We start from the raw sequence: 288,358 nt of genomic DNA on the forward strand, positions 1-288,358 counted from the left end.
ACCTCCCCAAGACATAGTCACCCCCTGTTTATCTGAGACCTGTGCTGAGCTGAAAGATGTGAGGTGAGACACATGGAATGGTGTTTATGGTAGTTGACTGTCCTCTGTAGTATGTTGCTATGGGTGGAACATCCCTCTGGGGTAGGTGATGAATGATGCTCTGCTTGCATGTGACATTCTATGTCATGTTTAGTGGGAGTGTGCTTTGGTGAATGTTCAGATCAGTTCAGCATAGTTAAATCCACTACTGTGTTATGAATGTACTTAAAAAGAAATGCCTTGTGTGTGAGGGTGTGTCTGTGTCATGTTTTGTCCTCTCTCCCCGGTATCGTGCTGCTGTGTGTTTTGTAGACAGGATCTACTCCTGGAACAGCCCGGGACAACACTGTGAAAGACAAAGAACACAGAAGTGTCTATACTGTATATAAGTGTTTATAATAGTCTGGTTTGAGTCTCAATGAGGATGTGTGTTAGTGTGTACAGATTGTTAGTGTGTTAGTGTGTACAGAGTATTAGTGGTTAGTGTGTACAGAGTGTTAGTGTGTACAGTGTTAGTGTGTACAGAGTGTTAGTATGTTAGTGTGTACAGATTGTTAGTGTGTACTGATTGTTAGTGTGTTAGTGGATACAGATTGTTAGTGTGTACAGTGTGTTAGTGTGTACAGATTGTTAGTGTGTACAGAGTGTTAGTGTGTACAGTGTTAGTGTGTACAGAGTGTTAGTATGTTAGTGTGTACAGATTGTTAGTGTGTACTGATTGTTAGTGTGTTAGTGGATACAGATTGTTAGTGTGTACAGAGTGTTAGTGTGTACAGATTGTTAGTGTGTTAGTGTGTACAGAGTGTTAGTGTGTTAGTGTGTACAGAGTGTTAGTGTGTTAGTGTGTACAGAGTGTTAGTGTGTACAGATTGTTAGTGTGTACAGAGTGTTAGTGTGTTAGTGTGTACAGAGTGTTAGTGTGTTAGTGTGTACTGATTGTTAGTGTGTTAGTGTGTACAGAGTGTTAGTGTGTTAGTGTGTACAGATTGTTAGTGTGTACAGATTGTTAGTGTGTACAGATTGTTAGTGTGTTAGTGTGTACAGATTGTTATTGTGTTAGTGTGTACAGATTGTTAGTGTGTTAGTGTGTACAGATTGTTAGTGTGTTAGTATGTACAGATTGTTAGTGTGTACAGATTGTTAGTGTGTTAGTGTGTACAGATTGTTAGTGTGTTAGTGTGTACAGAGTGTTAGTGTGTTAGTGTGTACAGAGTGTTAGTGTGTTAGTGTGTACAGAGTGTTAGTGTGTTAGTGTGTACTGATTGTTAGTGTGTTAGTGTGTACAGAGTGTTAGTGTGTACAGAGTGTTAGTGTATACAGAGTGTTAGTGTGTACAGATTGTTATTGTGTACAGAGTGTTAGTGTGTTAGTGTGTACAGATTGTTAGTGTGTTAGTGTGTACAGAGTGTTAGTGTGTTAGTGTGTACAGAGTGTTAGTGTGTTAGTGTGTACAGAGTGTTAGTGTGTTAGTGTGTACTGATTGTTAGTGTGTTAGTGTGTACAGAGTGTTAGTGTGTTAGTGTGTACAGAGTGTTAGTGTGTTAGTGTGTACAGATTGTTAGTGTGTACAGATTGTTAGTGTGTACAGATTGTTAGTGTGTACAGATTGTTAGTGTGTACAGATTGTTAGTGTGTACAGATTGTTAGTGTGTTAGTGTGTACAGATTGTTAGTGTGTTAGTGTGTACAGATTGTTATTGTGTTAGTGTGTACAGATTGTTAGTGTGTTAGTGTGTACAGATTGTTAGTGTGTTAGTGTGTACAGATTGTTAGTGTGTACAGATTGTTAGTGTGTTAGTGTGTACAGATTGTTAGTGTGTTAGTATGTACAGATTGTTAGTGTGTACAGATTGTTAGTGTGTTAGTGTGTACAGATTGTTATTGTGTTAGTGTGTACAGATTGTTATTGTGTTAGTGTGTACAGATTGTTAGTGTGTTAGTGTGTACAGATTGTTAGTGTGTACAGATTGTTAGTGTGTACAGATTGTTAGTGTGTACAGATTGTTAGTGTGTTATTGTGTACAGAGTGTTAGTGTGTTAGTGTGTACAGATTGTTAGTATGTACAGATTGTTAGTGTGTACAGATTGTTAGTGTGTTAGTGTGTACAGAGTGTTAGTGTGTACAGATTGTTAGTGTGTTAGTATGTACAGATTGTTAGTGTGTACAGATTGTTAGTGTGTTAGTGTGTACAGATTGTTAGTGTACAGATCGTTAGTGTGTTAGTGTGTACAGAGTGTTAGTGTGTACAGAGTGTTAGTGTGTTAGTGTGTACAGAGTGTTAGTGTGTTAGTGTGTACAGAGTGTGTGTGTACAGATTGTTAGTGTGTTAGTGTGTACAGAGTGTTAGTGTGTACAGAGTGTTAGTGTGTACAGATTGTTATTGTGTACAGAGTGTTAGTGTGTTAGTGTGTACAGATTGTTAGTGTGTTAGTGTGTACAGAGTGTTAGTGTGTTAGTGTGTACAGAGTGTTAGTGTGTTAGTGTGTACAGAGTGTTAGTGTGTACAGATTGTTATTGTGTACAGAGTGTTAGTGTGTTAGTGTGTACTGATTGTTAGTGTGTTAGTGTGTACAGAGTGTTAGTGTGTTAGTGTGTACTGATTGTTAGTGTGTTAGTGTGTACAGAGTGTTAGTGTGTTAGTGTGTACAGATTGTTAGTGTGTACAGATTGTTAGTGTGTACAGATTGTTAGTGTGTACAGATTGTTAGTGTGTACAGATTGTTAGTGTGTTAGTGTGTACAGATTGTTAGTGTGTTAGTGTGTACAGATTGTTATTGTGTTAGTGTGTACAGATTGTTAGTGTGTACAGATTGTTAGTGTGTTAGTGTGTACAGATTGTTAGTGTGTACAGATTGTTAGTGTGTTAGTGTGTACAGATTGTTAGTGTGTTAGTGTGTACAGATTGTTAGTGTGTACAGATTGTTAGTGTGTTAGTGTGTACAGATTGTTAGTGTGTACAGATTGTTAGTGTGTTAGTGTGTACAGATTGTTAGTGTGTTAGTGTGTACAGAGTGTTAGTGTGTACAGATTGTTAGTGTGTACAGATTGTTAGTGTGTACAGATTGTTAGTGTGTTAGTGTGTAGAGATTGTTATTGTGTTAGTGTGTACAGAGTGTTAGTGTGTACAGAGTGTGTGTGTACAGATTGTTAGTGTGTTAGTGTGTACAGATTGTTATTGTGTACAGAGTGTTAGTGTGTACAGATTGTTAGTGTGTACAGATTGTTAGTGTGTACATATTGTTAGTGTGTACAGAGTGTTAGTGTGTTAGTGTGTACAGATTGTTAGTGTGTTAGTGTGTACAGAGTGTTAGTGTGTACAGATTGTTAGTGTGTTAGTATGTACAGATTTTTAGTGTGTACAGATTGTTAGTGTGTTAGTATGTACAGATTGTTAGTGTGTACAGATTGTTAGTGTGTTAGTGTGTACAGATTGTTAGTGTGTTAGTGTGTACAGATCGTTAGTGTGTTAGTGTGTACAGATTGTTAGTGTGTACAGATTGTTAGTGTGTTAGTGTGTACAGATTGTTAGTGTGTACAGATTGTTAGTGTGTTAGTGTGTACAGAGTGTTAGTGTGTACAGAGTGTTAGTGTGTTACTGTGTACAGAGTGTTAGTGTGTTAGTGTGTACAGAGTGTGTGTGTACAGATTGTTATTGTGTTAGTGTGTACAGAGTGTTAGTGTGTACAGATTGTAAGTGTGTACAGATTGTTAGTGTGTTAGTGTGTACAGATTGTTAGTATGTACAGATTGTTAGTGTGTACAGATTGTTAGTGTGTTAGTGTGTTATTGTGTACAGAGTGTTAGTGTGTTAGTGTGTACAGATTGTTAGTATGTACAGATTGTTAGTGTGTACAGATTGTTAGTGTGTTAGTGTGTACATAGTGTTAGTGTGTACAGATTGTTAGTGTGTTAGTATGTACAGATTGTTAGTGTGTTAGTGTGTACAGAGTGTTAGTGTGTACAGATTGTTAGTGTGTTAGTATGTACAGATTGTTAGTGTGTACAGATTGTTAGTGTGTACAGATTGTTAGTGTGTACAGATTGTTAGTGTGTTAGTGTGTACAGATTGTTATTGTGTTAGTGTGTACAGATTGTTAGTGTGTTAGTGTGTACAGATTGTTAGTGTGTTAGTATGTACAGATTGTTAGTGTGTACAGATTGTTAGTGTGTACAGATTGTTAGTGTGTTAGTGTGTACATAGTGTTAGTGTGTACAGATTGTTAGTGTGTTAGTATGTACAGATTGTTAGTGTGTTAGTGTGTACAGAGTGTTAGTGTGTACAGATTGTTAGTGTGTTAGTATGTACAGATTGTTAGTGTGTACAGATTGTTAGTGTGTACAGATTGTTAGTGTGTACAGATTGTTAGTGTGTTAGTGTGTACAGATTGTTATTGTGTTAGTGTGTACAGATTGTTAGTGTGTTAGTGTGTACAGATTGTTAGTGTGTTAGTATGTACAGATTGTTAGTGTGTACAGATTGTTAGTGTGTTAGTGTGTACAGATTGTTAGTGTGTTAGTGTGTACAGAGTGTTAGTGTGTTAGTGTGTACAGAGTGTTAGTGTGTTAGTGTGTACAGAGTGTTAGTGTGTTAGTGTGTACTGATTGTTAGTGTGTTAGTGTGTACAGAGTGTTAGTGTGTTAGTGTGTACAGAGTGTTAGTGTGTTAGTGTGTACAGATTGTTAGTGTGTACAGATTGTTAGTGTGTACAGATTGTTAGTGTGTACAGATTGTTAGTGTGTTAGTGTGTACAGATTGTTAGTGTGTTAGTGTGTACAGATTGTTATTGTGTTAGTGTGTACAGATTGTTAGTGTGTACAGATTGTTAGTGTGTACAGATTGTTAGTGTGTTAGTGTGTACAGATTGTTAGTGTGTTAGTATGTACAGATTGTTAGTGTGTACAGATTGTTAGTGTGTACAGATTGTTATTGTGTACAGAGTGTTAGTGTGTTAGTGTGTACAGATTGTTAGTGTGTACAGATTGTTAGTGTGTTAGTGTGTACATAGTGTTAGTGTGTACAGATTGTTAGTGTGTTAGTATGTACAGATTGTTAGTGTGTTAGTGTGTACAGAGTGTTAGTGTGTACAGATTGTTAGTGTGTTAGTATGTACAGATTGTTAGTGTGTACAGATTGTTAGTGTGTACAGATTGTTAGTGTGTACAGATTGTTAGTGTGTTAGTGTGTACAGATTGTTATTGTGTTAGTGTGTACAGATTGTTAGTGTGTTAGTGTGTACAGATTGTTAGTGTGTTAGTATGTACAGATTGTTAGTGTGTACAGATTGTTAGTGTGTTAGTGTGTACAGATTGTTAGTGTGTTAGTGTGTACAGAGTGTTAGTGTGTTAGTGTGTACAGAGTGTTAGTGTGTTAGTGTGTACAGAGTGTTAGTGTGTTAGTGTGTACTGATTGTTAGTGTGTTAGTGTGTACAGAGTGTTAGTGTGTTAGTGTGTACAGAGTGTTAGTGTGTTAGTGTGTACAGATTGTTAGTGTGTACAGATTGTTAGTGTGTACAGATTGTTAGTGTGTACAGATTGTTAGTGTGTTAGTGTGTACAGATTGTTAGTGTGTTAGTGTGTACAGATTGTTATTGTGTTAGTGTGTACAGATTGTTAGTGTGTACAGATTGTTAGTGTGTACAGATTGTTAGTGTGTTAGTGTGTACAGATTGTTAGTGTGTTAGTATGTACAGATTGTTAGTGTGTACAGATTGTTAGTGTGTACAGATTGTTAGTGTGTTAGTGTGTACAGATTGTTAGTGTGTACAGATTGTTATTGTGTTAGTGTGTACAGATTGTTAGTGTGTACAGATTGTTAGTGTGTTAGTGTGTACAGATTGTTAGTGTGTACAGATTGTTAGTGTGTACAGATTGTTAGTGTGTACAGATTGTTAGTGTGTTAGTGTGTACAGATTGTTAGTGTGTACAGATTGTTAGTGTGTTAGTGTGTACAGATTGTTAGTGTGTTAGTGTGTACAGATTGTTAGTGTGTACAGATTGTTAGTGTGTTAGTGTGTACAGATTGTTAGTGTGTACAGATTGTTAGTGTGTTAGTGTGTACAGATTGTTAGTGTGTTAGTGTGTACAGAGTGTTAGTGTGTACAGATTGTTAGTGTGTACAGATTGTTAGTGTGTACAGATTGTTAGTGTGTTAGTGTGTACATAGTGTTAGTGTGTACAGATTGTTAGTGTGTTAGTATGTACAGATTGTTAGTGTGTTAGTGTGTACAGAGTGTTAGTGTGTACAGATTGTTAGTGTGTTAGTATGTACAGATTGTTAGTGTGTACAGATTGTTAGTGTGTACAGATTGTTAGTGTGTACAGATTGTTAGTGTGTTAGTGTGTACAGATTGTTATTGTGTTAGTGTGTACAGATTGTTAGTGTGTTAGTGTGTACAGATTGTTAGTGTGTTAGTATGTACAGATTGTTAGTGTGTACAGATTGTTAGTGTGTTAGTGTGTACAGATTGTTAGTGTGTTAGTGTGTACAGAGTGTTAGTGTGTTAGTGTGTACAGAGTGTTAGTGTGTTAGTGTGTACAGAGTGTTAGTGTGTTAGTGTGTACTGATTGTTAGTGTGTTAGTGTGTACAGTGTTAGTGTGTTAGTGTGTACAGAGTGTTAGTGTGTTAGTGTGTACAGATTGTTAGTGTGTACAGATTGTTAGTGTGTACAGATTGTTAGTGTGTACAGATTGTTAGTGTGTTAGTGTGTACAGATTGTTAGTGTGTTAGTGTGTACAGATTGTTATTGTGTTAGTGTGTACAGATTGTTAGTGTGTACAGATTGTTAGTGTGTACAGATTGTTAGTGTGTTAGTGTGTACAGATTGTTAGTGTGTTAGTATGTACAGATTGTTAGTGTGTACAGATTGTTAGTGTGTACAGATTGTTAGTGTGTACAGATTGTTAGTGTGTTAGTGTGTACAGATTGTTAGTGTGTACAGATTGTTATTGTGTTAGTGTGTACAGATTGTTAGTGTGTACAGATTGTTAGTGTGTTAGTGTGTACAGATTGTTAGTGTGTACAGATTGTTAGTGTGTACAGATTGTTAGTGTGTACAGATTGTTAGTGTGTTAGTGTGTACAGATTGTTAGTGTGTACAGATTGTTAGTGTGTTAGTGTGTACAGATTGTTAGTGTGTTAGTGTGTACAGATTGTTAGTGTGTACAGATTGTTAGTGTGTTAGTGTGTACAGAGATTGTTAGTGTGTACAGATTGTTAGTGTGTTAGTGTGTGTACAGATTGTTAGTGTGTTAGTGTGTACAGATTGTTAGTGTGTACAGATTGTTAGTGTGTACAGATTGTTAGTGTGTACAGATTGTTAGTGTGTTAGTGTGTAGAGATTGTTAGTGTGTTAGTGTGTACAGAGTGTTAGTGTGTTGTGTGTGTACAGATTGTTAGTGTGTTAGTGTGTACAGATTGTTATTGTGTGTGTTAGTGTGTACAGAGTGTGTACAGGTTGTTAGTGTGTTAGTGTGTACAGAGTGTTAGTGTGTTAGTGTGTACAGATTGTTAGTGTGTTAGTGTGTAGAGTGTTAGTGTGTACAGATTGTTAGTGTGTTGTGTACAGATTGTTAGTGTGTTAGTTGTGTACAGTATGTACAGATTGTTAGTGTGTACAGATTGTTAGTGTGTTAGTGTGTACAGAGTTAGTGTGTTAGTGTGTACAGATTGTTAGTGTGTACAGATTGTTAGTGTGTTAGTGTGTACAGATTGTTAGTGTGTACAGATTGTTAGTGTGTTAGTGTGTACAGAGTGTTAGTGTGTACAGAGTGTTAGTGTGTTACTGTGTACAGAGTGTTAGTGTGTTAGTGTGTACAGAGTGTGTGTGTACAGATTGTTATTGTGTTAGTGTGTACAGAGTGTTAGTGTGTACAGATTGTAAGTGTGTACAGATTGTTAGTGTGTTAGTGTGTACAGATTGTTAGTATGTACAGATTGTTAGTGTGTACAGATTGTTAGTGTGTTAGTGTGTTATTGTGTACAGAGTGTTAGTGTGTTAGTGTGTACAGATTGTTAGTATGTACAGATTGTTAGTGTGTACAGATTGTTAGTGTGTTAGTGTGTACATAGTGTTAGTGTGTACAGATTGTTAGTGTGTTAGTATGTACAGAGTGTTAGTGTGTTAGTGTGTACAGAGTGTTAGTGTGTACAGATTATTAGTGTGTTAGTATGTACAGATTGTTAGTGTGTACAGATTGTTAGTGTGTTAGTGTGTACAGATTGTTATTGTGTTAGTGTGTACAGATTGTTAGTGTGTTAGTGTGTACAGATTGTTAGTGTGTTAGTATGTACAGATTGTTAGTGTGTACAGATTGTTAGTGTGTTAGTGTGTACAGATTGTTAGTGTGTTAGTGTGTACAGAGTGTTAGTGTGTTAGTGTGTACAGAGTGTTAGTGTGTTAGTGTGTACAGAGTGTTAGTGTGTTAGTGTGTACTGATTGTTAGTGTGTTAGTGTGTACAGAGTGTTAGTGTGTTAGTGTGTACAGAGTGTTAGTGTGTTAGTGTGTACAGATTGTTAGTGTGTACAGATTGTTAGTGTGTACAGATTGTTAGTGTGTACAGATTGTTAGTGTGTTAGTGTGTACAGATTGTTAGTGTGTTAGTGTGTACAGATTGTTATTGTGTTAGTGTGTACAGATTGTTAGTGTGTACAGATTGTTAGTGTGTACAGATTGTTAGTGTGTTAGTGTGTACAGATTGTTAGTGTGTTAGTATGTACAGATTGTTAGTGTGTACAGATTGTTAGTGTGTACAGATTGTTAGTGTGTACAGATTGTTAGTGTGTTAGTGTGTACAGATTGTTAGTGTGTACAGATTGTTATTGTGTTAGTGTGTACAGATTGTTAGTGTGTACAGATTGTTAGTGTGTTAGCGTGTACAGATTGTTAGTGTGTACAGATTGTTAGTGTGTACAGATTGTTAGTGTGTACAGATTGTTAGTGTGTTAGTGTGTACAGATTGTTAGTGTGTACAGATTGTTAGTGTGTTAGTGTGTACAGATTGTTAGTGTGTTAGTGTGTACAGATTGTTAGTGTGTACAGATTGTTAGTGTGTTAGTGTGTACAGATTGTTAGTGTGTACAGATTGTTAGTGTGTTAGTGTGTACAGATTGTTAGTGTGTTAGTGTGTACAGAGTGTTAGTGTGTACAGATTGTTAGTGTGTACAGATTGTTAGTGTGTACAGATTGTTAGTGTGTTAGTGTGTAGAGATTGTTATTGTGTTAGTGTGTACAGAGTGTTAGTGTGTACAGAGTGTGTGTGTACAGATTGTTAGTGTGTTAGTGTGTACAGATTGTTATTGTGTACAGAGTGTTAGTGTGTACAGATTGTTAGTGTGTACAGGTTGTTAGTGTGTACATATTGTTAGTGTGTACAGAGTGTTAGTGTGTTAGTGTGTACAGATTGTTAGTGTGTTAGTGTGTACAGAGTGTTAGTGTGTACAGATTGTTAGTGTGTTAGTATGTACAGATTTTTAGTGTGTACAGATTGTTAGTGTGTTAGTATGTACAGATTGTTAGTGTGTACAGATTGTTAGTGTGTTAGTGTGTACAGATCGTTAGTGTGTTAGTGTGTACAGATTGTTAGTGTGTACAGATTGTTAGTGTGTTAGTGTGTACAGATTGTTAGTGTGTACAGATTGTTAGTGTGTTAGTGTGTACAGAGTGTTAGTGTGTACAGAGTGTTAGTGTGTTACTGTGTACAGAGTGTTAGTGTGTTAGTGTGTACAGAGTGTGTGTGTACAGATTGTTATTGTGTTAGTGTGTACAGAGTGTTAGTGTGTACAGATTGTAAGTGTGTACAGATTGTTAGTGTGTTAGTGTGTACAGATTGTTAGTATGTACAGATTGTTAGTGTGTACAGATTGTTAGTGTGTTAGTGTGTTATTGTGTACAGAGTGTTAGTGTGTTAGTGTGTACAGATTGTTAGTATGTACAGATTGTTAGTGTGTACAGATTGTTAGTGTGTTAGTGTGTACATAGTGTTAGTGTGTACAGATTGTTAGTGTGTTAGTATGTACAGATTGTTAGTGTGTTAGTGTGTACAGAGTGTTAGTGTGTACAGATTGTTAGTGTGTTAGTATGTACAGATTGTTAGTGTGTACAGATTGTTAGTGTGTACAGATTGTTAGTGTGTTAGTGTGTACAGATTGTTATTGTGTTAGTGTGTACAGATTGTTAGTGTGTTAGTGTGTACAGATTGTTAGTGTGTTAGTATGTACAGATTGTTAGTGTGTACAGATTGTTAGTGTGTTAGTGTGTACAGATTGTTAGTGTGTTAGTGTGTACAGAGTGTTAGTGTGTTAGTGTGTACAGAGTGTTAGTGTGTTAGTGTGTACAGAGTGTTAGTGTGTTAGTGTGTACTGATTGTTAGTGTGTTAGTGTGTACAGATTGTTATTGTGTTAGTGTGTACAGATTGTTAGTGTGTACAGATTGTTAGTGTGTTAGTATGTACAGATTGTTAGTGTGTTAGTATGTACAGATTGTTAGTGTGTACAGATTGTTAGTGTGTACAGATTGTTAGTGTGTACAGATTGTTAGTGTGTTAGTGTGTACAGATTGTTAGTGTGTTAGTGTGTACAGATTGTTATTGTGTTAGTGTGTACAGATTGTTAGTGTGTACAGATTGTTAGTGTGTTAGTGTGTACAGATTGTTAGTGTGTACAGATTGTTAGTGTGTACAGATTGTTAGTGTGTACAGATTGTTAGTGTGTTAGTGTGTTATTGTGTACAGAGTGTTAGTGTGTTAGTGTGTACAGATTGTTAGTATGTACAGATTGTTAGTGTGTACAGATTGTTAGTGTGTTAGTGTGTACAGAGTGTTAGTGTGTACAGATTGTTAGTGTGTTAGTATGTACAGATTGTTAGTGTGTACAGATTGTTAGTGTGTTAGTGTGTACAGATTGTTAGTGTACAGATCGTTAGTGTGTTAGTGTGTACAGAGTGTTAGTGTGTTAGTGTGTACAGAGTGTGTGTGTACAGATTGTTAGTGTGTTAGTGTGTACAGAGTGTTAGTGTGTACAGAGTGTTATTGTGTACAGAGTGTTAGTGTGTTAGTGTGTACAGATTGTTAGTGTGTTAGTGTGTACAGAGTGTTAGTGTGTTAGTGTGTACAGAGTGTTAGTGTGTTAGTGTGTACTGATTGTTAGTGTGTTAGTGTGTACAGAGTGTTAGTGTGTTAGTGTGTACTGATTGTTAGTGTGTTAGTGTGTACAGATTGTTAGTGTGTACAGATTGTTAGTGTGTTAGTGTGTACAGATTGTTAGTGTGTTAGTGTGTACAGATTGTTAGTGTGTACAGATTGTTAGTGTGTTAGTGTGTACAGATTGTTAGTGTGTACAGATTGTTAGTGTGTTAGTGTGTACAGATTGTTAGTGTGTTAGTGTGTACAGAGTGTTAGTGTGTACAGAGTGTTAGTGTGTACAGAGTGTGTGTGTACAGATTGTTAGTGTGTTAGTGTGTACAGATTGTTATTGTGTACAGAGTGTTAGTGTGTACAGATTGTTAGTGTGTACAGGTTGTTAGTGTGTACATATTGTTAGTGTGTACAGAGTGTTAGTGTGTTAGTGTGTACAGATTGTTAGTGTGTTAGTGTGTACAGATTGTTAGTGTGTACAGATTGTTAGTGTGTTAGTGTGTACAGATTGTTAGTGTGTACAGATTGTTAGTGTGTTAGTGTGTACAGAGTGTTAGTGTGTACAGAGTGTTAGTGTGTTACTGTGTACAGAGTGTTAGTGTGTACAGAGTGTTAGTGTGTTACTGTGTACAGAGTGTTAGTGTGTACAGAGTGTTAGTGTGTTAGTGTGTACAGAGTGTGTGTGTACAGATTGTTAGTGTGTTAGTGTGTACAGAGTGTTAGTGTGTACAGAGTGTTAGTGTGTACAGATTGTTATTGTGTACAGAGTGTTAGTGTGTTATTGTGTACAGATTGTTAGTGTGTTAGTGTGTACAGAGTGTTAGTGTGTTAGTGTGTACAGAGTGTTAGTGTGTTAGTGTGTACAGAGTGTTAGTGTGTTAGTGTGTACTGATTGTTAGTGTGTTAGTGTGTACAGAGTGTTAGTGTGTTAGTGTGTACTGATTGTTAGTGTGTTAGTGTGTACAGATTGTTAGTGTGTACAGATTGTTAGTGTGTACAGATTGTTAGTGTGTACAGATTGTTAGTGTGTTAGTGTGTACAGATTGTTAGTGTGTACAGATTGTTATTGTGTTAGTGTGTACAGATTGTTAGTGTGTTAGTGTGTACAGATTGTTAGTGTGTTAGTGTGTACAGATTGTTAGTGTGTACAGATTGTTAGTGTGTTAGTGTGTACAGATTGTTAGTGTGTTAGTGTGTACAGATTGTTAGTGTGTACAGATTGTTAGTGTGTTAGTGTGTACAGATTGTTAGTGTGTACAGATTGTTAGTGTGTTAGTGTGTACAGATTGTTAGTGTGTACAGATTGTTAGTGTGTTAGTGTGTACAGATTGTTAGTGTGTTAGTGTGTACAGAGTGTTAGTGTGTACAGATTGTTAGTGTGTACAGATTGTTAGTGTGTTAGTGTGTACAGATTGTTATTGTGTTAGTGTGTACAGAGTGTTAGTGTGTACAGAGTGTGTGTGTACAGATTGTTATTGTGTACAGAGTGTTAGTGTGTACAGATTGTTAGTGTGTACAGGTTGTTAGTGTGTACATATTGTTAGTGTGTACAGAGTGTTAGTGTGTTAGTGTGTACAGATTGTTAGTGTGTTAGTGTGTACAGAGTGTTAGTGTGTACAGATTGTTAGTGTGTACAGATTGTTAGTGTGTTAGTGTGTACAGATTGTTATTGTGTTAGTGTGTACAGATTGTTAGTGTGTTAGTGTGTACAGATTGTTAGTGTGTACAGATTGTTAGTGTGTACAGATTGTTAGTGTGTTAGTGTGTACAGATTGTTAGTGTGTTAGTGTGTACAGAGTGTTAGTGTGTACAGATTGTTAGTGTGTACAGATTGTTAGTGTGTTAGTGTGTACAGATTGTTAGTGTGTTAGTGTGTACAGATTGTTAGTGTGTTAGTGTGTACAGATTGTTAGTGTGTTAGTATGTACAGATTGTTAGTGTGTACAGATTGTTAGTGTGTTAGTGTGTACAGATTGTTAGTGTGTTAGTGTGTACAGAGTGTTAGTGTGTTAGTGTGTACAGAGTGTTAGTGTGTTAGTGTGTACAGAGTGTTAGTGTGTTAGTGTGTACTGATTGTTAGTGTGTACAGATTGTTAGTGTGTTAGTATGTACAGATTGTTAGTGTGTTAGTGTGTACAGATTGTTGTAGTGTGTACAGATTGTTAGTGTGTACAGATGTGTTAGAGTGTACAGATTGTTGTGTGTTAGTGTGTACAGATTGTTAGTGTGTTAGTGTGTACAGATTGTTGTTAGTGTGTACAGATTGTTAGTGTGTTAGTGTGTTAGTGTTAGTGTGTACAGATTGTTAGTGTGTACAGATTGTTAGTGTGTACAGATTGTTAGTGTGTACAGATTGTTAGTGTGTTAGTGTGTACAGATTGTTAGTGTGTTAGTGTGTACAGATTGTTAGTGTGTACAGAGATGTGTTAGTGTGTACAGATTGTTAGTGTGTTAGTGTGTACAGATTGTTAGTGTGTACAGATTGTTAGTGTGTTAGTATGTACAGATTGTTAGTGTGTACAGATTGTTAGTGTGTTAGTGTGTACAGATTGTTAGTGTGTTAGTGTTAGTGTGTTAGTGTGTACAGTTAGTGTGTTAGTGTGTACAGAGTGTGTGTGTACAGATTGTTAGTGTGTTAGTGTGTACAGATTGTTAGTGTGTACAGAGTGTTAGTGTGTACAGATTGTTAGTGTGTTAGGTTGTTAGATTGTTAGTTGTTAGTGTGTACAGAGTGTTAGTGTGTTAGTGTGTACAGATTGTTAGTGTGTTAGTGTGTACAGATTGATTGTTAGTGTGTACAGAGTGTTAGTGTGTTAGTGTGTACAGATTGTTAGTGTGTTAGTGTGTACAGATTGTTAGTGTGTACAGATTGTTAGTGTGTTAGTGTGTACAGATTGTTAGTGTGTTAGTGTGTACAGATTGTTAGTGTGTTACAGATTGTTAGTGTGTTAGTGTGTACAGATTGTTAGTGTGTACAGATTGTACAGTGTGTTAGTGTGTACAGATTGTTAGTGTGTTAGTGTGTACAGAGTGTTAGTGTGTGTGTTAGTGTGTACAGAGTGTGTGTACAGATTGTTAGTGTGTTAGTGTGTACAGATTGTTAGTGTGTACAGAGTGTTAGTTGTTAGTGTGTACAGATTGTTAGTGTGTTAGTGTGTACAGAGTGTGTTAGTGTGTACAGAGTGTTAGTGTGTTAGTGTGTACAGAGTGTTAGTGTGTTAGTGTGTACTGATTGTTAGTGTGTTAGTGTGTACAGAGTGTTAGTGTGTTAGTGTGTACAGATTGTTAGTGTGTTAGTGTGTACAGATTGTTAGTGTACAGATTGTTAGTGTGTACAGATTGTTAGTGTTACAGATTGTTAGTGTGTTAGTGTGTACAGATTGTTAGTGTGTACAGATTGTTAGTGTGTTAGTGTGTACAGATTGTTAGTGTGTTAGTGTGTACAGATTGTTAGTGTGTTAGTGTGTACAGATTGTTAGTGTGTACAGATTGTTAGTGTGTTAGTGTGTACAGATTGTTAGTGTGTTAGTGTGTACAGATTGTTAGTGTGTACAGATTGTTAGTGTGTTAGTGTGTACAGATTGTTAGTGTGTACAGATTGTTAGTTGTGTGTACAGATTGTTAGTGTGTACAGATTGTTAGTGTGTTAGTGTGTACAGATTGTTAGTGTGTTAGTGTGTACAGAGTGTGTAGTGTGTACAGATTGTTAGTGTGTTAGTGTGTACAGATTGTTAGTGTGTTAGTGTGTACAGATTGTTAGTGTGTACAGAGTGTGTGTGTACAGATTGTTGTACAGAGTGTTAGTGTGTACAGATTGTTAGTGTGTACAGGTTGTTAGTGTGTGTACAGATTGTTAGTGTGTACAGAGTGTTAGTGTGTTAGTGTGTACAGATTGTTAGTGTGTTAGTGTGTACAGAGTGTTAGTGTTATTGTTAGTGTGTTAGTGTGTTAGTGTGTACAGATTGTTAGTGTGTTAGTATGTACAGATTGTTAGTGTGTACAGATTGTTAGTGTGTTAGTGTGTACAGATTGTTAGTGTGTTAGTGTGTACAGATTGTTAGTGTGTACAGATTGTTAGTGTGTTAGTGTGTACAGATTGTTAGTGTGTACAGATTGTTAGTGTGTTGTGTGTACAGATTGTTAGTGTGTACAGATTGTTAGTGTGTTAGTGTGTACAGATTGTTAGTGTGTTAGTGTGTACAGATTGTTAGTGTGTACAGATTGTTAGTGTGTTAGTGTGTACAGATTGTTAGTGTGTGTGTACAGATTGTTAGTGTGTTAGTGTGTACAGATTGTTAGTGTGTACAGATTGTTAGTGTGTTAGTGTGTACAGAGTGTTAGTGTGTACAGAGTGTTAGTGTGTTAGTGTGTACAGAGTGTTAGTGTGTTGTTGTTGTGTACAGATTGTTAGTGTGTTAGTGTGTACAGATTGTTAGTACAGTGTTAGTGTGTACAGATTGTTAGTGTGTTAGTGTGTACAGATTGTTATGTACAGATTGTTAGTGTGTACAGATTGATGTGTTAGTGTGTTAGTGTGTACAGAGTGTTAGTGTGTTAGTGTTGTACAGATTGTTAGTGTGTTAGTGTGTACATAGATGTGTTAGTGTGTGTACAGATTGTTAGTGTGTTAGTGTGTACAGATTGTTAGTGTGTACAGATTGTTAGTGTGTTAGTGTGTACAGATTGTTAGTGTGTACAGATTGTTAGTGTGTTGTGTACAGATTGTTAGTGTGTACAGATTGTTAGTGTGTTAGTGTGTACAGAGTGTTGTGTGTACAGATTGTTAGTGTGTTAGTGTGTACAGATTGTAGTGTGTACAGATTGTTAGTGTGTACAGATTGTTAGTGTGTACAGTGTTAGTGTGTTAGTGTGTACAGATTGTTAGTGTGTTAGTGTGTACAGAGTGTTAGTGTGTACAGAGTGTTAGTGTGTTAGTGTGTACAGAGTGTTAGTGTGTGTGTACAGAGTGTTGTGTGTACAGATTGTTAGTGTGTTAGTGTTACAGATTGTTAGTATGTACAGATTGTTAGTGTGTACAGATTGTTAGTGTGTTAGTGTGTGTACAGATTGTTAGTGTGTTAGTGTGTACAGAGTGTTAGTGTGTACAGATTGTTAGTGTGTACAGATTGTTAGTGTGTTAGTGTGTACAGATTGTTAGTGTGTTAGTGTGTACAGAGTGTTAGTGTGTTAGTGTGTACAGATTGTTAGTGTGTTAGATGTACAGATTGTTAGTGTGTACAGATTGTTAGTGTGTTAGTGTGTACAGATTGTTAGTGTGTACAGATTGTTAGTGTGTAGTGTGTGTTAGTGTGTACAGATTGTTAGTGTGTGTGTGTACAGTGTGTTAGTGTGTACAGAGTGTTGTGTGTGTTAGTGTGTTACAGAGTGTGTGTGTACAGATTGTTAGTGTGTTAGTGTGTACAGAGTGTTAGTGTGTTACAGATTGTTAGTGTGTACAGAGTGTTGTGTTAGTGTGTACAGATTGTTAGTGTGTTAGTGTGTACAGTGTTAGTGTGTTAGTGTGTACAGATTGTTAGTGTGTTAGTGTGTACAGTTGGTGTGTTAGTGTGTACAGATTGTTAGTGTGTTAGTGTGTACAGATTGTTAGTGTGTTAGTGTGTACAGATTGAGTGTGTTAGTGTGTACAGATTGTTAGTGTGTACAGATTGTTAGTTACAGATTGTTAGTGTGTACAGATTGTTAGTGTGTTAGTGTGTACAGATTGTTAGTGTGTACAGATTGTTATTGTGTTAGTGTGTACAGATTGTTAGTGTGTTAGTGTGTACAGATTGTTAGTGTGTTAGTGTGTACAGATTGTTAGTGTGTACAGATTGTTAGTGTGTTAGTGTGTACAGATTGTTAGTGTGTTAGTGTGTACAGATTGTTAGTGTGTACAGATTGTTAGTGTGTTAGTGTGTACAGATTGTTAGTGTGTACAGATTGTTAGTGTGTTAGTGTGTACAGATTGTTAGTGTGTACAGATTGTTAGTGTGTTAGTGTGTACAGATTGTTAGTGTGTTAGTGTGTACAGAGTGTTAGTGTGTACAGATTGTTAGTGTGTACAGATTGTTAGTGTGTTAGTGTGTACAGATTGTTATTGTGTTAGTGTGTACAGAGTGTTAGTGTGTACAGAGTGTGTGTGTACAGATTGTTTTGTGTACAGAGTGTTAGTGTGTACAGATTGTTAGTGTGTACAGATTGTTAGTGTGTACATATTGTTAGTGTGTTGTTAGTGTGTTAGTGTGTACAGATTGTTAGTGTGTTAGTGTGTACAGAGTGTTAGTGTGTACAGATTGTTAGTGTGTTAGTATGTACAGATTTTGTGTGTACAGATTGTTAGTGTGTTAGTATGTACAGATTGTTAGTGTGTACAGATTGTTAGTGTGTTAGTGTGTACAGAGTTAGTGTGTTAGTGTTACAGATTGTTAGTGTGTACAGATTGTTAGTGTGTTAGTGTGTACAGATTGTTAGTGTGTACAGATTGTTAGTGTGTTGTTGTTAGTGTGTACAGATTGTTAGTGTGTTAGTGTGTACAGATCGTTAGTGTGTTAGTGTGTACAGATTGTTAGTGTGTACAGATTGTTAGTGTGTTAGTGTGTACAGATTGTTAGTGTGTACAGATTGTTAGTGTGTTAGTGTGTACAGATTGTTAGTGTGTACAGATTGTTAGTGTGTTAGTGTGTACAGAGTGTTAGTGTGTACAGATTGTTAGTGTGTTAGTGTGTACAGAGTGTTAGTGTGTTAGTGTTAGTGTGTGTGTACAGATTGTTATTGTGTTAGTGTGTACAGATTGTTGTGTGTTAGTGTGTACAGATTGTTAGTGTGTTAGTGTGTACAGATTGTTAGTATGTACAGATTGTTAGTGTGTACAGATTGTTAGTGTGTTAGTGTGTTATTGTGTACAGAGTGTTAGTGTGTTAGTGTGTACAGATTGTTAGTATGTACAGATTGTTAGTGTGTACAGATTGTTAGTGTGTTAGTGTGTACAGAGTGTTAGTGTGTTAGTGTGTTAGTATGTACAGATTGTTAGTGTGTTAGTGTGTACAGAGTGTTAGTGTGTACAGATTGTTAGTGTGTTAGTATGTACAGATTGTTAGTGTGTACAGATTGTTAGTGTGTTAGTATGTACAGATTGTTAGTGTGTACAGATTGTTAGTGTGTTAGTGTGTACAGAGTGTGTGTGTACAGATTGTTATTGTGTTAGTGTGTACAGATTGTAAGTGTGTACAGATTGTTAGTGTGTACAGATTGTTAGTGTGTACAGTGTTAGTGTGTTAGTGTGTACAGATTGTTAGTGTGTTAGTGTGTACAGAGTGTTAGTGTGTACAGAGTGTTAGTGTGTTAGTGTGTACAGAGTGTTAGTGTGTACAGAGTGTACAGAGTGTGTGTGTACAGATTGTTAGTGTGTTAGTGTGTACAGATTGTTAGTATGTACAGATTGTTAGTGTGTACAGATTGTTAGTGTGTTAGTGTGTTATTGTGTACAGATTGTTAGTGTGTTAGTGTGTACAGAGTGTTAGTGTGTACAGATTGTTAGTGTGTTAGTGTGTACAGAGTGTTAGTGTGTTAGTGTGTACAGAGTGTTAGTGTGTTAGTGTGTACAGAGTGTGTGTGTACAGATTGTTATTGTGTTAGTGTGTACAGAGTGTTAGTGTGTACAGATTGTAAGTGTGTACAGATTGTAAGTGTGTTAGTGTGTACAGATTGTTAGTATGTACAGATTGTTAGTGTGTACAGATTGTTAGTGTGTTAGTGTGTACAGATTGTTAGTGTGTACAGATCGTTAGTGTGTTAGTGTGTACAGAGTGTTAGTGTGTTAGTGTGTACAGAGTGTTAGTGTGTACAGATTGTTAGTGTGTTAGTGTGTACAGAGTGTTAGTGTGTTAGTGTGTACAGAGTGTTAGTGTGTTAGTGTGTACAGAGTGTTAGTGTGTTAGTGTGTACAGAGTGTTAGTGTGTACAGTTAGTGTGTACATTGAGTGTGTTAGTGTGTACAGATTGAGTGTGTTAGTGTGTACAGATTGTTAGTGTGTTAGTGTGTACAGAGTGTGTGTGTACAGATTGTTAGTGTGTTAGTGTGTACAGAGTGTTAGTGTGTACAGATTGTAGTGTGTACAGATTGTTAGTGTGTTAGTGTGTACAGAGTGTTAGTGTGTTAGTGTGTACAGATTGTTAGTGTGTTAGTGTGTACAGATTGTTAGTGTGTTAGTGTGTACAGATTGTTAGTGTGTTGTGTACAGATTGTTAGTGTGTTAGTGTGTACAGATTGTTAGTGTGTACATTGAGTGTGTTAGTGTGTACAGAGTGTTGTGTGTACAGATTGTTAGTGTGTTAGTATGTACAGATTGTTAGTGTGTAGTGTGTTATTGTGTACAGAGTGTTAGTGTGTTAGTGTGTACAGATTGTTAGTATGTACAGATTGTTAGTGTGTACAGATTGTTAGTGTGTTAGTGTGTACAGATTGTTAGTGTGTACAGATTGTTAGTGTGTTAGTGTGTACAGATTGTAAGTGTGTACAGATTGTTAGTGTGTTAGTGTGTACAGATTGTTAGTATGTACAGATTGTTAGTGTGTACAGATTGTTAGTGTGTTAGTGTGTACAGAGTGTTAGTGTGTTAGTGTGTACAGAGTGTTAGTGTGTTAGTGTGTACAGAGTGTTAGTGTGTTAGTGTGTACTGATTGTTAGTGTGTTAGTGTGTACAGAGTGTTAGTGTGTTAGTGTGTACAGATTGTTAGTGTGTACAGATTGTTAGTGTGTACAGATTGTTAGTGTGTTAGTGTGTACAGATTGTTAGTGTGTTAGTGTGTACAGATTGTTAGTGTGTACAGATTGTTAGTGTGTTAGTGTGTACAGAGTGTTAGTGTGTACAGATTGTTAGTGTGTTAGTGTGTACAGATTGTTAGTGTGTACAGAGTGTTAGTGTGTTAGTGTGTACAGATTGTTAGTGTGTTAGTGTGTACAGATTGTTATTGTTAGTGTGTACAGATTGTTAGTGTGTACAGTGTGTTATGTGTGTTAGTGTGTACAGATTGTTAGTGTGTTAGTGTGTACAGAGATTGTTAGTGTGTACAGATTGTTAGTGTGTTAGTGTGTACAGAGTGTGTTAGTGTGTACAGATTGTTAGTGTGTACAGAGTGTTAGTGTGTTAGTGTGTACAGAGTGTTAGTGTGTACAGAGTGTTAGTGTGTACAGATTGTTAGTGTGTACAGATTGTTAGTGTGTACAGATTGTTGTGTGTGAGTGTTAGTGTGTACAGATTGTTAGTGTGTTAGTGTGTACAGAGTGTTAGTGATTGTTAGTGTGTACAGATTGTTGTTAGTGTGTACAGATTGTTAGTGTGTGTGTTAGTGTGTACAGATTGTTAGTGTGTTAGTGTGTACAGAGTGTTGTGTGTACAGATTGTTAGTGTGTACAGATTGTTAGTGTGTTAGTGTGTACAGAGAGTGTGTTAGTGTGTACAGATTGTTAGTGTGTACAGATTGTTAGTGTGTTAGTGTGTACAGATTGTTAGTGTGTACAGATTGTTAGTGTGTACAGATTGTTAGTGTGTTAGTGTGTACAGATTGTTAGTGTGTTAGTGTGTACAGAGTGTTAGTGTGTACAGATTGTTAGTGTGTACAGATTGTTAGTGTGTTAGTGTGTACAGATTGTTAGTGTGTTAGTGTGTACAGATTGTTAGTGTGTTAGTGTGTACAGAGTGTTAGTGTGTACAGATTGTTAGTGTGTACAGATTGTTAGTGTGTTAGTGTGTACAGATTGTTAGTGTGTTAGTGTGTACAGATTGTTAGTGTGTTAGTGTGTACAGAGTGTGTGTGTACAGATTGTTATTGTGTTAGTGTGTACAGAGTGTTAGTGTGTACAGATTGTAAGTGTGTACAGATTGTTAGTGTGTTAGTGTGTTATTGTGTACAGAGTGTTAGTGTGTTAGTGTGTACAGATTGTTAGTATGTACAGATTGTTAGTGTGTACAGATTGTTAGTGTGTTAGTGTGTACATAGTGTTAGTGTGTACAGATTGTTAGTGTGTTAGTATGTACAGAGTGTTAGTGTGTACAGATTGTTAGTGTGTTAGTGTGTACAGATTGTTAGTGTGTACAGAGGTGTTAGTGTGTACAGATTGTTAGTGTGTACAGATTGTTAGTGTGTACAGATCGTTAGTGTGTTAGTGTGTACAGAGTGTTAGTGTGTTAGTGTGTACAGAGTGTGTGTGTACAGATTGTTAGTGTGTTAGTGTGTACAGAGTGTTAGTGTGTACAGAGTGTTAGTGTGTACAGAGTGTTAGTGTGTTAGTGTGTACAGAGTGTTAGTGTGTACAGAGTGTTAGTGTGTTAGTGTGTAAGTGTGTACAGAGTGTGTGTGTACAGATTGTTAGTGTGTTAGTGTGTTAGTGTGTACAGATTGTTAGTGTGTTAGTGTGTACAGAGTGTTAGTGTGTACAGATTGTTAGTGTGTTAGTATGTACAGATTGTTAGTGTGTACAGATTGTTAGTGTGTACAGATCGTTAGTGTGTTAGTGTGTACAGAGGGTTAGTGTGTTAGTGTGTACAGAGTGTGTGTGTACAGATTGTTAGTGTGTTAGTGTGTACAGAGTGTTAGTGTGTACAGAGTGTTAGTGTGTACAGAGTGTTAGTGTGTACAGATTGTTAGTGTACAGAGTGTTAGTGTGTTAGTGTGTACAGATTGTTAGTGTGTACAGAGTGTTAGTGTGTTAGTGTGTACAGAGTGTTAGTGTGTTAGTGTGTACAGAGTGTTAGTGTGTTAGTGTGTACAGAGTGTTAGTGTGTACAGAGTGTTAGTGTGTTAGTGTGTACAGAGTGTTAGTGTGTTAGTGTGTACAGAGTGTGTGTGTACAGATTGTTAGTGTGTTAGTGTGTTAGTGTGTACAGAGTGTTAGTGTGTTAGTGTGTACAGATTGTTAGTATGTACAGATTGTTAGTGTGTACAGATTGTTAGTGTGTTAGTGTGTACAGAGTGTTAGTGTGTACAGATTGTTAGTGTGTACAGATTGTTAGTGTGTTAGTATGTACAGATTGTTAGTGTGTACAGATTGTTAGTGTGTTAGTGTGTACAGATTGTTAGTGTGTACAGATCGTTAGTGTGTTAGTGTGTACAGAGTGTTAGTGTGTTAGTGTGTACAGAGTGTGTGTGTACAGATTGTTAGTGTGTTAGTGTGTACAGAGTGTTAGTGTGTACAGAGTGTTAGTGTGTACAGATTGTTATTGTGTACAGAGTGTTAGTGTGTTAGTGTGTACAGAGTGTTAGTGTGTACAGATTGTTAGTGTGTACAGATTGTTAGTGTGTTAGTGTGTACAGATTGTTAGTGTGTTAGTGTGTACAGAGTGTTAGTGTGTTAGTGTGTACAGAGTGTTAGTGTGTTAGTGTGTACAGATTGTTAGTGTGTACAGATTGTTAGTGTGTACAGATTGTTAGTGTGTTAGTGTGTACAGATTGTTAGTGTGTTAGTGTGTACAGATTGTTATTGTGTTAGTGTGTACAGATTGTTAGTGTGTTAGTGTGTACAGATTGTTAGTGTGTACAGATTGTTAGTGTGTACAGATTGTTAGTGTGTTAGTGTGTACAGATTGTTAGTGTGTTAGTGTGTACAGATTGTTAGTGTGTACAGATTGTTAGTGTGTTAGTGTGTACAGATTGTTAGTGTGTACAGATTGTTAGTGTGTTAGTGTGTACAGATTGTTAGTGTGTTAGTGTGTGCAGAGTGTTAGTGTGTACAGATTGTTAGTGTGTACAGATTGTTAGTGTGTTAGTGTGTACAGATTGTTATTGTGTTAGTGTGTACAGAGTGTTAGTGTGTACAGAGTGTGTGTGTACAGATTGTTAGTGTGTTAGTGTGTACAGATTGTTATTGTGTACAGAGTGTTAGTGTGTACAGATTGTTAGTGTGTACAGATTGTTAGTGTGTACAGATTGTTAGTGTGTTAGTGTGTACAGAGTGTTAGTGTGTACAGATTGTTAGTGTGTACAGAGTGTTAGTGTGTTAGTGTGTACAGATTGTTAGTGTGTTAGTGTGTACAGAGTGTTAGTATGTACAGATTGTTAGTGTGTACAGATTGTTAGTGTGTTAGTATGTACAGATTGTTAGTGTGTACAGATTGTTAGTGTGTTAGTGTGTACAGATCGTTAGTGTGTTAGTGTGTACAGATTGTTAGTGTGTACAGAGTGTTAGTGTGTTAGTGTGTACAGAGTGTTAGTGTGTTAGTGTGTACAGAGTGTGTGTGTACAGATTGTTAGTGTGTTAGTGTATACAGAGTGTTAGTGTGTACAGAGTGTTAGTGTGTACAGAGTGTTAGTGTGTACAGATTGTTATTGTGTACAGAGTGTTAGTGTGTTAGTGTGTACAGATTGTTAGTGTGTTAGTGTGTACAGAGTGTTAGTGTGTTAGTGTGTACAGAGTGTTAGTGTGTTAGTGTGTACAGAGTGTTAGTGTGTTAGTGTGTACTGATTGTTAGTGTGTTAGTGTGTACTGATTGTTAGTGTGTTAGTGTGTACAGAGTGTTAGTGTGTACAGTGTGTTAGTGTGTACAGATTGTCAGTGTGTACAGATTGTTATTGTGTACAGAGTGTTAGTGTGTTAGTGTGTACAGAGTGTTAGTGTGTACAGAGTGTTAGTGTGTTAGTGTGTACAGAGTGTGTGTGTACAGATTGTTAGTGTGTTAGTGTGTACAGAGTGTTAGTGTGTACAGATTGTAAGTGTGTACAGATTGTTAGTGTGTTAGTGTGTACAGAGTGTTAGTGTGTACAGATTGTAAGTGTGTACAGATTGTTAGTGTGTACAGAGTGTTAGTGTGTTAGTGTGTACAGATTGTTAGTGTGTATAGATTGTTAGTGTGTACAGATTGTTAGTGTGTACAGATTGTTAGTGTGTTAGTGTGTACAGATTGTTAGTGTGTTAGTGTGTACAGATTGTTAGAAATACAGATTGTTAGTGTGTTAGTGTGTACAGATTGTTAGTGTGTTAGTGTGTACAGATTGTTAGTGTGTACACATTGTTAGTGTGTTAGTGTGTACAGATTGTTATTGTGTACAGATTGTTAGTGTGTTAGTGTGTACAGAGTGTTAGTGTGTACATATTGTTAGTGTGTTAGTGTGTACAGAGTGTTAGTGTGTACAGATTGTAAGTGTGTACAGATTGTTAGTGTGTTAGTGTGTACAGAGTGTTAGTGTGTACAGATTGTAAGTGTGTACAGATTGTTATTGTGTACAGAGTGTTAGTGTGTACAGAGTGTTAGTGTGTACAGAGTGTTAGTGTGTACAGATTGTTATTGTGTACAGAGTGTTAGTGTGTTAGTGTGTACAGAGTGTTAGTGTGTTAGTGTGTACTGATTGTTAGTGTGTACAGAGTGTTAGTGTGTTAGTGTGTACAGAGTGTTAGTGTGTTAGTGTGTACAGATTGTTAGTGTGTACAGATTGTTAGTGTGTACAGATTGTTAGTGTGTACAGATTGTTAGTGTGTGTGTACAGATTGTTAGTGTGTTAGTGTGTACAGAGTGTTAGTGTGTACAGATTGTTAGTGTGTACAGATTGTTAGTGTGTTAGTGTGTACAGATTGTTAGTGTGTACAGATTGTTAGTGTTACAGTGTGTTAGTGTGTACAGATTGTTAGTGTGTTGTGTGTACAGAGTGTTAGTGTGTACAGATTGTTAGTGTGTTAGTGTGTACAGATGTGTTAGTGTGTAGTGTGTACAGTGTGTTAGTGTGTACAGATTGTTAGTGTGTTAGTGTGTTAGTGTGTACAGAGTGTTAGTGTGTTGTTAGTGTGTACAGATTGTTAGTGTGTACAGATTGTTAGTGTGTTAGTGTGTACAGAGTGTTAGTGTGTACAGATGTGTTGTGTGTACAGATTGTTAGTGTGTACAGAGTGTTAGTGTGTACAGAGTACAGAGTGTAGTGTGTACAGATTGTTAGTGTGTTAGTGTGTACAGATTGTTAGTGTGTACAGAGTGTTAGTGTGTACAGATTGTTAGTGTGTTAGTGTGTACAGATTGTTAGTGTGTACAGATTGTTAGTGTGTTAGTGTGTACAGAGTTGTTAGTGTGTACAGATTGTTAGTGTGTACAGATTGTTAGTGTGTTAGTGTGTACAGATTGTTAGTGTGTTAGTGTGTACAGAGTGTGTGTGTACAGAGTGTTAGTGTGTACAGTGTACAGTGTTAGTGTGTACAGATTGTTAGTGTGTTAGTGTGTACAGATTGTTAGTGTGTACAGAGTGTTAGTGTGTACAGATTGTTAGTGTGTTAGTGTGTACAGATTGTTAGTGTGTACAGATTGTGTTAGTGTGTACAGATTGTTAGTGTGTACAGATTGTTAGTGTGTTAGTGTGTTAGTGTGTTAGTGTGTACAGTGTACAGTGTGTTAGTGTGTTAGTGTGTACAGAGTGTTGTGTGTACAGATTGTTAGTGTGTTAGTGTGTACAGAGTGTTAGTGTGTACAGAGTGTTAGTGTGTACAGAGTGTTAGTGTGTACAGAGTGTTAGTGTGTACAGAGTGTTAGTGTGTACAGAGTGTTAGTGTGTACAGAGTGTTAGTGTGTTAGTGTGTACAGAGTGTTACAGTGTGTTAGTGTGTACAGAGTGTTAGTGTACAGTGTTAGTGTGTACAGAGTGTTAGTGTGTACAGAGTGTTAGTGTGTACAGAGTGTTAGTGTGTACAGATTGTTAGTGTTTAGTGTGTACAGAGTGTTAGTGTGTACAGAGTGTTGTGTGTACAGAGTGTTAGTGTGTTAGTGTGTGTGTTAGTGTGTACAGATTGTTAGTGTGTACAGAGTGTTAGTGTGTTAGTGTGTACAGATTGTTGTGTTAGTGTGTACAGATTGTTAGTGTGTACAGATTGTTAGTGTGTGTAGTTGTGTACAGAGAGTGTTAGTGTGTACAGATTGTTAGTGTGTACAGATTGTTAGTGTGTTAGTGTGTACAGAGTGTTAGTGTGTACAGATTGTTAGTGTGTTAGTGTGTACAGATTGTTAGTGTGTACAGATTGTTAGTGTGTTAGTGTGTACAGATTGTTAGTGTGTTAGTGTGTACAGAGTGTTAGTGTACAGATTGTTAGTGTGTTAGTGTGTACAGAGTGTTAGTGTGTTAGTGTGTACAGGTGTTAGTGTGTTAGTGTGTACAGAGTGTTAGTGTGTACAGATTGTTAGTGTGTTAGTGTGTACAGTTAGTGTGTTAGTGTGTACAGATTGTTAGTGTGTACAGATTGTTAGTTGTTAGTGTGTACAGAGTGTTAGTGTGTTAGTGTGTACAGATTGTTAGTGCGTTAGTGTGTACAGATTGTTAGTGTGTACAGAGTGTTAGTGTGTGTTAGTGTACAGAGTAGTGTGTACAGATTGTTAGTGTGTACAGATTGTTAGTGTGTACAGATTGTTAGTGTGTTAGTGTGTACAGATTGTTAGTGTGTTAGTGTGTACAGATTGTTGTTGTGTACAGAGTGTGTGTACAGATTGTTAGTGTGTTAGTGTGTACAGATTGTTAGTGTGTTAGTGTGTACAGATTGTTAGTGTGTACAGATTGTTACAGATTGTTAGTGTGTGTGTACAGATTGTTAGTGTGTTAGTGTGTACAGAGTGTTGGTGTGTTAGTGTGTACAGATTGTTAGTGTGTACAGATTGTTAGTGTGTTAGTGTGTACAGAGATTGTTAGTGTGTACAGATTGTTAGTGTGTTAGTGTGTACAGATTGTTAGTGTGTTAGTGTGTACAGATTGTTAGTGTGTACAGTGTTAGTGTGTACAGAGTGTTGTTACAGTGTGTTAGTGTGTACAGATTGTTAGTGTGTACAGATTGTTAGTGTGTACAGATTGTTAGTGTGTTAGTGTGTACAGAGTGTTAGTGTGTACAGATGTGTTAGTGTGTACAGATTGTTAGTGTGTTAGTGTGTACAGATTGTTAGTGTGTTAGTGTGTACAGATTGTTATGTGTACAGATTGTTAGTGTGTACAGATTGTTAGTGTGTTAGTGTGTACAGATTGTTAGTGTGTGTGTACAGATTGTTAGTGTGTACAGAGTGTTAGTGTGTTAGTGTGTACAGATTGTTAGTGTGTTAGTGTGTACAGATTGTTAGTGTGTACAGATTGTTAGTGTGTACAGTGTTAGTGTGTACAGATTGTTAGTGTGTACAGATTGTTAGTGTGTTAGTGTGTACAGATACAGATTGTTAGTGTGTTAGTGTGTACAGATTGTTAGTGTGTTAGTGTGTACAGATTGTTAGTGTGTACAGAGTGTTAGTGTGTTAGTGTGTACAGAGAGTGTGTTAGTGTGTACAGATTGTTAGTGTGTACAGATTGTAGTGTGTTAGTGTGTACAGAGTGTTGTTACAGATTGTTAGTGTGTACAGATTGTTAGTGTGTTAGTGTGTACAGTTAGTGTTAGTGTGTACAGAGTGTTAGTGTGTTAGTGTGTACAGATTGTTAGTGTGTACAGATTGTTAGTGTGTTAGTGTGTACAGATTGTTAGTGTGTTAGTGTGTACAGAGTGTTAGTGTGTACAGATGTGTTAGTGTGTACAGAGTGTTAGTGTGTTAGTGTGTACAGATTGTTAGTGTTAGTGTACAGATTGTTAGTGTGTTAGTGTGTACAGAGTGTTAGTGTGTACAGTGTGTTAGTGTGTACAGAGTGTTAGTGTGTACAGATTGTTAGTGTGTTAGTGTGTACAGAGAGTGTGTACAGTGTGTACAGATTGTTAGTGTGTAGTGTGTACAGAGTGTTAGTGTGTTAGTGTGTACAGAGTGTTAGTGTGTACAGAGTGTTAGTGTGTTAGTGTGTTAGTGTGTACAGATTGTTAGTGTGTTAGTGTGTACAGAGTGTTAGTGTGTACAGATTGTTAGTGTGTACAGATTGTTAGTGTGTTAGTGTGTACAGAGTGTTAGTGTGTGTGTTAGTGTGTACAGATTGTTAGTGTGTACAGAGTGTTGTTGTTAGTGTGTTAGTGTGTACAGATTGTTAGTGTGTACAGAGTGTTAGTGTGTTAGTGTGTACAGAGTGTTAGTGTGTTAGTGTGTACAGATTGTTAGTGTTTAGTGTGTACAGATTGTTAGTGTGTACAGAGTGTTGTGTGTACAGTTGTTAGTGTGTACAGATTGTTAGTGTGTACAGATTGTTAGTGTGTACAGAGTGTTAGTGTGTTAGTGTGTACAGATTGTTAGTGTGTTAGTGTGTACAGAGTGTTAGTGTGTTATTGTGTGTACAGATTGTTAGTGTGTTGTGTACAGATTGTTAGTGTGTTAGTGTGTACAGAGTGTTAGTGTGTACAGAGTGTTAGTGTGTACAGAGTGTGTTAGTGTGTACAGAGTGTTAGTACAGATTGTTAGTGTGTACAGAGTGTTAGTGTGTACAGATTGTTAGTGTGTTAGTGTGTACAGAGTGTTGTGTGTACAGATTGTTAGTGTGTACAGATTGTTAGTGTGTTAGTGTGTACAGGTGTTAGTGTGTACAGTGTGTTAGTGTGTACAGATTGTTAGTGTGTACAGAGTGTTAGTGTGTTAGTGTGTACAGAGTGTACAGTGTGTACAGTGTGTTAGTGTGTACAGATTGTTAGTGTGTTAGTGTGTACAGGTGTTAGTGTGTACAGATTGTTAGTGTGTACAGATTGTTAGTGTGTTAGTGTGTACATTGTTAGTGTGAGTGTTACAGTTGTTAGTGTGTACAGATTGTTAGTGTGTTAGTGTGTACAGATTGTTAGTGTGTACAGATTGTTAGTGTGTTAGTGTGTACAGAGTGTTAGTGTGTTAGTGTGTACAGAGTGTTAGTGTGTACAGAGTGTTAGTGTGTACAGATTGTTAGTGTGTTAGTGTGTACAGAGTGTTAGTGTGTTAGTGTGTACAGTGTGTACAGTGTGTTAGTGTGTACAGATTGTTAGTGTGTTAGTGTGTACAGATTGTTAGTGTGTACAGATTGTTGTGTACAGATTGTTAGTGTGTTAGTGTGTACAGATTGTTAGTATGTACAGTGTTAGTGTGTACAGATTGTTAGTGTGTTAGTGTGTACAGAGTGTTAGTGTGTACAGATTGTTAGTGTGTACAGATTGTTAGTGTGTTAGTGTGTACAGATTGTTAGTGTGTACAGATTGTTAGTGTGTTAGTGTGTACAGAGTGTTAGTGTGTACAGATTGTGGTGTGTACAGATTGTTAGTGTGTACAGATGTGTTAGTGTGTACAGAGTGTTAGTGTGTACAGGTGTTAGTGTGTTAGTGTGTACAGAGTGTTGTGTACAGATTGTTAGTGTGTTAGTGTGTACAGAGTGTTAGTGTGTACAGTGTGTTAGTGTTAGTGTGTACAGATTGTTAGTGTGTACAGAGTGTTAGTGTGTTAGTGTGTACAGATTGTTAGTGTGTTAGTGTGTACAGAGTGTTAGTGTGTTAGTGTGTACAGATTGTTAGTGTGTTAGTGTGTACAGATTGTTAGTGTGTTAGTGTGTACAGATTGTTAGTGTGTTAGTGTGTACAGAGTGTTAGTGTGTTAGTGTGTACAGAGTGTTAGTGTGTTAGTGTGTACAGAGTGTTAGTGTGTTAGTGTGTACTGATTGTTATGTGTTAGTGTGTACAGATTGTTAGTGTGTTAGTGTGTACAGATTGTTAGTGTGTACAGATTGTTAGTGTGTACAGATTGTTAGTGTGTTAGTGTGTACAGAGTGTTAGTGTGTACAGTTAGTGTGTACAGATTGTTAGTGTGTTAGTGTGTACAGAGTGTTAGTGTGTACAGAGAGTGTGTTAGTGTGTACAGAGTGTTAGTGTGTACAGATTGTTAGTGTGTACAGATTGTTAGTGTGTACAGATTGTTAGTGTGTTGTGTGTACAGAGTGTTAGTGTGTTAGTGTGTACAGATTGTGTACAGAGTGTGTTAGTGTGTACAGAGTGTTAGTACAGTGTACAGATTGTTAGTGTGTTAGTGTGTACAGATTGTTAGTGTGTACAGATTGTTAGTGTGTACAGATTGTTATGTGTACAGAGTGTTAGTGTGTTAGTGTGTACAGATTGTTAGTGTGTACAGATTGTTAGTGTGTACAGATTGTTAGTGTGTTAGTGTGTACAGAGTGTTAGTGTGTACAGTGTGTTAGTGTGTACAGAGTGTTGTGTACAGATTGTTAGTGTGTTAGTGTGTACAGAGTGTTAGTGTGTACAGTGTGTTAGTGTGTACAGATTGTTAGTGTGTACAGATTGGTGTGTTAGTGTGTACAGAGTGTTAGTGTGTACAGTTTGTGTGTACAGATTGTTAGTGTGTTAGTGTGTACAGAGTGTTAGTGTGTACAGATTGTAGTGTGTACAGATTGTTAGTGTGTACAGAGTGTTACAGTGTGTTAGTGTGTACAGATTGTTAGTGTGTACAGAGTGTTAGTGTGTACAGTGAGTGTGTTAGTGTGTACAGAGTGTTAGTGTGTTAGTGTGTACAGAGTGTTAGTGTGTTAGTGTGTACAGATTGTTAGTGTGTGTTAGTGTGTACAGAGTGTTAGTGTGTTAGTGTGTACAGGTGAGTGTGTTAGTGTGTACAGAGTGTTGTGTGTTGTGTACTGATTGTTAGTGTGTTAGTGTGTACAGAGTGTTAGTGTGTACAGTGTGTTAGTGTGTACAGATTGTCAGTTGTACAGATTGTTAGTGTGTACAGAGTGTGTTGTGTGTACAGAGTGTTAGTGTGTACAGTGTGTTAGTGTGTTAGTGTGTACAGAGTGTGTGTGTACAGATTGTTAGTGTGTTAGTGTGTACAGAGTGTTGTGTACAGATTTAAGTGTGTACAGATTGTTAGTGTGTTAGTGTGTACAGAGTGTTAGTGTGTACAGATTGTTAGTGTGTACAGAGTGTTAGTGTGTTGGTGTACAGAGTGTACAGTGTGTTAGTGTGTACAGAGTGTTAGTGTGTTAGTGTGTACAGGTGTTAGTGTGTACAGTGTGTTAGTGTGTACAGATTGTCAGTGTGTTAGTGTGTTAGTGTGTACAGATTGTTAGTGTGTTAGTGTGTACAGAGTGTTAGTGTGTTAGTGTGTACAGAGTGTTAGTGTGTTAGTGTGTACAGATTGTTAGTGTGTTAGTGTGTACAGAGTGTTAGTGTGTACAGATTGTTAGTGTGTACAGATTGTTAGTGTGTTAGTGTGTTAGTGTGTACAGATGTGTTAGTGTGTACAGATTGTAAGTGTGTACAGATTGTTAGTGTGTTAGTGTGTACAGAGTGTTAGTGTGTACAGATTGTTAGTGTGTACAGATTGTTAGTGTGTACAGTGTGTTAGTGTGTACAGATTGTTAGTGTGTGTACAGAGTGTTAGTGTGTTAGTGTGTACAGATTAGTGTGTTAGTGTGTTAGTGTGTGTACAGATTGTTAGTGTGTTAGTGTGTACAGAGTGTTAGTGTGTTAGTGTGTACAGATTGTTAGTGTGTACAGATTGTTAGTGTGTTAGTGTGTACAGAGTGTTTGTGTACAGATTGTTAGTGTGTACAGATTGTTAGTGTGTACAGAGTGTTAGTGTGTTAGTGTGTACAGATTGTTAGTGTGTACAGAGTGTTAGTGTGTACAGATTGTTAGTGTGTTAGTGTGTACAGAGTGTTAGTGTGTACAGTGTGTTAGTGTGTACAGGTGTGTGTGTACAGATTGTACAGTGTGTTAGTGTGTTAGTGTGTTAGTGTGTACAGATGTGTTAGTGTGTACAGATTGTAAGTGTGTACAGATTGTTATTGTGTTAGTGTGTACAGAGTGTTAGTGTGTACAGTTTGTTAGTGTGTACAGATTGTTAGTGTGTTAGTGTGTACAGGTGTTAGTGTGTACAGATTGTTAGTGTGTACAGATTGTTATTGTGTACAGAGTGTTAGTGTGTTAGTGTGTACAGATTGTGTACAGTGTGTTAGTGTGTACAGAGTGTTAGTGTGTTAGTGTGTACAGAGTGTTAGTGTGTTAGTGTGTGTACAGAGTGTTAGTGTGTTAGTGTGTACAGAGTGTTAGTGTGTTAGTGTGTACAGAGTGTTAGTGTGTTAGTGTGTACAGAGTGTTTGTTAGTGTGTACAGAGTGTTAGTGTGTTAGTGTGTACAGATTGTTAGTGTGTTAGTGTGTACAGAGTGTTAGTGTGTACAGTGTTAGTGTGTACAGATTGTGAGTGTGTTAGTGTGTACAGATGTGTTAGTGTGTACAGAGTGTGAGAGTGTGTGTTAGTGTGTACAGATTGTTAGTGTGTACAGATTGTTAGTGTGTTAGTGTGTACAGAGTGTTAGTGTGTACAGATTGTTAGTGTGTACAGATTGTTAGTGTGTTAGTGTGTACAGAGTGTTAGTGTGTGTGTTAGTGTGTACAGAGTGTTAGTGTGTACAGATTGTTAGTGTGTTAGTGTGTACAGATTGTTAGTGTGTACAGATTGTTAGTGTGTACAGATTGTTAGTGTACAGAGTTTAGTGTGTACAGAGTGTTGTACAGATTGTTAGTGTGTACAGATTGTTAGTGTGTTAGTGTGTACAGAGTGTTACAGATGTGTTAGTGTGTACAGAGTGTTAGTGTGTACAGATTGTTAGTGTGTACAGATTGTTAGTGTGTACAGATTGTTAGTGTGTTAGTGTGTACAGATTGTTAGTGTGTTAGTTGTGTACAGAGTGTTAGTGTGTACAGATTGTTAGTGTGTTAGTGTGTACAGATTGTTAGTGTGTTAGTGTGTACAGATTGTTAGTGTGTTACAGAGTGTGTACAGAGTGTTAGTGTGTTACAGAGTGTTAGTGTGTACAGATTGTTAGTGTGTACAGATTGTTAGTGTGTTAGTGTGTACAGAGTGTTAGTGTGTACAGTGTGTTAGTGTGTACAGATTGTTAGTGTGTACAGATTGTTAGTGTGTTAGTGTGTACAGTGTGTTAGTGTGTTAGTGTGTACAGAGTGTTAGTGTGTTAGTGTTACAGAGTGTGTGTGTACAGATTGTTAGTGTGTTAGTGTGTACAGATTGTTAGTGTGTTAGTGTGTACAGAGTGTTAGTGTGTACAGATTGTTAGTGTGTACAGATTGTTAGTGTGTACAGAGTGTTAGTGTGTTAGTGTGTACAGATTGTTAGTGTGTGTTAGTGTGTACAGATTGTTAGTGTGTTAGTGATACAGAGTGTTAGTGTGTACAGTGTGTTAGTGTGTACAGAGTGTGTGTGTACAGATTGTTAGTGTGTTAGTGTGTACAGAGTGTTAGTGTGTACAGATTGTTAGTGTGTACAGATTGTTAGTGTGTACAGATTGTTAGTGTGTTAGTGTGTACAGAGTGTTAGGTGTGTACAGATTGTTAGTGTGTACAGATTGTTAGTGTGTTAGTGTGTACAGAGTGTTAGTGTGTACAGATTGTTAGTGTGTGTGTTAGTGTGTACAGAGTGTTAGTGTGTACAGATTGTTAGTGTGTACAGATTGTTGTGTGTTAGTGTGTACAGTGTTAGTGTGTACAGAGTGTTAGTGTGTTAGTGTGTACAGATTGTTAGTGTGTTAGTGTGTACAGATTGTTAGTGTGTTAGTGTGTACAGAGTGTTAGTGTGTACAGTGTGTTAGTGTGTACAGAGTGTTAGTGTGTACAGAGTGTTAGTGTGTTAGTGTGTACAGAGTGTTAGTGTGTACAGAGTGTTAGTGTGTTAGTGTGTACAGAGTGTAGTACAGATTGTTAGTGTGTTGTACAGAGTGTTAGTGTGTACAGATTTAAGTGTGTACAGAGTTAGTGTGTTAGTGTGTACAGAGTGTTAGTGTGTACAGATTTAGTGTGTACAGATTGTTATTGTGTACAGATTGTTAGTGTGTTAGTGTGTACAGAGTGTTAGTGTGTACAGATTGTTAGTGTGTACAGATTGTTAGTGTGTTAGTGTGTTAGAGTGTTAGTGTGTACAGATTGTAAGTGTGTACAGATTGTTAGTGTGTACAGAGTGTTAGTGTGTTAGTGTGTACAGATTGTTAGTGTGTACAGAGTGTTAGTGTGTACAGATTGTTAGTGTGTTAGTGTGTACAGAGTGTTAGTGTGTACAGTGTGTTAGTGTGTACAGAGTGTGTGTGTACAGATTGTTAGTGTGTTAGTGTGTACAGAGTGTTAGTGTGTACAGTGTGTTAGTGTGTACAGATTGTTAGTGTGTACAGATTGTTAGTGTACAGAGTTAGTGTGTACAGATTGTTAGTGTGTACAGGTGTTAGTGTGTACAGATTGTGTGTACAGATTGTTAGTGTGTTAGTGTGTACAGAGTGTTAGTGTGTACAGATTGTTAGTGTGTCCAGAGTGTTAGTATGTACAGATTGTTAGTGTGTTAGTGTGTACAGAGTGTGTTAGTGTGTACAGATTGTTAGTGTGTTAGTGTGTACAGAGTGTTAGTGTGTACAGCGTGTTAGTATGTTAGTGTGTACAGAGTGTTAGTGTGTTAGTGTGTACAGAGTGTTAGTGTGTTAGTGTGTACAGATTGATTGTGTTAGTGTGTACAGAGTGTTAGTGTGTACAGATTGTTAGTGTGTTAGTGTGTACAGAGTGTTAGTGTGTACAGATTGTACAGAGTGTGTGTGTACAGATTGTTAGTGTGTTAGTGTGTACAGAGTGTTAGTGTGTACAGTGTGTTAGTGTGTACAGATTGTAAGTGTGTACAGATTGTTGTGTTAGTGTGTACAGAGTGTTAGTGTGTACAGCTTGTTAGTGTGTACAGATTGTTAGTGTGTTAGTGTGTACAGAGTGTTAGTGTGTACAGATTGTAGTGTGTACAGATTGTTATTTGTGTACAGAGTGTTAGTGTGTTAGTGTGTACAGATTGTTAGTGTGTACAGAGTGTTAGTGTGTACAGAGTGTTAGTGTGTTAGTGTGTACAGAGTGTTAGTGTGTTAGTGTGTACAGAGTGTTAGTGTGTTAGTGTGTACTGATTGTTAGTGTGTTAGTGTGTACAGAGTGTTAGTGTGTACAGTGTGTTAGTGTGTACAGATTGTGAGTGTGTACAGATTGTTATTGTGTACAGAGTGTTAGTGTGTTAGTGTGTACAGAGTGTTAGTGTGTACAGAGTGTTAGTGTGTTAGTGTGTACAGAGTGTGTGTGTACAGATTGTTAGTGTGTTAGTGTGTACAGAGTGTTAGTGTGTACAGATTGTAAGTGTGTACAGATTGTTAGTGTGTTAGTGTGTACAGAGTGTTAGTGTGTACAGATTGTAAGTGTGTACAGATTGTTATTGTGTACAGATTGTTAGTGTGTTAGTGTGTACAGAGTGTTAGTGTGTACAGATTGTAAGTGTGTACAGATTGTTAGTGTGTTAGTGTGTACAGAGTGTTAGTGTGTACAGATTGTAAGTGTGTACAGATTGTTATTGTGTACAGAGTGTTAGTGTGTTAGTGTGTACAGATTGTTAGTGTGTACAGAGTGTTAGTGTGTACAGATTGTTAGTGTGTTAGTGTGTACAGAGTGTTAGTGTGTACAGTGTGTTAGTGTGTACAGAGTGTGTGTGTACAGACTGTTAGTGTGTTAGTGTGTACAGAGTGTTAGTGTGTACAGTGTGTTAGTGTGTACAGATTGTAAGTGTGTACAGATTGTTATTGTGTACAGAGTGTTAGTGTGTACAGATTGTTAGTGTGTACAGAGTGTTAGTGTGTACAGATTGTTAGTGTGTACAGATTGTTAGTGTGTTAGTGTGTACAGAGTGTTAGTGTGTACAGATTGTTAGTGTGTCCAGAGTGTTAGTATGTACAGATTGTTAGTGTGTTAGTGTGTACAGAGTGTTAGTGTGTTAGTGTGTACAGATTGTTAGTGTGTTAGTGTGTACAGAGTGTTAGTGTGTACAGCGTGTTAGTATGTTAGTGTGTACAGAGTGTTAGTGTGTTAGTGTGTACAGAGTGTTAGTGTGTTAGTGTGTACAGATTGTTATTGTGTTAGTGTGTACAGATTGTTAGTGTGTTAGTGTGTACAGATTGTTAGTGTGTTAGTGTGTACAGATTGTTATTGTGTACAGAGTGTTAGTGTGTACAGATTGTTAGTGTGTACAGATTGTTAGTGTGTACAGATTGTTAGTGTGTTAGTGTGTACAGAGTGTTAGTGTGTTAGTGTGTACAGAGTGTGTGTGTACAGATTGTTAGTGTGTTAGTGTGTACAGAATGTTAGTGTGTACAGATTGTAAGTGTGTACAGATTGTTAGTGTGTTAGTGTGTACAGAGTGTTAGTGTGTACAGATTGTAAGTGTGTACAGATTGTTATTGTGTACAGAGTGTTAGTGTGTTAGTGTGTACAGATTGTTAGTGTGTACAGAGTGTTAGTGTGTACAGATTGTTAGTGTGTTAGTGTGTACAGAGTGTTAGTGTGTACAGTTAGTGTTACAGAGTGTGTGTGTACAGATTGTTAGTGTGTTAGTGTGTACAGAGTGTTAGTGTGTACAGTGTGTTAGTGTGTACAGATTGTTAGTGTGTACAGATTGTTATTGTGTTAGTGTGTACAGAGTGTTAGTGTGTACAGCTTTAAGTGTGTACAGATTGTTAGTGTGTTAGTGTGTACAGAGTGTTAGTGTGTACAGATTGTAAGTGTGTACAGATTGTTAGTGTGTACAGAGTGTTAGTGTGTTAGTGTGTACAGATTGTTAGTGTGTACAGAGTGTTAGTGTGTACAGAGTGTTAGTGTGTTAGTGTGTACAGAGTGTTAGTGTGTTAGTGTGTACAGAGTGTTAGTGTGTTAGTGTGTACAGAGTGTTAGTGTGTTAGTGTGTACTGATTGTTAGTGTGTTAGTGTGTACAGAGTGTTAGTGTGTACAGTGTGTTAGTGTGTACAGATTGTGAGTGTGTACAGATTGTTATTGTGTACAGAGTGTTAGTGTGTTAGTGTGTACAGAGTGTTAGTGTGTACAGAGTGTTAGTGTGTTAGTGTGTACAGAGTGTGTGTGTACAGATTGTTAGTGTGTTAGTGTGTACAGAGTGTTAGTGTGTACAGATTGTAAGTGTGTACAGATTGTTAGTGTGTTAGTGTGTACAGAGTGTTAGTGTGTACAGATTGTAAGTGTGTACAGATTGTTATTGTGTACAGATTGTTAGTGTGTACAGATTGTTAGTGTGTTAGTGTGTAGAGAGTGTTAGTGTGTACAGATTGTTAGTGTGTACAGATTGTTATTGTGTACAGAGTGTTAGTGTGTTAGTGTGTACAGATTGTTAGTGTGTACAGAGTGTTAGTGTGTACAGATTGTTAGTGTGTTAGTGTGTACAGAGTGTTAGTGTGTACAGTGTGTTAGTGTGTACAGAGTGTGTGTGTACAGATTGTTAGTGTGTTAGTGTGTACAGTGTGTTAGTGTGTACAGTGTGTTAGTGTGTACAGATTGTAAGTGTGTACAGATTGTTAGTGTGTTAGTGTGTACAGAGTGTTAGTGTGTACAGTGTGTTAGTGTGTACAGAGTGTGTGTGTACAGATTGTTAGTGTGTTAGTGTGTACAGAGTGTTAGTGTGTACAGTGTGTTAGTGTGTACAGATTGTAAGTGTGTACAGATTGTTATTGTGTTAGTGTGTACAGAGTGTTAGTGTGTACAGTTTGTAAGTGTGTACAGATTGTTAGTGTGTTAGTGTGTACAGAGTGTTAGTGTGTACAGATTGTAAGTGTGTACAGATTGTTATTGTGTACAGAGTGTTAGTGTGTTAGTGTGTACAGATTGTTACTGTGTACAGAGTGTTAGTGTGTACAGTGTGTTAGTGTGTACAGAGTGTTAGTGTGTTAGTGTGTACAGAGTGTTAGTTTGTTAGTGTGTACTAATTGTTAGTGTGTTAGTGTGTACAGAGTGTTAGTGTGTTAGTGTGTACAGAGTGTTAGTGTGTTAGTGTGTACAGAGTGTTAGTGTGTTAGTGTGTACTGATTGTTAGTGTGTTAGTGTGTACAGAGTGTTAGTGTGTACAGTGTGTTAGTGTGTACAGATTGTGAGTGTGTACAGATTGTTATTGTGTACAGAGTGTTAGTGTGTTAGTGTGTACAGAGTGTTAGTGTGTACAGAGGTTGGTGTGTTAGTGTGTACAGAGTGTGTGTGTACAGATTGTTAGTGTGTTAGTGTGTACAGAGTGTTGGTGTGTACAGATTGTAAGTGTGTACAGATTGTTAGTGTGTTGTGTACAGAGTGTTAGTGTGTACAGATTGTAAGTGTGTACAGATTGTTATTGTGTACAGAGTGTTAGTGTGTTAGTGTGTACAGATTGTTAGTGTGTACAGAGTGTTAGTGTGTACAGATTGTTAGTGTGTTAGTGTGTACAGAGTGTTAGTGTGTACAGTGTGTTAGTGTGTACAGAGTGTGTGTGTACAGATTGTTAGTGTGTTAGTGTGTACAGAGTGTTAGTGTGTACAGTGTGTTAGTGTGTACAGATTGTAAGTGTGTACAGATTGTTATTGTGTTAGTGTGTACAGAGTGTTAGTGTGTACAGCTTGTAAGTGTGTACAGATTGTTAGTGTGTTAGTGTGTACAGAGTGTTAGTGTGTACAGATTGTAAGTGTGTACAGATTGTTATTGTGTACAGAGTGTTAGTGTGTTAGTGTGTACAGATTGTTAGTGTGTACAGAGTGTTAGTGTGTACAGAGTGTTAGTGTGTTAGTGTGTACAGAGTGTTAGTGTGTTAGTGTGTACAGAGTGTTAGTGTGTTAGTGTGTACAGAGTGTTAGTGTGTTAGTGTGTACTGATTGTTAGTGTGTTAGTGTGTACAGAGTGTTAGTGTGTACAGTGTGTTAGTGTGTACAGATTGTTAGTGTGTACAGATTGTTAGTGTGTACAGAGTGTTAGTGTGTTAGTGTGTACAGAGTGTTAGTGTGTACAGAGTGTTAGTGTGTTAGTGTGTACAGAGTGTGTGTGTACAGATTGTTAGTGTGTTAGTGTGTACAGAGTGTTAGTGTTACAGATTGTAAGTGTGTACAGATTGTTAGTGTGTTAGTGTGTACAGAGTGTTAGTGTGTGATTGTAGTGTGTACAGATTGTTATTGTGTACAGATTGTTAGTGTGTTAGTGTGTACAGAGTGTTAGTGTGTACAGATTGTAAGTGTGTGTACAGATTGTTAGTGTGTTAGTGTACAGAGTGTGTGTTAGTGTGTACAGATTGTGTAGTGTTGTGTTAGTGTGTACAGATTGTTAGTGTGTACAGAGTGTGTACAGTTAGTGTGTACAGAGTGTGTACAGATTGTTAGTGTGTTAGTGTGTACAGAGTGTTAGTGTGTACAGTGTGTTAGTGTGTACAGATTGTAAGTGTGTATAGATTGTTATTGTGTTAGTGTGTACAGAGTGTTAGTGTGTACAGTTTGTAAGTGTGTACAGATTGTTAGTGTGTTAGTGTGTACAGAGTGTTAGTGTGTACAGATTGTAAGTGTGTACAGATTGTTATTGTGTACAGATTGTAAGTGTGTACAGATTGTTATTGTGTTAGTGTGTACAGAGTGTTAGTGTGTACAGATTGTAAGTGTGTACAGATTGTTAGTGTGTTAGTGTGTACAGAGTGTTAGTGTGTACAGTGTGTTAGTGTGTACAGAGTGTGTGTGTACAGATTGTTAGTGTGTTAGTGTGTACAGAGTGTTAGTGTGTACAGTGTGTTAGTGTGTACAGATTGTAAGTGTGTACAGATTGTTATTGTGTTAGTGTGTACAGAGTGTTAGTGTGTACAGTTTGTAAGTGTGTACAGATTGTTAGTGTGTTAGTGTGTACAGAGTGTTAGTGTGTACAGATTGTAAGTGTGTACAGATTGTTATTGTGTACAGAGTGTTAGTGTGTTAGTGTGTACAGATTGTTACTGTGTACAGAGTGTTAGTGTGTACAGAGTGTTAGTGTGTTAGTGTGTACAGAGTGTTAGTGTGTTAGTGTGTACAGAGTGTTAGTTTGTTAGTGTGTACTAATTGTTAGTGTGTTAGTGTGTACAGAGTGTTAGTGTGTTAGTGTGTACAGAGTGTTAGTGTGTTAGTGTGTACAGAGTGTTAGTGTGTTAGTGTGTACTGATTGTTAGTGTGTTAGTGTGTACAGAGTGTTAGTGTGTACAGTGTGTTAGTGTGTACAGATTGTGAGTGTGTACAGATTGTTATTGTGTACAGAGTGTTAGTGTGTTAGTGTGTACAGAGTGTTAGTGTGTACAGAGTGTTGGTGTGTTAGTGTGTACAGAGTGTGTGTGTACAGATTGTTAGTGTGTTAGTGTGTACAGAGTGTTAGTGTGTACAGATTGTAAGTGTGTACAGATTGTTAGTGTGTTAGTGTGTACAGAGTGTTAGTGTGTACAGATTGTAAGTGTGTACAGATTGTTATTGTGTACAGAGTGTTAGTGTGTTAGTGTGTACAGATTGTTAGTGTGTACAGAGTGTTAGTGTGTACAGATTGTTAGTGTGTTAGTGTGTACAGAGTGTTAGTGTGTACAGTGTGTTAGTGTGTACAGAGTGTGTGTGTACAGATTGTTAGTGTGTTAGTGTGTACAGAGTGTTAGTGTGTACAGTGTGTTAGTGTGTACAGATTGTAAGTGTGTACAGATTGTTATTGTGTTAGTGTGTACAGAGTGTTAGTGTGTACAGCTTGTAAGTGTGTACAGATTGTTAGTGTGTTAGTGTGTACAGAGTGTTAGTGTGTACAGATTGTAAGTGTGTACAGATTGTTATTGTGTACAGAGTGTTAGTGTGTTAGTGTGTACAGATTGTTAGTGTGTACAGAGTGTTAGTGTGTACAGAGTGTTAGTGTGTTAGTGTGTACAGAGTGTTAGTGTGTTAGTGTGTACAGAGTGTTAGTGTGTTAGTGTGTACAGAGTGTTAGTGTGTTAGTGTGTACTGATTGTTAGTGTGTTAGTGTGTACAGAGTGTTAGTGTGTACAGTGTGTTAGTGTGTACAGATTGTGAGTGTGTACAGATTGTTATTGTGTATAGAGTGTTAGTGTGTTAGTGTGTACAGAGTGTTAGTGTGTACAGAGTGTTAGTGTGTTAGTGTGTACAGAGTGTGTGTGTACAGATTGTTAGTGTGTTAGTGTGTACAGAGTGTTAGTGTGTACAGATTGTAAGTGTGTACAGATTGTTAGTGTGTTAGTGTGTACAGAGTGTTAGTGTGTACAGATTGTAAGTGTGTACAGATTGTTATTGTGTACAGATTGTTAGTGTGTTAGTGTGTACAGAGTGTTAGTGTGTACAGATTGTAAGTGTGTACAGATTGTTAGTGTGTTAGTGTGTACAGAGTGTTAGTGTGTACAGATTGTAAGTGTGTACAGATTGTTATTGTGTACAGAGTGTTAGTGTGATAGTGTGTACAGATTGTTAGTGTGTACAGAGTGTTAGTGTGTACAGTGTGTTAGTGTGTACAGAGTGTGTGTGTACAGATTGTTAGTGTGTTAGTGTGTACAGAGTGTTAGTGTGTACAGTGTGTTAGTGTGTACAGATTGTAAGTGTGTATAGATTGTTATTGTGTTAGTGTGTACAGAGTGTTAGTGTGTACAGTTTGTAAGTGTGTACAGATTGTTAGTGTGTTAGTGTGTACAGAGTGTTAGTGTGTACAGATTGTAAGTGTGTACAGATTGTTATTGTGTACAGAGTGTTAGTGTGTTAGTGTGTACAGATTGTTACTGTGTACAGAGTGTTAGTGTGTACAGAGTGTTAGTGTGTTAGTGTGTACAGAGTGTTAGTGTGTTAGTGTGTACAGAGTGTTAGTGTGTTAGTGTGTACTAATTGTTAGTGTGTTAGTGTGTACAGAGTGTTAGTGTGTTAGTGTGTACAGAGTGTTAGTGTGTTAGTGTGTACAGAGTGTTAGTGTGTTAGTGTGTACTGATTGTTAGTGTGTTAGTGTGTACAGAGTGTTAGTGTGTACAGTGTGTTAGTGTGTACAGATTGTGAGTGTGTACAGATTGTTATTGTGTACAGAGTGTTAGTGTGTTAGTGTGTACAGAGTGTTAGTGTGTACAGAGTGTTGGTGTGTTAGTGTGTACAGAGTGTGTGTGTACAGATTGTTAGTGTGTTAGTGTGTACAGAGTGTTAGTGTGTACAGATTGTAAGTGTGTACAGATTGTTAGTGTGTTAGTGTGTACAGAGTGTTAGTGTGTACAGATTGTAAGTGTGTACAGATTGTTATTGTGTACAGAGTGTTAGTGTGTTAGTGTGTACAGATTGTTAGTGTGTACAGAGTGTTAGTGTGTACAGATTGTTAGTGTGTTAGTGTGTACAGAGTGTTAGTGTGTACAGTGTGTTAGTGTGTACAGAGTGTGTGTGTACAGATTGTTAGTGTGTTAGTGTGTACAGAGTGTTAGTGTGTACAGTGTGTTAGTGTGTACAGATTGTAAGTGTGTACAGATTGTTATTGTGTACAGAGTGTTAGTGTGTACAGAGTGTTAGTGTGTACAGATTGTTAGTGTGTACAGATTGTTAGTGTGTTAGTGTGTACAGAGTGTTAGTGTGTACAGATTGTTAGTGTGTCCAGAGTGTTAGTATGTACAGATTGTTAGTGTGTTAGTGTGTACAGAGTGTTAGTGTGTTAGTGTGTACAGAGTGTTAGTGTGTACAGAGTGTTAGTATGTTAGTGTGTACAGAGTGTTAGTGTGTTAGTGTGTACAGAGTGTTAGTGTGTTAGTGTGTACAGAGTGTTAGTGTGTTAGTGTGTACAGAGTGTTAGTGTGTTAGTGTGTACTGATTGTTAGTGTGTTAGTGTGTACAGAGTGTTAGTGTGTACAGTGTGTTAGTGTGTACAGATTGTGAGTGTGTACAGATTGTTATTGTGTACAGTGTGTTAGTGTGTACAGAGTGTTAGTGTGTACAGAGTGTTAGTGTGTTAGTGTGTACAGAGTGTGTGTGTACAGATTGTTAGTGTGTTAGTGTGTACAGAGTGTTAGTGTGTACAGATTGTAAGTGTGTACAGATTGTTAGTGTGTTAGTGTGTACAGAGTGTTAGTGTGTACAGATTGTGAGTGTGTACAGATTGTTATTGTGTACAGAGTGTTAGTGTGTTAGTGTGTACAGATTGTTAGTGTGTACAGAGTGTTAGTGTGTACAGATTGTTAGTGTGTTAGTGTGTACAGAGTGTTAGTGTGTACAGAGTGTGTGTGTACAGATTGTTAGTGTGTTAGTGTGTACAGAGTGTTAGTGTGTACAGTGTGTTAGTGTGTACAGATTGTAAGTGTGTACAGATTGTTATTGTGTTAGTGTGTACAGAGTGTTAGTGTGTACAGCTTGTAAGTGTGTACAGATTGTTAGTGTGTTAGTGTGTACAGAGTGTTAGTGTGTACAGATTGTAAGTGTGTACAGATTGTTATTGTGTACAGAGTGTTAGTGTGTTAGTGTGTACAGATTGTTAGTGTGTACAGAGTGTTAGTGTGTACAGAGTGTTAGTGTGTTAGTGTGTACAGAGTGTTAGTGTGTTAGTGTGTACAGAGTGTTAGTGTGTTAGTGTGTACAGAGTGTTAGTGTGTACAGCTTGTAAGTGTGTACAGATTGTTAGTGTGTTAGTGTGTACAGAGTGTTAGTGTGTACAGTTTGTAAGTGTGTACAGATTGTTATTGTGTACAGAGTGTTAGTGTGTTAGTGTGTACAGATTGTTAGTGTTACAGAGTGTTAGTGTGTACAGAGTGTTAGTGTGTTAGTGTGTACAGAGTGTTGGTGTGTTAGTGTGTACAGAGTGTTAGTGTGTTAGTGTGTACAGAGTGTTAGTGTGTTAGTGTGTACTGATTGTTAGTGTGTTAGTGTGTACAGAGTGTTAGTGTGTACAGTGTGTTAGTGTGTACAGATTGTGAGTGTGTACAGATTGTTGTGTGTACAGAGTGTTAGTGTGTTAGTGTGTACAGAGTGTTAGTGTGTACAGAGTGTTAGTGTGTTAGTGTGTACAGAGTGTGTGTGTACAGATTGTTAGTGTGTTAGTGTGTACAGAGTGTTAGTGTGTACAGATTGTAAGTGTGTACAGATTGTTAGTGTGTTAGTGTGTACAGAGTGTTAGTGTGTACAGATTGTAAGTGTGTACAGATTGTTATTGTGGACAGATTGTTAGTGTGTTAGTGTGTACAGAGTGTTAGTGTGTACAGATTGTAAGTGTGTACAGATTGTTAGTGTGTTAGTGTGTACAGAGTGTTAGTGTGTACAGATTGTAAGTGTGTACAGATTGTTATTGTGTACAGAGTGTTAGTGTGTTAGTGTGTACAGATTGTTAGTGTGTACAGAGTGTTAGTGTGTACAGATTGTTAGTGTGTTAGTGTGTACAGAGTGTTAGTGTGTACAGTGTGTTAGTGTGTACAGAGTGTGTGTGTACAGATTGTTAGTGTGTTAGTGTGTACAGAGTGTTAGTGTGTACAGATTGTAAGTGTGTACAGATTGTTAGTGTGTTAGTGTGTACAGAGTGTTAGTGTGTACAGATTGTAAGTGTGTACAGATTGTTATTGTGTACAGAGTGTTAGTGTGTTAGTGTGTACAGATTGTTAGTGTGTACAGAGTGTTAGTGTGTACAGATTGTTAGTGTGTTAGTGTGTACAGAGTGTTAGTGTGTACAGTGTGTTAGTGTGTACAGAGTGTGTGTGTACAGATTGTTAGTGTGTTAGTGTGTACAGAGTGTTAGTGTGTACAGTGTGTTAGTGTGTACAGATTGTAAGTGTGTACAGATTGTTATTGTGTACAGAGTGTTAGTGTGTACAGAGTGTTAGTGTGTACAGATTGTTAGTGTGTACAGATTGTTAGTGTGTTAGTGTGTACAGAGTGTTAGTGTGTACAGATTGTTAGTGTGTCCAGAGTGTTAGTATGTACAGATTGTTAGTGTGTTAGTGTGTACAGAGTGTTAGTGTGTTAGTGTGTACAGAGTGTTAGTGTGTACAGAGTGTTAGTATGTTAGTGTGTACAGAGTGTTAGTGTGTTAGTGTGTACAGAGTGTTAGTGTGTTAGTGTGTACAGAGTGTTAGTGTGTTAGTGTGTACAGAGTGTTAGTGTGTTAGTGTGTACTGATTGTTAGTGTGTTAGTGTGTACAGAGTGTTAGTGTGTACAGTGTGTTAGTGTGTACAGATTGTGAGTGTGTACAGATTGTTATTGTGTACAGTGTGTTAGTGTGTACAGAGTGTTAGTGTGTACAGAGTGTTAGTGTGTTAGTGTGTACAGAGTGTGTGTGTACAGATTGTTAGTGTGTTAGTGTGTACAGAGTGTTAGTGTGTACAGGTTGTAAGTGTGTACAGATTGTTAGTGTGTTAGTGTGTACAGAGTGTTAGTGTGTACAGATTGTAAGTGTGTACAAATTGTTATTGTGTACAGAGTGTTAGTGTGTTAGTGTGTACAGATTGTTAGTGTGTACAGAGTGTTAGTGTGTACAGATTGTTAGTGTGTTAGTGTGTACAGAGTGTTAGTGTGTACAGTGTGTTAGTGTGTACAGAGTGTGTGTGTACAGATTGTTAGTGTGTTAGTGTGTACAGAGTGTTAGTGTGTACAGATTGTAAGTGTGTACAGATTGTTAGTGTGTTAGTGTGTACAGAGTGTTAGTGTGTACAGATTGTAAGTGTGTACAGATTGTTATTGTGTACAGAGTGTTAGTGTGTTAGTGTGTACAGATTGTTAGTGTGTACAGAGTGTTAGTGTGTACAGATTGTTAGTGTGTTAGTGTGTACAGAGTGTTAGTGTGTACAGTGTGTTAGTGTGTACAGAGTGTGTGTGTACAGATTGTTAGTGTGTTAGTGTGTACAGAGTGTTAGTGTGTACAGTGTGTTAGTGTGTACAGATTGTAAGTGTGTACAGATTGTTATTGTGTACAGAGTGTTAGTGTGTACAGAGTGTTAGTGTGTACAGATTGTTAATGTGTACAGATTGTTAGTGTGTTAGTGTGTACAGAGTGTTAGTGTGTACAGATTGTTAGTGTGTCCAGAGTGTTAGTATGTACAGATTGTTAGTGTGTTAGTGTGTACAGAGTGTTAGTGTGTTAGTGTGTACAGAGTGTTAGTGTGTACAGAGTGTTAGTATGTTAGTGTGTACAGAGTGTTAGTGTGTTAGTGTGTACAGAGTGTTAGTGTGTTAGTGTGTACAGAGTGTTAGTGTGTTAGTGTGTACAGAGTGTTAGTGTGTTAGTGTGTACTGATTGTTAGTGTGTTAGTGTGTACAGAGTGTTAGTGTGTACAGTGTGTTAGTGTGTACAGATTGTGAGTGTGTACAGATTGTTATTGTGTACAGTGTGTTAGTGTGTACAGAGTGTTAGTGTGTACAGAGTGTTAGTGTGTTAGTGTGTACAGAGTGTGTGTGTACAGATTGTTAGTGTGTTAGTGTGTACAGAGTGTTAGTGTGTACAGATTGTAAGTGTGTACAGATTGTTAGTGTGTTAGTGTGTACAGAGTGTTAGTGTGTACAGATTGTAAGTGTGTACAGATTGTTATTGTGTACAGAGTGTTAGTGTGTACAGATTGTTAGTGTGTACAGATTGTTAGTGTGTACAGAGTGTTAGTGTGTACAGAGTGTTAGTGTGTACAGTGTGTTAGTGTGTACAGAGTGTGTGTGTACAGATTGTTAGTGTGTTAGTGTGTACAGAGTGTTAGTGTGTACAGATTGTAAGTGTGTACAGATTGTTAGTGTGTTAGTGTGTACAGAGTGTTAGTGTGTACAGATTGTAAGTGTGTACAGATTGTTATTGTGTACAGAGTGTTAGTGTGTTAGTGTGTACAGATTGTTAGTGTGTACAGAGTGTTAGTGTGTACAGATTGTTAGTGTGTTAGTGTGTACAGAGTGTTAGTGTGTACAGTGTGTTAGTGTGTACAGAGTGTGTGTGTACAGATTGTTAGTGTGTTAGTGTGTACAGTGTGTTAGTGTGTACAGATTGTAAGTGTGTACAGATTGTTATTGTGTACAGAGTGTTAGTGTGTACAGAGTGTTAGTGTGTACAGATTGTTAGTGTGTACAGATTGTTAGTGTGTTAGTGTGTACAGAGTGTTAGTGTGTACAGATTGTTAGTGTGTCCAGAGTGTTAGTATGTACAGATTGTTAGTGTGTTAGTGTGTACAGAGTGTTAGTGTGTTAGTGTGTACAGAGTGTTAGTGTGTACAGAGTGTTAGTATGTTAGTGTGTACAGAGTGTTAGTGTGTTAGTGTGTACAGAGTGTTAGTGTGTTAGTGTGTACAGAGTGTTAGTGTGTTAGTGTGTACAGAGTGTTAGTGTGTTAGTGTGTACTGATTGTTAGTGTGTTAGTGTGTACAGAGTGTTAGTGTGTACAGTGTGTTAGTGTGTACAGATTGTGAGTGTGTACAGATTGTTATTGTGTACAGTGTGTTAGTGTGTACAGAGTGTTAGTGTGTACAGAGTGTTAGTGTGTTAGTGTGTACAGAGTGTGTGTGTACAGATTGTTAGTGTGTACAGATTGTAAGTGTGTACAGATTGTTAGTGTGTTAGTGTGTACAGAGTGTTAGTGTGTACAGATTGTAAGTGTGTACAGATTGTTATTGTGTACAGAGTGTTAGTGTGTTAGTGTGTACAGATTGTTAGTGTGTACAGAGTGTTAGTGTGTACAGATTGTTAGTGTGTTAGTGTGTACAGAGTGTTAGTGTGTACAGTGTGTTAGTGTGTACAGAGTGTGTGTGTACAGATTGTTAGTGTGTTAGTGTGTACAGAGTGTTAGTGTGTACAGTGTGTTAGTGTGTACAGATTGTAAGTGTGTACAGATTGTTATTGTGTTAGTGTGTACAGAGTGTTAGTGTGTACAGCTTGTAAGTGTGTACAGATTGTTAGTGTGTTAGTGTGTACAGAGTGTTAGTGTGTACAGATTGTAAGTGTGTACAGATTGTTATTGTGTACAGAGTGTTAGTGTGTTAGTGTGTACAGATTGTTAGTGTGTACAGAGTGTTAGTGTGTACAGAGTGTTAGTGTGTTAGTGTGTACAGAGTGTTAGTGTGTTAGTGTGTACAGAGTGTTAGTGTGTTAGTGTGTACAGAGTGTTAGTGTGTACAGCTTGTAAGTGTGTACAGATTGTTAGTGTGTTAGTGTGTACAGAGTGTTAGTGTGTACAGTTTGTAAGTGTGTACAGATTGTTATTGTGTACAGAGTGTTAGTGTGTTAGTGTGTACAGATTGTTAGTGTGTACAGAGTGTTAGTGTGTACAGAGTGTTAGTGTGTTAGTGTGTACAGAGTGTTAGTGTGTTAGTGTGTACAGAGTGTTAGTGTGTTAGTGTGTACAGAGTGTTAGTGTGTTAGTGTGTACTGATTGTTAGTGTGTTAGTGTGTACAGAGTGTTAGTGTGTACAGTGTGTTAGTGTGTACAGATTGTGAGTGTGTACAGATTGTTATTGTGTACAGAGTGTTAGTGTGTTAGTGTGTACAGAGTGTTAGTGTGTACAGAGTGTTAGTGTGTTAGTGTGTACAGAGTGTGTGTGTACAGATTGTTAGTGTGTTAGTGTGTACAGAGTGTTAGTGTGTACAGATTGTAAGTGTGTACAGATTGTTAGTGTGTTAGTGTGTACAGAGTGTTAGTGTGTACAGATTGTAAGTGTGTACAGATTGTTATTGTGTACAGATTGTTAGTGTGTTAGTGTGTACAGAGTGTTAGTGTGTACAGATTGTAAGTGTGTACAGATTGTTAGTGTGTTAGTGTGTACAGAGTGTTAGTGTGTACAGATTGTAAGTGTGTACAGATTGTTATTGTGTACAGAGTGTTAGTGTGTTAGTGTGTACAGATTGTTAGTGTGTACAGAGTGTTAGTGTGTACAGATTGTTAGTGTGTTAGTGTGTACAGAGTGTTAGTGTGTACAGTGTGTTAGTGTGTACAGAGTGTGTGTGTACAGATTGTTAGTGTGTTAGTGTGTACAGAGTGTTAATGTGTACAGTGTGTTAGTGTGTACAGATTGTAAGTGTGTACAGATTGTTATTGTGTACAGAGTGTTAGTGTGTACAGATTGTTAGTGTGTACAGAGTGTTAGTGTGTACAGATTGTTAGTGTGTACAGATTGTTAGTGTGTTAGTGTGTACAGAGTGTTAGTGTGTACAGATTGTTAGTGTGTCCAGAGTGTTAGTATGTACAGATTGTTAGTGTGTTAGTGTGTACAGAGTGTTAGTGTGTTAGTGTGTACAGATTGTTAGTGTGTTAGTGTGTACAGAGTGTTAGTGTGTACAGAGTGTTAGTATGTTAGTGTGTACAGAGTGTTAGTGTGTTAGTGTGTACAGAGTGTTAGTGTGTTAGTGTGTACAGATTGTTATTGTGTTAGTGTGTACAGATTGTTAGTGTGTTAGTGTGTACAGATTGTTAGTGTGTTAGTGTGTACAGATTGTTATTGTGTACAGAGTGTTAGTGTGTACAGATTGTTAGTGTGTACAGATTGTTAGTGTGTACAGATTGTTAGTGTGTACAGATTGTTAGTGTGTTAGTGTGTACAGAGTGTTAGTGTGTACAGATTGTTAGTGTGTATAGAGTGTTAGTGTGTTAGTGTGTACAGATTGTTAGTGTGTTAGTGTGTACAGAGTGTTAGTGTGTACAGATTGTTAGTGTGTTAGTATGTACAGATTGTTAGTGTGTACAGATTGTTAGTGTGTTAGTGTGTACAGATTGTTAGTGTGTTAGTGTGTACAGATCGTTAGTGTGTTAGTGTGTACAGATTGTTAGTGTGTACAGATTGTTAGTGTGTTAGTGTGTACAGAGTGTTAGTGTGTACAGAGTGTTAGTGTGTTAGTGTGTACAGAGTGTTAGTGTGTTAGTGTGTACAGAGTGTGTGTGTACAGATTGTTATTGTGTTAGTGTGTACAGAGTGTTAGTGTGTACAGATTGTAAGTGTGTACAGATTGTTAGTGTGTTAGTGTGTACAGATTGTTAGTGTGTACAGATTGTTAGTGTGTTAGTGTGTACAGAGTGTTAGTGTGTACAGATTGTTAGTGTGTTAGTATGTACAGATTGTTAGTGTGTACAGATTGTTAGTGTGTTAGTGTGTACAGATTGTTAGTGTGTACAGATCGTTAGTGTGTTAGTGTGTACAGAGTGTTAGTGTGTTAGTGTGTACAGAGTGTTAGTGTGTTAGTGTGTACAGAGTGTGTGTGTACAGATTGTTAGTGTGTTAGTGTGTACAGAGTGTTAGTGTGTACAGAGTGTTAGTGTGTACAGAGTGTTAGTGTGTACAGATTGTTATTGTGTACAGAGTGTTAGTGTGTTAGTGTGTACAGATTGTTAGTGTGTTAGTGTGTACAGAGTGTTAGTGTGTTAGTGTGTACAGAGTGTTAGTGTGTTAGTGTGTACAGAGTGTTAGTGTGTTAGTGTGTACAGAGTGTTAGTGTGTTAGTGTGTACAGAGTGTTAGTGTGTTAGTGTGTACTGATTGTTAGTGTGTTAGTGTGTACAGAGTGTTAGTGTGTACAGTGTGTTAGTGTGTACAGATTGTGAGTGTGTACAGATTGTTATTGTGTACAGAGTGTTAGTGTGTTAGTGTGTACAGAGTGTTAGTGTGTTAGTGTGTACAGAGTGTGTGTGTACAGATTGTTAGTGTGTTAGTGTGTACAGAGTGTTAGTGTGTACAGATTGTAAGTGTGTACAGATTGTTAGTGTGTTAGTGTGTACAGAGTGTTAGTGTGTACAGATTGTAAGTGTGTACAGATTGTTATTGTGTACAGAGTGTTAGTGTGTTAGTGTGTACAGATTGTTAGTGTGTACAGAGTGTTAGTGTGTACAGATTGTTAGTGTGTTAGTGTGTACAGAGTGTTAGTGTGTACAGTGTGTTAGTGTGTACAGAGTGTGTGTGTACAGATTGTTAGTGTGTTAGTGTGTACAGAGTGTTAGTGTGTACAGTGTGTTAGTGTGTACAGATTGTAAGTGTGTACAGATTGTTATTGTGTACAGAGTGTTAGTGTGTACAGATTGTTAGTGTGTACAGAGTGTTAGTGTGTACAGATTGTTAGTGTGTACAGATTGTTAGTGTGTTAGTGTGTACAGAGTGTTAGTGTGTACAGATTGTTAGTGTGTCCAGAGTGTTAGTATGTACAGATTGTTAGTGTGTTAGTGTGTACAGAGTGTTAGTGTGTTAGTGTGTACAGATTGTTAGTGTGTTAGTGTGTACAGAGTGTTAGTGTGTACAGAGTGTTAGTATGTTAGTGTGTACAGAGTGTTAGTGTGTTAGTGTGTACAGAGTGTTAGTGTGTACAGAGTGTTAGTGTGTACAGAGTTTGACAGACCCAGCATCCTACGGTGTGATGCAGAGACAGGTGGGGCAGCTGCAGAACTATTACAACACTACTCTGACCCAACTAAAGACACACCTAGAGACAGACTGCGCTGGCTGATATTAAGAGTCTTATCTATGTCTGCATATCTGTGTGTTTTACAATCAGATTATTAACCACCCATGTGTTGCCTGGCGAAGGTAAACCCAGCACAGGACACAAACCTCCATTGGGGTTGTTTTTTCTGTCAAAGCTTGAGTTTAAAATAGGATCATGTGCTGTCGGAGGGAAGTCACCATAAAGTAAAGTTCAATCTAAATCAATCAATTGATTAGTGAAGTGCACATACACATTATGTCAGAGTAGTGTGTGTATAGGTGGAAGGGAAGTCAGGCGCAGGAGAGTGAAACGGAGTGTAAATGGAGTCTTTTAATATAAGTCCACTTAACATGCTCCAAACACTAAATACGACCCGTCGCGCACCAATACAACATAAAACAACACCTGACATAAAACACTCTGACAAAGACATGAGGGGAAACAGAGGGTTAAATACACAACAGGTAATGAATGGGATTGAAAACAGGTGTGTGGGAAGACAAGACAAAACCAATGGAAAATGAAAAATGGATAAATGATGGCTAGAAGGCCGGTAATGTCGACCGCCGAGCACCGCCCGAACAAGGAGAGGCAACGACTTCGGTAGAAGTCGTGACACATTAGTAGCCACCTTTCGCCTTGATGACAGCTTGGCACACTCTTGGCATTCTCTTGGCATAGTTTTGATGTCTTCACTATTGTTCTACAATGTACAACATAGTAAAATAAAGAAAAACCCTTGAATGAGTAGGTGTGTCCTAACTTTTGACTGGTACTGTATGTGAACATGGGATGTCTGTATTTTCTTCATACGTGTAATTAATGTACACTCTTCTAAAACGGATGAGTTTAGTCAGCAGACAATCCACCAGAATAGCAGCACTTTGCACAGGGATCATATTACATGGGAGTGTAACTCCTCTACTTCCTCCTCTCTCTCTAATATGGTTATTATGAGAGGTAGTGACTGAGGTGATTAGTGAAGATAATAACAGTTCCTCGGGTCCATCAACTCCTCTCTCTGTCCTGTGTTCTCGGGGAGAGGTAAGGGGATTATAGCACAGAGAGCTTGGTGTCCATAACTTTAGCTTTCCCCCAGAAATCTTTGTTCAAGCGCAGCCTGTGCCAGCTTTCAGAAGATCCTAATCTCAGAACAATGTGCCCCTCAGAACCATTTTGATGTGAATTGGATGTGACGACACTGATCACGACAGTGAGCTAGGATAAAATGTCAATAGATAGATTACCTGCCCAGCGTGTTATTCACACAAACCATGACACCTTCACTGTCAGATTCATTACTTATTTACATGAATGAACCCTGGGAATGAGTGAGTAGGACAGGAAAGGGGGAAGGACAATCCCCTAAACTAGGCCCCCTCCCTTGATCAGGCATTACCAGTGTCCTACTGAAACCCAAGAACACTGGGACTGAGACAAAACCAGGAGGAATCCACTCACAGATCATAATCAACAATCTCACTGATGCTATCAGTCCACCTGCCACCAGTGACCTAATAATAATAATACACACAGACAGCTACAGTAACTGTACACATTACACACTGCCTGATAAACTAAGTGGACCCTGCAGGTTCCTGCCTTCACACCTAGTTTGGGTGTCCTGTCCAGGGACCTGGGATTGGAAGTGTGTGTGGAAAGGGATTTAGGGGATTGTGCTGGCAGTGGGGTGTGTCAGAAAGGAAAATAACTTGTTTGGGTGTCCTGTCCAGGGACCTGGCATTGGAAGTGTGTGTGGAAAGGGATTTAGGGGATTGTGCTGGCAGTGGGGTGTGTCAGAAAGGAAAATAACTGGTTTGGGTGTCCTGTCCAGGGACCTGGGATTGGAAGTGTGTGTGGAAAGGGATTTAGGGGATTGTGCTGGCAGTGGGGTGTGTCAGAAAGGAAAATAACTTGTTTGGGTGTCCTGTCCAGGGACCTGGGATTGGAAGTGTGTGTGGAAAGGGATTTAGGGATTGTGCTGGCAGTGGGTGTGTCAGAAAGGAAAATAACTGGTTTGGGTGTCCTGTCCAGGGACCTGGGATTGGAAGTGTGTGTGGAAAGGGATTTAGGGGATTGTGCTGGCAGTGGGGTGTGTCAGAAAGGAAAATAACTTGTTTGGGTGTCCTGTCCAGGGACCTGGCATTGGAAGTGTGTGTGGAAAGGGATTTAGGGGATTGTGCTGGCAGTGGGGTGTGTCAGAAAGGAAAATAACTGGTTTGGGTGTCCTGTCCAGGGACCTGGGATTGGAAGTGTGTGTGGAAAGGGATTTAGGGGATTGTGCTGGCAGTGGGGTGTGTCAGAAAGGAAAATAACTTGTTTGGGTGTCCTGTCCAGGGACCTGGGATTGGAAGTGTGTGTGGAAAGGGATTTAGGGATTGTGCTGGCAGTGGGGTGTGTCAGAAAGGAAAATAACTTGTTTGGGTGTCCTGTCCAGGGACCTGGGATTGGAAGTGTGTGTGGAAAGGGATTTAGGGGATTGTGCTGGCAGTGGGGTGTGTCAGAAAGGAAAATAACTTGTTTGGGTGTCCTGTCCAGGGACCTGGGATTGGAAGTGTGTGTGGAAAGGGATTTAGGGGATTGTGCTGGCAGTGGGGTGTGTCAGAAAGGAAAATAACTGGTTTGGGTGTCCTGTCCAGGGACCTGGGATTGGAAGTGTGTGTGGAAAGGGATTTAGGGGATTGTGCTGGCAGTGGGGTGTGTCAGAAAGGAAAATAACTTGTTTGGGTGTCCTGTCCAGGGACCTGGGATTGGAAGTGTGTGTGGAAAGGGATTTAGGGGATTGTGCTGGCAGTGGGGTGTGTCAGAAAGGAAAATAACTTGCATTACTGTTTTTGCTGTGTTGTGCATGTTAAATGGATGCTGTGTTTGTAGATTTTCTACTCTATATTATAAGCAAGATAACATTGTATTTTAGGGCTATGATATTTCTCCCCACATTTTCCAGTGCTGTCTGTGTCCTTTGGGTCTCAGATGAGTGTCCACTCTGTTCCTCTTGGGGGCGCTGAGTCTCAACGTGAGAGTCCAGACCTTCCTGAAGGAAGCAGCAGCTAAAGCATTCATCATCATCATGCCTATGAAAGTTTATGAACTCTGGGACTTTATACTCTGTAAAACAGTACTAAAATCCCTGTACATGTTTACAAAACATTACAAATCAACACATGTTAAAGTAGCTACTTTGCATCATCCAACATCCGTTACAGTAGGCTACATTAATGTCTCAACCCTCCTCTCTCCCTCCGTCTCTTCTCTCTCTGCTGTGGTCAGTGGCATGGGAGGGTTCTTGGTCACCTCCCTGATCAAGTCCCTTCTCCCCTGATTGCTCAGTTTGCCCAGGGCGGCCAGCTCTAGGAAGAGCCTTGGTGGTTCCAAACTTATTCCATTTAAGAACGATGGAGGCCACTGTGTTCTTGGGGATCTTCAATGCTGCAGATATTTGTTGGTACCCTTCCCCAGATTTGTGCCTCGACACAATCCTGTCTTGGAACTCTACGGACAATTCCTTTGACCTCATGGCTTGGTTTTTGCTCTGACATGCACTGTTAACTGTGGGACTTTATATAGACAGCCTTTCCAAATCATGTCCAATAAATTGAATTGACCACAGGTGGACTCCAATTAAGTTGTAGAAACATCTTAAGGAAGATCAACGCAAACAGGATGCACCTGAGCTCAATTTCAAGTCTCATAGCAAAGGGTCTGAATACTTATGTAAATAAGGTGTTTCTGTTTTCGCTTTGTCATTATGAAGTATTGTGTGTAGATTTTTTATTTATTTAACACATTTTACAATAAGGCTGTAACGTAACAAAATGTGGAAAAAGTCAAGGGGTCTGAATAATTTCCGAAGACGCTGTAAGTGCAGTGGAAACGTCTAGGAGCAACGACGGCTCAGCCGTGAAGTGGTAAGCCACAAAAGCTCACAGAACGGGACCACCGAGTGCTGAAGTGTATAACATGTCAAAATCGCCTGTCCTTGGTTGCAACACTCACTACCGAGTTCCAAACTGCCTCTGGAAGCAGCTTCTGCACAAGAAGTGATCGTCGGAAGCTTCATGTGATGAGTTTCCATGGCCAAGCAGCCGCACACAAGCTTAAGATCACCATGTACAATGCCAAAGGTCGGCTGGAGTGGTGTAAAGCTCGCCGCCATTGGACTCTGGAGCCGTTGAAATGCATTCTCTGGAGTGATGAATCATGCTTCACCATCTGGCAGTCCAACAGACAAATCTGGGTTTGGTGGATGCCAGGAAAAGCTACCTGCCCCAATATATAGTGCCAACTGTAAAGTTTGGTGGAAGAAGAATAATGGTCTGGGGCTGTTTTTCATGGTTCAGACTAGGCCCCTTAGTTCCAGTGGAAAATCTTAACACTACAGCATACAGTGACATTCTAGACAATTATGTGCTTCCCACAGGAAAGGGAAGACCCTTTCCTGTTTCAGCATGACAAATCCCTCGTGCACAAAGCGAGGTCCATACAGATATGGTTTGTCGGGATCGGTGTGGAAGAACTTGACTGGCCTGCACAGAGCCCTGACCTCAACTCCATCGAACACCTTTGGAATGAATTGGAACGCAGACTGCGAGCCAGGCCTAATCACCCAACATCAGTGCCTAACCTCATTAATGCTCTTGTGTCTGAATGGAAGCAAGTCCCCTCAGCAATATTCCAACATCTAGTGGAAAGCCTTCCCAGAAGGGTGGAGGCTGTTAAAGTAGAAAGGGGGGGGGGCAACTCCATATTAGTGCCCATGATTTTGGAATGATGTTCAACGAGCAGGGGTCCACATACTTTTGGTCATGTAGTGTACACTCCCACATACAACAGTACTTCACATTCAATACCAACACGTAAATTGCAGTTGACTGATCAAACTCCTTAAAAAAACGCATTCTATGTATTATTTAGAAAAATAAAATACAAATTCTTACTGATGCAGAACCCAGCTGTTAATTTTGTTTAATTTCACATCACCAAAGCAACTGCTACAAGGTTGCTGTGATTTAGCATGATGTACAGTGTAAAACGGAAATCATTAAACGTAATCATTAACTTTAGCTCCAGTGCTGCTGGTTGCTAAACATATCGACGGCCATGAATAAATGCTAAAACAGCAGCAGAAGAACTCTTCTACCACCAGCTCAAGGTCTCATACACACGTGGTATTTCTCATCGGTGTGCACTGGGACCATTCACAGGTTGGCTGGCCATGTTCACACACACTGTTTGCTTATCTTTCCTCTACCTTTGCATTTTCCCCCTTCCCCTCAATCTGTCTGTCCGTTATATTCCCCCTTCCCCTCAATCTGTCTGTCCGTCATTTTCCCCCTTCCCCTCAATCTGTCTGTCCGTCATTTTCCCCCTTCCCCTCAATCTGTCTGTCCGTCATTTTCCCCCTTCCCTCAATCTGTCTGTCCATCATATTCCCCTTCCCCTCAATCTGTCTGTCCGTCATTTTCCCCTTCCCCTCAATCTGTCTGTCCGTCATATTCCCCTTCCCCTCAATCTGTCTGTCCGTCATTTTCCCCTTCCCCTCAATCTGTCTGTCCGTCATTTTCCCCCTTCCCTCAACCTGTCTCATATTCCGTCAATCTATTCCCCCTTCCCCTCAATCTGTCTGTCCGTCATATTCCCCTTCCCTCAATCTGTCTGTCCGTCATATTCCCCCTTCCCCTCAATCTGTCTGTCCGTCATTTTCCCCCTTCCCCTCAATCTGTCTGTCCGTCATTTTCCCCCTTCCCCTCAATCTGTCTGTCCGTCATATTCCCCCTTCCCCTCAATCTGTCTGTCCGTCATTTTCCCCTTCCCCTCAACCTGTCTGTCCGTCATTTTCCCCTTCCCTCAATCTGTCTGTCCGTCATTTTCCCCCTTCCCTCAACCTGTCTGTCCGTCATTTTCCCCCTTCCCCTCAATCTGTCTGTCCGTCATTTTCCCCCTTCCCCTCAACCTGTCTGTCCGTCATTTTCCCCCTTCCCCTCAACCTGTCTGTCCGTCATATTCCCCCTTCCCCTCAATCTGTCTGTCCGTCATATTCCCCCTTCCCTCAATCTGTCTGTCCGTCATATTCCCCCTTCCCCTCAATCTGTCTGTCCGTCATTTTCCCCCTTCCCCTCAATCTGTCTGTCCGTCATTTTCCCCTTCCCCTCAATCTGTCTGTCCGTCATTTTCCCCTTCCCCTCAATCTGTCTGTCCGTCATATTCCCCTTCCCCTCAATCTGTCTGTCCGTCATTTTCCCCTTCCCCTCAACCTGTCTGTCCGTCATTTTCCCCCTTCCCCTCAATCTGTCTGTCCGTCATTTTCCCCCTTCCCCTCAACCTGTCTGTCCGTCATTTTCCCCTTCCCCTCAATCTGTCTGTCCGTCATTTTCCCCCTTCCCTCAACCTGTCTGTCTGTCATTTTCCCCCTTCCCCTCAATCTGTCTGTCCGTCATATTCCCCCTTCCCCTCAATCTGTCTGTCCGTCATTTTCTCCCTTCCCCTCAACCTGTCTGTCTGTCATTTTCCCCCTTCCCCTCAATCTGTCTGTCTGTCATCCTCTGCCTTATATAGGATCATTTCAATCAATCAATCAAATGTATTTATAAAGCCCTTTTTACACCAGTAGATGTCACAAAGTGCTATACAGAAACCCAGCCTAAAACCCCAAACAGAAAGCAATGCAGATGTAGAAGCAGGGTGGCTAGGAAAAAATCTCTCGGAAGGCAGGATGCTAGGAAGAAACCTAAAGAGGAACCATGCTCTGAGGGGTGGCCGTTCCTATTCTGGCTGTGCCGGGTGGAGATTATAACATTATACATGGCCATTTAAGAACAGATTCTTCAAGATGTTCAAACATTCATAGATGACCAGCAGGGTCAAATAATGATCACAGTGGTTGTAGAGGGTGTAACAGGTCAGTACCTCAGGAGTATGGCTTCCAGAACAATGCATACAAATGCCCATCAGTAACCTTTGTTTTGCCAATGCAATAAGCTACATTCACAAATACACTGTAAATAGATCAAGACTATGCCCTGAGCCAACTCAGGAAAGCTGGAATATCTAATCAGAATAATTAGGGTCTTCAGTGGACCAATTCAGTTTAGGATGGGGTAAGGACTTCCATTAAACAATTTGGTCGTTTTACTAGCTCAGTAGCCCAAGGCCTGGTGGCTAAAGAGATATTTTTCAGTCTGGTGCCCTTGAATGGAGAACAATAGACTATATAGACAAATCACACATGGCACCTCTACACAGAGTAGCCTCTGATACAACATTACCCAATAACTTTCCTTGGAATGACCTTTGAGGTCAGATAGTTACTTCATACTAAAGCTGACTCCTCCCAGTGATGCACTCTGTGATGTCAATGTTTAACCCCAATGGCTTCTCAAGCTATAGAATGCCCCACCAAGGCTGTTGAGGGTGTGATTGTGTGATTGTGTGTGTCAAATCAAATTTTATTGGTCACATACACATGGTTAGCAGATGTTAATGCGAGTGTAGGGAAATTCTTGTGCTTCTAGTTCTGACAGTACAGTAATATCTAATAAGTAATCTAACAAATTCGCAACAACTACCCTATACCCACAAATGTAAAGGGAATAATAAGAATATATACATATAAATATATGGATGAGCGATGGCCGAACGGTATAGGCAGGATGCAGTAGATGGTATAGAATACAGTATACATATATGAGATGAGTAATGTAGGGTATGTTAACATTATATAAATTGGCATTGTTTAAAGTGACTATTGATACATTTATTACATCCAATTATTCATTATGAAAGTGGCTAGAGATTTGAGTCAGTATGTTGGCAGCAGCCACTCATTGTTAGTGACGGCTGTTTAACAGTCTATAGGCCTTGAGATAGAGGCTGTTTTTCAGTGTGTCTGTAATGCTGTCATATACCACTGGCATGGGTGTGTTTATATGTGATTGGGGTTTATGTTCTTTAGAACCAGGGAAACGTTCAAAAAAGGATAAGGAATTTAACTAAACACCCAACAAAAGCAAATCAAATCAGCAGTATTTGCACTTTGACTGACATTATGGTTCCTCTCATTTGCTCAAGCTCTCACTTAGGTACTTATCGTACTGTACTTCTCTCATGGAACATAAGTACATTCCATGGCTACCAGACATTTTCTTTTACCTTTTATGAAAGACTTCATAAACCACAAATAAAAAAAATATGAATATAGAGGCAATAAAGTCAACTTCCCCCTAGAAGTGCCTCCTTCCTTACGCTCTCTAATTACTGAAAGCATCTCCCTCCCCCTGGTCTCCCTAAACCACCGTACTCTCTACTTTATTCCTCATTCATCCCTCCTTCCCTCTCTCCCTCCCTCCGTCTGTTCTCTAGACAAAGTGGTAGATGGAGATATTTGGAGAATTCCTCAAGCTGACCAAACCAACCCCTTTGGCAGCGGCCCTCTCACTCCCCGTCCTTCTCCCAAATAAGGAGGTACACTTACAGGGGTGAAAAGAGAGAGAAAATAAAAAAGATGTGTCATAGAATGAAATAAGAGGACTAGAAGCTCATAGAAAAATCTAGAGAAAAAAAAGTCCATATCCTTTTAAGGTTGTGGTTTCCTCCTCCCCTTCTGTCCCCTCCTCCCCTCTTTCTCTCTCACTCGCTTTTTCTCTTGAATGTGGTGAAGTCATTTAAGACAAACGTGTTTGTTCTTTTTAAGCCGGCACTCCCTGAGAGCAGACTCTGTACTCTGTTGTAAAGGAGACGAGAGGAACTATTTTACACCAGCTCACAGAACCACAGGCCCGAAGCCACCTGAACGCATCTGAACAACTAAAGCTGCTCCCAACTAAACACTGTAAGTACATACCTGGCTCCTTCTTAACACATTTGTCTCTTATTCATACTGTTACATTTCCTGGTGTATCAGACATTGTCAAAATGGTGTCTAGAACTTTCTCTAGCATGCTTGATAAGTTGCTACTGACAGCGTGCTATAGTATTGGACAGTCTATTTGAGGATTACATGGATGAGAGAGAGGGCAAAAAGGCTGTAGACATACTCACATGGGGTACACCTTCATCTTTTTATATTCAGCCTCTAAACACACACACACACACCAGTGGCGGTCGGTGCCGTACTCAAAATAATAATGAGTATGGCCTTATTTCTATTACAGCATATTGGATGACTGTCATTCATATTCCATTCACCCAGCTCAATGTACCATTGATTATTTTAGGGTACTACATGATACTAAACCTTTCCCTAATTCCATCACGAGGTTGCTACAACCTAGCTTATGAATGAAACATACAACAGGTCGAGAGAAAAATTTGAGGTGACAGACATTGACACATTCAATACTGCCTTGTACACTCTGGCCTGCATCTAGCCATTAGTCCAACAGTTGCAAACAAGAGTTTCTATTGGACAATTTCAGGTATGTTTATCCTAGTTTTTTTTCAGTTTGCTTCCATTTAGAAACATTTTTCAACAGAATCAGCGGAATGAATACACCCCTGATCACATGTAAGCACAGATCACTTTCATGGCAGCCACGTTGTATTCCTTCTCACATCTATCCGCGCTCCTCTTCTCACCTTTTCCCCTTCACCTGTGGACTTCAATGAATGTGACCAGGTGAAAAAACCTTTCCAAGACAAACCATCTCATAACCGCTACACACAGCCTTCATCGTTGTCACCATATTAGCTAAAGTAAAATCATAGTCAACATAGCTAATAGAACTAATGAGTTAGTAAACCTACTACAATCATGCAGTAGTCGGTAAGCAGTTACACCAGCGGGCCTGGTGGCCATAAACTAGTAAAACCAAAAGTTTCCCTTGACTTGGAAGAGTCCCAATGTCGTGTTGGATAGTCATAGCCATTTAGCTAACATAGCATCCCTCTGTTTGAGCCGGGTGTTTGAGTAGGATAAACTAGCTAGCTGCATATGTCAGCTAAGTAAGTGAAAGTCTCCTTAATTTTTTTCTGCTTCTCCTTCATTTTTGAAGACATTAAGTTGTTCAAAACTGTTCAACTATTGTCTTTCTCTCTCTTTGAGTCGACTACTCACCACATGTTATGCACTGCAGTGCTAGCTAGCTGTAGCTTATGCTTTCACTACTAGATTCATTCTCTGATCCTTTGATCGGGTGGACAACATGTCAGTTCATGCTGCAAGAGCTCTGATAGGTTGGAGGATGTCCCCTTGAGGACATCCCCTTGATAATTTCTGTGTAAGTCTATGGAAGGGGTGAGAACCATGAGCCTCCTAGGTTTTGTATTGAAGTCAATGTACCCAGAGGAGGACGGAAGCTAGCTGTCCTCCGGCTACACTATGGTGCTACCCTACAGAGTGCTGTTTTAATCCATTATTTGGTGATGTGAATATATTTAGCATAGTTTTATCTAAAAATTACAACTTTTTAAATGTTTCAATATGATTATTTTTATGAAATTCACTGAGGAAGATGGTCTTCCCTGACTCACAAACAACCTGCCCTCTCTCATGCCGTCTCTGCATGGCATGTATCTAATTCATTAATTAATTCCACAATAACAGAATGATGGTGTGACTCAGATTTTTCACTTTTTTTTCACTTTTTATTTAACTTTTAGTACTTATGCAGATGCAAAGTTTGGTAAAATAATGAAGGTTTGTGCTGTTTGTGCCGTCATTCTGTTACCAAACTTTGCATCTGTTCTACAAGTAAATGTGTTTTTGTAAAATTTTCAGTGGAAATTGTTAAAAGAGGCCTTTGTGCATACAGTTGTATGTTTTGTTTAACTTTGCAAGCATTGGTTTTTGTTTGGCATACATTTTACAGTGAAAAATGTGCGTGTAAGCATCAATTTGTTACCATGGAATTATCCTCAGTTCATGCGTACAAGTCTCTCTTCACTCTGCCCAGAGAGGCTCTATCAGATGGATCCTGTTCACTATCAGATCCTGCATCATCAGATCCTGCTTCTTATCAAGTCTTGCTCTCAGCACTCTCACACACATTCAACTAGCTCGAAGTCTTTAAGGTTCCAAAGTGTTTTCGAAGTGTTTAAGGTTAAGTTTAGGCATTAACTCAGAAATATTAAGGTTAGGCATTAACTCCGAATGGTTAAGGTAAGCGTTATAAGGTTTGGGATAGGCTTAGAACAAAAATCTCAAAACACCGGATTCAAACTTCCAACCTTTGGAATCAGAAGCAGATGCTGACACCCATCCACCATCCCCTTCCACAACACCCTAGCTAAACCAAAATCTACTTGAAGGTAACAACGCTCACAGTTGCCCCGAGTGGCCGGTTTCCACGTCATCTCCCAACGTCGAATACTGACTTGTATCACGGGAGACCTGGCTGCACACACTAGCTACACCCCTTTTTAAAACCGGCAGCTCCATGCAAGACAAATGGAATGATATAGGGGCTTTCTTTCTCATGATGTATGTACTGTATCTTTGAGATGGAGAAATGGCTATCTATCTCAACATGCGGTCAGAGAGTGTTGTGTAATACATGGTTCCTCTTCATTCCCTGTCTATCTGCCGGTACCAGACTAGATTAGTGTAGCTGTGGTGTGGGAGTCAAACCTTATATGTGAGGGATGTTTAAGTGTATTCCCTGAAAACACTGTGACATGACATTTACAAGTTGCTTTGGAAACATTGAATGATGGATCTTTTGTGCAGTGACCCGAGTAGCTTTCACACTCTGTTTCACATCCCTGTAATAAAGTCACCTGTAACAGCAATGGTTGAGCCATGTTTGAATGAGGACACAGAGCACATATTGGGTAATAGGAGGTACAAATGGCTTTACAGGCTGAGTAAGGGCAGACTGTTGTTTTGAGAAGCCTGGTCTGAGCCTGTAGCAGAGGGCCTTGTCAGGAGCCAACAGCTCTATCCTGCCCCCCTCCTCCCACTCCATGCATATACAATAGCAGACTATGCTGCTATCCTCCTCTCCTTCCTCTTTTCCCTTCCTGGGGAAAAGTGCAGTAAACAGATTTATGAACTCTCAATCACACGTGGATGTATTCCGGTTCTTTGACGCAGCACACAGGTTTAACCCAAGGCTTTTCACACAGTTTATAGAACCTGTTAGAAACTTTCTATAAGGTTTGAGTGAGGTTTGGGAAGGTTAGGAGTATCTGTAGTAATCTAACTGCCCCTGCCATTAACCCATAACAGTCCTCATCAGCCAATCAAGAGCCTCCATGTTGAGAAGGCCTGATCCAGCCAATGATGTGTGCCTGTACTAGTGATGCGTCAATCGCAAACAAACGTTTTTGAATGTCTGCCCCCTGATTTGCATTCTGTTACTACAGCTTTTTGAGGTCCAGATAACGATTATCTGCAGATAACACATTCTTGTTCAAACACATTTTTGGAGTGTGTAAAACGAATGGCAGGCATCTAATAATTTGGTCAGGTAAAAATGTATATGAACTCACGTCACGACCTGACATAATGGCAGGCATCTATGTAGGCTTTACATTTGCAGTTTTTTTCATGGTTTCAGGTACACGTTTAAGTGCTACTGAACGAAACCCGGTTAGGAGGCAAATTAACGTCTCTTTTTGAACGGAGACAAATGAGCCGGCTCACTGAAAATACTCGGAATGTCCATCACTACTCTGTACTGAGCTGAAGGCGGATCCTCTCTGGGCATGCTACAACAGTGCTCTGAGGCAGATCCATCACTACTCTGTACTGAGCTGAAGGCGGATCCTCTCTGGGCATGCTACAACAGTGCTCTGAGGCAGATCCATCACTACTCTGTACTGAGCTGAAGGCGGATCCTCTCTGGGCATGCTACAACAGTGCTCTGAGGCAGATCCATCACTACTCTGTACTGAGCTGAAGGCGGATCCTCTCTGGGCATGCTACAACAGTGCTCTGAGGCAGATCCATCACTACTCTGTACTGAGCTGAAGGCGGATCCTCTCTGGGCATGCTACAACAGTGCTCTGAGGCAGATCCATCACTACTCTGTACTGAGCTGAAGGCGGATCCTCTCTGGGCATGCTACAACAGTGCTCTGAGGCAGATCCATCACTACTCTGTACTGAGCTGAAGGCGGATCCTCTCTGGGCATGCTACAACAGTGCTCTGAGGCAGATCCATCACTACTCTGTACTGAGCTGAAGGCGGATCCTCTCTGGGCATGCTACAACAGTGCTCTGAGGCAGATCCATCACTACTCTGTACTGAGCTGAAGGCGGATCCTCTCTGGGCATGCTACAACAGTGCTCTGAGGCAGATCCATCACTACTCTGTACTGAGCTGAAGGCGGATCCTCTCTGGGCATGCTACAACAGTGCTCTGAGGCAGATCCATCACTACTCTGTACTGAGCTGAAGGCGGATCATCTCTGGACATGCTACAACAGTGCTCTGAGGCAGATCCATCACTACTCTGTACTGAGCTGAAGGCGGATCCTCTCTGGGCATGCTACAACAGTGCTCTGAGGCAGATCCATCACTACTCTGTACTGAGCTGAAGGCGGATCCTCTCTGGGCATGCTACAACAGTGCTCTGAGGCAGATCCATCACTACTCTGTACTGAGCTGAAGGCAGATCCTCTCTGGGCATGCTACAACAGTGCTCTGAGGCAGATCCATCACTACTCTGTACTGAGCTGAAGGCGGATCCTCTCTGGGCATGCTACAACAGTGCTCTGAGGCAGATCCATCACTACTCTGTACTGAGCTGAAGGCGGATCCTCTCTGGGCATGCTACAACAGTGCTCTGAGGCAGATCATCAGATTGAGAAACAGCCCTTCAGATTGGTTAGAGCAGAATCGGGTATTTATGATGATATTTACAAGAGTTGTTGTCGGGCAATTCCATGGTAAGAGAATGACGTGGAGACTCCGACTTTTCCCTTTCAATGTATGCCAAACAAAAACCATTGATTGCAAAGTTAAACAAACCATACAACTCTATGCAAAAGGACTACTTTTAACAATTTCCACAGAAAACACATCTACTCGAAGAACAGTGCGGATGTACAGTTTGGTAACAGAGTGACGGTAAAAATCTCCCTCAGTTTTTAAATGTCATCACATTTTCCCAAAACTCTGTTAAATATCTACTCTGAATTAAGATTCAAAGATGTCTGCAGACAGAATTGGGTGTCAGCTATGATACGACACCTTGAATTTGAGAAAAAAAATCTATTCTGGTTATTGAACTACTGTAGGTGAAGTGGATAAACACCCGTTAACAGAATGACATCATGGGTCCCTGATCTGTACTATACAGAAATGCATAATTATGAATGTCATTGTCTTCATGGTGATGTATCCTGCATCAAATCAAATGTTATTTATCACATGCGCCGAACACAACGGGTGCAGACTGTACCGTGAAATGCTCGATGACGAGCCCTTCCCAGCGATGCAGAGTAAAAAATACATAAATAAGAGGAATACAATACACAAGATTGAAGCTATATACAGGGAGTACCAGTACCAGATCAATGTGCAGGGGTACGAGGTATTTGAGCTAGATATGTGACTAGGCATCAGGATAGATAAGAATAAGGTATTTGAGGTAGATATGTACATGAAGGCAGGGTAAAGTGACTAGGCATCAGGATAGATAAGAATAAGGTATTTGAAGTAGATATGTACATAAAGGCAGGGTAAAGTGACTAGGCATCAGGATAGATAAGAATAAGGTATTTGAGGTAGATATGTACATAAAGGCAGGGTAAAGTGACTAGGCATCAGGATAGATAATAATAAGGTATTTGAGGTAGATATGTACATAAAGGCAGGGTAATGTGACTAGGCATTAGGATAGATAATAATAATGTATTTGAGGTAGATATGTACATAAAGGCAGGGTAACGTGACTAGGCATTAGGATAGATAATAATAATGTATTTGAGGTAGATATGTACATAAAGGCAGGGTAACGTGACTAGGCATCAGGATATGTAAGAATAATGTATTTGAGGTAGATATGTACATAAAGGCAGGGTAAAGTGACTAGGCATCAGGATAGATAATAATAAGGTATTTGAGGTAGATATGTACATAAAGGCAGGGTAATGTGACTAGGCATTAGGATAGATAATAATAATGTATTTGAGGTAGATATGTACATAAAGGCAGGGTAACGTGACTAGGCATTAGGATAGATAATAATAATGTATTTGAGGTAGATATGTACATAAAGGCAGGGTAACGTGACTAGGCATCAGGATATGTAAGAATAATGTATTTGAGGTAGATATGTACATAAAGGCAGGGTAAAGTGACTAGGCATTAGGATAGATATGAATAATGTATTTGAGGTAGATATGTACATAAAGGCAGGGTAACGTGACTAGGCATCAGGATATGTAAGAATAATGTATTTGAGGTAGATATGTACATAAAGGCAGGGTAAAGTGACTAGGCATTAGGATAGATATGAATAATGTATTTGAGGTAGATATGTACATAAAGGCAGGGTAACGTGACTAGGCATCAGGATATGTAAGAATAATGTATTTGAGGTAGATATGTACATAAAGGCAGGGTAAAGTGACTAGGCATTAGGATAGATATGAATAATGTATTTGAGGTAGATATGTACATAAAGGCAGGGTAAAGTGACTAGGCATTAGGATAGATATGAATAATGTATTTGAGGTAGATATGTACATAAAGGCAGGGTAACGTGACTAGGCATCAGGATATGTAAGAATAATGTATTTGAGGTAGATATGTACATAAAGGCAGGGTAACGTGACTAGGCATCAGGATATGTAAGAATAATGTATTTGAGGTAGATATGTACATAAAGGCAGGGTAAAGTGACTAGGCATTAGGATAGATATGAATAATGTATTTGAGGTAGATATGTACATAAAGGCAGGGTAACGTGACTAGGCATCAGGATAGATAAGAATACGAGTAAGAATAAAGAACAGATCAGCAGCAGCATATGATGAGTGTGAAAGTGTGTATGTGTGTGTTTGCATGTGTCGGTATTCGTGTCTGTCCGTATGTAGTGTACAGTATGTGAATGTGTGTGGTTTTTGTGTGTGAGTGAGTGTGTATACTGTATAGGGTGTATATATAGTCTTGTGAGTGTGCAGTCTTGTGAGTGGGTCACCATTTAATTAACTACAGTGCCTTCCTAAAGTATTCACATCCCTTGACTTTTTCCACATTTTGTTGTGTTACAGCATGAATTTAAAATAGATTACATTGAGATGTTTTTGTCACTGGCCTACATGCAATAATGTTAAAGTATTGTGTTTTTATGTTTTTAATTATGTTTTTAGAAAATGGTTTTAAATTCATTCAAAAGGAAAAGATGAAAGGTCTCGAGTCAATAAATATTCAACCCCTTTGTTATGGCACGCCTTAATAAGCTCAGGAGGTAACATTTGCTTAACAAGTCACAGAATAAGTTGCATGGACTCTATGTGCAATAATAGTGTTTTACATGATTGTTGAATGACTACCTCATCTCTGTGTCCCACACATACAATTATCTGTAAGGTCCCTCAGTCAAGCAGTGAATTTCAAACACAGATTCAACCACAAAGACCAGGGATGTTTTCCAATGCCTCACAAAGAAGGTCCCCTATTGGTAGATGGATAAAAAAAACAGACATTGAATATCCTTTTAAGCATGGTGAAGTTATTAATGACACTTTGGATGGTGTATCAATACACCCAGTCCCTACAAAGATACAGATGTAGAAAGCTCTTAGAGACTTACCCAGAAAGACTCACAGCTGCCAAAAGTGCCTCTTCAAAGTATTGACTCAGGTGTGTGAATATGTATGTAAATTAGATCTTTCTGAATTTCATGTTCAATACATTTGGTTTACATCAGGTTTCCACTTTGTCATTAGGGGATATTGTGTGTAGATGAATGAGAAAAAAAATATTGAATCTATTTTGAACTCAGGCTGTAACACAAGAATGTGGAATAAGTCAAGGGGTATGAATACTTTCTGAAGCCACTGCATTTAGCAGTTGTATGTCTATTTAGCATTCTTATGGCTTGGGTTAGAAGCTATCTCTGTTGATCTGAAAGCCGATGCTCCGGTACTGTTTGCTAGGCGGTAGCAGAGTGAACAGTATGGCTTAGGTGGCTGAATAAGTACACAAAGGTAGAAACATGTCAAATAATCCGTTGCATGTTTGGGTATTATTCTACACACTGCCTATTATACTAATGAGCTCCGCCCCCAAGCAAGATCCAACCTGTACCAATCATAGACATCTATGTTTCACAAGTTTGGACATCACAGTGCAGCACAGTACAGTACAGTGCAGCACAGCAAAGAATAGTACAGTACACTACAACACAGTCAATTATACTGCACTCTAGTGTGCTCTACTGTACTGTACTGTCCAAACTTGTGAAACAGATTGGTTCAGATTTGAACTAGCACTACGTTCCAACTTCCAAGGACACCTGGTGTTGGTCGGTGCTGAGAGGGTGATTACAGTGAGGGCTGGTTACAGTGAGGGCTGGTTACAGTGAGGGCTGGTTACAGTAAATGGAAAGAGAGGGGGCTCATGGGAAGGTGTCAGTAAGAGCCAGGAGAGGTGATGTTAACTGCAGAAAAGGAAAGAGGGAGCGGTTGTCCAGACTGTTTTCACACTCTTGCTTTGACCACCAGACGACAGAAAGAGACAGAAAACAGTTATGAGCTGAACGTAACAGTACGCCAGTGGAAGGGAGGACAGTAATGAACTTCCCTTGTAGCCATTTAAGTTGCAGTCATTCTGTTACTGATGTTTGATTTGGTAACCGAAAGATGTGTTTTAATCACTTCATAAATCTTAAACCAAATGTTATCAGTCAAAACACTAATGATTTAGTAGGTCGACCTATACTTGTTAATTCTGTTTCATTTCATTACCCTCCCCCATCACGAGGGAGAGAAATTAGAAAACATTTGAAATATATCTGGGTTTTTGGTAACAGAATGACAGGACATTAGGCAATATTTTTTAAACTTACAGAAGGGCAAAAAATTCAGCAAAACGAAATATAATTGTTGGTATTAGTTTGCAGGAGTCTTTACATCAACATTATTGTGCTTAGATGTATTTCTAATACCTTTAAAAAATTATACTAAATGTTTTCTAAGATCACTTTTCCATCTGTTTGACCAGAATTCAAAGCCTTTGCTTAATCCAAATGTTTAGGATGGAAAATGTTTAGAAAAATGTATATACATAAATATTGTATTTTCAGCTGTTTGAAGCTCGTGTACAAAACCAAAAGTAAAAGATGCAAAAATAAACTAGAATAGAACCAATCTACCACTTCTTAGACTTGTTTTCAATGAGAATGACAGATCTATAACTCATATCGCCCCAAAAGTTACATATTACAGCTTTAAGTAACCTTTCGTCTTACGTAACCAGACCAAACGTAACATATCATACTAATTTGAGTGTCACATCCTGTTACAAACTCTGGTTGTGACATAACTAGTCGGACAGATAAGAGAACAACAGGACCTTCCTCTACATCCCATATAACATATCTAGTAATAACCCTACACTGCTCTGCTTTTCTCTGGGTGTGGAGAGACACTGACATGGAACTATTAGCTATTAGCTCTTATTGCTCTGGTCTGGGAGTCATTAGCTACTGGATGACAGCTAGTGAATTAGGATTAGGAAGTAATGCTTTCTCTGTGTTAGAGCTGACCAACATCAATAAATGCTAACAACTGTCACAAAGAGTACGGTAGTGCATGCAACCACTCATATTGAGAAACACTTACAAACCTCTTGTGAAAGAATCAAGATAGTTGTGGCCCGGCCAAAACAGAATTATTAACACAATGGATTGCACAAATAAAATGCAAGCATGGCCAATCTGAAATTCTGTCTTGGATTCTATTTTAGACACAATCAATCTTTGTGTTTGTTTGTGTGTGTGTGTGTGTGTGTGTGTGTGTGTGTGTGTGTGTGTGTGTGTGTGTGTGTGTGTGTGTGTGTGTGTGTGTGTGTGTGTGTGTGTCGTTGCTAAGGCCAGAGAGATCATAGAGGATCTCTCACAGATGTTTCTCTCACTCTGCACAAAAACAGGAAGCAGAGCATTGAGGTGCTTAAGGAAGAGAATGTGCTCTCCAGTTTCACTGTAGTCTGGTTTGCCAGTGCCATTTCAGACATCACTTACAAGCTCTGTGAAAGAACAGACGTGTACCTGCATGCTACAGTGTCATATTGGGCCTGTCTTCAAATACAACTATGCTCCTACACACACACACTGACATTGACATATGCACTCAAGCAGTGCCTCCACCTCCTTTCCAAACACAGTATTAAGCCATTATTAAATTGCTTGTCCTTTTCTTTTGCATGTTGATACCCCTATACAGCACAGGGGGTTGGTGGCACCTTAATTGGGGAGGACGTGCTTGTGGTAATGGCTGGAGCGGAATGAGTGGAATGGTATCAAACACGTGGTTTATATTGTATGTGTTCGCCATTCCGTTTGATCCATTCTAGCCATTCTTATGAACCGTCCCCCTCTTAGCAGCCTCCACTGCTATACAGCCACAAGACCTGATTGAATACTATTGTGATAGCATGAATCAATGTGGTTTGATAACTGATACCTGAATGTTTACTTTAGAGGCAAGTGAAGAGGAGAGGGGAGGATGTTGCTGTTAATTCTAGCTGCTTGTGATAATTTCTCTTACTAATATCTCATATGTTTTACTCACCATGCAGCAACATGAGTCATCCTTTGAACAATGTCCTGTTCAGAGGGGATGTTCAGTATGCCTCACTTTGAGACATACAGTAAGATCATAAGGTCATTTCGGATGTAGACATTTAGCCTAACAATCTCATCTAGCTAGCATTATACTCTGTGCATTTACAGACGTTGCATAGTATTGACTGGGGCAGAGGGTTTGCCGTTTGCCACAGTGTCCTTTGTTGGGCACTAATACGCAGAAGAATCAATACACATATCAGAGTGAGTATGTCTATGAAGGTTAACTGTAAAAACTACCCCAGTGAGAAAGGAAGGAAGTGACAGAGGAGAGCCAGCTGGGAGGACTAAGCCAAACAGGATGTAGACAGCAGGGTGTGGCCGGGGAGGACAGGAAGCAGCTAGGAGCCTATGAGAGCAGCAGGCTCACAGAGAGATGACATTAACCTTTGACCCTCAGCTCTGAGATGTTCAGTGATAGTAATGATTCAAGATACCATCACAGGAGCTGAGACTTTTCGATTCTACAGTCCAAGAATTAGGTATAGATTTGAAGTCTCCATCTTGTGGTCTGTACTATGGCCATGTTTATTTTTTAAATTTAACCAGGTAAAATCAGTTAAGAACAAATCCTTATTCACAATGACGGCCTAACCCAGCCAAACCCTCCCCTAACTCAGACGACGCTGGGCCAATTGTGTGCCGCTCTATAGGACTCCCGATCACGGCCGGTTGAGATACAGCCCAGGATCGAACCAGAGTCAGTGGTGACGCCTCTAGCACTGAGATGCAGTGCCTTAGACTGCTGCGCCACTCTGGAGACCCCACTACTATGTGCCCCCCTAGCATATTAGTCTTCAAGTTGGTAGGCATTTAGGGTCTCTGTTATAAGTTCTGCACTCCAGATCAGATCAGAGGGCCTGACAAATATATCTGCACACATACACACACACAGACAGAGAAAGAGATCATCAGACTCTGATTACGGACCTATTTGTTTTGGCTCAGGGACAGTTTTGAGGGTGTCGGCAGGCCAGGGACATGAATGTGAGTCCTGTTCCATCTATTAAGTGTCCCTGTTGAGCCAAGACAAAACCAAAAATAGTTACACTGCCACTGTTACACATATATACAACCTATCACAGTATTCATGGAATTCTCTATGTGAGGAAGTTGCTCCTCACCTACAGACATTTCTGGTTTATCATATTTACGCAAAGTATATGTATTTATTCAAGTTATTTATTTAAGATCAAGTTGTGTTTTGTGTATGTATTTATTCAGTCAGTCACTTCCACGTTTACTTGTCCACCATATCAAACCTCTACAGCAAATTGTGGTCATGTGTTTAATCATTTCTTTATTTATAATGGCTAAGCAGTAATGATGTGGCTAACTGACACAGCTGATTTCATCCCTGGTAATTAGGTCACCTGCCATTTAAATAGGTGTGCCCAAATTGTTTTCACTAGGTTGTATTGTAACCCAGGTGAGCCATGGTTTTAAGCTGCCGATGCATTAGGGTTTTACCTCGCTCTGGAAAGCATGTTTAATGCTTTAAAAAATATATTTTACCTTTATTTAACTAGGCAAGTTAGATAAGAACATTCTTATTGTGTCGAAATTTGATACCTTTGAACAGTTATTCAATCTTTAAAGCTGTTTAAGGAGTAATATCTTGTATGATGTATATTATGTAGACTGTTGTTCTGTTGTGATTGTTTGGACCCCAGGAAGTAAGCAGCAACTAATGGGGATCCTAATAAATCTTACCACTATGGGTTAGAGTAAGGCCAATTCTTTTACTCTTAGATACTTCGTCTTTACCTTATGTTAGCTTCTATGGAATTCAAGTGTATGGAATTGTCAATCCTACCTACAACAAAGAGAACGCACCAATGTTTGCCTGCCCTATCTGAAACAATCTCTCTCCTTGCAGGAACAGTCATGGCAAACAAAGGTCCCTCCTATGGTCTGAGCCGTGAAGTGCAGAGTAAGATCGATAAGAAGTATGACCAGGATCTGGAGGAGAGGCTGACCGAGTGGATCATCGCCCAGTGTGGAGCCGGAGTGGGCCAACCCGAGGCAGGCAAGACTGGTTGGCAGAACTGGCTCAAGGACGGCTGTGTGAGTGCCTCTTTCTCATACCTTGTGGGAGGGGGGGTGGCGGTTGCTGTCTGCTTGAATTTGTCTGCCATTCTTGCACAGGTAGTGAATACCCTCTCCCTGTCTTCCCCCTCTCCAGGTGCTGTGTGAGCTGATCAACAGCCTGTCCAGTGGGAACAAGCCCATCAGGAAGATCCAGAGCTCAGGCATGGCCTTCAAACAGATGGAGCAGATCTCCCAGTTCCTCAACGCGGCTGAGAAGTACGGCATCACCAAGACCGACATGTTCCAGACAGTCGACCTCTGGGAGGGTATGTACATCCAGCCAGCTGCCGTCAGCTGTACCCTCCCACATTACACCAAATACACATAATCATCTATCCTCAGTTCAACTAGCTGCTCTACAGAGCATTTAAAATACTATTGCTGCTTATTCACCATGTCTAAAGGAGCTACATTCAATGTTTTATAGAATATGCTGCACAGTAGTTGCATTCCCTCTTACTAAAGTGTATTAATGTCTACTGTGTATTCATGCCTGCAGGGAAAGACCTGGCTGCTGTCCAGAGGACCCTGATGGCCCTGGGAAACCTGGCTGTCACCAGGGACGATGGGACTTACCGTGGCGACCCCAACTGGTTCCATAAGTGAGTCAGAACCTCCTTGTCCTGTCATTAAACTGATCTCAAAGGGAAATGTTTGCTTACATGAACAGTGACTATAAATGTAGTGTGGTGTACATGACGGTTTCTGTCTGCAGGAAATCGATGGAGAACAGACGTGATTTCTCAGAGGACCAGCTGAATGAAGGCAAGAGCGTCATCGGCCTGCAGATGGGCACCAATAAGGGGGCGTCTCAGGCTGGCATGACAGGGTATGGGCGACCCAGGCAGATCCTAAACAACAACCCCTAAAACCATGACAATGCCCTGTCACCCCACACCTCAGTACATTCCTCCCTCTCTGGGCTAGTCACTGAAGACAGAAGCTCTAACTAAAACAGGAGAGACTCAAAAAAATAAATGTAAGACCAAACTGGACTAAAACAGGGACTATAAAACATACTCCTACACTCAAACCTAGTGACCAAAGTCTGTAAAATCATGTTTTATTGACTGTGTCGACTAGACATGGCTACATAAGAAGGAAACAGACATTTCATTTAGATTCTGCTTTTAAAACGGCACTAGGTAGTAAGTCTAAATGTTGGGTTTGTACTGGGAAAGATTCTGTCAATAATGAAGATGTTAGGCCACCTTTCAAGAGCTCTGTAATTCTTGTATGTTGATTCTGAAATAAAGTTCAGTTTAATTTGAAAAATGCTTCTCATTCTTTACAATGCATTGATACCAAAGATCTATACTGCACGATGTCATGAAAAATATAAACTCAACATTGAAGTTTTGGTCCAATGTTTCATGAGCTGAAATAAAGGCTTCCAGAAATTTTACATTTTCAAAGCTTATTTGTCATTTTGTGCACATGTTCACAGCACTGTTAGCATTCCTTAATTACCAAGATAATCCATCCACCTAACAGGTGTGGCATATAAAGAAGCTGATTAAACAATGATCATTACACAGGTGCACCTCATGCTGGAGACATGGCCACTTTAAAATGTGCAGTTTTATCACAACACAATGACATGTCAAGTTTTGAGGGCGTGTGCAACTGTCATGCTGACTGCAGGAATGTCCAGCAGCGCTGTTGCCAGAATTTAATCATTTCTATACCATAAGCTGCCTCCAATGCTATTTTTAAAGAATTTGGCAGTCAGACCACGTAACCATGCCAGCCCAGGACCTCATCTGGTTTTACCTGTGGGATCGTCTGCAACAAGCCACCTGGACAGAATTTCTGTCCGTAATAATGCCCTTTTGTGGGGAAAAACTCATTCTGATTGGCTGGGCCTCTGCCCAGACATATGAAATCCATAGATTAGGGCCTAATGATATTTCAATTGATAGATTTCCTTATGAACTCAGTGAAATCTTTGAAATTGTTGCATGTCACGTTTTATATTTTTCAGTATAGTTAGACCGGGATTTTGTGGTTTATTTATATACCGGTTTATACATTGAGGTTAGGACAGTTGCTGTAGGCTACTCTCAATATGATTTGTACAGTCGGATGAGAAAGTGCAGAACTAATATGCAGCGTAGTAACATACTTTTCTCTTATCCATAATTTCTGAAACTGCACTATTAAGGGGCTCGTAAGTAAGCATTTCACTGTAAGGTCTATTCGGCGCATGTGAGTAAAACAATTTAATTGGATGAGGCCTAGTTTAAATGAAATCCAACTCTCTTTGCCATCTAACCCTGCTGCAGCCGGTTGGTCATTACAGGAGAACTCTAGGATCTTTGGCGGGGCCCTTTCTCCACACTCCTGGAGATATAGGTATGTGATAGGGAAAGACTATTACAAAAAAATGAAAATCAGACTAGTATGGTGGGAGGGAGGGAGGGAGAGGTATCGGCTGGCTGGATTCTTTAACTGCTGATACTAAGTCTTTCTGACAGGGCACACTAACACTGACTGCCAGCACACAGATTATTTTCTAACTGACAGTGAGGCAGGAAGAGGGACAACAGGAGTGAGAGGAGGGATTCAGTGGAGGAGTATTACCCTTCCCTCTCCTGCCAAGGATTTGTTTATACTGTGTTCAGCTTGAGTGCCGACTAAGCTGTTCAGCATGATGTTAGGAAGAAAGGCCAGGGACAGAGAAAAGGAGGTTGGGAACAGGAAAGGTTAGGTTGGATAAGACCGGGAGAGAAAGAAAGGGAGATGGAAGAGATGGTGAAGAGAGGGAACATGAGGGTACTTAGGGCATACATGGTGTCAGATAGGGAGAGTGAATGGAGATGTATAAGAGTGATAGCTCTCTCTACATCTTGTCAGATAGGGAGAGTGAATGGAGATGTATAAGAGTGATAGCTCTCTCTACATGGTGTCAGATAGGGAGAGTGAATGGAGATGTATAAGAGTGAGAGCTCTCTACATGGTGTCAGATAGGGAGAGTGAATGGAGATGTATAAGAGTGATATCTCTCTCTACATGGTGTCAGATAGGGAGAGTGAATAGAGATGTATAAGAGTGATAGCTCTCTACATGGTGTCAGATAGGGAGAGTGAATAGAGATGTATAAGAGTGATAGCTCTCTACATGGTGTCAGAGATGGAGAGTGAATAGAGATGTATAAGAGTGATAGCTCTCTACATGGTGTCAGATAGGGAGAGTGCATAGAGATGTATAAGAGTGATAGCTCTCTACATAGTGTCAGTTAGGGAGAGTGAATGGAGATGTATAAGAGTGATAGCTTTCTACATGGTGTCAGATAGGGAGAGTGAATGGAGATGTATAAGAGTGATAGCTCTCTACATGGTGTCAGATAGGGAGAGTGGATGGAGATGTATAAGAGTGATTGCTCTCTCTACATGGTGTCAGATAGGGAGAGTGAATAGAGATGTATAAGAGTGATAGCTCTCTACATGGTGTCAGATAGGGAGAGTGAATAGAGATGTATAAGAGTGATAGCTCTCTCTACATGGTGTCAGATAGTGAGAGTGAATAGAGATGTATAAGAGTGATAGCTCTCTACATGGTGTCAGATAGGGAGAGTGAATGGAGATGTATAAGAGTGATAGCTCTCTACATGGTGTCAGATAGGGAGAGTGAATAGAGATGTATAAGAGTGATAGCTCTCTCTACATGGTGTCAGATAGGGAGAGTGAATAGAGATGTATAAGAGTGATAGCTCTCTCTACATGGTGTCAGATAGGGAGAGTGAATGGAGATGTATAAGAGTGATAGCTCTCTACATGGTGTCAGATAGGGAGAGTGAATAGAGATGTATAAGAGTGATAGCTCTCTACATGGTGTCAGATAGGGAGAGTGAATGGAGATGTATAAGAGTGATAGCTCTCTCTACATGGTGTCAGATAGGGAGAGTGAATAGAGATGTATAAGAGTGATAGCTCTCTACATGGTGTCAGATAGGGAGAGTGAATAGAGATGTATAAGAGTGATAGCTCTCTACATGGTGTCAGATAGGGAGAGTGAATAGAGATGTATAAGAGTGATAGCTCTCTACATGGTGTCAGATAGGGAGAGTGAATGGAGATGTATAAGAGTGATAGCTCTCTACATGGTGTCAGATAGGGAGAGTGAATAGAGAGAGTGATAGCTCTCTACATGGTGTCAGATAGGGAGAGTGAATAGAGATGTATAAGAGTGATAGCTCTCTACATGGTGTCAGATAGGGAGAGTGAATGGAGATGTATAAGAGTGATAGCTCTCTACATGGTGTCAGATAGGGAGAGTGAATAAAGATGTATAAGAGTGATAGCTCTCTACATGGTGTCAGATTGGGAGAGTGAATATATATGTATAATAGTGATAGCTCTCTACATGGTGTCAGATAGGGAGAGTGAATAGAGATGTATAAGAGTGATAGCTCTCTACATGGTGTCAGATAGTGATAGTGCATAGATATGTATAAGAGTGATAGCTCTCTACATAGTGTCAGTTAGGGATAGTGAATGGAGATGTATAAGAGTGATAGCTTTCTACATGGTGTCAGATAGGGAGAGTGAATGGAAATGTATAAGAGTGATAGCTCTCTACATGGTGTCAGATAGGGAGAGTGAATAGAGATGTATAAGAGTGATAGCTCTCTACATGGTGTCAGATAGGGAGAGTGAATAGAGATGTATAAGAGTGATAGCTCTCTACATGGTGTCAGATAGGGAGAGTGAATAGAGATGTATAAGAGTGATAGCTCTCTACATGGTGTCAGAGATGGAGAGTGAATAGAGATGTATAAGAGTGATAGCTCTCTACATGGTGTCAGATAGGGAGAGTGAATAGAGATGTATAAGAGTGATAGCTCTCTACATGGTGTCAGATAGGGAGAGTGAATGGAGATGTATAAGAGTGATAGCTCTCTACATGGTGTCAGATAGGGAGAGTGGATGGAGATGTATAAGAGTGATTGCTCTCTCTACATGGTGTCAGATAGGGAGAGTGATGTATGTGAGATGTATGAATAGAGATGATAAGAGTGCTAGCTCTCTACATGGTGTCAGATAGGGAGAGTGAATAGAGATGTATAAGAGTGATAGCTCTCTACATGGTGTCAGATAGGAGAGTGAATAGAGATGTATAAGAGTGATAGCTCTCTACATGGTGTCAGATAGGGAGAGTGAATAGAGATGTATAAGAGTGATAGCTCTCTACATGGTGTCAGATAGGGAGAGTGAATAGAGATGTATAAGAGTGATAGCTCTCTACATGGTGTCAGATAGGGAGAGTGAATAGAGATGTATAAGAGTGATAGCTCTCTCTACATGGTGTCAGATAGGGAGAGTGAATAGAGATGTATAAGAGTGATAGCTCTCTACATGGTGTCAGATAGGAGAGTGAATGGAGATGTATAAGAGTGATAGCTCTCTACATGGTGTCAGATAGGGAGAGTGAATAGAGATGTATAAGAGTGATAGCTCTCTACATGGTGTCAGATAGGGAGAGTGAATAGAGATGTATAAGAGTGATAGCTCTCTACATGGTGTCAGATAGGGAGAGTGAATAGAGATGTATAAGAGTGATAGCTCTCTCTCATGGTGTCATGGTGAATAGAGATGTATAAGGGAGTCAGATGAATGAATAGAGATGTATAAGAGTGATAGCTCTCTACATGGTGTCAGATAGGGAGAGTGAATAGAGATGTATAAGAGTGATAGCTCTCTACATGGTGTCAGATAGGGAGAGTGAATAGAGATGTATAAGAGTGATAGCTCTCTACATGGTGTCAGATAGGGAGAGTGAATAGAGATGTATAAGAGTGATAGCTCTCTACATGGTGTCAGATAGGGAGAGTGAATGGAGATGTATAAGAGTGATAGCTCTCTACATGGTGTCAGATAGGGAGAGTGAATAAAGATGTATAAGAGTGATAGCTCTCTACATGGTGTCAGATTGGGAGAGTGAATATATATGTATAAGAGTGATAGCTCTCTACATGGTGTCAGATAGGGAGAGTGAATAGAGATGTATAAGAGTGATAGCTCTCTACATGGTGTCAGATAGTGAGAGTGCATAGAGATGTATAAGAGTGATAGCTCTCTACATAGTGTCAGTTAGGGATAGTGAATGGAGATGTATAAGAGTGATAGCTTTCTACATGGTGTCAGATAGGGAGAGTGAATGGAAATGTATAAGAGTGAGAGCTCTCTACATGGTGTCAGATAGGGAGAGTGAATAGAGATGTATAAGAGTGATAGCTCTCTACATGGTGTCAGATAGGGAGAGTGAATAGAGATGTATAAGAGTGATAGCTCTCTCTACATGGTGTCAGATAGGGAGAGTGAATAGAGATGTATAAGAGTGATAGCTCTCTACATGGTGTCAGATAGGGAGAGTGAACGGAGATGTATAACAGTGATAGCTCTCTCTACATGGTGTCAGATAGGGAGAGTGAATAGAGATGTATAAGAGTGACAGCTCTCTACATGGTGTCAGATAGGGAGAGTGAATAGAGATGTATAAGAGTGATAGCTTTCTACATGGTGCCAGAGAGGGAGAGTGAATAGAGATGTATAAGAGTGATAGCTCTCTACATGGTGTCAGATAGGGAGAGTGAATAGAGATGTATAAGAGTGATAGCTCTCTACATGGTGTCAGATAGGGAGAGTGAATAGAGATGTATAAGAGTGATAGCTCTCTACATGGTGTCAGATAGGGAGAGTGAATAGAGATGTATAAGAGTGATAGCTCTCTACATGGTGTCAGATAGGGAGAGTGAATAGAGATGTATAAGAGTGATAGCTCTCTACATGGTGTCAGATAGGGAGAGTGAATAGAGATGTATACGAGTGATAGCTCTCTCTACATGGTGTCAGATAGGGAGAGTGAATAGAGATGTATAAGAGTGATAGCTCTCTCTACATGGTGTCAGATAGGGAGAGTGAATGGAGATGTATAAGAGTGATAGCTCTCTACATGGTGTCAGATAGGGAGAGTGAATAAAGATGTATAAGAGTGATAGCTCTCTACATGGTGTCAGATTGGGAGAGTGAATATATATGTATAAGAGTGATAGCTCTCTACATGGTGTCAGATAGGGAGAGTGAATAGAGATGTATAAGAGTGATAGCTCTCTACATGGTGTCAGATAGTGAGAGTGAATAGAGATGTATAAGAGTGATAGCTCTCTACATAGTGTCAGTTAGGGATAGTGAATGGAGATGTATAAGAGTGATAGCTTTCTACATGGTGTCAGATAGGGAGAGTGAATGGAGATGTATAAGAGTGAGAGCTCTCTACATGGTGTCAGATAGGGAGAGTGAATAGAGATGTATAAGAGTGATAGCTCTCTACATGGTGTCAGATAGGGAGAGTGAATAGAGATGTATAAGAGTGATAGCTCTCTCTACATGGTGTCAGATAGGGAGAGTGAATAGAGATGTATAAGAGTGATAGCTCTCTACATGGTGTCAGATAGGGAGAGTGAATAGAGATGTATAAGAGTGATAGCTCTCTACATGGTGTCAGATAGGGAGAGTGAATAGAGATGTATAAGAGTGATAGCTCTCTACATGGTGTCAGATAGGGAGAGTGAATAGAGATGTATAAGAGTGATAGCTCTCTACATGGTGTCAGATAGGGAGAGTGAATAGAGATGTATAAGAGTGATAGCTCTCTACATGGTGTCAGATAGGGAGAGTGAATAGAGATGTATAAGAGTGATAGCTCTCTACATGGTGTCAGATAGGGAGAGTGAATAGAGATGTATAAGATGTGATAGCTCTCTACATGGTGTCAGATAGGAGAGTGAATAGAGATGTATAAGAGTGATAGCTCTCTACATGGTGTCAGATAGGGAGAGTGAATAGAGATGTATAAGAGTGATAGCTCTCTACATGGTGTCAGATAGGGAGAGTGAATGGAGATGTATAAGAGTGATAGCTCTCTACATGGTGTCAGATAGGGAGAGTGAATAGAGATGTATAAGAGTGATAGCTCTCTACATGGTGTCAGATAGGAGAGTGAATAGAGATGTATAAGAGTGATAGCTCTCTACATGGTGTCAGATAGGGAGAGTGAATAGAGATGTATAAGAGTGATAGCTCTCTACATGGTGTCAGATAGGGAGAGTGAATAGAGATGTATAAGAGTGATAGCTCTCTACATGGTGTCAGATAGGGAGAGTGAATAGAGATGTATAAGAGTGATAGCTCTCTCTACATGGTGTCAGATAGGGAGAGTGAATAGAGATGTATAAGAGTGATAGCTCTCTACATGGTGTCAGATAGGGAGAGTGAATGAATAGAGATGTATAAGAGATGATAGCTCTCTACATGGTGTCAGATAGGGAGAGTGAATGGAGATGTATAAGAGTGATAAGCTCTCTACATGGTGTCAGATAGGGAGAGTGAATAGAGATGTATAAGAGTGATAGCTCTCTACATGGTGTCAGATAGGGAGAGTGAATAGAGATGTATAAGAGTGATAGCTCTCTACATGGTGTCAGATAGGGAGAGTGAATAGAGATGTATAAGAGTGATAGCTCTCTACATGGTGTCAGATAGGGAGAGTGAATAGAGATGTATAAGAGTGATAGCTCTCTACATGGTGTCAGATAGGGAGAGTGAATAGAGATGTATAAGAGTGATAGCTCTCTACATGGTGTCAGATAGGGAGAGTGAATAGAGATGTATAAGAGTGATAGCTCTCTACATGGTGTCAGATAGGGAGAGTGAATAGAGATGTATAAGAGTGATAGCTCTCTACATGGTGTCAGATAGGGAGAGTGAATAGAGATGTATAAGAGTGATAGCTCTCTACATGGTGTCAGATAGGGAGAGTGAATAGAGATGTATAAGAGTGATAGCTCTCTACATGGTGTCAGATAGGGAGAGTGAATGGAGATGTATAAGAGTGATAGCTCTCTACATGGTGTCAGATAGGGAGAGTGAATAAAGATGTATAAGAGTGATAGCTCTCTACATGGTGTCAGATTGGGAGAGTGAATATATATGTATAAGAGTGTAGCTCTCTACATGGTGTCAGATAGGGAGAGTGAATAGAGATGTATAAGAGTGATAGCTCTCTACATGGTGTCAGATAGTGAGAGTGCATAGAGATGTATAAGAGTGATAGCTCTCTACATAGTGTCAGTTAGGGATAGTGAATGGAGATGTATAAGAGTGATAGCTTTCTACATGGTGTCAGATAGGGAGAGTGAATGGAGATGTATAAGAGTGATAGCTCTCTACATGGTGTCAGATAGGGAGAGTGGATGGAGATGTATAAGAGTGATAGCTCTCTACATGGTGTCAGATAGGGAGAGTGAATAGAGATGTATAAGAGTGATAGCTCTCTACATGGTGTCAGATAGGGAGAGTGAATAGATGAGATGTATAAGAGTGATAGCTCTCTACATGGTGTCAGATAGGGAGAGTGAATAGAGATGTATAAGAGTGATAGCTCTCTACATGGTGTCAGATAGGAGAGTGAATAGAGATGTATAAGAGTGATAGCTTTCTACATGGTGTCAGATAGGGAGAGTGAATAGAGATGTATAAGAGTGATAGCTCTCTACATGGTGTCAGATAGGGAGAGTGAATAAGATGTATAAGAGTGATAAGCTCTCTACATGGTGTCAGATAGGGAGAGTGAATAGAGATGTATAAGAGTGATAGCTCTCTACATGGTGTCAGATAGGAGAGTGAATAGAGATGTATAAGAGTGATAGCTCTCTCTACATGGTGTCAGATAGGGAGAGTGAATAGAGATGTATAAGAGTGATAGCTCTCTACATGGTGTCAGATAGGGAGAGTGAATGGAGATGTATAAGAGTGATAGCTCTCTACATGGTGTCAGATAGGGAGAGTGAATAAAGATGTATAAGAGTGATAGCTCTCTACATGGTGTCAGATTGGGAGAGTGAATAGAGATGTATAAGAGTGATAGCTCTCTACATGGTGTCAGATAGGGAGAGTGAATAGAGATGTATAAGAGTGATAGCTCTCTACATGGTGTCAGATAGGGAGAGTGAATGGAGATGTATAAGAGTGATAGCTCTCTACATGGTGTCAGATAGGGAGAGTGAATGGAGATGTATAAGAGTGACATGGTGTCAGATAGGGAGAGTGAATAGAGATGTATAAGAGTGATAGCTCTCTACATGGTGTCAGATAGGGAGAGTGAATAGAGATGTATAAGAGTGATAGCTCTCTACATGGTGTCAGATAGGGAGAGTGAATAGAGATGTATAAGAGTGATAGCTCTCTACATGGTGTCAGATAGGGAGAGTGAATAGAGATGTATAAGAGTGATAGCTCTATATGTATAAGAGTTCTCTACATGGTGTCAGATAGGGAGAGTGAATAGAGATGTATAAGAGTGATAGCTCTCTACATGGTGTCAGATAGGGAGAGTGAATAGAGATGTATAAGAGTGATAGCTCTCTACATGGTGTCAGATAGGGAGAGTGAATAGAGATGTATAAGAGTGATAGCTCTCTACATGGTGTCAGATAGGGAGAGTGAATAGAGATGTATAAGAGTGATAGCTCTCTCTACATGGTGTCAGATAGGGAGAGTGAATAGAGATGTATAAGAGTGATAGCTCTCTACATGGTGTCAGATAGGGAGAGTGAATAGAGATGTATAAGAGTGATAGCTTTCTACATGGTGCCAGAGAGGGAGAGTGAATAGAGATGTATAAGAGTGATAGCTCTCTACATGGTGTCAGATAGGGAGAGTGAATAAAGATGTATAAGAGTGATAACTCTCTACATGGTGTCAGATAGGGAGAGTGAATAGAGATGTATAAGAATGATAGCTCTCTACATGGTGTCAGATAGGGAGAGTGAATAGAGATGTATAAGAGTGATAGCTCTCTACATGGTGTCAGATAGGGAGAGTGAATAGAGATGTATAAGAGTGATAGCTCTCTACATGGTGTCAGATAGGGAGAGTGAATAGAGATGTATAAGAGTGATAGCTCTCTCTACATGGTGTCAGATAGGGAGAGTGAATAGAGATGTATAAGAGTGATAGCTCTCTACATGGTGTCAGATAGGGAGAGTGAATGGAGATGTATAAGAGTGATAGCTCTCTACATGGTGTCAGATAGGGAGAGTGAATAGAGATGTATAAGAGTGATAGCTCTCTACATGGTGTCAGATTGGGAGAGTGAATATATATGTATAAGAGTGATAGCTCTCTACATGGTGTCAGATAGGGAGAGTGAATAGAGATGTATAAGAGTGATAGCTCTCTACATAGTGTCAGTTAGGGATAGTGAATGGAGATGTATAAGAGTGATAGCTTTCTACATGGTGTCAGATAGGGAGAGTGAATGGAGATGTATGAGCTCTCTACATGGTGTCAGATAGGGAGAGTGAATAGAGATGTATAAGAGTGATAGCTCTCTACATGGTGTCAGATAGGGAGAGTGAATAGAGATGTATAAGAGTGATAGCTCTCTACATGGTGTCAGATAGGGAGAGTGAATAGAGATGTATAAGAGTGATAGCTCTCTCTACATGGTGTCAGATAGGGAGAGTGAATAGAGATGTATAAGAGTGATAGCTCTCTACATGGTGTCAGATAGGGAGAGTGAATAGAGATGTATAAGAGTGATAGCTCTCTCTACATGGTGTCAGATAGGGAGAGTGAATAGAGATGTATAAGAGTGATAGCTCTCTACATGGTGTCAGATAGGGAGAGTGAATAAAGATGTATAAGAGTGATAGCTCTCTACATGGTGTCAGATAGGGAGAGTGAATAGAGATGTATAAGAGTGATAGCTCTCTACATGGTGTCAGATAGGGAGAGTGAATAGAGATGTATAAGAGTGATAGCTCTCTACATGGTGTCAGATAGGGAGAGTGAATAGAGATGTATAAGAGTGATAGCTCTCTACATGGTGTCAGATAGGGAGAGTGAATAGAGATGTATAAGAGTGATAGCTCTCTCTACATGGTGTCAGATAGGGAGAGTGAATAGAGATGTATAAGAGTGATAGCTCTCTCTACATGGTGTCAGATAGGGAGAGTGAATGGAGATGTATAAGAGTGATAGCTCTCTACATGGTGTCAGATAGGGAGAGTGAATAAAGATGTATAAGAGTGATAGCTCTCTACATGGTGTCAGATTGGGAGAGTGAATATATATGTATAAGAGTGATAGCTCTCTACATGGTGTCAGATAGGGAGAGTGAATAGAGATGTATAAGAGTGATAGCTCTCTACATAGTGTCAGTTAGGGATAGTGAATGGAGATGTATAAGAGTGATAGCTTTCTACATGGTGTCAGATAGGGAGAGTGAATGGAGATGTATAAGAGTGAGAGCTCTCTACATGGTGTCAGATAGGGAGAGTGAATAGAGATGTATAAGAGTGATAGCTCTCTACATGGTGTCAGATAGGGAGAGTGAATAGAGATGTATAAGAGTGATAGCTCTCTCTACATGTCAGATAGGGAAGTGAATAGAGATGTGTCAGATAGGGAGAGTGAATAGAGATGTATAAGAGTGATAGCTCTCTACATGGTGTCAGATAGGGAGAGTGAATGGAGATGTATAAGAGTGATAGCTCTCTACATGGTGTCAGATAGGGAGAGTGTGAATAGAGATGTATAAGAGTGATAGCTCTCTACATGGTGTCAGATAGGGAGAGTGAATAGAGATGTATAAGAGTGATAGCTCTCTACATGGTGTCAGATAGGGAGAGTGAATAGAGATGTATAAGAGTGATAGCTCTCTACATGGTGTCAGATAGGGAGAGTGAATGGAGATGTATAAGAGTGATAGCTCTCTCTACATGGTGTCAGATAGGGAGAGTGAATAGAGATGTATAAGAGTGATAGCTCTCTCTACATGGTGTCAGATAGGGAGAGTGAATGGAGATGTATAAGAGTGATAGCTCTCTACATGGTGTCAGATAGGGAGAGTGAATAGAGATGTATAAGAGTGATAGCTCTCTACATGGTGTCAGATTGGGAGAGTGAATATATATGTATAAGAGTGATAGCTCTCTACATGGTGTCAGATAGGGAGAGTGAATAGAGATGTATAAGAGTGATAGCTCTCTACATGGTGTCAGATAGTGAGAGTGCATAGAGATGTATAAGAGTGATAGCTCTCTACATAGTGTCAGTTAGGGATAGTGAATGGAGATGTATAAGAGTGATAGCTTTCTACATGGTGTCAGATAGGGAGAGTGAATGGAGATGTATAAGAGTGAGAGCTCTCTACATGGTGTCAGATAGGGAGAGTGAATAGAGATGTATAAGAGTGATAGCTCTCTACATGGTGTCAGATAGGGAGAGTGAATAGAGATGTATAAGAGTGGTAGCTCTCTCTACATGGTGTCAGATAGGGAGAGTGAATAGAGATGTATAAGAGTGATAGCTCTCTACATGGTGTCAGAGATGGAGAGTGAATAGAGATGTATAAGAGTGATAGCTCTCTACATGGTGTCAGATAGGGAGAGTGCATAGAGATGTATAAGAGTGATAGCTCTCTACATAGTGTCAGTTAGGGAGAGTGAATGGAGATGTATAAGAGTGATAGCTTTCTACATGGTGTCAGATAGGGAGAGTGAATGGAGATGTATAAGAGTGATAGCTCTCTACATGGTGTCAGATAGGGAGAGTGAATGGAGATGTATAAGAGTGATTGCTCTCACTACATGGTGTCAGATAGGGAGAGTGAATAGAGATGTATAAGAGTGATAGCTCTCTACATGGTGTCAGATAGGGAGAGTGAATAGCTCTCTACATGGTGAGATGTATAAGAGTGATAGCTCTCTACATGGTGTCAGATGTCAGATAGGGAGAGTGAATAAAGATGTATAAGAGTGATAGCTCTCTACATGGTGTCAGATAGGGAGAGTGAATGGATATGTATAAGAGTGATAGCTCTCTACATGGTGTCAGATAGGGAGAGTGAATAGAGATGTATAAGAGTGATAGCTCTCTACATGGTGTCAGATAGTGAGAGTGCATAGAGATGTATAAGAGTGATAGCTCTCTACATGGTGTCAGATAGGGATAGTGAATGGAGATGTATAAGAGTGATAGCTTTCTACATGGTGTCAGATAGGAGAGTGAATGGAGATGTATAAGAGTGATAGCTCTCTACATGGTGTCAGATAGGGAGAGTGAATAGAGATGTATAAGAGTGATAGCTCTCTACATGGTGTCAGATAGGGAGAGTGAATGGAGATGTATAAGAGTGATAGCTCTCTACATGGTGTCAGATAGGGAGAGTGAATAGAGATGTATAAGAGTGATAGCTCTCTACATGGTGTCAGATATGGAGAGTGAATAGAGATGTATAAGAGTGATAGCTCTCTACATGGTGTCAGATAGGGAGAGTGAATAGAGATGTATAAGAGTGATAGCTCTCTACATGGTGTCAGATAGGGAGAGTGAATAGAGATGTATAAGAGTGATAGCTCTCTACATGGTGTCAGATAGGGAGAGTGAATAGAGATGTATAAGAGTGATAGCTCTCTACATGGTGTCAGATAGGGAGAGTGAATAGAGATGTATAAGAGTGATAGCTCTCTACATGGTGTCAGATAGGGAGAGTGAATAGAGATGTATAAGAGTGATAGCTCTCTACATGGTGTCAGATAGGGAGAGTGAATGGAGATGTATAAGAGTGATAGCTCTCTACATGGTGTCAGATAGGGAGAGTGAATAGAGATGTATAAGAGTGATAGCTCTCTACATGGTGTCAGATAGGGAGAGTGAATAGAGATGTATAAGAGTGATAGCTCTCTACATGGTGTCAGATAGGGAGAGTGAATGGAGATGTATAAGAGTGATAGCTCTCTACATGGTGTCAGATAGGAGAGTGAATAGAGATGTATAAGAGTGATAGCTCTCTACATGGTGTCAGATAGGGAGTGAATGGAGATGTATAAGAGTGATAAGAGTGATAGCTTTCTACATGGTGTCAGATAGGAGAGTGAATAGAGATGTATAAGAGTGATAGCTCTCTACATGGTGTCAGATAGGGAGAGTGAATAGAGATGTATAAGAGTGATAGCTCTCTACATGGTGTCAGATAGGGAGAGTGAATAGAGATGTATAAGAGTGATAGCTCTCTACATGGTGTCAGATAGGGAGAGTGAATAGAGATGTATAAGAGTGATAGCTCTCTACATGGTGTCAGATATGGAGAGTGAATAGAGATGTATAAGAGTGATAGCTCTCTACATGGTGTCAGATAGGGAGAGTGAATAGAGATGTATAAGAGTGATAGCTCTCTACATGGTGTCAGATAGGGAGAGTGAATAGAGATGTATAAGAGTGATAGCTCTCTACATGGTGTCAGATAGGGAGAGTGAATAAGAGATGATATAAGATGTGATAGCTCTCTACATGGTGTCAGATAGGGAGAGTGAATGGAGATGTATAAGAGTGATAGCTCTCTCTACATGGTGTCAGATAGGGAGAGTGAATAGAGATGTATAAGAGTGATAGCTCTCTCTACATAGGGAGAGTGAATCAGTATAGTGATAGCTCTCTACATGGTGTCAATAGAGATGTATAAGAGTGATAGCTCTCTACATGGTGTCAGATAGGGAGAGTGAATAGAGATGTATAAGAGTGATAGCTCTCTACATGGTGTCAGATAGGGAGAGTGAATAGAGATGTATAAGAGTGATAGCTCTCTACATGGTGTCAGATAGGGAGAGTGAATAGAGATGTATAAGAGTGATAGCTCTCTACATGGTGTCAGATAGGGAGAGTGAATGGAGATGTATAAGAGTGATAGCTCTCTACATGGTGTCAGATAGGGAGAGTGAATAGAGATGTATAAGAGTGATAGCTCTCTACATGGTGTCAGATAGGGAGAGTGAATAGAGATGTATAAGAGTGATAGCTCTCTACATGGTGTCAGATAGGGAGAGTGAATAGAGATGTATAAGAGTGATAGCTCTCTACATGGTGTCAGATAGGGAGAGTGAATAGAGATGTATAAGAGTGATAGCTCTCTCTACATGGTGTCAGATAGGGAGAGTGAATAGAGATGTATAAGAGTGATAGCTCTCTCTACATGGTGTCAGATAGGGAGAGTGAATAGAGATGTATAAGAGTGATAGCTCTCTACATGGTGTCAGATAGGGAGAGTGAATAGAGATGTATAAGAGTGATAGCTCTCTCTACATGGTGTCAGATAGGGAGAGTGAATAGAGATGTATAAGAGTGATAGCTCTCTACATGGTGTCAGATAGGAGAGTGAATAGAGATGTATAAGAGTGATAGCTCTCTACATGGTGTCAGATAGGGAGAGTGAATGGAGATGTATAAGAGTGATAGCTCTCTCTACATGGTGTCAGATAGGGAGAGTGAATAGAGATGTATAAGAGTGATAGCTCTCTACATGGTGTCAGATAGGGAGAGTGAATAGAGATGTATAAGAGTGATAGCTCTCTACATGGTGTCAGATAGGGAGAGTGAATAGATAGCTCTCATGGTGTCAGGATGTATATGGAGATGAGTGATAGCTCTCTCTACATGGTGTCAGATAGGGAGAGTGAATAGAGATGTATAAGAGTGATAGCTCTCTACATGGTGTCAGATAGGGAGAGTGAATAGAGATGTATAAGAGTGATAGCTCTCTACATGGTGTCAGATAGGGAGAGTGAATAGAGATGTATAAGAGTGATAGCTCTCTCTACATGGTGTCAGATAGGGAGAGTGAAGAGATGTATAAGAGTGATAGCTCTCTACATGGTGTCAGAGATGGAGAGTGAATAGAGATGTATAAGAGTGATAGCTCTCTACATGGTGTCAGATAGGGAGAGTGCATGGAGATGTATAAGAGTGATAGCTCTCTACATGGTGTCAGATAGGGAGAGTGAATGGAGATGTATAATGGTGTCAGTGATGATAGCTCTCTACATGGTGTCAGATAGGGAGAGTGAGTGGAGATGTATAAGAGTGATAACTCTCTCTACATGGTGTCAGATAGGGAGAGTGAATAGAGATGTATAAGAGTGATAGCTCTCTACATGGTGTCAGATAGGGAGAGTGAATGGAGATGTATAAGAGTGATAGCTCTCTACATGGTGTCAGATAGGGAGAGTGAATAGAGATGTATAAGAGTGATAGCTCTCTACATGGTGTCAGATAGGGAGAGTGAATGGAGATGTATAAGAGTGATAGCTCTCTACATGGTGTCAGATAGGGAGAGTGGATGGAGATGTATAAGAGTGATAGCTCTCTCTACATGGTGTCAGATAGGGAGAGTGAATAGAGATGTATAAGAGTGATAGCTCTCTACATGGTGTCAGATAGGGAGAGTGAGTGGAGATGTATAAGAGTGATAACTCTCTCTACATGGTGTCAGATAGGGAGAGTGAATAGAGATGTATAAGAGTGATAGCTCTCTACATGGTGTCAGATAGGGAGAGTGAATAGAGATGTATAAGAGTGATAGCTCTCTACATGGTGTCAGAATAGAGATGAGAGTAGCTCTCTACATGGTGTCAGATAGGGAGATGAATAGAGATGTATAAGAGTGATAGCTCTCTACATGGTGTCAGATAGGAGAGTGAATAGAGATGTATAAGAGTGATAGCTCTCTACATGGTGTCAGATAGGGAGAGTGAATGGAGATGTATAAGAGTGATAGCTCTCTACATGGTGTCAGATAGGGAGAGTGAATGGAGATGTATAAGAGTGATAGCTCTCTACATGGTGTCAGATAGGGAGAGTGAATGGAGATGTATAAGAGTGATAGCTCTCTACATGGTGTCAGATAGGGAGAGTGAATAGAGATGTATAAGAGTGATAGCTCTCTACATGGTGTCAGATAGGGAGAGTGAATAGAGATGTATAAGAGTGATAGCTCTCTCTACATGGTGTCAGATAGGGAGAGTGAAGAGATGTATAAGAGTGATAGCTCTCTACATGGTGTCAGAGATGGAGAGTGAATAGAGATGTATAAGAGTGATAGCTCTCTACATGGTGTCAGATAGGGAGAGTGCGTAGAGATGTATAAGAGTGATAGCTCTCTACATAGTGTCAGTTAGGGAGAGTGAATGGAGATGTATAAGAGTGATAGCTTTCTACATGGTGTCAGATAGGGAGAGTGAATGGAGACGTATAAGAGTGATAGCTCTCTACATGGTGTCAGATAGGGAGAGTGGATGGAGATGTATAAGAGTGATTGCTCTCTCTACATGGTGTCAGATAGGGAGAGTGAATAGAGATGTATAAGAGTGATAGCTCTCTACATGGTGTCAGATAGGGAGAGTGAATAGAGATGTATAAGAGTGATAGCTCTCTCTACATGGTGTCAGATAGGGAGAGTGAATGGAGATGTATAAGAGTGATAGCTCTCTACATGGTGTCAGATAGGGAGAGTGAATGGAGATGTATAAGAGTGATAGCTCTCTCTACATGGTGTCAGATAGGGAGAGTGAATAGAGATGTATAAGAGTGATAGCTCTCTACATGGTGTCAGATAGGGAGAGTGAATAGAGATGTATAAGAGTGAGAGCTCTCTACATGGTGTCAGATAGGGAGAGTGAATGGAGATGTATAAGAGTGATAGCTCTCTACATGGTGTCAGATAGGGAGAGTGAATGGAGATGTATAAGAGTTATAGCTCTCTCTACATGGTGTCAGATAGGGAGAGTGAATGGAGATGTATAAGAGTTATAGCTCTCTCTACATTGGGGTACAGAGTGTCTGGAATCAGAGAACATTTCCTAAAAAGGACTGATCACAGCAGGGGGAGGTCAGAGAGAGGTACCACCTCTCATTCTTTCTTTCCATTTCTTAGAGATGGCATGTATACACACAGTAACACAGTGTGGGGAATACAGTCTTACCACCTCTGACCAGCTAAACAATATCAGCTAACCTCATATCAACTCTGACCTGGCTGGACACACACACACACCAACTGGATCAGCTCTCAGTTCAAAAAGAAAGGACATTTTCATACTGCCCCTATTCTCCAGCCAATCTAAATGAAAGGTTCACAGTGTTCTCAGAGGTTCTAGAAAAGAGGAGGGAATATAGAAGGTGAGATGAGGTACAATGTAGAAAGGGAGGCACAGGAGGTTGCTGGCACCTTAATTGTGGAGGATGGGCTTGTGGTAATGACTGGAGTGGAATAAGTAGATTGGTATCACATGGTTTGATACCATTCCATTTGCTCCGTTCCAGATATTATTTTGAGCCGTCCTCCCCTCAGCAGCCTCCCCTGAAAGGAGGTGTATGTGTCCCAGAGCTGTGTGCCAAACAGTGGCGTCAACCACATCTGCTAATAATCCATTAATATAATAGCAGTAAAGGACACAGTGTGATCCACTGTAAAACCATTAAACCTCTGAATAGCATATGATGCTATGCCCTAGTAGTAGACGAAGAGGTCTATTTTTCCGCCAAAGTACACACACTTTCTCGAATATTAATATGTTTTGACGTGTTTACCATAGAAACAAAGTGAGGCATATAGCGGTGTGACCTATTCCCTCTAGCTGCGGTAGAAAGTAACAGTAGGTGTGAACTAACTGGTGAAGTGAGGTGAGGTGACGTAAAGGATATATGAGATGTTTCTGTTTTCTGTCTGATTGAGAAACACTCCAATCATGTCAAATCAAATCAAAAACAATTTTATTTGTCACATGCACCGAATACAACAGGTGTAGACCTTACCATGAAATGCTGACTTACAAACCCTTAACCAACAATGCAGTTTTAAGAAAAATACGTGTTAAGTAAAAAATAAGAAATAAAAGTAACAAATAATGAAACAGCAGCAGTAAAATAACAATAGTGGGGCTGTATACAGCTATATACATGTCCTGACTCTTTCTCTGACTGCGGAATGGTGGCAACGTTTAGAAGATTGTGTCGATTTCCTGGTTCTCTCTGTGATGTCATCATTATACTGACCTCAACGCTCCCGCCTCACAGTGGGAGGGCAGTGCAGTGGGGAGCCTGGGAAGACATTAGTAGAGCTGGGCTGAGGCGGGGGTCCTGTACAGCTGTAATGAGGTATTTTAAAAGGTGGGGAAACTGAAAGTGTATGTGGATAAGACTGTAATTGAAGAGGGAGGGGTCTGGGTGGAGTGTACGAAGTTTATATTATGACCCAGCCAAAGACAGTGTCCACGATATCAGTGTCACTCTCACACACCCTCGCAGCCCATGACATCATCAGACATGGTTTGATCACCAGGGAAACAGCAAACAACAGTAAGCAAAGCAGTCATCTCTTCCTTCCTTCCTTCCTCCCCTCCTTGCTTCCTTTCTCTGGTGATGACTATCAGCATTTGTTTTTAGCCTATCACAGCAGAACGCGTATGTTACCCGTGGGGTGGGTGGCTTTAGGGTCATTAAATATTGTGTGGATGAAGGACGGGTAGGTGGCGGGAGAGTTGAATACAGAGAAAACAATACCTTAAAAATCCATAAATGTATCATTCTTGTAATTTATATCTGTAAACCAGATTGAGGTTTTTGTTTCATTATTTTAGGCTGTCTGGCATTAGTGCTTGTGCTTAAACTTAAGCTTTAGGGCCAAAGATATTTATAACTAACTCAATATAGACCAGAGCCTGTCGTTTTCAATGGGAGCAAATTAATCATAGTGGTCAGAACAAGCAAGGAGGTGGGCAGAGCCAAGCACGAGCTAGTGAGATCCTATTTGCGCGTTCTAGCAATTATTTTCATATTTTCATTAGGAACGCATACTCTGTGAAGTGTGCATGTAGTTATTGCACATGCACACTTCACAGGGTATGCATTCCCTAATGAAAATATGCAATTTGCCCTTGCACTCCTTCTAAACAACACAATTTATTTTTAAATTTGGCAAATGTACAGTACCAGTCAAAAGTTTGAACACACCTACTCATTCAAGGGTTTTTCTTTATTTGTACTATTTTCTACAATGTAGAATAATAGTGAAGACATCAAAACTATAAAATAACATATGGAATCATGTAACCAAAAAAGTGTCAAACAAATCTAAATATATTTTAGATTTTAGATTCTTCAAACCCTTTGCACACTCTTGGCATTCTCTCAACCAGCTTCATTAGGTAGTCACCTGGAATGCATTTCAATTAACAGGTGTTAAAAGTTAATTTGTGGAATTTATTTCCTTCTTAATGCATTTGAGCCTATCAGTTATGTTGTGACAAGGTAGAGGTGGTATAGAGAAGATTTGAAAAATAGAATAATAATGGCGCCGGAGGAGATGGATGACCTTTTATGTCCCCTAACCAATTGTGTTATTGTGTGTTTTTCACGTTATTTGTGACTTATTTTGTACATACTGTTTCTGCCACCATCTCGTATGACCAAAAAGAGCTTCCAGATATCAGGACAGCGATTACTCACCTCGTACTGGACGAAGATTTTTTCATTAACGAGTCGGATGCGAAGGATTTAACTTCAGATGGCCGACAAGGCCCTCCTTCCCGTCATTCGCAGGAGAAAGAGACGGGGATAATGGGGATGTAGGTCTGGGTGCCTTGTAAGGATCTGACAGCGAGTGGGTAATCAATTAGTCCATCGATGAAGTCGTCTCCACAGTGACTGTACGTACATACCACAACCAGAAGCCAAGGATTGCAGGCAATATCCGCACTGTGAGCTAAAGGGTGAGCTGCTGCTTTCAAGAAGCGGGAACCTGAGCCATATACAGCATTCCTTACTGAGTTCTCTGAATTCCTATCGGACCTTATGTTGATGGCAGATAATATTATAATTTTGGATGACTAATTTTCACATGGAAAAGTCCACAGACTCACTCCAAAAGGCTTCCGGAGCCATCATCGACTCAGTGGATTTTGTCCAACATGTCTCCGGACCTACTCACTGCCACAGTCATACTCTGGACCTAGTTTTGTCCCGTGGAATAAATATTGTGGATCTTAATGTTTTTCCCCATAATCCTGGACTATCGGACCACCATTTTATTACGTTTGCAATCACAACAAATAATCTGCTCAGACCCCATCCAAGGATCATCAAAAGCTGTGCTATAATTTCTCAGACACCCCAAAGATTCCTAGATGCCCTTCCAGACTCCCTCCACCTACCCAAGGGCGTCAGAGTACAAAAAAACAGTTAACCACCTAACTGAGGAACTAAATTTAACCTTGCGTAATACTCTAGATGCAGTCACACCCCTAAAAACAAAAAACATTTATCATAAGAAACTAGCTCCCTGGTATACAGAAAATACCAGAGCCCTTGAAGCAAGCTTCCAGAAAGTTGGAACGAAAATGGAGCTACACCAAACCGGAAGTCTTCCGATTAGCTTGGAAAGACAGTATCGTGCAGTATCAAAGAGCCCTCACTGCTACTCAATCATCCCATTTTTCCAACTTAATCGAAGAGAATAAGAATGTATTTTTGATACTGTTGCAAAGCTAACTAAAAAGCAGCATTCCCCAAGAGAGGATGGCTTTCACTTCAGCAGTGATAAATTCATGAAATTAATTAGAAAGCTAATTACAGACTCCTCTTTAAATCTGTGTATTTGTCCAAAGCTCATTTGTCCTGAGTCTGCACAAAACTGCCAGGACCTAAGATCAAAGGAAACACTCAAGTTTTTAATACTAAATCTCTTGACACATTGATGAAAATAGCCATGGCCTCGAACCCTTCAAGCTGCGTACTGGACCCTATTCCAACTAAACTACTGAAAGAGCTACTTTTTGTGCTTGACCCTCATATGTTGAACATAATAAACGCCTCCCTATCCACCGGATGTGTACCATACTCACCAAAAGTTGCAGTAATAAAGCCTCTCTTGAAAAAGCCAAACCTTCATTCAGAAAATATAAAAACCTATTGGCTTATCTCGAATCTCCCATTCCCCTCAACATTTTTTGAAAAAGTTGAGAGGAATGCCTTCCTCATTGCCTTCCTGTAGACAAACAACATATGCAAAACACTTCAGTCTCGTTTTAGACCCCATCATAGCACTGAGACTGCACTCATGAAGGTGGAAAATTCCCTTTTAATGGCGTCAAACCAAGGCTCTGCATCTGTCCTCATGCTTCTAGACCTTAGTGCTGCTTTTGATACCATCGATCACCACATTCTTTTGGAGAGATTGGAAACCCAAATTGGTTTCTGGCCTGGTATCTGTCGGAAAGATATCAGTTTGTCTCTGTGGGTGGTTTGTCCTCTGACAAATCAACTGTACATTTCGGTGTTCCTCAAGGTTCCGTTTTAGGACCGCTATTGTTTTCACTATTATTTTACCTCTTGATGATGTCATTCGGAAACATAATGTTAACTTTCACTGCTATGTGGACGGTACACAGCTGTACATTTCGATGAAACACGGTGAAGCCCCAAAATTGCCCTCCCTTGAAGCCTGTGTTTCAGACATAAGGAAGTGGACGGTGGCAAATGTTTCACTTTTAAACTCGGACAAAACAGATATGCTAGTTCTAGGACCCAAGACACAAAGAGATCTTCTGTTGGATCTGACAATTAATCTTGATGGTTATACTGTACTGTTGTCTCAAATAAAACTGTGAAGGACTTTGGCATTACTCTCTCTTTCACAAACATACCAAGACTGTTTCAAGGACAGCCTTTTTCCCATCTACGTAACATTGCAAAAATCTGAAACTTTCTGTCCAAAATTATGCATAAATTTAATCCATTTTTTTTGTCACTTCTAGATTAGACTACTGCAATGTTCTACTTTCTGGCTACCCGGATAAAGCACTAAATAAACTTCAGTTAGTGTTAAACACGTATACTAGAATCTTGACTAGAACCAACATTTTTTATCATATTACTCCAGTGCTAGCCTCTACACTGACTTCCTGTTAAGGCTAGGGCTGATTTCAAGATTTTACTGCTAACCTACAAAGCCTTACATGGGCTTGCTCCTACCATTCTTCCCATTTGGTCCTGCCGTACATACCTACATGTACGCTACGGTCACAAGATGCAGGCCTCCTTATTGTCCCTAGAATTTCTAAGCAAGCAGCTGGAGGCAGGACTTTCTCCTATAGAGCTCCATTTTTATGGAATGGTCTGTCTATCCATGTGAGAGATGCAGACTCAGTCTTGACCTTTAAGTCTTTATTTGAGACTCATGTCTTCAGTAGGTCCTATGATTGAGTGTAGTCTGTCCCAGGAGTGTGAAGGTGAAAGGAAAGGCTCTGGAGCGATGAACCGCCCTTGCTGTCTCTGCCTGGCCGGTTCCCCTCTTTCCACTGGGATTCTCTGCCTCGAACCCTATTAAGGGGGCTGAGTCACTGGCTTACTGGTGCTCTTCCATGCCGTCCCAAGGAGGCAGCTGCACCATTGAGAGCATCTTGACTGGTTGCATCACTGCCTGGTATGGCAACTGCTCGGCCTCCGACCGCAAGGCACTACAGAGGGTAGTGCGTACGGCCCAGTACATCAAGCTTCCTGCCATCCAGGACCTCTATACGAGGTGGTGTATATAGTCTCCACATTGACTCTGTACTGGTACCCCCCTGTATATAGTCTCCACATTGACTCTGTATCGGTACCCCCCTGTATATAGTCTCCACATTGACTCTGTATCGGTACCCCCCTGTATATAGTCTCCACATTGACTCTGTACTGGTACCCCCCTGTATATAGTCTCCACATTGACTCTGTACTGGTACCCCCCTGTATATAGTCTCCACATTGACTCTGTATCGGTACCCCCCTGTATATAGTCTCCACATTGACTCTGTACTGGTACCCCCCTGTATATAGTCTCCACATTGACTCTGTACTGGTACCCCCCTGTATATAGTCTCCACATTGACTCTGTACTGGTACCCCCCTGTATATAGTCTCCACATTGACTCTGTACTGGTACCCCCTGTATATAGTCTCACTACTGCTTTTTTACTGCTGCTCTTTAATTACTTGTTACTTTTATCTCTTATTCTTATCTGTATTTTTATAAACTGCATTGTTGGTTAGGGGCTTGTTTGTAAGCATTTCACTTTAGTTTCATTTTAGTGTTCTTGGGCACGGGCACTATGGTGGTCTGCTTAAAACATGTTGATATTACAGATGGGCAGGGAAAGGTTGAAAATGTCAGTGAAGACTGGTGCTGGTGCTCTTGTGCATGTTTCAGTGTTAGTAGCAGCAGTGTAAAAAGAGGGGTTTGGAACACAATGCAAATAGTTCGGGTAGTCATTTGATTACCTGTTCAGGAGTCTTATGGCTTGGGGGTAAAAACTGTTGAGAAGTTTTTTTGTCCTAGACTTGGCACTCCGCTTGCCATGTGGTAGTAGAGAGAACAGTCTATGACTGGGGTGGCTGGGGTCTTTGACAATTTTTAGGGCCTTCCTCTGACACCGCCTGGTGTAGAGGTCCTGGATGGCAGGCAGCTTAGCCCCAGTTATGTACTGGGCCGTACGAACTACCCTCTGTAGTGCCTTGTGGTCGGAGGCCAAGCAATTGCCGTACCAGGCAGTGATGCAACCAGTCAGGATGCTCTCGATGTTGTAGCTGTAGAACCTTTTGAGGATCTCAGTACCCATGCCAAATCTTTTTAGTTTCCTGAGGGGAAATAGGCTTTGTCGTGCCCTCTTCACGACTGTCTTGGTGTGTTTGGACCATTCTAGTTTGTTGTTGATGTGGACACCAAGGTTTGCAAGCCCTTCCACATCTGATGAGCATCAGAGCCAGTGTAGTACGATTCAATCTTAGTCCTGTATTGAAGCTTGGCCTGGTGCGCCGGAGGGCATAGCGGGATTTCTTATAAGCTTCCGAGTTAGAGTCCCGCTCTTTGAAAGCGGCAGCTCTAGCTCAGTGCGGATGCTGCCTGTAATCCATGGCTTCTGGTTGGGGTATGTACGTACGGACACTGTGGGGACGACGCCATCGATGCACTTATGGATGAAGCCAATGACTGATGTGGTGTCCTCCTCAATGCCATCTGAGGAATCCTGGAACATATTCCAGTCTGTGCTAGCAAACCAGTCCTGTAGCTTAGCATCTGCTTCATCTGACCATTTTTTTTATTGATCTAGTCACTGGTGCTTCCTGCTTTAATTTTTAGTTGTAAGCAGGAATCAGGAGGATAGAATTATGGTCAGATTTGCCAAATGGAGGGCGAGGGAGAGCTTTGTATGCGTTTCTGTGTGTGGAGTATAGGTGGTCCAGAGTTATTTTTCTTCTGGTTGCACATTTAACAGGCTGATAGAAATGTTGTAAAACAGATTTATATTTCCCTGCATTAAAGTCCCCTGCTACTAGGAGTGCCGCCTCTGGGTGAGTGTTTTCCTGTTTGCTTATGGCGGAATACAGCTCATTCAATGCCGTCTTAGTGCCGGCCTCTGACTGTGGTGGCATGTAAACCGCTACGAAGAATACAGATGAAAACTCTCTCGGTAGGTAGTGTGGTCTACAGCTTTTAATGAGAAACTCTACCTCAGGCGAGCAATAGCTCGAGACTTCCTTAGATATCGTGCACCAGCTGTTATTTACAAAAATACATAGTCCACCTCCCCTTGTCTTACCAAACGCCACTGTCCTATCCTGCCGGTACATCGTATAGCCAGCCAGCTGTATGTTGATATTGTCGTCGTTCAGCCACGGCTCTGTGAAGTATAAGATGTTACAGTTTTTTAATGTCCCGTTGGTAGTTTAATCTTCCTCGTGACTCGTCGATTTTATTCTCCAAGGATTGCACGTTTGCTAGCAGAATGGAGGGAAGTGGGGGTTTATTCAAATGCCTACAAATTCTCAGAAGGCCCCTCTTTCTCCACCTCCTCTTCACGCAGATCACGGATCGGGGCCTGTTCCCGAGGAAGCAGTATATCCTTCGCTTTTTTCTCATCAGAGTCGTGAAAGGAAAAAAAGGATTCTGCTAGTCCATGGTGAGTAATCGTAGTCATGATGTCTAGAAGTTATTTTCGGTCATAAGAGATGGTAGCGGCAACATTATGTACAAAATAAGTAATAAAATAAGTGCACGAACCAGGTTAGCCTACACGCCAATCGCTTTTGGGAACAGGCAGAAAAAGTTAACGTCAATCCACAGAAGCAAAAAGGACAATGTCAGAGTTGAATTCAATACGAGAAAAGCTGTGAAATGGAGAGTTAAAAATAAAGAGAAGAAATGTCCAGAAAAGTAGGCTAATATGTTTTGGAAAGATTTGGTGAAGTGGTAAAAGAGGATGATTGTGAGGTGCTATACAAATTCAAGAGTCGCAAGACGGGACTTCAAATAGGGAAGTTCAAGGGAACTGTAGCAGCCTACTTTCAGATGGGTTAAATGGAAACTGAAATATTGACAATGACTGTAGGTCTATAACGTCTCACATAGCCTTAAGCATTTCTAGCCATAAAAGTATACACCAAATGTAGGACAAATGTACTCTGAAATAGGAGTGGAGAAATATGATTTATTTATTTCAGCATCTTGAGAGAATGTGAATGCTTAGTTATGCTGAACAAAAATATCAAACGCAACATGCCACAATTAAAAAGATTTTACTGAGTTACAGTTCATATAAGGAAATCAGTCGATTTAAATAAATTCATTAGGCCCCAATCTATGGATTTCACATGGCTGGGCAGGGGTGGAGCTATAGGTGGGCCTGGGAGGACATAGGCCCACCCACTTTTTCCCCCACAAAAGAGCTTTATTACAGGAATACTCCTCAGCACCCCCTAGATGGATTATCTTGGCAAAGGAGAAATTCTCACTCTCAGGTGATGGAAACAAATTTGTTCACAACATTTGAGAGAAATAAGTTCAAGAAACATTGGACCAACACTTCATATGTTGTGTTTCTATTTTTGTTCAATGTAGATACCGTCTGTAGAGGTGCTATCTTTATCATGACCATCAGATATGACTTGGTCACCAGGGAAACAGCAAACAGTAAGCAAAGCAGTCATTGTCAGCTCCTCCTCTACATCTCCTCACCTCTTCCTTCCCCTCTCTGGAGATCACTATCAGCATTTATTTTAGCCTATCACAGCAGAACCTCCCCCCAATTGTTTTTATTTCTTCTGAAAACCATTGTATACACCCATTATGGAGTCTACCTACAGTATGTCAATCATTTACATCTGATTTTTACAAAATATCTATATTCCATGTCAATCATTGTACACCTATATCCTAAGCATATACTGTAGGCCTATCTACCCACAGACAGTAGGCTATAACAGTGTTTTTCCCAATAATTAGTTAAGACACATTTTCCCAGAAGTATTAGAACCGGGGAATGTGAAGTAACATGAAACTAGCCAGAGAGGACGCAAGAAGTTTTACTCTGCCCAAAATCTGTCCATGAACATATTTGTATGTAGGTCAATGACAGTGTTGAATTTGGTTAACAAAAAATATATTTGTAGAGATTATGATTTTCATAGTCTAGGTCAGGACAAGAGATTAGCACTGGAGTCAGGTGGTGTAAAGAGTGCCTGGCTGTCTATCAATCACTTGTTCAGGGACAGCAGTGTGTGTTCACTATGGTTCATTCATTTTAAGCAGAAGTCAGAGAAAAAAATGATTGACAATAGGTTATGCCCTCTAGTGGCTGTGAGGTTTGCTAGTTTCTTTTACGCCTGCTACGTTAGGTCAGAAAGGGAGAGGCGAAGCGAGACGTTTTACTCAGCCCAAAATCTGTCCACGAAAATAAGCCCATGAAGTGAGGATTTTTTTGTATGGAGTTCAATGAGTGTCGAATGTGGTCAACAATAAAAAAAAAATACTTGCTAATTTCCTACGTGGGGCCTATTTGATTAAAGATAAGTTTCGTAATGGTTTGGTTGTTATGAATGCACTGATATAAGTGGACGCACGTGCCATTTTGGCAACTGTATTGTTGTCATAGAGAAGATAGAGGGCTCATACTGGATATAAACCACTTTAGTATGGACATTGGCGCCCCCCCTTGGGTTGTGCCGTGGCGGAGATCTTTGTGGGCTATACTCAGCCTTGTCTCAGGATGGTAAGTTGGTGGTTGAAGATATCCCTCTAGTGGTGTGGGGGCTTTGCTTTGGCAAAGTGGGTGGGGTTATATCCTTCCTGTTTGGCCCTGTCCGGGGGTGTCCTCGGATGGGGCCACAGTGTCTCCTGACCCCTCCTGTCTCAGCCTCCAGTATTTATGCTGCAGTAGTTTGTGTCGGGGGGCTAGGGTCAGTTTGTTATATCTGGAGTACTTCTCCTGTCCTATTCGGTGTCCTGTGTGAATTTAAGTATGCTCTCTCGAATTCTCTCTCTCTCTCGGAGGACCTGAGCCCTAGGACCATGCCTCAGGACTACCTGACATGATTACTCCTTGCTGTCCCCAGTCCACCTGGCCGTGCTGCTGCTCCAGTTTCAACTGTTCTGCCTGTGATTATTATTATTTGACCATGCTGGTCATTTATGAACATTTGAACATCTTGGCCATGTTCTGTTATAATCTCCACCCGGCACAGCCAGAAGAGGACTGGCCACCCCACATAGCCTGGTTCCTCTCTAGGTTTCTTCCTAGGTTTTGGCCTTTCTAGGGAGTTTTTCCTAGCCACCGTGCTTCTACACCTGCATTGCTTGCTGTTTGGGGTTTTAGGCTGGGTTTCTGTACAGCACTTTGAGATATCAGCTGATGTACGAAGGGCTATATAAATACATTTGATTTTGATTTGACATTGCCATTGAGAGCTTCCACAATTATTAACTAGTCTACTTGGTGGGTATTCTTATGAGTTGGGAGCAATCAGCCAATGAAAAAGAAAATGTATTACTTGAAAATTGAGAGGGCCTCAATGGCGCTGCCTGTGCTGTCACAGACGCTATAGAATAATGGCAGATACAAAGTTGTATGTATCTCTATGGCTTGTTGTTCACACGTGTATCTGCCCTCTCGTTGGCTAGAATGGTCCCACCTGATCTATCCTCCTCCTGCCTGCCTTCCATCTTTGAGGACATGTATTTCCATTGTTAATGTGGTCACTTGACTATCTTGTCAATAGACAATATTTGGTTAGGTTAGCTGTAGATATGCCATGTTCACATGCAGGTTGAACCTATGAGACGCTGAAATTTCCGACTTGCTGATTCGTTGAACGTGACACATGTATAATGACAACTAGTTAGCAAGTCGAACATTTCTGAGTTTCCTTGTTCTGACTAGCACTTGAACACGGAATTAGATACTAGACTTAGTGTTGTAGTCATCCAGGGCCCTGTTTCAGAAAGTGGGTTTAGTGAAAACTCAAGAGTGAGTTGTCTCAGAGTTGAAGGAAACTCTGGGTTTTCTGTTTCACAAAGCCAGTTCAGCTCAACTCTGAGTCAGTTACTATGGCAACATACTCTGTGAAGCTAACCTGCTCCCTGGAAGGTTTTCAACTAACCCGGAGTTTCTCCTCCTCTTTAGCTAAAGCCTGCAGGAGGTGTCAGACATGGCGTGTCCTTTTCTTGAAGAGCTAGTTGATATTGAAAACACTGCAGAAATCTCCATCGGGAGAGGGTAATCAGACCATGTTTGGATGTTTTATCATTCCCTGATGATTATCTGTTTGAGTGTTTCTGTACAATCGATCAATCATCTGAACAATATTCTCAGCCCTCGTGTAGTTAATTTGACACATCGTGGACATGGACATGCTCTCAGTTCTGAACAAATTCTTTGTGTTGCACTTTTTTTTTCTATATGATGTCGGTGACGCTGAGCATATTTCCAAGGCAACCATCTGTCAGGCTGTCACGTGACTTGCACTGAAACATTTACTGTACACTTTTGTGGTGTTCACAAGTCACAGACCCACAAGAATCAACAAAGAAGAATTCCACAGAATTGCAGGTATCAGTCAGGTATCAAGCAATAATTAATTTACTTAGTATGAAGCTTTGAGACATGAAGTACTAATCAGTTAATTTGATATATTTGAGGGTTTCCAGGTGTGATTGGCTGCTTAGATGGCACTCATATTCCTATCACAGCTGTGAATAGGAAGTCTTTCCACCGCATTAATGTGCAAGTAGGCCTAAATTAGTAGCCTTTAGCATTCCCAATGAAAGATACTTCACAATACAGCTAATTACTGTTCTGCACTGTGAAGATCATATGTGATGCAGTCCACATCATCAGCATCGTGGAAGCAAAGTGGCCTGGGTCTGTGCATGACTCGCAAATTGTTCATGAGTGTATACGGAGTTAGATTTGCCCGTGGTGAGTTATATATAGCTATATCCTATTATATCAATATTTTGTTTATTTCGATTGCAACTAAAAATGAACTGTATCCTCGTATTATCATAGGAGAGTTGGATGGTTACCTGCTCGGTGACAGAGGGTACCCCTGCCAGCCCTATTTGCTGAGCCCTTACCCTGATTCTGAGCCCGGCCTACAGCAACGTTATAACTTGGCTCACTGCAGGACACGAGCCAGGGTAGAGATGACCATTGGGATGCTCAAGGCCCGGTTCCAGTGCCTTCGTAGGCTCAGGGTCACCCCAGAAAGGGCATGTGACCTCATGTGTGATTCTCCACAATATTACCACAATTAGAGGAGAACAATGTCCTACTCAACCAGTGAACGATCCTGATAAAGATCCTGATAACGATCCTGGCCACCCCGCTGACACACGAGAGACAGTCAGAGACACAATATGCTACCATCATTTCTGATTGACCCTTCACCTCCCCAGTGTCAAATTAAGACAATATGCCTTTCTTTTTATGAAGTCTTCTTTATTTCCTGCAAGTGCAAATGCAGTACAGTAGTTAGTATTGTTTTATGTTGTTCAAACAAGTAAAATCATCCACCATCCACCTCTAACTGATGTTCCAGCAGTTCTATTTTTATCTTTTGCATCTGCAGCCTTGTGGACAATTTCTAAATTACATTTGTCAATTTGTTTCTCTAAGTACACCCTGTACAGCTGTTTCACAGGGAGCTATAGGAACACAAAATGACATTGAATTTCACAGTGCCAGGTCTACTTAGTTTCATTCTAAGTAATGGGCCAATGCTGAACAACATCTTACGGAGGAGGTAAGTTGTGCTGTGGAAGTGGATGGACCCCCCTCTTCCTCATTGTAAATTCCAGCATTGCTGTTAGAGAAAAATAAGGTACCAAGTTTTATTATGGTACAACACTATCATCAACTGTTCGATGTTATTGTTAAGGTGTAAACCTCAATAGACCTCTCTGTATCTTCCCTCTCTGTGGCAGCTGACAAGGTGTCTCCATCATTCTCCTGTAATGAAAATGAACCATTTTGGTTCTACTCTAACCCATTATGACAAATCTGTGGAGTATTAAGAGTACTTCCAGCTAAATGGAGGTCTTATGCCTTAAGGCTCCACCATTCAGATTACACCTTCAGTACCTGGTAGAAGATGAAGATTAGACAGTTCAATTATAACTTTACCCAGAAAAGTGCCACACCTCATTTTAATATTGTTTTTTACAACAGTGTGTAGGCCACATCATATTTCCGAATGTATAACTCGGAGTCACCTTAAAATAGATTATGATGTCTGAAGGACAACTGAAAAAGTAACAGTCGTCAATTACAAAGAATTGTACCGCTTCAAAAAAAAATCTGTGTGCCAAGTTGTGTCTAAGATGGATGGATGGGTGGGTGTCACTGAGGTAACACTGTCAAAAATATTAATGTACATATCATTCATTTGAATAACTAACCTCTTATGTAGGCCCTTGTCCTATGGGGGGGTTCAGAGATGCCTTCAGCAATAGGTCACCCACTGTTTTGACTGAGGGCCATCTACTCAGCCTCAGGTGAACCCTCACCTGTATTTCATCCCTCAGACTTTTTCTATTGGCTATAATGGAGGTCAAATTTGAACATGTCCAGTAAGCACACATTTGGAGACATGTAAAAAGGCATTTAGGTGTTACTTTCCAATAGACAATATGGAATACTGGCAATGTTGGGATGGCTGACAAATGTACTTTTTTTGCTTAGGCAATTTCACTAACTACTTAAATATATCACATGTTGAATGTAGCCACTGAATGCTGTTTAATTGGGTAGGGTAGGCTAAACAACATCACAAGTCCTTGTAATGAAATTATACCTTACCAGTTGGAAGTATATTTTTACATTTAATCTTCAGTTGCTGCCAAGTACGTTTTGTGCCTGTTGGGTTGCACCTGCATAAATATTAAAACACAAATATATATACACACACACAAAATATATAAAATGTTGAATAAGTGGAACACCCGAGATAAAAACTTTTTTTCATTTTTTTTTCAATTAATACTCATGCATTGACTCGGTCAGCAATTTTCTGCCACGCCAGCTTACGCTCTTTTGCTGCTGCTACTGTATTTCTTTTAAAAATAAATATAAACTCATATTCTGCATACGCATTCATTAATATTTCTAACTCCACTGGGGAGAAGTAGGAGTTTCAAGCCCTTTTTTCTCCTGTTGCTATGATGAATCATGTTATCTGTGTTCCATTGATGAGGGCTTTTTATCTCCTCATGCACATGCTTCACTTAACAATTAGTTCAATCGACTCTGAGTTATCACCTGTTCTGAAAATGAAAACTCTTGAGTTTGACAGCTCAGAGTTAGTCAACCCAGAGTTCAGGTTTAAAACTCAGAGTTTGTTAAACCTGCTTTCTGAAACAGGGCCCAGGATATGGATTCCATCAGTGGTCTACCAACTACCAATAAACACAGTAAATGCATCCCATAACATTTTCACATGTAGGCCTAACACTTTTTACTATGACACTTCTGTAGTGGTCATGTAGGAATTACAATTTACATCATTTGAAGCTACATTATTTGTCTACCAATCATACCATGTTTGCATACCTTCACAACAAACTCACCTCTCTCTGGACAACATGAATCACAAGAATGTCAAACATTATGAATAAACTAATTTGGACGGCGCTTGCGCAAGCGTAGCAATGATCTGCGTGTGTTTACCCGGAAGTGCACGTCATCAAACGTGCAATGTTTATAATTTTCCAACGTGGGATGAGGAAACAAAAAATTCTAAATATGAATTGGCCGTTTTTGATGACTACTAAGATGTACGTTGTCATTTAAGTTTCAGTTTCCTAACAAGCTTACCGCTGTTTCATTTGTCGTCGAAGAAACGAACTAACTAGCTAGCTAGCTAGCAAACGATGGACGACATCGACTGGGGATTGGCGCTGGAGGAGGACATGGCGCGGTAAGTGCGGTGACTGTTATCGTAGGGGTAGTTGCTTATGAGGAGTGGGTGATGACATGCTGGTATATCAAGAGCAGAGTACCTCACCAAATATTTACCCTAGCTCTGTCTCCCAGCGAAACCTCCGCCACGGGAAACCCTGAGCAGCAATACAACCCCTGGTCCAACCAGTCCAACCCCTGGTCCGAGCCTGGCTACACCTCGGAATCTGTAGGGGAGCTGGACAAGCTGGCCTCGGGAGATGGACAGCATGTCACTCACAAGAAGAAGCAGGAGGGGCAAGGCGTTCAGGTAGTATACGTTGGTATAGGACAGCAGTAATTTACTAAAGTGAAGCATATGTGACAGCAAGTAATCCTAAGTGTTTGGTATCTTGCAGACAGACGCCTGGACAGCAGACAAAGATGTTAACACCGATCTGGATTGGGAGTCACTGATGGTAATGTATTCACTCTGGGTGCATACCTGGGGCAATTATTGTGGTAACACACACAACTTCTATCTGTGTGTCACAGACGTTGACAACCTTTTTAATTTCTACTCTCTCTCCTTACATTTCTCCTGTCTCTTTCTCCTCTTTCCACCCTCCCTCACTCTCTTTTTCCTATCTTTCCTCCCTTCCTATTTTTCTCAACCTTCTCTCCCTCACGCTCTTTCTCCTTTCTTCCCTCTCTCTCTCTCTCTCTGCAGCGGTCAGTGGATGAGTACAGCACCCACCTGGCCATGCAGTATGAGGAGCTGATGAAGCACCAGGAGGAGGATGAGGCTGATCATGGCAGCCAAGTAGACAGTCTGGTGCAGAAGAAGGATGAGGGGGTACACCAGCAGCAGGTCTGTTCACACGTCTCTGTACTGTAGGCTACATACGGTGCATTCGGAAAGTACCCCTTGACTTTTTCCACATTTTGTGTTACAGCCTTATTCTAAAATGTATTAAATAAATACAAATGATCGATGTACACACAGTACCCCATAATGACAAAGCGATAACAGGTTTTCAGAAATGTTTGCAAATGTATTAACATTTTTAAAAACAGATACCTTATTTACATAAATATTCAGACGATTTGCTATGACACTCAAAATTTAGCACAGGTGCATTCTGTTTCCATTAATCATCATTGAGATGTTTCCACAACTTGGTTGGAGTCCACCTGTGGTAAATTAAATTGATTGGACATGATTTGGAAAGGCACACACCTGTCTATATAAAGTCCCACAGTTGACAGTGCATGTCAGAGCAAAAACCAAGCCATGAGGTCGAAGGAATTATCTGTTGAGCTCCGAGACAGGATTGTGTCAAAGAACAGATCTGGGGAATGGTACCAAAAAAGGTCTGCAGCATTGAAGGTCCCCAAGAACACAGTGGCCTCCATCATTCTTAAATGGAAGAAGTTTGGAACCACCAAGACTCTTCCTAGAGCTGGCCGTCCAGCAAAAATGAGAAATCGTGACCCAATGGTCACTCTACAGAGCTCCAGAGTTTCTCTGTGGAGATGGGAGAACCTTCCAGAAGGACAACCATCTCTGCAGCTCTCCACCAATCGGGCTTTATGGTAGAGTGGCTAGACAAAAGCCACTCCTCAATAAAAGGTACATGACAGCCCGCTTGGAGTTTGCCAAAAGGCACCTAAAGAATCTCAGATCATAAGAGACAAGATGCTCTGGTCTGATGAAACCAAGACTGTTGTTCAGCATCAGGACCTCAGACTGGGGTGAAGGTTCACCTTCCAACAAGACAACACAGGAGTGGCTTCGGGACAAGTCTCAATGTCTTTGAGTGTCCCAGCCAGAGCCCGGACATGAACCCGATTGAACAGCTCTGGAGAGACCTGAAAATAGCTGTGCAATGATGCTCCCCATCCAACCTGACAGAGCTTGAGAGGATCTGCAGAGAAGAATGGGAGAAACTCCCTAAATACAGGTATGCCAAGCTTGTAGCGTCATATCCAAGAAGACTAGAGGCTGTAATCGCTGCCAATGGTGCTTCAACAAAGTACTGAGTAAGGGGTCTGAATACTTATGTAAATGTGATATTTCAGTTTTTTTGTTTATATAAATGTACAAACATTTAAACTGTTTTTGCTTTGTCATTATGGGGTATTGTGTGTAGATTGATTAGGGGATAAAACAATTGAATCCATTGTAGAATAAGGCTGTAACGTAAGAAAATGTGGAAAGGGTAAAGCAGTCTGAACACTTTCCGGGAGCACTGTATAAGCCTAATTGTGTCATTACGTCTTTGGGCTTATAACCTGTGAGTGACAACATTAATATTTTTAGGCGCTGCTGGACAAAATTGAGTCCCTGCATGTGAAGCTTCAGCTGAACTGCTGCAAGACCACCCGCAAGAACTTTGCGGCCAAGAAGCAGGAGCTCAGCATGGAGAAAAGCAAAATGGAGGAGGAGAGGAACAGGTAAAGGAGAGAATGTGAGAAGGTGGAAAAAGACAGAACTGTGACATTATGTCCTGTCAGCCATGTTCCTCTGTTTGTCCCTTTACCAGACTGTCTCAGGAGCTGGAGGAGACCACCAGGAAGCTGGCTTTGCTGATAGAGGAGCAGAACCAGGAGAAGTAAGACACTAAGCCACAGTCCTACCCCTACACGTATAACATAACTATAGACACCACATACTAGTCCACATTATTTCGCGATACAATACACCTACTGTGATCATCTCCAGGCTGATGTGGGAGCGGGAGCTAGCAGACCTGAACACTGAGATGGAGCGTCTACAGGAGGAGTCAGAGGAGACCACACAGAGAGCTCTACAGGAGGAGGTCAGTCTGTACATATTTATTAACTCAATAAGTCAACCATCATGACCCTGAACGTTCACTCTCATTCACCTATCCCAGGGGTGTCAAACATACGGCCCGCGGGCCGGAACCGGCCCCCAAGGAGGTTCGATCAGGCCCGCAGGATAATTTGAAAGTGGAAAAAATGCATAAAAGACATGGAATTAATATTTTTAATTCGCTGCAATTCATGGATTATCCGCTAAGGGGCGCACTCTTTCCATCAGAGTAGAAGACAAGCCGCATCACTGAGACAGACTGAAAACAGCAGACGGTATCAATGCGCCATCTGCTGCTTGTTACGACGTTGTTAATACCTTGGTCTCTACCTCTCCGCTACACCCTCATTAGCCAAAATGTCGTTATCCAAACGGAGAAAAGTAGATAAGGAGTGTAGAATTTTCAAAGAAAAATGGACCACGTCCTATTTATTTACAGAGATGCACGGAAAACCTTCGTGCTTGGTGTGTTGCAACAAGTTTCGGTATTGAAGGAATATAATATTCGACGCCACTACGAGACTCATCACAGCGAAAAATATGACGGCTTGCAAGGACAACTGAGAAGAGATAAGATTAACGAATTGCTGGCGGGTCTGAGGAAACAGCAGTCAACTTTCATCCAGAGCCGAGAAGTCAGTGAAGCAGCGGTAAAAGCCAGCTACCTAATTGCTAGCGAAATAGCATTAGCATCGAAGCCGTATTCCGACGGTGACTTTGTTAAACGATGCATGATGAAGGCGGCTGAACTTGTATGTCCCGAGAAGCGACAAGCTTTTGCCAATATTAGCCTGACGAGGAATACTATAGCAGAGAGGATTTCGGAACTATCGGCAGATTTAGACAGTCAATTGAAACAGAGAGTCAAGTCATTTATTGCATTTTCCGTGGCAATTGACGAGAGCACTGACATCACAGACGTGGCCCAACTGGCCATATTTATTCGAGGAGTTGATGAGACATTGACTGTTACTGAAGAGTTTCTTGAGTTGGTGCCAATGATGGACACCACAACAGCCGAGGACATTTTCGGCTCTGTCGTTGCTGCATTGGACAGAGTTGGAGTGGACTGGTCCCGCGCTGTCAGCCTGGCTACAGACGGCGCGCCATCCATGGTCGGAAAGAAAGCAGGTGTCGCGACAAAGTTCAAAGACAAAGTACAAGCCCTTAATGGAGGAGATCGTTTCTGGACATTTCACTGTATTTTGCACCAGGAGGCATTGTGTTGCAAGTCGCTGAAAATGGACCACGTCATGGAGGTGGTTGTTCGCACTGTAAATTTCATCCGGTCCAGAGGTCTGAACCATCGTCAGTTTGACAAACTTCTCAGCGACAGCAACATTACCCACAGCCTGCCATACCACACTGAAGTGAGATGGTTAAGCCGAGGCGCTGTGCTGAGGCATTTCTTTGATCTACGAGAGGAAATCGGACAGTTCATGGAGAAAAAAGGAAAACCGGTGTTGGAATTACAATCTCAGGAATGGCTACGGGACCTTGCATTCTTGGTTGATATTACTGAACACTTGAACAATCTGAACAAAATGTTGCAAGGCCGCAAAAAAGTTGTCACACAGTTTTCTGACAACATACAAAGCTGACTTTGTGGGAGATGCAAATGGCAACCCTGCTCATTTCCCCTGTCTGAGAGATGTGTGTGTGACCAGACCTGATGCGGACATGAAACGGTCATGAAACGGTACAAAGACAAAATTGCAGGACTACTGCGGGAGTTTGAGAAACGTTTTCAGGTATTTGGTGAACTTGAGACAGAATTTTCAGTTTTTCGCTCACCTTTCACAGTTAAAGCTTCTGATCTGCCGGTCGAAATTCAGCTAGAGATAATTGATTTGCAGTGTGATGCAGATTTGAAGGGCAAATTTGCCTCTGTAGGTCTGGACAGATTTTATCAGTATCTACTACCAGGGTACCCCAAATTAACAGCCCTGGCTGCTAAAATTTTGTGCATGTTTGGGACAACCTACCTTTGTGAACAAATTTTCTCAGTGATGAATATCAATAAAACAAAAATGCGTTCAAGGCTCACAAACAAGCACTTAAATGACATTCTGAAAGTGACAGCTAGTCAGGACATGACACCTGGTGTTGATGCACTTGTACAGGCCAAAAGATGCCAAGTTTCAGGAACAAATACAAGTCCAGACTAGACTAACACCTTTAAAATGCTGCCTTAGATACTGTTTGCATTGAAAGAATACAGCTCTGTGAAGATGAATCCTTACTGTGGTGATTTAAAAAATGTGCACTTTAATGTTAGTCAGCAGCTTCAAAACAAAAGTTGTGTGATGGAATTCTACTGTTCATACAACTCCATAAATTTTCAATTTCGTGGAGCAGTGTAGCAGAGTATGGTATAATTTTAATGGTCCGGCCCACTTGACATCTCCCTAGGCCGTATGTGGCCCACGATGCGAAATGAGTTTGACACCCCTGACCTATCCACACTTGTCTCCATGGAGTTGGATTTAAAGACAATCAGGGATTAACGCTGATTTGTATTCTGATTTATGTTCAACAGATTGCGGCTCTGGAAATGCAGAGAGATGTGACCATGTCTGAGGTGGACGACTGGCTGAAAGAGGCTGACCAATACATAAACACACTTGGGTACTGTACTGAGCATGACCTTATGACCAAAGCTGGATATCGTCTGTATATTGTAACTTCTCCCATAAAGGCTGTGCTTCAGTGATTGGTTGTGTTCCCTCTGTCTGCAGGTTAGACTCCTCCCAACAGCAGCACATGCACCACAGGCTGGAATGGGAGAATAATGTGGCTGTGGTTCACAGCAGTTTGGCGGGACTACAGGTGAAGGACAAGAGAGCGACTAGACTGCGTTAAGAACTCCACTAGGGGGTTGAACTGCCCCTAGACAACTAGGGGACTTTATTGACTGTCCCCTCTCATCTTCTCTTTCTCTCTCCCAGAATCAGTTCAAGGATTACCTTCACTTGCTGCAACAGGGCCAACCAATGGAAAGCCTCCCTGGAATCACATTACCACCCTTACCCCAGGTTCCCATGGTGTGTGTGCAATTGATTCTGACGAAGACAGTCAATGCCAGGTGGACTTGTTGATGAGTCTGATGATATGCACCCCGCCCCCCTTTTCAACATTTCCAGACGGGCCCTCCTAAAGCCATGGGGATGACCTTCACATCCCAGCAGCACCACCGTGCTGCTTTCACAGCCCCAGCCAGAGTAACCCCCCCACCTGCCCCCTCCTCCACTGCCTCTGCTCTAGCCCAACACCCAGCCGCCCCACCTGTCTCCCAGTCCACCACTACCATGGCCTCCGCCCAGTCCCTGCCCTCCAATAACCCCCCAGCTGCTGGCAAACTGGACAATCTGCTGAAGAGACTGGGAGACAGATTTCCACAGTGCAACAGGTGAGATCAAAGTCTGTCACTTACTCTGAATGTACTGGTCAGTAAAAGATCTTGCCGACTATAATCAATACGGAGTGGCTGCGGTTCCAGTTTTTCCGGAACCTGACTTGCCGTGGCTATAACCTGACTTGCCGTGGCTATAACCTGACTTGCCGTGGCTATAACCTGACTTGCCGTGGCTATAACCTGACTTGCCGTGGCTGTAACCTGACTTGCCGTGGCTATAACCTGACTTGCCGTGGCTATAACCTGACTTGCCGTGGCTGTAACCTGACTTGCCGTGGCTGTAACCTGACTTGCCGTGGCTATAACCTGACTTGCCGTGGCTATAACCTGACTTGCCGTGGCTATAACCTGACTTGCCGTGATGCACACTCTGCTTCTGCTCGATTTCAGGTCATTTTTTCAGGAGGTGTGTTAGGCTACATGCAGCTATCATGTTGTATGCAGAATACATGAGCGACATGTTCGTACAAACTTTTTTGTCTGTTGTATATTTAGGCAAGCATATCAAACCAAAGCAAGACATACAGGCAGTAAAAAATAGTGATTATTTTCTCATTATCATTGCAAACATTGGCTAGTTCTTTTTTCAGCAACTCTCGCTACGATAAGGCAGCATAACTATGAAGATATTCATCAGACATCGTAGGCAGTCTAAAGCGGTAGTTAAGAATAATAGTGTTTTGCGCGACGCTAAACGAACCCATTGTCAGACTGGTTTCCGGTCCGGATACACCTGCTCGGGTTGCCTAGAACGTTCGGCAGCCCAGAGGTGGAACCGATGGGTACGTGCTTCTACACCTGCTCGGGTTGCCTAGAACGTTCGGCAGCCCAGAGGTGGAACCGATGGGTACGTGCTTCTACACCTGCTCGGGTTGCCTAGAACGTTCGGCAGCCCAGAGGTGGAACCGATGGGTACGTGCTTCTACACCTGCTCGGGTTGCCTAGAACGTTCGGCAGCCCAGAGGTGGAACCGATGGGTACGTGCTTCTACACCTGCTCGGGTTGCCTAGAACATTCGGCAGCCCAGAGGTGGAACCGATGGGTACGTGCTTCTACACCTGCTCGGGTTGCCTAGAACGTTCGGCAGCCCAGAGGTGGAAACGATGGGTACGTGCTTCTACACCTGCTCGGGTTGCCTAGAACGTTCGGCAGCCCAGAGGTGGAACCGATGGGTACGTGCTTCTACACCTGCTCGGGTTGCCTAGAACGTTTGGCAGCCCAGAGGTAGAACCGATGGGTACGCGCTTCTACACCTGCTCGGGTTGTCTAGAACGTTCGGCAGCCCAGAGGTGGAACCGATGGGTACGTGCTTCTACACCTGCTCGGGTTGCCTAGAACGTTCGGCAGCCCAGAGGTGGAACCGATGGGTACGTGCTTCTACACCTGCTCGGGTTGCCTAGAACGTTCGGCAGCCCAGAGGTGGAAACGATGGGTACGTGCTTCTACACCTGCTCGGGTTGCCTAGAACGTTCGGCAGCCCAGAGGTGGAACCGATGGGTACGTGCTTCTACACCTGCTCGGGTTGCCTAGAACGTTTGGCAGCCCAGAGGTAGAACCGATGGGTACGTGCTTCTACACCTGCTCGGGTTGTCTAGAACGTTCGGCAGCCCAGAGGTGGAACCGATGGGTACGTGCTTCTACACCTGCTCGGGTTGCCTAGAACGTTCGGCAGCCCAGAGGTGGAACCGATGGGTACGTGCTTCTACACCTGCTCGGGTTGCCTAGAACGTTCGGCAGCCCAGAGGTGGAACCGATGGGTACGTGCTTCTACACCTGCTCGGGTTGCCTAGAACGTTCGGCAGCCCAGAGGTGGAACCGATGGGTACGTGCTTCTCCACCTGCATTGCTTGCTGTTTGGGGTTTTAGGCTGGGTTTCTGTACAGCACTTTGAGATCTCAGCTGATGTAAGAAGGGCTTTATAAATACATTTGATTTGATGCATGATCGTTGAGAAGCGAAGTAGCAGTTAGTAGGGACTGTGGTTAAAACGCAGATCATCAACTCAAATGGGGAGTTACATTGTTTTTTCATTAACTCTGGCTAGTGGCTACGAAATGGCAGCAACTATAAAATGTTCCTACATTATCACACAACGCTGATTGTTTTTGCTCCATTGCAATGTGTAGGGACTAGGGCCGACCTCAATTATTTGACTGGTCGATTGTTTGATCGATAGGCTGTTCGTCGACCAAGATTTTTTTTGTTGACCAGTAGCATATATATATATATTTATTTATTTTATGGCACACGAGACATCTGTCTTATTCGCGCCCATCTCTGTGAACTAATCCATTGCCGAGGCAGAGGCTGCTGGGATGGCACAGTCAAAGAAGGGGAGTGTGGCTGCACAATGCACTTCTCTCTCCAGAATGCACTCTCTCCCACCAATTTGTGCACATTCATTGTTTCATAACTTTATTGTATAAATTGTTTGCATTTGATTGTTAGTGTATATCAATTCCTATGACATATATCACCAGTCGGACATTTACCACTCATTCCTATAACACGTGCGCAGAAAGATCCGGATCCTTACCTTTGACAAAGTTTTCCGGGAGTAGGCGAAAACTCGGTATTGGCAGCCACGGTCTCATTCTTTCAGTTTACCTCCCTCTCTCTCCCTCTCTCCCTCCAGAACCCAGCTTATGTCAGTTCTGCAGCAGATTAAGAATTCTCGGGGGACCATGGCTGGCATGTCTATTGATGACGTCACAAAGCAGGTGGCACAGAGACTGGCACAAAATGAGAAACCGGTAGGACAGTCATTAACACTGAGAGGCACACACGTTCGTGCCAACACCAACACAGTCTAAACCAGGGTTCCCCAACAGGCCTCCACACAATACTGTCTTTTTTGGGGTTGCATTTTGGTTATGTGATCATATACAAATGTAAGCAAGGTTTGAAATTAATGTTTTAATTCAAATATTATATCTGTTTGGGCTTCTTGCAGTCAATCTGCAGTCACAAATGATTTACAATTATGGTCCGGCGCCCCTACCCACCCGCACAAGACAAAAATTGGCCCGCGGCTGAATCCAGTTGATGATCCCCGGTCTAAACCTAACCCTTATCCTCCAAAGGCACCAGGGCCTATCAGGCCTCCCTCTGCAGACAGGGGCGTTCCTGGCTACCCAGACCCAATCCAGCGCCCTCCAGGACCCATCCAGAGACCCACACATCCCCCTCAGAGACCTGCAGTGGCCCAGGTCTTCCAGACCTGGCCCCCACAGGTACAAACCACTACCAACCTGCAGAGGGCACTAACAACCATAGTTAGAGAATTTTAGACTTGGGTGACGAGATGTACATAACCCTTGTGTGTTTGCCTATTGATGTACTGCTTGTCTCTCGCCAGCCTGTGGCTGTCAGTAATCGTAAGCTGTGCTTGATGTGCCAGAAACACTTGGAAGCAGACAGCCAGCACCCCATGAGCTGCGCACACACTGTACATAAGGATGTAAGTCCTACACTAAAAAAAGCACTTATATTACTGCAAACTACAGTGTTGATGAGGAGGTGAGGCCTACCCTAAGACTTCCTCATATTGTACACAATACTAGGCACAATAAGATGATGCTTCCTTTTTACATTGCTATAACCCTGACTCTACATTCTTAAACTACTGAGGCACTTTTAGCTGATGGAAAGCTGATGATTTGCCTCTGTCTGTGTTTCAGTGCATCAGTGTATGGCTGCAGTCGAGCAAGTACAATGCCTGTCCCTTCTGTCCAGCAAAGTGAGAGGAGTAGCCGATAAGACCGACCAGAGAACACAACAGAAGAAGGGAAAGAGGAACACTGATAACGTTCTGGTCAGCTTCACAGAACTGAAGTGGGAGATGGTGGAATATGATTCTCACCTACACAGAGCAGTCATGGTGACTTATTACTATTCACCTATGTGACACAATAAAAACAAGTCATTCATATTATTCATCCCTATATTTAGACTTGACTTTATGTAAATCATTTAGTACATCATGTTAAAACAACTGCAGTTATAATCTGGCACTGACCAGAACTTTATTTTCTCACTTTTTTAAAACATTCCTGATTTAACCCATAGGGATATCATGTTTGTTATGTATGCCCGTTTGACAAGCAGTGTGTTTCTTGTCAAATATACCTCTGATACCCTCTGACATAATTATATCAACTGTTACGTGCATGTTATTTCTAACTACCAAGCATTTTCTATGTTTTATAATGTTTCTAACTTCCACGATTCTGTGTAAAATGTTTTTTTCTATGTCTAAAAATACACTAAAGTGTTATGTTAATAAGTGCCTTACTAAAAGTTGAATGAGCAGGAAATACTTCAGTGGAAGGGAAATGGCAATAACTATTTGGACTTGTTTAATTAACATATGTGATGTAAGAGAACGATAAAATAAAACCATTACACCAGTATATTGGAGACCTTTTGTATTTCATTGACAAGATTTCTGGAGGAGAGATCCAAGGACCATATTTTATCAGGTACACCAAGTTTCTTTCACCAAGCATGACACAGGCCATGTTCATGTGGATGGAATCACACTGAAGGTGACCACTACGTGGAGACAATCTACAGATAGTGTGTGCGAGTCTCGGCACTTCTTATTGTGAGGAGTGTGTGTCTGACCAGGATCTGAGGTTTTATGCCTTCAAGGCTGTGGCGACGGTATCATAGAAGGTCATGAACCTGCTCTTCAGGTCCTCGAAGTAGGGCTCCAGCTCGCTCTGGAGGTCAGCGGTGTGTAGGGACACCTCCCTCACCAACAGACTTCACAAGCTGATCCCTGTACTCAGCGTAGGGGGTGGCCAGATTCCTCCGCTCCTCCAGACGATTGGTCAGTGTAACAGTATAACTTTAGACCGTCCCTTCGCCCATACACGGGCGCGAACCAGGGAGCCTCTGTACACATCAACAACAGTCACCCACGAAGCATCGTTACCCATCGCTCCACAAAAGCCGCGGCCCTTGCAGAGCAAGGGGAACTACTACTTCAAGTAGAGCAAGTGGCGTCACCGATTGAAACGCTATTTAGCTCGCACCGCTAACTAAGCTAGCCGTTTCACATCCGTTACATCAGCTTGGTGCGGACTATCTCAACCATGGGGAACAGCTTTGACTTGATCACCTCAACCTTGGCGCGCATCTAATTGACCAGCTCCTCACGGTTCTTGAAGACGTACTCCTGGAAGATGGGCTCTAGCTTCTCGCGGTACACCTCAACATGCTTCTGGAGGACCTGCTGCAGCTCCTCACTCTTGGGCTTCAGCTTGGTGCGGAGATTCTCAACATCAGCCATCACCTTTTCACACACCTGATTGGAAGTGGAAGCAGTCTGGGTATACTCGTGCAGCTTGTCGAAGCTCTCGGACAGCTTCATCCTGGGGGGATATGAGGAGGGTGGACAGAGGGGTGGAGGGTAAAATGAGGGAGAGACCAGTGCAATACATTGCTATGATGGAAAGAAGGATGAGGGGTTGTTGGAAAGGGAATATTAAGGCAAAATAATCTGGTGAAAGTTAACAAGTGGAGCTATGTGTTTCTTTTACTTGTACTCAGTGTATTCAGTCCATCCAGGTGGTCCAGGGTCTTCCGGACGGTCTCCTTCACCTGAGTGAGGTACTCTATGATGGCTGCCTTGATGTGCTCCATCTGGGAGGGGGCATCATTCTGCAAGGCCTGGGAGCCTGGTGGGCGAACAACCACATGACAGACCCAGGCTTTAGCTATAGTGCTCAGGCCTCCACCCAAGACTGTACTATGTTATATAACATTAGAGCTCATATTGACCTACTGCCAACAAGAGCGACAAACTTCATGGTGAAGGGCTGAGAACGAGAGAGAGAAGGGGAGGGGCAGGTAAAACATGTGAGAAGCAACAACTTAACATTCAATGTTTCACACAACCAAAAACAATTTAACTCTACCAAACATTCAAACTCAAACTTCAGAGTACAAAAAGCAAGTTGCTTTTTATGCATTTGATCCATATTTCAAATTCTAACACATTTCTTTCCAAGAAACGAAGTTCAAAAATAATATCTGATGTCTTTCAGCAACTTTCATCTGTCTAATATTGGTCCTTCAATTCCTCATATTTGATTCCTTTTCTCCTATGTTGTCTGTCTCCCATGCTTCCCATAAGCCCCATACCTCCCTATGAGTGTCCCAACGTGGCTAGTTTTCTCTTACCTGGGGGGTATGGTCCCTGATCAGATGTGTGTGTGCTGTCTTGGACATGGACCTCAGCCCCTCAGTCCAACTGTAGGAGCATGTCCAAGGGTCAGAAACTAAGAGGGAAGAGGAGGGGGAGATGTTTTTTTTTTACAAAGTACACTTTTATGAGCAAACAGACAAACACTTATATGTACATGCGTGGGTTACTGGGTTGACCTAATGTTACCACCATACGGTGCAGGAACTGGGGTTACTATCAGTCATCTGAATGTCAAAGTCTTTTTCTGGAAAGACTTCGACAATGTGTTTCTGGCACATGCAATCTAAGTACATCAATTGTAAACATTAATAATGACATACTTTACATATATAACTGGATATATTCAATATCCCTATATGCCCCAATGTTGAACATCACACCAGTCATCATAAAGAATATTTGTTAGATCCATATACAACATGTTTAGTAAGTACATGTAAATGGTTATGTATGTGGATAGGAAACTTGCCATATAATTTGATATTTGCATCATCCTATTGACAATGAGACCAGAAGTAGCCACTTGTGGCTGGCTACCTGTCCACTGTGGCCTTTTAATCTTTCTGGCTACTATGTGTGACCCATAAAGCCATCATAGGGCCATTAGATCATTGCCTCTAAAACCCTAAGGCGTAAAATAAATGCCTGAGCTGCGTTTCTTCTTTCTGTTCCTGACGAGAGAAAACGCTTTGGGTGAGATTCTCTTCTGCACTGTTCAACCAATCCAGTAAATTCAACCAATCTCCTCCAATCCAGTGGAGGAGGAGATGGACTGTCGCCTTGTTAACACTGAGGGATACGTTAACGCCCAAAAGCAGAAGTCGTGTCACAAAAACAACGAGAGGAGTGTGTGATAATACAGTTCTACTGTAGCAGATAAGATATTGCATACAGCTAGCTATACGTCCCCATACACTCTCTGGGATATGTGGGACGCTATACCCTCTCTGGGATATGTGGGACGCTATACCCTCTCTGGGATATGTGGGACGCTATAACCTCTCTGGGATATATGGGTTTTCTTTCTGGTGGGTTGATGAGTACCGGCATACATTCAGTTGGCACATTCATTCTTTGCCATTTCAGTTCATGGTAGTCTCTCTTGACAGCCTAATCGAATAGCTGGCCAGTGTGCACACAATATTTATTTCCAGGGGCCACTGTTGATAAGTTCATACAGTGGGGTCTGGAATGATTGGATCTCTTGATAAAGATAAACAAAAAAAACATATGAAATTAATATTACAAATACTGAGCTATATTGTATTCTATAAAATAAATGGAAATTATTATTTTATTTTAGTACAATTGCCCAGATAAAGAGATTTTGTTTATCATTTTAGAAAAAGGCTCAGTGTGGTAATCCTCACAAGGTGAGGGTGCTGGAGTATTGAAAACAGGGGATACAATCCTATTGACTGATAGATTGTTTCGATTTTTGAAAATGACTTAAACCCCCCCACCCCTTTTGCCCTCAGAACAGCCTCAATACGTGGGGCATGGACTCTACAAGGTGTTGAACGCGTTTCACAGGGATGCTGGCCCATGTTGACTCAAATGCTTCCCAAAATGAAGTTGGCTGGATGTCCTTTGGGTGGTGGACCATTCTTGATACACACAGGAAACTGTTGTGTGAAAAACCCTGCAGCGTTGTAGTTCTTGACACAAATCGGTGTGCCTGGCACCTCCTACCATACCCTGTTCAAAGGCACATAAATATTTTGTCTTGCCCATTCACACTCTGAATGGCACACACACAATCCATGTCTCAATTGTCTCAAGGCTTAAAACTCCTTCTTTAACCTGTCTCCTCCCATTCATCTACACTGATTGAGGTGAATTTCACAGGTGACATTCGTAAGGGATCATATCTTTCACCTGGATTTACCTGGTCAGTCTGTCATGGAAAGAGCAGATGTTCATAATGTTTTGTACACTCAGTATTTGTATTTGTTATTTTACTGTCTTTTTGCTCATCTTTATCAAGGGATCCAATCATTCTGGACCCCACTGGGTATGCTGGATCCTTTTCCATTTAATCTGTCCTGTGTGTGATTGGCCTATCCCACCTGTGTGTACTGTACCATGCAACATAGATGTAAACTTTGTTTAAAACCCTGAGTCGGCACCACTGTGCTTTGTCACGGTCATAGTCTGTCTGACACACAGTATTGATTGGCTGAATAGGGACCATTAAATTAAGATGGTACTCCTCAGGGACCACTGACTAGATCTGAAACACTACTCTCATCCTTGGTGAATGGATGCTTCCTCGGTCTTCTCATCTTGACCTTCTGCCTCTCGTTTCCCCTCACCACCTCTCAATACCCCCTGTACCCTCGGAGTTGTGTTGAACTGTACATGGGTCTAAACCTGGTGATGAGGTGGAAACATGGATATGTTTTCTTGGTATCACTGCTGTGTCATAGGCCTTGAATAAGGTTAAAGGCCTTATGCCTTTTAAGGGGTAAATACATAGTGTACGCTGTAAGGTCTCCCCTTCAGGAGACCTCTGTGTGTGTGTTAAAACCTGTTTTGAGTGTTGTGGCCTTCAGACACTATCAGAAGACGTCTAACATTCAGACTCCTCCTGTCTGGATCCCACCGTGGTTATCTGGTTTCCCGAGGACACAAAGCTGCCACAGACCTGATGAAACCAGCCACCCGTCAGAAGATGCTTACACTCGTTCACATCGTTATGACTCTATACTTGTGATGAAAGGTCAAGTTTCGGTCAAACCCACTGAATTTTTACTTGCTGATAAAATGGTTCCTGCTCTCAGGGGGAGGTCAGATTTATTAAAATGTTGTTGCTAGGGAAGGTTACGTAAGGGGGATTGGGGAGGCTACGTAATGGGGATTGGGGAGGTTACGTAAGGGGGATTGGGGAGGCTACGTAAGGGGGATTGGGGATGCTACGTAAGGGGGATTGGGGAACCTACGTAAGGGGATTGGGGAGGCTACGTAAGGGGGATTGGGGAGGCTACGTAAGGGGGATTGGGGAGGCTACGTAAGTGGGATTGGGGAAGTTACGTAAGGGGGATTGGGAGGCTACGTAATGGGGATTGGGGGCTACGTAAGGGGGATTGGGAGGCTACGTAAGGGGATTGGGGAGGCTACGTAAAGGGGATTGGGGAGGCTACGTAAGGGCGATTGGGGAGGTTACGTAAAGGGGATTGGGGAGGCTACGTAAGGGGGATTGGGGATGCTACGTAAGGGGGATTGGGGAACCTACGTAAGGGGATTGGGGAGGCTACGTAAGGGGGATTGGGAGGCTACGTAAGGGGGATTGGGAGGCTACGTAAGTGGGATTTGGGGATTGGGGGCTACGTAATGGGGATTGGGGGGCTACGTAAGGGGGATTGGGGAGGCTACGTAAAGGGGATTGGGGAGGCTACGTAAAGGGGATTGGGGAGGCTACGTAAGGGGGATTGGGGAGGTTACGTAAAGGGGATTGGGGAGGCTACGTAAGGGGGATTGGGGAGGCTACGTAAAGGGGATTGGGGAGGCTACGTAAGGGGGATTGGGGAGGCTACGTAAGGGGGATTGGGGAGGCTACGTAAGGGGGATTGGGGAGGCTGTATGAGTTACAGGATGTCTTAAGACATTTTGCAGAACTTGGGGAGAACTATCACATACTGTTAAACTGTACTCTATAGCCTACAATTGTATTACTAAAAGGAGTATTTTAATACTTCAACAGAGTCTGTTTCCATTACTAATGTATGTTTGATAATATAGACCTGATCATGTTGAAGAAATTGACCAACAACCTATACGCCCTGTCTTACCTCAGACTACTGTATAATGCTCCATGAACCGCATCTCATTAACCTTCCTCCCCTCCCCTCTAATGGACACCAATATAATAGTTTTGGCAACAAGCTATTTCATTTATTTCTTCAATTTGACTACCTTTATCCTCTCATATTTACCATTTCTGTTGTGAGCCTTAGTAAAGGTTCCATCATAAATTGTGCAAACCACCACCACACCATAGCAGCAGAGATATCCAACAGGTAAGTCATAATTGTCAGCCAGGGAGGGGGTTTATTCAAGAGTTCTTAAAACAGCAAGACAACCCTCTTCTCTCCCTCACAATATCACTGATAATTACCAGATTTATCTGCGGAACAGTTTTACCATAAACTGTGCAAGCGTTTGCTTGACGTTTCCTATCCAATAGCCTTGGAAAGGAAGTCATTTCTTGAGACAAGCCATCAGTGTCTGTCCCATTGACAGTAAGAGGTCTGTCCCACTTGGAGTGCACATAAAAGGGCTCCCTCTAGAGGTTAAATGGGACTCCTGCAAGTTAATTATGCAGTGACAATCACAGATACTAATCTGTTAATCACAAACCTTGATGATATAATACCTTCCCCCCACATTTACATCTTAAATACAACTGAAATGAAGCAACACCACAAATGATATACATCCATGGTCCTTTATTGGAATGCGCCGTCTTCTCAGCATGTGACAATAAGCCAGATATAGTGCAGTTTGCACCAAATACAGATGCTCACTAATGGTCATTCTCTTACAAACACTACCACATTCGCAACACAAGGCCATCTATCCAAGCTTCACACACACACACATATATATATATGTATTATATACAAATGGGCCATTTCTAAACAGTCATACAACCAATGCACAGACTCAAACATAAGTGACATACACACTTCTCACCTCCAGCTATGTTCAAGGTTTACTCACACACGCGTATACAGAATGTAGATCAACATAGCGCAAGAATACGTGTAGACGGTTATAACATGAGAGCAGTCGATGCTCAGCAAGAGGACCTCTAACCACTTCAGTTCAACTGCACCAGGAAACAAAACAGGGTTGAAAGGTCAAACACACGACATTCTCTATGTGACCGGTGGTTGGTTTTTAGTGTAGTAGACTAGTAAATTCAATCAATGTTGTGTGTCAATAGCTTTATCATGATGCTACTGTTTAAGTCGTCCTGCGACAATGTCATGTGTTAGGAGGCAGGTGGTAGTGTGGCCAGGGCTGGGTGGGGGATCTGTACACTACACAACAAGACAAAATAAGGACAAAAATGAAGAGCGGCGAGAGTGAGCAGGAGAGAGAAAGTGCAGGGATTTTAGTTACAGTTTTTTCTATGTGTAAGAGAGGCAGTGTCTGACAGTGTGTGTATGGCAGAAGGCCATTATGGGAAGATAGCTTTGACTTCACTGCTGTGTGTGTGTGTCAAAGCAGAGAGAGGGGGAGGAGAGAATATTTCACAGTTGATCCTCAGATGGTAATTTAGAGCTTTTAAAAAGTCTGTTGGGGCAAATGGAGCCAACTCAAACTGATTTCTGAGAGAGAACGCATCGGAGTGCTTATTACTGTGCAGCTAAGCTGTGACCGAGTAGGAAGGATATGGCAAAACTCAACATTTTACAGTCTACGACAGTGTGTTTTTTTGGGGGGGGGTCTATGCATGTGTGCCATTGGCCTCTCTATAATGCTTGTGCAGGTGTACTTCAGAAATGTCCCATCTCTCTATCCTCCCACTATCAGATCTCTCTGACCGCAAGTGCTACTGCTACAGCATGTATGTATGTATATCTCTCTGGAAGTCGTTGACTCTCTCCACACAGTCACCCCACACACATGCACATGATCCCATGCACTCTCCCTCCTGCAGTTTCAGTTCCACTCACATGAGAGTGCCCATTCTCTCTGCTTTGCCCAGCCCCCCCCATGTGAGTGACATATCTTGATCTGACCCCTTCCCCAGACAGGAGCATGCCTCACCCCTGACTATCCCCCCTTCCCTTTTCCCAGTAGAGACTCCAGGTAGAAGTCACCCCTAACCACAGATCTAGGACCAGACCCTGGAATAGTGGTTTGGGGAAACTTCCAGCTACTCCCCAACAGAAGGAGAGAGTCAGTGAAGCATGTCCCTGGCTGTGTGGCCCCTGGGGTGTGGCCCTCAGACCAGCGAGGCCCTCTTCTCCTCAGGCGTCTCATCCAGTATCTGCAGCAGTAGGTCACTGAGGGGCTTGGCGATGGCCCGGTAGCCCGCCGCCGTCAGGTGCAGGAAATCAAACATGTCCCGTGTGGAGATGGTCCCGTCAGAGTGCACAAAGCCCGCCCCCACGTCCAGGAACTGGGCCTGGCCCAGCCGCGGCAGCCAGGAGCGCAGGAAGCCATTCACCGCCACGTTCTTCTCCCGCAGCGGGTTGGGCCCGTCACCCCGTGCCAACAGACCCTGAGATTTACAGACAGAAGAGGTTAGTTACTAAAAGGACAAACATCTGTAAATGCATACATCCTAAATCAGGGTTGGGCACAATTCAGAATCAGTTTGCACTATTCTGTGAAGGGAATAGTACACAGCGTTGTACGAGATTTCAGTTTCTTGGCAATTTCTCGCATGGAATAGCCTTCATTTCTCAGAAGAAGAATAGACTGACGAGTAGCAGAAGAAAGTTCTTTGTTTTTGGCTATTTTGAGCCTGTAATCAAACCCACAAATGCTGATACCCAAGATACTCAAACTAGTCTAAAGGCGGCCAATTTTATTGCTTCTTTAAAATCAGGACAACAGTTGTCAGCTGTGCTAACATACTTGCAAAAGGGTTTTCTAATGATCAATTAGCCTTTTAAAATGATAAACTTGGATTAGCTAACACAACTTGACATTGGAACACAGGAGTGATAATGGGCCTCTGTACATCTATGTAGATATTCCATTAAAAATCTTTACAACATTAACAATGTCTACACTGTATTTCTGATCAATATGACATTTTAATGTCAAATTTTTTTGTGCTTTTCCTGCAAAAACTAGGACATTTCTAAGTGACACCAAACTTTTGAACGGTAGTGTATATATTTTGTTTTCCTTGATCATTCATTTTAAGAGTTTGTCATGAAAATCTACTGTTTCAACAATATTTTATATGCATTTATATAACATGTTTGATGTTATTTCCTTAAATTCAAACTCAAATTGCATATCTGTATCCTGCTTCGATTCAACTCTAATAAACATTTAAAATATATGAAGCATCCTCAATTAAATTCTGAATTGAGCCCAAGCCTGATTCTAATATACAGTGGGGCGAACAAGTATTTGATAACCTGCAAAATCGGCAGTGTTTCCTACTTACAAAGCATGTAGAGGTCTGTAATTTTTATCATAGGTACACATCAACTGTGAGAGACGGAATCTAAAACAAAAATCCAGAAAATCACATTGTATGATTTTTAAGAAATTAATTTGCATTTTATTGCATGACATAAGTATATGATCACCTACCAACCAGTAATAATTCCGTCTCTCACAGACCTGTTCGTTTTTCTTTAAGAAGCCCTCCTGTTCTCCACTCATTACCTGTATTAACTGCACCCGTTTGAACTCGTTACCTGTATAAAAGACACCTGTCCACACACTCAATCAAACAGACTCCAACCTCTCCACAATGGCCAAGACCAGAGCGCTGTGTAAGGACATCAGGGATAAAATTGTAGACCTGCACAAGGCTGGGATGGGCTACAGGACAATAGGCAAGCAGCTTGGTGAGAAGGCAACAACTGTTGGCGCAATTATTAGAAAATGGAAGAAGTTCAAGATGATGGTCAATCACCCTTGGTCTGCTCCATGCAAGATCTCACCTCGTGGGGCATCAATGATCATGAGGAAGGTGAGGGATCAGCCCAGAACTACACGGCAGGACCTGGTCAATGACTTGAAGAGAGCTGGGACCACAGTCTCAAAGAAAACCATTAGTAACACACTTCGCCGTCATGGATTAAAATCCTGCAGCGCACGCAAGGTCCCCCTGCTCAAGCCAGCGCATGTCCAGGCCCGTCTGAAGTTTGCCTATGACCATCTGGTTGATCCAGAGGAGGAATGGGAGAAGGTCATGTGGTCTGATGAGACAAAAATAGAGATTTTGGTCTAAACTCCACTCGCCGTGTTTGGAGGAAGAAGGATGAGTACAACCAAGACCACCATCCCAACCGTGAAGCATGGAGGTGGAAACATCATTCTTTGGGGATGCTTTTCTGCAAAGGGGACAGGACGACTGCACCGTATTGAGGGGAGGATGGATGGGGCCATGTATCGCGAGATCTAGGCCAACAACCTCCTTCCCTCAGTAAGAGCATTGAGGATGGGTCGTGGCTGGGTCTTTCAGCATGACAACGACCCGAAACACACAGCCAGGGCAACTAAGGAGTAGCTCCGTAAGAAGCATCTCAAGGTCCTGAAGTGGCCTAGCCAGTCTCTAGACCTGAACCCAATAGAAAATCTTTGGAGGGAGCTGAAAGTCCGTATTGCCCAGCGACAGCCCCGAAACCTGAAGGATCTGGAGAAGGTCTGTATGGAGGAGTGGGCCAAAATCCCTGCTGCAGTGTGTGCAAACCTGGTCAAGAACTACAGGAAACGTATGATCTCTAATTGCAAACAAAGGTTTCTGTACCAAATATTAAGTTCTGCTTTTCTGATGTATCAAATACTTATGTCATGCAATAAAATGCAAATTAATTACTTACAAATCATACAATGTGATTTTCTGGATTTTTGTTTTAGATTCCGTCTCAGTTGAAGTGTACCTATGATAAAAATTACAGACCTCTACATGCTTTATAAGTAGGAAAACCTCCAAAATCGGCAGTGTATCAAATACTTGTTCTCCCCACTGCACATGCTCATATAGTATTGACACTGAGGTGATAATGCAAACTTTCTGAATGCAAACACTGCATGAGATTGAAATGTTATACTCCAGATACACTGTAGACAAAAAAAAATGAAAACCTTCACTTACCAGAACAACAACCTTAGTCTTTGGAAGACGGGAGGTGAGCAGCTGTGCAATTGCAAGGATTCCCCCTGCAACTTGCTCAGCTGAGTGCTCGTGATTGTTGGTTCCTACCCACACCACCGTCACCTGGAGGGGACCAATGAGGTATTGATTAGGTGTTCTGATCTGGATGAAATGCATTACAGGAACAAAACTGTCCCCCTGTGCTGTGCCCTTTTCCCTCTCAGGGCCTGTGCTGGCCCAGTTGAATCTCACCTTGGGCCTGATGTTGTCCAGTTCTCCATTCTGCAGCCTCCACAGCACATTACAGGTGGTGTCTCCCCCGATTCCAAAGTTGAGCGCGTGCAGTGGAGAGAAAAGCTCCCGCCAGATCTGTGGACACACACAGGGTTTTATTCTAGAACAAAAAGGGGCTTAGGTGGTGGGTGTGGCCAGCCAGGTTTGGTCAGCCAGTCTGAATTTTAGAGAACATTTTAGAAGCCCCCATCCTGGCAGTGTAGGAGAAATGTTTGCAGTTTTAAAAGTGAATTTGTCGCAATTCTACACATTTTGCAATAGAGCTCACATTTGACCTTATTCTTCCCAGTTTCATGGCATCCAAATTGGTAGTTAGTCTTGTCTCATCGCAGCAACTTCTGAATGGACTCCGGATAGGCGAAAGTCGAGAGCCGTGCGTCCTCTGAAACACGACTCAACCAAGCCGCACTGCTTCTTGACACAATGCCCGCTTAACCCGGAAGCCAGTCGCACCAATGTGTCAGAGGAAACACTGTACACCTGGCAACCGTGTCAGCGTGCATGCTCCCAGCCCGCCACAGGAGTCGCTAGAGCGCGATGGGACAAGGACATCCCTGCCGGACAAACCCTCCCCTAACCCGGACGGCCCTGGGCCAATTGTGAGCCGCCCCATGGGTCTCCCGGTCGTGGCCGGCTGCGACAGAGCCTGGCCTTGAACCAGGATCTCTAGTGGTACAACTAGCACTGCGATGCACGACTCGACCACTGCACCACTCTGGAGGCCCCAAAATGTTGCAGTTTTGCTATGTCTATGGTGTTCTTTTTGCTAAAACATAAAATTAATTATGCTAAATTGAATATTTTGGGAATGTTCAATTCTCCCCGTCTAGCTTTTATTATGGTGATTGTTAGTTCTCAAAAGACTTAATTTTTTTTTTTTTTTTAAATAGGTCCATTATTTCTACATGCCTGATCTGTTTTTAGTCATTTGAGTTGATTGTACATTACAATTTCATATAATTATAATCTTCTTAGTATGAATAGATTGTTTTCATATATCTTTAAAGACTGAATGTAGTGTTAGGTTTAAGCCCTTTGTGTATGAGAGGTGTAATTATTTAAACGAACTTCAGAAATGTGTATTCCCAATAGCTCAAGGCCTCTCCGGACTGATGCGGTCCTGTGATATGCACAGAGGAGCATGGAGAACTCCTGGGTCATGGAAAAGTACATCTTTGTGTGGGGTGGGTTTGACGCCTGATTCAAGGGTTTTTCTTTATTTGGACTATTTTCTACGTTGTAGAATAATAGTGAAGACATCAAAACTATGAACTAACACATGGAATTATGTTGTAATAAAAACAACTTTTAAGTGTTGAACAAATCCAAATATATTTTAGATTCTTCAAAGTAGCCACCCTTTGCCTTTATGACAGCTTTGCACACTCCTGGCATTCTCTCAACCAGCTTCACATGGAATGCTTTTCCAACAGTCGGAAATATACTTAGCACTTGTTGGCTGCTTTCCTTCACTCTGCGGTTCAACTTATTCCAAACCATCTCAATTGGGTTATGGTCAGGTCATCCGATGCTGCCCTCCATTACTTTCCTTCTTGGTCAAATAGCCTGTACACAGCCTAGAGGTGTGTTGAGTCATTCTCCTGTGGGAAAAAAATTATAGTCCCAGTAAGTGAAAACCAGATGGGATGGCGTATCGCTGCAGAATGCTGTTGTAGCCATGCTGGTTAAGTGTGTCTTGAATTCTAAATAAATCACTAGTGTCACCAGTAGAGCACCATCACACCTCCTCCTCCATGCTTCACGATGGGAACCACACGTGTGGAGATCATCCGTTCGCCTAATCTGCATCTCACAAAGACACGGCAGTTGGAACTAAAAACCTCAAATTTGGACTCAACAGACCAAAGAACAGTTTCCCACCGGTCTAATGTCCATTGCTCGTGTTTCTTGACCCAAGCAAGTATATTCTTATTGGTGTCCTTTAGTCGTGATTTATTTGCAGCAATTCGACCATCAAGGCCTGATTCATGAAGTCTCCTTTGAATAGTTGATGTTGAGATGTGTCGGTTACTTCAACTCTGAAGCATTTATTTGGGCTGCAATCCAAGGTGCAGTTAACTCTAATGAGTTACTTACTCTAACTCTGCAGCAGAGGTAACTTTGGGTGTTCCTTTCCTGTGGCGGTCCTCATGAGAGCCAGTTTCATTATATCGCTTGATGGCTTTTGTGACTGCACTTGAAGAATCTTGAAATGTTCCAGATTATCGCCATAATATGGACTTGGTCTTTTACCAAATAAGGCTAACTTGTCACAACACAACTGATTGTCTCAAATGCATTAAGGAAAGAAATTCCACAAATGAACTTTTAACAAGGCACACCAGTTAATTTAAATGCATTCCAGGTGACTACCTAATGAAGCTGGTTGAGAGAATACCAAGAGTGTGCAAAGCTCTCAAGGCAAAGGGTGGCTACTTTGAAAAATCTCAAATATATATATTTTTGATTTGTTTAACACTTTTTTGGTTACTACATGATTCCATGTGTTATTTCATAGATTTTATGTCTTCACTATTATAACTACTATTATAACTACTATTATAAAAATAAAGGAAAACCCTTGAATGAGTAAGTGTCCAAACTAAGACTGGTACTGTTTTTGTTTATTTTATTTTAACAATGTTTGGACTTAGTTGTTGTTATGAAAAACACCAGGGTCATAGCACAAAGAAAAACAAACACATGCACTGAGGTCAACACACACAGGATTCTAAGTGACATAACACAGTATGTATACACAGGCAGCTGTCCTCCCTCACCTCGTACTGCTGCATTAGCTGCACCATGGAGTCTCCTATAAACAGCACCTCCGGCTCCGCGTCCTTACACTCCTGAACAAACCGTGTGTGCTGCACAAACACATGTCATCATCACCAGGCAGACACTACTACACAACAAGATAATGTTACACAATGGTGGAGATAGAGATGAACATAGGAGGGTCATGACTCTTGTTTCAGCCATGTTAGGTTTCCTCTATGCTAGGGATCATCAAGTAGATTCAGCCATGTTAGGTTTCCTCTATGCTAGGGATCATCAAGTAGATTCAGCCATGTTAGGTTTCCTCTATGCTAGGGATCATTAAGTAGATTCAGCCATGTTAGGTTTCCTCTATGCTAGGGATCATTAAGTAGATTCAGCCATGTTAGGTTTCCTCTATGCTAGGGATCATTAAGTAGATTCAGCCATGTTAGGTTTCCTCTATGCTAGGGATCATTAAGTAGATTCAGCCATGTTAGGTATCCTCTATGCTAGGGATCATTAAGTAGATTCAGCCATGTTAGGTTTCCTCTATGCTAGGGATCATCAAGTAGATTCAGCCATGTTAGGTTTCCTCTATGCTAGGGATCATCAAGTAGATTCAGCCATGTTAGGTATCCTCTATGCTAGGGATCATTAAGTAGATTCAGCCATGTTAGGTTTCCTCTATGCTAGGGATCATTAAGTAGATTCAGCCATGTTAGGTTTCCTCTATGCTAGGGATCATTAAGTAGATTCAGCCATGTTAGGTTTCCTCTATGCTAGGGATCATCAAGTAGATTCAGCTGTGGGGAAAAACATTATTTTGAGGGGATGGTCAGGGGGCCGGACCGACTGCAAGAGGCCCAAACAGATATAATATCTGAATTAAAACATTCATTCCATTGTTGTATATGATCACATACAGTATCTATTATGCGTGGGAATACTTTGGAACAGATTTACAAAATGTTTATCTCTTGGAGTTGATTTGCTGGTATTTTTAAAGTCTTATGCCCAACAATAATAATACAAATTAGGGAAGCACAATATAAATTGGTTAACATATCGGAATGGGCTGATATTAGCTAAAACTGCCAACATTGAGCAGTCATTTGAAAGAGTAAGACAATTTCAGCGAGGCAACTCAAAGGCATAATCCATTAAAGCCAAGATAATGGAATTCATTCTCATTGACAATCAACCGTTCTCTGATAGCCAAAAACTCCATCTAAACGTGAAACAATTCTCAATTGCGGTAATTCTAGAAACATAAATCTCTCTACTTTCATATCAAATCAAAATAATTTCACAAATGCTAAATTCACACTTACTGTGCACTGTTTTAACAGTTGCAGCCGACAGTATTTTTCAGTGATAACACGTTTGTGTAGGGCTGGGCGATATATCAAATTAATTTGTGTTTCAGCACAATGTTCCAAATGCCTGTATCGCAAGAATCAAGATACTTAAAAAATATATATTTTTGGTCTCGCCTTCGCTCCTTCCATCTCACACAGACCCCAAGCCCCTCCCATCTCACACAGACCCCAAGCCCCTCCCATCTCACACAGACCCCAAGCCCCTCCCATCTCACACAGACCCCAAGCCCCTCCCATCTCACACAGACCCCAAGCCCCTCCCATCTCACACAGACCCCAAGCCCCTCCCACTGTGTCCCTTCCATCTCACACAGACACCAAGCCCCTCCCACTGTGTACCTTCCATCTCACACAGACACCAATCCCCTCCCACTGTGTACCTTCCATCTCACACAGACACCAAGCCCCTTCCACTGTGTACCTTCCATCTCACACAAATACCAAGACCCTCCCACTGTGTACCTTCCATCTCACACAGACACCAAACCCCTCCCACTGTGTACCTTCCATCTCACTCAGACACCAAGCCCCTCCCACTGTGTCCCTTCCATCTCACACAAATACCAAGACCCTCCCACTGTGTACCTCCCACTGTTTACCTTCCATCTCACACAGACACCAAGCCCCTCCCACTGTGTACCTTCCATCTCACTCAGACACCAAGCCCCTCCCACTGTGTACCTTCCATCTCACTCAGACACCAAGCCCCTCCCACTGTGTACCTTCCATCACACAGACACCAAGCCCCTCCCACACAGACACCAAGCCCCTCCCCACACAGACACCAAGCCCCTCCCACTGTGTACCTTCCATCTCACACAGACACCAAGCCCCTCCCACTCACAACAATGAAAGATAACTTACTCTTCTCTGACAACAAACAGTTTAAACTCAATATTTGCATTTGAGGATTGGTCCAACAGAATGGGTCATATGGACACCGAAACACTTAGACATTATTTTACTGTAATAAAGGAGAACTAAACCGTTCTAACGATACCCAAAATACAGAACACAGCAGACCCTACCAAAATGAGTATCAATGAACATGATTGTGGAAAATGAATGCTCGGTTTCTGTTGCACGTGGCATTGCGGTACCACTAGCAGAACGTTAGACTTAAGTGCTAGCTGTCTAGTCTGATTTAGAACTGTGCAATGAGCATAAAGACTCATTTATATCAGGAATTGGCAACTCGTTCTCATTCGGAGACCTGGGCATCTTCTTATCCGGGTAGCCCATTTGACTTCAACATCTGTGGACAGGCTAGCATGCCGTTCAGTTGGAGACGGACAGGAAGGTGTATAACATAACAGTTCAACTGTTTTGCCTCGTTAGCAAGCAAATAGATCCAAGTTGGCTAGACTTTAAATACACTGAACAAAAATATAAAACACAACATGTAGTGTTGGTCCCATGTTTCATGAGCTGAAATTTAAAAAAAAAAAAAAAAAAAAGAGCCCAAAAATATGGCAGTACCTTCAACCAGCCTCACAACTGCAGACCACATGTATGGTGCCGTGTGGGTAAATGGTTTGCTGATGTCGACGTTGTGAACAGAGTGCCACATGGTGGCGGTGGGGTTATGGTATGGTGTTTGCTGATGTCGACGTTGTGAACAGAGTGCCACATGGTGGCGGTGGGGTTATGGTATGGTGTTTGCTGATTTGAACAGAGTGCCACATGGTGGCGGTGGGGTTATGGATGGTGTTTGCTGATGTCGACGTTGTGAACAGAGTGCCACATGGTGGCGGTGGTGGTTATGGTTGTGAACAGAGTGCCACATGGTGGTGTTTGCTGATGTCGACGTTGCCACATGGTGCGGTGGGGTTATGGTATGGTGTTTGCTGAACAGAACAGAGTGCCACATGGTGGCGGTGGGGTTATGGTATGGTGTTTGCTGATGTGCTGATGAACAGAGTGCCACATGGTGGCGGTGGGGTTATGGTATGGTGTTTGCTGATGTCGACGTTGTGAACAGAGTGCCACATGGTGGCGGTGGGGTTATGGTATGGTGTTTGCTGATGTCGACGTTGTGAACAGAGTGCCACATGGTGGCGGTGGGGTTATGGTATGGTGTTTGCTGATGTCGACGTTGTGAACAGAGTGCCACATGGTGGCGGTGGGGTTATGGTATGGGCAGGCATAAGCTATGAACAATGAACACAATAGCATTTTATCAATGGCAATTTGAATGCACAGAGATAACGTGATGATATCCTGATGCACATTGTCATGCCATTCAATTCTGGAAGCTGAAAATGTAGCAATTCTTTAATGGCCTGCATACTCACCAGACATGCCACACATTGAACATGTTTGGGATTCTCGGGATGGACGTCTACGACAGCGTGTCCCGCCAATATTCAGCAACTTCGCACAGCCATTGAAGAGGAGTGGGACAACATTCCACAGGCCACAATCAACAGCCTGATCAACTCTATGTGAGATGGGTCTCACTGCATGAGGCTAATGGTGGTCACACCAGATACTGACTGGTTCTGATCCACACCTCTACCTTTTAAGGTATTCTATCTGTGTCCAACAGATGCATATCTGTATTCCCAGTTATGTGAAATCTGTAGATTAGGGCCTAATGAATTTATTTCATTTGACTGATTGCCTTATATGAACTGTAACTCAGTAAAATCTTTGAAATGGTTGCATTTCTATTTTTGTTAAGTATATAAGATTAGCTTGCTACTCACGCAGGCTTGTGCTAAGAGACTTATGAGACCTGTGTTAATGTTCTAGAATGCCTGCTACCAGAAGTTGGCCATTGTTAGTGGATGTGCATAGCTCTGGTTAAATGTGTAAAAAAATTAAATACATTTTTTATAGACTTGAAAGCCTGGTTCAACAAATTATTACATCATTAGCGAGTCTTATTGTTGTGGAAGGCTTATATTTAGCCTATATATAATTTTACAAGCATAGAATTCATTAGATTATTCCTGACTGTTTGAAATGGACTGTGCAACAAAGCTTATTAGAAAAAAGCGAGATACTGCATCTCATGAATCGGCCATATGTGTGTGTGTATATATACATATATATATTTTTTTAAAGTTGAAATATTCCCCAGCATTATGGCCATATCCCCCAGCATTATGGCCATATCCCCCAGCATTATGGCCATATCCCCCAGCATTATGGCCATATCCCCCAGCATTATGGCCATATCCCCCAGCATTATGGCCATATCCCCCAGCATTATGGCCATATCCCCCAGCATTATGGCCATATCCCCCAGCATTATGGCCATATCCCCCAGCATTATGGCCATATCCCCCAGCATTATGGCCATATCCCCCAGCATTATGTTTGCGGCGTCCGTCTTCTGGTTTACACACAGGTGTTCGAGACGCAGATAGAAAATTAGCACAATAGTCCACCCAGTCTTCCGTAATCTAGCACAGCAACATGGAAATATGGCCATGTGGGAACAATAACCCTATAAAAAGGTGTGTATCAATTTAACCTTCTGTTTTTTGAAAATTATTTCTTGGGGATATGAAAGATACGGTCCTTATTTTAAAGTCCCCCAGCTCTGTTCTAGGCCCTCTCCTGGTATCCCCCAAGTCAATGGTGTAAAAATTGCTATCCCCAACATCCAAAACCATACCGCAAGCGATGTGTTAATGTTCAGACCAAGCGTAGGGCTCTTTAAAAAAACTCCCCCGTACAGAAGAGGCCTTCGTCCAATAACTCTTATGTGTAATAGAACTAAGAATCCAAATCCAAGGCTAGCAGTAAGGTAGACTAACCTGGGACATCCAGCGGTCGTCTCCCTGTACGTCCTCTACTGCCTGGGCCACTGCTGCGGGGTTAATCTCATCACCACTCATCCTATCAGAGACACAGAGGAGGAGTTAAATCACACACACAATTAAAATAATAGCCATGTCCTGTAATATGCCCTGAAGAATAATGTCATCTGGTAGGTTATTGTCAAACAGTTGATGAGGCTAGCGACTGGCTTTCAGTCCCCCTGATGTGCACAGAGCGAGTGCTGATGGAGGTGGAGATAACAGCGCCTGCTCACTAGGGAGGCCCCACACAGACAGGCCAGGATGCGAGTATCTAATGACAACACCTTATATGAAGCCAAAGGGATGGAATTGAGCACAACAATATGAATCGACTACTGATAATAACTTTACAATCATGAGTTGTTGCTAAGTGCTAGCAATTCAGAAAGCTTAAATTGAGTTTGAATTATGAAATCGTGGCATATGCGCTTCATTTTCACCGCCCAAGCCAGACGACAAAGTAAGCACCAGTAATCACTGCGGACTGTCGCTGTTCTCTCTCCCGAGCAACACACAAGGCACGCCCATCGGACAAGGGTCAGTCAATCCGTGAAACCGCCAGTACCCTACCCACTTACCTGGAGGTCTCTGATGATGGTTAATTGTTGCCAATATAACCAGAATATTCCCTCGCGCACGGAGGCTGCACGGCTCCGATGTGCGTGTGAGACCAATGATGGCTTGCTAACGTAGTGCTTCGGTGCGGATGCTGCGGTCGGGGCGGGCGCTAGTTAGCTACTAGCTGGCTAGCAACTCACCCGGACACAATCAACTCCTTGTTTTCAGTCAATAAACTACGATATAGCTTATATGTTGTTCTAACTCTACAACCATCTGCAACATAAATGTGAAATGTATGGGTCGAGTCAACCCAACCTCCCGCTCTTCAGCATGCAACGTTTCCTCTCCCCTCCCTCCTTTTCTCTCTCCAGTCTCAATGGTCCACTTCCGCTTTGGAATTGCCCATCGACAGAAGTCTTCTTCTTTGGAATAATGGCGTTTGCAACAATTATATGTGCATTCCACCACCTACTGTACAGGTGGATAATAAGGATACCATTTTAAAAATAATAATATATATATAATATATATATTATTAACGAAATGTTAATTATACTAAATCAGCCTGCTTTTCTGTTTTAAATCAGGTCCCTACAAGGATCCTGTGATGGCAGGACATTTCCTGGCGACAATAGTCAGTGTTAAATGCTCTACAGCAAAGATTTCTTAGTGTCCAACAAGCTTTCTCTACCCTTAACCTTGTTCTGAACACCTCCAAAACAAAGGTCACGTGGTTTGGTAAGAAGAATGCCCCTCTCCCCACAAGTTTGATTACTACCTCTGAGGGTTTGAGATGAGTCGTGTATCTCCCATTGAAGCATTTTCCGCTTCTTGGCTTTCATTTAATACTAGGTAGGTATCACATTTAAAAGCATTATCTATTGACATGATTTTCGATCATTATTATATCAGTATGTTTATTTAGTGGGTTGGAATGTAAATTATAGCTTGAAGATGATTTTCAGGTTTTAGTGTAATACACAGAAATGTCCACCGGGTGGCAGCAGTCGCTGGCTGCATAGTGCACCCAATAAAGTGACAAAACCTTTGCTTTAGTTGTTTTGAAATGAAACAATATGTTGTCCCAGAGACCTCATTAGGAACATTATACCTAAATGTTGTCCCAGCGTGGGAGATCGTACCTTAATATTGGTTCTGGCGCTTGGGACATAATACCTTTATATTCTCCCAGGGACATCAAATGCCTAACTAGTATGTGCATTGCTACTGCATGCACAATTGGATGGAAATTACCGGAAGAAAAACAGATTTAGCCTGCGGGTAAAAGTAGGCCTGTAGCAGCAGTAGGAATACTTTACACATAGTTTTGGTCAAACAGGTTTGACAAGACTGTACATCACCCTCCCTCCAGACTGGCAAAGGCAAAAAGTGTGATGCTGCCTATTTATGACGCCGCCTACAGTCCTAGTGCGCACATCGCCTGTGCTTTCAGACTCCCGAGTCCATAGCGCTAAATTACTTTATCAAAAACCTGTTGAGGTAATCCTTGCATGACCCTTAAAACTTTCAATTTTGGAGGTTTCTAGTAACTGTTTGACATTTTGTCAGTCTTTAAGGCCTGAGCAAACTGCCAATCCGATGTATCGGACATGGCTACAGTTCCTCGCGCTTCTGGGTGGATTTGCAGTGCCAGGTGAGTTCGAAGTTACTTCCTTCATTTCTGATTTCAGTCCAATTAGTCACCATTTGGAGTTATACTAGAACACTTGGGTCTAGTATTATTCTGTGAAAACATTGATTAAAGCACCAATTTGTAAGTCGCTCTGGATAAGAGCGTCTGCTAAATGACTTAAATGTAAATGTAAATTTCAGTAACTGTAGGGCTCAAATGGCTACAGTTCAGGTGAACAGAGCCCCTATCTAATTTCCATCATAATGATAATGAGTAACCTACTCTTGATTCCGTATACTTTATCATTATAGAATAGCTTCGACATTGACATGTTTTTCAGGTAGACCAGGCCAAAAATCACGGATAATTATTAGAGTATTTTAAATAATCCCACAGCACCCCCTCTCGCACCCATCTACACTGAACAAACATATAAATGCAAAGTGCAACATTTTCAAAGATTTTCCTGAGTTACAGTTCATATAAGGAAATCAGTCAATTTAAATACATTCATTAGGCCCTAATTTATGGATTTCATATGACTGGTAATACAGATATGCATCTGTTGCTCACAGATACCATTAAATGTTGGGCGTTGATCAGAAAAACAGTCAGTCTATGACCACCATTTGCCTCATGCAGTGTGATACATCTCCTTCACATAGAGTTGATTGTGGCCTGTGGAATGTTGTCCCACTCCTCTTCAATGGCTGTGTGAAGTTGGCGGATATTGGCAAGAACTGGATCACGCTGTCGTACACGTCAATCCAGAGCATCCCAAACATGCTCAATAGGTGACATGTCTGGTGAGTATTCAGGCCATGGAAGAACTGGGACATTTTCAGCTTCTAGGAATTTTGTACAGATCCTTGCGACATGGGGCCGTGCATTATCATGCTGAAACATGAGGTAATGGCGACGGATGGATAGCACGACAATGGGCCTTAGGATCTATCACGGTATCGCGGTGCGTTCAAATTGCCATTGATAAAATGCAATTGTGTTCATTGTCTGTAGCTTATGCCTGCCCATACCGTAACCCCACCGCCAACATGGGGTACTCTGTTGACAACGTTGACGTCAGCAAAACGCTCACCCACACAACGCCCAGTACAGTTAAAACCGGGACTCATCCATGAAGAGTACACTCCTCCAGCGTGCCAGTGGCCATCGAAGGTGAGCATTTGCCCACTGAAGTTGGTTACGACGTCAAACTGCAGTCAGGTCAAGATCCTGGTAAGGACGACGAGCACGCAGATGAGCTTCCCTGAGACTGTTTCTGACAGTTTATGCAGAAATTCTTTGGCACTGCAAACCCACAGTTTAATCAGCTGTGGTGGACATTCCTGCAGTCAGCAGCTCCCTCAACTTGAGACATCTATGGCATTGTATTTCGTGACAAAACTGCACATTTTAGAGTGGCCTTTTATTGTCCCCAGCACAAGGTGCACCTGTGTAATTATCATTCTGTTTAATCATTCTTCATTCTTAGTTCTTATACACTGAACAAAAATCTAATCACCATATGTAAAGTGTTGGTCCCATGTTTCATGAGCTGAAATAACAAATCCCAGACTATTTATTTATATTATGCACAAAAGCTTATTTCTCTCAAATTTTGTGCACAAATGTGTTTACATCCCTGTTAGTGAGCATTTCTCCTTTGCCAAGATAATCCATCCACCTGACACCTGTGTGTCATATGGTGATTAGATTTTTGTTCAGTGTATAAGAACTAAGAATTCAGGTAGGTCCATCCCAGTTTTGTTCCTTGTAGCCCTTTTTTGCAGTCAAATTACCTAGTGGCCTCATGGGTGGAATGTTATTCATATTTTATTAATAACATATTTTTTTTAAATAGCAGGAAATCAAGTGTCAAACAGTTCTGTTCGTTTTCTGTGATGCATATAATGTGTAATATTGGGATGCAAACTCAAAATTGAATACATTTCTGACATTGTACAAGTGTCTTCTTTTTTTTAAGCCCACAACCATGTGTGTGAGGTTTTTACTTTTGTTTCAAAGTGGATTTATTTAAGACTACCAAGAAATTCTGTGTGACCCTGATTTAGCCCACTGCAGTCAAATATTAAGAAACGTTTTGCAACAGAATTGGCGGAATGAATACACCCCTGATCACCCGCACACACAGTTCACTTTCATAGCAGCCATACAAACAGCAGCATCACATCTATGCTCTCTCCTCCTCGCACATTTTCCCTTTGCTTGTGGAGTTCAGTGCACAACACAACAGCTGTCTGTGATCAGGCGAAAAAACCTCTCCAAGCCAAACCTTCATACCATAACTACAACTCACAGCCTAGGTGTCGCCATATTAGCTAACATCATATACATTACCAAAAGTATTTGGACACCTGCTCATCGAATATCTCATTCCAAAATCATGGGCATTAATATGGAGATGGTCCCACCTTTGCATGCTATAACACTTTTCTGGGAAGGCTTTCCACTAGATGGAACATTGTTGCGGGGACTTCCATTCAGCCACAAGAGCATTAGTGAAGTCGGGCACTGATGTTGGGCGATTTAGGCCTGGCTCGCAGTCTGTGTTCCAATTCATCCCAAAGGTGTTCGATGAGGTTGAGGTCAGGGCTCTGTGCAGGCCAGTCAAGTTCTTCCACACCGATCTTGACAAACCATTTCTGTATGAACCTCGCTTTGTGCACGGGGGCATTGTCAAGCTGAAACAGGAAAGGTCCTTCCCAAACTGTTGCCACAAAGTTGAAAGCACAGAATCGTCTAGAATGTCATTGTATGCTGTAGCGTTAAGATTTCCCTTCACTGGGACTAGGGACCCAGCCCGACGCATAAAAAACAGCCCCAGACCATTATTCCTCCTCCACCAAACTTTACAGTTGGCACTATGCATTGGGGCAGGTAGCGTTCTCCTGGCATCTGCCAAACCCAGATTCATCCTTCCACCTGCCAGATGGTGAAGCGTGATTCATCACTCCAGAGAACGAGTTTCAACTGCTCCAGAGTCCAATGGTGCCGAGCTTTACACCACTCCAGCAGAACCTTGGCATGGCGCATGGTGATCTTAGGCTTCGGCACTTGGCGTTCCCATTCTTGTGTGGCCTACCACTTCACAGCTTAGCCGTTGTTGCTCCTAGACTTTTCCACTTCACAATAACAGCACTTACAGTTGACCGGGCCAGCTCTAGCAGGGCAGATATTTGACAAACTGACTTGTTGGAAAAGTGCCATCCAATGAAGGTGCCAATTTCAAAAGTCACTGAATGTCAGTAAGGCCATTCCACTGCCAATGTTTGTCTATGGGGATTGCATGGCTGTGTGCTCAATTTTATACACCTGTCAGCAGAGTGCAACTTTCACATGCCCCCCCCCCCCCCCCACCACCATTCTGAAATAGCGTTCTTGTCCCCCCCCAGTTTTATAATTGGAATGCCATACAAAACGAGGTAACGGTGTGCTTTAGGACCATGCGGACACCTCCGAGCAGTCGGGTAGGAGTGTGTATCCGACAGTTTGGAGTGTTTATCCGACAGTATTAAAAAATATATATATATTATGTCCCCCGCCACTTCTAAAACAAAAGTTGCGCCCCCTGCCTGTCAGTGTGGCTGTAATAGCCAAATCCACTCATTTGAAGGGGTGAACACATACTTTTGTATACATAGTGTAGCTACTAGAACTAAAGCGTTAGTAAGCCCACAATCCAATCGATGTGTAGAATCACGCAGTAGTGTACAGCTAGCAGTTACACCGCCTGGACCTGGTGACGATAAATTGTTAAAATCAAAAGCTTGCCTTGAATTGGAAAGAGTTGGCGTATTGGATAGCCTTTAGCCAGCTAGCTAACAAAAATAGCATTCCTGTCCGTTAGAGTCAGGTCCTTGAGTAGGCTGCATTAGCTAGTATAAGTCAAACTGAAACTGGAGGGAAAACAAATACAATTTCTCTCTCTGCTGCTTCTCCTTAATTTCTGAAGAAATTAATTCGTGCAACACTGTTCAACTATTGTCTTTCTCTCTCTTTGAGTCAACTACTCACCACCATAGCCACGGGGTCTTTATTACTCCTGTATAAGTGGACAAAAATAGTCATCAGCATCACGGAGAAAAAATACTGCTGTTGACACACTTGTTGAATTATGCAACAGAACGTAACAACAACAGTAATTTATGAGGTAGTCTAGACAGCGCAGGTGAGCACAGGTAGGCCTAGAGTGACAGAGCAAGGGTTTTGGTGGCTCAGTAGACAATGGTTTTGGTGGTTGCAGCCCTCTTCCTATTTATGTTAATGTTCCATGTATGCAAATACACCTGTTGTATTTATGCAAATGAGGCATATAATTGTCTTTATTTGAACAGAAAATATATGTTTTAAATACTGTACCTGATACAATTAGAACATGCATAGGCTATATCAGTGTATTCTAAGAAACAAATAGTTACATTTGATAATAAATTGAATAGGCTACCTGAATTCCCACCAAAATCCCTGTATACCATTAATTATTTGTCCGTGCCAATGGATACAGATGTAAGATTGAATGTTTGCCAGAACAGCTTTATCAGAATCCTTTAATAGTCCCTGGCTGGTTCAGTCTCCCATAGGTGGACCTCTGGACTGAACACCTACAATCATTAACCACACACACACACACACACACACACACACACACACACACAATATAACACAGTGAAGGCCTGGCACAGCAGTGGAATGCTGAGTGAATCATTACAGGGCCATTCCACCTGCTTTCTAATTTTATTATTTTATTTATTTAACCTTTATTTAACTAGGCAAGTCATTTAAGAACATATTCTTATTTACAATGATGGCCTACCCCAGCCAAACTTGGACGACACTGGGCCAATTGTGCGCCGCCCTATGGGACTCCCAATCACAGCCGGATGTGATACATCCTGGATATATAGTTGATTTGCTCTTTCAGTTTTCTTTGTGTTTGACTTAAGTGTGAATTAGAACTCTAGCTCAGCTTATTGTCGTGATTAGTCCACACTGGACTACATAAAGTACTGTAGGAGCGGAGACACGCTTGAAGAGTTTGACTGTGTACAAAATGCATCATTTAAGGGAGGGAGGGTACACTTTGTGAGCTACGTTTAAACTGAAGATATGTAAACAGACATTTTGTTTTAAAAACCACTATCAACCTTCTCATGGTCATATGCATCCTCGAAGCTGTGAAATAAAGATGTCTGTGTTTAGTAGTGTACTCTGAACATTCTGTGAGGACTTTGATAAGGTGCTTGCTAATGCTGTTCTCAGGGTTATTTAAATGCATTTATTCTATATAATGTATACTGCACTGTATATCTGTGCCTGCGTGTCTCATTGGGTCCATTCTTTGTTTCAGGTGTGCTGCGAGTCGGTGGGATGGAGGTTTTTATGTCCAATGAGGTGGAGGCAGTGAACGGGACAGAAGTGAGACTGAAGTGCACCTTTAAGTCCAAACACCCCGTGTCCCTCTCCTCTGTGACTGTCTCCTGGAACTTCCGTCCCTTGGCCCCGGGAGACGAGGAGTCGGTGGGTGACCTTTCCACACTGGAAGCCGGACTAACAGTAGACATGCAGTGAATGTGTCTGAATTAGGGGGGAAACAGGGTTAGACATGCAGCGAATGTGTCTGAATTAGGGGGAAGACGGGGTTAGACATGCAGTGAATGTGTCTGAATTAGGGGGAAGACGGAGTTAGACATGCAGCGAATGTGTCTGAATTAGGGGGGAAACGGGGTTAGACATGCAGCGAATGTGTCTGAATTAGGGGAAGACGGAGTTAGGGAAAATTAGGGGAAACGGGGTTAGACATGCAGTAAATCTGTCTGAATTAGGGGAAGACGGGTTAGACATGCAGTGAATCTGTCTGAATTAGGGGAAACCGGGTTAGACATGCAGTGAATGTGTCTGAATTAGGGGAAAACGGGGTTAGACATGCAGTGAATGTGTCTGAATTAGGGGGGAAACGGGGTTAGACATGCAGCGAATGTGTCTGAATTAGGGGGAAGACTGGGTTAGACATGCAGTAAATCTGTCTGAATTAGGGGGAAGACCGGGTTAGACATGCAGTGAATGTGTCTGAATTAGGGCGGAAACGGGGTTAGACATGCAGTGAATGTGTCTGAATTAGGGGGAAGACGGGGTTAGACATGCAGTGAATCTGTCTGAATTAGGGGAAACGGGGTTAGACATGCAGTGAATGTGTCTGAATTAGGGGGAAACGGGGTTAGACATGCAGTGAATGTGTCTGAATTAGGGGAAGACGGAGTTAGACATGCAGTGAATCTGTCTGAATTAGGGGAAACGGGGTTAGACATGCAGTGAATGTGTCTGAATTAGGGGGAAGACGGGGTTAGACATGCAGTGAATCTGTCTGAATTAGGGGGGAAACGGGGTTAGACATGCAGTGAATGTGTCTGAATTAGGGGGGAAACGGGGTTAGACATGCAGTGAATGTGTCTGAATTAGGGGGAAGACGGGGTTAGATAGCAGTGAATGTGTCTGAATTAGGGGGGAAACGGGGTCAGACATGGGAACACACCTTTGTAGTACATGTTCTTAAATGAGTGAAATCAAAATCTAGTGAGTATTGAGTCATCACTTTATGTTTCTTGAACCACTGTGAATGTGTGTCATGTTTATTAATGTATGTATTCTTTGAAACGTGTGTGTGTCAGGTGTTTTACTACCAGGATACGGCATACCCCCCTACAGAGGGGCGGTTTAAGGGCCATGTGGTGTGGTCGGGGGACATCCTGAGACAGGATGCCTCCATCAGCCTCCAGGACGTTCCCTTCACCTTCAACGGTACCTACACCTGCCAGGTTCGCAACCTGCCTGACGTCCATGGCATCAACGGAGAGGTCACCCTCAGGGTCGTCCACAAAGGTCAGTCAGCAAGTCAGTTAGCCTGACAATTAATCTAAGTTCACAAATAACTACTCTATGTTAAAATGTACTATATACAGTGGGGCAAAAAAAGTATTTAGTCAGCCACCAATTGTGCATGTTCCCCCTCTTAAAAAGATGAGAGAGGCCTGTAATTTTCATCATAGGTACACTTCAACTATGACCGACAAAATGAGAAAATAAATTCAGAATATCACATTGTAGGATTTTTAATGAATTTATTTGCAAATTACGGTGGAAAATAAGTATTTGGTCACCTACAAACAAGCAAGATTTCTGGTTCTCACAGACCTGTAACTTCTTCTTTAACTTCTTCTTCTGTCCTCCACTCGTTACCTGTATTAATGGCACCTGTTTGAACTTGTTATCAGTATAAAAGACACCTGTCCACAACCTCAAACAGTCACACTGTCAAAGGACACCAGAAACAAAATTGTAGACCTGCACCAGGCTGGGAAGACTGAATCTGCAATAGGTAAGCAGCTTGGTTTGAAGAAATCAACTGTGGGAGCAATTATTAGGAAATGGAAGACATACAAGACCACTGATAATCTCCCTCGATCTGGGGCTCCACGCAAGATCTCACCCCGTGGGGTCAAAATGATCACAAGAACGGTGAGCAAAAATCCACAGAACCACACGGGGGGACCTAGTGAATGACCTGCAGAGAGCTGGGACCAAAGTAACAAAGCCTACCATCAGTAACACACTACGCCGCCAGGGACTCAAATCCTGCAGTGACAGACGTGTCCCCCTGCTTAAGCCAGTACATATCCAGGCCCGTCTGAAGTTTGCTAGAGAGCATTTGGATGATCCAGAAGAAGATTGGGAGAATGTCATATGGTCAGATGAAACCAAAATATTACTTTTTGGTAAAAACTCAACTCGTCGTGTTTGGAGGACAAAGAATGCTGAGTTTCATCCAAAGAACACCATGCCTACTGTGAAGCATGGGGGTGGAAACATCATGCTTTGGGGCTGTTTTTCTGCAAAGGGACCAGGACGACTGATCCGTGTAAAGGAAAGAATGAATGGGGCCATGTATCGTGAGATTTTCCATCAGCAAGGGAATTGAAGATGAAACGTGGCTGGGTCTTTCAGCATGACAATGATCCCAAACACACCGCCCGGGCAACGAAGGAGTGGCTTCGTAAGAAGCATTTCAAGGTCCTGGAGTGGCCTAGCCAGACTCCAGATCTCAACCCCATAGAACATCTTTGGAGGGAGTTGAAAGTCCATGTTGCCCAGCAACAGCCCCAAAACATCACTGCTCTAGAGGAGATCTGCATGGAGGAATGGGCCAAAATACCAGCAACAGTGTGTGAAAACCTTGTGAAGACTTACAGAAAACGTTTGACCTCTGTCATTGCCAACAAAGGGTATATAACAAAGTATTGAGATTAACTTTTGTTATTGACCAAATACTTATTTTCCACCATAATTTGCAAATAAATTCATTAAAAATCCTACAATGTGATTTTCTGGATTTTTTTCTCTCACATTTTGTCTGTCTCATCTTTTTAAGTGGGAGAACTTGCACAATTGGTGGCTGACTAAATACTTTTTTGCCCCACTGTAATTCTACCAGACACTTGTAAAGGGTTATTGAGGAATGCCAGTCAGTGCTAATGTATTGCTGTGTGTGTGTTTGTGTTGTGTTGTGCTGCTCCCTCCAGTCTCCGTCTCTGAGATAGGCATGCTGGCTGTAGCCATCGGGGCAGCCATCGCCATAGTCCTGGTGGTGCTGGGCATCTTTGTGGTGTTCAAGTACCGCAAACTCAACCGCCACGCCAACACAGACCTGGAGCTGCAGGGGAGGGAACTGCAGGAGAGAGAGTTAAATGCCAGGGTCCTAGAGGAGAGGGAGTTAAATGGCAGGGTCCTAGAGGAGAGAAAGCTAAATGCCAGGGTCCTAGAGGAGAGAGAGCTAAATGCCAGGGTCCTAGAGGAGAGAGAGTTAAATGGCAGTGTCCTAGAGGAGAGAGAGCTAAATGCCAGGGTCCTAGAGGAGAGCGAGTTAAATGCCAGGGTCCAAGAGGAGAGAGCGCTAAATGCCAGTGTCCTAGAGGAGAGAGAGCTAAATGCCAGGGAGAAGAAGGAGTGGAAGGACCCTACAGTGTGTTGAGGGGTCTAGGGGGGTCCAGGGGTCAGGGGCAAATCCCCTCCCTACCTCTGCTGGTGTGGGTGAGGTGTCCTGTTTGGATGGACTGGTCTCTGACTAGAGGGGCTGGCCATTCCAGGTCCACTCTGTTGGGGAGGACTGATGAGGGGGGGTCCTGCTTTCTTCTACCGTTTGCTCACATGAGTCGCCATTCAGACTCAACTTGCTACTGTAGTTGAACTTAACCCAGTATTAGTGATCCCTTTACATTCCACCACTTTTTCAGGCACCATTTTATGTTTTATATCAAACAGCTATGTTATTGTATTTTAACTATGTAGTATTATGACTACTAGTAGTCTATTTGAGTCAATTATTTTACTGAGTAATAGTCCAAGAGATACCAGTATGTTGGAGGAATTTTTTTAAACCAAAATTGCTGTTCTTTGGAACTTTTTCACTAACATCAACTCACACTGGGACTGCTGACCCAGCTGCCTGGCCTGGCCTGTTATGTATGTCTGTCTGTGCTTCTCTACATTAACTCTTGTTAGATATGGCTGAATTGGCACCAGCTGCAGTCTCTTGATGTGGTGGCATCCAACTCAACTAGCAGACTGGTTCAGCAACTCTTTGCTCCAGTATGCATCTTCTTCTTCATCACATTTGGGATGGCAGCCATTTGTTCCAAATTCGTTTACAGAATTATTTTACCACTTGAATAATCAACATTCCTCTACAGTTGAGCTCATGGCTCATATGGACATCATTCCAAAATGAATGTTTTTGACAGCAAATTTGCGAGTGTGTTTTGTGGTTATGGTCAAGGTCCCATGGTAAGTTAAGTCAGTGAAACACTTTTGTTAAACCTGTGGTATCTGGAGGTTGCTAAGGTAAGGGCAAGGGCAGCCCTGTATCTGGGGGTTGCTAAGGTAAGGGCAAGGGCAGCCCTGTATCTGGGGGTTGCTAAGGTAAGGGCAAGGGCAGCCCTGTATCTGGGGGTTGCTAAGGTAAGGGCAAGGGCAGCCCTGTATCTGGCAGTGGCTAATGTTAAGGCTAAGGGCAAGGGCAGCCCTGTATCTGGCAGTGGCTAATGTTAAGGCCAAGGGCATTGGGCAGCAAGGCTTTTGGAAGCTTTCCTGGGCCAGGAGTTTTCAGTGACTATCTGCCATTTAGTTTTCCTGGCCAACGCTCTCCTGCTTCCTGCAAAAATGACAACTTAAATGACTGCCTATTACTTCTGGATATAAAAGGAACTGTGATACATCTTTGAATGTAGATGAAGAACCCCACCATTCCATGAAGAAGCCTGTTTTCCATGAAGAAGCCTGTTTTCCATGGGTTCTGTCATTTTTGTGAACTGATGTTGCCACCATGTGTCCATTATAGGAAGCAGCTCCATCTTTCTCCCTCTGTGTTCCACACTGAGGATCATGGGTGTTGTGGTCTCAAAGGTTTCTCCCTCTCTCATATTCTACCTCTCCTGTTGTATTACAAAGCTGCCCATGAGCCAAATGAACAGAGGAGTCTATCCAGACATGATGTGTTATGTCCCATCTGATCAATACCTGCCGCCAGCCAGACCCATTACCCCCCATGGGACTGGAAACAGTATTCTCCTGGTAAAGAATTCCATGAATGATTCTATTGATTTATTTCATGTATGCGTTTGTAAAGATCCAAACTGTATATTTTATCACACGTTTTATAAGGTTGAGAGATTTATTTTGTGTGTTTTTCAATAAAATAATGCTTGTTTTGATGGTTTTAACGCGAAAGATGGTTTTCATGACATAAGATATAGGTTGTAAATCTGCCTTACCTATAAGACTAGAAAGGTTTTATAGCAAGATAGATACAGTACTGAAATGGAGGCATGAAAGAGAAAACAGAGAGGTGGCTGCCTGTCATTGGCTACCTATCACAGTGGCAGGGTCCTATCATTGGCTGCCTATCACAATGGCAGGGTCCTATCATTGGACCAGTTTTGTGAAAGAGGGTGCCACCTTGTTCCATGTTGCGTCCCATTTTAAAACACTTCACCAGAAGTATAATCTTTACTGTTTACTGTGCACATTAATATAAGTTTTCAAGTGTGTAGCCTTCCTGCTGTAGAGACAGCCACACCAACACGGCCGGGGTCAGGCCAGGCTGGGTAGTGCCTGTGTGAGCAGGCAGGTGTTGTGTGGTTTAAAGCAGAGTTTCCCAAACTCGGTCCTAGAGCTCCTCCTGGGTGCACGTTTTGGTTTTTGCCCCAGCACAACACAGCTGATTCAAATAGTCAAAGCTTGATGATTAGTCGGTTATTTGAACCAGCTGTGTAATGCTAGGCGAAAACCAAAACGTACACCCTCTGAGGCGAGCCCAGGACTGAGTTTAGAAAACCCTGGTTTAGAGTGTCTTGGACCAGCCCAGTGACATGTGAGGACCTGCCATTGGATGTGTATTTTGCAGGACTTTGTTGGGCTGAAATAAAAGCTGCCTCCTTGATAATCTAACTAACTCTGACTAAGGACGATAGATTGTTCAGACAGATACGCTGGGGGTGGAACAGAAGACTCTTTATTCACACAACTCAAAACCTTGATTCACCTTTACATACAGTACATACCCAGACAGATACACTGGGGGTGGAACAGAAGACTCTTTATTCACACAACTCAAAACCTTGATTCACCTTTACATACAGTACACACCCAGAAAGAGTATACACATTAAACACATATTACATAATTATACACAATTATATAGACATCATACAGAAAGACATGGAGATATTTTAATTAGTCTCGAAAGATACAGTATCATCTGTTGGATTTACTGTGAAATAGGTTTTCCCTGATATTGTGAGTTACAGTTTGTGGTTAGGTCATTGTGTTTGTTTGAGAACTAGATCATTTATAGAGTAAAAGTACATGAGACAAAATGATTTGAATATTTATCTTAGTCAGTGACCTTGACCTTGAACAAAGGGAAAAGAGAGGAAGAGAGAGCAGGAAAGGAGGGAATCAGCAATATGTTGCAACAATTTAGGTCATGCATTCACTTTGTGTGAGTTTTGTTTAGCCTTGTCCCAGTCTGTTAATGGTTGTTCCTTACTTTAATGTTAACGCTGCAGGTACTTTTAGTGGTACTTCTGCTTGAGTCTATGTGTGTTCACATGTGTGCAGTGGTGTACCTGTGTGTCCTCAAGATGGAATGCCTGGATTGCTGTCCTAAGCACAAAGTGATAAACTTAGTATGTGTAAGTAGGTATCTAGAATGTGCTTATAATAGTGTGTTTGTATACATGAGGGTGTGTGTGTGTATACGTGTGTGTGCGTGCTCATGTGCTGCAGTAAATCAGTTTGTGCCCATCTCCTCCCCCTGGAGCAGACACTGTGATGCAGTGACTGCAGAGGACACCTACTCATTCAAGGGTGTGTGTATGTTTTAGAATGAGGGTGCCTCTTGTGGATGTATGGTTGTGAATATTAGTGTGTTGAATGTATATTGTATGAGTGATGAAGGTGGTGCTTCTGAGTGTGTGTACATCTGGGACCACTGCACAGGTCTGCAGCACCCTTCTCTTTCTGGTTTTCTTCTCTCAGTTCTGGAAGCGTTCCCAACTCTGATGCAATTATTCTCTGGTGGAAGAGCAGTGTACCTAGTCACAGCACCTCCCATATGGGCCTTCCCCACACACACACAGACAGACAGGCAGACAGATGGACACACACACAGAATGACAGACACACACAGACAGAAAGACAGACACACACACAGACATGAAGAGCAGTGTACCTAGTCACAGCACCTCCCATATGGGCCTTCCCCACACACAGACAGACAGACAGATGGACACACACACAGAATGACAGACACACACAGACAGAAAGACAGACACACACACACAGACATGGAAGAGCAGTGTACCTAGTCACAGCACCTCCCATGTGGGCCTTCCCCACACACACACAGACAGACAGACACACACAGACAGAAAGACAGACACACACAGACAGACAGACAGACAGACAGACAGACAGACAGACAGACACACACACACACACAGACAGACAGACAGACACACACAACTGCAAACTATTTTTTTTCAGATAATCTTGCACTTATTTTGTAGTTCTATCCTATTCTATAATTTACCAGTCGTGTGGGTTTGCTGTCCTCTTGCCTGGTGCCAGCTCTGTTGCCGTAATGTCCTGCAGCCATGTGCTGACTAGACACAATCTCATATTTACGTATTGACGCTACGGATGGAGGCAGACACTTTAATACACTCCACTTCCTATTGCATTGATTGATCATGATTTTAACTGGGGTGAAGTTAAAGTGTCTGGCACCATCTCTCAGCAGCCCTCTCTCGTCTCCGTCCACGTCACGTTAGATTAGACCAGGGTTTCCCAAGCTCGGTCCTGGGGTCCCTCCTGGGTGCACCTTTTGGTTTTTGCCCTAGCATTACACAGCTGATTCAAATAACCAACTCATCATCAAGCTTTGTTTATTTGAATTAGTTGTGTAATGCTAGGGTAAAAAAACGAAATCCCCAGGACCGAGTTACAGAAACCCTGGCATAAACAACCTCTACCTGCCCTCCCTCTCCCTGTCCGTGTCCCAACACACTGCATCTACACACCATTTACAGAAAAACTCTACTTCTAGTACTTCTTAGAAACTTCCCTGTTTTAACAGATTTTCAGAAAGTACTTAACTGACAGATGAAAGGCAAAAAACATACTTCATGTATCTGATTTAAATCCGTTTGAAAGTGAAATGTGTAGACGGCTCGTGAAATGTTCTCCACGACCCCTTATAAAGACTAGAAATAAATAGTTCCAAACACAGGAAATAACCTTCCTTATGAATAACAGATCACAATGCAATTAACGGAAGCGGAACCATGCTTTACTGGCAGTTACCTCCAGCTGGTCACAGTTTTCAAAGTACAAGTCCTCTGCTGGTTAATCAGATACCCATCCGGTTAGTTAATGATGACACTGATAAAGGTCAAATTGTGCCGAGCAGCTGTAGTAGAATCCTGTAGGTCCACTCCTGACAGGAACTGGGAGGTCCAGACTTGTACTGATTCTCTCCACAATGCAATCCAAAAAGTATGGGAACATGAGAGGGGGAGAGGCAAAGGAGTGAGATAGAAAGAATGAGTAAGGGTGTGTGTAAAAGAGAGAGGGGATGATATCCCCATCTCATATCTTAATGCACTGCCAGCCACATTACCTTAGTGTCAGTGCAGAGTTATGAGAACGTTATGCTATGTTCGCCGGTTTGACCTTCTGAGTGTTTACAGGAACAGGGACCGTTGCACAGGTATGCACTCTCACTCACACGCACACATGCACACACACACACACACAAACACACATCCCGTCCCTCACACACATTCCCTGGCTCCTTGTTTAACCAGAGGGTATACTGGTGGCTGTAGATGCTAATTATCCTGATGTAGGGGAATATAACACTGTCGTTAGATCTGGTCTGGCCGTGCAGGGCTGGGGACAGCGACTAATCCAGACCCCCACCTCCACCATATCAATATCATCATGTGAAAACCTGGGGAGGGGGAAATGCAGAGCCACAGGAAACTAAACTCTGTCAATCTATCATAGGGGGAGGATGAGTACAGAGAGAGGGAGTGAGGAGCGCACAGGAGGTTGGTGGCACCTTATTTTGGGAGGATGGGCTCGTAATGGCTGGAGCGGAGTCAGTGGGATGGGATCAGGGTTTCCTCATCCCTTTTGTTATGGCAAGTCCAGGAGTAGAAATAGAACTACTCACGTAATAAGTTGCATTGACTCACTGGTTGAAATATTGTTTAAACATGATTTCTGAATGACTACATCTTCTCTGAACCCCACACATACAATTATCTGTGTGGTTGATGCCATTCCATCTGCACCATTCCAGCCATTATTATGAGCCATCCTCCCCTCAGCAGCCTCCACTGGAGGAGAGAGGGAGAGCTCCCAAAGTGACATTCACATTAAGGGTAAACACACCCTCATTCATTCAGGTACAGACCAGATATAACAGGAGTAAAATATGTTCACATTTTACAGTGTAACTCAAGGGAGTGATTGATGAATGAATCATTTTTATCATTTTTATCATTGGGACATTGTCACACAGGTAACTGCCAAAATAAAGGAAACACCAGCATACACTGTAAAGTGTCTTAATAGGGCGTTGAGCCACGAGAACAGCTTCAATGTGCCTTGGCATAGATTCTACAAGTCTCTGGAACTCTATAGGAGGGATCTGACACCATTCTTCCATGAGAAATTCCATCATTTGGTGTTTTGTTAATGGTGGTGGAAAACGCAGCTCCAGACTCTCCCATAAGTGTTGAAATCTGGTGACTGACACACACATACACACATCATGTAAACCCCCTATGCTCATTTGAGACCCCTCTTTCAAAGTCACTGAGATCTCTTCTAACCATGGTAGCCAAAATAATCACTGCTCACACTAAGCATGATGGGATGTTAATTGCTTCATTAACTCAGAAACCACACCTGTTTGGAAGCACCTGCTTTCAATATACTTTGTAGCCCTCATTTATTCAAGTGTTTCCTTTATTTTGGCAGTTACCTATATATCAATGTTGGATCCTGTTATATCTATTTCTACATCCAGGGTGTTTCTAAATACAGGGTAGTGCGTCCCTGGTCTGTATCACAGCACCCCCTCCAACCTGCAGAACTCTCTGATCTCCATAAGCACTCTGACAAAATTGCCTGCGTCTGCATTCACCCTGAGTCAAGAGAGGGGAGGGGGAGACAGGGAGGGAGGGGGGTTAAGAGGAGGAGAAGGAAGGGGGGGAGAGAAGGGCAGGAAGGCACTGAGCCAAGAGAGAGAGAGAGCAGGGAAAAGTTGAGAGAGAACCAGAGGGGTAGGCTAGCAGGCAAAGGGAAGAAGAAACTGGGGCTCTGCTATCCAGGAAGAAGAGACAGGACCGTCCGATCCAGCAGCCATAAGTCACCGGGGCTACTGCATCAGCACTCCTCCTGTCCATCCTCTCTCTCTCTCTCTCTCTCTCTCTCTCTCTAACTGGGGCTGCAGCCTGCCTTTCTCTGCAGAGGAAGCGCTGGCTGGTGGAATCTACTTGAATGCACCCTGACTGGCTGTGCGCAGTGATTCTCCCCTGCTCTGCCGTGCGTTTGTCCTCACTGACTCAGCTGTGCTCTGTAGTCAGCCTGCTGGTCCAGCCTCTCGGGAACACAGCCACAGGAAGAGGTATGGTGCAGTACTGTCTCACACTGCGCACACACTGTTTTACATCCACTTTACTCTTCCCCCCCCTCTCGTCTCTCTCTCTCTTTTCTCTCTCTCTCTTTTCTCTCTCTCTCTCTCTCTCCTCTCTCTTTTCTCTCATCTCTCTCTCTCTCTCTCTCTTAAATTCTCACTTTCTGCTCCTCTCTCTCTCTCTCTGTATCTCTCTCAGTTTAGGAGTGCTCTCTGAAGGATCATAGCTGATTGACTTAGTTTGTCTTGAGTTTGTTTTTAAGTCTGCATCCCCTTCCCTGACACCCCACCCTCCCCCTCCCTCCCCATTCTCACTCTTCCTCTCTTTCTGCATGCCCTCTGTCTAACCGACAGTCCTTCTGACAGGAGTGTTGTGGGGCTGGCAGGCAGACGCACCACAACCAGGACTGGCTAACAACACAGTGGAACGTGGTACCTCGGTTGGGATCAGATCAGACACCCAGGCACAACACACAACCAGACCAGTGGGACTCTGGGTTACATCCACCTGACCACCAGAGGAGTTTTTGACGGGAAAACTCCAGCCCAACGGACCCCGGGCTGGATCCCACAGCAGGGGGTGTTTTGGACGGGTTCAGACTGCCATGGAAGTCCAGGGGAGTGGGGCTGAGCAGCCCAGGTCCAGGTGTCTGTTCTCCAGCCTGATCATCACTCTGCTGCTCAGTAAGACCTCTTTGTCTCAGTCATATATCTCCCTAGTGCTTATTTTTCATCCATTCCCTCTCTCTCTCTTAAGTAAAGTATGGAGCAATTTTCCCAATTCTGCAAGCACAACTGCCCTATTGTGTACTATGAAACGTACTGTCTTTGCTGTGTGATGTCATTTTGTTGTTCCATAGAGTGAACTCAACACGGGTAAAACCTTGCTCTCAGTGCAGAGTGATTTGCAGTACTGGCAGCTGGCTTTTCACTGTGTGGATTGATTGGTGAAACTTGGTATCAGATTTGTATTTGTATTTGGCTCTGTCAGTTTGCTGAAGTATGTTTGATGGATAACTGGGCATACGTAACCACAGATGAACATATTGAATGGTGATTTTATAATCTCATTGTACATAACAACATGAAAGCTGCAGCAGTGGCCTTGTGTATCTTCAGAGGTGTGTCACTAGATATGTCATCCACAGTGTTATGATGCAGGGCCACAAGCAGTCTATCATAGCAGTGGTATTCATCAGAATTAATCGGGCTAAAATGAATACAGGACTTTATTGATGTGAGACATTTAACACATGATTTTACTTTGCCTTTACTGTAAACACAACACTAAGAGCTTTGTACAACATGAAGTTACTGCATTGATTTTTCTTTAGCTTTTACCTTGGAGTCAAGTTGTTTCCAGGTAGCAATATCAGTGTGATGAAAGGAGTCAAGTCATTTTTAATTGTTTTTCATTTTTATTGAACCTTTATTTAACTAGGCAAGTCAGTTGAGAACAAATTCTTATTTACAATGACAGCCTACCAAAAGGCAAAAGGCCTCTTGCGGGGACGGGGGATTAAAAATAAATTAAAGAAAAAGTATATGAAAAAACAACACTACATAAAGAGAGACCTAACAGCATGACAACACTACATAAAGAGAGACCTAACAGCATGACAACACTACATAAAGAGAGACCTAACAGCATGACAACACTACATAAAGAGAGACCTAACAGCATGACAACACTACATAAAGAGAGACCTAACAGCATGACAACACTAGCTGCAGCGAACTGAAAAGAGGAGCAACCCAGGGATGTTTGTGCTTTGGGGACCTTGAACAGAATGTGACTGGCAGAATGGGTGTTGTATGTGGAGGATGAGGGCTGCAGTAGATATTTCAGATAGGAGGGAGTGAGGCCTAAGGGGGTTTTATAAATAAGCATCAACCAGTGGGTCTGGCGACGGGTATACGAAGTACAGTGATGTGTCCTATGAGGAGCATTGGTCTGATCTGATGGCCAAATGGTAAAGAACATTGAAAGAAAGTAGTCAAGTTGTTTCCGGGTAACAACATCAGTGTGATGAGAGGAGTCAGGTTGTTTCCGGGTAACAACGTCAGTGTGATGAGAGGAGTCAGGTTGTTTCCGGGTAACAACGTCAGTGTGATGAGGAGTCAGGTTGTTTCCGGGTAACAACGTCAGTGTGATGAGGAGTCAGGTTGTTTCCGGGTAACAACGTCAGTGTGATGAGAGGAGTCAGGTTGTTTCCGGGTAACAACGTCAGTGTGATGAGGAGTCAGGTTGTTTCCGGGTAACAACGTCAGTGTGATGAGAGGAGTCAGGTTGTTTCCGGTAACAACGTCAGTGTGATGAGAGGAGTCAGGTTGTTTCCGGTAACAACGTCAGTGTGATGAGGAGTCAGGTTGTTTCCGGGTAACAACGTCAGTGTGATGAGGAGTCAGGTTGTTTCCGGGTAACAACGTCAGTGTGATGAGGAGTCAGGTTGTTTCCGGGTAACAACGTCAGTGTGATGAGAGGAGTCAGGTTGTTTCCGGGTAACAACGTCAGTGTGATGAGGAGTCAGGTTGTTTCCGGGTAACAACGTCAGTGTGATGAGGAGTCAGGTTGTTTCCGGGTAACAACGTCAGTGTGATGAGAGGAGTCAGGTTGTTTCCTGGTAACAACGTCAGTGTGATGAGAGGAGTCAGGTTGTTTCCGGGTAACAACGTCAGTGTGATGAGAGGAGTCAGGTTGTTTCCGGGTAACAACGTCAGTGTGATGAGAGGAGTCAGGTTGTTTCCGGGTAACAACGTCAGTGTGATGAGGAGTCAGGTTGTTTCCGGGTAACAACGTCAGTGTGATGAGAGGAGTCAGGTTGTTTCCGGGTAACAACGTCAGTGTGATGAGAGGAGTCAGGTTGTTTCCGGTCAGGTTGTTTCGGGTAACAACGAGTCAGTGTGATGAGAGGAGTCAGGTTGTTTCCGGGTAACAACGTCAGTGTGATGAGGAGTCAGGTTGTTTCCCGGGTAACAACGTCAGTGTGATGTCAGGTTGTTTGTAACAACGTCAGTGTGATGAGGAGTCAGGTTGTTTCGGGTAACAACGCCAGTGTGATGAGGAGTCAGGTTGTTTCGGGTAACAACGTCAGTGTGATGAGGAGTCAGGTTGTTTCGGGTAACAACGTCAGTGTGATGAGGAGTCAGGTTGTTTCCGGGTAACAACGTCAGTGTGATGAGGAGTCAGGTTGTTTCCGGGTAACAACGTCAGTGTGATGAGAGGAGTCAGGTTGTTTCGGGTAACAACGTCAGTGTGATGAGGAGTCAGGTTGTTTCGGGTAACAACGTCAGTGTGATGAGGAGTCAGGTTGTTTCCGGGTAACAACGTCAGTGTGATGAGGAGTCAGGTTGTTTCCGGGTAACAACGTCAGTGTGATGAGAGGAGTCAGGTTGTTTCCGGGTAACAACGTCAGTGTGATGAGGAGTCAGGTTGTTTCCGGGTAACAACGTCAGTGTGATGAGAGGAGTCAGGTTGTTTCCGGGTAACAACGTCAGTGTGATGAGAGGAGTCAGGTTGTTTCCGGGTAACAACGTCAGTGTGATGAGAGGAGTCAGGTTGTTTCCGGGTAACAACGTCAGTGTGATGAGAGGAGTCAGGTTGTTTCCGGGTAACAACGTCAGTGTGATGAGGAGTCAGGTTGTTTCCGGGTAACAACGTCAGTGTGATGAGAGGAGTCAGGTTGTTTCCGGGTAACAACGTCAGTGTGATGAGAGGAGTCAGGTTGTTTCGGGTAACAACGTCAGTGTGATGAGAGGAGTCAGGTTGTTTCGCGTCAGTGTGATGAACAACGCCAGTGTTATGAGAGGAGTCAGGTTGTTTCGGGTAACAACGTCAGTGTTATGAGAGGAGTCAGGTTGTTTCCGGGTAACAACGTCAGTGTTATGAGAGGAGTCAGGTTGTTTCCGGGTAACAACGTCAGTCAGTGTTATGAGAGGAGTCAGGTTGTTTCCGGGTAACAACGTCAGTGTTATGAGAGGAGTCAGGTTGTTTCCGGGTAACAACGTCAGTGTTATGAGAGGAGTCAGGTTGTTTCCGGGTAACAACGTCAGTGTTATGAGAGGAGTCAGGTTGTTTCCGGGTAACAACGTCAGTGTTATGAGAGGAGTCAGGTTGTTTCCGGGTAACAACGTCAGTGTTATGAGAGGAGTCAGGTTGTTTCCTGGTAACAACGTCAGTGTTATGAGAGGAGTCAGGTTGTTTCCGGGTAACAACGTCAGTGTTATGAGAGGAGTCAGGTTGTTTCCTGGTAACAACGTCAGTGTAATGAGAGGAGTCAGGTTGTTTCCGGGTAACAACGTCAGTGTTATGAGAGGAGTCAGGTTGTTTCCGGGTAACAACGTCAGTGTTATGAGAGGAGTCAGGTTGTTTCCGGGTAACAACGTCAGTGTTATGAGAGGAGTCAGGTTGTTTCCTGGTAACAACGTCAGTGTTATGAGAGGAGTCAGGTTGTTTCCGGGTAACAACGTCAGTGTTATGAGAGGAGTCAGGTTGTTTCCGGGTAACAACGTCAGTGTTATGAGAGGAGTCAGGTTGTTTCCTGGTAACAACGTCAGTGTGATGAGAGGAGTCAGGTTGTTTCCGTGTAACAACGTCAGTGTGATGAGAGGAGTCAGGTTGTTTCCTGGTAACAACGTCAGTGTTACCCAGACCCAGGTGAATATAGTAATAATGCAGTGGGGAAATGGGAACTGCTCTGAGATGAAGGGAGGGCGTCATGGTAGCAGCATCTGTTATGTGAATTATCAGGGTAATAATATCAGGGTGATATTACCCTGTTCCTAACAGACAGCTGAACAGATCAGGAGCTGTCTGCCAGGCTCTGATGTTCTCACGCTCTGAGCCAACAGGACCGCAGGATCAGTGCAGCATTACACCCCTCCCCTCCCCTCCCTCCGCCCCGCTGAAGCCCAATTCACTATCTTAGCCAAATGATGTGCCTCGTTGGCTGCAATTCAACTATTTCATATGCACACGATTGCTGGATCATGTAGGACATGAAGGCTGATAGTTTTGAGGATTTGCTGAATAAGTAAAAGGTTGGTCTAAAATGTTCTGGTTCTATGGATTGTATAGACCTGAACAGGTAGGTCTATGAAGTGTCATGCTTGATGTGTTCTTGAAAGAGACACATGTAGGTTAGGAAGTAGAGGGTATGAGAGAACCTCACAAATGACTGTTTGGAAACAAAGCCATTAGATCAGAAACTCTATGGAGACTGCTGCTGACACAATCCATAGGGGAGTCTAGGCGGGTCTTTTTCTGGGACTCACCACGTAAGATGTCCAGCTTTAGCTCTGAATGGAGAATGGCATGGGGTTGAGTCCTCCTTCCTGCATCTGTGTCTTACTTTCTTTCTCCTCTCTCAATGTTAACTCGCCCCTTTTGAGCCATATCCTGTGGAACTTCAGTTACCACTATACAGTGTGTTAATGGCCACCAAACAGCAGAGAAATATATACAGACAGAGAGATGCAGAGGCAAGAGTAGAATCGCAATGCAGAGTATCAGAGAAAGAATATGAGCGAGAAAAAGGAGAGAGAACCAAATGACAGTGAAAGAAATGGAGAGTGAAGGACAAAAGAGAGAGTGAGAAAGAGAGGTGCATCTGCCCTGAGTGAGTTTCTGCAGAATCACTGTGCTGCATTGGGGCAGAGAGAGAGAGAGAGAGTATGTGTGAGTCATTTCGAAGGAATTATGCATTCATACACATGTTCTCCCTCACTGTGCAGCCCACACTACATCCTTATATTGTCCCAAACTGCAGGGGGAGGGGCTTGTCCTAACCTGACCTTGAGTCGGTTATTGATGATGTCACACAGCTGAGGGGTGATATAAAAACAGAGGGGGGAGGAATTTTGAGGAATGGGGGCTGCAGAGGGACAAATAGAGCAAGAGAAAATGGGACAGAATGGACAGGGCAGGTAATACTATTGTTCAGGGAATTGGAGGAGAGGACTGGGCAGAGGGAGAAAATGTGGGAGCAGCATTACTGTAGAGTCCCAGGGAGTGTATGTAACCAGACTAACCATCCATCATCTTTAGGACCACTTGAGAAGTGTTGGTGTCGGCATTATCTGGATCGTGTTAAAGAGGTGGTGGGACCTGCGTTATTTTGATTCCTTTAAAGAGGGAGATGAGCCTGAACTCATTTGATAATTACTGAGTTTAATGAGCCTGCATTAAGTTAAATGGCCTCACAACATCCCAAACACTGTAATAAAATACCACACACACACACTTGTAACTGTACATAACATGCCTGATATAAATATAAACTCCTACATAATTGTACAATCAATCACAAACAGTGTGAGCATGCACATACACACAGTAATGGAAACTTTATTTAATACTTTTTACCAACTTAGACAGACAGACAGACAGACAGACAGACAGACAGTCTATCTATCTCACTCTTCCTATTTTATTCCCCCTCTTTCCCTTGTTCTCCTTCACCCTATATCTTACTGTATCAGGTCTGTGGGTTTGTGCCATAACATTACTGCTTACCTAAGTGTGTGTGGTCTGTGAATTGGGTAGACAGTGTTTGTACCTGTGTGTGTGTGCGTTCGTGCGTGCGTGTGTGTTTGTGGCGGGGGTGTATGCAAATGCATGTATGGAAGTGTATATATTTGTCATATCTTACTGAAATATGCACAATATGCACTGTACAATAGTTCAACTTGTGTATGTTTCAGTGGTAAAATGCGTTTCGCTGTTCCTATCTTTCTGTCAGTAACGATCTGGGGTTAGGTCAAAGGGAAACGTCAGAAGCAGAAATGATATTGACCCTCTGTTGAGTTCAGACATAATCTTCCAGTGCCTGATAGTTTGCAGGGTCAGTTAAGGAGGGATAGGTTAGAGGGGTAGGGGATTATCACTCAATTGTTTTTGACAAGCTCTATGTCAATGGATGAGCTATAGTAACCTGGGAATGGACCAGGGATACATCTCTCTCTCTCTCCTCCCTCCCCTCTTTCACAGAGTGCAGCAACATTTTACACGATTGTAAAATAGAGGAGCTGGCTTGTTGTGCACTTGTTAAGTAAAAGGGACAATATTTTGGGAACAATTTAATTCTGGAAACCGTATCCATTGAAATGTGGAAACCACATGAGTAGACAGTGTACTTTCCTTTCTAACTCAGGTGTGTGTTGTCTTTTCCCTCTCTGGATCTCTGAAGGAGTATTGTGTACTACCTTATAGATTCTGCCTCCCTCCCCTCCCTCCCTCCCTCCCAGGTGTGTGGTCTGCTCAGGGCCTGGAGATGTCCACAGGGAAGGTCCCATTCATGGAGGCGCTGAACGGCAGTACTGTGCTGCTACCCTGCACCTACGCCAGCTGTATCGGCATCAAAAACCTTTACTTCAACTGGCAGTACAATGACAACGGCACTATGCAGAAGGTGGGTCAAAACTGGCCTGGCCCATTAAAACACAGCAGCCACACAATTGCAGTCATTCATGTCAACTCAGATGTCACACAGCTAGAGCCAGGGCTGTGGGGACGGTCACATGTTCAACTGTGGGGGCGGGAGGAAGAAGAGAGGAGGAGTTATATGAGAACACCTATAAAACCAGAGATAGTCATCATCACCTTCCCTCCCCCTTTCTCCCTGGTTTCATCCCTAAGGGGATGTTTTATTCCCGTCTCTCTTTCACTTGATCCCTCTTTCATTCATGATATCTTTTGCATCCCCTCTGTGTGTCTGGGAACATAAAAATCACTGATAATCTGCGGGTGTGGGTGTGGGTGTGCGTGCGTGTATGTGTGCATGCGTGCATGTGCGCCTGTGCATGCGTGCGCGTCAGTGTGTGTGTGTGTGCGTGCGTGCGTGTGCGCGTGTGTGTGTGCGTGCGTGTGTGTGTCTGCGCGCGTGCGTGTCAGTGTGCGTGTGCGTGCGTGTGTGTGCGTGTGTGTGTGTCAGTTTAAAATATTTATCAAATAACATTGTTAACCTGCACTCTGAGTATAATAACACTTTCAACACTTTTTTGTTTCAGATGATTTGCTCTTGTGAAATCATATCACAATAATCTGAGATTTACCGCTATTCGAATAACTCATTTCATTGTTAGGATTTGTTGAATCAATAAATATGTAATGATCTTAATTTGATTTGCCCCAACAAAGAGTGTATCAACCCCTACAAAAAAATGTACATGAATTATAATCCACATAATAATTGACATTTCCAGTTGCTGCAGGATTATGTTCCTGTTGTAGCAAACTGTCTTAAATGACATCTGTACGTTATTGGATGTTTTGTAGTTCTGTAGAGACTTCTGCTATAGGAGCAGCTTGTCATCAGTTACTGTCTGATCCAACAGGCTTCACAGTTCTATCAATGCTCTTCTCTCTTCTTAATGGTCTCTGAACTGCTGATATGAACAAAAGGCATTAATGCACCTGGCTGTGAGATGGTCTGTTGATGTATGGATCATATAGAGTCTGCAAAAGGGATAGACACACTGGGTCATTTTCTACTGTTGTTGTTTTTCATGATTGAAGTACTGTCTGTCAAATATCAATATGGTGCATTATATCCCTGCACTTCATTTGAGGGAGAATACACAGGAGAATAGGGTAAAGGAGCGTTCTTAGAGAGCACTAGATTACTAACCCTGTGTTATGGATTCAAAGATGTTACAGACATCACACTTCCTACCTACCTCAGACAACACTGACCTCAAATACCATATTCATCCAAGGTGCTACACTAAGGTCATTGCTTCTTGCTGTGTATGGACAACCAAGCATAACAACTGCCCCAAAACAATCTGCTACACAGTGACACTCATGAGTTAACCCCTGCAAAGCCCTTCCCTGACTAGTCCAGACCAGCAGGAGAAGATTATGGGCTGAACACTAAAGCTGTCAGACAGCCAATCAATATCCTCCTCCATAGTATGACTAACACTCCCATTATTGCCATGACAACATATAAGTGTTGGGTGTCCCCAATCAATGCCATTACACTACATAACTTTTTTGGTTTATCTACATACAGTATCCTTAATTATTTGATTAATAATTCAACCATTTGATTGGCTGGTAACGATCAATAAATCAATTAACGAGTTGTGTTTGTTTTTCTCCTCTCTGGGGTCTGGGAGGACAGCTTGACTGACAGATAGAAGCTAGTAACTGTAGTGTATTGTATTACAGTCAGTCACCTCAGGCCACAGGCTATACTGAGCCTCTACTGACCAACAGCACCTGTCAATCAACAAGCACTGTATAGTCTATCTATTATATAGTCTCTCTGTGTGAGCTCTGAGTGAGTCTCAGTGGGTGAGGGATGTAAGGTTAACACACAACGTATGTGCATAGCACACACAAGTACGTAGACACCACAAAGGCACAAGCGTGTAGAGTACACATACGGCGGCAGGTAGCCTAGCGGTTAGAGTGTTGGACTAGTAACCGAAGGGTTGCAAGATTGAATCCCTGAGCTGACAAGGTAAAAACCTGTCGTTCTGCCCCTGAACAAGGCAGTTAACCCACTGCTCCTAGGCCATTACTGAAAATAAGAATTTGTTCTTAACTGACTTGCCTAGTTAAATAAAGGTAAAAGTAAATAAAAAATATGCAGTACATTGCTTGTTCTGAATGACAGAGGGAAGGAGCAGGTTTGGTAAGGGACTATAGAAAGGCAGAGAGAGCTGTGGAGAGAGTGAGTGAGGCAGGGGAAGACAGCAGGGTGGGTGAGGCAGGGGAAGACAGCAGGGTGGGTGAGGCAGGGGAAGACAGCAGGGTGAGTGAGGCAGGGGAAGACAGCAGGGTGAGTGAGGCAGGGGAAGACAGCAGGGTGGGTGAGGCAGGGGAAGACAGCAGGGTGGGTGAGGCAGGGGAAGACAGCAGGGTGGGTGAGGCAGGGGAAGACAGCAGGGTGAGTGAGGCAGGGGAAGACAGCAGGGTGGGTGAGGCAGGGGAAGACAGCAGCAGGGTGGGTGAGGCAGGGGAAGACAGCAGGGTGGGTGAAGACAGCAGGGTGGGTGAGGCAGGGGAAGACAGCAGGGTGGGTGAGGCAGGGGAAGACAGCAGGGTGGGTGGGTGAGGCAGGGGAAGACAGCAGGGTGGGTGAGGCAGGGGAAGACAGCAGGGTGAGTGAGGCAGGGAAGAAGAGGCAGGGGAAGACAGCAGGGTGAGTGAGGCAAGGGAAGACAGCAGGGTGGGTGAGGCAGGGTGGGTGAGGGGAAGACAGCAGGGGGTGGGTGGGTGAGGCAGGGGAAGACAGCAGGGTGAGTGAGGCAGGGGAAGACAGCAGGGTGGGTGAGGCAGGGGAAGGCAGGGTGGGTGAGGCAGGGGAACAGCAGGGTGGGTGAGGCAGGGGAAGACAGCAGGGTGGGTGAGGCAGGGAAGACAGCAGGGTGGTGGTGAGGCAGGGGAAGACAGCAGGGTGGGTGAGGCAGGGGAAGACAGCAGGGTGGGTGAGGCAGGGGAAGACAGCAGTGAGGCAGGGGAAGACAGCAGGGTGGGTGAGGCAGGGGAAGACATCAGGGTGAGTGAGGCAGGGGAAGACAGCAGGGTGGGTGAGGCAGGGGAAGACAGCAGGGTGGGTGAGGCAGGGGAAGACAGCAGTGAGGCAGGGGAAGACAGCAGGGTGAGTGAGGCAGGAAGACAGCAGGGTGGGTGAGGCAGGGGAAGACAGCAGGGTGGGTGAGGCAGGGTGGGTGAGGGGGAAGACAGCAGGGTGGGTGAGGCAGGGGAAGACAGCAGGGTGGGTGAGGCAGGGGAAGACAGCAGGGTGGGTGAGAGGCAGGGGAAGACAGCAGGGTGGGTGAGGCAGGGGAAGACAGCAGGGTGGGCAGGGGAAGGCAGGGTGGGTGAAGACAGCAGGGTGGGTGAGGCAGGGGAAGACAGCAGGGTGGTGGGTGAGGCAGGGTGGGTGAGGCAGGGGAAGACAGCAGGGGAAGTGAGGGTGAGGCAGGGGAAGACAGCAGGGTGGGTGAGGCAGGGGAAGACAGCAGGGTGAGTGAGGCAGGGGAAGACAGCAGGGTGGGTGAGGCAGGGGAAGACAGCAGGGTGAGTGAGGCAGGGGAAGACAGCAGGGTGGGTGAGGCAGGGGAAGACAGCAGGGTGGGTGAGGCAGGGGAAGACAGCAGGGTGAGTGAGGCAGGGGAAGACAGCAGGGTGGGTGAGGCAGGGAAGAAGTGGGCAGGGGTGAGGCAGGGGAAGACAGCAGGGGGTGAGGCAGGGGAAGACAGCAGGGTGGGTGAGGCAGGGGAAGACAGCAGGGTGGGTGAGGCAGGGGAAGACAGCAGGGTGGGTGAGGCAGGGGAAGACAGCAGGGTGGGTGAGGCAGGGGAAGACAGCAGGGTGGGGGAGGCAGGGTGGGTGAGGCAGGGTGGGTGAGGCAGGGTGGGAGGAGGCAGGGTGGGTGAGGCAGGGTGGGTGGGAAGACAGCAGGGTGGGTGAGGCAGGGTGGGTGAGGCAGGGGAAGACAGCAGGGTGGGTGAGGCAGGGGAAGACAGCAGGGTGGGTGAGGCAGGGGAAGACAGCAGGGTGGGTGAGGCAGGTGAAGACAGCAGGGTGGGTGAGGCAGGGGAAGACAGCAGGGTGGGTGAGGCAGGGGAAGACAGCAGGGTGGGTGAGGCAGGGGAAGACAGCAGGGTGGGTGAGGCAGGGGAAGACAGCAGGGTGGGTGAGGCAGGTGAAGACAGCAGGGTGGGTGAGGCAGGGGAAATAAATTCATTAAAAATCCTACAATGTGATTTTCTGGATTTTTTTTCTTCTCATTTTGTCTGTCCCTCACGACGCCAGGACAGCGGAGTCAATCACCACCTTCCGGAGACACCTGAAACCCCACCTCTTTAAGGAATACCTAGGATAGGATAAAGTAATCCCTCTCACCCCCCTTAAAAGATTTAGATGCACTACTGTTCCACTGGATGTCATAAGGTGAATGCACCAATTTGTAAGTCGCTCTGGATAAGAGCGTCTGCTAAATGACTTAAATGTAATGTAAATGTAAGACAGCAGGGTGAGTGAGGCAGGGGAAGACAGCAGGGTGGGTGAGGCAGGGGAAGACAGCAGGGTGAGTGAGGCAGGGGAAGACAGCAGGGTGGGTGAGGCAGGGGAAGACAGCAGGGTGGGTGAGGCAGGGGAAGACAGCAGGGTGAGTGAGGCAGGGGAAGACAGCAGGGTGAGTGAGGCAGGGGAAGACAGCAGGGTGAGTGAGGCAGGGGAAGACAGCAGGGTGGGTGAGGCAGGGGAAGACAGCAGGGTGTTTTCATCCTCTGTTTTCTTTTTCTACCTTGCTCTTCATGAAATATTCACCACTCCATTCCCCGCTAATTGTTCCCAACAAGACGGAGTGCCCTGCCTGCTGGAATTAAATTAACCCATTAGCGGCTGTCTCCGTCAGAGCAGCCAATCCAGGAAGTGTTTGTGTGTGTGTGTGTGTGTGTGTGTGCGTGCGTGCGCGTGTGTGTAAGTAGCTTTCTTTCTTTCGCAAACGCACACACACACACTCTCTACCAACTGTCTCACATACCCAAGAGAGCCCAGGTACAGTCAATAAAAATGAGTGCTGCCAGGTGCTACACTGTAAAAAACAACAACAACAAAAAAACTAACTATAAAGCACAAATACTGAACATTTACACAGGTACACACACCCACCCACAATAACAATCCTGACATACCCCAACCAAAAACCCTGGACGAACGGAGATATCCGTACCATGCTGAGAGCCTGTAATGCAGCATTCAATGTCAGCAGAATGAACCCCAATGACTCGGTGGCGGGTGACGCATACAAGGCAAGCAGGTACGAGCTCCGCAAATCTATTATGAAAGAAAAAAGACAATACAGGCTCCAACTTGAATTGATATTTCACAACTCAGACTCATGACGCATGTGGCAAGGACAACAAACCATCAAGACTACAAAGGCAAATCCGTCTCTGTGGTGACCACCAAAGCCTCCCTCCTAGCAGAACTTAACACATTCTATGTTCGCTTCGAGGCAGACAATACTGAGTCATCCAGGGAGACTCATGCTACTCTGGACGACCAGGTGCTTTCGCTCTCCCAGGCCATAGTCCCCACCTGCTTCAAGGAGACCACCATCGTCCCAGAGCCCAAGAAAAACAAGGTGACATGCCGCGTCGCACTCACCTCGGTCATCATGAAATGCTTCCAGAGGCAGGTCATGGCCCACATCAAGGCCAGCATACCAGGCACACTGGACCCACTCCAATTTCCTTACCGCTCCAGTAGATACACGGAAGATACCATTTCCATCGCTATTCACACGGCCGTAACACATCTGGACAAGAGGAACACCTATGTGAGAATGCTGTTCATTGGCTAGAGTTTAGCATTCAACACTATTGTTCCCTCCAAGCTCAACACCAAGCTCAGAGCCCTGGGTCTGGACACCACCCTCTGCAACTGGGTCCTGGACCTCCTGATGGGCAGACCACAGGCTGTGAAGACTGGCAACCACACCTCCTCCACACTGACTCTTAACACAGGGGCTTCCCAGGGGGCGTGTCCTCAGCCCTCTGCTGTACTTCCTCTTCACCCATGAACGTGTGGCTTTGCAACTCCATCATCAACTTTGCTAACAACACCACGATTGGAGGCCTGATAAACAACAAGGAGTCAGTCTATAGAGGGGAAGTAAGTGAACTGGCATTGTGGTGACAGGACAAAAACCTCTCCAACGTCAGCAAAACAAAGGAGTTGATTGTTGACTTCAGGAAGCAACCGCAAGGCCCTCCAGCGGGTGATGAAGACGGCCTGGAACTCTGCTCCCACCCATCCAGGACATCTACTTGAAACGGTGCCTGAGGAAGCCCTGCAACAGTAATAAGGACCCCACACACTCCAGCCATGAGCTGTTCACTCCCTTACTGTCGGGCCGCCGGTATCGGAGCATGAGGTCTGATACCAGCAGGCTCAGAGACAGTTTCTATCTACAAGAAAATCAGTCTGCTGAACACTTGAACTGGACTCGCCGCACCTTAGCACACATACCCTCACTCAATTCCTCACTCACTTTCACACACACACGCACACACACGCACACACATACACGAACACACGCACACACACGCACGCACACACACACACACGCATACACATACACACACACACACGTGTGATTGATGGCTGCCTGGTCCTCTCAGGTTTGTGAGTCAGTGATTCCGTCAGACGGGATGGATCCTCATCCAGTGAGTATCTACCGGGAGCGGGTGGAGTTTATCGGCACCAGTGATCACAACAACATCTCCATCCTGCTTTGGAACATCACCTTTGAGGACGAGGGCCAGTACACCTGCTTCGGACGCAACCCCAAAGAGAAGGGCAAGAACCACAGCGCTATCTTTACCCTTGTCGTGGTGGACGAGTGTGAGTATTAACTAGCGTTCTCTTTTCTTTACTCCAGGCAGGCAGTACAGGTGTTCTGGTGCTAAACTTGGAAATGCTGGGCGGGTAGTCGGGTACCATAAGCAACAACGTCTAGATGTGTTGTGCTGTGTAGACGATGCACTGTAGGTAGGTACTGTTTGTCTGATCAGCGTCTACCTTCTCCCCCTCCCTGGTTCCTTCTCTGCAGTACGAGTGGTGGACAACACTCTCACCATCATAATTGCTTCTGCAGTGGGCGGAGCCATCGCCCTGCTGATGACTTTCATGCTGGTGAAGAACTTCATCCTTTTCGTTCTCTTCAAAATCGAGGAGAGGAAGTGAGTAAGACAGATAGGGCCATGGAGACCAACTGGCCATCCACACAGAGAAACACCTTTAGCTCATCTCAGTGCCCCCAAACTGTAGTAAAGCAGCAATACAGGCGGGCTACAATGATAAAATGACGTGGGAAAAACAGGTGTCTCTTCTAACCCTCCTCTCTCCTCTGCTCCTCCCGTCCACAGAAAGATCGAGTGCCTTGTACAATCTTCCTCAGCTGATGAAACAAACAATGTCTCAGGATCCAAAACTTCAAAACCACTGACACCAAAGAAGAAATGAGAGTACTTGCATGTATGTACATCCACATATAAATATACAGTTATATCTATGCATATACTGTATTTTTATGCATAAACATGTGTATTGACATGTGACTCCATGGGCAGGCTTCTTGGGCAGGTTTTTTGGACTGAGAAGCACGTCTGATGGAGAGACTTCATTGAAAGTGTTTGTTAGTCCAATAAGCTTAGGCTGTGTCCCGGAAACCGCTCCCATACGTTCTAGTTGATTTATCTTCTTTTTTTTAAAAATTAAGACCTGAACCTAGGACTGTTTTTCATATTATATTAAAAAGAAAATATATGCTTAAGACGAGGAATAATGCTATGTAATAATGCTGTTTAAACTGTGCTGGATCCTACTCCTCTCTCCACCAACCAACCCCACTGCCCCGGGTTCAACTGAAACTGTCTACAAAATCAAACGGTGTGTTTGAAGAAAATGTATGGGATATTATTCACAGTTTAATTCAATCTCCAGTGGCATTATGCCACTTCAGATCCAGCTTCAGTCCTGTTGCACAATAACACTGATTCACATCAAGTTTAGTTTAGTGCTGTTTAGAATACAATATTAACTCTGCTATTCCAAAAGTAATAAATTAACCCTGTTGTATCATATTTAGAAACTAGGGTCTCTAAAGGGTTTTGCTGCGGTGAGGAGTGAGAAAGGATCCAGTTCAGAACATTTTCTTTGCTTGATATAAAACACTGGTGCCTGTTAGCGCTTCTATCTTCCTCTGCTGGTAGGAAGAATAAATACTGCAAAACCATTTACCAAACGCAGCAAAACGCAAAGGAATAATACTACAAGCTGATGAATGAAATGATAGACAATCCCTTAACCAACCCCTTAGAAAAAGGAATAAACCTCTAATAATGCTGCTTTTAAGACAAACAACCTTAATGCGTTTATAAGCATGTGAAACCCCAAGGCAGATGTAGAGGCACAATGCCTGACAATAGAAATGTACCCTGTCGTGTTCTTTCCTGGAATCCCACATTTAACCACGTGTGATGTGTTTAGTTCTGCTTTCAAGCTGCTTCCAAATCTGCTCATATCATGCCGGCCCTCACCACATCCAGTGGTTGGCATGGCAATGCACTGGAAACTATTAGGTTCACTGGCTTGAACATGAACTTGTATCAGACAGAAACACACACCACATATTCCTATTGTATGTCCACTTACAAATAACTGTCTCTTTATTGTTCTGAACACATTTACCCAGACCGATGTGTCGACACACTGCAATAAGTACTGACGGGCTGCAGCGCAGCGGAATTTATGATGGTTCATTCATGGCTCCTGATTCAACACAAATTCAGCCTGTGCGGAAAACCAGATGTCCCTCATCTATAGTCATTACGGACACCTCCACTAACCACACCATAAAGAGATGCATGGAGCAGCAGTTCGGTTGCAGGTAGAGCGATAGACGGGGACAGATCTTTACTGGACAGTGTAGAATAGACACACAACTAATATCCCATATTCAGCCCATTTATTGTGCCAAACAGGGATAACCCTGAGAAACCCACATCTGATCAGGAATGGACTCCTTTCATGGGTTTCCTAAGTTACTATTGAAATCAATCGCTATTGAACTGCTGTGGCATATATCCAATGGTGGCACGTTTAAGATGCTGAATGTCTTGTTTTCAAAATACCTCCAGTGTGTGTGAAAACGTGCGTGTTCAGGGGAGAACTTCATGTCTATGTCCATTGTCTAGGACCTTGCTGCATCTGTCATTGTATAAACATAACAAATATACCTCCCTCAATCACTGAAGCAGTTTCTGATATGGACAAGCCCCAGTATTGCTGTTCCCATAGCATAGCCCAAATACATGCACTGGCTTGTTGCAATAGCAGGAGGGTCTTTTGGGAACTTTACCTTAAAGATGTGCTAGACATGTAAACCACAGAGATGTCTTGTACCAGTGGAGCGGTGAGTGAATGAACCTAAATAGCTGTATATTTAACATGAGGGTAAAGTTGAATGACCTCAGGTGTCTTAGATGAGAACAGATAAGATGGCACGGTTAGATCATAGACAGTAGTAAATGTACTATCTCTGGTAGGACACGGATTTGAGCTTGTGGCACTGAATCCCTGACTGACTCACACTCCTGAGAACAGTGATACTATGCAAACACCACTACTGAGCGGAAGACATGCATGTACTGTAGGACAGACTGCTCCAGTTCTCCCAATGGGATCTGCTTTCACAACGCTGCCCAGGCATTACAGCAACATGACTATAGCTACTGCAGGATTCCAATACACCATTGAGTTTTTACTGTGATGATAATGTGAGCAATAAAAATGACAGGAGCAACAGTAATCAAAGTAGGTTATGGGAAATGGAGTACTGATGAGCTGATCTATAGAAGATGAGGAACGGGTTTATAGTGCACAGATTTCCATGGCTCATCTGCTATTCAGCAGAAGGGTCTGTGGGATGGACTGCAGTGTGAGAAATCCTTGAAAAGAACCTGTGGAGATATGCAATATAGAGGAATTTGAAGGAGCAACATGAGATTTTAGCCATAAATTACATTTCGTTGTGGTTTTATAAGGAGACTGCTTACAACCGCTTAAAAATGGCTTAGTACAGCTTATCACAAACCCGAAAAATATTGTTGCAAGGGCGTGAATGCGTTTTGTATTGCTAATGTTTTTGCTATTGTCAACCTCACAGACGAGAACCAATCGTGATACAGGAAGTTGTACAAAACTCATTTGCAGCTTCGCGTAGGTTTTGTGAATTTCTATTCCGTTGGTACTACTGGCATGTAATTCACATTGGGCACTAGTTGCAAGTGGAAATTTGACATGCATAACTGTGAGTGTGACTCACATGTCCTTTTGAAATGCCCTTACACAGTACTGTAGCAGTACCAACAGTCTTCCCTGTACGCTGACAACTACTGAAAAGAACTGGATGGATGAAGCAATATGAATGTTCAATCTTTGTAGTTTGTAAATTGAGAACATTGTTGTACCACATTGTAGTAGCAGAGTTGCTGACAGTGACCTCTGTCATCCATTATTGCACTTTTGACAACAGAATGTTTGTGAATCTGTAATGTCGCCAGACAGTACTGACACCTTGGTCCCACATTGCTATCCCAACTAACGCAAATGTACAGTCATTTCTCTTTACTCCCCCTCAAATGATGCCCCCTCCCATGTAATCTCTCCACCATGCAGATCAGCTGTATTCTTTATGATAAAAGCCACCAGAATCCAATAAACGTTTAAATAAAACCATGTTGTCATTTCTTGGCTGTCAAAAAAATAAAATAAATGGACAATATTATCAAATCACAACCCTTTAAAAAAAATCAAATTTATTAAAACATTAATACATACAGAAATCTCACAGAGTACTTACATCTCTCAAAGGGAGTATAAAAGAATAAAAACATGAACAGTCACAGCTCAGTATTCAGTCACAGCTCAGTATTCAGTCACAGCTCAGTATTCAGTCACAGCTCAGTATTCAGTCACAGCTCAGTGGAATGTGTTTGTCCTTTGAGTGAATGTTTGCCAGACTCACTCAGCACTCATTGAGAGAGAGAGAGAACGCCAGTCAGTTGAGTTCTCGGAGAGAAACTGGATTTTTAGGAGTACATCTGAAAAATAGGACAACCAAATCATATCAGGTAAGGAATTTTAAAGGCACCTATAACAAGTAGGAATGCATCAAAATGAGGTATTAGTTTTCCCATCACATTATCTGGCCCTGCCCTCCCCCTTTTGAGCCCTAGAGAGGTCTGTGATAGTGGCCAGACTCCCACCTCCATGATGGAGTAGATCCAGTTGAGTTGCTGCTCTACGCTGCAGTAGACCCCAGGATTCCCTGGGCGGGCACAGCCCACCCCCCAGCTCACCACCCCCACCAGCCGCCAACACTTGGATAGGAACACCAGTGGACCCCCACTGTCACCCTGGGAGAGAAAGAGGGAGAGAGAGCAAAATAAATGACATTAGAAGACAAATGCAAAGTATGACTGCATTGGCAGTGTGATAGTCTAAAACTAAAAGCAACTAAAGCAGCCATTTTGTAGGCGTGTGTGTTGGAGGAGCTCTACCTGGCACGCGTCCACTTTGCCCTCCATGTTCCCTGCGCACAGCATTCTGGGAGTGAGTGAGGGGCCGTAGATGGAGGGGCGGGAGCACACCTTCCTGTCAATCAGAGACACAGTGGCACTCTGCAGAATTGAGGCGATTTTACCTGGGCAAGAGGAAAACCTAGTCAGTTGTACAACAATGCATTCAACCAAAATGTCTCTTCCACATTTAACCCAACACCTCTGAATCAGAGGTCCAGGAGCAATTAACTGCCTTGCTCAAGGGCAAAATTTCAGATTTTTTCCCACCTTGCCGGCTCAGGGATTCAAACAAGAAACCTTTCGGTTACTGTCCCAACCGCTAGGCTAACTGCCGCTCAGGAGATACAGGTAGCCTCTTACACTAAGAACGCAAGAAAGCTGAACAGAGACAATGGCCGGACATGGAAGTGTGCACTTGTATATGCTCTGCCATTGTCTTTGGTCTACAGTACAGTGGTAGGTAGCCTAGTGGTTAAGAGAGTTGGGCCAGTAACCGAAAGGTTGCTGGATAAAATCTCCAAGCTGTCGATGTGCCCTCAAGCAATACTAGTTCTTCCTGTAAGTCGCTCTGGATAAGAGTCTGTTAAATGACTAAAATTTAAAAATATATATTGGCTTTACATAGATTGGATTAAGCTTGGTTATAGACCTGCCTTCTGCTCTGTACAGATAGCCCTGTCCAGTCTCACCTTTCTCCTGCTGGAAGCCCCAGCCAGTCACCACCAAGGGGTCCCCTGCCTTCAGAGGCAGGCTGTGGGGAGGCAGGCACACTGGGCGGAGGGTGTCTAGAGAGTCAAGACACATTTTTTTAAATTATAAAACTAGGTGGTTTGAGCCCTGAATGCTGATTGTCTGAAAGCTGTGGTATATCACAGGTATGACAAAACATTTGTCACGAATATAGAATATATTCTTCAATGACAGAAATACAGTCCTGGCAATTCAACTTCATAACACTAGAGGACAGTATGGGAAGTTGACCCCCTGTGTGTGTACATGTTCCCACCCATCATGCTGAGCAACAAAGGTTATAAGCTACTGGAAAGGACTTTGGAACGGTTGAGTAACTGCTGGAGAGGTGTCCAGTACCTCCGGTCGTGACAGGCCTGGTGAGCTTCAGCATGGCGATGTCATAGTCATGAGTGAAACCATTGTAATCTTTATTGATTATGATGGCTGCTACAGAAATCCCCCCAGTAGACATCAGGTGGGTGCTACCCAGCACCACTTGCCAGAGGTTCAGATCATTCCCATCACTGGGTGTGTGTGTGAAAGAAAAAAAAGTTAGCATTTGTTTTGCATATGCAAAATTAAACAAAATGTTATGACAGCAAAGAGCGTAATAAAGCAAAACACAACTGAGTGTGTGTGCTGACCGGCTGAAGCAGTGTGCGGCGGTGATGAGCCAGGTGAGGGAGACCAGGGAGCCTCCACAGACGTGCTGCTTGTCTTTCTGCAGGCTGGCCTGCCACGGCCACTCTTCTATGGTGGTGTCAGAACCTCCCACCACCCGGTCTTGCCCCACCGCATCCCCACAGTCTGGAGGGACACGCATGGTATGACAAGCAATATGGTAAGCACTTCCAACTTAATACAAAAGTCCAACCATTTCTTTCGGGGGGCACCATGAAGTATCATTTTAAATATTTACCGGAGCAGGATAGAGCTATCACAGAGCCTGAGATGCAAGTTTGTCTGAGAAACAGAGAGGATTGTCAGTTCCTCACACCTAAACATTCAGATGGCTGGACAGCATCCAGTAGAACATCTACCTGCTGATGAGTACAGTGTGAAGGGGACCCTTAGTTCTTGCTCTTACTGCACTGAAGGACTTTCCCAGTGAGTGGTGTAGGCTGGTGATATCCAGTCTCTCGCTTTTAGGGTTCCTGGTGTAGATGACAAACAGTAGCCAGATATATACAGGAGATGCATCAGACTATGTATCTAACTGAATAGAAGAGTGGAGCGGTCATCTTACAGTGTGTATCCCAGACGCTGACAGGCACTGCGGGTGTCGCTCAATCCCCAGTCGTCTGCACACACAGTGCTCCACCCAGCCTCCACCCTGAACACCTGTAGCACCATGCTCTCACCCACCAACCGCACTACAGAGAGACAAGGATGGAGGAGTCAAATGGGCAGGAAAAGAAAAGTGTTTTCCCCGCCCCTCTAGTGTTTTTGCAGACTTGTAGTATTTACAAGTTCACTGTTAAATTTGTTTTAGCCTTCACTTATATGTCAAAGGTGGTTTCTCAATGAGGAAGAGCACATTTCCCATAACCTGTAGGTAGAACTGGGGACTGAATGGATAGTTCAGAGCTTCTGCTTTTTCCTATAATCTGTATGGAACACAATATGGTCTGTACTTAACGTGCAGGGTTCTCACTTATGGCACAAACTTTTGGCACAAACTGAGACATGGGAGAAGTATTTTTGCAGACATTACTGTAGTATTTACTACAGTGTTTGTGGATAATACTGTAGTATTTACTATAATATTCTACATAAAATGGCTCAACTTACCCCACAACAGTTAAACTAAGCATGAGGCATTGATCATTTATATTCTTCAACAATCAATGGGTACAAATAATTAATTTTTACATTCCCAAAAATGTATGTAGCAACTGCAGATTTCCCCTTTAAGAGAAAGAAGAATCAGAGAGTGGTATGGTAAGATGAGACGATGATGATGATAGAGGGAAGGGAAAACAGATGGAGGGTGGTGCTGGTGGTCTTGCCTGGGAAGGTGGCATTGGCCGGCTTGCTGGACACACATGTGAGCTCGTCCTTTCCACCAGCGCAGTCTGCTTTCCCATCACACACCATCGCCACAGGGATGAACTTCAATGACTGGGAGCAGAAGAAGAACTTGCTGTCGACAAGACACCAGACTGGGGAAGACGAGGGTGGATGATATAGGATGGAGTGGGGTACAGAGGATGAAGGAGGAAAAGACAATCCGAAGGTTGACAGTGGTGCAACTCTACGATACAGGCTACATACATTACAACAGGAATATGATTTAGAGAAACTCCAGGCTTTAAATGGTAGTTGAAGTTGAGACATGAGATGGAGGGACATACTGAAGTAAGCACCCACTGCCAATATCCCAAGTGTGACCAGTACACAAGACACAGTGATCAGGGTCATCTTTTTCGTAGCCCCCTGGTCCCTCCGGGCCACCGTAACCTGCCTCTTCTGGCGTTGAGGCATGATCAGAGCTGTTGGTGTGAGAGGTGAGAACAGGTAGTCAGATGTGAGTTGTTAAAAAACATGTTCCTCTCCCATTTTGGCAGTAATAATAAAGGCTACGTATGATGTGGTTCTCCAGGTGATATACAGCACTCTGTTTTAACTCACCTTGAGACAGGTCTAGATGTGTGGGCTTGTGCTTGGTGCTCCAAACAGCAGTGTGTGTGAATCTAAAGGGAGGAGGGATTAAAAATATATATATATTTAAATAAATCAACTAAAGGAACAGCATCTGAACCTCAAACATTTGTGCAAATCTAAATGTATCATGATATACACTTGTAGAGCGAAAGGTATAGTTAGTATGTCACTGTCTCATGTCTTACCAGTGTGCCCACCAGGCTGTCCTGTCTATCAGCTGCTCTCCAGAAAAGTCAGGTAAGGCTTCTGCCAAGCTCTAGAAACAACACAGACAGATGCCAGAATTCTCACAAGCACTTCCTGTGCCCTAATGAGCAATCAGCAGGTGGGGCAGGATCTTTGATAATTAAGCTAATTGGTTTGGTGTGAGGAGGTGATGTGATTAGTGGAATCAGGCAGTTTTTGGCCCTGGCTGGAATAATACCAGAGACGGAAGAGGAAGCTAGAGACGTCTCACTCGCGCCTTTTTTCTGGTTCACATACAGTCAATGAACTACTAAGAAGACCAGACCCAGCTGCTAAATCATCGGTGCCTATGGGAGAACTACCCCTTAATTAAGCAGACTGGAACTGTGACCGTCATTGTCTATGGTCAACAGCCTTCATTTATGCTCAGTACTTTCTGTGATCTTGGGAAGTCCCTACTCTAAACTTAACCCCTGCTCTAACCTTAACCCTTACATTAACCATTTTCAATGTCAACTTTAATAGGGTGACATCAGAGGTGGGACATCCCAAGCATTAGACTGTTCCCTTGTCCACCATCTTTGATGATACTACAGGCCCAGCACTGTCTGTCTATCAAAACACATTATTGATCTCTACTGTCATGATTCTAGATATCCCATATGAGTAAGCTACTGTACATTTTATTGATTGATCTATGTGAGTGCAACACCAGCTTGAAATTATCTGGATTCTGACAAACAGACAGTACAGTTGTGGCCAAAATTTTGAGAATGACACAAATATTAATTTCCAAAGTTTTCTGCTTCAGTGTCTTTAGATAATTTTGTCAGATGTTACTATGGAATACTGAAGTATAATTACAAGCATTTCATAAGTGTAAAAGGCTTTTATTGACAATTACATGAAGTTGATGTGAAGAGTCAATATTTGCAGTGTTGACCCTTCTTTTCAAGACCTCTGCAAACCGCCTTGGCATGCTGTCAATTAACTTCTGGGCCACATGATGGCCACTGATGGCAGCCCATTCTTGCATAATCAATGCTTGGAGTTTGTCAGAATTTGTTGGTTTTTGTTTCTCCACCTGCCTCTTGAGGATTGACCACAAATTCTTAATGGGATTAAGGTCTGGGGGGTGTCCTGGCCATGGACCCAAAATATCTATATTTTGTTCCCCGAGCCACTTAGTTATCACTTTTGCCTTATGGCAAGGTGCTCCATCATGCTGGAAAAGGCATTGCTCGTCACCAAACTGTTCCTGGATGGTTGGGAGATGTTCCTGGATGTGTTGGTACCATTCTTTATTCATGGCTGTGTTCTTAGGCAAAATTGTGCATGAGCCCACTCCCTTGGCTGAGAAGCAAGACCACACATGAATGGTCTCAGGATGCTTTACTGTTGGCATGACACAGGACTGATGGTAGCGCTCACCTTGTCTTCTCCGGACAAGCTTTTTTCCGGATGCCCCAAACAATTAGAAAGGGGATTCATCAGAGAAAATGACTTTACCCCAGTCCTCAGCAGTCCAATCCCTGTACCGTTTGCAGAATATCAGTCTGTCCCTGATGTTTTTCCTGGAGAGAAGTGGCTTCTTTGCTGCCCTTCTTGACACCAGACCATCCTCCAAAAGTCTTTGCCTCACTGTGCGTGCAGATGCACTCACACCTGCCTGCTGCCATTCCTGAGCAAGCTCTGTACTGGTGGTGCCCCGGTCCCGCAGCTGAATCAACTTTAGGAGACGGTCCTGGCGCTTGCTGGACTTTCTTGGGTGCCCTGAAGCCTTCTTCACAACAATTGAACCGCTCTCCTTGAAGTTCTTGATGATCCGATAAACGGTTGATTTAGGTGCAATCTTACTGGCAGCAATATCCTCGCCTGTGAAGCCCTTTTTGTGCAAAGCAATGATGACGGCACGTGTTTCCTTGCAGGTAACCATGGTTGACAGAGGAAGAACAATGATTCCAAGCACCACCCTCCTTTTGTAGCTTCCAGTCTGTTATTCGAACTCAATCAGCATGACAGAGTGATCTCCAGCCTTGTCCTCGTCAACCCTCACACCTGTGTTAACGAGAGAATCACTGACATGATGTCAACTGGTCCTTTTGTGGCAGGGCTGAAATGCAGTGGAAACGTTTTTTGGTGATTCAGTTCATTTGCATGGCAAAGAGGGACTTTGCAATTCATCTGATCACCATTCATAACATTCTGGAGTATATGCAAATTGCCATCATACAAACTGAGGTAGCAGACTTTGTGAAAATTTATATTTGTGTCATTCTCAAAACTTTTGGCCACGACTGTACATAACGAGGGGATGTGGTGGAACAGGGGTATGTCAGAGGAGGCTGGTGGGAGGAGCTATAGGAGGACGGGCTCATTGTAATGGCGGGAATGGAAGTAATGGAACGGAGTCGAACATGTGTTCTCTATATGCAAAAGTCATTCCACTACAGGCTCAAATAGCCGACCAATCAGCCTGGTACCAACCCTTAGTAAACTTTTGGAAAAAATGGTGTTTGATACAATGCTATTTTACAGTAAACAAACGGACAACAAACTTTCAGCTTAAAGGGAAGGACATTGAACAAGCACAGCACTTACTGTACACATCAGCTACTACAGCGACTGAAATTACTGAGACACTTAACAAAGAGCTGCAGTTAGTTTCAGAGTGGGTGTCAAGGAATAAGTTAGTCCTAAATATTCCTGAAACTAAAAGCATTGTATTTGGGATAAATCATTCACTAAACCCTAAACCTTAACTAAATATTGTAATGAATAATGTGGACATTGAGCAAGTTGAGGTCATGGTCAAAACATATTAATACAACAGTAGCTAAGACGGGTAGAAGTCTGTCCATAATAAAGTGTTGTTCTGCCTTCTCAACAAGACAGGTCCTACAGGCCCTAGTTTTGTCACACCTGGACTACTGTTCAGTCGTGTGGTCAGGTGCCACAAAGAGACTTAGGAAAATTGCAATTGGCTCAGAACAGGGCAGCACGGCTGGCGCTTGGATATACACAGAGAGCTAACATTAATAATGTCGGAGAGATTGACTTCATCACCACTTGTATTTATGAGAGGTAGTGACATGTTGGATGCACCGAGCTGTCTGTCTGAGCTACTGGCGCACAGCTCGGACACCCATGCATACCCCACAAGACATGCCACAAGAGTTCTCTTCACAGTCCCCAAGTCCAGAGCAGACTATGGGAGGCACACAGTACTATATAGAGCCATGACTACATGGAACTCTATTCCTCATCAAGTAACTAATGCAAGCAGTAACATTTGATTTTTTTAAAACAGATTAAAAAAACACCTTATGGAACAGAGGGGACTGTGAAGCAACACAAACATAGGCACAGACACATGCACACACACACAATAATATACGCACTATACACACACGTGGATTTTGTACTGTAGATATGTGGTGATGGTGGAGTCGGGGCCTGAGGGCACAACATGTGTTGTGAAATCTGTGAATGTATTGTAATGTTTTTAAAATGATATAAACTACCTCATTTTTCCATTGATTCCACTCCAGCCATTACAATGAGCCCATCCCCCTATAGCTCCTCCCACCAGCCTTCTCTGGTTCATGTGCTTACTGTAAATGTGTTTACTATATATTACTCAGTATATAACATCATTGTCTTAATTATTTGTTTATTTTAGAGTATTTCTCTTTATATTTACTACTTGATTTATGCTCTGACAGGGTTGTCAAAAGGCTGTAATTCACCTGTCAACATAGATATATCAGACAGCAGCCCAATGACAAAAAAAGAGAACCTTGTATGTGCTAATAAACGTACTGTACAATGCAGACTGTGTGGTTATAACCCAGTGGAGTCCTCCTGGACCTAGAGGAGCAGAGTCAAGCCCACATGTACAGTAGATTACTCATCAACATCCTTCCTATGCTCCACTGTAGCCCCAACCCCTCTGAAGGCCTGCGTAGGTAGCAGCTCCTGTAGCCCCAACCCCTCTGAAGGCCTGTGTAGGTAGCAGCTCCTGTAGCCCCAACCCCTCTGAAGGCCTGTGTAGGTAGCAGCTCCTGTAGCCCCAACCCCTCTGAAGGCCTGTGTAGGTAGCAGCTCCTGTAGCCCCAACCCCTCTGAAGGCCTGTGTAGGTAGCAGCTCCTGTAGCCCCAACCCCTCTGAAGGCCTGTGTAGGTAGCAGCTCCTGTAGCCCCAACCCTCTGAAGGCCTGTGTAGGTAGCAGCTCCTGTAGCCCCAACCCCTCTGAAGGCCTGTGTAGGTAGCAGCTCCTGTAGCCCCAACCCCTCTGAAGGCCTGTGTAGGTAGCAGCTCCTGTAGCCCCAACCCCTCTGAAGGCCTGTGTAGGTAGCAGCTCCTGTAGCCCCAACCCCTCTGAAGGCCTGTGTAGGTAGCAGCTCCTGTAGCCCCAACCCCTCTGAAGGCCTGTGTAGGTAGCAGCTCCTGTAGCCCCAACCCCTCTGAAGGCCTGTGTAGGTAGCAGCTCCTGTAGCACCCTTAGCGCTGTGGGCAAAAATGTTTCTGGTTTTCAGGGATGCAATATTTTCAACCTAACATCCGTTTACCCTGAAAACAGAAGTAGTGACTTCGCTCAAGCGTCTTTCTATGCTACGTTACATAACTCCTGTAGAGACACAGGAGAACCTGTATCTGGTTCTACTCCTTCTCCCCTCAAGGGTCGAGTGAGAACTCTAGACCCACCTCGTGTATTTACAGTGACGGGAAAGTATTCAGACGCCTGGACTTTTTCCACATTTTGTTACATTACTGTCTTATTTCCCCCCCTCATCAATCGACACACAATACAGCACAATGACAACGCAAAAACTCAGTACTGTAACGGCTCTCGTTGGTAGAAGGAGTGGATCAAAGTGCAGCGTGGAAAGTGTTCATGATTTTTATTTTCAAAAAACACAGCAAAATAACCAAAGTGAAAATGAAAGCGCACAGTTCTGTCAAGTACTGACACTAAACAGAAAACAAGATCCCACAAAACCCAAAAGGAAAATGACAACCTATATATGATCCCCAATCAGAGACAACGATAGACAGCTGCCTCTGATTGGGAACCACACTGCCAAAAACAAAGAAATAGAAAACGTAGACTTCCCCACCCGAGTCACACCCTGACCAAACCCAACATAGAGAATGATGAGTGTCTCTAAGGTCAGGGCGTGACAAGTACTTTGTTGAAGCACCTTTGGCAGTGATTACAGCCTTGAGTCAGTCTTCTTGGGTATGATCCTATAAGCGTGGCACACCTGTATTCGGGGAGTTTCTCCCATTCTTCTCTGCAGATCCTCTCAAGCACTGTCAGGTTGGATGGGGAGCGTTGCTGCACAGGTATTTTCAGGTCTCTCCAGAGATGTTCAATCGGGTTCAAGGAGACTTGTCCCGAAGCCACTCCTGCGTTGTCTTGGCTGTGTGCTTAGGGTCATTTTCTTGTTGGAAGGTGAACCTTCTGGAGCAGGTTTTCATCAAGTATCTCTCTGTACTTTGCTCCGTTCATCTTCGCCTCGATCCTGACTAGTCTCCCAGATCCTGCTGCTGAAAAACATCCCCACAGCATGATGCTGCCACCACCATGCTTCACCGTAGGGATGGTGCCAGGTTTCATCCAAACGTGACCCTCAATCTTGGTTTCATCAGACCAAACTCCAAGCTGGCTGTCATGTGCCTTTTGCCTTTTGCTGAGGAGTGGCTTCCGTCTGGCCACTCTACCATAAAGGCCTGATTGGTGGAGTGCTGCAAAGATGGTTGTCCTTCTGGAAGGTTCTCCCATCTCCACAGAGGAACTCTGGAGCTCTGTCAGAGTGACCATCAGGTTCTCTCCGATTGCTCAGTTTGGCTGTGTGGTCAGCTCTAGGAAGTGTCTTGATGGTTCCAAACTTCTTCCATTTAAGAATGATGGAGGCCACTGTGTTCTTGGGGACCTTCAATGCTGCAGAAATGTTTTGGTACCCTTCTCCAGATCTGTGCCTCGAAACAATCCTGTCTCGGAGCTCTACGGACAATTCCTTCAACCTCATGGCTTGGTTTTTGCTCTGACATGCACTGTCAACTGTGGAACCTTGTATAGACAGGTGTGTACCTTTCCAAATCATGTCCAATCAGTCGAATTTACCACAGGTGGACTCCGATGAAGTTGTATCAAGGATGATCAATGGAAACAGGATGCACCTGAGCTCAATTTTGAGTCTCATAGCGAAGGGTCTGAATTCTTATGGTGCAGCATCTCAGTGCTTGAGGCATCACTACAGACCCTGGTTCGAATCCAGGCTGTATCACAACTGGGAGTGATTGTGAGTCCCATAGGGCGGCGCACAGTTGGCCCAGCGTCGTCTGGGTTTGGCCGGTGTAGGCCGTCATTGTAAATAAGAATGAGTTCTGAACGGACTTGCCTAGTTAAATAAAGGTTATAAAATATATATATGTAACCTGTTTTCTCTTTGTCATTATGGGGTATTGTGAGTAGATTGCTGAGGAAATGTTTTCATTTAATCTATTTTACAATAAGGCTGTAACGTAACAAAAGGTGGAAAAAGTCAAGTGGTCTGAATACTTTCCCGAAGGCACTGTAACTGCAATTTTCCTCCCCCCTTTCCAATGGGCTGTTCTTTCTCTGAGAGAAATCAATCATTCAAATTAATTTATAAAGCCCTTTTTACATCAGCAGATGTCACAAAGTGCTTATACAGAAGCCCAGTCTAAAACCCCAAAGAGCAAGCAATGCAGAAGCACAGTGGCTAGGAAAAACTCCCTAGAAAGGCATGAACCAAGGAAGAAACCTAGAGAGGAACCAGGCTATGAGGGGTGGCCAGTCCTCGTCTGGTTGTGCCGGGTGGAGATTATAAGAGTAGATGGCCATTAACATGTTCAAACGTTCATAGATGACCAGCAGGGTCAAATAAGAGTCACAGTGGTTATAGAGGGTGCAACAGGTCAGCACCGGGAGAGAGAGAGAGCGAGAGATGATGTGTATCTAGTTGTTAGTCCAATGCATGCTTCCCTTCATTCCACTGTGCTGACAACGATCCACGTTCTGGATCTGTGATTGTGAAGACCAGGTCATCTGATGCAGCACTCCATCACTCGACTTGGTCAAATATCCCTTACACAGCCTGGAGGTGTGTTTTGGGTCATTGTCTTGTTGAAAAACAAATGATAGTCCCACTAAGCGCAAACCAGTTGGGATGGCGTATCGCTGCAGAATTCTGTGGTAGCCATGCTGGTTAAGTGTGTCTGGAATTCTAAATAAATCACTAGTGTCACCAGCAAAGCACCATCACACTTCCTCCTCCATGTTTCACGGTGGGAACCACACATGCGGAGATCATCCGTTCACCTACTCTGCATCTCAAAAAGCGGTTAGAAACAAACACCCACAGCGGAACTCACAGCGGTTGGACCAACGGACAGATTTCCCCCGGTCTAATGTCCATTGCTCGTGTTTCTTGGCCCAAGCAAGTCTCTTCTTCTTACTGGTGTTGTTTAGTGGTGGTTTCTTTGCAGCAATTCAACCATGAAGGCCTGATTCACGCAGTCTCTTCAACACTAACAGTTGATGTTGAGATGTGTCTGTTACTTGAAATCTGTGAAGCAACTCTGTGTAATTCTAATGATCTTATCCTCTGCAGCAGAGGTAACTCTGGGTCTTCCTTTCCTGTGGTGGTCCTCATGAGAGCCAGTTTCATCATAGCGCTGGATGGTTTTTGCAGCTGCACTTTAAGAAACTTTCGAAGTTCTGACCTTCATGTCTTGGCTGACCTTCATGTCTTAAAGTAATGATGGACTGTCATTTCTCTTTGCTTAATTGAGCTGTTCTTGCCATAATATGGACTTGGCCTTTTTCCAAATAGGGCTGTCTTCTGTATACCACCCCTAACTCGTCACAACACAACTGATTGGCTCAAACTCATCAAAGAAATTCCACAAATGAACTTTTAACAAGGCACACGTGTTCCACCTCATGAAACTGGTTGAGAGAATTCCATGAGTGTGCGACGCTGTCATCAAGGCAAAGGGTGGCTATTTTGAAGAATATAAAATATATTTTGATTTGTTTAACACATTTTTAGTTACTACACGATGTCTTCACTTATTTCTACAATGTAGAAAATAGTAAAAATAAAGAAAAATGCTTGAATGAGTAGGTGTGTACAATCTTTTGTCTGTACATACCAAACACAGTGGACAATCTGGTACACACACACACACACCCCACTCATAGTCATACAGTCATACCCTCCTTCTTTCTTTCTGTCCACAGAAATAGTCTCTGGCAAGGCACCAGCTAAACCTGCTCCTGCCTTGTAATTCCATTGAGCAAGAATGACACTCCTTTGTTGTCATAAGGATAAGGAAAACAGCAGTGGAGTTATTTGTTTGATTAAAAAATATATATATCCACTGAAAGCTAAACATAGTTTGTTTGTTATTCTCACCAGGAGAGGTGTATTTGCATTAATGTTTTCGATTAAGAAGTGATAGTAAAGTACTTAAGTGATAGCAATCGTTCTACTCTCAAAAACATCCACAGTTGGGACATTTCTGGTTGTATTTATGTAACCAAAAGGAATGTAGTGCAGTCATTGTGTGTACAAGTCACCCCCCTATAGCACCTTTCCCACCGGGCACATACTGGTTCTATCAACGTTGTTTCCACTTCATTCCAATGAAATGACATTGAACCAACGTGGAATGTACGGTGAATTGTCTGTGCTGGGGTATTGTTGACAGGTGCTTATTTCATTTGGGGAGGATACTCAAAACAGCGTTTGAGTTGTGGCGTCATTGGTAAAGGTGAAAATGGTTTGTGTGTCCTGTATGGAGGTTGGAACATTTCCAAACCAATACATATTGTTCTATTCAGTCAGCCTGATCTCTGTAGTGATAATCATGGAATTACAACCTTATACTCCAGTCTGAGAATCCCTTCAAGCTTTCTTCTGGTATTTCAGTTTTATGACTTTGTACTATTTAGTTTGTCAGACGTTGTGTATTTCTGAACACATGAACATTATGTACCACAATAGATACAGTATGTCTATAGTAGCCTAGAAACACTATTGTGCTTAGGATGATTGTTTGTTCAATGTGTCAATTTGTACTTGTTACAGTGTTTTTTTAATCTTACAGTGAATTTGGTTTAATCTTCATAGATAACCTAAGATATTGTAATTGTTTTTAGTCATTGAAATGATCTCTTTAGAAAACAACGTAAAAAAAATCTGAATTAGTGTGTTTCTGCTGGCTGTGCATGTATCACAAATCACCTCACCTACTTTCCATGATGGAACCAGTTTGGCCAGCATTGAAGAGAAAAGGTGGAGGGAGGGACAGAGGATTGGATACCAGTGCCTGTAGTGTGAATGGAGTTCAGATTCAGGCGGAGACACTAAAGCACAGCGAACGGACAGAGACTGGAGAGAGACTTACCAAGCTATAGAATCTCTCCTGTAGAATTGACCCAGATCCCAGTGAGGCCACCTGTCCCCAGAGGGCCACAGTGACTGTAGGCTTCCAAACACACAGATGGAACATGACCAGGTAGGTGGATTTACTCTATTTTACAACTCTTCAGACATGTCCAATTGGCAACAGTGACCTAACTTCGTAGGAAAAACTCTTAGGTTTGATACAAAACATTGTCCGGTTTAGTTTTTACCTGATGTCCCTGCATGTTTGAGATACTTTTGGCCATGTAGTGTATGTGGACACCCCTTCAAATGAGTGGATTCGGCTATTTCAACCACACCGTTGGTGACAGGTGTATAAAATCGAGTGCACAGCCATGCAATCTCCATAGACAAACGTTGGCAGTAGAATGGCCCGTACTGAAGAGCTCAGTGACTTTCAACGCGGCACCGTCATAGGATGCCACCTTTCCAACAAGTCAGTTCATCAAATCCAGTCAACTGCAAGTGCTGTTACTGTAAAGTGGAAACATCTAGCAGCAACAACGGCTCAGCCGCGAAGTGGTAGGCTCACAGAATGCAAGTGCTGAAGCGTGTAGCGTGTAAAAATCATCTGTCCTCGGTTGCAACACTCACTACCGAGTTCCAAACTGCCTCTGGAAGCAACGTCAGCACAAGAACTGTTCATCGGGAGCTTAAGGAAATGGGTTTCCATGGCTGAGCAGCCGCTCACAAGCCTAAGATCTCCATGCGCAATGCCAAGCGTTGGCTGGTGTGTTGTTAAGCTCGCCTCCATTGGACTCTGGAGAAGTGGAAACGTGTTCTCTGGAGTGATGAATCACGCTTAAACATCTGGCAGTCCGACGGACGAATCTGGGTTTGGCGGATGCCAGGAGAACGCCACCTGCCCCAATGCATAGTGCCAACTGTAAAGTTTGGTGGAGGAGGAATAATGGTCTGGGGCTTTTTTTCATGGTTCAGACTAGGCCCTTAGTTCCAGTGAAGGAAAATCTTAACTCTACAGCATAAAATGACATTCTATAAGATTCTGTGTTTCCAACACTGTGGCAACAGTTTGGGAAGGCCCTTTCCTATTTCAGCATGACAATGCCCTGTGCTTAAAGCGAGGTCCATATAGAAATGGTTTGTTGAGATCGGTGTGGAAGAACTTGACTGGCCTGCACAGAGCCCTGACCTCAACTCCATCGAACACCTTTGGGCCGAAATGGAACGCCGACTGTGAGTCAGGTCTAATCGACCGAGATCAGTGCCTGACCTCACTAATGCTCTTGTGGCTGAATAGAAGCAAATCCACACAGCAATGTTCCAACATCTAGTGGAAAGCCTGTGAGTGGAGGCTGTTAAAGCAGCAAAGCGTGGACCAACACCGTATTAATGCCCATGTTTTTGGAATAAGATGTTCGACGAGCAGGTGTCCACATACTTTTGGTCATGTAGTGGACATTATTTAAATGTAAGGTTAGTGGAAGATTGAGGCATTTCCATTTGTATTTCATGGAATTGGATCCTGTATTTCAATTGTTGCTAGTTAATTCAATTGTGTTTCATTGATCAGTAATTTTCCGTTCTGGTTAGTGTCCACTGAGTAGATTTTCTCTCACTAGGGTCAATGTGTTGGTGCAATCACTTCTCAGCATTTCCCACATTACGCAGAGCAAATCAAATAAAATGTTATTGGTCACATACATAGTGAGACATAGTTAGCAGATGTTAACGCGAGTGTAGCGAAATGCTTGTGCTTCTAGTTCCGACCATGCAGTAATATCTAACAAGTAATCTAACCATTTCACAACAACTACCTTATACACACAAGTGTAAAGGAATGAATAAGAATATGTACATATAAATATATGGATGAGCGATGGCCAAAAGGCATAGAAGGATGCAGTAGATGGTATAGAGTACAGTACATACATATGAGGTGTGTAATGGCTGTCCTCTTCGTCTTCCTCTGACGAGGAGTATGAGAGATCGGACCAATACGCAGCGTGGTAAGTGTTCATGATATTTAATAGAACGGAACACTTCATGACAAAAACCAACAAGAGAACCAAAAAATGAAACCGAAACAGTTCTGTCTGGTGCAGACACACTTAACAGAAAACAACTACCCACAAATCAAGTGGGAAAAACAGGCTACCTAAGTATGGTTCTCAATCAGAGACAACGATTGACAACTGCCTCTGATTGAGAACCATGCCAGGCCAAACACATAGAAAACCAAAACTAGAACAACACATAGAATGCTCACCCCAACTCACGCCCTGACCAACCTAAACAAGAAACATAACAAAGGAACTAAGGTCAGGACGTGACAAGATGAGTAATGTAGGGTAAGTTAACATGATATAAAGTGGCATTGTTTAAAGTGACTATTGATAGATTTTTTACATCCAATTTTTAATTATTAAAGTGGCTAGAGATTTGAGTCTGTATGTTCGCAGCAGCCACTCATTGTTAGTGATGGCTGTTTAACAGTCTGATGGCCTTGAGATAGAAGCTGTTTTTCAGTCTCTCGGTCCAAGCTTTGATGCACCTGTACTGAGCTCGCCTTCTGGATGATAGTGGGGTGAACAGGCAGTGGCTCGGGTGGTTGTTGTCCTTGATGATCTTTTTGGTCTTCCTGTGACATCGGGTGGTGTATGTGTCTTGGAGGGCAGGTAGTTTGCCCCCAGTGATGCGTTGTGCAGACCAAACTACTCACTCTGGAGAGCCTTGCAGTTGTGGGTGGAGCAGTTGCCGTACCAGGCGTTGATACAGACCGACAGGATGCTTTCGATTGTGCATCTGTAAAAGTTTGTGAGTGTTTTTGGTGACAAGCCAAATTTCTTCAGCCTCCTGAGGTTGAAGAGGCGCTCCGAGGGCCCTCACCTCCTCCCTGTAGGCCGTCTCGTCGTTGTTGGTAATCAAGCCTACCAATGATTGAGTTGGAGGCGTGCAAGGCCACGCAGTCGTGGGTGTACAGGGAGTACAGGAGAGGGCTGAGAACGCACCCTTGTGGGGACCCAGTGTTGAGGATCAGCGGGGTGGAGATGTTGTTACCTACCCTCACCACCTGGGGGCGGCCTGTCAAAGTCCAGGACCCAGTTGCACAGGGCGGGGTCGGGACCCAGGGTACTATGGTGTTAAATGCTGGGCTGTAGTCGATGAACAGTATTCTTACATGAACAGAATTCTTACAAGAGGTATTCCTCTTGTCCAGATGGGTTAGGGCAGTGGGCAGTGTACAGTGTGATTGCGATTGAGTCGTCTGTGGACTGGTTGGGGCGGTAAGCAAATTGGCGTGAGTTTAGGGTGTCAGGTAGGGTGGAGGTGATATGATCCTAGACTAGTCTCTCAAAGCACGTCATGATGACGGAAGTGAGTGCTACGGGGCGATAGTCGTTTAGCTCAGTTACCTTAGCTTTCTTGGGAACAGGAACAATGGTGGCCCTCTTGAAGCATGTGTGAACAGCAGACTGGGATAGGGATTGATTGAATATGTCCGTAAACACACCAGCCAGCTGGTCTGCGCGTGCTCTGAGGGCGCGGCTGGGGATGCCGTCTGGGCCTGCAGCCTTGTGAGGGATAACATGTTTAAATGTTTTACTCACGTTGGCTGCGGTGAAGGAGAGTCCACGGGTTTTGCTAGCGGGCCGTGTCGGTGGCACTGTATTGTCCTCAAAGCGAGCTAAGAAGTTGTTTAGTTTGTCTGGGAGCAAGACATCAGGGTCCGCGATGGGGCTGGTTTTCATTTTGTAGTCTGTGATTGACTGTAGACCATGCCACATTCCTCTCGTGTCTGAGCCGTTGAATTGCGACTCTACTTTGTCTCTATACTGACGCTTAGCTTGTTTGATTGCCTTGCGGAGGGAATAGCTACACTGTTTGTATTTGATGTTTCCGGTCACCTTGCCCTGATTAAAAGCAGTGGTTCGCGCTTTCAGCTTTGCACGAATGCTGCCTTCAAACCACGGTTTCTGGTTGGGGAAGGTTTTAATAGTCGCTGTTGGTACAATGTACTTGCTAATAAACTCGCTCACCGAATCAGCATATACATCAATGCTGTTGTTCTACGCTATCCGGAACATATCCCAGTCCACGTGATCGAAGCAATCTTGAAGCGTGGAATCAGATTGGTTGGACCAGCGTTGAACAGACCTGAGCACGGGCGTTTCCTGTTTAAGTTTCTGTCTATAGGCTGGGATAAACAAAATGGTAAATTCAAATTTGCCGAAAGGAGGGCGAGGGAGGGCTTTGTATGCATCGCAGAAGTTAGAGTAACAATGATCCAGAATTTTCCCAGCCCGGGTCGCGCATTCGATATGCTGATAAAATTTAGGGAGCCTTGTTTTCAGATTAGCTGTAAGGGTTTTCTTCTGGTGAAAGAGAGGCGGACCAAAATGCAGCGTGGTGGTTATTCATGTTTTTAATAAAGACAACTATACATGAACAGACTATACAAAACAAGAAAAGTGAAAACCTAAACAGTCCTTTCTGGTGAAAACACAGAGACAGGAACAATCACCCACAAAACCCAACACAAAACAGGCTACCTAAATATGGTTCCCAATCAGAGACAATGACTAACACCTGCCTCTGATTGAGAACCATATCAGGCCAAACATAGAAATAGACAAACCAGACACACAACATAGAATGCCCACCCAGCTCACGTCCTGACCAACACTAAAACAAGGAAAACACATACGAACGATGGACAGAACGTGACAGAACCCCCCCCCAAGGTGCGGACTCTGAACGCACAACCTAAACCTATAGGGGAGGGTCTGGGTGGGCATCTGTCCGCGGTGGCGGCTCTGGCGCTGGACGTGGACCCCACTCCATAATTGTCTTAGTCCACCTCCTTAGTGTCCCTTGAGTGGCGACCCTCGCCGCTAACCTTGGCCTAGAAAACCTAACAACGGGCCCCACTGGACTGAGGTAGCTCAGGACTGAGGGGAAGCTCGGGACCGAGGGGAAGCTCGGGACCGAGGGGAAGTTCGGGACCGAGGGGAAGCTCAGGAGTGAGAGGAAGCTCAGGAGTGAGAGGAAGCTCAGGCAGGTTGATGGATCTACCAGATCCTGGCTGGCTGGTGGTTCCGGCAGATCCTGGCTGACTGGCAGATCCTGGCTGACTGGCGGATCCTGGCTGACTAGCGGATCTGGCAGATCCTGGCTGACTGGCACTTCTGGCGGATCCTGGCTGACTGGTGGATCCTGGCAGACTGGCGGATCCTGGCTGAATGGCGGATCTAACTGATCCTGGCTGACTGGCAGATCCTGGCCGACTGGCAGATCCTGGCCGACTGGCAGTTCTGGCAGATCCTGGCCGACTGGCGGATCCTGGCCGACTGGCAGTTCTGGCGGATCCCCAGCTACAATAAATGCAGCCTCAGGATATGTGGTTTCCATTTTACATAGAGTCCAATGAAGTTCTTTCAGGCCCGTCGATGTGTCTGCTTGGGGGGGAATATACACGACTGTGATTATAATCAAAGAGAATTCTCTTGGTTGATAATGCGGTCGGCATTTGATTGTAAGGAATTCTAGGTCAGGTGAACAAAAGGACTTGAGTTCCTGTATGTTGTTATGATCACACCACGACTAGTTAATCATAAGGCATACACCCCCTTCTTCTTCTTACCAGAGAGATGTTTGTTTCTGTCGGCGCAATGCGTGAAGAAACCAGGTGGCTGTACCGACTCTGATAACGTATCACGAGTGAGCCAATCACGAGTGAGCCATGTTTTCGTGAACATGTGACACTGATGGGTGTGTGTGTTAGAATATTGTTAAGATCATCTCATGCACTTAAAAACACACCTCCCATATCAATGTTTGTCATATACCACACCTATAGCCTACAGTCTTTGTTAATCAGTTGTGCTGTTTGAACAAGCAGAACTTAATCAGCAACATCAGATAAACATTTTATCAAAATCAAATAAGATTTTATTAGTCACATGCGCTGAATACAATACGTTACAGTGAAATGCTTACTTACAAGCCCCTAACCAGCAATGCAGTTTAAAAAATACAAATAAGAATAAGAAATAAAAGTTAGAAGTAGTTAAAGAGCAGCAGTAAAATAACAATAGCAAGACTATTAACAGGGGGAACCGGTACAGAGTCAATGTGTGTAGTTGCACCGGTTAATCGAGGTAATTGAGGTAATATGTACATGTAGGTAGAGTTATTAAAGTGACTATGTATAGATAATAACAGAGAGTAGCAAATAGTCTGGGTAGCCATTTGACTAGATGTTCAGGAGTCTTACGGTTTGGGGGTAGAAGCTGTTTAAAAGCCTCTTGGGCTAGATTTGGCGCTCCGGTACCACTTGCTGTGCGGTAGCAGAGAGAACAGTCTATAACTAGAGTGGCTGGAGTCCTTGACAATTTTTAGGGCCTTTCTCTGACACGGCTTGGTATAGAGATCCTGGATGGCAGGAAGCTTGGCCTCAGTGATGTACTGGGCCGTACGCACTTCCCTCTGTCATGCCTTGAGGTATGAAGCCGAGCAGTTGCCATACCAGTAGGTGATGCAACCAGTCAGGATGCTCTTGATGGTGCAGCTGTTGAACCTTTTGAGGATCTGAGGGCCCATGCCAAATCTTTTCAGTCTCCTGATGGGGAAAAAAATAGTAGGTTTCTTCCTTATCAAGAAGAGGGAACGATTTTAGGTAAACATTTCTGGTTACTGGCTTCAGACAATGGTTAATTAGAACTGAAACTATAAAATGACACTTTCTATTAATAGCAGATTGATTTATAAGACATCAAGTAATTTGACAAATTGGAACTATTAGTGATACAATGAAACTGGTGTCATAGTAACAATTCTAAGAAACATTCAGCTATTTTTTAGAGATAAGAACAAGTGCATCCTTGAGGAACCTGTTATTCTTCCTGGTGTTTAGCTGGTGATGTGTCCAGATCTATAATCACATGTTGGGTCATGGTGCATAACTGTCTGTTTGTGATTGCCTAAGTGTCCATCAGGCATGTGAATAGCAACAAAAACAACACAAAGGAACCTCACTGAGGAGACACTGGAGGTCCACAGGACCATCCAGTCTAGTATGGTTCTGTAATGGATGCTCCCCTATACAATATGCCCTGTTTTTATAGGTTCGGTCTGTTGTCGGTGTGTGTTAGGGTGGTGTAGGATTCAGGCTAGATATTGTGTGTTAGGGTGGTGTAGGATTCAGGCTAGATATTGTGTGTTAGGGTGGTGTAGGATTCAGGCTAGATATTGTGTGTTAGGGTGGTGTAGGATTCAGGCTAGATATTGTGTGTTAGGGTGGTGTAGGATTCAGGCTAGATATTGTGTGTTAGGGTGGTGTAGGATTCAGGCTAGATATTGTGTGTTAGGGTGGTGTAGGATTCAGGCTAGATATTGTGTGTTAGGGTGGTGTATGATTCAGGCTAGATATTGTGTGTTAGGGTGGTGTAGGATTCAGGCTAGATATTGTGTGTTAGGGTGGTGTAGGATTCAGGCTAGATATTGTGTGTTAGGCTGGTGTAGGATTCAGGCTAGATATTGTGTGTTAGGGTGGTGTAGGATTCAGGCTAGATATTGTGTGTTAGGGTGGTGTAGGATTCAGGCTAGATATTGTGTGTTAGGGTGGTGTAGGATTCAGGCTAGATATTGTGTGTTAGGGTGGTGTAGGATTCAGGCTAGATATTGTGTGTTAGGGTGGTGTAGGATTCAGGCTAGATATTGTGTGTTAGGGTGGTGTAGGATTCAGGCTAGATATTGTGTGTTAGGGTGGTGTAGGATTCAGGCTAGATATTGTATGTTAGGGTGGTGTAGGATTCAGGCTAGATATTGTGTGTTAGGGTGGTGTAGGATTCAGGCTAGAGCTAAGCTTCAGATATACATATTATATACCTGCCTGTCTTTAGAAGTTGACCAGGTACATAGCCTACTAATGCCAATGAGAACCCACCTGACTCTCCTCTTCCTTCTCCCCTCAGAACAGTGACTGCCCACCCCCATACTACTCAGTAGCAGTGCCCACCCAGCCCCCTCCTGAGTATGGAGAGGTGGTGGGGGCCAGAGGGATGTCTGACCCCCCTTCTCAGCCTTACTACATCCCCCAGCCTATGGCACATGTAAATGTCGTCCATGTTTCCCAGGGCGCCCGTAAGTTCCTGGTGTTCCCTTCTACTACTCCAATCCTTGATATACAGTACATTCCTGCCCCTAACTATTTATATGAGAGGGTGCCATCACTCTATCTCTGTAATGCAAATCTCTCTTTCTATATCCGAAACTTTTCTCTTTCTTAATCCTAAGCTTTTTTTGCCTCCCAACTTTATCAAACTGTAAACTGAAAAATGTCCCTGGTCTCCTCTTGCAGCCCAACGTCGAAAAAAGTGCTTATCATGTGGGAACAGTTCCTGCTGTTACGGAGGATCAGGAGGGACCACCCTACTGCTGGTCCTCCTCGCTATCGCTATCTGGCTGGGAGGTAACCCAACCAGTAACTTACAGAGAACTCATACAGTACAACATTAAACTATATGGACATAATGTAATACAATACAACATAATCTAACATGGACATAATGTAACAATTAAATATGTGTAAATGTATGACAATCATAAATTCCATATTTAGGGTATCGTGTGAATGCAATATATATGATATTGTGTTGGTATGTATTAAGCATTACCATGGGGGCTTCCACAGCTCTGTATATCATTTGACTTGTTCTCTTTGACCTATGACCTCTGTCCAGTGCGTTATGGCCCATCCCTGGTGTCTGGCTCCCTGAGCGAGATGGAGAAAGACAGTTGCCCCTCCAACACCGTGGAGTGTGACGGCCGATGGGACTGCAAACTGGGCAGTGATGAGACCAATTGTGGTCAGTACCCTTGTCGCCACACCTAGTTTTTGTTGTCAGTAACAAAAATAGAAGCAAAACACTGGTCACACCACGTCACTTCTACGTGGAAATGTGGGTCATCTTTGGTTGAGGCGTTGATCGATGAGATTTCAACCGTTATTCACCCACTCAAAAAGACCGGCAGAAGTTTGTTGAATTCCCAATGTTATATGACTATGCTTTCAACCATCTAAAAGCACAACCAAATTCCAATGTAAAAGTTTGGTTTAGTCAGATTTAGTGGTCAACTAAATGTTTTATCACTGCACTTTCAACAATTTAAAAGCACAACAAAGTTCAAATGGGAATGCATGTCAGATATGTTGTATTTATTACAACAGATGAACGTGTATCATTGTACTTCATCTAATAGCACAACCACATGACCTGGGTTGCAGTTGATCAATGCTGTTCAAGATTCTGCATAGATTGTTACAGCAATTGTGAAGATCTCCACAGAGCTGCAACCTTTGCATGTTAGCTTGAACATCCACACTTTCTATTATCACATAAAAATACATTTATAGTTACAGTAGGCTAACCTCAAAATGTGGCCATAGATGTGTTGCTCATTTTAAGGCTGAATAAATGCTGTTCCATTGATTTGTAAGATAGTCTTAACTTTAAACTTAACTTTATAGTCTTAACTTTATAGTCTTAAATTAAATTGTGTTTGGTTGACAACGCAACCAAATATCAACATTTAATGGATATCTAATGCTTGGATAGTTTCATCTGAACCAATGGCATAATCCTATTCTTTACTTTAAAACAAATATTTTGTTAACAAGTTAATAGGCTATTTACTATATTGCAAAAGTGATATTGAATTGTGTTAGGTTGTCCACAAATTCCATATGTCTAGAAATGAATCATTTATATGTTCGAATTATGTCTCCATCTCAACTAAGAATCAAAATCAAATCAAGCTTCCTTTAAAGTGCATTTAAAGTTTGATTTAGTACTATTCTTTAACTTAGATTTTTGTTTGAGATGGAGACTTGAATCCAACATATCAATTTTGAATCTGTAGACAAACTGGAATTAAAGCCAGACTAAGTCAATGACACAGATGGAACTATCCAAGCAGAATATATATATCACCCTAAATATACCACCCTAATATCTCCTTCAAATGTTGATATTTGGTTGCATTGACAACTAAATACAATTCAATATTCAGTTTGTCTACAAATTAATAATTGATATGTTGGATTCACGTCGCCATCTCAACCAAAAATCCAAGTTAAAGAATAGGACTAAATATCGTCTAATCAAACTTTAAATGCACTTAGAAAAATGTTGATTTGATTTTTACCTAATCTTTAACTTGGATTTTTGGTTGAGCTGGAGATGTGAATACAACATATTAATGATTAACTTGGAGATTAAAGTTGAAATCAACCAAAACTTGTACGCCCTAGGCCTATACAGTATGTGTTGTCTATTTATAGTTGAACCCTGGGTTGAATTGAGACAATAGCTGTTGATGACTTTGCAAATGCTATATAGGCCTGAATAGTATCATTGATGATATTTGACTTATAAAGTATGGTTACATTTCATTTGCTCTGTTAAATCTACTTTTTTGGAATGACTGTAATATATTTAGTTAGTAAGAGGTCTCTCAAAAACCCTTCTCATGATCGCACATTGGTACATGTAATAGTCAGTGCCAAATATTCCAAGCGTATCAGGGCTTGGTTAAACCCTGGAGGGGAGACCAACTGAATAGCTGTATGTGAACTGTCCAGGAGGTGCTGCCCGGCCTTCAGATAGTATTCCTATCCCTTGACTTATTCCACATTTTGTTGTTCTCATTTTGATTTTTTTGGTTTTTTTTATTCACCTTTATTCAACCAGGTAGGCAAGTTGAGAACAAGTTCTCATTTACAACTGCGACCTGGCCAAGATAAAGCAAAGCAGTTCGACACATACAACAACACAGAGTTACACATGGAGTAAAACAAACATACAGTCAATAATACAGTAGAAAAATAAGTCTATATACGATGTGAGCAAATGGGGTGTGATAAGGGAGGTAAAGGCAAAAAAAAAAGGCTGTGGTGGCAAAGTAAATGCAATATAGCAAGTAAAACACTGAAATGGTAGATTTGCAGTGGAAGAATGTGCAAAGTAGAAATAAAAATAATGGGGTGCAAAGGAGCATATTATAGATGGGCTATGTACAGGTGCAGTCATCTGTGAGCTGCTCTGACAGCTGGTGCTTAAAGCTAGTGAGGGGGATAAGTGTTTCCAGTTTCAGAGATTTTTGTAGTTCGTTCCAGTCATTGGCAGCAGAGAACTGGAAGGAGAGGCGGCCAAAGGAAGAATTGGTTTTGGGGGTGACCAGAGAGATATACCTGCTGGAGCGCGTGCTACAGGTGGGTGCTGCTATGGTGACCAGCGAGCTGAGATAAGGGGGGACTTTACCTAGCAGGGTCTTGTAGATGACCTGGAGCCAGTGGGTTTGGCGACGAGTGTGAAGCGAGGGCCAGCCAACGAGAGCGTACAGGTCACAATGGTGGGTAGTATATCGGGCTTTGGTGACAAAACGGATAGCACTGTAATAGACTGCATTTAATTTATTGAGTAGGGTATTGGAGGCTATTTTGTCAATTACATCGCCGAAGTCGAGGATCGGTAGGATGGTCAGTTTTACGAGGGTATGTTTGGCAGGATGCTTTGTTGCGAAATAGGAAGCCAATTCTAGATTTATCTTTGGAGTGGAGATGTTTGATGTGAGTCTGGAAGGAGAGTTTACAGTCTAACCAGACACCTAGTTATTTGTAGTTGTCCACATATTCTAAGACAGAACCGTCCAGAGTAGTGATGTTGGACGGGCGGGCAGGTGCAGGCAGCGATCGGTTGAAGAGCATGCATTTAGTTTTACTTGTATTTAAGAGCAGTTGGAGGCCACGGAAGGAGAGTTGTATGGCATTGAAGCTCGTCTGGAGGGTTGTTAACACAGTGTCCAAAGAAGGGCCAGAAGTATACAGAATGGTGTCGTCTGCGTAGAGGTGGATCAGAGAATCACCAGCAGCAAGAGCGACATCATTGATGTATACAGAGAAGGGAGACGGCCCCAGAATTGAACCCTGTGGCACCCCCATAGAGACTGCCAGAGGCCCAGACAACAGGCCCTCCGATTTGACACACTGAACTCTATCAGAGAAGTAGTTGGTGAACCAGGCAAGACAGTCATTTGAGAAACCAAGGCTATCGAGTCTGCCGATGAGGATGTAGTGATTGACAGAGTCGAAAGCCTTGGCCAGGTCAATGAATACGGCTGCACAGTAATGTTTCTTATCGATGGCGATAAAAAATGGATTAAACAGATTTTGTTCTCACCCATCTACACACAATACCCCATATTGACAAAGTAAAAACATGTTTTTAATAAGTTTTGGAAATGTATTTGTATGCTCAAATACAGAAATATCTAATATACATAAGTATTTTACACCCCCGCTTAATACGTTAGAATCCCCTTTGGCAGCGTTAACAGCTTGCATATTATTCTTTATAAAATTCTTCGAGCTCTGTCAAGTTGGTTGCTGATTATTGCTAGACAGCCATTTTCAAGTCTTGCCATAGATTTTCAAGCCAATTTAAGTCAAATTTGTAACTGGGCACCTCAGGAACATTCAATGTCATCTTGGTAAGCAACTCCAGTGTATATTTGGCCTTGTGTTTTAGGTCATTGTCCTGCTGATAGGTGAATTTGTCTCCCAGTGTCTGTTGGAAAGCAGACTGAAACAGGTTTACCTCTAGGATTTTGCCTGTGCTTAGCTCCATTCCATTTATTTTTGGTCCTTGCCGATGACAAGCATACCCATAACATGTTGCAGCCACCACATTGCTTGAAAATATGAAGAGCGGTATTCAGTGATGGGTTGTGTCGGATTTGCCCCAAACTATAATGTTGTTGATCCATCCTCAGTTTTCTCCTATCACAGCCATTAAACTCTGTAACTGTTTTAAAGTCACCATTGGCATCATGGTGAAATCCCTGAGTGGTTTCCTTCCCCTCTGGCAGCTGAGTTAGGAAGGATGCTTGTATCTTTGTAGTGACTCTGTGTATTGATACCTTCACCATATTCAATATATTTTTGTTTTACACAAATACTAATAGGTGCCCTTCTTTGTGAGGTTCCTTGTGCTTGAATCTGTGTTTGGAATTCACTGCTTGACTGAGGTGCATTATAGATAATTGTATGTGTGGGATACAGAGATGAGGTAGTATTTCAAAAATCACGTTACACAATTATTGCACAATGAGTGAGTACATGCAACTATTATGCGCCTTGTTAAGCACATTTTTACTCATAAACATATTTAGGCTTACCATAACAAAGGGGTTGAATACTTATTGACTCAAAACATTTCAACTTTGAATGTTTTATTAATTTCAGAAAAATTCTATAAATATTATTCCGCTGATATTATGGGATATTGTGTCTAGGCCAGTGACACAACATCCCAATTTAATCAACTTTAAATTCAGGCTGTAACACAACAAAATGTGGAAAAAGTCAAGGGGTGTGAATACTTTCTGAAGGCAAAGTATATCGAAGAACTGATGTTGTTTCAAATGTACAAATTCAAGGTTTGTCTATTTTGAAAAATGGTGACAATGATGACATAATCCTGAAGTTGAAATTTCCCCCTTAAAACAACAGTTTACGTTGATGATTAAAAAAATTAAAAAATAAAATGTATTTTCCACGTAGATTCCACGTCACAATGCATTGACAAATTATGTCTAAACAACATTAATTCAACCAGTTTGTGTCCAGTGGGAACCTTTCTAGATGTGTAATGGATTTGTAATGTTCTGTGTGATGTATCTGTGTGATGTATCTGTGTGATCCTGTGAAGTTCTAACTGCTGAGTCATGTATTTGTGTCATTCAGTGATGTTTTAATTGAGTGATGTTCTAATTGAGTGATGTTCTAATTGAGTGATGTTCTAGTTGAGTGATGTTCTAATTGAGTGATGTTCTAGTTGAGTGATGTTCTAATTGAGTGATGTTCTAATTGAGTGGTGTTCTAATTGAGTGATGTTCTAATTGAGTGATGTTCTAGATGAGTGATGTTCTAATTGAGTGATGATCTAATTGAGTGATGTTCTAATTGAGTGATGTTCTAGTTGAGTGATGTTCTAATTGAGTGATGTTCTAATTGAGTGATGTATCTGTGTATCATCCAGTAAGGTTCAGGTCGAATGGGGGTCTCCAGGTGAAGACAAGCAGCGCTGGTAATTTCCTCCCTGTGTGTTACAGTGGCTGGAACAAGGGCCTGGCTGACCAGACCTGTGCTCAACTAGGCTTCAGAGTGTAAGATCTTCCCCTCTTTTGCTGCCCTCTTGTGGTCGAAAGGCTGAACTGTGCAAACCCATTCAACCATACCTATCAATGGGTTTAGTGTGTTAGGTTGTGATGTCTGGACGTGTACATATACTTCTCTCTACATCTATTTATTTAGGAGTCATAACACTAGCAGTGTGAAAGATGAGTCCTCTACCACTCTCACTGTGACAGGGAAGACTTCCAACACCATCCAGGATAAGGTGTCAGTAAAGTAAGTACTTCTGGACAAACTCGTCAACAGCTCTTTGCATATTATGCAAAGTGCCGTATAAATTATTGCCCAAGAACATGCTTAAACATTAAGAACACCTGCTCTTTCCATGACATAGACTTACCAGGTAAATCCAGGTGAAAGCTTATTGATGTCACCTTCTAAATCTACTTCAATCAGTGTAGATGAAGGGGAGGAGACAGGTAAAAGAAGGATTTTTATGCCATAAGACAATTGAGACAGGATTGTATGTGTGTACCATTTAGACTTAGAGGGTGAATGGGCAAGGCAAAATATTGAAGTGCCATTGAACGGGGAGTAGGTGCCAGGCGGTCCGGTTTGTGTCAAGAACTGCAACTGTTTTTCACGCTCAACAGTTTCCCGTGTGTATCAACAATGGTCCACCACCCAAAGGACATCCAGCCAACTTGACACAACTGTGTGAAGCATTGGAGTCAACATGGCCCAGCATCCCTCTGGAACGCTTTCGACACCTTGAGTCCATGCCCTGACAAATTGTAGCTGTTCTGAGAGCAAAAGGGGGTGCAACTCGATATTAGGAAGGTGTTCCTAATTTTTGGTATACTCGGTGTATATTATATCACACACTAAAAGTAAGCCTCTTCTTGGGCCATCAAATCAATGTTTATTGGTCACGTGCTCAGGATACAGAGTGTAAAGGGTACAGTGAAATATTTACTTGCCAGCTCTCCTCAACAGTGCAGCACATAAAACAATATTCACAAATAAGTCATAAAAAAGTTGTACAAAAAAATGGAGATGTTGTAAATATATACAATATAAACTATGACGTGCTAAAGTGAATTGTGACATGGTTAAAATGAATAGCATTAAATTGTAACAGAAATTATGACTGTGCATGTGTGTGGGTGGGTGAGTGGAGACCCAGCTAGCACATAACATTCTGAGAACGATATGTTTCTTAGAGCTTGGTGAGAGCGTGGTTGTCCTGTGGTTCTTTTGCATACAACCTTCTGGGAATGGTGCAGGATACCTAGCTAGCACTGAAATTCCCACGTCTGAGAACCATACGGAATTTCAGAACTTCAGCATAATGTTTCCTACAGGTGTCCTCGTGGTTCTATTTAAAGTAATGTTCTCAAATTGTTCCGGGAACATTAAGAAACAACGTTCTTCTGTGGGAGTTTCAGTACTTCAGCATAACATTTTCTGCTGGTTTCCTCATGGTTCTATTTGAAGTCATGTCTCAGAACATTAAGACAAATTTCCATAAATAACACAAGAAAACGTTCTAAGAATGTTATTTAAAAAACGCATTCCTTTCTTAGCGTCAACAAACTAATTTTATTCTCTATGTTGTTAAGTGTGTTCAGGTGTGTTGGCCATGCCCACTAACTGTCCACACCTAATCTTAATGAGCTAGTTTCCTTAAAAATTGGGTCTGTTTGAATAAACTAAAATTAACAGCAATGTAGGTGTTAAAAAACATGGCATTTTAACACCATTCTATGTTGTAGAATAATAGTGACAACATCAAAACTATGACATATAGCACATGGAATCATGTAGTAACCAAAAAAGTGTTAAACAAATCAAAATAGATTTTCGATTCTCCAAAGTAGCCACATTTTGCCTTGATGACAGCTTTGCACACTCTTGGCATTCTCTCAACCAGCTTCACCTGGAATGCTTTTCCAACAGTCTTGAGGGAGTTCCCACATATGCTGAGCACTTGTTGGTTGCTTTTCCTTCACTCTGTGGTCCAACTCATCCCAAACCATCTCATTTGGGTTGAGGTCAGGTGATTGTGGAGGTCAGGTCATTTGATGCAGCACTCCATCACTCTCCTTCTTGGTCAACACAGCCTAGAGATGTGTTGGATCATTGTCCTGTTGAAAAACAAATGATAGTCCCACTAAGCGCAAACCAGATGGGTTGGCGTATCGCTGCAGAATAGTGTGGTAGACATGCTTGTTAAGTGTGCCTTGAATTCTAAATAAATCACTGACAGTGTCACCAGCAAAGCACCATCACACCTCCTCCTCCATGCTTCACAGTGGGAACCACACATGCAGAGATAATCTGTTAACCTACTCTGCGTCTCACAAAGACACAGATTTCCACCCGTCTAATGTCCATTGCTCGTGTTTCTTGGCCCAGGCAAGTCTCATCTTCTTCTTATTGGTGTCATTTAGTAGTGGTTTCTTTGCAGCAATTCGACCATGAAGGCCTGATTCATGCAGTCTCCTCTGAACAGTTAATGTTGGAATGTGTCTGTTAGTTGAACTCTGTGAACCATTTATTTGGGATGCAATTTCTGAGGCTGGTAACTCTAATGAACTTATCCTCTGCAGGGTGATGGTTTTTGCAGCTGCACTTGAAGAAACTTTCAAAGTTCTGACCTTCATGTCTTGACTGACCTTCATGTCTTAAAGTAATGATGCACTGACGTTTTTCATTGCTTACTTGAGCTGTTCTTGCATAATATGGATTTGGTATTTTACCAAATAGGGCTATCTTCTGCATACCACCCCTACCTTGTCACAACACAACTGATTGGCTCAAACGCATTAGGGAGGAAAGAAATTCCACAAATGAACTTTTAACAAGGCACACCTGTTAATTGAAATGCACTCCAGGTGACTACCTCATGAAGCTGGTTGAGAGATTGCCAAGAGTGCGCAAAGAAGTCATCAAGGCAAAGGGTGGCTAATTTGAAGTATCTCAAATATAAAATATATATTGATTTGTTTAACACGTTTTTGGTTATACATGATTCCATATGTGTTATTTCATAGTTTTAATTATTCTTTTTTTACTTTTACCCCTTTTTCATGGTATCCAATTGGTAGTTACAGTCTAGTCTCATCTACGGACTCAGGAAAGGCGAAGGTCGAGAGCCACTGTGAGTGATTTATCCAAAACACAACCCAGCCAAGACGCACTACTTCTTGACACAATGCCTGCTTAACCCAGAAGCCAGCTGAGAAACACCGTACACCTGGTGACCGTGGCAGCATGCATTGCACCCGGCCTGCTATAGGAGTCACTAGAGAGCAATGGGACCCAATGGGTCTCCCGGTCGTGGCCAGCTACGACAGAGCCTGGATTCGAACCAGGATCTCTAGTGGTACAGCTAGCACTGCAATGCAGTGCCTTAGACCACTGCACCACTCAGGAAGACCCACTAATTTTCTACAATGTAGAACATAGTAAAAATAAAGAAAAACCCTTGAATGTATCAAACTATTGACTGGATTTGTATGTTCTCAGAACGTTATTTAATTACCTTCAAATAACCTATCATTTCGGTTAGTGAACCAATGGCATAATTCTCAGAATTAATGGGAAACCAAAAACGTACGTTCCCACAACTTCCAAGTAACTCAAATGTGCTAGCTGGGAGTCTATGTAAATAGTTTCTTAAGGTGCAGGTGTGAAGAGTCAGTGCAATAGCCTCTTAAGATGCAGGTGGTAACGTGGAGAGAGCAGTCTGTGGCTGGGGTCGCTGGAGTCCTTGGCATTCTTCCGGGACTTTCTCAGACACCACCTGGTCATCATTCACCATGTCACTTTTCATATACTGTATGTTATGATAAGATACCAAAAGTATTAAACAGAGCCAAGTATTTGACCATTAGATGGAGTAAGTGGGGAAGACAAAGAAAACATGTGACCTCAATAGTGACCTGATTTACTGTGACTTTCTTTCTGTGTTCTGTAGCTCATCCTGCCCTAACAATGAAACTGTCTCCCTGCAGTGTATCAGTGAGTAACGATCTTTACATTCTGGCAGTTAATGCACAAAGGCAACCATTGGTCTTTCAAGCTCGATAAAGATATTCATCTAGCTCTCCTGATGAACAGAGGACCAAATCCCCATGCTGTATTAGCACTATGGACCGACTTACTCCCTCTCTCTGTCCCCATGGTAGACTGTGGCAGGCAGAAGTTGTCCAGAATCATAGGGGGATCAGCAGCGAATCTGGGCGATTGGCCTTGGCAGGTCAGCCTCCACTTTCAGCGCTCTCACACCTGCGGGGGCACGCTGATCGCTCCTGACTTTGTGGTGACAGCAGCCCACTGCTTCCCCAGGTCAGTACAACAGACAACACCGCAGACAATGGACAAGGAACTGTACTGAAACAATGTACAGCAGAACAGTAATGACAATACGAAATAGAACATATAGAAAACTCTTGATATAGAAAACTCTTGAAACCTAACAATGCTAAGACAAAAATGAACTGGAATATAACAAGGACTTTACAGAGCTGGAACTGAATACAGCTAACTGAAGGGAGCTAACTAAGACTGCACAGTGCTTAGGCTGAACAGTGATCAGTGAAGACAGTGACCTAACAACTCTACTCTCTCTAGGAAGGTCTCATCGTACCTGGTGCCCAATAACTGGCATGTGTATGTGGGCATGGTTTCTCAGATGGTGCTGCCTCACCCTTATATGGTGGAGAAGATCATTGTCCATGAGAGCTATGACGACAAAACCAACAACTATGACATCACCCTTCTCAAACTCACACAGCGTGTAGACTACTCCAGTGAGTTCACCTTTAACCTAACAATATATTATATGATTGTTTATACCACTATTACCATCATAACATGTCTATGTTTGTTATTTCAGACAACATCCAGCCTGTGTGTCTGCCTGCCTATGACAAGATCTTCTCTCCTGGAACAAGATGTTGGACCTCTGGATTTGGGACAACAGAAGCGGGGGCAGGTGAGTGACACATGGTATGACAGTTCGGGGACTGTGTGGCAGATGTGGGTCCAAGTCATTGTTTTACAAGTCACAAGTAAGTCTCAAGTCTTAGCACTCAAGTCCCAAGTCAAGACCCAAGTCAAGACAGGCAAGTCTGAGTCAAGTCTCAAGTCAAGGAACAAGTCAAGTCTCAAGTCCTAAACTTTGAGTTTCGAGTCCTAAATAAGTCATAATGTGCTCTTCACCAAATGTAATACCATTTCATATTTTTAACAAGAGTAGTAGTTAGTATTTTACATTTACACAAATCATGAATGCTTTTAAAAATATCTATATATTCATTACTTTCCAAATAAACGTTATAATTTCCATGGAAATACATGGGTAACCATGAGAAAGACCCCAAACTGTAATCCGTTAAATGAAGAGTTGATGTGCTGCACACTTTTTTCAATAGCATCATTTTTAATATTTGGGCTTCGGGAGGGTATCAAGTCAGGTCGAGTCATAAGGCTCAAGTCCAAGTCAAGTCACGAGTCATTGGTGTTAAAGTCAAAGTTGAGTTGCAAGTCATCATATTTGTGACTGGAGTCCACACCTCTGGTGATTGGTATTGGGATGAACAAGCAGGGAGAAAGAGACATATGATAGAAAACATGATGCAATCTGGTGTGATATTCTAAATTGTTGCATGTCATTTGTTTGCTGTTCAGATCGTGGCTCCACGAATCTTATGGGGGTGTCTGTAGACATCATTGACTCCAGCGTGTGTAACAGTTACACAGTGTACAATGGTAAGGTCTCTCAGAACATGTTCTGTGCTGGAGATATGGAAGGAGGCAAGGACTCCTGCCAGGTGAGTGGGACACTAAGACCAATCAGGCAGTAGCTACTTCCACATAGTTTCTTACATGAAGTCCACAAATCTTACCCTGTATCTCTCTCTTCCCTCCTTCCCTTCTCTGCTGTTTCTTCTCCCCCTCCCCCTACCACTCCCTCCCTCCTCTAGGGGGACAGTGGTGGTCCCCTGGTGTGTAAAGACTCAGACCAGCTCTGGTACCTGGCGGGGGTGACCAGCTGGGGGGATAGCTGTGGCAAGAGAGACAGACCGGGGGTCTATAGTCGTGTCAGCCGCCTGCTGCCCTGGGTCTACAGTAAGATGCAGGTAAGGAAAGGAGCTCTCAGGACCACTGGGAGGAGAATGCCCAGGCAGAAAACCTCAGCACCGGGGTGGGATTCAATCAATAATTAAGTTAACTTTCACCTGTACTGCTTCAGAGGGCACTCATATCCATCTTCATCTTCAAATGTCAGAATCAAGGTTGAGATAGGATGGCGTTATTAGTATGACGATCCTGAACATGTTCATTCACTCTTCGCCTCCCAGCAAGCAAGACCGTGATGTGACCACAGCTGCTGTCTTCCAAGGACGCTCAGCATGTATTTTGGACCTGACAATGAGATTGATACTGGTGTGAAACTTACAACACTGGCAGGGAATGGAAGGCTCTTCACTTTACGTGCCTTTAAGCTTATATATGTTTTGTGTCTTTGTATTCATTCATTGTCATCAGAAGCTTGCAATAAATATTTTTCGATGTGATATCTGCTGTCTTATAATGTTGATCATGTAGACTAGGATGTGTTTGATCATTGTTTTTCTGAAACAGTGTTGAGATTATTTGTGCAATATTCTGAGGAATATATTTCACTCACACTGCAACCTCTTCTGAAACCTAATAACCTGTCTCCCGTTATACCACACTGCAACCTCTTCTAAACCTAATAACCTGTCTCCTGTTATACCACACTGCAACCTCTTCTAAACCTAATAAACTGTCTCCGGTTATACCACACAGCAACCTCTTCTAAACCTAATAACCTGTCTCCGGTTATACCACACAGCAACCTCTTCTAAACCTAATAACCTGTCTCCGGTTATAGCACACAGCAACCTCTTCTAAACCTAATAACCTGTCTCCGGTTATACCACACAGCAACCTCTTCTAAACCTAATAACCTGTCTCCGGTTATACCACACTGCAACCTCTTCTAAACCTAATAACCTGTCTCCGGTTATACCACACTGCAACCTCTTCTAAACCTAATAACCTGTCTCCTGTTATACCACACTGCAACCTCTTCTAAAAATTAAAAAAGTCGACGATAAACTTTCACAAAACACTTCGAAATACTTTTGTAATGCAACTTTAGGTATTAGTACACGTTAATAAGCGATAAAATTCATCAGGAGGTGATGTCAATTCTATAGGTGTCTGTCGGAAAATAATGTCAGTAGAAATCTCAACCAAAACATCCGGTCGGAGACCGGAGGGAATCGGTTCCCTTGTGTCGGTTTGACCAAGAATCAAAGCCGAATCAAATGACAAGACTCTAGACATCGTGTGGAAGCTGTAGGCACTGCAACCTCGGCCTCATTTAATCCGGTTCACTTTGAACAATTCCTGGAAGTAGCGCATGGATATTTATTTCCATTTTCAGTGATCAGATTTTCCTGCACTTTTCGATGAAACGCACGTTCTGTTATAGTCACAGCCGTGATTTAACCAGTTTTAGAAACGTCTGAGTGTTTTCTATCCACACATACTAATCATATGCATATACTATATTCCTGGCATGAATAGCAGGGCGCTGAAATGTTGCGCGATTTTTAACAAAAAGCTGTGAAAATTCGCAACTTCCCTAATTATACCACACTGCAACCTCTTCTAAACCTAATAACCTGTCTCCGGTTATACCACACTGCAACCTCTTCTAAACCTAATAACCTGTCTCCTGTTACTCCAGCTTCACATAAACCTTACTGCTGTGCCTGTTTCTTATTGTTGGGAGGGTTACAGGTACATTATCCATTATAAAACCTGTACCTGTAGACTGGCAGTTTTTTTTTACTTGTAGTTTCTTCAAAAGAATTTAAAACTGTAAGAAATACATACAGATTTTATAATAAATTCAGCATAAACAGGAAAAGACAAAGACGTGGACCTCCACCCCCAACCTCCCATTGCATTCCCACAATTCCACCAAGTCAACATGTCTCCATTCAATTCCCCCTCTCACCCTCCCTAGCAACTAGAGTTGCTACTCAGTCACAAAGCGGTGCACCTGGCACCTACTACCATGCCCCCTTCAAAGGCACTTAAATCTTCGGTCAGGCACACATACACAATCCATGTCTCAATTTCTCAAGGCTTAAAAATCCTTTAACCTGTCTCCTCCCCTTCATCTACACGGATTGAAGTGGATTTAGCAAGTGACATCAATAAGGGGTCATAGCTTTCACCTGGTCAATCTATGTCATGGAAAGAGCAGGTGTTCATAATGTTTTGTACACTGTCTATATACAGTCAGGTCCATAAGAATTTGGACAATGACACAATTTGCATAATTTTTGCTCTGTACGCCGCCACAATGGATTGGAAAGGAAACAATCAAGATGTGTAGACTTTCACCTTTAATTTAAGGGTTTTGTCAACGTTATTGTATGAACCGTGTAGGAATTATAAACATTTTTATACATAGCCCCCTCAATTTTAGGGGCTCAAAAGTAACATAATCATAAATTATTTTGTGAGTTTTATTACTTGGTTGCAAATCCTTTGCAGTCAATGACTGCCTGAAGTCTGGAACCCATAGACATCACCAGATGCTGGGTTTCTTCCCTGGTGATGCTCTGCCAGGCCTTTACAGCTGACTTCAATTCCTGCTTGTTCTTGGGGCGTTTTGCTTTCAGTTTTGCCTTCAGCAAGTGAAATGCATGCTCAATTGGATTCAGGTCAGGTGATTGACTCGGCCATTGCAGAACATTCCACTTCTTTGCCTTAAAAAAAGTATTGGGTTGCTTTCGCAGTATGCTCCGGGTCATTGTCCATTTGCACTATGAAGCGCAGTCCAATGCGCTTCACAATGTTTTGAAGCATTTGGCTGAATCTGAGACGACATTATAGCCCTAAACACTTCAGAATTCATCCTGCTGCTTTTGGCAGCAGTCACATCATCAATAAAACAGTTACAGAGTTTAATGGCTGTGATAGTAGAACACTGAGGATGGATCAACAACATTGTAGTTACTCCACAATACTAACCTAATTGACAAACTGAAAAGAAGGAAGCCAGTACTGCAGGGTTTCCCAACTGGCGGCCTACAGGTCGACTAACGTTCTGAGAACATACGGTTCCAGTCTACTCATTTCAGGGGGTTTTCCTTTATTTTGTACTATTTTCTACATTGTAGAATAATAGGGAAAACAACAACATAACACATATGGAATCATGTAGTAACCAAAAAAAGTGTTCAACAAATCAAAATATATTTTATATTTGAGATTCTTCAAAGTAGCCACCCTTTGCCTTGATGACAGCTTTGCACATTCTTGGCATTCTCTCAACCAGCTTCATGAGGTAGTCACCTGAATTGCATTTCAATTAACAGGTGTGACTTGTTAAAAGATCATTTGTGGAATTTCTTTCCTTCTTAATGAGTTTGAGCCAGTCAGTTAAGTTGTGACAAGGTAGGGGTGGTATACAGAAGATAGCCCTATTTGGTAAAAGGCCAAGTCCATATTGTGGCAAGAACAGCTCAAATAAGCAAAGAGAACGACAGTCAAAATATATTTTATATTTGTGATTCTTCAAAGTAGCCACCCTTTGCCTTGATGACAGCTTTGCACACTCTTGGCATTCTCTCAACCAGCTTTATTAGTTGCAAATAGGACAATCAACAATTACAGAAATAATTTGCTTCACACATACCCTCTCCCCACCCACAGAAACCAAACATTCACAAAAATACAATAATAAACTTCTCACATTTCCAATAATAAAAATACATAAAAAGTATAATAATGCAGATTACACATTACACATTTACACATTACACATTACACATTTACACATTACACATTACACATTTACACATTACACACTATAGCCAATATTCACCTAAAATATAGAGAATATACAGATCTACAATTCCAATGCTTCTACAATATCACCAGTTTGCAAAAACTCACAAAACTAATCCCAAATATCATGAAACTCTGGGGCTTTCTTTTTCAAGAGCCAGGCTTGACATTAATTATTTTAACCAATTTAACCAAGTGAGGGGGAACTGACATGCTTCCAGTGGAGAACAAATGAACATCTAGCTTGTAAAGAGATATTCTCTGGGTAAAGATTTAGGAGGCATAGTTTAGGGATTGTTGTATTGGGGTAAAGGTAATCTTGGAAATATAGCGCAGTACTGAGCTCAAAAACATTTGTATCTCAGCACATTCCCACAGGCAATGGTAAAAGGTACCTAAATGCGTGTTACATTTAACACACAGGTCAGGGATATTAGGGTCAAATATGTGGAGCTTAACAGGGGTGATATATGGTCTCATTCCGTGGTTGTTTTTTATTCAAATGTATGTTATTTTTTTTGTTTTTTTGGGACATAAAATACTGTAAAAACACCAGGAAAACAGCTTCAAGTTATTTTCATTTAAAAAATCTGTTCCCAATTATTCTCACAAGTGATCGTATAAAAGTGTAAGCAGGATTTAAAATGATTATCAATTACTCAAACAATTACATTTTCAGTCTAAAAATGATTTGTAATTATGTTCCGGCCCCCGACCATCCACCAAAGAACAAAATCGTCCCGTGGCTGAATTTAGTTGATGATCCCTGCTGTACAGAATAAAAATATTACAAAACATTCATCATGTTTGCAACAGGGCACTGTTGCAAACAGGATGAATTTTTATTAATACTGCAAAAAATGTGGTAAAGCAATTGAGTTTTTGTCCTGAATACAAAGTTTTACATTTGGGGCAAATCCAATACAACACATTACTGAGTACCACTCTCCATATTTTCAAGCATAGTGGTGGCTGCATCATGTTATGGGTATGCGTGTAATTGTTAAGGAGTGGGAAGTTTTTCAGGTGTGAAAAAGAAATGGAATGGAGCTAAGCACAGGAACAATCCTAGAGGAAAACCTTGTTCAGTCTGCTTTCTACCAGACACTGGGAGATGAATTCACCTTTCAGAAGGACAATAACCTAAAACACAAGACCAAATTTACACTGGAGTTGCTTACAAAGACAGTGAATGTTCCTGAGTAGTCGAACTACAGCTTTGAATTAAATCTACTTGAAAATCTATGTCAAGACCTGAAAATGGTTGTCAAGCAATGGATCAACAACCAATTTGACAGAGCTTGAAGAATTTTGAAAACAGTAATGGGCAAACGTTGCACAATCCAGGTGTGGAAAGCTCTTAGAGACTTATACAGAAAGACTCACAGTGGCAATCGCTGCCAAAAGTGTTTCTTTCAAAGTATTGACACAGGGGTGTGAGAACTTATGTAAATGAGATATTTCTGTTTTTCATTTTCATTAATGTTGCAAAAATGTCTAAAAACATGTTTTTACTTTGTCATTATGGGTTATTGTGTTTAGATGGGTGAGAAAAACAAAACAAGTTCATCAATTCTGAATTCAGGTTGTAACACAACAAAATGTGGAGTAAATCAAGGGGTGTGAATACTTTCTGAAGGCTCTGTATCATTGTTAAGTAACATAATAGATGCAAAGCATTGAATATTTATATTCATGCACTTATAAATGAATTGTATAACTTTGTCCCAGAAGCATTTAACTGCAGGGCACTCTCGCATCATGTGAGGGAATGTGCCTACCTGATTCAGGGGAGACAGCGAACAGTTGGGAGTTGGGGCCAATCTCATTGCAGAATGTTTCCTTGGTGTTAAATACAGTCAGTGAACAGACTTCAAATGTATAAGTTGATGGTTTGGATTACGGGATGCCAAGGTCATATTTGTCCATACTTAGATCTGTTGACCATACTTTTTTAATGGCTAACTCAGAATATGAGCTTTCGAAAAGTTTTTTATATACACTGCTCAAAGAAATAAGGGGAACACTAAAATAACACATCCTAGATCTGAATTAATGAAATATTCTTATTAAATACTTTTTTCTTTACATAGTTGAATGTGCTGACAACAAAATCACAAAAAAATTATCAATGGAAATCAAATTTATCAACCAATGGAGGTCTGGATTTGAGGTCACACTCAAAATTAAAGTGGAAAACCACACTACAGTCTGATCCAACTTTGATGTAATGTCCTTAAAACAAGTCAAAATGAGGCTCAGTAGTGTGTGTGGCCTCCACGTGCCTGTATGACCTCCCTACAACGCCTGGGCATGCTCCTGATGAGGTGGCGGATGGTCTCCTGAGGGATCTCCTCCCAGACCTGGACTAAAGCATCCGCCAACTCCTGGACAGTCTGTGGTGCAACGTGGCGTTGGTGGATGGAGCGAGACATGATGTCCCAGATGTGCTCAATTGGATTCAGGTCTGGGGAACGGGCGGGCCAGTCCATAGCATCAATGTCTTCCTCTTGCAGGAACTGCTGACACACTCCAGCCACATGAGGTCTAGCATTGTCTTGCATTAGGAGGAACCCAGGGCCAACCGCACCAGCATATGGTCTCACAAGGAGTCTGAGGATCTCATCTTGGTACCTAATGGCAGTCAGGCTACCTCTAGCGAGCACATGGAGGGCTGTGCGGCCCCCCAAGGAAATGCCACCCCACACACACTATGACTGACCCACCGCCAAACCGGTCATGCTGGAGGATGTTGCAAGCAGCAGAATGTTCTCCACGGCGTCTCCAGACTGTCACGTCTGTCACATGTGCTCAGTGTGAACCTGCTTTCATCTGTGAAGAGCACAGGGCGCTAGTGGCGAATTTGCCAATCTTGGTGTTCTCTGGCAAATGCCAAACGTCCTGCACAGTGTTGGGCTGTAAGCACAACCCCCACCTGTGGACGTCGAGCCCTCATACCACCCTCTTGGAGTCTGTTTCTGACCGTTTGAGCAGACACATGCACATTTGTGGTCATTTTGCAGGGCTCTGGCAGTGCTCTTCCTGCTCCTCCTTGCACAAAGGGGGAGGTAGCGGTCCTGCTGCTGGGTTGTTGCCCTCCTACGGCCTCCTCCACGTCTCCTGATGTACTGGCCTGTCTCCTGGTAGCGCTTCCATGCTCTGGACACTACGCTGACAGACACAGCAAACCTTCTTGCCACAGCTCGCATTGATGTGCCATCCTGGATGAGCTGCACTACCTGGGCCACTTGTGTGGGTTGTAGACTCCATCTCATGCTACCACTAGAGTGAAAGCACCGCCAGCATTCAAAAGTGACCAAAACATCAGCCAGGAAGCATAGGAACTGAGAAGTGGTCTGTGGTTATCACCTGCAGAACCACTCCTTTATTGGGGGTGTCTTGCTAATTGCCTATAATTTCCACCTGTTGTCTATTCCATTTGCACAACAGCATGTGAAATTTATTGTCAATCAGTGTTGCTTCCTAAGTGGACAGTTTGATTTCACAGAAAAGTGTGATTGACTTGATGTTACATTGTGTTGTTTAAGTGTTCCCTTTATTTTTTGGAGCAGTGTATTAAAGAGATCAGTCCTTTCGGGAGCCAGATAATTGATTTATAAATCACATCATTGGATGGTTCAGTAGCTGGGTTTCCCAAGGGACTTAATAGGCCAGCATAGATTACCTAAATTGTATATATTTAAAAAAAGATGAACATGGTAATGTGTATATATACCTGTTAAGTCTTGGAACCGTTACTGTCCATGATATTGTCAAGGGTACGGATTCCACATTCCACAGAAGGTAATTCAATTCATCAGGTGGGGCTGCAGCACCCTCAGCACCCCTTCCTCCCGCAGCTATGTCCAGATTGCAAGGCGTTATTGTGAAATATTGGAGTATGGGCAAGACATTTTGATTCCCAGTTACTTTGTTTTTCAATTCTGCACCAACTAGAAATTGTGCGTGTAATAATAGGACCAAAGCGAAGTACACATTTTTTATGGGATATATCAGTGAAGATCACGCCTTCCAGGACAATAGGAGACACCATAGTTTGTTAATTTGATATCATTTCCATATAAATGTTATAACCGCACTATGGATTTGATCCCAATTTCCAGAAGGGGGAGACAAGAAATACTTGAGTAAATGTAAAGATACCTTTGTCACACTCTGATCTGTTTCACCTGTTTTTGTGCTTGTCTCAACCCCCCTCCAGGTGTCACCCATCTGCCCCGTTATCCCCTGTGTATTTTTACCTGTGTTCTCTGTTTGGCTGTTGCCAGTTTGTCTTGTCTCGTCAAGCCTACCAGCATTTTCCCATATTCCTGTTTTCACTATAGTCCCTGTTTTCTAGTTTTCCCCGTTTTGAACATTCTGCCTGCCCTGACCCTGAGCCTGCCTGCCACTCTGTACCTTGTGATATTGCCCTGGATTACTGCCCTCAGCCTGCCCTGACCCTGATTCTGCTTGCCGTTCTGTACCTTTTGGACTCTGCTCTGGATTACTGACCTCTGCCTGCCCTTGACCTGTCGTTTGCCTGTCCCCTGTTTTTGTAATGAACTTTTGTTACATCAAACTATTTGCATCTGGGTCTTATCCTGAGGTCTGATAACCTTACTCAAGTAAAAGTGAAAGTAGCCCAGTAAAATACTACTTGATTAAAGTATAAAAGTATTTGGTTTTAAATATACTTAAGTATCACAAGTAAATGTAATTGCTAAAATATACTTCAGTATCAAAGGCAAAAGTATAAATTCTTTCAAATTACTTATATTAATCAAACCAGACGGCAGCATTTTCTTTTCTTTTTTAATCTACAGATAGCCAGGGGCACACTCCAACACTCAGACATAATTTAGAAATTATGTCTGTCAGATCAGAGGCAGTAGAGATGACCAGGGATGTTCTCTTGATAAGTGTGTCCCCTTGCCATTTTTCCTATTATGTTGCCTTACAACCTGGATTAAAAAAAAAATTTGGGGGGGGTTGTATCATTTGATTTACACAACATGCCTACCACTTTGAAGATGCAAAATATATTTGATTGTGAAACAAACAAGAAATAAGACAAAAAAAACAGAAAACCTGAGCTTGCATAACTATTCACCCCCCCCAAAGTCAATCTCTTGGGGTATGTCTCTATAAGCTTGGCACATCTAGCCACTGGGATGTTTGCCCATTCTTCAAGGCAAAACTGCTCCAGCTCCTTCAAGTTGGATTGGTTCCGCTGGTGTTCAGCAATCTTTAAGTCATACCACAGATTCTCAATTGGATTGAGGTCTGGGCCATTCCAAGCCATTTAAATGTTTCCCCTTATACCACTCAAGTGTTGCTTTAGCAGTATGCCTTGGGTCATTATCCTGCTGGAAGGTGAACCTCTGTCCCAGTCTCAAATCTCTGGAAGACTGAAACAGGTTTCCCTCAAGAACTTCCCTGTATTTAGCGCCATCCATCATTCCTACAATTCTGACCATTTTGCCAGTCCCTGCCGATGAAAAACATCCCCACTGCATGATGCTGCCACCACCATGCTTCACCGTGGGGATGGAGTTCTCGGGGTGATGAGAGGTGTTGGGGTTGTGCCAGACATAGCGTTTTCCTTGATGGCCAAAAAGTTAATTTTTAGTCTCATCTGAACAGAGTACCTTCTTCCATATGTTTGGGGAGTCTCCCACATGCCTTTTGGCGAACACCAAACGTGTTTGCTTATTTTTACTTTAAGCAAGGCGTTTTTCTGGCCACTCTTCCGTAAATCCCAGCTCTGTGGAGTGTACGGCTTAAAATGGTCCTATGGACAGATACTCCAATCTCTGCTGTGGAGCTTTGCAGCTCCTTCAGGGTTATCTTTGGTCTCTTTGTTGCCTCTCTGATTAATGCCCTCATTGCCTGGTCTGTGAGTTTCAGTGGGTGGCCCTCTCTTGGCAGGTTTAGGTTTTTTAATTTTTTAATAATGGATTTAATGGTGCTCCGTGGGATGTTCAAAGTTTCAGATATTTTTTTATAACCCAACCCTGATCTGTACTTCTCCACAACTTTGTTCCTGACCTGTTTGGAGAGCTCCTTGGTCTTCATGGTGCCGCTTGCTTGGTGGTGCCCCTTGCTTAGTGGTGTTGCAGACTCTGGGGCCTTTCAGAACAGGTGTATATATACTGAGATCATGTGACAGATCATGTGACACTTAGATTGCAGACAGGTGGACTTTATTCAAAAAATTATGTCACTTCTGAAGGTAATTGGTTGCACCAAATCTTATTTAGGGACTTCATAGCAAAGGGGGTGAATACATACAGTATGCACGCACCACTTTTCAGGTTTTTATGTTTTAGAATTTTTTGAAACAAGTCATTTTTTTATTTCACTTCACCAATTTGGGCTATTTTGTGTATTTCCATGACATAAAATACAAATAAAAATGAATTTAAATTACAGGTTGTAATGCAACAAAATAGGAAAAACACCAAGGAGGATGAATACTTTCACAAGGCACTGTATTGCCTGTTATTACTATGGCTGAGGGATTGACATATAGTATTTTAATCGTATTGATGAAATTGGCACCAAGTCCCATATGTTCCAAAGATATAACCATTCTAGGGTATCAAAAAGCTTCTTCTTCGTCGAGAGATAGAACTGCCAAAGGAACTTTAGTTTTTGATGAAGAACATAAGATATGTAATAGACAGAGGTTATCTGAAGATAATAGTATTTTAATAAACACGCTTTGATTCAGATGTACAAATTTCGGTAAGTAGGTTTCGAGACATGTCACGACTTCCGCCGAAGTCGGCCCTTCTCCTTGTTCGGGTGGTGTTCGGCGGTCGACGTCACTGGCTTTCTAGTCACCATCGATCCATGTTTCAGTTTCGTTTTGTTTTGTCTGTATTACACACACACCTGGTTTCAATTAGATATCACGTTCCTTATTTAACCCTCTGGCATACATTCCTGTTCTGTCCGTGATTGTTTATGTCGTTAGTGGTTGTGTTATGTGCTAGTGTTTTTGTATGTTCCATTTTGGAATTTTGCTTGATATTTTGAGTAAACTCCATTATGTTACTCAATACCTGCGCCTGACTCCGCTATAACTCTGCACCCAATCGCTGACAAGACAGGATGACAGAATTTTTGAAAATAGTTTAATATCTACATTTATCAATAATAAGAGGGTGTTAGTGAGAGCACTGGGTGGCGTCCTTACCTTTTTTAAATGGTTTCATATCTACATTTATCAATGATAAGAGGGTGTTAGTGAGAGCACTGGGTGGCGTCCTTACCTTTTTTAAATGGTTTCATATCTACATTTATCAATAATAAGAGGGTGTTAGTGAGAGCACTGGGTGGCGTCCTTACCTTTTTTAAATGGTTTCATATCTACATTTATCAATGATAAGAGGGTGTTAGTGAGAGCACTGGGTGGCGTCCTTACCTTTTTTAAATGGTTTCATATCTACATTTATCAATGATAAGAGGGTGTTAGTGAGAGCACTGGGTGGCGTCCTTACCTTTTTAAATGGTTTCATATCTACATTTATCAATAATAAGAGGGTGTTAGTGAGAGCACTGGGTGGCGTCCTTACCTTTTTTAAATGGTTTCATATCTACATTTATCAATGATAAGAGGGTGTTAGTGAGAGCACTGGGTGGCGTCCTTACCTTTTTTAAATGGTTTCATATCTACATTTATCAATGATAAGAGGGTGTTAGTGAGAGCACTGGGTGGCGTCCTTACCTTTTTAAATGGTTTCATATCTACATTTATCAATGATAAGAGGGTGTTAGTGAGAGCACTGGGTGGCGTCCTTACCTTTTTTAAATGGTTTCATATCTACATTTATCAATGATAAGAGGGTGTTAGTGAGAGCACTGGGTGGCGTCCTTACCTTTTTTAAATGGTTTCATATCTACATTTATCAATAATAAGAGGGTGTTAGTGAGAGCACTGGGTGGCGTCCTTACCTTTTTTAAATGGTTTCATATCTACATTTATCAATGATAAGAGGGTGTTAGTGAGAGCACTGGGTGGCGTCCTTACCTTTTTTAAATGGTTTCATATCTACATTTATCAATGATAAGAGGGTGTTAGTGAGAGCACTGGGTGGCGTCCTTACCTTTTTTAAATGGTTTCATATCTACATTTATCAATGATAAGAGGGTGTTAGTGAGAGCACTGGGTGGCGTCCTTACCTTTTTTTAATCAAAACAAAATGAGTGAAGTATTTACATCCCTTCCAAATGAACCTTTGTGAACGGCTGTGTTAATAATTTAAAGTAACAGTGAACCTAATTTGTTCCAAAATCTTAAACAGACCTCAGGAGGAATATCGTCCCAACCAGGTGAAGGGCCTTTATTTATGTTATCCAATGGCCTTTTGAGTTCATGGAGAGGGATGGCCTTTTGAGTTCATGGAGAGGGATGGCCTTTTGAGTTCATGGAGAGGGATGGCCTTTTGAGTTCATGGAGAGGGATGGCCTTTTGAGTTCATGGAGAGGGATGGCCTTTTGAGTTCATGGAGAAGGGATGGCTGTGTTAATAATTTTGAGTTCATGGAGAGTTATCCAATGGCCTTTTGAGTTCATGGGATGGCCTTTGAGTTCATGGAGAGTGATGACCTTTTGAGTTCATGGAGAGGGATGACCTTTTGAGTTCATGGAGAGGGATGACCTTTTGAGTTCATGGAGAGGGATGGCCTTTTGAGTTCATGGAGAGGGATGGCCTTTTGAGTTCATGGAGAGTGAAGGCCTTTTGAGTTCATGGAGAGGGATGGCCTTTTGAGTTCATGGAGAGGGATGGCCTTTTGAGTTCATGGAGAGTGATGGCCTTTTGAGTTCATGGAGAGGGATGGCCTTTTGAGTTCATGGAGAGGGATGGCCTTTTGAGTTCATGGAGAGGGATGGCCTTTTGAGTTCATGGAGAGTGATGACCTTTTGAGTTCATGGAGAGTGATGGCCTTTTGAGTTCATGGAGAATGATGGCCTTTTGAGTTCATGGAGAGGGATGGCCTTTTGAGTTCATGGAGAGTGATGGCCTTTTGAGTTAATGGAGAGGGATGGCCTTTTGAGTTCATGGAGAGTGATGGCCTTTTGAGTTCATGGAGAGTGATGGCCTTTTGAGTTCATGGAGAGGGATGGCCTTTTGAGTTCATGGAGAGGGATGGCCTTTTGAGTTCATGGAGAGGGATGGCCTTTTGAGTTCATGGAGAGTGATGGCCTTTTGAGTTCATGGAGAGTGATGGCCTTTTGAGTTCATGGAGAGTGATGGCCTTTTGAGTTCATGGAGAGGGATGGCCTTTTGAGTTCATGGAGAGGGATGGCCTTTTGAGTTCATGGAGAGTGATGGCCTTTTGAGTTCATGGAGAGTGATGGCCTTTTGAGTTCATGGAGAGGGATGGCCTTTTGAGTTCATGGAGAGTGATGGCCTTTTGAGTTCATGGAGAGTGATGGCCTTTTGAGTTCATGGAGAGGGATGGCCTTTTGAGTTCATGGAGAGGGATGGCCTTTTGAGTTCATGGAGAGTCATGGCCTTTTGAGTTCATGGAGAGTGATGGCCTTTTGAGTTCATGGAGAGTGATGGCCTTTTGAGTTCATGGAGAGGGATGGCCTTTTGAGTTCATGGATAGTGATGGACTTTTGAGTTCATGGAGAGGGATGGCCTTTTGAGTTCATGGAGAGTGATGGCCTTTTGAGTTCATGGAGAGGGATGGCCTTTTGAGTTCATGGAGAGGGATGGCCTTTTGAGTTCATGGAGAGGGATGGCCTTTTGAGTTCATGGAGAGTGATGGCCTTTTGAGTTCATGGAGAGTGATGGCCTTTTGAGTTCATGGAGAGGGATGGCCTTTTGAGTTCATGGAGAGTGATGGCCTTTTGAGTTCATGGAGAGTGATGGCCTTTTGAGTTCATGGAGAGGGATGGCCTTTTGAGTTCATGGAGAGTGATGGCCTTTTGAGTTCATGGAGAGTGATGGCCTTTTGAGTTCATGGAGAGTGATGGCCTTTTGAGTTCATGGAGAGGGATGTGGGCTCCCAGCAAGCCAGCTTCCTAAAATGAGTAAAGATGAGTTCTAACATTTAAATGACTCAATCTGGTTTGGTGTGAATTTACAATCAGAGGTGTACAATTCTTTATAGAAACAGGAGAATATTTGGTTGATAGTTGCAATAGTTGCAATATCCACTAATTGATCATTACCACAAAGACATTCCTGCTGATTCCACTTGTCATTGTCATTTCCCCAAATGTTGTTGTTCGGAATTGCTGAGAGTTGAAGGATGTGAAATATTTTATTTTTCAATTGTTTAAATAGGTTAACATGACACAATAAATGGCACAGATGATTCCTTGATGCTTTTCAACTCATGTGCACTTTCTGGTGTAATACAACTGAATGATCAATTCTGCTTTTCCATCTCTATGACTGTGTCAATTGAAATTAAGATGTATTTTGTAATTATTTGAGTTTGAATGTATTACTTTGTTAAATCATACTCTAAACACATGATTCAACATCATGAATGATTATGGGTAACATTATTCTGTTCATAATCAATAGTTAATGAGAATGAGAGTGTAATTTTCTATTGACTATAGTGTAGTGTATGGATTTTCCAGTGACCTCAGTACATGAGTGTAGTTCAGATGTATGGAAGCTGATGGTTGATGGATGTAGTCCTGTGAATAAGTAATCTGTTAACCCTCCAACAGGCCTCAATGACAAACTAAAAGAGGGAAGTTCCTGCTCTGACACACAGAATGTGTGTCAGCTGTTTCCTCAACATCAATTAGCACAGGAACTAACACAGCTTCAGTTGTAATTGTGTGTGTGTGTGTGTGTGTGTGTGTGTGTGTGTGTGTGTGTGTGTGTGTGTGTGTGTGTGTGTGTGTGTGTGTGTGTGTGTGTGTGTGTGTGCCATGCGTGCGTGCGTGTGCGTGTGTGTGTGTGTGTGTGTGTGTGTGTGCCATGCGTGCGTGTGTGTGTGCTTGTGTGTGTGTGTGTGTGTGTGTGTGTGTGCGCGCATGTGCGTGTGCTCGCGTGCGTGCGTGCGTGTGTATGAACATGTTTAGCTACAGTACCAGTCAAAAGTCTGGACAGGTCGACTAACGTTCTGAGAACATATGGTTCCAGTCTACTCATTTCAGGATTTTTCTTTATTTTTACTATTTTCTACATTTTAGAATAATAGTGAAGACATCAAAACTATGAAATAACACATATGGAATCATGTAGTCAACAAAAAAGTGTAAAACAAATCAAAATATATTTTATATTTGAGATTCTTCAAAGTAGCCACCCTTTGCCTTGATGACTGCTTTGCACACTCTTGGCATTCTCTCAACCAGCTTCATGAGGTAGTCACCTCGAATGCATTTCAATTAACAGGTGTGACTTGTTAAAAGTTCATTTGTGGAATTTCTTTTTTTTTGCAGTCGCAAAAACCATCAAGCGCTATGATGAAACTGGCTCTCACGAGGACCACAACTAAAAGGAAGACCCATTGTTACTAGAAAGGAAGACCCTGCTGCAGAGGATAAGTTCATTAGAGTTAACTGTACCTCAGAATGCACAAATAAATGCTTCACAGAGTTCAAGTAACAGACACATCTCAACATCAACTGTTCAGAGGAAACTGTGTGAATCAGACCTACATGGTCAAATTACTACAAAAACCAATAAGAAGATGATACTTGCTTGGGCCAAGAAACAAGAGCAATTGTCCTTAGACAGGTGGAAATCTATCCTTTGATCTGATGAATCCAAATTAGAAATATTTGGTTCCAACCGCTGTGTCTTTGTGAGACATAGAGTAGGTGAACAGATGATCTCCACATGTGTGGTTCCCACCGTGAAGCATGGAGGAGGTGTGATGGTGTGGGGGTGCTTTGTTGGTGACACTGTCAGTGACTTATTTAGAATTCAAGGCACACTTAACCAGCATGCATACCACAGCATTCTGCAGCGATACACCATCCCATCTGGTTTGCGCTTAGTGGGACTATCATTTGTTTTTCAACAGGACAATGACTCAACACACCTCCAGGCTGTGTAAGGGCTATTTTACCAAGAAGGAGAGTGATGGAGTGCTCCATCAGATGACCTGGCTTCCACAATCACCAGACCTCAAACCAATTGAGATGGTTTAGGATGAATTGGAGTGAAGGAAAAGCAGCCAACAATTGCTCAGCATAAGTGGGATTCCTGCAACACTGTTGGAAAAGCATTCCATGTGAAGATGGTTGAGAGAATGCCAAGAGTGGGCAAAGTTGTCATCGGGGCAAAAGGTGGCTACTTTGAAGAATCTCAAATCTCAAATATATTTTTATTTGTTTAACACTTTTTTGGTTGCTACTTGATTCCATATGTGTTATTTCATAGTGTTGATGTCTTCACTATTGTTCTACAATGTAGAAAATTATAAAATAAAGAAAAACCCTTGAATGAGTTGGTGTGTCCAAACTTTTGACTGGTACTGAATTCTTGTGGGGACCAGAAGTAAACCAAAAAAATGTTGACCAACTGGGGACATATTTTTTGGACCCACAAGTGGTGTAAAGTACTTAAGTAAAAATACTTTAATGTACTACTTAAGTTGTTTTTCGGGATATCTGTACTTAACTATTTATATTTTTGACAACTTTTACTTTACAAAAAAAATATTGTACTTTTTACTCCATACATTTTCCCTGACATCCAAAAGTACATTATGAATGCTTAGCAGGACAGGAAAAGGGTCCAATTTACACACTTATCAAGAGAACACATGGTCATCCCTACGGGCTCTATCTGGCAGTCTCAAATTAAATTCATATATATAAGTCATTTGAAATTATTTATACTTTTACTTTTGATAGTTAAGTATATTTAGAACCAAATACTTGTAGACTATTACTCAAGCAGTATTTTACTGGGTGACTTTCACTTTTACTTGAGTAACTTCTTACTAATGTAGGTACCCTAGCAGCAGGTAGCCTAGTGGTTAGAGCGTTGGGCCTGTAACTGAAAGGTTTCTGGATCGAATCCCTGAGCTGACAAGGTAAAAGTCTGTCATTCTGTCCCTGAACAAGGCAGTTAACCCACTGTTCTTGTAAACAAGAATTTATTCTTAACTGACTTTCCTAGTTAAATAAATAACAAAAGTTATCTATACTTTACTCAAGTATGATGGGAACTTTTTCCACCACTGGTCCCCACAAGGTCAAAGGATACTTACTTAGTGTTAAGGATATAATTGTGTTTAGGGTTAGAGTTAGGAGCTAGGGTTAGTTTTAGGGTTAGGAGCTAGGATTAGGATTAGGGTTAAGGTTTTCGGGGGAGGTTTAGGGTTAAGGTTAGGGTAATTGTTAAGGTTAGGTTTAGAGTTAGGGGCTAGGGAAAATAGGATTTTGAATGGGACTGAATTGTGTTCCCTCAAGGTTAGTTATACAACACTGTGCGTGTGTGTGTGTGTGTGTGTGTGTGTGTGTGTGTGTGTGTGTGTGTGTGTGTGTGTGTGTGTGTGTGTGTGTGTGTGTGTGTGTGTGTGTGTGTGTGTGTGTGTGTGTGTGTGTGTGTGTGTGTGTGTGTGTGTGTGTGTGTGTGTGTGTGTGTGTGTGTGTGTGTGTGTGTAAAATATCACATTATACAAAAGAAACACAGAAAATTAATTTTTATTTTCTAAATGACCAAACATCCAGATGGTTTTCTCATTCCTAGAGAGTTGTTTGTCAGCTCGGTGCCCTAGTCCTCTCTTATCTCAGAATGTATTGATGTGTTTTCACTGCTGTTACTGTGTCCTTCAAGGCTCAACCTCTGGTATCTGGCTCTATTGTCTGTACAACTGCATCATGCTTAACCAATTGAAGAGTACATTCCCATTGTATCTTATCCTCATTCTCCAACCTTTAACTTTCCATTGGTGGCAATTACTAAACTAGTTCAAGTCCATTGGCCCGGAGACATTAGACAGATAATGTGTGTCATCTTATCATTGATGACCCAAACACAGATTTCTTCATTGTAATCATTGTGGTCTTAAAAGTTTAACTGAGAGTTTGACTGTGTTTTATGCATTTTCAAAGTCAACTTTAACACTGGTGTTTGACCCAAGCTATTAAACCCGGTGAACAGCGTGCCTTTGCCATCGGGCTTCTCAACCCCTGACTTCCAGTCTGATCACATGAGAAGATATCAAGATACCCTTAAATGACCTCTACCTCACATCAGATTAAAATGTAACTACTCACTCACCCAGAGCTCACTCCCTGAGCTAGGTAATGGAGCAATACTCTACTTCACATGATCCACACCTGCATGCTTTCTGAGATACTGTTCAAAATAATACAGTGAATAAAGTGTGTCAGAGAGTACAGTCAGCCCCAGTAGACATGTATTAGTGTTTAGTCTAGCCTGGATGTCTCTGTCTATCTGGGACTGGCTTTCAGAGAGTACAGTCAGCCCCAGTAGATATGTATTAGTGTTTAGTCTAGCCTGGATGTCTCTGTCTATCTGGGACTGGCTTTCAGAGAGTACAGTCAGCCCCAGTAGATGTGTATTAGTGTTGAGTCTCACCTGGATGTCTCTGTCTATCTGGGACTGGCTTTCAGAGAGTACAGTCAGCCCCAGTAGATATGTATTAGTGTTTAGTCTAGCCTGGATGTCTCTGTCTATCTGGGACTGGCTTTCAGAGAGTACAGTCAGCCCCAGTAGACATGTATTAGTGTTTAGTCTAGCCTGGATGTCTCTGTCTATCTGGGACTGGCTTTCAGAGAGTACAGTCAGCTCCAGTAGATATGTATTAGTGTTTAGTCTAGCCTGGATGTCTCTGTCTATCTGGGACTGGCTTTCAGAGAGTACAGTCAGCCCCAGTAGATATGTATTAGTGTTGAGTCTCACCTGGATGTCTCTGTCTATCTGGGACTGGCTTTCAGAGAGTACAGTCAGCCCCAGTAGATATGTATTAGTGTTTAGTGTAGCCTGGATGTCTCTGTCTATCTGGGACTGGCTTTCAGAGAGTACAGTCAGCCCCAGTAGACATGTATTAGTGTTTAGTCTAGCCTGGATGTCTCTGTCTATCTGGGACTGGCTTTCAGAGAGTACAGTCAGGCCCAGTAGATATGTATTAGTGTTTAGTCTAGCCTGAATGTCTCTGTCTATCTGGGACTGGCTTTCAGAGAGTACAGACAGCCCCAGTAGATATGTATTAGTGTTTAGTCTAGCCTGGATGTCTCTGTCTATCTGGGACTGGCTTTCAGAGAGTACAGTCAGCCCCAGTAGATATGTATTAGTGTTTAGTCTAGCCTGGATGTCTCTGTCTATCTGGGACTGGCTTTCAGAGAGTACAGTCAGCCGGAGTAGACATGTATTAGTGTTTAGTCTAGCCTGGATGTCTCTGTCTATCTGGGACTGGCTTTCAGAGAGTACAGTCAGCCCCAGTAGATATGTATTAGTGTTTAGTCTAGCCTGGATGTCTCTGTCTATCTGGGACTGGCTTTCAGAGAGTACAGACAGCCCCAGTAGACATGTATTAGTGTTTAGTCTAGCCTGGATGTCTCTGTGTATCTGGGACTGGCTTTCAGAGAGTACAGTCAGCCCCAGTAGACATGTATTAGTGTTTAGTCTAGCCTGGATGTCTCTGTCTATCTGGGACTGGCTTTCAGAGAGTACAGTCAGCCGGAGTAGACATGTATTAGTGTTTAGTCTAGCCTGGATGTCTCTGTCTATCTGGGACTGGCTTTCAGAGAGTACAGTCAGCCGGAGTAGACATGTATTAGTGTTTAGTCTAGCCTGGATGTCTCTGTCTATCTGGGACTGGCTTTCAGAGAGTACAGACAGCCCCAGTAGATATGTATTAGTGTTTAGTCTAGCCTGGATGTCTCTGTCTATCTGGGACTGGCTTTCAGAGAGTACAGTCAGCCCCAGTATACATGTATTAGTGTTTAGTCTAGCCTGGATGTCTCTGTCTATCTGGGACTGGCTTTCAGAGAGTACAGTCAGCCCCAGTAGACATGTATTAGTGTTTAGTCTAGTCTGGATGTCTCTGTCTATCTGGGACTGGCTTTCAGAGAGTACAGTCAGCCGGAGTAGACATGTATTAGTGTTTAGTCTAGCCTGGATGTCTCTGTCTATCTGGGACTGGCTTTCAGAGAGTACAGACAGCCCCAGTAGACATGTATTAATGTTTAGTCTAGCCTGGATGTCTCTGTCTATCTGGGACTGGCTTTCAGAGAGTACAGACAGCCCCAGTAGATATGTATTAGTGTTTAGTCTAGCCTGGATGTCTCTGTCTATCTGGGACTGGCTTTCAGAGAGTACAGTCAGCCCCAGTAGACATGTATTAGTGTTTAGTCTAGCCTGGATGTCTCTGTGTATCTGGGACTGGCTTTCAGAGAGTACAGACAGCCCCAGTAGATATGTATTAGTGTTTAGTCTAGCCTGGATGTCTCTGTCTATCTGGGACTGGCTTTCAGAGAGTACAGTCAGCCCCAGTATACATATATTAGTGTTTAGTCTAGCCTGGATGTCTCTGTCTATCTGGGACTGGCTTTCAGAGAGTACAGTCAGCCCCAGTAGACATGTATTAGTGTTTAGTCTAGCCTGGATGTCTCTGTCTATCTGGGACTGGCTTTCAGAGAGTACAGTCAGCCCCAGTAGACATGTATTAGTGTTTAGTCTAGCCTGGATGTCTCTGTCTATCTGGGACTGGCTTTCAGAGAGTTTATCAATGATCTATTTACTCTATTTACAGGATTGTTGATGACCTTGTCAGATAACAAGACAGAAGATCACTCTGAATATATGGCTATGCACTGTTGACCTGTTAATGTGTCTGGTGTGTGTGTTTGTGTGTGCGTGCGTGCGTGTGCGCTCATGTTTGTTTGTGCACGGTTGTGTATGTGTCTGCGTGTCCATGAATGCACGGGAGAGAACAGAGTCAATTCTACATTTTTTTGCTGCTGTTGTAATAGCTCTACTTCACACTGCCTATCTCAGTAGAGTCTCAACTCAGTCCAACTGAAGATCCTGACACACAGACACTATGGGCGGAGGTAAGACTGAATCCATTGTCTTCCATTTCTATCATTACTTCAATTGATCCTGTTAAACACTAAATGAACATCAAGGATATCTATTTTATTGTCAGATTTCTTATTCATTATGATTTCCTTTTCATTATGATATTGTTGCATTTAGTTGCAGAAACTGTCATTCAACAATTGATACTCATTCTTCTTTTGAAATGTTCTTCAAGTATTCATTTTAATGGTCTTTCCTTCTGCCTTTCCCTCAGAAACATCACATGACATCTCAGACTACGACTTTAACTATGGTAAGTGTGGAGTGTTTGATGGAATATGTGTTTGGTTAGTAATGTGCATGTGGAAAATTAAGTTAGCTTGAATAATATCATGTGCTATGAACGAACGAATGAATGAAATAAATTGTATTTTCATGTCAAATCGCCAGTTGGCAACCCATCCCTTATGGGATTAATTGACACATGAACAAACATTGCAATAATTCACTGTTTTAATTAAATGATCTTTCTTCTTCTGGTGTTCTCTGCATTGCGCGTCGCATAGAGAGTGAAAAACGTTAAGGTCAAAATCTATACATAATGGTAAATAAGGTCGTCCAAACAATAATTATATCCCTAGAGCAGTAAAAGAATATACCTATGCTACCGTTCAAAAGTTTGGGGTCACTTAGAAGTGTCCTTGTTTTTGAAAGAAAAGCTATTTTTTGGTCCATCAAAATAACATAACATTTATCAGAAATAGAGTGTAGACATTGTTAATGTTGTAAATGAATATTGTAGCTGTAAACGGCAGATTTTTAATGGAATATATACAGTACATAGGCGTACAGAGGCCCATTATCAGCAACAATCACTCCTGTGTTCCAATGGCACGTTATGTTATCTAATCCATGTTTATAATTTTAAAAGGCTAATTGAGCATTAGAAAACCCTTTTGCAAAAATGTTAGCCCAGCTGAAAACTGGTGTTCTGATTAAAGAAGCAATAAAACTGGCCTTTAGACTAGTTGAGTATCTGGAGCATCAGAATTTGTGAGTTCAATTACAGGCTCAAAATGGCCAGAAACAAAATCCTTTCTTCTGCTACTCGTCAGTCTATTCTTGTTCTGAGAAATGAAGAAACTGAAGATCTCGTACAACGCTGTGTATTACTCCCTTCACAGAAAGGCGCAAACTGGCTCTAACCAGAATAGAACGAGGAGTGGGAGGCCTTGGTGCACAACTGAGCAAGAGTACATTAGAGTGTCTAGTTTGAGAAACAGACACCTCACAAGTCCTCAACTGGCAGCTTCATTAAATAATTCCCGTAAAACACCAGTCTCAACGTCAACAGTGAAGAGGCGATTCCGGGATGCTGGCCTTCTAGGCAGAGTTGCAAAGAAAAAGCCATATCTCAGACTTGCCAATAAAAAAGAAAAGATTAAGATGGGCAATAGAACACAGACACTGGACAGAGGAACTCTGCCTAGAAGGTCAGCATCCTGGAGTCGCCTCTTCATTGCTCCAAAACTGCCATAAAAAGACCGACTACGGTTTGCAACTGCACATGGGGACAAAGATCGTGCTTTCTGGAGAAATGTCCTCTGGTCTGATGAAACAAAAATAGGACTGTTTGGCCATAATGACCATCGTTATGTTTGGAGGAAAAAGGAGCAGGCTTGCAAGCCGAAGAACACCATCCCAACCGTGAAGCACAGGGGTGGCAACATCATGTTGTGGGGGTGCTTTGCTGAAAGAGGGACTGGTGCACTTCACAAAATAGATGGCATCATGAGGGAGGAAAATTGTGTGGATATATTGAGGCAACATCTCAAGACGTCAGTCAGGAAGTTAAAGCTTGGTCGCAAATGGGTCTTCCAAATGGACAATGACCCCAAACACACTTCCAAACTTGTGGCAAAATGGCTTAAGGACAACAAAGTCAAGGTATTGGAGTGGCCATCACAAAGCCCTGACCTCAACCCTATAGAACATTTGTGGGCAGACCTGAAAAAGCGTGTGTGAGCAAGGAGGCCTACAAACCTGATTCAGTTACACCAGCTCTGTCAGGAGGAATGGGCCAAAATTCACCCAACTTATTGTGGAAGCTTGTGGAAGGCTACCTGAAACATTTGGCCCAAGTTAAAAAATTTAAAGGCAATTCTACCAAATACTAATTGAGTGTATGTAAACTTCTGACCCACTGGGAATGTGATGAAAGAAATAAAAGCTGAAATACATAATTCCCTCTACTATTATTCTGACATTTCACATTCTTAAAATAAAGTGGTGATCCTATCTGACCTAAGACAGGACATTTTTACTAGGATTAAATGTCAGGAATTGTGAAAAGTTTACATTTATTTGGCTAAGGTGTATGTAAACTTCCGACTTCAACTGTACACACAAACCATTTACCACATAGAAGCTAAATATTTAATACAATTTAATTATAGGTAGCCCTTTTTCTTTTATTCCAGGCTTTATCTAAATATTACACAAACAGAAATACACAATGGACAAAAAAAACATTTAAGTTTCTCCTCATCACTCAGCCACATAATGCCATGGTATATCTGGTGTGCTTTCTGGAATCAGAGCAAGTGTAAATCGTGATAGAAAGGGCAATAGAGGATCAAATGAGTTTCGTTCTCTATTTCTTCGAGATCACAATAGTTACGTAGTCTTTCCTCTTCCATTTCACCACAGTGAGTTGTTTGTGTCTGATTTCCTCTCAGACTATCCCTTACTTAGAAGAGGAGGGCTCATCTTTGCTGCTGTGTTCTTCTGCCTGGGCATTGCTATCATCTTCAGTGAGTAGTGTCCTCCAGGCCAAAGAAATGTCAGGAACAAGCCTAGAACATGCCTATACCCAATGGGTACCCATTCTGCCTCAGATACATGCCTAACATGAATTAGCTTGTAAGGAAAATGTTCAAATGTGTCATTTCCTCGAATAAGGATACAATGGTACTGCAAAGAAGCCTTTGTGAAGTTGCTGTTGAATTATGTATTAAGGGACAAGCATTTGGGAGACTGTTGGTTTAGTGAACAATCTAAGTGAAAAGTGCTGTCGTTCTGCATTTAAAATGACATTTCTGAAGGGGAGATGGACAAATAGTAAAGCTGTTCAGTGGGCCGGTTATGATGTGTAAAAGCTTTGTCTGTTTTCACTGTGAGTGTCTGACTGTGTTCCTCTGTGTTGACACAGGTAAAAAGCTCAGCTGTTGGAAGGGTCATGCAAAGTAAGAAAATACACAATCGTTGAACTCATCAGTGCTAAAACAGGAAACATTCAATTAAACGTTGAACATGGAAAGAAAAAAACACCTCCCGTACAAAGTGTTTCACACATACAGTATAAACATACACACATTGTCTTACACTCGGCCCCTGGTTCGATGGTTTGTCTTTGTCTTGTCTACAGGCCTGTGAACACCGCTGAACCTTGAAACAAGGTAATGTAATGGTGTATTGACTGAGACAATCAGACCAACACAGACTATATAATAGGCTTTAAAGTTTAGACACATTATACCCTGACTGGTCATGTGAGCTATTATCAATATCTAAATGTGTTCTTATATTTTCTGTTCCAGACATTGACCAGACAGCCATGATTGGACCCAGGGACATCCCTATGACATCAAAACCTTGGAAAGATGAGGGATCACTATATATTTGTATTTTACTAATGGAGGAACAATATGAAGAGTGATGGGTGGTGACTGTCACATTACAATAATATAAAATTAGCATTAATAAAACATTATTTGCCATTGTTTGTTTCTTTGGTGACGCTGAGGATTGAGGCAAGGTCAACCCAAGTGATCTAGGCCTACTCCAGAATGGTATTTAGCCCTCTGGACACATAATACTGGTCCTCCATTCAGCATATGGTTTATTTATACATTTGAACCAGAGCAATGCATATTGGTGGACAAACAACAATTATGGTCCAGGTGCAATAGAGATTTCAAACACAGGGTGGCAGCAATAAGGCATTCGTTCAAACGGTCTCTCAGATACCAAGGCTAGGCACTGACGCCAAATAGAAACTCCAAGCTGGTCGATGCCAGTTCCAAGAAGCAAGTTATGCATATTCCAAATTGTTATAAAACATTCTAAAGTTAAAGTAGTCACACGGATGGTCTGTGTCAGGATCTGTTGCAATGAGTTGGTAAAATTGCAAATCACAACGAACAAACCTGAATTGAAAACATTCAAATAACTCTCCCCTCCCCCACTCCTTCACAGGAAGGCTAGAGACTCGACCTGAGACAGGTAGACACAGTGGCATTTAAATCATTTTGACATTTTCTTTAAAAAGCAACCCATTTTGGCGACATCTCAACCACTGACTAGCCTAGGCGTATTGATATTGGCTATCCCACTTCAACCCCTAGAGGGGTTCCATTTGAATTGCATTGGAAAGAAGACTATTCGCCTATTCTGTTTAGCAACATTTGGCCCAGTAACAGCTATTCTGTTAAGTAGGTTAAGCAACATTTGACCTAGTAACTAACAGTTATACCGTTAAGCAACATTTGGCCTAGTAACTAACAGCTATTCTGTTGAGCAACATTTGGCCTAGTAACAGCTATACTGTTAAGCAACATTTGGCCTAGTAACAGTTATACCGTTAAGCAACATTTGGCCTAGTAACAGTTATACTGTTAAGCAACATTTGGCCTAGTAACAGCTATACTGTTGAGCAACATTTGGCCTAGTAACAGCTATACTGTTAAGCAACATTTGACCTAGTAACTAACAGCTATTCTGTTAAGCAACATTTGGCCTAGTAACAGCTATTCTGTTGAGCAACATTTGGCCTAGTAACAGCTATACTGTTAAGCAACATTTGGCCTAGTAACAGCTATACTGTTGAGCAACATTTGGCCTAGTAACAGCTATACTGTTGAGCAACATTGGGCCTAGTAACAGCTATACTGTTAAGCAACATTTGGCCTAGTAACTAACAGCTATTCTGTTGAGCAACATTTGGCCTAGTAACAGCTATACTGTTAAGCAACATTTGGCCTAGTAACAGCTATACTGTTAAGCAACATGTGGCCTAGTAACTAACAGCTATTCTGTTAAGCAGGTAAACAGGTTAAGCAACATTTGGCCTAGTAACAGCTATACTGTTAAGCAACATTTTGCCTAGTAACAGCTATTCTGTTAAGCAACATTTGGCCTAGTAACAGCTATTCTGTGAAGCAACATTTGGCCTAGTAACAGCTATTCTGTGAAGCAACATTTGGCCTAGTAACAGCTATACTGTTGAGCAACATTTGGCCTAGTAACAGTTATACCATTAAGTAACATTTGGCCTAGTAACAGCTATACTGTTAAGCAATATTTGGCCTAGTAACAGCTATACTGTTAAACAACATTTGGCCTAGTAACATCTATTCTGTGAAGCAACATTTGGCCTAGTAACAGCTATTCTGTGAAGCAACATTTGGCCTAGTAACAGCTTTTCTGTGAAGCAACATTTGGCCTAGTAACAGCTATTCTGTGAAGCAACATTTGGCCTAGTAACAGCTATACTGTTGAGCAACATTTGGCCTAGTAACAGTTATACCGTTAAGCAACATTTGGCCTAGTAACAGCTATACTGTTAAGCAACATTTGGCTTAGTAACAGTTATACCGTTAAGCAACATTTGGCCTAGTAACAGCTATTCTGTTAAGCAACATTTGACCTAGTAACTAACAGCTATTCTGTTAAGCAACATTTGGCCTAGTAACAGTTATACCGTTAAGCAACATTTGGCCTAGTAACAGTTATACTGTTAAGCAACATTTGGCCTAGTAACAGCTATACTGTTGAGCAACATTTGGCCTAGTAACAGCTATACTGTTAAGCAACATTTGGCCTAGTAACTAACAGCTATTCTGTTGAGCAACATTTGACCTAGTAACAGCTATACTGTTAAGCAACATTTAGCCCAGTAACAGCTATACTGTTAAGCAACATTTGGCCTAGTAACAGCTATACTGTTAAGCAACATTTGGCCTAGTAACTAACAGCTATTCTGTTAAGCAGGTAAACAGGTTAAGCAACATTTGGCCTAGTAACAGCTATACTGTTAAGCAACATTTTGCCTAGTAACAGCTATTCTGTTAAGCAACATTTTGCCTAGTAACAGCTATTCTGTGAAGCAACATTTGGCCTAGTAACAGCTATTCTGTGAAGCAACATTTGGCCTAGTAACAGCTATACTGTTAAGCAATATTTGGCCTAGTAACAGCTATACTGTTAAGCAACATTTGGCCTAGTAACAGCTATTCTGTGAAGCAACATTTGGCCTAGTAACAGCTATTCTGTGAAGCAACATTTGGCCTAGTAACAGCTATACTGTTAAGCAACATTTGGCCTAGTAACAGCTATACTGTTAAGCAACATTGGGCCTAGTAACAGCTATTCTGTTAAGCAACATTTGGCCTAGTAACAGCTTGTCTAATTTCAGGTTAAATCTACAGGGATTTATAAATAAGGTCACCATTTCATTCAAAGCACATTTGCAAACCTTAACCATATAGCAGATTTTGTTTAGGAAAAAATGTAACTGAAGTCTGGTTAAGTGAGTTATTAGGAGAAATAGCTTTTTTGTTTTAACTTTAGGCCTACAGAATGTATTATATCCATACTAACCGGAAGTAGCAGACATAAAAGAAAAGCCTGAAATTAGATACCTTACAAGCTGGTCATGAGGAGAACAGAAAAAAAACTATTCTCTTCTGCACTGTTCAACCAATCCAGTAAATGTGGAGGAGGAGTTAAGATGTTGCCTTGTTAACACTGAGGTATAAGTTAAACATCCAAAACCAGAATACATGTCACAGGCTCTCTTCCCATTTCACCTGAAAACCGGAATATCCTGTTGTTGGGAACTCTGCAGAGGCTATGCCCATACTGATTCATTGATGATGTTGCTGTATAGTGTAGGCCTTGCTAAACCTTGTTCACCAGACACTTCTGCCCACATGAGGTTAGGCCTACTGTATGTGAGGGTGTGGCAGTTTGTGGAGCAGAGGTAGAGGACACTAGACATAGATAGGAGAAACTGGTTTGATGAGGTGGGATAAAGTTGAATGATTAATCTCCCTGCCAGATGTTAGTAGAGTGTAGCTTCAAGTCTGTTGTTATTGTCAGGTATAGGATGAGGTGAAGATCATATAGAGACAGATGTACAGTTGAAGTCGGAAGTTTACATACACCTTAGCCAAATATTTAAACTCAGTTTTTCACAATTCCTGACATTTAATCCCAGTAAGAATTCCATGTCTTAGGTCAGTTAGGATCACCACTTCATTTTAAGAATGTGAAATGACAGAATAATAGTAGAGAGAATTATTTATTTCAGCTTTTATTTCTTTCATCACATTCCCGGTGGGTCAGAAGTTTACATACACTCAATTAGTATTTGGTAGAATTGCCTTTAAATTGTTTAACTTGGGTCAAACGTTTCAGGTAGCCTTCCACAAGCTTCCCACAATAAATTTGGTGAATTTTGTCTCATTCCTCCTGACAGAGCTGGTGTACCTGAGTCAGGTTTGTAGGCCTCTTTGCTCGCACACGCATTTTCAGGTCTGCCCACAAATGTTCTATAGGATTGAGGTCAGGGCTTTGTGATGGCCACTCCAATACCCTGACTTTTTTGTCCTTAAACCATTTTTCCACAAGTTTGGAAGTGTGCTTGGGGTCATTATCCATTTGGAAGACCCATTTGCGACCAAGCTTTAACTTCCTGACTGATGTCTTGAGATGTTGCTTCAATATATCCACATAATTTTCCTCCCTCATGATGACATCTATTTTGTGAAGTGCAGCAGTCCCTCCTGCAGCAAAGCACCCCCACAACATGATGCTGCCACCCCCATGCTTCACAGTTGGGATGGTGTTCTTCGGCTTGCAAGCCTACCCCGTTTTCCTCCAAACATAACGATGGTCATTATGGCCAAACAGTTCTATTTTTGTTTCATCAGACCAGAGGACATTTCTCCAAAAAGTACGATCTTTGTCCGCATGTGCAGTTACAAACCGTAGTAGGACTTTTTATGCCGGTTTTGGAGCAGTGGCTTGTTCCTTGCTGAGCGGCCCTTCAGGTTATGTCGATATAGGACTCATTTTACTGTGGATATAGATACCTTTGTACCTGTTTCCTCCAGCATCTTCACAAGGTCCTTTGCTGTTGTTCTGTGATTGATTTTCACGTTTCGCACCAAAGTATGTTCATCTCTAGGAGACAGAACACGTCTCCTTCCTGAGCAGTATGACGGCTGCGTTGTCCCATGGTGTTTATACTTGCGTAATGTTGTTTGTACAGATGGACGTGATACCTTCAGGCATTTGGAAATTGCTCCCAAGGATGAACCAGACTTGTGGAGGTCTACAATCTTTTTTTGGAGGTCTTGGCTGATTTACATTTACATTTACATTTAAGTCATTTAGCAGACGCTCTTATCCAGAGCGACTTACAAATTGGTGCATTCACCTTATGACCTCCAGTGGAACAGTAGTGCATCTAAATCTTTTCAGGGGGAGGGGGGGTGAGAGGGGGGGTGAGAGGGATTACTTTATCCTATCCTAGGTATTCCTTAAAGAGGTGGGATTTCTTTTGATTTTCCCATGATTTCAAGCAAAGAGGCACTGAGCTTGAAGGTAGGCCTTGAAATACATCCACAGGTACACCTCCAATTAACTCAAACTATGTCAATTAGCCTATCAGAAGATTCTAAAGCTATTACATCATTTTCTGGAGTTTTCCAAGCTGTTTAAAGGCACAGTCAACTTCTGACCAACTGGAATTGTGATACAGTGAATTATAAGTGAAATAATCTGTCTGTAAACAATTGTTGGAAAAATGACTTGTGTCATGCACAAAGTAGATGTCCTAACCGACTTGCCAAAACTATAGTTTGTTAACAACAAATTTGTGGAGTGGTTGAAAAACAAGTTTAAATGACTCCAACCTAAGTGTATGTAAACTTCCGACTTCAACTGTAGGTGTGGAAAAAGCAGGCCACAGCAACGATGGCCACTCCCAGTGTAATGTTTTTTTTCCTGGGAAGGAGTGGAGGACCAAAATGCAGCGTGGTTAGTGTTCAACATCTTTAATAACGATGATAAATTAGAACACTACAAAATACAAAACAACAAAAGTGAAAACCGAAACAGTCCTATCTGGTGCAATGACACAAAGACAGAAGACAATCACCCACAAAATATACTCAAAGAACATGGCTGCCTAAATATGGTTCCCAATCAGAGACAACGACAGACAGCTGCCTCTAATTGAGAACCAATCTAGGCAACCATAGACATACAAAACTACCTAGAAAGGCAACAGCACCATAAACATACAAAACCCCTAGACCAGACCAAACACATAAATCCCCCATGTCACACCCTGACCTAACCAAAATAATAAAGAAAACAAAGATAACTAAGGCCAGGGCGTGACACCCAGTGCAGACAGGCTTATGGGACAGGCTGACAAAGCATGTTCATCAGTGAAACTGCTCTGTGCTCGGCTAATTATTCTTGAGTAAATAAGTCATCATGGAGCTGATAAAACACACCCTCTCTCTCTCTCTCTCTCTCCCTGTGAGAGATATACTCTGTGAGGCACAGTCAGTCACACACACACACACATTTTGTAACACTTTTATTAGATGTCAGATCACACACACTCTCATTTTCACACATTCCAGTCCAACCCTGAGTGGGGGTCATTGGCCACTGAGCCTACTTAGACTGGAGTGTCCTTCATTGGTCATCTGTCATTATGAGCATATTGGTCCTACAATGGTAAGAGTTCAGTGTAATCAATCATTTGGATACATTTTTTAAAACCTTTATTTAACTAGGCAAGTTAGTTAAGAACTGTCTAACACGGACGATGCTGGGCCAATTGTGTGCCACCCTATGGGGCTCCCAATCACAGCTGGTTGTGATACAGCCTGGAATCTATCCAGAGTGTCTGTAGTGACACCTCTAGTATTAAGATGCAGTGCCTTAGACTGGTGCCACTCGGGAGCCAGCAAGTCCATATATGGGGTTGGGGTGTTATGGTAAAAAACAAAATAATAAAAAATGTAGGCTATTGGTCTGTGTGTAATCGTTCCGTTGGCTCACCCAAACAGAGGACAGCAAATCCTGATCTCAAAAGGGATCTTTCAAGTCTCTCCATCTCTCTCTTGCTCTCTATCTCTCTCTTCCTCTCTCACACACACACTCTCTCTCTCTCTCTGTTTATGTATGTATGTGTGTGTGTGTGTGTGTGTGTGTGTGTGTGTGTGTGTGTGTGTGTGTGTGTGTGTGTGTGTGTGTGTGTGTGTGTGTGTGTGTGTGTGTGTGTGTGTGCTGGAGAAAGAGCCTTACATATGCATGCATTTGTGCTCGTACTCCGTTGTCGGGGAGAGGAAAGAGAAGATAGAAGAAGTGCTTCCAATTTAAGTCACTAATGCGACTCATTAGTCATATATCCTGCAATATATCTAGCAATCCCTCAGCGACTGAGTGAATCCACAAATAAACACACAAGTAATATTGTTGATTATAGGGATTTAGTCTCCAATGGTATCTGGAGTAGATCCATCCATAGCCAGAGAAACAGGTAGTTTAGTCCGTGTGACACACAGGTGGGCACGCTCACCTGCGTGTCAGAGTCTGACGGCAGACATCCACCTGTCGTCGTCAAACCGGTGCACCCTCCCTCCTTTCCAATGATAAATGACCGAATGTCCACTCCTCAACTCAACTCAACCCTCGGCCGGCTCAGCGGTTCAATTTGACGCGTAACCATCGTTCCGCGGTGTCTCATGAGAATACGGAGGGAGGCTTCGCGTGTATGATAGTCACATCGAGGGGAGGGGACGTGGGCGGGTCTCACAGGCGCTTCTCATTTCCCCGCGATGGTTATCTGGGCAGCAGGGCTGGAGAGACCGCCGGGGAGCATAGTCGCCAGTCCAGCACGGAGACTCGCCTGGCCAAAGACTGCGCCGCACACTCGCCAGGATTGCCAAACATTCCTGAAAAATATACCTGCTATTTATGGCATGTGGCTTGTAACTTTACTCCTGCTGTACTCTCTCCAGGAAGGTAAGAAACACTGTTTTTATTTATTATCTTTAAAAAAAACTAAATCCAGTGAGTGTCTTACTTATTCTATCCTGATTAAAATCCGTACTGCAATATGTACTAATAATTGTAAAGAAACAACAGATGTAGCAGGAAAAAATAACTGAATTGATGTAGCCTATCAATGGAATCCATGAAATTAGGAGAGATCGGATTTGAAAAGGGTGTAAATTACTTTGTCTACAAAATCCATATTATTGTAACGGTGCAGGTATAGGTGTTTTAGGTGTGAAGTAGCCTACATGTTTTGTTGATTGCTGTGTGGCGGTGTGCACGGGTCCATGATGCCGCAAACGGTGCTGATAGCACGGTTTGTTTTCGCATTATACCAGCGAGAGTTATGAATATGTAAAATGGCTGGATAGGAAGAACGAACGAGGTGGGAGAGAGAGAGAAATTAAGAAAGGGGTTGAAATGCCTGATTTTGTCGACTTTTTGAGCGGTCAAAACTTGAATGGGCACTGGCACATGCAGTGCGAAGTATTTGTTCAAATCTATGCTTATCATTTATTTAATTGTTAATCTTTTTCTAAATATCATTTGCTGTGATTATTTGACTTATTGGTGTCGTTTTGTGGGTCTGTCTGTGAATGTGTTTTTAGCGCTTGGCTATGGACACAGCCGTAATGTTCTGGAGGGGTGCTGTGAGGATTTTTGGGAGGTGATTTTGATGAGATTTTTGGCAAGAGTCCCTGTCTGGCGATGAGTAGGCTAGTTGCCATGTTGAAAAATGAAGTAACAAGTGAAGAGCTTCTTCCACATAAATGATGCACCCAAATGAATTACCACATAATGAAAATACAATTACCCTTTTCAAAATGTCCTCTTTTATTTTGTGAACATTATGAGTAAAATGTTGGTTAGGCCTATATGATTTCTCTTATAAAGTGCTTTCTGTTTTGAAGGGGAAAATCCTTGTTCAATATGTCTGAAAATCCCCGACCCTATTACCATGCTGATCTCCCTTGCTATTACAGTGTATTATAATCATTCTGAACAGCATCTAAACAGCATCTCTGTCCTTTGTTTAGCCTGCCTGTTTTAAGTTATGTATGTATGTTTATGAGTTATGATTTCATAAATTAGCCTGGAGGATGATTCTCTTATGACGCCATGTGTAGGCCTGGCAGACATTTGTCAATACTGGAAGGACAAACTCATATAGCCTAGATACGTACTTACATTGGCGCTTACTTCTATTTAGGCTGATTCGTGTTAATAATTGTTCACTGACATATAAGCCTATAATTTTGGAGAAATAAGTCCTGTGCACATGAAATTTCGTATTTTCATAAATGAGTCTATTTACATTGAAGCATTTGGATGTCTCTCTGAATGCATAGCAATTAAAATGAAGAAAAAAAGGTATAGGCACAAATGATCTCAGACCAGCATCCAATAGTCTTTTAAAACTATTTAATTCGATCTAATTTATTAGACCAAAGAAGGCCCCAGATGCTTGGGTGGATGTAGACAAGCCCAGGCGTGTTTCCCTCTAATAGCCCACCTGAACCCTGGCTGCTGTGTGTGCGCGCGCGTGCGTGTGTATGTGTGTTTGTGAAAGGGGGGACACCCCTCCCTCTCTCCCTTGCGTTGGGCCTGTTTGCTGTGAAGTTGCGATTTCAATGTGGTTATAATTTCATTGTAACAATATATTGTGTGCATTTTTTGTTGTTAAATGGTTCACTTTAATATTTTGTAACATCACATTTTAGTTGAATATTCTATTCCATACATACTTCCATTTACAACGCAAATACACAAAATTCAATGAGCAAGCTAATTATTCACAGCGACAAATTGTTCAATTACGTAAATCAAAGAAAACAAATTAAAGAAGATACACTCAACCCTATTTTAGTAAAAATGGCAGTAAACAATCATTAGTATTAATTTGCTAGATCGTTAAGTGTTGCAAATCGCTCAATATTTTTTAGGCCTACAACCAATGTCGCTAAATGAAATAGCATATTTTTACGACCATTAGCGCTAAATTTCCTCACGGAAGATGGGCATTAGGCAATTTTGTCAATATGGAATTCATTTGAATGGATTTTTATAATCAGACTACATTATTTTTTAAATACATTTTTTGATAATCTAACACTGATACACAGATTTGTATTAATGATTACCTAGAATGATGATCAATTAATGATGTAGGCATTTCAGAAATGCTATATTTGATGTAGAACATTTTGTAAGTTCAGTGTCATTTTTAGGATTTTAGGATGTATAGGTCTATTGAAAAAATATTAATTATGAAATTAAAATTAAATGAATATAATCAAATTGTCCCCTCAATTGCATTTGGAAACTGAGTTGAATAAATCAAAATATATGTTGTCATAAGGCATTCCCTCCATCGTCATAAGATCCAACTGTCACCCTCTACCCCTCCCTCCCACTCCTGCCCCTCCCTCATATAAAATAGAAATATGCAAAATTGGTCTCTCTCTATTTTAGCCCAAATCCCCAGCTGCCTTCTCCCCACAGCTGCGCAATTAGCGCTGGGTTCTGCCGTATCACCCAATGACAGAGCAGCAAAGCAGGTCACAGGACAGAAGCGTGCCAAGATAATTGCCCATAGTCCCTGCTCTTATTTTTCGAATCGAATATGTTCATAAATCACGTTTTATATGCAATAATACTGAAATAATAAAATGCACAGCCCTTTTCGTAAACTTAGTATAGGCCTACACCCACTTAATTGTAACGTGAAGGGTCAGATTGTATTCTTATAAACACAAACAAACATTGTCATATCTCGATTATTTGTTAGTGTAATTTAGATTAATTCTGACTCATTGAGTCGGTGCTGGTTGCCCTGGGTTCAATAGGAAGTCAAATAGTCGCAAAAAGGTAAAAAGGCCTACTATTAGAATTTGTATTTATTATTGTTTTCGTTTTGAGCCCAAATAAACCTTCAAACCTCCCTCCCGTAAAAAATCATCCCGCAAACTTTTTCAATGGACTTCATGTGGGTACAAAACTATTTCTATGTCCTTGGCCGGAGTTGCCTTTGCCTCTAGTAAAGGAACTCGAAAGGTGCGTTTTACCTCGGTGTAGTGTTGATTAGGTCTACCTATTTAATAATGTTGTCAAGATGTACAGTAGGCTGAACGTTACTGCTGCTGGTGTAAAAGTGGTGCGTTGCAGTGGTGAGGCTGGCAGGGGAGCGCAGGGGAGTTCAGAGCGCGCGGAGAGGAGCAATGGAACTTTCAGCGATAGGATCATGTCATATCGTCATGGCACATCGTACCTAACCCTTACATTAACCGTCTTAAATTTCAGCTTCAATGGGGTGACGTCAAAGTTGGACGTCCCAAGTATCCCCTTTGCGTTTCCCATTTGCTTTTCCAGTCTCTCCACATCCTCTCGCTCTTGTCTCAACCCATCCTTACAACGTATCGTACCAGAATGGGATAAAGTATCTCGGCAAAAATGCATTAGATTAAAAAAATGGATAACGAATATGTTGGAAAAACAGGGATATGAAACATGCGTTATGAACAACAGGTGAGGTGTCTAAGTTGATCATCTTTTATCACCTCTGTTCTTCATGTATTTTAGGGAATTTTAATGGTAGAACTCGGCTAGCAGGTGGTTGTTTTTGTCTAAGGTATGTTCTCTCTCTCGCTCTTTCACTCACTCTCCATTAGTCGCTCACTCACACACACTCCCCCTCCCGCTCTCTCCCTCATCACTAGGCAGAATTAAAGGATGGGGGAGGGGCGGTTTTATGCAGACTGTGCTGGGACTTGTGATCCACAGATTTGATATTCACATTATGAGAGAAACTGGCTGCTTTGATGTGAGGGGGAACGGGTCCATGGGGACTGCTGAAGAAGCACACTTTTCACTGACGCAGCATGGGCCTGGGGGGCGTATTGGGTGTACAGAAAGCAGGGGGGGCAAAACCCATGCCTTGATGAGATGTAACCCCCAACAACCCCCCAGCCCAGCACTCACTCACTCCTCCCCACTCCACACCAACCACCTTATCCCAGACCCCTAAGGATTGTTCATAAGCTTACACCCAGGGCTGACTCTAGCCTTTTGGGGGCCCTAAGCGAGATTTGGTTGGGGGGCCCACCACCTCACTGCAAAACATTTTAGTGGCCCCTCTCTTGATGGCGGAGAGAAACATTTATGTTTTTAAAGTACATTTCCTGAAAATCTACACATTTTGCCATGAGTTGCAGATCATTTAAAAAAATATATATAACAAATTTAAGGCCAGGCACCACAGGCTGAAATTACATTTTTGCATCTACCTATCCATTAAGAGATTTGTTGGTATTTTGGTCCGTTAATATTAGTTATTTCAAAAAGTAAGCATAAACATTTAAAAAACTTGGTTTAAATGAATATTTTCTTTAGTTTATCACACTACGTCATCAACATTTTTATGAATTTTAACCACTTTAAAATGTATGTATTTCTAAAGTGTATATGTATATACCAAAAGTGTTTTATTTAAGTCTACATTCAACACGTAAAAGTTGATTGTGATAGGATTAAGAGAAACACAAATCCATATTAAGGTGTGGTGCCTGGCCTTTTTTTGCCATGGGGCAGAGAGAACATTTTTGCAGTTTTACACCTTATTTCTTGCAATTCTACCCATTTTGCCATGGGGTGGAGAGATTCTTTTTGCAGTTTTAAACGCCCACAAGAGTGGACATTCACTTTTTTTCAGCTGATAGACGATGCCCATAGCTTACCCATAATGTTGCACAACGATTTAAGTCAATAAGTCATCGTTTTTCATCATGAAAAAGTCATTGTAGCCTATCATTTCACTTCACCTAGCTGTCAGAACCATGGCATGAGCATGGGCTGACTTGGCATTGCTGTTGCACAGCCCACCATGTAGAAAGAACCGCATTCTGTAGTCCAAACCGTTCAATAGTTAAGCTATCAATATTACCTCCTCCCAGAGCGCTAAGAACCTTGGCGTGATCCTGGACAACACCCTGTCGTTCTCAACTAACATCAAGGCGGTGGCCCGTTCTTGTAGGTTCATGCTCTACAACATCCACAGAGTACGACCCTGCCTCACACAGGAAGCAGCGCAGGTCCTAATCCAGGCACTTGTCATCTCCCGTCTGGATTACTGCAACTCGCTGTTGGCTGGGCTCCCTGCCTGTGCCATTAAACCCCTACAACTCATCCAGAACGCCGCAGCCCGTCTGGTGTTCAACCTTCCCAAGTTCTCTCACGTCACCCCGCTCCTCCGCTCTCTCCACTGGCTTCCAGTTGAAGCTCGCATCCGCTACAAGACCATGGTGCTTGCCTACGGAGCTGTGAGGGGAACGGCACCTCAGTACCTCCAGGCTCTGATCAGGCTCTACACCCAAACAAGGGCACTGCGTTCATCCACCTCTGGCCTGCTCGCCTCCCTACCACTGAGGAAGTACAGTTCCCGCGCAGCCCAGTCAAAACTGTTCGCTGCTCTGGCCCCCCAATGGTGGAACAAACTCCCTCACGACGCCAGGACAGCGGAGTCAATCACCACCTTCCGGAGACACCTGAAACCCCACCTCTTTCAGGAATACCTAGGATAGGATAAAGTAATCCTTCTCACCCCCCCCTTAAAAGATTTAGATGCACTATTGTAAAGTGGCTGTTCCACTGGATGTCTTAAGGTGAACGCACCAATTTGTAAGTTGCTCTGGATAAGAGCGTCTGCTAAATGACTTAAATGTAAATGTAATTACCAGAGCTTAATCTCCTTTGTATTTCTATGGCAGATTCACGGCCGCAATTTATGGAAGATGCCAAAACTTTGGAGATAACAATAATTGGCAAAGTCAAAGATACTGATTTCCCCAATCCATCTGTGGTGAAGTTGTCCCTAAATGCTTATGACAAATCCAGCTCCAGAACCAGCCATATCCTAGCCAGCTGGCTAATCTTCTGAGTACTATGTAGCAACAACATTCAACATTAGCTAGCTATATAAGGTTAGCATAATAGCTAGCTACACTGACAGCTGTCAGTGCCCTACTTGTTGTTATTTCTCCTCTCCACGTGGAAATCACCACAATGTTCTCACCTCCAATTCGTAAATATGTATTAGCAGCAGGGGTTGGAATCAAAAATATTTTCCAATGGTTTCATTCTGAACAGAACCACTTTTTTTCTTCTTTTCGTTACACTGTTCTGACCAGTAAAATAAAGTTCTGAACCGGTTCGAAAAAAAAAAGAAAATAAAAGAAGTTTATATCGTTCCTTTCTGTTCCTTTTTTCACCTTTGAAATCAACATTTCTTTTACATTAAGCTCATTAAATGATTTCACCAATTGGATAGACCTGGCAAGCTAGTTGTTTATGCACATGATGAACAGACACGTGTAGCCTATGGCGCAAGATGTAGGTGTGGAGAAAGCGAGAGAGGGGTGAGGAGGAGGATTGAAGTACTGGGCATGTTGTTATGACATGCATTATCTGAATTAGGTATACAGAACTATACCTAGGAGGAGCGGCTTCTTTGAAGGTTCTTTGAGCTAGCTAGCTAGCAAGCTTGTGCTAGCTAGCTTACACACTTTAGCTAGAAAGCTAACAAGCGTGTGTGTGCAGAGTGGCACCAGAATCAAAAACATGTCTTATCTTTTTGTAGTTAATAAATCCAGTGTGAAATGTGATAACTAGGCCTATAGTATCCATAATGTACCATCTACTGCATCTTGCCTATGCCGTTCTGTACCATCACTCATTCATATATTTTTATGTACATATTCTTCATCCCTTTACACTTGTGTGTATAAGGTAGTTGTTGTGGAATTGGTAGGTTAGATTACTCATTGGTTATTACTGCATTGTCAGAACTAGAAGCACAAGCATTTCGCTACACTCACATTAACATCTGCTAACCATGTGTATGTGACAAATAAGATTTGATTTGATTTGAACTAGCATTGAAAAAGTGAATCCATTCTTCTCTGGCTAATAAAAAAGATGAATCATGCTTGTAAAGGCCTGGTGTGTAATGTCAGTACAGTAGCCAATCGTAGCATTCGGAGGTGGAGGGGAAGGTAGCCTAAACACACACAAACACTGGCAAAGATTTTCATCTTGCAGGCAGACACTGGAATACGTTTCTAAGTGACAGAATGAGGGTTTGCATAGGCGCTTTGTTGCGGTTCTTTTTTGTGGGGCAAAGAAAAATGTCTAGAAAGTAAAATAACAATATTAACCGGTTTTCGTGCTTTTATAATGACGGTTCTGTTCTGGAACAGTATAGATCAGTTTAGTTTCCGGTTCCGTTTATTTTCTAGTTTTCGGTTCTGTTCCCTGAACTGGTTCCAACCTCTGATTAGCAGCCTGCTTCATTCTTCGGATGTGAAACCTAAACGAGAATTTCCACTATAGGAATTACCCCCAGCGGCCGCTTATGCCTGGAGCCGGCCCTGCTTACACCTACCTCCATCTCCCTGTCTCTCCTTTTCATTTTTATGTACTTACCCTCCCCCTGCTCCTCACACACACACACACACACGCACGCACGCACGCACGCACGCACGCACGCAAGCAAACACAGACACACACACAGACACACACACACGCAAGCAGACACACACACACACACGCAAGCAGACACACACACGCAAGCAAACACGCTGGCACACAACTTCAAAAGTCTCTGTGAGACTCACCAAGATCTGAGATAGCTAGCATTCGGAAGGTTAGAGATGGATAGATGGAGGGGAATGAAGAGCACAGGGAGATGGAGGGAAGGAAAGGAGGAAGTGGAGTTTCAGTCTGGCTGAAAATGATCCTACGTCTGTCTCCATGGGAAGAGGTGCTCCATGATGTGTGACAGAGAGAAAGAGAGGAGGATGGGGGTTGCAAGGGAGCATTGATGTGTATGCACATGAGCAGAGGGTAAAAGACAGAATGAGGGAGAGATGAAGAAAAGGGGGGAAGATGTAGAAGAGAAGAAGGCGTTATGCATTTGGTTGGGTTCAGGGAGTGAGGGTGTGAGAGTTTGTGTATTAAGGGGGTGAGGGTGGTGGGAATGTTGGCATTTGTTTACCAGCTCATCAGTGTGTGTATCGTGTTTAACATGCAATACGATTGTGTGTGTGTGTGATTTGTGTGTGTGGAGTGCATTTGTCTGTGTGTGTGTGTGGAGTGAGTGGCGTAGGCCAGCTGCATTATGCATAATGAAGTATTGCATAGGCAATGGCTTCTGCATCTCGACATACATATTCATGTCTCGTTCTCTAGCAGGCTGCATAAAATAGTGTCTCAGTGTGTTCTGCGCACACTCACTCCTGCAGCCAGCTAACCAGCCAACCAGGGCTCAGCTCTACCAGCACTATTAGCAGGCTCCAATGCACTGCAACGAAAACACCCCACAATAAATAAGGGGAGGTGGATGTTTCGCTCTCTATCTTTTCGATTGTTTTTCCTCATCTTGTTTTCTTAGCGGTTTTGGACTGAACTTCCAGCTCAACAGGTCAACGCTTATGCTTTGGACTGAATTTGACTGAAAGGGCATTGGTTGATGTGTTAGGATGACATAGTACAGTAATAAGCTGACAGTCAATGCACATTCAAATGGGATACTAGAATGTTTTGGCTGTATGATTGGTTCCATCCAGACTAGTTTGTCTTAAAAGCAGTCACTGATTCCACAAAATGGAGTTGGCCATTTTAGCCACTCGTTGCCTCTTTGGCTTCTCCTCCCATTGACTTGGATGAAACATGGAAGTCACCCGCACCAAGTTCACCCATTCCAAATACACATAAAATGTATTCACACTACATCCACATGTAGTATGTTGTATGTCTTTTTTTAGTCACATGTCAGTGCCACCATGGCAACCCCTCTTTTACCTCCCAGTTTGAATGTATCCTAAGTGCTGCTCAGAGCATGTGTGTCTGTGTGTTTGTCATTTGTGTGTCTGTTTCTGACAGCCTTTGAGTGTGTTTGTTGTGTGTGTGTTGTGTGTGTGTCTGTTTCTGACAGCCTTTGAGTGTGTGTTTGTTGTGTGTGTGTCTGTTTCTGACAGCTTTTGAGTGCCACTCCACCCTGCCCAGTACAGTACCCTCTGCCCCCCCAAGCCTCCTCACCCCCCAGGCCCCTAATCTAAAGAGATGTGGTCCTGCTTCCCAGCCCCCCCAGCTCCCCTAAGCTCTCAGGGTGACCCCCAGCCTTTAGCCCCCTTCCACCCCTCCACTTTAGTCCTGTCCCCACATTGGGAGATTATAGATATTGCAATCTTTAATATGGGCTTTATGCTCGAGGGCCATTATCAGTAATCTGCAAGGGGTGGGGGAGAATGTCTGACCTGGATTCAGTAGCCCACCATCGGATGGACGGCTAGAGTTCATATTTACCATCTCTAGCATACTGCCCTCAGTTGATGTAACATCATTATCCAGAGGAGCTGAACTTACTCTAGGGTTAATGTATAGCCTCTGTCACGGTGCTGATCTTACTGTAGGGTTAATGTATAGCCTCTGTCATGGTGCTGATCTTACTGTAGGGTTAATGTATAGCCTCTGTCACGGTGCTGATCTTACTGTAGGGTTAATGGATACCCTCTGTCATGGTGCTGATCTTACTGTAGGGTTAATGGATACCCTCTGTCATGGTGCTGATCTTACTGTAGGGTTAATGTATAGCCTCTGTCATGGTGCTGATCTTACTGTAGGGTTAATGTATAGCCTCTGTCATGGTGTTGATCTTACTGTAGGGTTAATGTATAGCCTCTGTCACGGTGCTGATCTTACTGTAGGGTTAATGGATACCCTCTGTCATGGTGCTGATCTTACTGTAGGGTTAATGTATAGCCTCTCTCACGGTGCTGATCTTACTGTAGGGTTAATGTATAGCCTCTGTCATGGTGCTGATCTTACTGTAGGGTTAATGTATAGCCTCTGTCACGGTGCTGATCTTACTGTAGGGTTAATGGATACCCTCTGTCATGGTGCTGATCTTACTGTAGGGTTAATGTATAGCCTCTGTCACGGTGCTGATTTTACTGTAGGGTTAATGGATACCCTCTGTCATGGTGCTGATCTTACTGTAGGGTTAATGTATAGCCTCTGTCACGGTGCTGATCTTACTGTAGGGTTAATGGATACCCTCTGTCATGGTGCTGATCTTACTGTAGGGTTAATGGATACCCTCTGTCATGGTGCTGATCTTACTGTAGGGTTAATGTATAGCCTCTGTCACGGTGCTGATCTTACTGTAGAGTTAATGTATAGCCTCTGTCACGGTGCTGATCTTACTGTAGGGTTAATGTATAGCCTCTGTCATGGTGCTGATCTTACTGTAGGGTTAATGTATAGCCTCTGTCATGGTGCTGATCTTACTGTAGGGTTAATGTATAGCCTCTCTCACGGTGCTGATCTTACTGTAGGGTAATGGATACCCTCTGTCATGGTGCTGATCTTACTGTAGGGTTAATGTATAGCCTCTGTCATGGTGCTGATCTTACCTTAGGGTTAATGTATAGCCTCTGTCATGGTGCTGATCTTACTGTAGGGTTAATGTATAGCCTCTGTCACGGTGCTGATCTTACTGTAGGGTTGATGTATAGCCTCTGTCATGGTGTTGATCTTACTGTAGGGTTAATGTATAGCCTCTGTCACGGTGCTGATCTTACTGTAGGGTTAATGTATAGCCTCTGTCACGGTGCTGATCTTACTGTAGGGTTAATGGATACCCTCTGTCATGATGCTGATCTTACTGTAGGGTTAATGGATACCCTCTGTCATGGTGCTGATCTTACTGTAGGGTTAATGTATAGCCTCTGTCATGGTGCTGATCTTACTGTAGGGTTAATGGATACCCTCTGTCATGGTGCTGATCTTACTGTAGGGTTAATGTATAGCCTCTGTCATGGTGCTGATCTTACTGTAGGGTTAATGTATAGCCTCTGTCATGGTGCTGATCTTACTGTAGGGTTAATGTATAGCCTCTGTCCATGGTGCTGATCTTACTGTAGGGTTAATGTATAGCCTCTGTCCATGGTGCTGATTCCGTGAGAAAACGCTTCATGGTTTGATGTGTTGTTTTCACCACCATCTGAATCTACACATGTAAATAATCTGTCTGTCAACAACACAAGGTACATACTTGCGTACACAAATGGACATTTAATGAGCCCATGAACTAATATCGATTTCAGGCAGAAGATGTGGCATATTACCTGTAAAACATTAAAGGCAATGAGCCCCTTTCAAACAGCCAGTTATTTACCACTTTCTTGCAGGTATACCCCTTTCATACATATCAGTGGTTAACTGGCACATTGGGAGGGGTGGGAGTGTTGTTAACCCATAGGGGGATGTTTGAATTTCAAATTAGGGAGGTGTTAAACAATGGAAGTGTTGATAAATTTACCTGCAGAAAAAGCAGAGAACCATTCACACAGTACCGATGGCTGTATTTTGGTTACAGGTTCTGTGAAAATACAGGAGTCATGACTAGGTCTTTAGGTGGGGTTTAATGTACAATGCTATAAAGAAGCAGGCATGGTAAATTAGTGGGATTTTGTCTGTGTATGAAAGGGATATATGTGTTTACCAGAAGGGTACTAGAGAGCCTGGTGGAGATGTTTGGACAGTGGTGTCGGAGGGACTGGACAGTGGTGTCGGAGGGGCTGGACAGTGGTGTCGGAGGGGCTGGACAGTGGTGTCGGAGGGGCTGGACATTGGTGTCGGAGGGGCTGGACAGTGGTGTCGGAGGGGCTGGACAGTGGTGTCGGAGGGACTGGACAGTGGTGTCAGAGGGGCTGGACAGTGGTGTCGGAGGGGCTGGACAGTGGTGTCGGAAGGCTGGACAGTGGTGTCGGAGGGACTGGACAGTGGTGTCAGCGGGGCTGGACAGTGGTGTCGGAGGGGCTGGACAGTGGTGTCGGAGGGGCTGGACAGTGGTGTCGGAGGGACTGGACAGTGGTGTCGGAGGTGCTGGACAATAGAGAGTCTACAGCTAGATATGAATTTCTGGGGTGGGGTGATTTCTCAGATCTCTGAAGCTCCAATGATCTGGCTACAGATCATTTTACTTCATTCATACGTATGCTAGATGGTTAGATGAATGAGTTGAACTCTGTGTGCTGAGCTGAACCTGAAAGCTGATACAGAATGGGAGTTAGAGAAAATGTGTGTATTACATATTTGGGGGGGGGGGGGGGCAGGGCAAAGATTTGGACACATCTGTCCATCTATGACAGGGTCATTTCTCTCTCCTAATCTTCCCCTCCTTGACCCTAAATGTCAGGACCTCCCTTTCTCTCTCTGCTGGGGCTGTGTCCCTAATCTGAGTACCCAGGAGGAACACTCCTGGTGTGTTAAATATGAAAGGAGATTAAACCGATTTAACTCTGCGTCTGGCATACAAATTCCAATCACATAACTTAACTGTGTGTTTCCTCTGTGAGTGTGTGTGTGTCTGTGTGTAGGTAGAGGCCTCCTCCCACATCCACCTAACCCACCAGAGGCTTTAGCCCAAATCCCTGGCTTTCTGCATCACATGACTGATGTTTGCAGCTGGACATTTGACATACATTTGTTCTGATTATTTTGCTCCACATTTGAAGGGCATTCTTATCCTTCCTGTCTGTTACATCTGTTTATTACTATTCAGTTTAATTTATTATGACTTTAATTGAACTATTTTTTTTTTAACTAGGCAAGTCAGAACAAATTCTTATTTTCAATGACAGCCCACAAACAGTGGGTTCTGCCTGTTCAGGGGCAGAACCTTGTCAGCTCGGGGATTTGAACTTGCAACCTTTCGGTTACTAGTCCAACACTCTAACCACTAGGCTACCCTTCCGCCCATTGAATAACACCTGGGCGTTTTTCCAGATGTGTGTTTTGAATATGGTGCTCAACAGTGTGTTTTTCAAGCAGTTCCTCACCTGTTATTTTACAACAGTGACACTTTGCTTATACAGTTCTACTGTTCTACAGTTCTACTATTCTACAGTTCTATTAGTTCTACTACAGTTCTACTGTTCTACTGTTCTACAGTTCCACTGTTCTATTGTTCTACTACAGTGCTACTGTTCTACTGTTCTACAGTTCTACTACAGTTCTACTGTTCTACTACAGTTCTACAGTTCTACTGTTCCACTGTTCTACTATTCTACTGTTCTACAGTTCTACTATTCTACTGTTCTACTGTTCTACTACAGTTCTACTATTCTACTGTTCTACTGTTCTACGGTTCTACAGTTCTACTGTTCTACTGTTCTACAGTTCTATGGTTCTACTGTTCTACTACAGTTCTACTGTTTTACAGTTCTACAGTTCTACTACAGTTCTACAGTTCTACTACAGTTCTACATTTCTACTGTTCTACAGTTCTACAGTTCTACAGTTTTTAATGTTCTACAGTTTTACTGTTCTATTGTTCTACAGTTCTACTGTTCTACAGTTTTACTGTTCTACTGTTCTTCTGTTCTACAGTTTTATTGTTCTACAGTCCTACTGTTCTATTGTTCTACAGTTCTACTCTTCTACAGTTTTACTGTTCTACTATTCTACAGTTTTACTGTTCTACTGTTCTACAGTTTTACTGTTCTACTGTTCTACAGTTTTACTGTTCTACTATTCTACAGTTTTACTGTTCTACTGTTCTATTGTTCTACAGTTTTACTGTTCTACTGTTCTATTGTTCTACAGTTTTACTGTTCTACTGTTCTACTGTTCTATTGTTCTACAGTTTTACTTTTCTACTTTTCTATTGTTCTACAGTTTTACTGTTCTATTGTTCTACAGTTTTACTGTTCTACTGTTCTATTGTTCTACAGTTTTACTGTTCTACTGTTCTACAGTTGTACTGTTCTACAGTTCTATTGTTCTACAGTTCTACTGTTCTTCTCTCTACACTACTTATTACTGACTGTGATATCTCTCTCCCCATGCAGTACACAGTGAGGATGTGGGCTCTACCAGGCTGTACTTTGTGAACGCGTCCCTCCAGAGGCTGACCTACTCCAGCTCGGTGGGGGTGTCTCTGCCCTGTCCGGCGGGCGGCACCCCCACCGCCATCCTGCGCTGGTACCTGGCCACCGGCGATGACATCTACGACGTGCCCCACATCCGTCATGTCCATGCCAATGGCACCCTCCAACTCTACCCCTTCTCTCCCTCTGCCTTCAACTCCTACATCCACGACAACGACTACTTCTGCACCGCAGAGAACCAGGCTGGCAAGATCCGCAGCCCGAACATCAGAGTCAAAGCTGGTGAGGAGGAGGAGGGGGGGGGGGTGTAGGAGAAGAGATGGCAGAGGGAAGGGACAGGTGAAGCGGGGGGGGGGGGGGGGGAGAGGAGGTAGAGAGATTGGTTAATAGAAGTTAGAAGGACAGAGGGACAGAAGGAACTGATACTAAGCGGGTATAGAGGTTAGCGCATACTGGCGGTTTGGTGGTTTAATTTGTCCCCCCGAGTTTTCTGAGCAAAACATATGTATATTCTTTTTGGGGGACATAAAAGACTCCAAGCTCCAAGTGATTTTAAAATAAAAAATGTTCCCCAATAGAAACACATCTGATCGTATACAAATGTAAGGTTTGAAATGATTATGTTTTAGTCAAATTTTATATTTGTTTGGGCTTCTTGCATTCAATTTGCAGTCTACAGATTATATGTAATTATGTTCCGGCCCCCCGACCATCCGCTAGTTGATGATCCCTGGGTTGGAGGTCAGAGGTTAGAGGATAGAGGTTAGAGGGACAGAAGGTACTGATACTAAGAGGGGAGCGATAGAGGTTAGAGGGACAGAAGGAACTGATACTAAGAGGGGAGCGATAGAGGTTAGAGGGACAGAAGGAACTGATACTAAGAGGGGAGCGATAGAGGTTAGAGGGACAGAAGGAACTGATACTAAGAGGGGAGCGATAGAGGTTAGAGGGACAGAGGGACAGAAGGAACTGATACTAAGAGGGGAGCGATAGAGGTTAGAGGGACAGAAGGAACTGATACTAAGAGGGGAGCGATAGAGGTTAGAGGGACAGAAGGAACTGATACTAAGAGGGGAGCGATAGAGGTTAGAGGGACAGAGGGACAGAAGGAACTGATACTAAGAGGGGAGCGATAGAGGTTAGAGGACAGAAGGAACTGATACTAAGAGGGGAGCGATAGAGGTTAGAGGGACAGAAGGAACTGATACTAAGAGGGGAGCGATAGAGGTTAGAGGGACAGAAGGAACTGATACTAAGAGGGGAGCGATAGAGGTTAGAGGGACAGAGGGACAGAAGGAACTGATACTAAGAGGGGAGCGATAGAGGTTAGAGGGACAGAAGGAACTGATACTAAGAGGGGAGCGATAGAGGTTAGAGGGACAGAGGGACAGAAGGAACTGATACTAAGAGGGGAGCGATAGAGGTTAGAGGGACAGAAGGAACTGATACTAAGAGGGGAGCGATAGAGGTTAGAGGGACAGAGGGACAGAAGGAACTGATACTAAGAGGGGAGCGATAGAGGTTAAAGGGACAGAAGGAACTGATACTAAGAGGGGAGCAATAGAGGTTAGAGGTCAGAGGGACAGAAGGAACTGATACTAAGAGGGGAGCAATAGAGGTTAGAGGGACAGAAGGAACTGATACTAAGAGGGGAGCAATAGAGGTTAGAGGGACAGAAGGAACTGATACTAAGAGGGGAGCGATAGAGGTTAGAGGGACAGAAGGAACTGATACTAAGAGAGGAGCGATAGAGGTTAGAGGGACAGAAGGAACTGATACTAAGAGGGGAGCAATAGAGGTTAGAGGTTAGAGGGACAGAAGGAACTGATACTAAGAGGGGAGTGATAGAGGTTAGAGGGACAGAAGGAACTGATACTAAGAGGGGAGCAATAGAGGTTAGAGGTTAGAGGGATAGAAGGAACTGATACTAAGAGGGGAGCGATAGAGGTTAGAGGGACAGAAGGAACTGATACTAAGAGGGGAGCGATAGAGGTTAGAGGGACAGAAGGAACTGATACTAAGAGGGGAGCGATAGAGGTTAGAGGTTAGAGGGACAGAAGGAACTGATACTAAGAGGGGAGCGATAGAGGTTAGAGGGACAGAGGGAACTGATACTAAGAGGGGAGCAATAGAGGTTAGAGGGACAGAAGGAACTGATACTAAGAGGGGAGCGATAGAGGTTAGAGGGACAGAAGGAACTGATACTAAGAGGGGAGCGATAGAGGTTAGAGGGACAGAAGGAACTGATACTAAGAGGGGAGCGATAGAGGTTAGAGGGACAGAGGGACAGAAGGAACTGATACTAAGAGGGGAGCGATAGAGGTTAGAGGGACAGAAGGAACTGATACTAAGAGGGGAGCGATATAGGTTAGAGGGACAGAAGGAACTGATACTAAGAGGGGAGCGATAGAGGTTAGAGGGACAGAGGGACAGAAGGAACTGATACTAAGAGGGGAGCGATAGAGGTTAGAGGGACAGGACTAAGAAGGAAGGTTAGAGGGATACTAAGAGGGGAGCGATAGAGGTTAGAGGACAGAGGGACAGAAGGAACTGATACTAAGAGGGAGGGAGAGGTTAGAGGTTAGAGGGACAGGGACTGAGAAGGAAGGTTAGAGGTTAGAGGGACAGAAGGAACTGATACTAAGGGAGCGATAGAGGTTAGAGGTTAGAGGGACAGAAGGAACTGATACTAAGAGGGGAGCGATAGAGGTTAGAGGGACAGAAGGAACTGATACTAAGAGGGGAGCGATAGAGGTTAGAGGGACAGAAGGAACTGATACTAAGAGGGGAGCGATAGAGGTTAGAGGTTAGAGGGACAGAAGGAACTGATACTAAGAGGGGAGCGATAGAGGTTAGAGGGACAGAAGGAACTGATACTAAGAGGGGCGATAGATAGAGGTTAGAGGGACAGAAGGAACTGATACTAAGAGGGGAGCGATAGAGTTTAGAGGGACAGAAGGAACTGATACTAAGAGGGGAGCGATAGAGGTTAGAGGGACAGAAGGAACTGATACTAAGAGGGGAGCGATAGAGGTTAGAGGTTAGAGGGACAGAAGGAACTGATACTAAGAGGGAGCGATAGAGGTTAGAGGGACAGGAACTGATACTAAGAGGGGAGCAATAGAGGTTAGAGGGACAGAAGGAACTGATACTAAGAGGGGAGAACTGATAGAGGTTAGAGGGACAGAAGGAACTGATACTAAGAGGGGAGCGATAGAGGTTAGAGGGACAGAAGGAACTGATACTAAGAGGGGAGCGATAGAGGTTAGAGGGACAGAAGGAACTGATACTAAGAGGGAGCGATAGAGGTTAGAGGGACAGAGGGACAGAAGGAACTGATACTAAGAGGGGAGCGATAGAGGTTAGAGGGACAGAAGGAACTGATACTAAGAGGGGAGCGATAGAGGTTAGAGGGACAGAAGGAACTGATACTAAGAGGGGAGCGATAGAGGTTAGAGGGACAGAAGGAACTGATACTAAGAGGGGAGCGATAGAGGTTAGAGGGACAGAGGGACAGAAGGAACTGATACTAAGAGGGGAGCGATAGAGGTTAGAGGGACAGAAGGAACTGATACTAAGAGGGGAGCGATAGAGGTTAGAGGGACAGAGGGACAGAAGGAACTGATACTAAGAGGGAGCGATAGAGGTTAGAGGGACAGAAGGAACTGATACTAAGAGGGGAGCGATAGAGGTTAGAGGGACAGAGGGACAGAAGGAACTGATACTAAGAGGGGAGCGATAGAGGTTAAAGGGACAGAAGGAACTGATACTAAGAGGGGAGCAATAGAGGTTAGAGGTCAGAGGGACAGAAGGAACTGATACTAAGAGGGGAGCAATAGAGGTTAGAGGGACAGAAGGAACTGATACTAAGAGGGGAGCAATAGAGGTTAGAGGGACAGAAGGAACTGATACTAAGAGGGGAGCGATAGAGGTTAGAGGGACAGAAGGAACTGATACTAAGAGAGGAGCGATAGAGGTTAGAGGGACAGAAGGAACTGATACTAAGAGGGGAGCAATAGAGGTTAGAGGTTAGAGGGACAGAAGGAACTGATACTAAGAGGGGAGCGATAGAGGTTAGAGGGACAGAAGGAACTGATACTAAGAGGGGAGCAATAGAGGTTAGAGGTTAGAGGGATAGAAGGAACTGATACTAAGAGGGGAGCAATAGAGGTTAGAGGGACAGAAGGAACTGATACTAAGAGGGGAGCAATAGAAGTTAGAGGTTAGAGGGACAGAAGGAACTGATACTAAGAGGGGAGCGATAGAGGTTAGAGGGACAGAAGGAACTGATACTAAGAGGGGAGCGATAGAGGTTAGAGGGACAGAAGGAACTGATACTAAGAGGGGAGCGATAGAGGTTAGAGGTTAGAGGGACAGAAGGAACTGATACTAAGAGGGGAGCGATAGAGGTTAGAGGGACAGAGGGAACTGATACTAAGAGGGGAGCAATAGAGGTTAGAGGGACAGAAGGAACTGATACTAAGAGGGGAGCGATAGAGGTTAGAGGGACAGAAGGAACTGATACTAAGAGGGAGCGATAGAGGTTAGAGGGACAGAAGGAACTGATACTAAGAGGGGAGCGATAGAGGTTAGAGGGACAGAGGGACAGAAGGAACTGATACTAAGAGGGGAGCGATAGAGGTTAGAGGGACAGAAGGAACTGATACTAAGAGGGGAGCGATATAGGTTAGAGGGACAGAAGGAACTGATACTAAGAGGGGAGCGATAGAGGTTAGAGGGACAGAGGGACAGAAGGAACTGATACTAAGAGGGGAGCGATAGAGGTTAGAGGGACAGAAGGAACTGATACTAAGAGGGGAGCGATAGAGGTTAGAGGGACAGAAGGAACTGATACTAAGAGGGGAGCGATAGAGGTTAGAGGGACAGAGGGACAGAAGGAACTGATACTAAGAGGGGAGCGATAGAGGTTAGAGGGACAGAAGGAACTGATACTAAGAGGGGAGCGATAGAGGTTAGAGGGACAGAGGGAACTGATACTAAGAGGGGAGCAATAGAGGTTAGAGGTTAGAGGGACAGAAGGAACTGATACTAAGAGGGGAGCGATAGAGGTTAGAGGTTAGAGGGACAGAAGGAACTGATACTAAGAGGGGAGCGATAGAGGTTAGAGGGACAGAAGGAACTGATACTAAGAGGGGAGCGATAGAGGTTAGAGGGACAGAAGGAACTGATACTAAGAGGGGAGCGATAGAGGTTAGAGGTTAGAGGGACAGAAGGAACTGATACTAAGAGGGGAGCGATAGAGGTTAGAGGGACAGAAGGAACTGATACTAAGAGGGGAGCGATAGAGGTTAGAGGGACAGAAGGAACTGATACTAAGAGGGGAGCGATAGAGTTTAGAGGGACAGAAGGAACTGATACTAAGAGGGGAGCGATAGAGGTTAGAGGGACAGAAGGAACTGATACTAAGAGGGGAGCGATAGAGGTTAGAGGTTAGAGGGACAGAAGGAACTGATACTAAGAGGGGAGCGATAGAGGTTAGAGGGACAGAGGGAACTGATACTAAGAGGGGAGCAATAGAGGTTAGAGGGACAGAAGGAACTGATACTAAGAGGGGAGCGATAGAGGTTAGAGGGACAGAAGGAACTGATACTAAGAGGGGAGCGATAGAGGTTAGAGGGACAGAAGGAACTGATACTAAGAGGGGAGCAATAGAGGTTAGAGGTTAGAGGGACAGAAGGAACTGATACTAAGAGGGGAGCGATAGAGGTTAGAGGGACAGAAGGAACTGATACTAAGAGGGGAGCAATAGAGGTTAGAGGTTAGAGGGATATAAGGAACTGATACTAAGAGGGGAGCAATAGAGGTTAGAGGGACAGAAGGAACTGATACTAAGAGGGGAGCAATAGAAGTTAGAGGTTAGAGGGACAGAAGGAACTGATACTAAGAGGGGAGCGATAGAGGTTAGAGGGACAGAAGGAACTGATACTAAGAGGGGAGCGATAGAGGTTAGAGGGACAGAAGGAACTGATACTAAGAGGGGAGCGATAGAGGTTAGAGGTTAGAGGGACAGAAGGAACTGATACTAAGAGGGGAGCGATAGAGGTTAGAGGGACAGAGGGAACTGATACTAAGAGGGGAGCAATAGAGGTTAGAGGGACAGAAGGAACTGATACTAAGAGGGAGCGATAGAGGTTAGAGGACAGAAGGAACTGATACTAAGAGGGGAGCGATAGAGGTTAGAGGGACAGAAGGAACTGATACTAAGAGGGGAGCGATAGAGGTTAGAGGGACAGAGGGACAGAAGGAACTGATACTAAGAGGGGAGCGATAGAGGTTAGAGGGACAGAAGGAACTGATACTAAGAGGGGAGCGATAGAGGTTAGAGGTTAGAGGGACAGAAGGAACTGATACTAAGAGGGGAGCGATAGAGGTTAGAGGGACAGAGGGAACTGATACTAAGAGGGGAGCAATAGAGGTTAGAGGGACAGAAGGAACTGATACTAAGAGGGGAGCGATAGAGGTTAGAGGGACAGAAGGAACTGATACTAAGAGGGGAGCGATAGAGGTTAGAGGGACAGAAGGAACTGATACTAAGAGGGGAGCGATAGAGGTTAGAGGGACAGAGGGACAGAAGGAACTGATACTAAGAGGGGAGCGATAGAGGTTAGAGGGACAGAAGGAACTGATACTAAGAGGGGAGCGATAGAGGTTAGAGGGACAGAAGGAACTGATACTAAGAGGGGAGCGATAGAGGTTAGAGGACAGAGGGACAGAAGGAACTGATACTAAGAGGGGAGCGATAGAGGTTAGAGGACAGAAGGAACTGATACTAAGAGGGGAGCGATAGAGGTTAGAGGGACAGAAGGAACTGATACTAAGAGGGGAGCGATAGAGGTTAGAGGACAGAGGGACAGAAGGAACTGATACTAAGAGGGGAGCGATAGAGGTTAGAGGGACAGAAGGAACTGATACTAAGAGGGGAGCGATAGAGGTTAGAGGGACAGAAGGAACTGATACTAAGAGGGGAGCGATAGAGGTTAGAGGGACAGAAGGAACTGATACTAAGAGGGGAGCGATAGAGGTTAGAGGACAGAGGGACAGAAGGAACTGATACTAAGAGGGGAGCGATAGAGGTTAGAGGGACAGAAGGAACTGATACTAAGAGGGGAGCGATAGAGGTTAGAGGACAGAGGAACTGATACTAAGAGGGGAGCAATAGAGGTTAGAGGGACAGAAGGAACTGATACTAAGAGGGGAGCGATAGAGGTTAGAGGTTAGAGGGACAGAAGGAACTGATACTAAGAGGGGAGCGATAGAGGTTAGAGGACAGAAGGAACTGATACTAAGAGGGGAGCGATAGAGGTTAGAGGGACAGAAGGAACTGATACTAAGAGGGGAGCGATAGAGGTTAGAGGTTAGAGGGACAGAAGGAACTGATACTAAGAGGGGAGCGATAGAGGTTAGAGGGACAGAAGGAACTGATACTAAGAGGGGAGCGATAGAGGTTAGAGGGACAGAAGGAACTGATACTAAGAGGGGAGCGATAGAGTTTAGAGGGACAGAAGGAACTGATACTAAGAGGGGAGCGATAGAGGTTAGAGGGACAGAAGGAACTGATACTAAGAGGGGAGCGATAGAGGTTAGAGGTTAGAGGGACAGAAGGAACTGATACTAAGAGGGGAGCGATAGAGGTTAGAGGGACAGAGGGAACTGATACTAAGAGGGGAGCAATAGAGGTTAGAGGGACAGAAGGAACTGATACTAAGAGGGAGCGATAGAGGTTAGAGGACAGAAGGAACTGATACTAAGAGGGGAGCGATAGAGGTTAGAGGGACAGAAGGAACTGATACTAAGAGGGAGCGATAGAGGTTAGAGGGACAGAAGGAACTGATACTAAGAGGGGAGCGATAGAGGTTAGAGGACAGAAGGAACTGATACTAAGAGGGGAGCGATAGAGGTTAGAGGGACAGAGGGACAGAAGGAACTGATACTAAGAGGGGAGCGATAGAGGTTAGAGGGACAGAAGGAACTGATACTAAGAGGGGAGCGATAGAGGTTAGAGGGACAGAAGGAACTGATACTAAGAGGGGAGCGATAGAGGTTAGAGGTTAGAGGGACAGAAGGAACTGATACTAAGAGGGGAGCAATAGAGGTTAGAGGGACAGAAGGAACTGATACTAAGAGGGGAGCGATAGAGGTTAAAGGGACAGAGGGACAGAAGGTACTGATACTAAGAGGGGAGCGATAGAGGTTAGAGGGACAGAAGGAACTGATACTAAGAGGGGAGCGATAGAGGTTAGAGGGACAGAAGGAACTGATACTAAGAGGGGAGCGATAGAGGTTAGAGGACAGAGGAACAGAAGGAACTGATACTAAGAGGGAGCGATAGAGGTTAGAGGGACAGAAGGAACTGATACTAAGAGGGGAGCGATAGAGGTTAGAGGTTAGAGGGACAGAAGGAACTGATACTAAGAGGGAGCGATAGAGGTTAGAGGGACAGAAGGAACTGATACTAAGAGGGGAGCGATAGAGGTTAGAGGGACAGAAGGAACTGATACTAAGAGGGAGCGATAGAGGTTAGAGGTTAGAGGGACAGAAGGAACTGATACTAAGAGGGGAGCGATAGAGGTTAGAGGACAGAAGGAACTGATACTAAGAGGGGAGCGATAGAGGTTAGAGGGACAGAAGGAACTGATACTAAGAGGGGAGCGATAGAGTTTAGAGGGACAGAAGGAACTGATACTAAGAGGGGAGCGATAGAGGTTAGAGGGACAGAAGGAACTGATACTAAGAGGGGAGCGATAGAGGTTAGAGGTTAGAGGGACAGAAGGAACTGATACTAAGAGGGGAGCGATAGAGGTTAGAGGGACAGAAGGAACTGATACTAAGAGGGAGCAATAGAGGTTAGAGGGACAGAAGGAACTGATACTAAGAGGGGAGCGATAGAGGTTAGAGGGACAGAAGGAACTGATACTAAGAGGGGAGCGATAGAGGTTAGAGGGACAGAAGGAACTGATACTAAGAGGGGAGCGATAGAGGTTAGAGGGACAGAAGGAACTGATACTAAGAGGGAGCGATAGAGGTTAGAGGACAGAAGGAACTGATACTAAGAGGGGCGATAGAGGTTAGAGGGACAGAGGACAGAAGGAACTGATAGAGGGAGCGATAGAGGTTAGAGGGACAGAAGGAACTGATACTAAGAGGGGAGCGATAGAGGTTAGAGGGACAGAAGGAACTGATACTAAGAGGGGAGCGATAGAGGTTAGAGGACAGAAGGAACTGATACTAAGAGGGGAGCGATAGAGGTTAGAGGGACAGAAGGAACTGATACTAAGAGGGGAGCGATAGAGGTTAGAGGTTAGAGGGACAGAAGGAACTGATACTAAGAGGGGAGCGATATAGAGGTTAAAGGGACAGAGGGACAGAAGGTACTGATACTAAGAGGGGAGCGATAGAGGTTAGAGGGACAGAAGGAACTGATACTAAGAGGGGAGCGATAGAGGTTAGAGGTTAGAGGACAGAAGGAACTGATACTAAGAGGGGAGCGATAGAGGTTAGAGGGACAGAAGGAACTGATACTAAGAGGGGAGCGATAGAGGTTAGAGGGACAGAAGGAACTGATACTAAGAGGGGAGCGATAGAGTTTAGAGGGACAGAAGGAACTGATACTAAGAGGGGAGCGATAGAGGTTAGAGGACAGAAGGAACTGATACTAAGAGGGGAGCGATAGAGGTTAGAGGTTAGAGGGACAGAAGGAACTGATACTAAGAGGGAGCGATAGAGGTTAGAGGGACAGAAGGAACTGATACTAAGAGGGGAGCAATAGAGGTTAGAGGGACAGAAGGAACTGATACTAAGAGGAGCGATAGAGGTTAGAGGGACAGAAGGAACTGATACTAAGAGGGGAGCGATAGAGGTTAGAGGGACAGAAGGAACTGATACTAAGAGGGGAGCAATAGAGGTTAGAGGTTAGAGGGACAGAAGGAACTGATACTAAGAGGGGAGCGATAGAGGTTAGAGGGACAGAAGGAACTGATACTAAGAGGGGAGCAATAGAGGTTAGAGGTTAGAGGGATATAAGGAACTGATACTAAGAGGGGAGCAATAGAGGTTAGAGGGACAGAAGGAACTGATACTAAGAGGGGAGCAATAGAAGTTAGAGGTTAGAGGGACAGAAGGAACTGATACTAAGAGGGAGCGATAGAGGTTAGAGGGACAGAAGGAACTGATACTAAGAGGGAGCGATAGAGGTTAGAGGGACAGAAGGAACTGATACTAAAGGGGAGCGATAGAGGTTAGAGGTTAGAGGGACAGAAGGAACTGATACTAAGAGGGGAGCGATAGAGGTTAGAGGGACAGAAGGAACTGATACTAAGAGGGGAGCAATAGAGGTTAGAGGGACAGAAGGAACTGATACTAAGAGGGGAGCGATAGAGGTTAGAGGACAGAAGGAACTGATACTAAGAGGGGAGCGATAGAGGTTAGAGGGACAGAAGGAACTGATACTAAGAGGGGAGCGATAGAGGTTAGAGGACAGAGGGACAGAAGGAACTGATACTAAGAGGGGAGCGATAGAGGTTAGAGGGACAGAAGGAACTGATACTAAGAGGGAGCGATAGAGGTTAGAGGTTAGAGGGACAGAAGGAACTGATACTAAGAGGGGAGCGATAGAGGTTAGAGGGACAGAAGGAACTGATACTAAGAGGGGAGCAATAGAGGTTAGAGGGACAGAAGGAACTGATACTAAGAGGGGAGCGATAGAGGTTAGAGGGACAGAAGGAACTGATACTAAGAGGGGAGCGATAGAGGTTAGAGGGACAGAGGGACAGAAGGAACTGATACTAAGAGGGGAGCGATAGAGGTTAGAGGACAGAAGGAACTGATACTAAGAGGGGAGCGATAGAGGTTAGAGGGACAGAAGGAACTGATACTAAGAGGGGAGCGATAGAGGTTAGAGGACAGAGGGACAGAAGGAACTGATACTAAGAGGGGAGCGATAGAGGTTAGAGGGACAGAAGGAACTGATACTAAGAGGGGAGCGATAGAGGTTAGAGGGACAGAAGGAACTGATACTACGATAGGTTAGAGGACAGAGGGGAAGGAACTGATACTAAGAGGGGAGCGATAGAGGTTAGAGGGACAGAAGGAACTGATACTAAGAGGGGAGCGATAGAGGTTAGAGGGACAGAAGGAACTGATACTAAGAGGGGAGCGATAGAGGTTAGAGAGGGACAGAAGGAACTGATACTAAGAGGGGAGGATAGAGGTTAGAGGACAGAGGACAGAAGGAACTGATACTAAGAGGAGCGATAGAGGTTAGAGGGACAGAAGGAACTGATACTAAGAGGGGAGCGATAGAGGTTAGAGGGACAGAAGGAACTGATACTAAGAGGGGAGCGATAGATAGAGGTTAGAGGGACAGAAGGAACTGATACTAAGAGGGGAGCGATAGAGGTTAGAGGGACAGAAGGAACTGATACTAAGAGGGGAGCGATAGAGGTTAGAGGACAGAAGGAACTGATACTAAGGGAGCGATAGAGGTTAGAGTTAGGGACAGAAGGAACTGATACTAAGAGGGGAGCGAGGTTAGAGGTTAGAGGGACAGAAGGAACTGATACTAAGAGGGGAGCGATAGAGGTTAGAGGACAGAAGGAACTGATACTAAGAGGGAGCGATAGAGGTTAGAGGACAGAAGGAACTGATACTAAGAGGAGCGATAGAGGTTAGAGGTTAGAGGGACAGAAGGAACTGATACTAAGAGGGAGCGATAGATAGAGGTTAGAGGACAGAAGGAACTGATACTAAGAGGGGAGCGATAGAGGTTAGAGGGACAGAAGGAACTGATACTAAGAGGGGAGCGATAGAGGTTAGAGGACAGAAGGAACTGATACTAAGAGGGAGCGATAGAGGTTAGAGGGACAGAAGGAACTGATACTAAGAGGGGAGCGATAGAGGTTAGAGGGACAGAAGGAACTGATACTAAGAGGGGAGCGATAGAGGTTAGAGGGACAGAAGGAACTGATACTAAGAGGGAGCGATAGAGGTTAGAGGGACAGAAGGAACTGATACTAAGAGGGGAGCGATAGAGGTTAGAGGGACAGAAGGAACTGATACTAAGAGGGGAGCGATAGAGGTTAGAGGACAGAGGGACAGAAGGAACTGATACTAAGAGGGGAGCGATAGAGGTTAGAGGGACAGAAGGAACTGATACTAAGAGGGGAGCGATAGAGGTTAGAGGGACAGAAGGAACTGATACTAAGAGGGGAGCGATAGAGGTTAGAGGGACAGAGGGACAGAAGGAACTGATACTAAGAGGGAGCGATAGAGGTTAGAGGGACAGAAGGAACTGATACTAAGAGGGAGCGATAGAGGTTAGAGGGACAGAGGAAGGAACTGATACTAAGAGGGGAGCGATAGAGGTTAGAGGGACAGAAGGAACTGATACTAAGAGGGGAGCGATAGAGGTTAGAGGGACAGAAGGAACTGATACTAAGAGGGGAGCGATAGAGGTTAGAGGGACAGAAGGAACTGATACTAAGAGGGGAGCGATAGAGGTTAGAGGGACAGAAGGAACTGATACTAAGAGGGGAGCGATAGAGGTTAGAGTTAGAGGACAGAAGGAACTGATACTAAGAGGGGAGCGATAGAGGTTAGAGGGACAGAAGGAACTGATACTAAGAGGAGCGATAGAGGTTAGAGGACAGAAGGAACTGATACTAAGAGGGGAGCGATAGAGGTTAGAGGGACAGAAGGAACTGATACTAAGAGGGGAGCGATAGAGGTTAGAGGTTAGAGGGACAGAAGGAACTGATACTAAGAGGGGAGCGATAGAGGTTAGAGGGACAGAAGGAACTGATACTAAGAGGGGAGCGATAGAGGTTAGAGGGACAGAAGGAACTGATACTAAGAGGGGCGATAGAGGATAGAGGTTAGAGGACAGAAGGAACTGATACTAAGAGGGGAGCGATAGAGGTTAGAGGGACAGAAGGAACTGATACTAAGAGGGGAGCGATAGAGGTTAGAGGGACAGAAGGAACTGATACTAAGAGGGGAGCGATAGAGTTAGAGGACAGAAGGAACTGATACTAAGAGGGAGCGATAGAGGTTAGAGGACAGAAGGAACTGATACTAAGAGGGGAGCGATAGAGGTTAGAGGGACAGAAGGAACTGATACTAAGAGGGGAGCGATAGAGGTTAGAGGGACAGAAGGAACTGATACTAAGAGGGGAGCGATAGAGGTTAGAGGACAGAAGGAACTGATACTAAGAGGGGAGCGATAGAGGTTAGGGACAGAGGGACAGAAGGAACTGATACTAAGAGGGAGCGATAGAGGTTAGAGGGACAGAAGGAACTGATACTAAGAGGAGCGATAGAGGTTAGGACAGAGGGACAGAAGGAACTGATACTAAGAGGGAGCGATAGAGGTTAGAGGGACAGAAGGAACTGATACTAAGAGGGAGCGATAGAGGTTAGAGGGACAGAAGGAACTGATACTAAGAGGGGAGCGATAGAGGTTTAGAGGACAGAAGGAACTGATACTAAGAGGGGAGCGATAGAGGTTAGAGGACAGAAGGAACTGATACTAAGAGGGGAGCGATAGAGGTTAGAGGGACAGAAGGAACTGATACTAAGAGGGGAGAACTGATATAGAGGTTAGAGGGACAGAAGGAACTGATACTAGAGGGAGCGATAGAGGTTAGAGAGGGACAGAAGGAACTGATACTAAGAGGGGAGCGATAGAGGTTAGAGGGACAGAAGGAACTGATACTAAGAGGGGAGCGATAGAGGTTAGAGGGACAGAAGGAACTGATACTAAGAGGGGAGCGATAGAGGTTAGAGGGACAGAGGGACAGAAGGAACTGATACTAAGAGGGGAGCGATAGAGGTTAGAGGGACAGAAGGAACTGATACTAAGAGGGGAGCGATAGAGGTTAGAGGACAGAAGGACTGGGACAGAAGGAACTGATACTAAGAGGGGAGCGATAGAGGTTAGAGGGACAGAAGGAACTGATACTAAGAGGGAGCGATAGAGGTTAGAGGGACAGAGGGACAGAAGGAACTGATACTAAGAGGGGAGCGATAGAGGTTAGAGGGACAGAAGGAACTGATACTAAGAGGGGAGCGATAGAGGTTAGAGGGACAGAAGGAACTGATACTAAGAGGGGAGCGATAGAGGTTAGAGGGACAGAGGACAGAAGGAACTGATACTAAGAGGGGAGCGATAGAGGTTAGAGGGACAGAGGGACAGAAGGAACTGATACTAAGAGGGGAGCGATAGAGGTTAGAGGGACAGAAGGAACTGATACTAAGAGGGGAGCGATAGAGGTTAGAGGTTAGAGGGACAGAAGGAACTGATACTAAGAGGGGAGCGATAGAGGTTAGAGGGACAGAAGGAACTGATACTAAGAGGGGAGCGATAGAGGTTAGAGGTTAGAGGGACAGAAGGAACTGATACTAAGAGGGGAGCGATAGAGGTTAGAGGGACAGAAGGAACTGATACTAAGAGGGGAGCGATAGAGGTTAGAGGGACAGAAGGAACTGATACTAAGAGGGGAGCGATAGAGGTTAGAGGGACAGAAGGAACTGATACTAAGGAGCGATAGAGGTTAGAGGACAGAAGGAACTGATACTAAGAGAAGGGACTGATAGAGGTTAGAGGGACAGAGGGACAGAAGGAACTGATACTAAGAGGGGAGCGATAGAGGTTAGAGGGACAGAAGGAACTGATACTAAGAGGGAGCGATAGAGGTTAGAGGGACAGAAGGAACTGATACTAAGAGGGGAGCGATAGAGGTTAGAGGACAGAAGGAACTGATACTAAGAGGGGAGCGATAGAGGTTAGAGGGACAGAAGGAACTGATACTAAGAGGAGCGATAGAGGTTAGAGGGACAGAAGGAACTGATACTAAGAGGGGAGCGATAGAGGTTAGAGGACAGAGGGACAGAAGGAACTGATACTAAGAGGGGAGCGATAGAGGTTAGAGGGACAGAAGGAACTGATACTAAGAGGGGAGCGATAGAGGTTAGAGGGACAGAAGGAACTGATACTAAGAGGGGACGATAGAGGTTAGAGGGACAGAAGAACTGATACTAAGAGGGAGATAGGTTAGAGGACAGACAGAAGGAACTGATACTAAGAGGGGAGCGATAGAGGTTAGAGGGACAGAAGGAACTGATACTAAGAGGGAGCGATAGAGGTTAGAGGACAGAAGGAACTGATACTAAGAGGGGAGCGATAGAGGTTAGAGGGACAGAAGGAACTGATACTAAGAGGGGAGCGATAGAGGTTAGAGGACAGAGGGACAGAAGGAACTGATACTAAGAGGGGAGCGATAGAGGTAGAGGGACAGAGGGACAGAAGGAACTGATACTAAGAGGGGAGCGATAGAGGTTAGAGGGACAGAAGGAACTGATACTAAGAGGGAGCGATAGAGGTTAGAGGGACAGAAGGAACTGATACTAAGAGGGGAGCAATAGAGGTTAGAGGTTAGAGGGACAGAAGGAACTGATACTAAGAGGGGAGCGATAGAGGTTAGAGGGACAGAAGGAACTGATACTAAGAGGGGAGCAATAGAGAACTGATTAGAGGTTAGAGGGACAGAAGGAACTGATACTAAGAGGGGAGCGATAGAGGTTAGAGGGACAGAAGGAACTGAAGCGATAGAGGTTAGAGGACTGAACTGATACTAAGAGGGGAGCGATAGAGGTTAGAGGGACAGAGGGACAGAAGGAACTGATACTAAGAGGGGAGCGATAGAGTTAGAGGACAGAGGGACAGAAGGAACTGATACTAAGAGGGAGCGATAGAGGTTAGAGGGACAGAAGGAACTGATACTAAGAGGGGAGCGATAGAGGTTAGAGGGACAGAAGGAACTGATACTAAGAGGGAGCGATAGAGGTTAGAGGACAGAGGGACAGAAGGAACTGATACTAAGAGGGGAGCGATAGAGGTTAGAGGACAGAAGGAACTGATACTAAGAGGGGAGCGATAGAGGTTAGAGGGACAGAAGGAACTGATACTAAGAGGGGAGCTGATAGAGGTTAGAGGGACAGAAGGAACTGATACTAAGAGGGGAGCGATAGAGGTTAGAGGGACAGAGGGACAGAAGGAACTGATACTAAGAGGGAGCGATAGAGGTTAGAGGGACAGAAGGAACTGATACTAAGAGGGGAGCGATAGAGGTTAGAGGTTAGAGGGACAGAAGGAACTGATACTAAGAGGGGAGCAATAGAGGTTAGAGGGACAGAAGGAACTGATACTAAGAGGGGAGCGATAGAGGTTAGAGGGACAGAGGGACAGAAGGAACTGATACTAAGAGGGGAGCGATAGAGGTTAGAGGGACAGAAGGAACTGATACTAAGAGGGGAGCGATAGAGGTTAGAGGGACAGAAGGAACTGATACTAAGAGGGGAGCGATAGAGGTTAGAGGACAGAAGGAACTGATACTAAGAGGGGAGCGATAGAGGTTAGAGGGACAGAGGGACAGAAGGAACTGATACTAAGAGGGGAGCGATAGAGGTTAGAGGGACAGAGGGACAGAAGGAACTGATACTAAGAGTGGAGCGATAGAGGTTAGAGGGACAGAAGGAACTGATACTAAGAGGACGATAGAGGTTAGAGGGACAGAAGGAACTGATACTAAGAGGGGAGATAGAGGTTAGAGGGACAGAAGGAACTGATACTAAGAGGGGAGCAATAGAGGTTAGAGGTTAGAGGGACAGAAGGAACTGATACTAAGAGGGGAGCGATAGAGGTTAGAGGGACAGAAGGAACTGATACTAAGAGGGGAGCGATAGAGGTTAGAGGGACAGAGGGACAGAAGGAACTGATACTAAGAGGGGAGCGATAGAGGTTAGAGGGACAGAAGGAACTGATACTAAGAGGGGAGCGATAGAGGTTAGAGGGACAGAAGGAACTGATACTAAGAGGGGAGCGATAGAGGTTAGAGGGACAGAAGGAACTGATACTAAGAGGGGAGCGATAGAGGTTAGAGGGACAGAGGGACAGAAGGAACTGATACTAAGAGGGGAGCGATAGAGGTTAGAGGGACAGAAGGAACTGATACTAAGAGGGGAGCGATAGAGGTTAGAGGGACAGAAGGAACTGATACTAAGAGGGGAGCGATAGAGGTTAGAGGGACAGAAGGAACTGATACTAAGAGGGAGCGATAGAGGTTAGAGGGACAGAAGGAACTGATACTAAGAGGGGAGCGATAGAGGTTAGAGGGACAGAGGGACAGAAGGAACTGATACTAAGAGGGGAGCGATAGAGGTTAGAGGGACAGAAGGAACTGATACTAAGAGGGGAGCGATAGAGGTTAGAGGGACAGAAGGAACTGATACTACGATAGAGGTTAGAGGGACAGAGGAAGAGGAACTGATACTAAGAGGGAGCGATAGAGGTTAGAGGGACAGAAGGAACTGATACTAAGAGGGGAGCGATAGAGGTTAGAGGACAGAGGGACAGAAGGAACTGATACTAAGAGGGGAGCGATAGAGGTTAGAGGACAGAGGGACAGAAGGAACTGATACTAAGAGGGAGCGATAGAGGTTAGAGGGACAGAAGGAACTGATACTAAGAGGGGAGCGATAGAGGTTAGAGGGACAGAAGGAACTGATACTAAGAGGGAGCGATAGAGGTTAGAGGGACAGAAGGAACTGATACTAAGAGGGGAGCGATAGAGGTTAGAGGGACAGAAGGAACTGATACTAAGAGGGGAGCGATAGAGGTTAGAGGGACAGAAGGAACTGATACTAAGAGGGGAGCGATAGAGGTTAGAGGGACAGAAGGAACTGATACTAAGAGGGGAGCGATAGAGGTTAGAGGGACAGAAGGAACTGATACTAAGAGGGGAGCGATATAGAGGTTAGAGGGACAGAAGGAACTGATACTAAGAGGGGAGCGATAGAGGTTAGAGGGACAGAAGGAACTGATACTAAGAGGGGAGCGATAGAGGTTAGAGGGACAGAAGGAACTGATACTAAGAGGGGAGCGATAGAGGTTAGAGGGACAGAAGGAACTGATACTAAGAGGGGAGCGATAGAGGTTAGAGGGACAGAAGGAACTGATACTAAGAGGGGAGCGATAGAGGTTAGAGGGACAGAGGGACAGAAGGAACTGATACTAAGAGGGGAGCGATAGAGGTTAGAGGGACAGAGGGACAGAAGGAACTGATACTAAGAGGGAGCGATAGAGGTTAGAGGGACAGAAGGAACTGATACTAAGAGGGGAGCGATAGAGGTTAGAGGGACAGAAGGAACTGATACTAAGAGGGGAGCGATAGAGGTTAGAGGGACAGAGGGACAGAAGGAACTGATACTAAGAGGGGAGCGATAGAGGTTAGAGGGACAGAAGGAACTGATACTAAGAGGGGAGCGATAGAGGTTAGAGGGACAGAAGGAACTGATACTAAGAGGGAGCGATAGAGGTTAGAGGGACAGAAGGAACTGATACTAAGAGGGGAGCGATAGAGGTTAGAGGGACAGAGGGACAGAAGGAACTGATACTAAGAGGGGAGCGATAGAGGTTAGAGGGACAGAAGGAACTGATACTAAGAGGGGAGCGATAGAGGTTAGAGGTTAGAGGGACAGAAGGAACTGATACTAAGAGGGGAGCAATAGAGGTTAGAGGGACAGAGGGACAGAAGGAACTGATACTAAGAGGGGAGCGATAGAGGTTAGAGGGACAGAAGGAACTGATACTAAGAGGGGAGCGATAGAGGTTAGAGGTTAGAGGGACAGAAGGAACTGATACTAAGAGGGGAGCAATAGAGGTTAGAGGGACAGAAGGAACTGATACTAAGAGGGGAGCGATAGAGGTTAGAGGGACAGAGGGACAGAAGGTACTGATACTAAGAGGGGAGCGATAGAGGTTAGAGGGACAGAAGGAACTGATACTAAGAGGGGAGCGATAGAGGTTAGAGGGACAGAAGGAACTGATACTAAGAGGGGAGCGATAGAGGTTAGAGGGACAGAGGGACAGAAGGAACTGATACTAAGAGGGGAGCGATAGAGGTTAGAGGGACAGAGGGACAGAAGGAACTGATACTAAGAGGGAGCGATAGAGGTTAGAGGGACAGAAGGAACTGATACTAAGAGGGGAGCGATAGAGGTTAGAGGTTAGAGGGACAGAAGGAACTGATACTAAGAGGGGAGCGATAGAGGTTAGAGGGACAGAAGGAACTGATACTAAGAGGGGAGCAATAGAGGTTAGAGGTTAGAGGGACAGAAGGAACTGATACTAAGAGGGGAGCGATAGAGGTTAGAGGGACAGAAGGAACTGATACTAAGAGGGGAGCGATAGAGGTTAGAGGGACAGAAGGAACTGATACTAAGAGGGGAGCGATAGAGGTTAGAGGGACAGAAGGAACTGATACTAAGAGGAGCGATAGAGGTTAGAGGGACAGAGGGACAGAAGGAACTGATACTAAGAGGGGAGATAGAGGTTAGAGGGACAGAGGGACAGAAGGAACTGATACTAAGAGGGAGCGATAGAGGTTAGAGGGACAGAAGGAACTGATACTAAGAGGGAGCGATAGAGGTTAGAGGACAGAAGGAACTGAAGGAACTGATACTAAGAGGGGAGCGATAGAGGTTAGAGGACAGAAGGAACTGATACTAAGAGGGGAGCGATAGAGGTTAGAGGGACAGAAGGAACTGATACTAAGAGGGGAGCGATAGAGGTTAGAGGACAGAAGGAACTGATACTAAGAGGGGAGCGATAGAGGTTAGAGGACAGAGGACAGAAGGAACTGATACTAAGAGGGGAGCGATAGAGGTTAGAGGACAGAGAAGGAACTGATACTAAGAGGGGAGCGATAGAGGTTAGAGGTTAGAGGGACAGAAGGAACTGATACTAAGAGGGGAGCAATAGAGGTTAGAGGGACAGAAGGAACTGATACTAAGAGGGGAGCGATAGAGGTTAGAGGGACAGAGGACAGAAGGTACTGATACTAAGAGGGAGCGATAGAGGTTAGAGGGACAGAAGGAACTGATACTAAGAGGGAGCGATAGAGGTTAGAGGGACAGAAGGAACTGATACTAAGAGGAGCGATAGAGGTTAGAGGACAGAAGGAACTGATACTAAGAGGGGAGCGATAGAGGTTAGAGGGACAGAGGGACAGAAGGAACTGATACTAAGAGGGGAGCGATAGAGGTTATAGGGACAGAGGGACAGAAGGAACTGATATTAAGAGGGGAGCGATAGAGGTTAGAGGGACAGAAGGAACTGATACTAAGAGGGGAGCGATAGAGGTTAGAGGGACAGAAGGAACTGATACTAAGAGGGGAGCGATAGAGGTTAGAGGGACAAAAGGAACTGATACTAAGAGGGGAGCGATAGAGGTTAGAGGTTAGAGGGATAGAAGGAACTGATACTAAGAGGGGAGCGATAGAGGTTAGAGGGACAGAAGAACTGATACTAAGAGGGAGCGATAGAGGTTAGAGGGACAGAAGGAACTGATACTAAGAGGGGAGCGATAGAGGTTAGAGGGACAGAAGGAACTGATACTAAGAGGGGAGCGATAGAGGTTAGAGGGACAGAAGGAACTGATACTAAGAGGGGAGCGATAGAGGTTAGAGGACAGAAGGAACTGATACTAAGAGGGGAGCGATAGAGGTTAGAGGGACAGAAGGTACTGATACAGCGATAGAGGTTAGAGGACAGAAGGAACTGATACTAAGAGGGGAGCGATAGAGGTTAGAGGGACAGAAGGAACTGATACTAAGAGGGGAGCGATAGAGGTTAGAGGGACAGAAGGAACTGATACTAAGAGGGGAGCGATAGAGGTTAGAGGGACAGAGGGACAGAAGGAACTGATACTAAGAGGGGAGCGATAGAGGTTAGAGGGACAGAGGGACAGAAGGAACTGATACTAAGAGGGAGCGATAGAGGTTAGAGGGACAGAAGGAACTGATACTAAGAGGGGAGCGATAGAGGTTAGAGAGAGGGACAGAAGGAACTGATACTAAGAGGGGAGCGATAGAGGTTAGAGGGACAGAAGGAACTGATACTAAGAGGGGAGCGATAGAGGTTAGAGGGACAGAAGGAACTGATACTAAGAGGGGAGCGATAGAGGTTAGAGGGACAGAAGGAACTGATACTAAGAGGGGAGCGATAGAGGTTAGAGGGACAGAGGGACAGAAGGAACTGATACTAAGAGGGGAGCGATAGAGGTTAGAGGGACAGAAGGAACTGATACTAAGAGGGGAGCGATAGAGGTTAGAGGTTAGAGGGACAGAAGGAACTGATACTAAGAGGGGAGCAATAGAGGTTAGAGGGACAGAGGGACAGAAGGAACTGATACTAAGAGGGGAGCGATAGAGGTTAGAGGGACAGAAGGAACTGATACTAAGAGGGGAGCGATAGAGGTTAGAGGGACAGAGGGACAGAAGGAACTGATACTAAGAGGGGAGCGATAGAGGTTAGAGGGACAGAAGGAACTGATACTAAGAGGGAGCGATAGAGGTTAGAGGGACAGAAGGAACTGATACTAAGAGGGAGCGATAGAGGTTAGAGGGACAGAAGGAACTGATACTAAGAGGGGAGCGATAGAGGTTAGAGGGACAGAGGGACAGAAGGAACTGATACTAAGAGGGAGCGATAGAGGTTAGAGGGACAGGGACAGAAGGAACTGATACGATAAGAGAGGGAAGAACTGATACTAAGAGAGGTTAGAGGTTAGAGGGACAGAAGGAACTGATACTAAGAGGGGAGCGATAGAGGTTAGAGGGACAGAGGGAACTGATACTAAGAGGGGAGCAATAGAGGTTAGAGGTTAGAGGGACAGAAGGAACTGATACTAAGAGGGGAGCGATAGAGGTTAGAGGGACAGAAGGAACTGATACTAAGAGGGGAGCGATAGAGGTTAGAGGGACAGAAGGAACTGATACTAAGAGGGGAGCGATAGAGGTTAGAGGGACAGAAGGAACTGATACTAAGAGGGGAGCGATAGAGGTTAGAGGGACAGAGGGACAGAAGGAACTGATACTAAGAGGGGAGCGATAGAGGTTAGAGGGACAGAGGGACAGAAGGAACTGATACTAAGAGGGGAGCGATAGAGGTTAGAGGGACAGAAGGAACTGATACTAAGAGGGGAGCGATAGAGGTTAGAGGGACAGAAGGAACTGATACTAAGAGGGGAGCGATAGAGGTTAGAGGGACAGAGGGACAGAAGGAACTGATACTAAGAGGGAGCGATAGAGGTTAGAGGGACAGAAGGAACTGATACTAAGAGGGGAGCGATAGAGGTTAGAGGGACAGAAGGAACTGATACTAAGAGGGGAGCGATAGAGGTTAGAGGGACAGAGGGACAGAAGGTACTGATACTAAGAGGGGAGCGATAGAGGTTAGAGGGACAGAAGGAACTGATACTAAGAGGGGAGCGATAGAGGTTAGAGGGACAGAAGGAACTGATACTAAGAGGGGAGCGATAGAGGTTAGAGGGACAGAGGGACAGAAGGAACTGATACTAAGAGGGGAGCGATAGAGGTTAGAGGGACAGAGGGACAGAAGGAACTGATACTAAGAGTGGAGCGATAGAGGTTAGAGGGACAGAAGGAACTGATACTAAGAGGGGAGCGATAGAGGTTAGAGGTTAGAGGGACAGAAGGAACTGATACTAAGAGGGGAGCGATAGAGGTTAGAGGGACAGAGGGAACTGATACTAAGAGGGGAGCAATAGAGGTTAGAGGTTAGAGGGACAGAAGGAACTGATACTAAGAGGGGAGCGATAGAGGTTAGAGGGACAGAAGGAACTGATACTAAGAGGGGAGCGATAGAGGTTAGAGGGACAGAAGGAACTGATACTAAGAGGGGAGCGATAGAGGTTAGAGGGACAGAAGGAACTGATACTAAGAGGGGAGCGATAGAGGTTAGAGGGACAGAGGGACAGAAGGAACTGATACTAAGAGGGGAGCGATAGAGGTTAGAGGGACAGAGGGACAGAAGGAACTGATACTAAGAGGGGAGCGATAGAGGTTAGAGGGACAGAAGGAACTGATACTAAGAGGGGAGCGATAGAGGTTAGAGGGACAGAAGGAACTGATACTAAGAGGGGAGCGATAGAGGTTAGAGGGACAGAGGGACAGAAGGAACTGATACTAAGAGGGGAGCGATAGAGGTTAGAGGGACAGAAGGAACTGATACTAAGAGGGGAGCGATAGAGGTTAGAGGGACAGAAGGAACTGATACTAAGAGGGGAGCGATAGAGGTTAGAGGCACAGAAGGAACTGATACTAAGAGGGGAGCGATAGAGGTTAGAGGGACAGAGGGACAGAAGGAACTGATACTAAGAGGGGAGCGATAGAGGTTAGAGGGACAGAAGGAACTGATACTAAGAGGGGAGCGATAGAGGTTAGAGGTTAGAGGGACAGAAGGAACTGATACTAAGAGGGGAGCAATAGAGGTTAGAGGGACAGAAGGAACTGATACTAAGAGGGGAGCGATAGAGGTTAGAGGGACAGAGGGACAGAAGGTACTGATACTAAGAGGGGAGCGATAGAGGTTAGAGGGACAGAAGGAACTGATACTAAGAGGGGAGCGATAGAGGTTAGAGGGACAGAAGGAACTGATACTAAGAGGGGAGCGATAGAGGTTAGAGGGACAGAAGGAACTGATACTAAGAGGGGAGCGATAGAGGTTAGAGGGACAGAGGGACAGAAGGAACTGATACTAAGAGGGGAGCGATAGAGGTTAGAGGGACAGAAGGAACTGATACTAAGAGGGGAGCGATAGAGGTTAGAGGGACAGAAGGAACTGATACTAAGAGGGGAGCGATAAAGGTTAGAGGGACAGAAGGAACTGATACTAAGAGGGGAGCGATAGAGGTTAGAGGTTAGAGGGATAGAAGGAACTGATACTAAGAGGGGAGCGATAGAGGTTAGAGGGACAGAAGGTACTGATACTAAGAGGGGAGCGATAGAGGTTAGAGGGACAGAAGGAACTGCTACTAAGAGGGGAGCGATAGAGGTTAGAGGGACAGAAGGAACTGATACTAAGAGGGGAGCGATAGAGGTTAGAGGGACAGAAGGAACTGATACTAAGAGGGGAGCGATAGAGGTTAGAGGGACAGAAGGTACTGATACTAAGAGGAGAGCGATAGAGGTTAGAGGGACAGAAGGAACTGATACTAAGAGGGGAGCGATAGAGGTTAGAGGGACAGAAGGAACTGATACTAAGAGGGGAGCGATAGAGGTTAGAGGGACAGAGGGACAGAAGGAACTGATACTAAGAGGGGAGCGATAGAGGTTAGAGGGACAGAGGACAAAACCAAAAGGGAGAGGATTGATTGACAGCCTGCTGGCCACAGCACAAGCCACTCAGAGAAGAACCTGTTCAAACCCTGGTCCCAAACCCAGCCTGACCTAGAACACAGTCTACTCTGCTGTGACAACATCTGTAACACACAGGCAGACACACAGCGAACACAGGCGAGCCGTGCCCAAACACAGGGTCACTGAACTCTGTTACACACCACAGACCCTTCAGCCTCATCACCATGGTGAATTAAGGCCACTGACCTGTGTCCCTCCCTAGCTTTACTTAACAACCTTCAATGATCCCTTATCCTTCATCTGGTTTGATACTGTATTGCTCACAAACACAGTATGTACTGTACATGTGTTGCAAGTGACATCATAGAAGCACAAAACACTCCCACTAACGACAGTATCTATGCAGATGTTGCGGCTGCTGCTAGTTGCTATGCTATTCCTAAAGCATCAGCTGACTAGCCCGATGCTCTCTCCCTCCATCTTATTCTCTCTATTTCTGTGTCCTCTCTTTCTCTTCATGTCCTCTCTTCCTCCTCTCTCCTTCCTCCTCTCACACCGTCCTCTGGTACCATGCTAAATATAGCCGCAGTGGCACGCTTCTTTCATTATCTCTCATTATGAAACCTAATTGGTGCACTCCATTGATTAGACTTCATGCCAGTGCTTTAACAAGGTGTACCTCTTATAAACCAGCACAGCATATAGCTGATGTGGGTGTACATATAGATTTCTCTGGGTCTATCCATCCATTCTATCCATTTCATATCATATACTGGATCTACCCAGTGGAGGTGAGATGTTCCGTTGAACCAGTTGGTCAAGTGGTCACCTGGACCAACCCCTTGTAGACACTTTTACAATTCTCCTGGACTGTAGGTTTTCCACAACCTCTCTTGTCGTTGTTCCGCCACCCTTCCTGCCTCCCTCTCTCACTTCCTCTCTCCCTCTCTGTCCATCATTCACATCAGGGCAGACAGTCCCTCCCCCGCTCCTCCTGCTGTCAACATCTGTTTTCGTATTCTGCCTCCCAACACCGACCTGCACTAATACATATTCCTACTAATACTAATACTAGCTAGAGCCAAACCAGTGGAGGATTATGGAGAGAGAGGGAGAGAAATGGAGAGCGAGATGGAGAGGGAGAGAGAGAGACAGACAGAAAGAGAGAGAGAGCCTGTGATCTGAACTGCACGCCAGCAGGTCGGTCGCTACTCTCCACTTGCTCCTTGCTGCTGCTGCCTTCATTCCCTCATGACCCAAAATCTCACCCCAAGGGGACTAGGGATTAGCATTTACAAAACCATAGTAGCCCCTCCCATATCCAGGGAGGTATGTATGGTCAGGGAGGTATGTATGGTCAGGGAGGTATGTATGGTCAGGGAGGTATGTATGGTCAGGGTGGTATGTATGGTCAGGGTGGTATGTATGGTCAGGGAGGTATGTATGGTCAGGGAGGTATGTATGGTCAGGGAGGTATGTATGGTCAGGGAGGTATGTATGGTCAGGGAGGTATGTATGGTCAGGGTGGTATGTATGGTCAGGGTGGTATGTATGGTCAGGGAGGTATGTATGGTCAGGGAGATATGTATGGTCAGGGAAGTATGTATGGTCAGGGAGGTATGTATGGTCAGGGAGGTATGTATGGTCAGGGAGGTATGTATAGTCAGGGAGGTATGTATGGTCAGGGAGGTATGTATGGTCAGGGAGGTATGTATGGTCAGGGTGGTATGTATGGTCAGGGAGGTATGTATGGTCAGGGAGGTATGTATGGTCAAGGAGGTATGTATGGTCAGGGAGGTATGTATGGTCAGGGAGGTATGTATGGTCAGGGAGGTATGTATAGTCAGGGAGGTATGTATGGTCAGGGAGGTATGTATGGTCAGGGAGGTATGTATAGTCAGGGAGGTATGTATGGTCAGGGAGGTATGTATGGTCAGGGAGGTATGTATGGTCAGGGAGGTATGTATGGTCAGGGAGGTATGTATAGTCAGGAGGTATGTATGGTCAGGGAGGTATGTATGGTCAGGGAGGTATGTATGGTCAGGGTGGTATGTATGGTCAGGGTGGTATGTATGGTCAGGGAGGTATGTATGGTCAGGGAGGTATGTATGGTCAGGGTGGTATGTATGGTCAGGGTGGTATGTATGGTCAGGGAGGTATGTATGGTCAGGGAGGTATGTATGGTCAGGGAGGTATGTATGGTCAGGGAGGTATGTAGTATGGTCAGGGAGGTATGTATGGTCAGGGAGGTATGTATGGTCAGGGAGGTATGTATGGTCAGGGGAGGTATGTATGGTCAGGGTGGTATGTATGGTCAGGGAGGTATGTATGGTCAGGGAGGTATGTATGGTCAGGGTGGTATGTATGGTCAGGGAGGTATGTATGGTCAGGGAGGTATGTATGGTCAGGGAGGTATGTATGGTCAGGGAGGTATGTATGGTCAGGGAGGTATGTATGGTCAGGGAGGTATGTATGCTCAGGGAGGTATGTATGGTCAGGGAGGTATGTATGGTCAGGGAGGTATGGTTATGGAGAGGTTACATTCAGGAGGGATGTGGTTCAGAGGTTCTGGTCTGGGGTTTAGGGTCAGGATGCCTTGGTGTTCTTGTGGTCTGGTTAGGGTGTTGTGGTCAAGGAGTTGTGGTCAAGGAGTTTGTGTAATGGGGTTACTACAACTTGGTTTAAAGTATTTAGAGCATTAAACGGGGTTATGGCTAGTAAATAAACAGTAAATAAACTACTTTCTAGATATCCATAATGTTATGTACATTTGTTGGTGAACTCTCTCTTTACTGCATAGCTATAGGGTTAGGGTTAGGGTTAGGGTTAGGGTTAGGGTTAGGGTTAGGGTTCAGTGGGCCATTATTCAAATGTCCATGATACAATTTCCATCATAGCGTGATTTAATGAATCTATTCACTGTTCCCATGTTTTATACAATCATTTCCACATCGAATGCTATGTCTAATGTATTCATATGTTTCTATATGTAAAGTGGAAGTAGCAATGTATGTTGATGTGTTGTTATACTGCAGTAGGATTCTAACGTTAGTGTAACAGTGTTCTCTACACTGCACTGCTGTTACCAGGGAGGGGGCTTCCAAAGCTGTTTCTTAGCAACCTTCAAATATGTCCTAGCTTCTCCTGATTTCACTAATGAGTTCATGCTCATTCAGGAGAGTGTCAAATACTGCATGAACATGTATGAACAGTGAATCAGCGCCAATACAGACAGTTTTACTAAAGCTGGGTTGTTATCTCTAGCACAGTGCTTTAATACTACCATGCATTCTGGAGACACAGTTGTGTACAAAACAATGGAATAGTGTCTGATGATGATGTCATGGTGAAAGCTAGCCAATCATTTTGTTTGGTTTATCCTGCTCAGAAATTGGGTTGCGTAGTCAATGATGAAAACAGATGTACTGTAGAATTAGTGTTATTGACTTGTTCTAACAATAGACCAAAGCAGATTCTGAATTGTTCCCAATATGTTTGCAAATGTTTGGTTGTAGATTCAGTACATCTGTATTATTAGTAGATTCTTTTGAAATCCAAAATATAATATAAAAACTGTCGTCTAACTTGTTTCTGTTAATGATTCTTACAACATAGACTACTGTCCAAAACATCTCATACTGTATATTCCACTACATCTCTAGTATTCACTTGTTCTTATACCAAAGAAAGATTTTAACATCAAATACTCTAAAATATTAAAATATGTGTTACTATATTTACAATGTTTCAGGGAGATCCGGGCTGGTTTAGTCTGGAGGGGAATGACCCCTGAGTTGGGGTCATTCTAATGCCTTGATTCCATCCGAAATACGCAGCTAAATCATTCAATACTTTAACGACTTTACCTCCAAGATTGGTCAAATTAGTTGTGGTATGGAGTAGAAAGACATGACTTTCCAAATAAAATGACTGAAAATGTATGAATTCAGTGTATTATTAGTTGTTTCAGAGATTGTTTAGGCCTTTATGATCAGGACTGTTTTCTAAGTAAGATAACCTTTTTTAACATTAAACCTGTCTTCACTTGATGACAGTCATATTTACAGTTGTTTGTAATTTGGGTGAGCTATCCCTTTAACAGTTTGGCCTGTCAATCAATAATTCTGGGTGGGATTGTCAGGGGAGGTGAAAGGATGTTTGTGAGTCACAGAGTTGGTAGGGTTTCAGACCTGTCAATCAATCACTGTGGGTGGGACATTGAGGGAAGGCGGTAGATTAGTAATCTAGTCAGAAAAGATAGTTTAGTCTAGTTGTAGAGAAATAATATAGAATTGCAGGGAATTGGTTTCAAATGTTCAAAAAATGATATACAATGTCAGACATGCATGAATAGACCTACAGGTGTTTGTAGAATGAAGCAGGTGTTAAATATGGGCTTTGCTACACAGAAAGCAGCAGTTGATTAGGCTACTCCATTGTCGACACTAATCAAATCAATAGGCCTGTATTAATATATTTCATAATACCATACCATGTGTCATAAAATATGCTGTTATAGCTTTCAATCTGTTTTCTTTTATCATCTTTTGGACCAGAATGAGGCTCTCTCTCCACTACTATTGTTCCTGCAGTGAGGAGTCAACATCTTTGTCTAATGTTTTCATCATTTATCTGCAGATAATCAAAAAGCATGAGTAGCCTACCAGTAAGCAAATTAGGGAGCAGAATGAACAGCTCTCTCACCGATGCGATCTGGTTCCGTTCACTTAAAAGTGTTCCCGATGCTCCTGAGTGGTGCAGCGGTCTAAGACACTGCATCTCAGTGCAAGAGGCATCACTGCAGTCCCTGGGTCAAATCCAGGCTGCATCACATGCCACCGTGGTTGGGAGTCCCACAGGGCGGCGCACAATTGGCCCAGCGTCGTCCTGGGGTAGGCCGTCATTGTAAGTAAGAATTTGTTCTTAACTGGCTTGCCTAGTTAAATAAAAAATGATGTAAATTTAAAATAAATCTACTTTATATTCATCACCTCCAGCACCACCCCAACATCAACATATGTGAAAATGGCGCGTTTCTGTTTTGTAGTAAAAAATATAGAGGAAGATAAGTGTTTCCAATGACATCATCAACCAATTAGTAGACAATTAGAAGGCAAGGCCTACTAATAATTGGTTAAAATCACACGATGCACACCGATGATGTCATCATTGGAAAAACTCTTTCTTCTTTACTACAAAACATAGCTGTTAGTCCGTGAACAACTCATCACTAGGCTACACTGATAAGTCACTTTATCGCTCTCTGGCAAGTCTCGACATGGGCTTCGAAACCTAGGAAAATACAAACAAGATCGTTGGTTTACTTGTCCTGGTGTGATACCATGGACATGTCACTACGTTGTATGATTTAAGCAAAAGGATATAGGAGATTGACTTTATTCAGTCAGTTTGACACCTTTAATAATAAACTAGTCAACACTTGTTCTTTCTGTCGTCAATCAAACCACAGTAATAGCCTATGCGTCCCGACTCTGTGGCTGTGTAGGCCTCTGAAACACGCAAAAGAAAATAGATTAATGCGCCACAAAACAATAATTAAGTGGATTTAATTTCAATTCATTGTTACCCCTGTACATTCACTCACAGGAGGCCATGTTCATGCTCCCCTTTGACTGCAACCAACCACAGCACACGTAAATAGAACAGGTACTGAGAGGCGGGACCAACAGCAGACTGACAAACCAGCAGTGTGTCGCTGTCATCTCTCGCTTTGTAACCAAGCGTAAAAAGAACCAAAGCGGAGTCCCTACATCTGTTTTTCAGGGGAAACGGAAGTTAGGTTGAAAATAATCTATCCCCGAAAACCGGAAAGCATCCGCTTCCTGCTGACACGGTGGAGAGTGCTGGCTTTGTGACTGACAGGTGCCTGTCCTGTCAATAGATCACTAGAAGATGCATATAGTTCATTCTAGTGGGAGAAGACTATACAGACTTTTCTGACAAGTGAATTCAAACATTTTGATGTAAAGAAGCCTAGTTAATAATTAAGAGTCTATTGGCGCACCCGTGTGCACCAATCTAAGAAACATAATAAAAAGATCCCCATCAAAATGCGTCAATTTAAGCTAGAGAGATCAGTTGTTGCATGGGCTGCGTCTCAAACCACCGTGTCCTCCTATGTCAGCGTTCTGCGGGGGAAGGTGGCCGAGCTATAGCGGTGTTTGGCAGACCATGAGACATCCCGCAAAATCAGTCTTCTCACAAGAAACGTTGGTAGCGTGCGAACGGGTTGGCCTACAAACTAATATGACCCCCAGTGTCCCGGGACTAGTCTGAAGGTAACCCATACAAACTAATATGACCCCCATAAGTGTCCCGGGACTAGTCTGAAGGTAACCCATACAAACTAATATGACCCCCATAAGTGTCCCGGGACTAGTCTGAAGGTAACCCATACAAACTAATAGAATGATAGAGGTAGTTTTGTGTCTAAAAAACTAAAATATTTCCTGAGCTTTCTTATATCTCCTAGATATAGGACAGACACTTCAAAACCTTATTCCCTATGAAGAAAATGTTTTTATACCTAATGGGGTCCTAAAATTCAGAATCAAATAGCTACTTTTAAAGGGAATTAATGAATTGGAAAAGTAGCCGGCTGACAATGAGTATGTTATCAGCCAACACTTATGGAAAACACTGTCATCTGAATAAAATACCTCCTTGACACTTCGTCTCTCTCTGTATAATAGTGTTCAGGGAGCCGTACACGGTGCGTGTTGCAGACCAGCGCTCCATGCGGGGCAACGTGGCCGTGTTCAAGTGCCTCATTCCCACCGCCGTGCAGGACTACGTCAGCGTGGTGTCCTGGGAGAGAGACACCGTTTCCATCATCCCAGGTAGGACAACACAGGAAATAGATGGGATGGGCCAGGGGACAGGGAGGGGACAGGGAGGGGAGAGGGGACAGGGAGGGGACAGGGGACAGGGAGGGGACAGGGAAGGGCCAGGGGACAGGGAGGGGACAGGGAGGGGACAGGGAGGGACAGGGGACAGGGAGGGGACAGGGGGACAGGGAGGGGACAGGAAGGGGACAGGGGACAGGGAGGGGACAGGGTGGGGACAGGGGACAGGGAGGGGACAGGGAGGGGCCAGGGGACAGGGAGGGGACAGGGATGGGCCAGGGGACAGGGAGGGGACAGGGAGGGGGCCAGGGGACAGGGAGGGGACAGGGATGGGCCAGGGGACAGGGGAGGGGACATGGATGGGCCAGGGGACAGGGAGGGGACAGGGGAGGGGCCAGGGGACAGGGAGGGGACAGGGATGGGACAGGGAGGGGACAGGGAGGGGACAGGGATGGGACAGGGAGGGGACAGGGGAGGGGCCAGGGGACAGGGAGGGGACAGGGGACAGGGAGGGGACAGGAGGGGACAGGGGACAGGAGGGGCCAGGGGACAGGGAGGGGCCAGGGAGGGGACAGGGAGGGGACAGGGATGGGCCAGGGAGGGGCCAGGGGACAGGGAGGGGACAGGGATGGGCCAGGGGACAGTGAGGGGCCAGGGAGGGACAGGGGACAGGGAGGGGACAGGGAGGGGCCAGGGGACAGGGAGGGCGGGTACGGGAGGACTGTGGTAAAAGAAGTTAAGTGTTACGTTATTATTTGTCTGTAATGAAGTTCCCTCTGTAAGGGTGTTTGTGTGTGAGTTTGAATAAATGTGTCCAAATGCCTGCAATTTACAATGCATACATTGTGTGTGTGTGTGTGTGTGTGTGTGTGTGTGTGTGTGTGTGTGTGTGTGTGTGTGTGTGTGTGTGTGTGTGTGTGTGTGTGTGTGTGTGTGTGTGTGTGTCTTTGCACCTGACCTAACTCTAGCTCCTGCCTGCTGTCTGCCTGCTCACTGTTCTGGATCACTGACTCACCCCTACTCCAACTCTCTTCAGCCATCCCTCCCTCTCGTTCACTTTTTCTCTCATCATCTTTCTCGCTCTTCTCTCCCTCTTCTATCTTGCTTCTCTTTCCTCCATCTCGTTCTCTCTCACACTCCTTTGCTCTCTTCCTACATCTTCCCCCTCTTTCTCTCTCTTCACCTTCACCACTCCCTCCCCAACCTTGTTTCTCTCCATCCATCTTTCTTTATCTATCCCAGCATCTAAATTGATTGACTCCATTGATTGTTCTGTTCTTGTTTTCTTGTTTCTGTATCGTTATCCTAATTTACATCCGTTGCCAAAGAGCCTTTTACATTTTCCAACTTCTACAGTATGTTTCCCGTACTTTCCTTTCTGTTGGGTATATTTCTACGTCCTCCCAATATCCCTCCCTGTTCCTCTGCTCTGTCCTTGAAGATTAGTGCTACAATTAGAGACACTGGATGTCAATATCCCCACATTCATCTTCACTAACCTAATGTGTGTGTGTGTGTCTGTGTGTGTCTGTGTGTGTGTGTGTGTGTGTGTGTGTGTGTGTGTGTGTGTGTGTGTGTGCGTGCACTGCACACATGTTAGTGTGTTCATTTGTTGTTTTTGTTATATACACTACATGACCAAAAGTATGTGGACACCTGCTCGTCAAAGATCTCATTCCAAAATCATGGGCATGGAGTTGGTCCCCCCTTTGCGGCTATAACACCCTCCACTCTTCTGGGAAGGCTTTCCACTAGATGTTGGAACATTGTTGCGGGGACTTGATTCCATTCAGCCACAAGAGCATTAGTGAGGTCGGGCACTGATGTTGGGCGATTAGGCCTGGCTCACAGTCGGCGTTCCAATTCATCCCAAAGGTATTCAATGGGGTTGATGTCAGGGCTCTGTGCAGGCCAGTCAAGTTCTTGCACACAGATCTCGACAAACTATTTCTGTATGAACCTCGCTTTGTGCACGTGGGCATTATCATGCTGAAACAGGAAAAGTGCCTTCCCCAAACTGTTGCCACAATGTTGGAAGCACAGAATCGTCTACAATGTCATTGTATGCTGTAGCGTTAAGATTTCCCTTCACTGGAACTAAGGGTCCTAGCCTGAACCATGAAAAACATCCTCCAAATCATTATTGCTCCTCCACCTTTACAGTTGGCACTATGCATTGGTGCAGGTAGCGTTCTCCTGGCATCCGCCAAACGAGATTTGACCGTCAGACTGATGGTGTAGCGTGATTCATCACACCAGAGAACTGCTCCGGAGTCCAATGGCAGCGAGCTTTACACCACTCCAGCTGACGCTTGGCATTGCACATGGTGATCTTAGGCTTGTGTGCAGCTGCTCTGACATGAAAACCCATTTCATGAAGCTCCCGACGAACAGTTATTTTGCTGATGTTGCTTCCAGAGGCAGTTTGTAACTCGGTAGTGAGTGTTGTTTCCAGAGGCAGTTTGGAACTCGGTAGTGAGTGTTGTTTCCAGAGGCAGTTTGTAACTCGGTAGTGAGTGTTGTTTCCAGAGGCAGTTTGTAACTCGGTAGTGAGTGTTGTTTCCAGAGGCAGTTTGTAACTCGGTAGTGAGTGTTGTTTCCAGAGGCAGTTTGGAACTCGGTAGTGAGTGTTGTTTCCAGAGGCAGTTTGGAACTCGGTAGTGAGTGTTGTTTCCAGAGGCAGTTTGGAACTCGGTAGTGAGTGTTGTTTCCAGAGGCAGTTTGTAACTCGGTAGTGAGTGTTGTTTCCAGAGGCAGTTTGTAACTCGGTACTGAGTGTTGTTTCCAGAGGCAGTTTGGAACTCGGTACTGAGTGTTGTTTCCAGAGGCAGTTTGGAACTCGGTAGTGAGTGTTGTTTCCAGAGGCAGTTTGTAACTCGGTAGTGAGTGTTGTTTCCAGAGGCAGTTTGTAACTCGGTAGTGTGTTGCTTCCAGAGGCAGTTTGGAACTCGGTACTGAGTGTTGTTTCCAGAGGCAGTTTGTAACTCGGTAGTGAGTGTTGTTTCCAGAGGCAGTTTGTAACTCGGTAGTGAGTGTTGTTTCCAGAGGCAGTTTGGAACTCGGTAGTGAGTGTTGCTTCCAGAGGCAGTTTGGAACTCGGTACTGAGTGTTGTTTCCAGAGGCAGTTTGGAACTCGGTACTGAGTGTTGTTTCCAGAGGCAGTTTGGAACTCGGTAGTGAGTGTTGCTACCGAGAACAGACAATTTTTCTCGCTATGCGTTTCAGCACTGTCCAGTTCTGTGAGCTTGTGTGGCCGACCACTTTGTGGCTGAGCCATTGTTGGTCCTAGATGTTTCCACTTGACAATAACAGCACTCACAGTTGCAGGGCAGAAATTTGCAGGGCAGACATTTGCAGGGCAGACATTTGACGAACTGACTTGGAAAGGTGGCATCCTATGACGGTGTCACGCTGAGAGTCACTGAGCTCTTCAGTAAGGCCATTCTACTGCCAATGTTTGTCTTTGGAGATTGCATGGCTGTGTGATCGATTTTATACACCAGCAATGGGTGTATACGTCAGAAATGGGTGTGGCTGAAATAGCCGTATCTACAAACTTTTATATATATATATATATATTGTGTGTATGCATGTATATGTCTATATTCATTATCATGGATATTACAACAGATAACAATAAAAGTCTCCAATGCTGTGTTGTGAAGTGAAACTCTGACAATAACAAAGTGGAAGGTGGAGAGGGAGAGAACAGAGAGGAGAGAAGAGAGAGGAGAGAAGATAGAACAGAGAGGAGAGAACAGAGAGGAGAGAACAGAGAGGAGAGAACAGAGAGGAGAGAACAGAGAGGAGAGATCAGAGAGGAGAGATC

At 42.9% G+C, this 288,358-nt stretch overlaps 8 protein-coding genes and 1 pseudogene across 15 annotated transcripts in view; 6 read left to right on the forward strand and 3 right to left on the reverse strand.

Moving 5' to 3' along the window:
* Nucleotides 1-59,879: 59,879 nt before the first annotated feature.
* LOC115126864 (transgelin-2-like) lies at nt 59,880-74,459 on the forward strand. The gene is made up of 5 exons (XM_029656500.2): nt 59,880-60,058; nt 72,843-73,030; nt 73,149-73,320; nt 73,554-73,656; nt 73,770-74,459. Exons 2-5 carry the CDS (start codon nt 72,851-72,853, stop codon nt 73,921-73,923), a joined length of 609 nt encoding a protein of 202 aa, XP_029512360.1. The 5' UTR covers nt 59,880-60,058; nt 72,843-72,850; the 3' UTR covers nt 73,924-74,459.
* A 32,497-nt stretch (nt 74,460-106,956) lies between these two features.
* On the forward strand, nt 106,957-117,801 carry LOC115118298 (RING finger protein 214-like). 2 transcript variants are annotated; one of them, XM_029646881.2, is made up of 15 exons: nt 106,960-107,175; nt 107,292-107,466; nt 107,555-107,614; nt 107,866-108,006; nt 109,459-109,592; nt 109,682-109,750; nt 109,861-109,957; nt 112,514-112,602; nt 112,713-112,803; nt 112,923-113,018; nt 113,118-113,383; nt 116,025-116,142; nt 116,473-116,622; nt 116,748-116,849; nt 117,070-117,801. In XM_029646881.2, the coding sequence occupies exons 1-15, from the start codon at nt 107,129-107,131 to the stop codon at nt 117,130-117,132; spliced, it is 1,698 nt and encodes a 565-aa protein (XP_029502741.1). In that variant the 5' UTR covers nt 106,960-107,128; the 3' UTR covers nt 117,133-117,801. The 2 variants fall into 2 exon arrangements, with proteins under 2 accessions (XP_064879733.1, XP_029502741.1); XM_065023661.1 differs by lacking the exon at nt 116,748-116,849 and having other exon boundaries at nt 106,957-107,175.
* On the reverse strand, nt 117,776-119,881 carry LOC115118293 (apolipoprotein A-I-2-like; annotated as a pseudogene).
* A 4,155-nt stretch (nt 119,882-124,036) lies between these two features.
* LOC115118296 (platelet-activating factor acetylhydrolase IB subunit alpha2-like) lies at nt 124,037-137,601 on the reverse strand. Of its 2 annotated transcripts, XM_065023662.1 has the most exons (6): nt 137,230-137,599; nt 136,607-136,688; nt 131,478-131,567; nt 128,656-128,772; nt 128,404-128,526; nt 124,037-125,838 (listed from the first exon to the last, which is right to left on the reverse strand). In XM_065023662.1, the coding sequence occupies exons 2-6, from the start codon at nt 136,685-136,687 to the stop codon at nt 125,560-125,562; spliced, it is 690 nt and encodes a 229-aa protein (XP_064879734.1). In that variant the 5' UTR covers nt 136,688; nt 137,230-137,599; the 3' UTR covers nt 124,037-125,559. The 2 variants fall into 2 exon arrangements, with proteins under 2 accessions (XP_064879734.1, XP_064879735.1); XM_065023663.1 differs by lacking the exon at nt 131,478-131,567 and having other exon boundaries at nt 137,230-137,601.
* A 945-nt stretch (nt 137,602-138,546) lies between these two features.
* On the forward strand, nt 138,547-149,631 carry LOC115118292 (myelin protein zero-like protein 2). The gene is made up of 4 exons (XM_029646874.2): nt 138,547-138,866; nt 144,214-144,383; nt 145,532-145,742; nt 147,440-149,631. Exons 1-4 carry the CDS (start codon nt 138,812-138,814, stop codon nt 147,886-147,888), a joined length of 885 nt encoding a protein of 294 aa, XP_029502734.1. The 5' UTR covers nt 138,547-138,811; the 3' UTR covers nt 147,889-149,631.
* Nucleotides 149,632-154,710: 5,079 nt separating this feature from the next.
* scn4bb (sodium channel, voltage-gated, type IV, beta b) lies at nt 154,711-173,386 on the forward strand. 3 transcript variants are annotated; one of them, XM_029646870.1, is made up of 6 exons: nt 154,711-155,115; nt 155,479-155,808; nt 162,370-162,533; nt 169,270-169,492; nt 169,701-169,830; nt 170,017-173,386. In XM_029646870.1, the coding sequence occupies exons 2-6, from the start codon at nt 155,730-155,732 to the stop codon at nt 170,111-170,113; spliced, it is 693 nt and encodes a 230-aa protein (XP_029502730.1). In that variant the 5' UTR covers nt 154,711-155,115; nt 155,479-155,729; the 3' UTR covers nt 170,114-173,386. The 3 variants fall into 3 exon arrangements, with proteins under 3 accessions (XP_029502730.1, XP_029502732.1, XP_029502731.1); XM_029646872.1 differs by having other exon boundaries at nt 155,491-155,808; XM_029646871.2 differs by lacking the exon at nt 154,711-155,115 and having other exon boundaries at nt 155,223-155,808.
* A 62-nt stretch (nt 173,387-173,448) lies between these two features.
* Nucleotides 173,449-177,950, reverse strand: LOC115118295 (transmembrane protease serine 4-like). Of its 3 annotated transcripts, none has more exons than XM_029646878.2 (13): nt 177,816-177,950; nt 177,598-177,659; nt 177,337-177,458; nt 176,976-177,087; nt 176,213-176,339; nt 176,007-176,120; nt 175,886-175,929; nt 175,611-175,773; nt 175,324-175,490; nt 174,924-175,019; nt 174,214-174,356; nt 173,920-174,069; nt 173,449-173,754 (listed from the first exon to the last, which is right to left on the reverse strand). In XM_029646878.2, the coding sequence occupies exons 3-13, from the start codon at nt 177,448-177,450 to the stop codon at nt 173,743-173,745; spliced, it is 1,242 nt and encodes a 413-aa protein (XP_029502738.1). In that variant the 5' UTR covers nt 177,451-177,458; nt 177,598-177,659; nt 177,816-177,950; the 3' UTR covers nt 173,449-173,742. The 3 variants fall into 3 exon arrangements, with proteins under 3 accessions (XP_029502738.1, XP_029502737.1, XP_029502739.1); XM_029646877.2 differs by having other exon boundaries at nt 176,976-177,128; nt 177,321-177,458; nt 177,816-177,947; XM_029646879.2 differs by lacking the exons at nt 177,598-177,659; nt 177,816-177,950 and having other exon boundaries at nt 177,321-177,410.
* An 8,564-nt stretch (nt 177,951-186,514) lies between these two features.
* Nucleotides 186,515-208,026, forward strand: tmprss13b (transmembrane serine protease 13b). 2 transcript variants are annotated; one of them, XM_029646876.2, is made up of 14 exons: nt 186,515-186,625; nt 187,126-187,372; nt 195,219-195,387; nt 195,605-195,715; nt 195,987-196,112; nt 201,345-201,471; nt 201,620-201,715; nt 205,422-205,465; nt 205,633-205,792; nt 206,078-206,256; nt 206,343-206,441; nt 207,137-207,279; nt 207,433-207,588; nt 207,811-208,026. In XM_029646876.2, the coding sequence occupies exons 2-14, from the start codon at nt 187,358-187,360 to the stop codon at nt 207,823-207,825; spliced, it is 1,440 nt and encodes a 479-aa protein (XP_029502736.1). In that variant the 5' UTR covers nt 186,515-186,625; nt 187,126-187,357; the 3' UTR covers nt 207,826-208,026. The 2 variants fall into 2 exon arrangements, with proteins under 2 accessions (XP_029502736.1, XP_029502735.1); XM_029646875.2 differs by lacking the exon at nt 186,515-186,625 and adding an exon at nt 186,668-186,774.
* A 31,237-nt stretch (nt 208,027-239,263) lies between these two features.
* The window catches only part of LOC115136267 (cell adhesion molecule DSCAML1-like), a 199,125-nt gene continuing 150,030 nt past the window's right edge, over nt 239,264-288,358 (forward strand). The window contains exons 1-3 of the mRNA XM_065023665.1: nt 239,264-239,450; nt 253,391-253,711; nt 284,377-284,523. Coding sequence (XP_064879737.1) covers nt 239,264-239,450; nt 253,391-253,711; nt 284,377-284,523 — 655 coding nt within the window. The remainder of the gene's footprint in view (nt 239,451-253,390; nt 253,712-284,376; nt 284,524-288,358) is intronic.

This window comes from Oncorhynchus nerka, linkage group LG10, assembly GCF_034236695.1.
Source record: "Oncorhynchus nerka isolate Pitt River linkage group LG10, Oner_Uvic_2.0, whole genome shotgun sequence".
In the NCBI taxonomy this organism is placed as follows: domain Eukaryota; kingdom Metazoa; phylum Chordata; class Actinopteri; order Salmoniformes; family Salmonidae; genus Oncorhynchus; species Oncorhynchus nerka.

Coding starts and splice junctions, on each gene's coding strand:
- LOC115126864 (XM_029656500.2), top strand. CDS start 72,851: ATGGCAAACAAAGGTCCCTCCTATGGTCTGAGCCGTGAAGTGCAGAGT. Junction 73,031..73,148: donor ACTGGCTCAAGGACGGCTGT/GTGAGTGCCTCT, acceptor CCCCCTCTCCAG/GTGCTGTGTGAGCTGATCAA. Junction 73,321..73,553: donor GACAGTCGACCTCTGGGAGG/GTATGTACATCC, acceptor TCATGCCTGCAG/GGAAAGACCTGGCTGCTGTC.
- LOC115118298 (XM_029646881.2), top strand. CDS start 107,129: ATGGACGACATCGACTGGGGATTGGCGCTGGAGGAGGACATGGCGCG. Junction 107,467..107,554: donor AGGAGGGGCAAGGCGTTCAG/GTAGTATACGTT, acceptor GGTATCTTGCAG/ACAGACGCCTGGACAGCAGA. Junction 109,593..109,681: donor ATGGAGGAGGAGAGGAACAG/GTAAAGGAGAGA, acceptor TCCCTTTACCAG/ACTGTCTCAGGAGCTGGAGG.
- LOC115118296 (XM_065023662.1), bottom strand. CDS start 136,687: ATGAGTGGTGATGAGATTAACCCCGCAGCAGTGGCCCAGGCAGTAGAG. Junction 131,568..136,606: donor ACGACCGCTGGATGTCCCAG/GTTAGTCTACCT, acceptor GTGTTTGTGCAG/CACACACGGTTTGTTCAGGA. Junction 125,839..128,403: donor AGACTAAGGTTGTTGTTCTG/GTAAGTGAAGGT, acceptor TGTAAATCTCAG/GGTCTGTTGGCACGGGGTGA.
- LOC115118292 (XM_029646874.2), top strand. CDS start 138,812: ATGTATCGGACATGGCTACAGTTCCTCGCGCTTCTGGGTGGATTTGCA. Junction 138,867..144,213: donor GGGTGGATTTGCAGTGCCAG/GTGAGTTCGAAG, acceptor TCTTTGTTTCAG/GTGTGCTGCGAGTCGGTGGG. Junction 145,743..147,439: donor CCTCAGGGTCGTCCACAAAG/GTCAGTCAGCAA, acceptor TGCTCCCTCCAG/TCTCCGTCTCTGAGATAGGC.
- scn4bb (XM_029646870.1), top strand. CDS start 155,730: ATGGAAGTCCAGGGGAGTGGGGCTGAGCAGCCCAGGTCCAGGTGTCTG. Junction 155,809..162,369: donor GATCATCACTCTGCTGCTCA/GTAAGACCTCTT, acceptor CCTCCCTCCCAG/GTGTGTGGTCTGCTCAGGGC. Junction 162,534..169,269: donor ACAACGGCACTATGCAGAAG/GTGGGTCAAAAC, acceptor TGGTCCTCTCAG/GTTTGTGAGTCAGTGATTCC.
- LOC115118295 (XM_029646877.2), bottom strand. CDS start 177,450: ATGCCTCAACGCCAGAAGAGGCAGGTTACGGTGGCCCGGAGGGACCAG. Junction 177,129..177,320: donor GGCAGTGGGTGCTTACTTCA/GTATGTCCCTCC, acceptor CGTCTTCCCCAG/TCTGGTGTCTTGTCGACAGC. Junction 175,930..176,006: donor CACACTGTACTCATCAGCAG/GTAGATGTTCTA, acceptor TCTGTTTCTCAG/ACAAACTTGCATCTCAGGCT.
- tmprss13b (XM_029646876.2), top strand. Junction 195,716..195,986: donor TATCGCTATCTGGCTGGGAG/GTAACCCAACCA, acceptor ACCTCTGTCCAG/TGCGTTATGGCCCATCCCTG. Junction 206,257..206,342: donor ACAGCGTGTAGACTACTCCA/GTGAGTTCACCT, acceptor TTGTTATTTCAG/ACAACATCCAGCCTGTGTGT.